Here is a 283,000-nt window from a genome sequence, read left to right as displayed (position 1 = left end):
GTACTGACCGAATTCTGTTATCTTCCCCCAATCTGTGAAATCATGGCTCAGACCCAAAATGTGTTGGAGTGTAGGACATGGTAGAAGATATAACTCAGTTTTCAACAGGAACAAAGCCATTCACAGTGGACAGGGGAAAAAACCACAAAAAATGAAAATGAAGGAGGTGGTAGCAAACCCCTGTAATCAGTACTCAGGAGAGGCGGCAGGAAGAGGTCATAAGAGCAAGCCCAGCCTGCCAAGAACAAGAAAGCAGGGGCTGGGGCTAAGGTCTGGTTGGTACACTGCCTGCTCAGCGTGTGTGAAGCCTCGGGCTCCATCCCCAGCACTGTAGAAAGCAGAGATAGGGGCAGATGCCTACAACCCCAGCGCTGAGGAAGTATAAGCAAGATCAGGACGTCAAGGCCATCCCTGCATTCTCAAAGTCATCCTCGGCTACATGATGAATTTGAGACCAGCCTAGGATATGAGAGATCCTACCACAGAGAGAGAAAAACTGAACACAAACAACCACAACAAAAATGTGGCAGGAGGGTCTGGAGAGATGGCTCAGAGGTTAAGAGCATTGCCTGCTCTTCCAAAGGTCCTGAGTTCAATTCCCAGCAACCATATGGTGGTTCACAACCATCTGTAATGGGGTCTGGTGCCCTCTTCTGGCCTGTAGACATACACACAGATGGAATATTGTATATATAATGAATAAATAAATAAATAAATATTAAAAAAAAATGTGGCAGGAGAGACGGCTCAGTAGTTAAGAGTGACTGGAATTGTAACACACGACACATAAACACATTTCAGCATTATTATTCTTTATTTGCGGTGCTGGGGTCCACGCCCAGGGCCCTGCATGTGCTAGGTTAGTGTTCTACATCTAAATTGTATCAGTTCAGCCCCAAGGAAATCATGCATTACTTCTTTTCATTCTTGATTGTAAAAGGGCCTGAAATCACACTGATGTAGATTTCTACATCATTGCCCTGATGTAGAAATTAACTATGCACATATAAAATCATATAAGGAATCTAGAGAGAGGCTTTAATGAACCAAGTAAAATACCATATATTCCCATGAGCGTAATACAATTATTACCATGAGCATACAATTAAAAGTAGCTGCTTTAGTTTGAAGCAATCACCCAAAGATTGATGAGGGAGAAAAACACCTTCCTTCTGGTTAGCTGTGCTGGGTATAACTGCCCCCTTCCAAAGGTCATAGCTTCACAGTCCAATAGACACCTACAAAAGGACCTTCTGGGACACGAAGATCTACTGTGCATGAATGCACACACCAAGCCAGGGCTCCTATACCTCTAGGTCTTGACAGAGTTAGGAAAAATTAAGGCCACTTGTTCACATTTTTGTGGTTTCCATGTAAAAATCACTTTTAGTGATGCTTTGATTAAAAAGAAGCTGATCTGACAATCTTGCCAAGGAGAGCTAGCTAGCCTAGCATCAACTCCTCATAAGAAAGCAGAGAGGTGAGCATCTTTCCCACGGGTGACCACAGCCAGAACCTCTTCAGGCAGCACCGCTATGCTCTTCCTTCCAAAAACCTCACGTACTGTATCCGGGCATCGAAATGGTCAGCCGGACGGTTGTACGGTGTCCACACAGGTTCGCCCACAAACAGCCGCATGGCCTTCATGTAATTCTAGAAAACAAGCCCCACATCTCATTGGATACGTCTACTCATCTCCATGGGAACTATCGAGGCACCCCTTGAAGCTGGCTTATCCACTTAGCACTCGGCTCATTCCAACCTTTATGCAAGGGGTGTGGCCACTTCTGGGCAGCAAAAGTATCTGCAGCTCCTCCTCCTGGTCCACATCAGAGCAGAAACAGGTCCCAACTCTGCCCACCCTCGTTGCCCACCCCAGCCCCCAGTACTACTTTCTAAGGACCAGCACCAGGCCCCTCCTACTAGCTGGTAACAGAGTAATTTATCAGCACTCAGCTAAACCGGAAATTCAGTTCCCATGCAGCCTCGTTTTCATTTCTATACACCTGGGTAGAAATGACAAATATGTGTTCTCACAGAACTCCTGACAGCCACAAACAAGTGGAAATAAGCTCACCACTAGGCACTCCCCATGCATTGGGTAAACCATGGTAAAATAAATCAGACATGTCTGACAGTGAAGCTGTGAACAAGAGGTGGGGCGCCTTACGCACCCCAAAGCATGCCAAGTGGAAAAAGTAAAATGCAGGGCCCACTCTGCCTCTGGGGTAAAAGGAGGAAAGAAAGAATTGTAACTCTGAATAGGCAAACACCCTGTGAAACAGTCTCAGCCTGTGGCTAGCAACCCTTTTGAGGTCACAGATTGGATATTTTGCCTACCAGACATCTACATGACGATTCATAACAGTAGCAAAATTATGGTTATGATGTAGCAATGAAATAATTTTTTAGTTGGGGGTCACCACAACATGAGGAACTGTATTAAAGGGTCGCAGCATTAGGGGAGTCAAAAACCACTATCTAAATGAACTATGGAAATGTAGCCACTAGAGTCCTTCAGGGATAGAACTGGGGCCCCGAGGAACAGGAGAGAGAACACCATTCATGAACACCTTGTACCCATCTCATGGTGTGAGACATTGTCTATATTCTGTCAATTATGTTTTAAATAAACGCTGGTTGGCCAGTAGCCAGGTAGAAAGTATAGGCAGGACAACCAGACAGGAAATAGAAGCAGGGCACTGAGAACAAGAGTATTCTGGGAAGAAGAAAGCTCTTCCCACAGTCCTGGCCAGACACCGAAGAAGCAGGATGTGACCTGCCTGGCAGAAAAAGGTGCCAAGCCATGTGGCTAACATAGATCAGAATAATGGGTTAATATAAGTTATAAGAGCTAATACAAAGCATGAGCTAATGGGTCAATCAGTTTATAGCTTATGGAGACCTCTGTGTGATTTTCTTTGGGGCTAAAAGACTGCGGGAACTGGGCAGGACAGAAATCCCAACAAGCTGGCCCTCATGTTACAATCTCACAATTTTTAATTTTTCTTTTAGATACAAGGTTTCATTTTACCCAGTCTATCCTCAAAAGTTGGTAAGTAGCTAAGGATGATCTTGAAGTCCTGATCCTCCTGTCCGAACCTCCCAAATGCTGAGGTGACAGGCACATGCCACCCAGACTGGCTTCATAATTCTGAATTTTTGTTTGTTTTTTAGACAGGGTTTCTCTGTGTAGCCCTGACTGTACTGGAAATTCATTTTGTAGACCAGGCTAGCCTCAAATTCACAGAGATCCACCTGCCTCTACCTCCCAAGTTCTGGGATTAAAGGCATGCACCACCATACCTGGCTCATAATTGTGAACTTTAAATCATGTGCATTTACTATTAATTTGGAAGGCTAGAGAGATGGTTCACTAGTTAGGAATGCATATACCCTTGGAGGGGGCCCAAGTTCAGTTCCTAGCACCAACTCCAGTTCCAGGAGACCCAAAGCCCTTTTCTGGATTCTGCAGGAACCAGTACTCATGTACCTACCCCAACAGACATACCCATAATTTAAAAATAAAAATAATTGTTTTAAAATTAACTCCGGCTGGGAGTGTAACTCAGTTGGTGGACTGTCTGTCCAGCATGCACGAGCCCCTCAGCTCTATCCACAGCACCAGGGGAACAAGGTTTGGTAGTAAACACCTATAATCCCAACACTGGGGAGGTCAAGACAGGACACGACCACTGGGGTCCCCAAATGAATGTTCCCACCCTACAGGTGCATTAGAACCACCGACCCTTACATCAGTGACCTCAGTGGAGGTGTGGGCCTCTCTCCTGAAGATATCTACTTCCTTGACTAAAGCCGTGTGGATTAATGCTGTGCCAGGCTCCTAGCCAGAGGCTCCACTGGCTCTCTCTGAGAGAGCTGTGACTGGCCTCGCACAACACAGCTAGTGGGCCATCGTGGTCACCTGTGATGTCTACGCACAGGCCGGACCACAGCACAGCACCCTCTCACCTTCTCATCCAGCGTGAAGCGGTGATAGATGCCAGCAGGGAGCGTGATCATGTCCCCCTTCTCCATGGAAATCCGGATCCACTTGTCCTCCTTGTCCCTGACATCGAAGTACCCACTGCCCTCCAGGATGTAGCGGATCTCCTCGTCCAGGTGCAGATGCTCCTCGAAGAACATCTTGATCTAACACAAGAGGGAAGCTGTCACGCAGCCCCAGCCCTTACGGCCAGGCGACGGTGAATGGGTATTGCTACTAAAAGTACCAGGGTCTGAGCCAGGGAGATGACAGTGGGTCAAGGCACCTGCCACCAAGACTGACGTTTTGAATTTAATCCCCAGAGCCCTAAGAGCAGAAGGAGCAAAGTGAGACAGCATCTCATGCAGCTAGCTTAGGCTGGCCTTCAACTTGCTACGTAGCAAAATGACCTTGAACTTCTGCTACTCTTCTTCTGAGTGCTGTGATTACACACTACGCTCTGTGAAGACATTCTGAATGACTCTATACCACTAAATTCAAATGGCCCCGGTGGAGTGGTCAGGTACCCTGAAGACACTGCCCCTGAGCTCCCAGGAATGCATTCAAGATTAGGGAAGAGGCAGGTGCAGAACTGGGAATGCCACAAGAAAACCCCAGGTTGATCCACACATCACTGGTGGATCTACCACACGTAAGGGATAAACCGCCGCCAGAGTCAGGCCCCTCAAAAGAGCTGAAAGAGAGGCACTTGCCCAACTATGCTATGAGGACAGCTGCCCCGAAACCACACAAAATGGAAAGCCTTGTGTGAACAGGCAGGAGGGTGATGATTCCCTCCAAGCGGGGCCCGCTCACCTTCTCCTCATAATTGGGAAGTGAATCTTTGCATATGGTGATGATGTCCATCCAGGAGTAGTTCCTCTCCTTCCGGATCTTTTCCAGTTCTGGATCATTCTCATGCTTGTCGGCATCCAGCTATATATGTATTAGCAAAACGATGTCGCCTTAGCACAAGGATGTGTAGTAAGTGAGCTGGGAGTTTGGCTCCCTGGTACGATGCTTGCCTAGGAGGGCACGAGGCGCTAGGTCTGCTCCCCAGCCCTATATGAACAAACCATAGCAATGTGCTCCTTACAGACCTGTAGCTGGATCGCCCAAACAGAGCATCATTTATTCTTTGCCAGTCCTAGCCCCGCCCTCCACCTCCTCTTTTGATGGGCAGTCCATTCTCCACAGCGACAGGTGGAAACCCCTGCTCTGCTTGAGTCCCGCCCCCTCCTGCCAGCAGTCCTGCTGGGTCCTCTGCCTTTCCAGGTGAAGTTCTTATCCCTCATACCTGCTAAACATAGACCCCTCGGTATGCGTGACCACTCTGCCATCGTCCCTGAAGTCTTACCAGGCTCTCGGTGGTCAGCATGCTTCCCGTGCCTACAGACCAAGCTCAGGTTCATCAAGATGGACTAAGAGAGCTGTTGTCCTCCAGTCCCATTTGACTTTTCTACTTATGTCTGCATCACCCAGAGGCCTCGCTGAGCAAACCTGGCACCTTGGAGCCACTGCTTGACTTTGGTGATGTGGCTTCAGTTAACTAAAAGTCACTAATTTTGGAGGTCACCAGGTGAATGTGCCGGGCTCATTCTGGATGCCTAGATTACATCTCAGAAACTGGGAAGGCTGTGGTTTTTGAAACCAACCCCCGTACCCGAGCTGGTGTCGAACGAGTGACCTTTTGATTCAAGAGGCCAAAAGTGCATCAACCTCATCATTTTCTGGGCATGCGTCCAATGGGGAGCCTTGACTGAGCATGTGCATACCGGATAGTCTTTTCCAGTCCCCTTTCACCTGCTTCCTAGCCCAAAAATAACCTGGAAGAGATGAATTTCAGCATCGTCCCCACCTTCGCGTGGCCAACCTGAGCTTCAGCTCTGCTGGGTCCACAGCTCCTTACTTCTGCTGTGGTCACACCATGGGGTTTTTTGTTTGTTGGTTGGTTTTTTACTGAGTGCTCTGTCTGCATGTATGCCTGCAGGCCGAAAGAGGGCATCAGATCTCATTATAGATGGTTGTGAGCCACCATGAGGTTGCTAGGAATTGAACTCAGGACCTGAAAAAGCAGTCAGTGCTCTTAGCTGAGCAATCTCTCTAGCCCCAGGCCTCCATGGTTTCAAGGGACACGACTCTGCAAAGTTCCTCAGGCAAGCAGGACTTTAAGCCAGCAGGTTTACATTTCAGTTTGACCACACCAGTGCTGACAGGCTAGCGCCACCAGCGCCCCACGATATCTGCGGCCCTCTCGTATTGGAACTGCGTTACCCGGGACGCTACCACGTGACTGACAGGTGGCGTTGTGGCGTTTGCAAACACTAGCTGTGAGCGCGGACGCGTGCCACGAAGAAAACAGGCCCAAAACCCTGTAGTTAAAAGAGATCGAGGGAGGGCCGTGTCGAGCATGCGCGGCGCCCCACGCCCCTCACCACATGCGCAGGGGCGCGGGGCTCCAGCCCGCGCCCGTACCTTCCAATAGAACACTCCGAGCGTGCGCAGCTGCTCCAGACCCACCGGGCGGTCGGGGTGCGCGCGGTGGGGCATCCGCGGATCGGCGGTGGACTCGTCCATGTACCAGGCCTGCACCATGTCTACAGCGGCTTCCGCGAGCTGCGCAAGAGGGGGCGGGGCCTGGCGGGGCCGAGCCCGGACCGTCTGTGGGCGGGGCTGTATGGAGGGCGGGGCTGAGAGCAGCGTTTGACCGGTCTCAGGTGGAAACCAAAACCTCGAGACCAAGCAGTGGCCAGTCCGGATCTCTGTTGGGCGGGGCATCCTCGCCTCCTGGAGCATCACCTGACCTGGCACCCTTAGGCTGTGCTTGGACTTTCGGTACCAACACGGGAGGCTAGTAGATCCAACCATTCTTATTTCACAGGAGTGAAAACAAATGCAAATCAAAAAGCATGATTGTCTAAACAACTCTGGGCTCAGCTGAAGATTCAAACAGAGGACCCCGGGGTCAGGGCAGGACGCTGGTCTCTCCAAACCAAAGATAAAAGCCTATCCACAAGTCTGGCCATAGTGGCGCACGCCTTTAATCCCAGCACTCGGTAGGCAGAGGCAGGAGGATCTCTGTGAGTTTCGAGGCCAACGTGGTCTACAGAGCGAGTTCCAGGACAGGGACCCAAAAGCTACCCAGAGAAATCTTGTTTCGAGCAAATAAACAAAAAAGCATATCCACAACTGTAACAGTTATGCTGTCCCGCTTTCCTTGCTGTGGTAAAATACTCTGACAACGGCGGCTTAAATGCAGAAAGGGTTTATTTGGCTCGCAGTTCCATGTTAAAATCCATCACAGGGACAACAGAGCTGAACAGGACAGGAATTTGAAACTTGAAACAGCAAGAAATGAATACGTGCTTTCTTACTGATGCTCAGCCCCCTCTGTACACTTCCTTGCCTAGGGAATGGTGCCACCCACAAGAGCAGACCTTATTTGAATTAATGTAATCTAGATAGTCCCCCACAGACAGGCCACAGGCCAGCCTAATCTAGACAATTTCTCATTGATTCCCTCTTCCTAGGTAATTCTAGGTTGTGTTAAGATGACAGTTAAGGGACTGGAGATATGGCTCAATGGTTAAGAGCACTGGCTGCTCTTCCAGAGGTCCCGAGTTAGGAACTTGTGTCCACAGGATGTGACAAGGCAGGGGTTTTTTGTTGTTGTTGTTGTTGTTGTTGTTGTTGTTTTGTTGTTGATGTTGTTTGGTTTTTTTCGAGACAGGGTTTCTCTGTGGCTTTTTGGAGCCTCTCCTGGAACTAGCTCTGTAGACCAGGCTGGTCTTGAACTCACAGAGATCCGCCTGCCTCTGCCTCCCAAGTGCTGGGATTAAAGGCGTGCGCCACCATCGCCCAGCCCAAGGCAGGGGTTTGAACTCAGAAAGCCTAACGCAAAAGTCTCTGCAAAATACAGAGCAAAAAGCAAATGCTTTGTTCAGCTATAGAAATAACAGTCTTGAAATTGGGAGTTTGCGCCCCTCCTGCCTCTGCTGGCTGCTCCTAGCTACAGCAGCACAGCAGGACCCCAAGGACTGTGTGTTGGCCTCTGTCTTCGGCAGAGGTCTTTTCTGTCCCAGCTGGCATGAGAGAGGGTAGCAGGTGCGTGTCAAGAAAATCATACTTTCAAAAAGTAAGAGAGGGGAGATGCCCCCGAGGAATTGGGGGGGACTCTGCTTTCACCAGTTCAAGCAGAGTCAGGGAGACAGCACTGTTGATCTCCTGCAGCCCTACTGCCCGTGAGAGTTCCCCTTTGAAGAAGACTGACTCTTCTGAACTTGAACTGTTTCTTACAGAATAGCCAGCAGCGGCCCGGAATCGGTTTCATGACCAGAATTTATTGCCCTAGTTAAGACACTTGGGAAGAGCACTTCAGATGTTTTGAAAGACAGCCGAGCTCCATCATGGCAAGCCTGTCTGGGCTGGGACCCTCTAGGCTTTAGTGGGAATGTGAAGGTAGTGTATAAATATATAAATGTGTATAATATATAAATGTATAAATGTTCTTTTTCTTTTTTTAAATATTTATTTATTATGTATACAATATTCTGTCTGTATGCCTGAAGGCCAGAAGAGGGCACCAGACCTCATTACAGATGGTTGTGAGTCACCATGTGGTTTCTGGGAATTGAACTCAGGACCTTTGGAAGAGCAAGCAATGCTCTTAACCGCCGAACCATCTCTCCAGTCCATAAATGTTCTTTTTCAGACAGGGTTTCACTGTATAGCCCTGACTGGCTTGGAGCTTTCTATGTAGACCAAGCTGCCTCATACTCACAGAGATTCACCACTTGTATCTATCTGCCTCACAAGGGCTAGGATTAAAGGTGTATATCACTATACGCAAACCTATAGCAGTCATTTTTAAGTATAAAGGCTATTCCTGCCTAAGCGAATGAATGTAGCCCAGAGAGACCGCACACAGTGACTAGCAGAAAACCTTGCCAGCAGTTTTGCACAAGTTCCTGAGCACAGTGCCCACCGGGATGGGGATGAGTTCTGCAGCTTCACTCCGTGGGCTGAACTGAAGAGAGGAACCTGGAACTGGGAGAACCAAGACCCACCCTCCAGATGGGGTCATATTCGGATGTGCAGCCTCTATGCTTCCTGGACACAGTGCTGAAGCCACATCTTCTTCTGGTTGTGATTCAACAGGGTTGGTGGCATTTTCCTGCTTCAGCGAGGACAGTTTTAAGAATCTTATTTTTTTAATGACATCTTGAAATTTGTGGGCAAATAGATGGATCTAAAAAACATCATATTGAGTGAGGTAACCCAGACCCAGAAAGACAAATATCACATGTACTCACTCATAAGTGGCTTTTAGACATAAGGCAAAGAAAAACCAGCCTACAATTCACAATCCCAGAGAACCTAGACAACAATGAGGACCCTAAGACATGGATCTAATCTACATGGGAAGTAGAAAAAGACAAGATCTCCTTGTAATTTGGTAGCATGGGGATTAGTGGGAGAGGGTAGAAGGGGAGGGGAGAGGACAGGAAGGGAGCAGAGAACAATATATAGCTCAGTAAAAACAACTTAAAAAAAATTTAGGGGCTGGAGAGATGGCTCAGAGGTTAAGAGCACTGGCTGCGCTTCCAGAGGTCCTGAGTTCAATTCCCAGCAAACCACATGGTGGCTCACAACCATCTGTAATGAGGTCTGGTGCCCTCTTCTGGCCTGCAGGCATACACACAGACAGAACATTGTATACATAATAAATAAATAAATTTAAAAAAATTATAACATTTAAAAAGAATTTAAAAAAAAAAACATGTATTTCTTTCATGAGAATCTTGGCCTCTGCATCTGGGTGAGAGTGAAGAAGAGAAGGTTCCAGCAAACGAGAAAGGGGCCTGAGAGGGAAGAAATCTGTTGGTAGAAAATCCCCCTATAATTCAATTTCAGTAAATGTTAACCTGTAGAAATAGGAGCAGCGGGGCTGCGTTCCCAGCACCCCGGCTGCCTGGCTAGCTTATGCCCAAAATAACAACACACAAACTGTATTCATTTAATCACTGCTTGGCCCATTTCTAGCCTCTTCTAGGCTAATTCTCACATATTAATTTAGCCCATTTCTAATCATCTGTGTAGTGCCCCTAGGTGCGCTCACCTGGAAGATTCTAGCCTATGTCCATCCTGGGTCAGAGCTTCATCGCGTGCGTCTGCCTGGGAGCTGGGAGCATGGCGTCTCTCTGAGGCGTCTGCTCCCGAGAGGAGAGCTGTGGAGTCTCTGAGCTCACTTCCTCTTCCTCCCAGCATTCTGTTCTGTTTACTCCACCCACCTATGTTCTAAGCTATGAGGGCCAGCCAAGCAGTTTCTTTATTTTTTTAACCAATGACCTTCCTCCATCATTTTTTTTTTGTTGTTTTTTTGTTTTTCGAGACAGGGTTTCTCTGTGGTTTTGGAGCCTGTCCTGGAACTAGCTCTTGTAGACCAGGATGGTCTCGAACTCACAGAGATCCGCCTGCCTCTGCCTCCCGAGTGCTGGGATTAAAGGCGTCCACCACCACCCGGCTACCTTCCTCCATCATTAACCTGTATTTAAAACCCAGGCATGGGAGAACACACCTTTAATGGAGGCAGAGGCAAATGGGTCTCTGCGAGTTTGAGGCCAGCCAGGTTTAAATAGCAAGCTCCATACCAGGCCAGGCTACCTAGGAAGACAATGGCTGGAAGGAAGCAAACAAAAACAAATACATTAGGAAAAAACTGAAAAAGTCTAACGTCATTGGACTACCCCATGGCCGTTTACAAGAAACTTGCAGTTGCTGGTTATGTTCTTTTAGGAACTGCTATTCAAATTCCCTTCTAGTCACATCCCCTCTTCTCTCCAGCAATGTTATAAACAATAAAGTCATATTCTGTTTTGGCATATATTTTTTTTGATTTTTTTTGAATTTTCGAGACAGGGTTTCTCCATAGCTTTTTGGTTCCTGTGCTGGAACTAGCTCTTGTAGACCAGGCTGGCCTCGAACTCACAGAGATCCACCTGCCTCTGCCTCCCGAGTGCTGGAATTAAAGGCGTGCACCACCACTGCCCGGCCTAAAACCTTTTTTCCAATTAATTATGCATGCAGAGCCTCATTCACACAGTCACACAGCACAGACAGACACACACACACAGACATTACATTACTTACTTACTTACTTACCTGGGAATCGAACTCAGGACCTCGGGCACTGCAGGCGGTGCTCCAACCTCTCAACCAGCTCTCTGACCGTTCTGTTTTTGCATATTTGCACACATAAAACTATCTCCACTTGGGGAAAAAAATGTCTTATTTTTATCTTCTTTAACAGGTGTGAAAAGCCCAGTGGCCCCTAGGAAGCCAGTCACGTGATTTGCCTGGCATTGGGAACAGACAGCTGAGCCTCCAGTGGCCTCCATTATTTCATTGCTTTGGCTCTGCGCCAACACGCCAAGCCTCACCACGCTTTGAGAGCCCTGTTTTTTGTCCTTACTGTTTGGACACTTTAGGAGGCAGACGGCAGGACTGCCAAGTTTTTTCAATTTGCACACCTGAGGAGGATAACAAGGGATTTCGCCATGGCTGGGAGCTGCTCGTGAAATGTTAACAGATCTGTCTCCATCTCTCTTCCCTTCCTTTCTCTCTCCCTCCTTGTATCTTATCTTGTCTCCCCCCCCCCCCCCCACACACACACACACACGTCTCTCCATCCCTCAAGTCTTTTCTCTATGTGGTGGCTAATTTATTAAATTAATTATGTATTTTAATTAAGTTAATGCATTAACTCATTTCCCATTCATTACTATAACACAAAACCTAAGGATATGTTTTTGTTTTGGTTTTTTGGGTTTTTTTTTTGTTTTTGTTTTGGTTTTTTTTTTTTTTATAAAACATTAAAAACAAGAGTTCTTTATTACAGAAACTAATCAGCATCAATTGCTTTGTGAGTTCATGGTATAAACACTAAAATCAATGAATTAGCATGTATTTCAATATGGGGTCTATATACAAAGAGAAATGACAAAAGGACCCAGTAAGGCAGTATTCATGACTCTCAGAACTAAACAAAGCCTCAGTTCCTTCTGCTGTATTTACATTATATGCTTCTCTATTTCCTGGTCAAGATTCCTGAGCTAAACGGTTAAGGATTCATTTAGCTTTCTAACAAAAGAATTCCTATCTACAAAGACCACTTTTAAAGGACTCCACTCCACAATGTTGACAAAGATCGGTCGTTTTGCCTTAATGTGCAGCAGTCTTGTTATGCTGACTTTATGGCAAGTCCAGGAGGAACCCAAGAAATGGAACAACAAGGAACGTTTATCAAACAAGGATCCTGGGTTTCTTTACCTTCTCTTCAGTCAGTGATTGTTTTGGGTTTTTTGTTTTGTTTTTTTTTTTGTTTTTGTTTTTTGTTTTTTTTTTTGGTCTTTCAAGACAGGGTTTCTCTAGCTTTGGAGCCTGTCCCGGAACTAGCTCTCATAGACCAGGCTGGCCTCCAACTCACAGAGATTTGCCCACCTCTACCTCCCAAGTGCTGGGATTAAAGGTGTGCACCACCACTGCCCTGCGCCTCTGTTTTTTATGAGGAAAAGGATTATTGAGGTCACACATGGGTGGGTTGGGGGTCCAGGTCTCACCAGCCTTGTCAGCTGGGCCTCTGGAAAGGAACATCCGTGGTCACTTCACAGCAGACAGCACCATGGTGGGAACATGTCTGAGGGAGAGACTATGTGGGAAGCCAGAGATGTGACAGAGCCAAGGTGTTTTATCACCGGCTCTCACTGGAAGTATGTGGGGTCTAGAGATAGCTACAGGAGTTCTTCTGAGGACAGTGCCCCCTCGTGGCCTGTGAAAGGTCCCACCACCTCCATGCTGAGGACCAGCATGAACTTCCCACACGTGAGCTTTGGGGACAGATGCAAACCACCTGACAGCCACCAGTAGCTGCCTTTACCACTTGTAACTCAGAGGAAGGGCTCTTTATGTAACATCCGGCATTCGGTCTTCCGGAAAATTCCAGTAAGCCTGGCTAAAGTAAAAAGAAAAAAAAAAACATACCTCTAGAACTGGGGAAGAGCTCTAAGCAGCCAGCTGGGGTCAACATCAGGCAGGAGAGGGCAAAGAGAGGCATTACAAAGTAAATATCCCTGCCCACTGCCAACCTGTCCAAGCCTCTTGCTTTCTGTGTTCCTAGTAAGACAGGGACTAAGGGACATGGGAGGCAAGCAGAACTCCAGCTGGCCTGGGTCATCAGGCCCTCTTCATGGCCAGTTCTCCTCAGATCCAGCCAGAAAAATGTGGAGCCTACCCATTGTGGAACCCAGGTTCAAACTACTTTCCATGTTAAGGTCAGAACTGAATTAATGTCTTCAAAATGGAAGAGCCCGGAGGGCTTTGTGGGAAATAGAAAATGCTAAGGGGGGGCGGGGGAGTGGGGGGGACATAATACCTAATTGAAGATGCAGCGATGGCTGGAAGCTACGTGAGACTCTGGGGTACAGGAGCTGGCTCTGTCGACAAATAAAAGCACACTGTGAAACTCAAGGGCCCATCTATAAATAAGCATGGCTAACCAGAAGACATGGAAAAGGGAATCGGTGAGACTGACATGGAGCCTGTGCATCAAGGAAACCCAACAAGTGCCTACCAGGCAGGAGATGAGTGTATTCCTGCCTCCGGCTCAAAGGGGGAACAATCCCAGAATGCCACTCAAAGATATCAAATGTTGAGATTGTCGAAGCTGGGTGACAGCTATTCATCAAACTGTTCTTCTTTATTAATCTGTGTTTGAAAATGTCCAATAAGATTTTTAAGTTATCTGTGTGTTAAGAAACAAGCCACGTGTGCATATAAATTTTCTTAACTGAGAAAAGAAGAGTAAGGGGCCAGACATCTTAACAAAGAAGCCATGCCTAGAAACAGTTGCTTGGAGGCCATGCTCAGTAAAGTTTTCTTCAAACTAATTAAAAGAAAATCCTGCCTCTTGATACTAATAATACGTCTCTGAAGGAAACATGGATGACTTCAGTATAACTCTAGGCCTTTTTCTAGAAGAAAAGCAGGGGCATATCGTCAAGATGATGAATGATCTCAATCAGCTCCTAGAACAAAAATCAACCCAAACATCTGATGAGAGGCCATTTTTCCTCAGAGCCAGGATCTCTCTGTCTCCCAAACATGCAACGCAATATTTCCGGGTCACGTGAAAGAAAGTACAGGTCTCTTCATCCTTTCCTGAAACTGTCCTGGGTGTGATAGGTCACACCTTGAATTCCCACACGCAGAGGCAGAGGCAGGTGGCTCTCTATGAGTTTGAGCCCAGTCTGGTCAGCTTCATGAATCCCTGTATCACAAAAAAAAAAAAAAAAAGGTTGTGTATCACAACTAATAAGAAACAAGAGACAGATATTGGGGTTCAACCTGAAGGTCAGAAAAAGCAAAACAGCCAGCCGCTGGCTCTTACCACTACCTCAGTCTGAAAGGGTGATCCTGCCTCCAGGAATTTCAGAATGAGACTGTATCTGAGAGCTGTCTCCTCCTGTATTATAATCCTCTTTAGCTCTGGGATTAAAGATGTGTACTACTACTGCCTGGTTTCTATGACAAACTAATGTGTCTATTGGGGTTAAAGGTGTGTGTCACCACTGCCATGTCTGTAAGGCTGACCCGTGGGGCTGTTTTACTCTCTGATCTTCAGGCAAGCTTTATTTATTAAAATACAAATGAAATGTCACTACAAGGCTGGGTGGTGGTGACACAAGCCTTTAAATCCAGCACTTGAGAGACAGAGGCAAGCAAATCTCTGCATTCGAGGCCAGCCTGGTCTGCTGAGTGAGATCAAGACAGCTAGGGCTATACAGAGAAACCTTGTCTTAAGAAGCTAATAAACAGAGGCTGGAGAGATGGCTCAGTGGTTAAAAACATTGCCTGCTCTTCCAAAGGTCCTGAGTTCAATTCCCAGCAACTACATGGTGGCTCACAACCATCTGTAATGAGGCCTGGTACCCTCTTCTGGCCTGTAGGCATACATGCAGACAGAATATTGTTTTCTTTTTCTTATTTCTTTTTGGATTTTTCGAGACAGGGTTTCTCTGTAGCTTTTGGTTCCTGTCCTGGAACTAGCTCTTGTAGACCAACAGACAGAATATTGAATACATAATAGATAAATATTCTTTTAAAAAAAGAAGCTAATAAACAAACAAACGTGCATTAGTATAAAGTTGCTGACACTTTTAGGCTTCACTCTTGTGACCACTTCTAGTCCAATGGCCTCTCTACTTCCCAACATGTGAAATGATAGTCTAACCACCTGCGGTGAAAAAGAAGACTGTTCAATGATGAGAAAACATTTTGCTGTTTGGGAGGCATCATGGCATCTACTATTTCTGAATATTCCCTAAAATATGCTGTGATAAACCCCATGTTGTGGCGTTGGGGAATGGGGCCATGGAAGGAAAGCAGAAACCCAAGACCAAGTGAAGTAGGTACTCAGGAATCGGATAGCCCAATCCTAACAAACATGGGATGTACGAATAACTGGTACAGAAGGTGGATTATGCAGGTGGAATTTCATAGAGCAGTTCTCATGGTGACAGGGTCTCACCCTGCAGGTACCTGGCAGCCAGTGTCAATGACCAGCAGGTCTCCACACTGGAAGAGCTAACACCCCATATTATGAGTCTGAGGTGGCAAAGCCGTCTCTGCCCCTAGCCTCAGCCTCTATAGAGTCCAATATCAATCCTCTGCACTGTGGGGCTTCTCACTGTGGGCACCCTAACTTGTAAGACTCAAAGTGGGATTAGAAAGATTGCTCAGTGGTTAACAGCATTTGCTGCTGGTGGTTTACAAATTCTAATTCCAGTCCCAGGGAGCCTGATACCCTCTTTCTGGCCTCAGAGAGGCATACACATGGTACACAAACATACATTTCAGCAAAACATGCATACACATAAAAATACAAATTAAAAAGAGAAACCCCAGGAACTGCACTCTCCCCCCTCCAGCCTGTCTTTCTTGCTACAGGGCCCATCAGCTTGATGGAAATTGAACATTTCTCTCAACAAAATGAGCATCCTCATCCTGGCCTCCCCGTCACTGTGGCAGCCTTCTGTCACTACCCCAGTGACCTCAGAGTGGTGTCATTTCTCTTCCTCCAGCCCTGGCAGTCTGTAAAAACCCTTTAGGATACCTCTGACTTCCTACAGTAGTGGCTACTCTAGGTGCTCTCTCTGCTGCAGTTCAGAGATGACACACTTCTCTTATTTTGCCACCTTCTTGCTTCCCACCATTTGAGGAGATTTGGATATAGGTACTCTGTTCATCTTCCATGAAGGCCACCCCAGATTCAGGGCTACTTTTCAAGAGGGCTAGGTAGGCCCACTGCAAGCTGGGACTCTTTGGGTCAAGTAACTCATTTCAGCAACTAAAAGCCAGCCGGTTATAAAACCCTGTCAGGTGTGTGCCCTTAGGCATGGGAAGGACTGAGCAGCGAGTGCACAGGCACAATTCTAGCGAGATGCTGATTGCAAAGGATGGAATGTAAACAAGAGCCCTCCAGCTGATGAAGGGTGCCTGCTCTGACATTTCCTTCCTGTCACAGTGTTTTCTCCAGAGAGCTCTCAGCCTCCACAGTCCTCATCAAGCAGCATCCTGACAGCCCCGTGGGGCTACAGATGCGACAGGAGGTGTCTAAATCCTAGGGGAGTAGATTCAACCTACAGCAGAGACACAGTGTGTTTAAAACTGCCCCCACGGACTGGCATCAGAGGGGCAAACCGGGAGTGACTCCATTGGAGCATCTGAGGCCTTCTTTATCCTGACCTGAGCCACCTGCTATCCAGCTGCTGTTGACCAGACATGCAAGGGCCAAACAACAAAAATGGCATTTGGGACACACCTCTTGTTGTGTTTGTGAAGGCGTGTGTCTGGACTGGGCTAAGAGCCTGAAGTGAGAAGCCAAGCTTAGTGCCAGCATTCTTCTCACTCACTGCAGAGACAATGGCCAGCTGCTACCATGGCTTCCTTGCCACAATGGACAGTACCATCTCAAACCATGAGCCAAAATAAAATGCTTCCGTACATAGTTTTTGTAAAGAATTGATTCACAACATACAAAAGTAAACAATACAACACCCCAACATCTTGGTAGCCACTGAAAAAAATATTCATATGAAGAAAAATATTTTTTGTTCCTATCTTAGTTAGGGTTTCTATTACTGCGACGAAACACCATGACCAAAAGGCAAGTTAAAAAAGAAAGGGTTTAAAAAAAAAAAAAAAAAAAAAGAAAGGGTTTATTAGACTTACACTGTGGTGTAGATATGCTGTTTATCCCTGAAGAAATTCAGGACAGGAACTCAAGCAGGGCAGGAACCTGAAGGCAAGAGCTGATGCAGTGGCCATGGAGAGGTGCTGCTTACTGGCTTGCTCCCCATTGCTTGCTCAGTCTGCTTTCTTATAGAACCCAGGATCACCAGTCCAGGGATGGCACCACCCCCCATGGACTGATCACTAATTGAAAAATGCCTCACAGCCGGCTCTCAAGGCGACATTTCCTCAGGTGAGGATCTGTAGAAGGAGCTGAGGGCAGGCCTGCTTTTCATCCCGCCCGGCTTCCGCATGGTTAACTTTACACCCGAAATAACAACACACTAACTGTATTCATATAAACACTGCATGGCCCATTATATCTAGCCTCTTCTTGGCTAACTCTCACATCTTGATTAACCCATTTCTATTAATGTGTGTAGCATCACGAGGTGGTGACTTACCAGGAAGATTCTAGCCTATGTCCATCTTGGGTTGGAGCTTCATCACATCTGACCCACTTCCCTTCTTCCCAGCATTCTGTTCTGTCTACTCCACCCACCTAAGGGCTGGCCTATCAAACGGCCAAGGTGGTTTCTTTATTAACCAATGAAATCAACACAAAAAGACCCTCCCACATCAAAGATCCTCTCTGATGACTCTAGCTTATGTCAAGTTGACACACAAAACCAGCTGTACAATTCCCTAATGGGATGTGTGCAACTCAAACCCAGTGCAATTGTTTAAGGAACATTTAGACTAAATGTGTGCTTCTCTATGTTTCTGTGTGTGTGTGTGTGTGTGTGTGCATGTCTGTGTGTGTGTCTACATGTATGGAGGCACTTATGTGATGGCATGTATGTGGTCAGAGGACAGTTTAAGAATATGTTCTTTCCTTCCACCATGTGGGTCCCAGGGATGGAGTGTGGGTTCTCAGGCTACTTTACCTACTAATCCACCTGACAGGCTTCCCTGCAAATTTTCTGAGCTTGAAATCAGGGCAACCTTTCCCACCTCCAGGTCCTGTTCATCCTGAACTGTCAAGTTACTTACATCAAGCCATCCTAGACCATCTGCCTCACACATGAATATGACATCGTGGAAAGGACCTGTGGCCTCATGCTGAAGATAACGACTCCCAGGACTGTAGCTTACCATTTGCCAGACCTGGAGAGGCCCTGAGTACCCTGTGAATTCACACGGTATAAACTGACATGATTGGAATGGTTAAGTAGAAGGTCTCTGTTGTAGATGAGAGAGAGAGAGAGAGAGCAGAATGAGTCACCCGTGATGCAGAATACTTGTTTAACTATGCAGACATGTGTTGCACTTATTTAACTATGTAAAGATGTGTTGCTGTTTTACCCCGCCTGCCTAAGGCACCTGATTGGTCTAATAAAAAGCTGAATGACCAATAGCAAGGGAGGAGGTATAGGTGAGACTTCCAGGCAGGGAAAGTAAGTAGGAGGAGGAATTTAGGTTCAAGGAAGAAAGAAAAGAGGCAGACATAGAGGAATCAGGAAAGTAGGGCATACAGAATGAAAGAGAGGTAAAAAGCCCCGAGGCAAAATGTAGATAAACAGAAGCAGGTTAAATTAAACTGAAAGAGCTACAGGGACAAGCCCATACCACGGCTGAGCATTCATAATTAATGTCTCCATGTCTTTATTGGTGAGCTGGTTGGCGGCCCAAAGAAAGTACCAGCTCCACACCTGGAAGAGTCCAGCGCAGAGAAAGGAGTAGACTGAGCATGGCCAACAGACTGGACCTGGTCATGGGAAAAGCAGGAGCAGAGTAGAGACAGGAAGAGCTCGGGAGAACAGAAAGGAAGGAAGTGGACAGACAGTGAGACAGACAGATGGAGCAAGGCTGTAAGGAGAACTGAACAGCTGGGGAAAGGGAATCTGTGAGCTGAGAAATCCAGGGTTGGGGAGGTGAGAAGAGCTGGGGAGCCTGGTGATGCTCTTTGGTGTGCTAATAGGCACCACAGTTAGATGCTAATAGACACCAAGGTCAGCCGGAGTCAGCCAGACAGCCCTTGTCCCTTCTGCCTTTTGGGATTTGGGGAAATGGAGTTTCCTTTGGGCCTGATAACTCAGCACACAGAGATACCTCCTGCATACACTGGGACTCAAGCCACATCCAGGGAGAGGGTAAACAGACAGGGAGGGCAGTGACAAGGAGAGCATCCTGGGGACCAGGTGTCCAGAGGACACGGGACAGGAATGTGTAAGCAGCAGGCAAAGCTTCATCACCAGGTGAAACAGGGCTCTGCCGAGGGAAGAAAGAACAAAGAATTTCCATGGCTGTCCAGCACACAGAAGCTGGAGGATGTAGATTGAACTCAGTGATGTGGTTTTCAAGGCTGGGATTGCCAAGAGATAATCACAGAAATGCAGCCTGAACAGTGAGGGTTGAGAGACCCAGCTCACCCAGTGCTCTCCCGAAGGCACTCAGCCATCCCACCTGAGTGGGAAGTGCCAGGAGACTGGCAATTAGCCAGATGGTGGGGAGAGAGCTGAGTACAGGAAGGAGTGGAGTGAGCGTCCTCAGCAGGCGATGGGGCTGCTTGCCTGGGAAGTGCAAGGCAATTAGCAGGGAAGGGGAAGGGGGGAAAAGGAGGTGTGCCACAGCAGTTATAATACAGGCTTTCAAGAGGCGGTTGCTTTCCTGAACAATACTCCTGCCATTAATTACATTAAGAACCAAATCCAAATGCCTGTGTACTTTCCTAGCTTGTATAAAACATAGAACCCTTAGTGCAATCCCCAGCACAACCACCCTGTCAGCTCATTTTGTGCAGCATGACAGCCGCCAATTAAGGGTTCCTTTTCATCATGGTCCCAGGGATTGAACCAGGACCTCCTGCACCAGGCAAGAACTCTACAACTGAACCCTATTCCCAGCCCTCTTTTTATTTTATTTTTGGTGTTTTGAGACAAGGTTTCTCTGTAGCTTTGGTCCCTGTCCCAGAACTAGCTCTTGTAGACCAGGCTGGCCTCGAACTCACAGAGATCCGCCTGCCTCTGCCTCCCAAGTGCTTAGGATTAAAGGCGTGTGCACCACGGACCCAGCCCAGCCCTCTTTTTAATGTTTGAGACAAGACTCTAAGTGACTCAGGCTAATCTTGAATTTGACATCCTCCTGCCTCGGGCTTGTGCCACCAGGCCTAGAGTAGATTAAATACTTCATTTGGGGGAAAAAAAAAAGGAATTTTATTTCACAGTTAAGGAGATTGGGAAGTCCAATATGGATAGGTCACACCTGGTAGGTAAGGGGCAGGTGCATCTAAGGAGGGGGTGCATACCAGCTCAGGTCTCCCCCTTTTGAAAAGTCACCATGCGATGCAGCTGTGGAGAGATGACTCAGCAGTTAAGAACACTTGCTGCTCTTGCAGAGGACCAGAGCACCCACTTCAGGCAGCTCACAACTACCTGTACCATGGTTCTGGCCTCCTCTGGCACCAGGCATGCCTCCCCAACAACACACACTGTATTTGTCTATTGCCATGAGAAAACATTGTGACCAAGGCAAAGATGGAAGGATTTAATTGGGGTTTAGGGTTCCAGAAGGATGAATACATCACCATCACAATGGGGAAGCATGGCAGTCAGAACCAAGCATGGCAGTCAGAACCAGGCATGGCAGCAGGAAAAGCCAAGATCTCACATTCTCAAACTGCAGTGGTGGCGCATACATACACAAGCAGGAGAATCCCAGTTTGGATTCCTAGACCCACATAGAAAGTCAGACACAGGCTGAAGAAACGGCTCAGTCAATAAAGTGTTTACCACACAAATGCAAGAACCTGAGTTCAGATTCTTAGCACCTGGGCAAAAGTTGGGCATGGCTACATGTGCCTATAATGCCAGCACTGGGGAGGAGACAGGCAGATTACTAGGGCTTGCTAACCAGACACTCTAGCTAAATTGGTGAGCTCCAGGTTCAGTGAGCCAGCATCAAATACAAAGTGGCTGGGTTAGGCGTTAACCCTAGCACAAAGAGGTAAGTGATCTCTGCGTTTAAGGCCATCTTGGTGTACAAATCCAGAGATCCAGACCAGCCAGGGCTGCCATATAGTAGTGCCCTATCTCAAAATAATTAAGGTGGAGAGCACCAGAAGAAAACACCCACCATACACCTCCATAAAAACCTACACACAGGATGAGAAAACACCCACCACACACCTCCATAAAAACCTACACACAGGATGAGAAAACACCCACCACACACCTCCATAAAAACCTACACACAGGATGAGAAAACACCCACCACACACCTCCATAAAAACCTACACACAGGATGAGAAAACACCCACCACACACCTCCATAAAAACCTACACACAGGATGAGAAAACACCCACCACACACCTCCATAAAAACCTACACACAGGATGAGAAAACACCCACCACACACCTCCATAAAAACCTACACACAGGATGAGAAAACACCCACCACACACCTCCATAAAAACCTACACACAGGATGAGAAAACACCCACCACACACCTCCATAAAAACCTACACACAGGATGAGAAAACACCCACCACACACCTCCATAAAAACCTACACACAGGATGAGAAAACACCCACCACACACCTCCATAAAAACCTGCACACAGGATGATAAAACATACAGGATCATGTGTGCGTTCACACATACACTACAAAAAACCTAGGCACAGCTGCCTGCACCCATAATCCTAGCACTGGGGAGGTCGGGACAGGTGGATTACTGGAGCTTGGCTTGCCGGTCTATCTGAATCAATGAGTTTTAGATCCAATGAGAGAGACTGTTTCTAACAAAACAAGATGCTGTGGGGCTGGAGAGGATGATGGCCAAGTGCTTGCTGCTCTTACAGACAGATCCAAGGTCAGTTCCAAGCACCCACAATGGGTGGTTTACAAGTACAGCTCCTGCGGATCCAATCCCCTTCTTCTGGTCTTGGGGAACACCAGCACTAACAGACACACACACCTAAGTGAAAAAGGAAGGCTTTTCTTGAGGACACACGTTCCAGCTGTAGTATGCACCCTGCCATGGGACACGGTATGTAGACTGACCAACTGAACTTTGATCTATTTCCAAAAGCAATTCTATGAATCCCACACCCTTAGAGTACAGTCCAATTTGCAACAGTGTCGTGAGACTTCTCATGTGATAGAATCCTTGGCGGTGTATTATCCCAGGGTTTGAGGATGGCCCCAGACTGTGTAAAACACATCTGGAGAGCTGGCTTCTGTCCTCCAGCCAATCTTCACATCAAGCCTGTATCAAGGCCTTTGCACTCTATAAAACAACTTTCAGAAGTTATCAGTGGAAAGGGGCTTGTTCAGAAAAGGGACCACTGGGGAGTGCAGACAAGATAGAGTTATGGGTGGTTAAAATGGTCAAAATACATTATGCGTGTATATGAAAATTTACTAAAACCTATTACATATATGCTAATAAAAATTTTTAGAAGTGGAGAATGAGACAGACAGGTGGCATACTCTGCAGCCTACACACACGGTGCGAGCGGAGATGATGCAGCTCAGTAGTAGAGTGCCTGCCTACCATGCTAGACTCTACATTCAGTCCCCACTAAAGAAACGCAGATAACCAGGTTGAGGTTTCATTTGGTGATATGGTTTCAGGTAGCCCAGGCTAGCCTCAAACTTGCTACATAGTCTAAGCCAAACTTGAACTCCCAAACCCTGAAATTACAGGTGTGTGCCCCCATACCTGGTTCTAATATAGGACTCTGTGCTAATGCATGTGTGTGCAGGTGTATCTGAAGACACAGGACACTGGGTGTCTCTGCTCTGTTCTCTTACCATTGAACATGGAGCTCAGATTTTTGGATAGGCTGGATGTTCTGAAAGCTGTAGCAGCAACTCTGCAGTCTTTACCCCTCACAGCGCTGGGACTCCAAGCATGCTTTGATCATGCCCATCCGGTTACATGGTGCTGGGGTCTGAACTCAGGTCAGGTCCTCAAGCTTATGAAACATGCAGTTACCCATCCCCCCACCTCCATGCAGGACCTTACTACACAGATCCCTCGCTGGCCTTACTACACAGATCCCTCGCCAAGCCAGCAGAGATGGATACCAGTCACCCCAGCCTCACTCAGGCCAACACCCCGTTGAGTTCTTTTGGAGACCTGCTGTGACATCAAAAACATCACATCTTCACGAGATGACTCCACTTGCCCTGGGCTCTGGCAGATGGCCCAGAGTCCCAGTCTAAGGAACTCAGAGTCAGCACAGGTGCAAGTACTGTCTCAGTGTCCCCGCCATCCCTGTCTTCTCTAGAATAAGGCTGCACAGCGTCCCATTTCTTAAGGGCCATGAGGGTCTGCCTAAGAACAATCTGACCACCCTGTTTCTCTAGACTGATTTTCTCAATTTCTAGTTTTAGATAGTACCTTTAACAATAACTTTATAAACTGCATGATTTTGTGTAATTCCTGTATATTTTTATTATAAAAATAAATAAGGATAACTTTAAACATGTTTTAAATTTATATAGTATTTTTAGGAAAAACAGCCAAAGAAATCTAATAGCAATATATGTATGCATCTTGATTTTTAAAGTTCTCAGCTCCAGGAGCCAAGGTCACCTGGACGCAGGTTCTGCCTGGCCTCAGACCAGCCTTGGCTCCCGCATGGCCATGTCATCTCTGATGCACACAGAAGACACAGGGTGCCTGCAAGGGCAGGAGGCTTGTACCTGTGCACATCGGAAGGAAAATAAACATTCTGGAACCTTTAGACCACACCTACTGACCAGTGTCTCACCGATCCCTACTGAAATCAAGCTGGAACATTTTGGGCCAGATTGCAACAAATCAAACAAGAATATCAGACCCACAAGGTACAAAGGCTGAAACTTCCCAGAAATGTGAGCTCAACCTCCCCTTTCCATCATTTAAGCACTTCTCATCAAGCTGTGTCACAGGTCATGGTTGACTCTTCCAGCTGTGGCCCCACAGCACATCAGGGCAAATGCACAGTCACTGCCTCGGGTCCAAGTGTGTAGCAACCACTTTGCTCAGTTTTCAGACTGCTTCGCGCCTTCCCTTGCCAGCCTGTCGGCTTCTTCGTTGCCCACAAATCCCGAGTGACCAGGAATGTGCATCTGTTAAAATAAAAATCTCCTTTAATCTTTCCTGATGTTTACATGTGCCACAAAGCTCATGTTCACAGCCCCGCCTCTTCTCCTCGGAAGTGGGTAAAAGACACTAGGGCTGGAGCTCAGCTAGTAGAGTATTCGTCTGGGGAGACGTCCTCAGTGCCACATAAACTGGGGGAGGTGGCATGAGCCTGCAATCAACATTGGCAGGATCAGAGACACAATCGAGACCACCCTGGCTACACAGCTCATTAGAAACCAACCTGGGGGCTGGAGAGATGGCTCAGAGGTTAAGAGCATTGCCTGCTCTTCCAAAGGTCCTGAGTTCAATTCCCAGCAACCACATGGTGGCTCACAACCATCTGTAATGGGGTCTGGTGCCCTCTTCTGGCCTGCAGGCATACACACAGAATATTGTATACATAATAAATAATAAATAAATATTAAAAAAAATAAACTGCTCGGGTTTGTACAATTTAAAAAAAAAAAAAAGAAAGAAACCAACCTGGGCTACAACTGCCTGCCTCACCCAACCACAATACTCAAGATGACAAAATATATAGACTATTTTGTTAAGAAATTCACTGGGTCCCCAAAACAGTACAGGCTGTTGCACTGTTCTTGGGGGGGGGGCACCAAAACTAGATGAAGACAACACATTCCTTGGCTGCAGGACACAAAGAAATCAACCTGAAACTGATCTGGAAGCTGCCTCCCTGCTGGCTAGCTTTCCTAGCTTGGGAAGGCACTGTGTAGGTTGCTGGGGAAGAAACATGCCATAACACCAACCCGACAGGTAAGAAGTACCCACTAGAGTAACAGTGACAAATCTGTTTTGAGGTGACCATCTGCCTTCTGAATGGAGTTCCAGTCCACCCCACAGGAGGAACTCACACCTGGTGCTGCAAACCTGTGAAAGTCGTGTGCTGGGTAGTCACAGGCCCGGTGGGAGAGCTACTACTGTCTCGCTAAATGCCTGTGGTTTGCTCATAGATTAGTGCTGCCGTTTCTTTTTCCTGCAGTGGGTGGCAATGATTGCAGGTCTATAATTGACCTGAGATAAGTGACTGTGGAGTGCTCAGCTATAAGAGGGACACCAATGTCACCTGCTCCACGGCTCAGGCAGGATACATCATGGGAGAAGAGGGAAGAATATGACAGCCAAGGAAAGGAGTGGAATTGAGACATGGCTACCGCTGTGGTTAGCAGCACAGGGTCTGCCCAGAACTGGACCTGACAACACTGTCCCGATGCAGGAGGGGTGCATGAGGTCCCCCCACTCTCTGGGTGATTAAAGCTTTATGAGGGAGGATAGACTTCCTTCAGGGCTGTAGATACTACTAAGGTGCCCATGCTTCTGCACCCCTGTGAACAACCGATTAAACATACTGCATCACAGGAAACACAGAAAACCATGAGAGGAGGAGAAGTGGCGGTGGGTACGCCCCAAACACGATGTACACATTCGATGCCATCACAGTGAAACCCATTCTGTGTCTAACACAGCTAACACATTGACTTGGTGGAAGCTGCTGCTTTAACCTGGCCACAAACCCTTTCCCGACCCCACCTCTTAGCTAATTCAGGCCATGTGATGCGCAGTGGACTCACCCACTTGATGTCCATGCCCTGGCTGAGCTCGTCCAGCTCCATGAAGTCCTCCTTGTTGATCACGTCCTTCCCCGTGCTCGTCCTCCAGCCGTTCTTCTTCCAGCCCTGGACCCAGCTGGTTATCCCTAGGGATCACACGCTCACACTCATCCATCAGGAAGGCCTGGCTTCTCCTGGCCCCTCGTCTCTCCTCACAGTGGCTCCTCTCATTCCAAGTCAGAGCCTGAATGGTTCCCTGCCTTTCCTCTCCCTGATCTAATCAGAGGAACAAGGGGCTCCATGCGCTTCTGCTCAGCCACCCCAGCCCCAGAACAAGCATGCTGTGACCCATAGTTACTAACTTCCTGACCTCAGGTGTTATGGAGCCAAGGAGCCCTGCTCCCCAAGACAGCAGACCCAGACTCCTATTCCTCTGAACCTGAAAAGCCCAGCATCACCGGGGACTGTGACACTACCTCTTTCTAGGAAGAAAGGCCTGTTTTCCTTCTTGGTACCCGGGAAGGCTTACCATTGATGGTGAACATGCTGTCTGTGTAAAGAACCAGCTTGCTGATGTTCTGAGCCCTGGCTTGCATGATGGCTTTGCAGGCTGCCTTGAAAAAACAAGTCCATGGTCATGCTATGTGGAAAATGCTCGACTCTCGGCATTACCCACTGGGGGCTCTGAGCCTGAAGCACTGTTCTGTACCACCATGCTGTCTTCTCTATGTGAAGAGGCTACACTTACAATGCCCCCATGGAACCACGTGAAATGATCCGAGAGCTCTTCTAGAGACTGAAGACTGCTGCTAGCCTAAGCGTTTCTTGTGGACTTTCAATACCTTCTATCTGGACAATAAAGAAGGGGAACAAGACGGATCTTGCGTCACATGGAGGACAGGCAGACTCACAATTATCTGGCACTTACATGGATCTCGGCTCTCTGGTTTGTCTGTCGCCCATGAAGTCTGACACCTACATTTCTGTTTCAAAACAGCACAGAAAAGAAAACACAAAATTACAGTGCTAAGTCCTAGAGCGATTCTACTCAATGGGTAATAACAAACTAGTATTCACTTTCAACTGAAACAGAAAACCTACACACGAACAATAGCCTCGAAAAACAGCTCAGGGCCAAGCACCCATGAGACCCTGGTCCAAGGGCTGGGCGGTGGTGGTACATGCTTTTAATCCCAGCCCTCGGGAGGCAGAGGCAGGTGGATCTCTGTGAGTTCGAGGCCAGCCTGGTTGACAGAGTGAGTTCCAGGACAGGTTCCAAAGCTACAGAGAAACCTTGTCTCGAAAAATTAAAAAAAAAAAAAAAAAAAAAGACCCTGGTCCAAATATCAACCTTTGCAAACGACACAAACCTAGAAAACCATACACCTATAATCCCAGCACTCTGGAGGCAGAGGCAGGAGAATCTCAGTGAATTGGAGGGCAGTCTCTGGTCTACACAGAGAGCTCCAGGACAACCAGGGTTGCAGAGAGACCCTGTCTCAACATACAAAAAAAAAAAAAAAGAAAAGAAAAAAGAAAAAGAAAGAGAAAAAGAAACGAAAAGACCCAAGGTTGAAGATATAAAAAGTTCGCTGTGCTATGCTGGGCATGGTAGTGCACACTTTGACAGGATTTCTTGAAAGGCCTGGACTACCACTGCCCAACTTGGTGTATACTTTAATCCCAGCACTTGAGTGGCTGAGGGAAGAGAATCTCCATGAGTTACAAGTCAGCCAGAGCTACACAGTGAAAACAAAAAAAACAAAACAAAACCCTTATTACCTGAATTAATTAATATGTTGAATACAGGTAAATATTTAAAATGAAAAAATAAAATACTTTTTATTTTTATTTTTTTTAAGTTTTTCGAGACAGGGTTTCTCTGTAGCTTTGGAGCCTGTCCTGGCACTAGCTCTTGTAGACCAGGCTGGGCTTGAACTCACAGAGATCCGCCTGCCTCTGCGTCCCGAGTGCTGGGATTAAAGGCATGCGCCACCACCGCCCGGCATAAAATACTTTTTAAATTAATAAACAAACTATGTCTGACGGCAGTTCCCGATGAACCTCAAACCTGGTTAGAGAACCTCAGGGGTGGCTGACAGCTGCCACTCCATATCCCTCACTGCAGGGACTGGGTAAATGTGAATGGTCCAGCTCACACCTTTGGCTGTGCTTTCTGAGTGTCTCTAGGTTAAGCATCTTCAAAAGTCTAAAAAAGTCACCAAGTGTGGTAGTACACACATTTAATCCCAGCACTTGCGAAAGAGAGAGAACGAGAGAGGCAGGAGGATCTCTATGAGTGCCAGGCCAGCTACATAAGGAAACCCTACCTCAGAAAAATAAGTCAGTGACAGGATGGGTTCTGAGCCAGCACCCTGTCCCTTCATCACTGTTGGCTGGCTCCTCTACATATACATACACACACACACACACACACACACACACACACACACACACAAACGTTATGACACGTACAAACTAGGCACAGGAAAAACAACACCAAGTCTCGGCATTTGGCACTGTCAAGAACCAAGCTGCCTGGCACTAATATAAATCAAAGTTGCTCTTCTTCTATCCCACCAATGCTCTTTACGGAGCAGGTTTCACCAAGAAGGCACCAGTAAGCAAACCTGACAAGACTTAGTAAAAAGGTGGTGTTCACACTCAGCTGTGTTTACTTACAAGGGGTGGCCTGGCCCCCAGTAAACGCCAATTCCTGCTCTGGCTCGATTCCGCCCGTTACTGGAACAGCAGCCATCCGTGTAGACGATAACAGATTCTCCTGTGAGAGGAAGAGGGAGGATACTGCACCAACCTGCTCAACACTGACCACCGCTTTATTTTTCTGTCCAGGATGATATAGATTTCCCCCCGTGGGGTGTAGTCACTTTTTGCTTGTCCCACATGCCAGGTGAGTTAAAGACAGAACTTCCCACCGTGAGACCTGCTTATACCTCAAACTAAAGGGGTCCCTCGGGCTCAGTCACTTTCACTCTCAAGCTGTCCTTCCAGAAAAAGAAACGGTTGGTGGCATGCTGGCCCCATAAGCTAGAAAGCCAAGTTTGCTGGCTGGCAAGGGGTCACCTTTTCTCTTAGCACGTTTGCTACTAACTGTAAAGTAGTTCTCATCTCTGCTTCCTCCTTTCAAACATGGCTTGCTCAAGTGGGAAGGACAGACCTAGGGCCACTGTCAGGCCGGAGTGTGGTCAGCAACACTCTCAGCAGAGTACAGGAGAAACTGAGTGGGAGAGGGGACATCAGAGACCACCTGCACAGCAGGCCCAAGCACAGCAAGCTCAGGGGAAGATGGGGACCAGTAACCCCCAAAGAGCAGAGGCTGGAACTTGGTTTCTACCCACACAACTAAACCTTCCTTGAAGCCACTAAAAACACTGCCAAGTGACAGCTGGCAAGCTGGAAATGGCTCATTCCTTAGGTTCCTGCCAATGAGTGATCGAGTTGGGGTTTCTATTAATCTGATGAAACATCACAGTCAACATACATCACTGAAGGAAGTCAGGACAGGAATTCAACCAAGCAGGGCAGGAACCTAAAAGCAGGAGCTGATGCAGAAACCATGGAGGAGTGTTGCTTACTGGCTTGCCCCCATAGCTTGCTCAACCTGCTTTCTTATGGGATCCAGGACCACTAGCCCAGGGATGGCACCACCTACTGCGGGCTGGGCCCTTCTCTACCAATCACTATTCTAAAAAAATGCCTGTAGCCTGATCTTTTGGAAGCGTTTCCAACTGAGGTCCCGTCCTCTCAGACGACTCTAGTCTGCGTCAAGCTGACACACCTGTGCAGCACAGTGAGCAGTGAAAGGACCTGCTCATCTCAGGAAACCGCCAAACCCGTCTACTCTCACTGTGTCTACTCTCCCAGCTCCAGTGACCCCTGGCGCCATCCCTGGAGGGAAAGCACAGATGGCTTTTCCTCTTGGCAAAAACTCAGGACACGCCACATGCTGATTCATCTTTAAATGCTGCCTCTCTGTTCCCAGGCATGCAAGACAAAAGGAAATTTACATACTGTAGTTACTAAGAGCACACAGCTGCCCTTGGAGCTAAACACAGAAAGAGCCCACGAGATCTCTTTTCCACAGGACCCGGTGAGGTCTGAGGGTTGGACAAACGGCTTCAGGCTGGCACTGCTCAGCTCTAGCAGGCAGCTCTGGCTGGGCCCTCCTCCTTCCTCTGCCTCAGCAGCCTGTGGCTATGTGAGGGTTCCCCAAGAATTCTCAAAAGATTAATGATTTTTGCACTATTTGATTACCTATAAATAATGGCCTCATTGCTAGGACTGGCTGCAAAGGACCCAGATGGCTGGGAGGCTAAAGAAAGAGGATAGCAAGCTGAAGGTTAGCCTGGGCTTCAAAGGGAGTTCAATGCCACCTTGGGTAACTCAGTGGGACCACACTGCAAAATAAAAGGTAAAAAGGTAGGACCGCACTGATATGAGACCTGTCCTGTCGAGGAAGAAACCAAAGGGACTTTTTGTTAATGCCCTCTCTCCAAAATAAAAGACCTCAGAAATTTCTAGAGAATATTTACAGAAGAAAAAAAAATAGGACAAAAATCAGCTTAAATTTTACACTGGCTGCCTATATCCTTAACTCCAGCACTGGGGGGCTGTGGGCTGGAAGATCTCTAAGTTCGAGACTTCAAGGGCTAAACACTGAGACCCTGTCTCAATAAAACCACCACCAACAATAAAACAAAGAGCTTAAATTCCTCTCACTTAGAAAGAAAAAGATTTCATGCTGACTGTTCTTTTTTTGTAACTGTAATTAAAAATTTTGGACCCACCAGGCAGTGGTGGCACACGCCTTTAATCTCAGCGCTAGGGAGGCAGAGGCAGGCGGATCTCTGTGAGTTTGAGGCCAGCCTGGTCTACAAGAGCTAGTTCCAGGAAGGCTCCAAAGCTACACAGAGAAACCCTCTCGGAAAACAAAAACAAAAAAATTGAACCTGAGAAAGGCATACCCATATAAGAAAACATGTCCTTGCTCACTGGGGGATCAGGTTCAATGTGTTCCGTGTTCCGTTTGGTGTGCTTTGCCCCTGGCTCGGGCAGTTCTTCCCCTTCATTCAGAGGCTCCCAAGGCCGCTTGCTGGTCTTCACATGTGCAGTTTCCTGCCCTGAAAGAGATTCTGACCATGACCCAAAACCAGAGAGTACATGAACCAGACTAGGGCACTCTGGATGTAGCCCTGCTGAGAAGGAACGACTAAGAACGAACCATCCCAGACTCTGGCCCTGTAGGAGCTCCAGAGAGTCCAAGGCTCCCTCTGAAAATAAATAGCAATAAAGGGATGAATAAATAAAAAGGTCTTGAAACTTCCCAAGGGCTTCAGATGTAGGTTTTTGTTTGTTTGTTTGTTTGTTTGTCGCATGTTCTCAATTAGAGTCAGCTTGCTCACCTGAGTCATGCGTGTGCTCTAAATCTGATGTCCCTTCATAGTATGCCTTCAGTTTCCAGTCCTAGGCACCATACACACCTGGCTGAACCACACTATTCCTTGTAAAAGATTTACTTTTAATTGTGTATGTGTTCGAGCATCCATCCCTCCTGAGCTACGGGAGGTTGTGAGTCACCCCACATGGGCACTAAGAATCAAACTCTGGTCCTCTGAGTCAGCTCTCTAGTCTCTGAATGACTTTTTTTTTTTTTGGAGACAGAATTTCTGTGTAGCCCTGGCTGTCTTGGAACCAGGCTGGTCTCGAACTAGGAAATCTGCCTGGCTCTGCCTCCCGAGTGCCCAGATTAAAGCCATGCACCATCATTACCTGGCTTGAACCACTATTCTTAACTCTAATCTATACAGGGAAAGACAAATAGATAATCATTTTATCTCCTCTACGGAAGCTGACGCAGTGATGTTGGGGAATCAAGGGGCTGTTCATAGGTTAAAATACCATACTAATGTTACATACCCTTTGAGCCCTCTGGGCTTGAAGAGTTCCTGACAAAGGCCCAAGCTTCATCTTCTGTGGCAAACTTCTTAAACCTGGCGGCAGGAAACCGGTCCACCTGCGCTCTGCACTCCCTCCTGGAAGAGTGCATACATCAGCCCAATCCCTCTCCAATTTACATCTCCAGCATACATCAGCCCAATCCCTCTCCAATTTACATCTCCAGCATACATCAGCCCAATCCCTCTCCAATTTACATCTCCAGCATACATCAGCCCAATCCCTCTCCAATTTACATCTCCAGCATACATCAGCCCAATCCCTCTCCAATTTACATCTCCAGCATACATCAGCCCAATCCCTCTCCAATTTACATCTCCAGCATACATCAGCCCAATCCCTCTCCAATTTACATCTCCAGCATACATCAGCCCAATCCCTCTCCAATTTACATCTCCAGCATACATCAGCCCAATCCCTCTCCAATTTACATCTCCAGCATACATCAGCCCAATCCCTCTCCAATTTACATCTCCAGCATACATCAGCCCAATCCCTCTCCAATTTACATCTCCAGCATACATCAGCCCAATCCCTCTCCAATTTACATCTCCAGCATACATCAGCCCAATCCCTCTCCAATTTACATCTCCAGCATACATCAGCCCAATCCCTCTCCAATTTACATCTCCAGCATACATCAGCCCAATCCCTCTCCAATTTACATCTCCAGCATACATCAGCCCAATCCCTCTCCAATTTACATCTCCAGCATACATCAGCCCAATCCCTCTCCAATTTACATCTCCAGCATACATCAGCCCAATCCCTCTCCAATTTACATCTCCAGCATACATCAGCCCAATCCCTCTCCAATTTACATCTCCAGCATACATCAGCCCAATCCCTCTCCAATTTACATCTCCAGCATACATCAGCCCAATCCCTCTCCAATTTACATCTCCATTTGTTTTTTTTTTTAACTTAATTTTATTTATTTATTTATTTATTTTTGGTTTTTCAAGACAAGGTTTCTCTGTAGCTTTGAAACCTGTCCTGGAGCCGGGCTCTAAAGCCACAGAGAAAACCTGTCTCGAAAAACCAAAAGAAAAAGAAAACAGCCGGGCGGTGGTGGCGCACGCCTGTAATCCCAGCACTCGGGAGGCAGAGGCAGGCGGATCTCTGTGAGTTCGAGACCAGCCTGGTCTACAAGAGCTAGTTCCAGGACAGGCTCCAAAACCACAGAGAAACCCTGTCTCGAAAAACCAAAAAAAAAAAAAAAAAAGAAAGAAAAAGAAAACAAAACCTGTCCTGGAACTCACTCTGTAGGACCAGGCTGGCTTCGAACTCACTGAAATCCACCTGCTTCTGCCTCCCGAGTGCTGGGATTAAAGGCATGCACCACCGCCACCTGGCCAGTGTCCTGTTTTACAGAAGTTTCACGGCCACATAAAACAGGAAGAGAAAAAAAAGGGAACAGAAAGTCCAGAGTTCTGTACGCCTCTGCCTCCAGAAGTTCCTAGCCCATTGCTTCCACTGGGGCTCACTGACGATGCTGTGACGTCTACAGGCTTAGTGGATGCACAATGACGGTGACGTGGGTCCACGTTACCACACCAGTCTGAACAACCTCATGCCTGAGAAATCCCCGCCTGGAGCCTGCAGGTGTGTGTGTGTGGGGGGGGATGCATGCCTATAATCCCACACTCTAGAGGCAAGGCAGGAGGATCACCAAACTCAACACCACCCTAATCTATATACAGGTCTAGGCCAGCCAGTGCAGTTTAGAAACCCTGTCTCAAAAATCGCAACCAAAACCACCTTGGTTTGGGAGTACACGCCCATCATGCCAGCATTTGGGAAGTGGAGACAAAAGATCAGGTGTTCAGGGTCATCTTGGATTTATAGCCAGTTCAAGGCCAGTCTGTCTCCAAACAAAACCTGTTTGTTCTCACATTCATCCCTCCCTCGGTTCTAACCCTAAAAACACTGACTTGTGCAGCAATCTCTGCATTTGTTCCAGGATGCCATGTAATTGGAAACACACACTGTGGACCATTTCAACCTCTTTTCTCTTAGCATGATATAGTGTTCCTCCACACTGTTTCATTTTTAATAACTCTTTTTCGGTCTGCATAATATACCTCACAATTTAGCTCCCTTTTCAGTGTTAAGACTGGCCAGCCCATTCTGCTAAATGCCATCCAGGAGGTACACTAATATCATAGGGTCTTCCACAACTTCACTGCATACTAAAATTTTGTTAATCTTTAAGAATCAATCAAGTCGGGCAGTGGTGGCATTCCCCCTTAATCTCAGAGCTCTGGGGGCTGAGGCAGACAGATCTATGTGAGTTCAAGGCCAGCCTGGTCTACAGAGTTAGTTCCTGGACAACCAAGGTTACAAAAAGAAACCGTGTCTCAAAAAACCAAAAACCAAACCAGAACAAACAAACAAAAATTCCAATCACAGAAAAAGCATTCTCTTTGGAGACATTTCTTCCTCAGTACTGTCGCTGCTGAGCCCAGGGAAATACACAGGTGCACAGACAGGGACAACAAACCTTGACATCAGAAGTTTACTGTCATATAGGCCCAAACCTGGGTTCAAGCCCTGATTCTGCCACATACCCTACCATGATACTGAAGACATCATCTGTCTTCAAGGGCTGCTACAAGGATCCAAAGGCAAAGACTAGCTTCCAGCTTGAGACTCTCCCATCTCTCGGCTCCTTCCTCCTCTCCTCTCTGTGAGGTTTCCTTCCACAGACCATGCTGACCTCTAATTTGATGCTCCTGCCTCAGACTCACCAGTACGGAGATTACAAACAATTGGCACCACCCGATTACCCTGTTTAAAACAGGAGGAGCTGAGGATGCAGATAAGCTAGCTGCTTGTCTATCTGCAACCCCTGAATATAGGGAGTGAAGGCAGAAAGACCGTAAGTTCAAGTTGGTACAGGGGGTCCTGTCTCACAAACAAAACACCCACAGGAACGATCAGCACTCGGGAACCCTTGTGTAAATTCTGGTCTGCAATGATTATGCATTCTCTTTAAGTCTTTGCCTGCAACACAGGAGAACTCGACAAGCCGTTTGCTGTTTAGAATGAAGAAAGGGCTCCACCCGGCTCCGTCTCACCAGCTCAGGAAGACGCCGGTCTTGCGGCCTCTCCTCACCGCATAGAACATCCCAAGCCCGCAAATGCCTCGCCTCACGTGCACGACGGTCAGCGTCACGGTGTGGGACAGCGGCAGCAGCCAGCTCATCGCTCATGCCGGCAAGCGGACCTATATGGCGATCCGCGAGCCTCCCGCCCGCCGCCGGACACACTTCCGGTGCTGGGAGATGACGTAAAAGGGCTGTGGGGGTGGGGCCTAGGGGTGTTAGCTTTGTGTGGAGGTGGTGAGAAGGTAGGCTTGGAGGCTGCGGTTCCTTCGCGGAGGGAGAGAGGAAAGAAGGAGTAGAAGGATGGTGTGATGGGTGGATGGATGTGAAGGCAATGAGAAGCCCTGCGAACCTACACCCATTATCGATACCCACCTCTGCAGGTCAAGGTTCCCCTCGCCTCCCCTCCACCTCTGCAGGTCATGGTTCCCCTCGCCTCTTCCAGCATACTCTGGGCCAGGGCGATGGCCATAGGAAAATGGATTAACACACAACATCGTTTTGGCCATATAACTAAGGGAATGAAGCAATTTCCTTGTAGAAAAAATGAGAGATCCTTTTATGATCCGAAAGCAACTGAAATTTAAAAATATTCCCCTTGAGGGGCTAGCAAGATGTCTTCAAAGGTAAAGGTACTTGCCACCAAACTTGATAACTCTGGCTCCATACCCAGGGCCCACACGGTCGCAGGAGAGAACTGACTCCCAGGCAAGTTGTCCTCTGACCACCACACATGTGCCGTGCTGCAAGGATAGGTGTGCACACACGTAAATACATGTCATTTTAAAGTTAAAAAGGTATACTACTAGAATTTACGTGGATATACAAAACGTACTAATTTAAAGGAAAAGTATGGATGGGAAAATTCCCTGTAATAGTTGTCTCTGGTTATCAGCCCTTCAGATAGACCTCAGTGGGGTTTGTGGAATGTATGCTTCTCTTTGCTTTAGTCCCAACGTCTGGGAGGCAGAGGCAGAGAGATTGAGGTCAGTTTGGTCTACGAAGCAAGTTCCATGTCAGCCAAGGAAACAGAAACCCTGCCTCAAAACAAACCAAAAAAATGGTGACCTTGAAAATAATTAAAAATCAACATAAAAATATAAAAAATGGTGTGTTTCAACTTTTAATTTATAACTTCAACTTAGATTTTTCTTGCAAGTTACATTTTTCATAAAAACTGATAACATTAAGCCAGGCAGTCGTGGCGCACGCCTTTAATCCCAGCACCTTGGAGGCAGAGGCAGGCAGATCTCTGTGAGTTCGAGACCAGCCTGGTCTACAGAGCTAGTTCCAGGACAGGCTCCAAAGCCACAGAGAAACCCTGTCTCAAAAAACCAAAAAAAGAAAAAGAAAAGGAAAAGAAAACAAAAATCTGATAACATTTAGTATCAGGCTTCTGTAAAACACTTTAGTGTTTCCCCCATATGTGCAGTTTTGAAGAGAAAAATCCTTGGCGGGGCTGGAGAGATGGCTCATGAATTAAGACTGCTTGCCTTAAGCAGATTGCTGCTAGTTCAAGGCCAGCCTGGTCTACACAAGGAGTGTGAGTTCCCCAGGACAGCCAAGGCTACACAGAGAAACCCTGTCTTGAAAAAAAAAAAAAAGAGTCATGCAGTGGTAGTGCGTGCTTTTAATCCTAGCTTTTGGGAGGCAGAGACAGGTGGATCTTAGTGAGTTTGAGTCCAGCCTGGTCTACAAAGCAAATTCCAGGACTCTTACACAGAGAAACCCTGCCAAAAAAAAAAAATACAAAAAAAGCAAAACAAACAAACAAACAAAAAAAAAACCAAACAGTGGGGCAGAGACAAGATTGCTAAGACTTGTTGGCCTCAGCTTAGCCAAGAAAACTTGAGCCCTGTAGATCCTACCTCAAAGGAAGAGGTAGGGATGAATCCCAGATTGTGTGGGTGGAGAGACCTGTCAGGGAATGCGCAGTTGACATACGCTTAGGTTCTGCCTTCTCCTATGGGCCTGTTTCACATTCCTGCCTCGATTCCCTGCAATGACCGGCTGTGACCTCGGATTGAGCTAAAATCAAATCCTTTCTTCACTAAGCTGATTTTAGTCAGGGTGTTCTCTCACGACAACAGAAACGAACACCTCTTCTGGCCTTCGTCGTCAGTTAGCACCACAGTCAAACTCCATGCATGTGTCTCTAGGACCATTCCTTTAGAAAGAGTGCATGTTGCTGGCTGTAAGACCAGCATGTATGAGGCTGGGGCAGGACATTGTTCTGGGCTACACAGGGAGACTCTGAAACAAAAAAAAAAAAAAGCAAAAATAAGATGACCTGGTATCATGTATATACTGAGTGTCAAAGCTGGTTGGGGTGGTGTGTGCCTTTAATCCCAGCACTCGGGAGACAGAGGCAGGGGCATCTCTGTGAGTTTCAGAACAGCCTGGCCTACAGAGTGAGTTTTAGAATAGCCATGGCTATGTAGAGAGACACCCCCTCCCAACCCTCACACCCAGCTTAAATAAATAAAAAAAAATAAAGCCTCCCTATGAAGTCCAGATGCTCTTAAAATTGAAATCCCCCTTACCCCTAACTTGGCTTCCTGAGTGCTTGGATTACTGGTGTGCACCATTTTGACTGACTTAGATCGTTTTTTTTTGGGAGGGGGGGCAATTAGGAGCCTGGTGTTTTTGTTTTGTTTTTCAAGACAGGGTTTCTCTGCGTTGCTTTGGAACCTGTCCTGAAACTTGCTTTGTAGACCAGGCTGGCCTCAAACCCACAAAGATCCACCTGTCTCTACTTCCTGAGTGCTGGGGTTAAAGGCGTGTGCCACCACCACCACCAAACTGGCTTACATGAGTTTTTACAGTGAGGCTACCATTCTCATATTAACCTGTGCTATGCCCCAGATCCTGGGCAACCTGGCAATCATAAACCTCAGCCTTGGCTCTTGGAGCAAAAACCTCAAGGAGCAGTGAAGGACCTCTAAAAACTCTAGGCATGGGAATTCCAAGCCATACCCCAGACAATAACATAGGATGTCAAGTGGAGCCTAATAGTCAGAGACTGCAAGGCTCCTCTGTTGGAGAGAAGACTGAGGTGACAGGGGAATTGTGTCTCCCCAAAGTAGCTTTGGCCAGAGGGTTGATGGCATCTTTGTCACTTTAAGATGCAAAGGTGAGTAGGTCATGGTATTACATTAGTCTAGATCAGTGGTTCCCAGCCTGTGTCTCGACCTCCTTGGGGGCTGGCTATCATATATATTAAAGGGTTACAGCATTAGGAAGGCTGGGAACCGCTGGTCCAAATGGATGGGGCCTGGGAGTGGCTCTCTGGAGGCTGGCTCAGGACAATCCCTCTCCCCTACAGTCATTTTCATGCCACGGGACTGTAGTAGGAGGCCGCTTGTTAGTTCCCAGCTGCCCAGACCTGAAATAATCACACAGAAACTATATTATTTAAAACACTGCTTGGCCAATCACTTAAGCATATTGCTAGCTAGCTCTTACATCTAGAATTAACCTATTTCCATTATTTTATATTTTACTACAGGGCTCATGGCCTACCAGCAAGGTTCCAGCTAGCACCTTGTGTCTTTCCCCTCTGGTGGCTCCATGGCATCTCCCTGACTCTGCCTACTCTCTCTATATTTATAGCTCTTCCAGCCTGGCAATATTATGCTAAGCCATTGGCCAAAAGCAGCTTCTTTATTAACCAATAAAGGCAGCACATATACAGAAGGACTTCCCATACCACAGGACAGGATGGTCTCCTTCTAAGACTCAACCCCCAACAAAGAGATCCAGTCACTGCCCTAAAAATTAATCCCAGACAAAAGCTAGAGGTGGGCACCGTCTTCCCTGTGCTCTAACTTTGCAGCTTCACCCTCCTAATGCTCCCTCCGTCGCCTGCCCCTCCTACCTCTCACCCTCACCCTGGCACATACCAAGCCAGGCATGCTATCTGTAAAGAATTTTAAAGCAGTATGAAAACATAATGAAAATTCAGGGGAAAGCCAGGCGTGGAGCTTGAGGAAAAGCTGGGTGTCAGGGTGTATGTCTTTCATGCCAGCTCTTGGCAGGCAAAGGCAGCAGGTTTCTGTGAGCTTATAGGTACAACTCCCCAGATAGGCTCTCCTTGGTCTAGTCAGAGAAGCTACCGCAGTGACTGTAAACTTCAACCTAAATGCAGCCCACCTTCCTCCTTTACATGGTTATATCTGTAGCCAGCGTTTTAGGGCAAAAGCCTGACTCCAACAACCCCAAGAAGCTATGTCCTGTCACTGGTCCCAAAATATCAATTAAAGAAATTAGTGCCTGGGGCTGGAGAGATGGTTCAGTTGTGGAAAGCATATAAGGCTTTTTCTGGATTCTGTTCCCAGGGCCTCCAGCTTGGGGCATCCAGGACTCATACCCTCTTCTAACCTCCTCAGACACCTGTGTGCCTGTGCACCCTCCCTCCCTCCCTCCCTCCATCCCTCCCTCCCTCCTTCCCTCCCCCCCTCTCTCTCTTTCTCTCTCTCTCTCTCTCTCTCTCTCTCTCTCTCACACACACACACACACACACACGCACGCACACACCAAAACAAACACCCCCCTCCAATACCTCTAAACATGAGTACTGACAGAAAGCAGAAGGGAGAGTTAATGAATGTGGTTCATTAGAACAGATAGAAAGAGGTTCAAATGATCCCAAAGTACATCTTCAGGGTACCACCACAAGCTTTAGCTAGTGAGGAACAAGATGGAGTAAGTTAGGCCGCACCCAGTGCCTTTTTGCAGTGTGTGTGTGTGTGTGTGTGTGTGTGTGTGTGCGCGCGCGCGCGCGCTGCAATAACAGCAATAACACAATGGGCATTCAAATGCTTCCGTGCCCACTCCCCCCAGAGTCCACTATGTAGACCTAGTCACCCTACCTTCTCAGACTATCTCCATGAATGCCCCATTGTAGAGGAAAGAAACACACACTGCTATGTTAATGACAATTTAATTACAGTATTCCCAGTACTTTTGTTACTTAACCAACTAAGTGGCCTATCCTAAGGGTAAGCTGTGAACAGGGCCTTGCTTCTTAGAGCTTAAGACTCCTTCCAGTGGGACCTGGCAAGTGACTTATTCTGGCTGACTTCAGTTCTGTCACTGGAGAAACGAGGATCCCATAACCTTGCGTCACTGGGACTGCTACGAAACCATTAATGCCAACTCTTGGAGAAGAGTGTGGTAGACACGTAGGCTCATTTCTCACCCAGTCTCCTTCTGCTCTCCTGTCCCTGAGCTCTGAAGTTCATAAACGTTAACTTCAATTTCCAGCACCACATTCCGACAGCTCTGTAAATCTCATAAGTTGCTCATGATTCTCTTGTGGGAGGTGGAGATAATGATGCTGGCAGTGACCAAATACTGACTAAGATATTGTGTGTGCAATGCCCCTTCATGCCATCATCTGATGCCTGGGTACCACATATCTCCTCCTCTTACACTCCACGAAAATTCACGCTAAGAACATATTAGAGATCAGCAGATTCTCAGTTGAGATACAAATGTAAAAAGTGATTCCCTCCATCCACCCAATGGCTCTGGTGTCTGGTGATCGTGGACTGTTGTGCAGAACGAGTGACCTTGAAGCATCACAGAACAGGCCAGTGACCTCCTTCTCACTGAGCACCACGTGGTTTCCATCTTCATTCCCAGCTGATAAGATCATGATGAAAGCCCTGCCAGCCCTAAGTGGAGAGAGAGAAGGGACCTTCGGTGAAACTCAGTCCATTAACTTTTGATCAAAGACGGGCACATAAATCCATCTCCTGTGCGAGGATTCATCACCACCTCTCGGAAGTTTGTTATGACATGAGGCTCTGGAGGGGAAGGGATGACTTTGAAGCTCCTCTGGGAGATGATGCACAGCCAACAGAGGGGATTTTAAAAGTTCTTGTTATGTTTTGTGTGTGTGTGTGTGTGTGTGTATGTGTGTGTGTGTTTGTGTGTGGGTAGGTGAGTGTGCATGCGTGCGTATGTGTATGTGTGGTGTGTATGTGTGTATATATGTATGCATATGTGTGCGTGTGTGTATATGTATGTGGTGTGTATGTGTAGGTGAGTGTGTGTACATGTGTGTGTATGTGAGTGTATGTGTGATGTGTGTATGTGTGGTGTGTGTGTGGATGTGTGTGTGAATGTATGTGTGTATTTGTGCATGTGTGTGTATATGAGTGTGTGCATGTGTGTATGTGTGATGAGTGTGGATGTGTGGTGTGTGTGTGGATGTATGTGTGTGTATGTGTGCGTGTGTGAGTATGTGTGTGGATGTATGTATGTATGTGTGTATGTGAGTGTGTGCATGTGTGTATGTGAGTGTGTGTGTATGTGTGTGTATGCGAGTGTGTGTGGTGAGTGTGTGTGTGTGTATGTGAGTGTGTGTGTATGCGAGTGTGTGTGGTGAGTGTCTGTGAGTGTGTGTGTGTGTGAGTGTGTGTGTGTGTGTGTGTGTAGGTGAGGTGACAACTTGTGGAAGTCAGTTCTCCTCAACCACATGAGTCCGAGGAATTTAACTCAGGTTCTCAGTTTGGAAGCAAGCACCTTTATCTACTGAGCCATCTCACTGGCCACACAGGGGACTTTTTAATAGTATTTCACGCAGTAAAGAACAATTTTAATTTGGAGACAAGGTTTCATGTGTCCCACTCTGGCTCAAATTTGGTAAGTAGCTGAAGATGACCTTGAACTCCTAATCTTTCTGGCTCTTCCTCTCCAGTGCTGGCATTAGATGTGAACTACTACAGTGTGTGTGTGTTTCTTGTGAAACCTAGAGCCTCATGCATGCCAAGTGAGTATCCCACCAACTGAACTTACTTCCCCAGTCCCTAAGAAGTATTTTGCTTTCATGGTGAGTGTGTTTTGGATTTGTGACTGTCTAGCCTAGCAGTTCTCTTGGACAAGCTCATTTCTCAGAGTCTCTTGGCCCCTGCAGACACTGATGGGATCCTTTCTAGAAAGAAATATTTTTTGTTTGGTTTTGTTTGGTTTGGTTTTTGTGTTTTGAGACAGAGTTTCTCTGTGTAACAGCTCTGGCTGTCCTGAAACTTGATTTGTAGTGCAGGCTAGCTTTGAACGCACAGAGATCTGCCTGCTTTTGCCTCCCTAATGCTGTGATTAGAGACTTGCGTCACCACTGCTGGCTGGAAAATCTTAGTTCCCTGTGAATGTGAGTTCATTTCTACACCCAACTGGCCCCTTTCTCCTTGGTGCAGCCCCTAGACCAGCACCATCGATAGCCAAAGGAAGTTAGACATATGAGGTACCTGGGCCTCCTGTAGTAGTATAAATATTCCTGTCCCTCCAAATTGCAGACATTAAAACCCCTACCCCCAGGGATGGTGGGGCCTTTGGGAAGGGATGAGATCTTGAGGGCAGAGCCCTCATGCTGGGATTCATGACCTCATAGAGCTCCCAGTGACCATGCTTCCCTCTTCCCCATGTGGCGATCAGGCTGAGGCCTTCTCTAAGTGTCTCAGTGTTGTTTCAAACAACACCTTTCAGGCTGGTCTTGCCCTGGCAACTCCATTTTACAAACACTTGGCTCCATTTTAGTGCAGACGCAGAGGCAGATGGTTCTGTGCTTCCTGCGCATGTTGGCACTGTCCACGTGTCCTGGCTGACGGCTTACTAGTACTTGCTACTACATGGAGTAGACTGTGATCATATGAGCACAAACACACATTGAAACTCCATACAGCGCCGGGCAGTGGTGGCACACACCTTTAATCCCAGCCCTTGAGAGGCAGAAGCAGGCAGATCTTCATGAGTTCAAGACCACTCAGGTCTATGGAACTAGTTCCAGGACAGCCAGAGATACAAATAGAAACCTGTCTTGAAAAACCAAAACAGCCAAACAAAACAAAGCAAAATAACAACAACAACAAAAACCACCTACATCAGGATGCAACCCCTCACCTGCATCCCAAGAGGAAGACACCGCACTCAATGGCAATGGCTCTCCCGACCTGTCATCTAGCCACCACTGTATGCACTAAAGGAAAAAGATGCCCATCTGTCCTCAAGGTTCCAGATTAGCTTGGCCCCCACTGTTGATTTGATATTCTTGAATTTCTATCTGTCATTGTGCTGGCTGATTTTATGTGTCAACTTGACACAAGCTAGGGTCATCATAGTAAGTATCCTCAGTTGAGAAAATGCCTCCGTGCAATCCAGCTGTAAGGCAATTTCACATTTAGTGGTCAATGCGAGAGGGCCCAGGTCATTGTGGGTGGTTCCGTCTCTGGGTTGGTGGTCCTGAGTTCTATAAAAAAGCAGGCTGAGCAAGCCATGGGGAGCAAGCCAGTAAGCAGCACCCCTCCATGGCCTCTGCATCATCAGCTCCTGCCTCAGCTCCTGCCCTTGATGTGAGATGCCCTTCTGTGTATGTGTTACTTTTATTGATTAATGAATAAAGCTGTTTCTGTCAATGACTTAGCAGAGTAAAGCCAGGTGGCAAATCTGAACAGAGATAGAGAGAGTAGGCAGAGTCAGATATACTGTGTAGCCGCCAAAGAAACAAGAGTTAACCATGAGCCTCGTGGCAAAATATAAAATAATAGAAATGGATTAATTTAAGACTGAGAGTTAGTTAATAAGAAGCCTGAGCTAATAGGCCAAAGAGTGTGTAATTAATATTAAGCCTCCTAGTGGTTATTTCATAAGTGGCTTCAGGAACATGCAGACAGAGAAAACCCAGTTCAGGGGAACCAGTGGGATGGAGAATATTTTTGGCTCCGTGCCCTGCTTGACTTTCTATTCTGACTTCCTTCAGTGATGAACAGCGATATGAAGTATAAACCAAAGTAACCCTGTCCTCTCCAACTTGCTTTTTGGTCACGGTGTTTCATTGCAGCAATAGAAACCCTAACTGAGACAGTCAGTCATCCATCTGTGTGACCCAGTCTTTCACAGTCTCGCCTCCGCAGTCCTGTGGTCTTGTGCCTCACATCCATGGCTTCCACAGGGAGTGGAAATAAAGTCGTGGCTTGCCTCCTTGTGATATTTACTCCAAATGTATCTGGAGAGAGGGCTCAGTGGTGAAGAGCACTTGCTGTTCTTGCAGAGGACTGGGTTCAGTATGGTGGCTCACAATGGCCCATAACTCTAGTTACAGGGGATCCAATGTCCTTGTCTGTCCACCATGGACACCATCCCTCCACATGGTGCACATGCATACAGCAGGCAAGACCACACAATACATTTAAAACATTTTAAAGCTGTATCTTTAAATTTTATGAATATTAGGGCCAGGTGGTGGTGGTGCATGCCCTTAATCCCAGCACTTGGGGGGCAGAGGCAGGCAGATTTCTGTGAGTTTGAGGCCATCCTGGTCTACAAAGCAAGTTCCAGGACAGCCAGAGATAAACATTGAAACCCTGTCTCAAACAAAAAAAATATGAACCTTAGGATGAGAAGGAGATATTACCAACCATTCTACACATAAATTCAATAATATATACTTTTTACATATAATGATATAGATAACGGATCGATATCTTAAAAAACATAAACTACCAACTCTTAGCCAATATGAAATAGGTAATTTAATGTTTTATAAATTTTATATTTTAAATTTAAAATTTAAATATAGATTTTATATTTTAAATTTTATTCACATACTTTTACCTGCATGTGTCCTCTGGATGGTCAGCCAGTGCTCTTAACCACTGAGGAATCTCTCTAGCACTAAAACTGATTATTCGAATACTTAGTTAGATGATTATTAAAAAAAATAAAACAAACCCAAAAAACTGAACTCGAGTGTGGGAGCACACATCTGTCGTCCCAGCATTTGGGAGGAAGAAGGCGGTTGATCAGGTTTTCCGGGTCATCCTCAGCTACACAGTGATTTCTTGGCCACCTTGGGCTATATGAGATTTTATGTCAAACAAACAGAAAACAAGCCTGATGGTGGCGGCGCTCGCCTTTAATCCCAGCACTCAGGAGCAGAGGCAGGCAGGTCTCTGTGAGTTCAAGGCCAGCCTGGTCTACAGAGTGAGTTCCAGGACTCCAAAACTACACAGAGAAACCGCATCTCGAAAAACAAAAACAAAACAAAAAAACAAAACAACAACAACAACAAAAAAACAAAATTGAGCTCATAATTTTAAAAACACCTTAGGGGACTGGAGAGATAGTTCAGAGGTTAAGAGCACTTGCTGCTTTTCCAACGTTCCTGAGTCAATTCCCAGGCACCACATGGTGGCTCATACATGTAGGCAGAACACTGTACACATAATAAATAGATTCTAAAAACAAAAACAACAACAACCAAAAAAAAAAACACCTTAGGAAAAAAATCTTCAGGCCCTGCTAATTTCACAGGAGAATCCAGCCAAATGTTTACTTAGAATTAATGCCCATGAAAATTAATGCTTTCCATAAACAGGAGACAAGGAACACTTTGCAACTCATTTTATGATGCTGGATTTAACCTGATATTGAAAGCAAATTAGAAAGAAAGAAAGACAAAAGAAAGAAAGAAAGAAAGAAAGAAAAGATAGGAAAGAAGGAAGGATAAGAAGGAAGGAAGGAAGGAAGGAAGGAAGGAAGGACAGAGTGACGCTGGATATATCAACCACTCCAGCACAGGCCTCATATTCAGGAGTACTTCACCAACACGTAATGGACTGTGTGTTATGTGTGTATGTTTGTGTGTATGTGTGTGCTTTTCTTTAGTTACACTTTGGTGTTTTTTCTTTTTCAGTAGTGTTTTGCTTTGTTTTGGGGGCTTTGTTCTTGTATTGGTTTTTTGTTTTTTGAGAAAGAAAAGTTGGGTGTGTAGAGAGGAGGAAAGGATCTAGAAGGACATGAGGGAGGGGAAGAACATGATCAAAGTGATTTTAAAGTTAAAAAATTTATATACATATATAATCTAAAGGTATATATATCTTTCTTGATTGAACAAGCTTCAAGATGACTCTTAATTTTTCTTTTTCTCTTCTTTCTTTTTCTTTTCTTTTCTTTTTTTTTGAAATAGGGTTTCTCTGTGTTACAGCCCTAGCTGTCCTGGCACTAGCTCTTGTAGACCATGCTGGCCTTGAATTCACAGAGATCTGCCTGCCTCTACCTCCCAAGTGCTGGGATTAAAGGTGTGTGCCACCACCAACGGGCGACTCTTACTTCTTCAAAGAGCCCTGGAGGTCTTCATCTCACTCAAATCACAGGCTCCACCTGCCTCTACATCCTGAGCGCGTGATTAAGGGTGAGCACTACCAGCCCCTGCCTGTAGCTTTAAAACTCTGAAAGATGGGAGTTTCAGGCAGTCTCTGTTGTGACTTTTGCACCATTTTCTACAGTACCTGGCCCAAAGTAGGTAACAATTTCCCCACTAACCTGACAGATAGTAAAACTCAAAAGGCTGGATAGTCTGGTGTAAGAGGTGACGTATAACTGTTACCAAGTGACTAGGTTGTAACTGCTCTTCATGTGCTAGGGACCTCTCTTTCATAGATAGTCCTAACTCCCTAAAGCATGTGTCTCTCCTCCTTCCCTTCTCTCACCTTACTGTCATGTACATCATTACGATTTGTCATTCTACATTTCCTCCCGCGTTTACATAGCATCCTCATCCGACTCTATTCTCTAAGGCAAAGATTCAGTCCATTTTGGTAACTAGTGTCTGTCCTAAAGTAGGTATATTCAATTACACGTGAAGCAGTTGTGCTTTTTTTAAATATTTATTTATTATGTATTTAATATTCTGTCTGTGTGTATGCCTGCAGGCCAGAAGAGGACACCAGATCTCATTAGAGATGGTTGTGAGCCACCATGTGGTTGCTGGGAATTGAACTCAGGCCCTTTGGAAGAGCAGGCAATGCTCTTAACCACTGAGCCATCTCTCCAGCCCCCCAGCAGTTATGCTTTTTATTTCCTGTGTAGGTATTCACTGGGCACATGAATGTAAAATGACAGAAGTGGGCAGTCCTTCAATAAATAGATCTGAAGTCCATCTTCAGATCTTTCTATCAGACAATTGCTCCTGGCCTTTTCTTTCTTTCTTTCTTTCTTTCTTTCTTTTTTTGATGTTTGTTTGTTTGAGACAAGGTTTCTCTGTGTAACGCCAGCTGTCTTGGAACTCGCTCTGTAGACCAGGTTGGCCTCGAACTCACAGAGATCTTCCTCCTCTCCAGTGCTGGGACTAAGGCATGCACCACCACTGCCCAGCTTGTAAACGAGTTGTTATTGCTGCTGTGGTTTTTTTTGTTTTGTTTTGTTTTTTTGAGACAGGGTTTCTCTGTAGCTTTGGTGCCTGTCCCGGAACTAGCTCTTGTAGACCAGGCTGGCCTCAAACTCACAAGAGATCCGCCTGCCTCTGCCTCCCGAGTGCTGGGATTAAAGGCTTGTACCACCACCGCCCGGCTGCTGCTGTTTTTTTGAGACTAGATTTCTGCACAGCGCTGACTTCACCTCACACCGCTCCTCTGCCTGTGTCCTGATGCACCACCGCACCCAGCATTCTCCATAAATGTCAAACTCAACAGGGCAGTTTCATATTTTTGAGGCTAGGGGTTCCTGCACATGTTCTAGAATCTTCTCCTGCACCGAATAGATGCTAAAAATAGGAATTTATAAACTGGTGATGGTGGCTCGAAAAGCTGTTTCAAGAAACCAAAAAAATTAATATAGATCGGAATTTAAGACTAATATTTAAAGGCATTCTTATTGATCTGCTTCCCTATAAGAACTGGAATACTATCTAATTCCTTTTCTTTTCTCTCTTCTTTGTTTTGTTTTTTTCGAGACAGGGTTTCTCTTTGTAGCCCTGGCTCTCCTGGAAATCACTCGTGTAGGCCAGGCTGGCCTTGAATTTAGGGAATCGCCAGCCTCTGCCTCCCGAACGTGGGATTAAAGGCGTGCCTGACTAGCCAGATTCCTTTTCCTCGGGTCAGAGGAGAAAGGAGGGCGAGCACGGGACTAATTAGACATTTTAAACGTCCCATCTTCGTGGCGAATGACGCTGAGCTCTTTCGGACTGGCTCTGTGTCCGAGGGCCGTCCATCCGCCACCACCCCGTCCAGGAACACAGGAAAGACTACAACTATGGAAGCCGAGACCGTCACAAACAGAACCAAATGCGGACTCCTCCAGGGAACGCATGATCTCAAAACACGGGTCCTCCAGAAACACTTCCGGGCACAGGCTAGGTCATCTAATCCTTCAAGGGGAGCTTCCGGTTCCCGCCCATCCATTTCCGCCGTCCCGCCTCTTTTCGGCCTCCACCCGGATATGAGCAGTTCTCGCGAGAGCTGGGCCTCTTTCCAAGCCGGCACTCCGTAAGGTAGGTTCGCGGCCGGCGATGGCGCCGTGGTTTTTCCGCGGAGGTCGGGGAGGGGGACCCTCGGGGTACCTGCGGGACTGCGGTCCATGCGTCCCGGGCGGGGATGCGGCGGATGACGCGGTGTGCGCCAGTCGATGGCCCGGGCCGGGTGCCCCGCGAGCCGGGTGACCGACGGCGCCTTGCTCCCTCCCCCCAGGGCGAGCCATGTTCAGCTCGAGCGCCAAGATCGTCAAGCCCAATGGCGAGAAGCCGGACGAGTTCGAGTCCGGCATCTCTCAGGTGAGTGTGTCTCCCGGCCTCCGGGTGTCCTCCCCGATCCCCTCCCCGGCGCGGCACCCACGGTTTCCGTATCTGCCCGCAGGCGCTGCTCGAGCTGGAGATGAACTCGGATCTCAAGGCGCAGCTGCGGGAGCTCAACATTACTGCGGCCAAGGTGAGTGGGGACCCCGGGTTGCGCACCCCGTGCATCCAGCCGCATGGGATGCTACGATTTCATGCCTGGTCACTGACTCGATACGTGGCCTTCCTGCAAGTGTTTCGACCCAGTGTGACTCCACACAGGACAGTCGCGGCTGGTGGGGTTTCTCTTGAGTTTTTGGTATGGCAGGGTTCTGTTTAAGATCTCTTTAAGCGTGAGTGGTTGGTTGTGTTCCTTAAGCACCACCACGTGTGTCCCCGGAACTGGATGGTTGTGAGTGCTGGGAATTGAACCTGATCCATTGGAAGCCCACAAAGTGCCGTCCTCACCCCGCTGAGTCCACCCTAGCCCCGGGGAGTGTCTTGTGAAGCTTTTATTGTCAAGATCATACTGTCTTTGGGTGGTTTAGAGTATCGTGAAGAGGCTTGACACCGGGGACACTCAGGCAATAGTAAAATTTTAAAGTTTACCCTTGCGGATGGTTCCATCATGTTGGGGGATCCAGAGGCTGGCCGTAACCAGTTCTGGATGGTATGCCCCTGACTGGTGAGACAAGTCTCTTTTAACCTAGGCTGGGCCTGGTGAACTTGGTCTTCCTCCACCTCTCCATGGCTGGGGCAGTGGACATGTATCCCTACTTGCCGTTTTGTGCCTCTTGTAGAGTAAACCGCATTAATTAATGCTGGGGTGACATTTTTGTGAGCTCTTCATTTTACCCTGGAGACTCCACCTCTGGACCCTAACCCCGCTCTCAGTACCTCAAAGTGAGGGTTTGGCTTTAGCTCATGAACTTCAGGACCCCTAGGCAATATCTAAACCGTAGGAGAGTGTTGTTTGGAAGCTGTTAGTGAAGCATCAGAACGGGACATTAGACCCCTCTCTTGTGAGGCAGGGGCAGGTATCTCTGTCAAAGGCCAGCCAGGTCTGCACAGTCTGCCTCACTATATTTGCATTGAGCGGTGCTGAGTGGGGGGGAATGGAAGTGAAGGACTTAATTTAAAACGCCATGGACTCTTTCCCTCTTAGGAAATTGAAGTTGGTGGTGGCCGGAAAGCCATCATAATTTTTGTACCAGTTCCTCAGCTGAAATCCTTCCAAAAAATCCAAGTCCGGCTGGTTCGTGAATTGGAGAAAAAGTTCAGCGGGAAACACGTAGTCTTCATTGCTCAGGTATCTGCTCGCTGTATTGCAAACCTCTTGGGTTCAGGGGTCGGGGCGAGACTGTGACAACCCTGTTGGTGGAAAACTTGGCATTGGGGTTAGAATATTGAAGTGCGCTCCCTCTGGTAAGACACAGTGCTTGAAATTTAGGTGCTTTGGTGCGGAGTGGGGGTGCAGTATAGAGCTGGTTAGAGGACGGTTGAAGCAGGGTAGTGCAGGGTCATGGCTGTTTGAGTGTGGAAAGCAGTTGGACATTTCTTAGCCTGACATCAACTCACGCACTGTTTTTGTTTTCATCATAAAAGAGGAGGATTCTGCCCAAGCCAACTCGGAAAAGCCGTACGAAAAATAAGCAGAAGCGCCCCAGAAGGTGAGTGTGTTATCTGCTCCACGCTTCATTTGGTGGCTGCTGACGGGTGCGGGGCACGTTCTTGGTATGCAGTCCTCCTTGGGTGGCATTCTCTGCTTATATGTGGTCTGATGTAATAATAGTATTGTAGGTCAGTGGTACCACCCAGGTGAGGCCTGAAGTCTGTTGGGTATAACTGAGGTGCTGTGTTAGAGACAGCATGGCTTCCCTGGTGCTAGCTGATTAGCTGTGTCATCTGCTATAGGCAGATGCTCGTGGTGACTTCACGTTGCTTTTTGAGTTAGGCCTCCTGGTGGTGTTGCTGTTGCTGTAACTGTATCACATTTGTATAATAGGTCCCTGCAGAGCCTCAGGGACCAGATTGAGGTTAATAACTGCTATAGGCAATCTACTTCAGACAGAATTTGTATTGTGTGTTGTGTCAGTGATTTTGAAGTCCGGGTTTGCTGTTACCTTTCTGTTAGACAAGTCTGTCCTTCCACTCACCCTGCCACCACTGCTCAAGTGCTGGGATTACAGTTGCACACCATTGTGCCCCGTGGGTGTTGTTTGTATTGCAATATTGTGTGGTTAATAATGCTAGGAATTTGTCTTAATTCAACCTTGTTCTGAAAGCCACTGGGAAATTGGTGGGAATTTGATGTGTGGGTAAATGCTGTCTGTAGGAAAGAAGAGGGGTGATAGTCACCGATGAGGCCAGTTTTTCATGAATAGCTGGAATGGCAGGATTTTTGCCATAATTTTTAGTGAGGTTTGCGACTATAGTCCTTGGAGCCTGGTCATGATTGTAGGTTGAGTAGCTCATGCACAGCAGAGCTGAGATTGTCGGTCATGGCTGCCATGTTCCCAGTGACCTTAGCAGCTTCTGGTCCCAACACTGAGGTCCTTGGCAGGGAGCGGTAGTCCTGTAATACTTCTGCCTCCAGACCTGGTCCAGTGTGATAATGTGCTTTAAAGAGGAGCAGGCAGCAGCCGTCTGATTGCTGGATGGTCCTGTCCTGCTGGTGAGCACAGACAGGGTGGAGTCTGAATAGCATGCACTTCCTGTACACACTTGCTGTGTGTTCTTAAGACTGACAGCCATAGCACCCGTTCCAGAGTTTGGAATTACAGATGGCTCCTGGCTAGGGTGGGGTGGCTTTATAATAGTGTATACTCAGGAGAAAGTCTGGTTGGGATTCTGGATTTAGTGCATTTTCCGGGCTGATGGTGTGTTGTGATGAGCACTGGTGCCTGCAGCTCTCAGGTGTCCTGTGAACACATGTAAGTGACACTTGACACCCACAGTGATCTCTTGGTAAGCTGGGGTGCTTGCAGGGTTGGTCCGGTGTGTTAAATGTCTGGCTAGGCTGTTTGCACCTGTGCTTGGAAGTCAGGGAACCATCATGCAGCTTGCCAGGCCTTGGGGTTGGGACACTCTGAGAGTGTAGGTTGCCAGGTGTTATACAGCTTTGGACATAAATCCTGACTTGCTTGTCATTCAAAAGTTTTATTCTCTGGGGTGCTGGTTGCATAAATAGCCTCAGTAGGAGCCAAATGTGTTGTTTGAGACAAGGACTCCTGGTTGTCCCTGACTGAACTCACGGGAAATCCTGCCTCGGTTTCTCAAGTGTTTGTGTCACAGGCATGAGCCATCACACTCGGCTCGTGTTAACTTGCTTTTGGGAATCTGGCCTCGGCTGTTTTCCTTGTATTCCAAGGGCGCCTTCTGCAGTGTTGCTCACTGTTGTCATTCTTTCAGCCGTACACTCACTGCAGTGCACGACGCCATCCTTGAGGACTTGGTCTTCCCAAGTGAGATTGTGGGCAAGAGGATCCGAGTGAAACTGGACGGCAGCCGGCTCATAAAGGTTCATTTAGACAAAGCACAGCAGAACAACGTGGAGCACAAGGTAAGGGAACAGCTCAGTCCCTAGCCCATGGTCAGGTCTTCCCCATCACTCTTCTGTCCGTCTGATTCTGTGTTGGGGATGCTTTAGAAACTGGAGTGCTCTGGACCCTTTTAACTAACTAGGAGATATGGAAGCAAGGATGAGGACTTGGGTGGATGGTGGTATATTAGAATGACTGGGGCAGTGGGCGCTGTGCTGATACCTGCTGCCCATGGGTAGCTTGGTTGAATGGTTTTGCCTCAGTGTTGGAGTTAGGCCTGTGCCAAGGCCAAGAGTTGCAGGAGTCGTGTCCTGCACAGCCCTTACTTAGTTGCTGAAGAGGAAACCGTACAGGATGCATTAGATTTCGGTGCTGTCGCACATTTAAAAGTCATGAATTGGTGATGAATTATGTCTTTTTTTTTTTTTTCAGGTGGAAACTTTTTCTGGTGTGTATAAGAAGCTCACGGGCAAGGATGTTAATTTTGAATTCCCAGAGTTTCAGTTGTAAAGAAAATGACTGAATAAAGTGTCATTCGTAGTGTTTGGTTGTTCTTTTTCAAAGTCTCGGGGCCGTGGATATACAACAGCGGTAGCTTCCTGAGCAAGTTGAAGTTTGAAGTATGCGTCTTCACATACAGTGAGCAGGTTCTTGCTATAGCACGTCTCCTGGTTTTCGTTTCGTGTAACTCCACATCAGGTTGAGTGGAAACGGCAGTGTCCACAAAAATCAAAGCCTTGAGTGCTTAGGAGGCTCCTAATGTGGATCAGGCAGAAGCTGCAGGTGGAGTAGGCATCCATTGCTAACCTTAAGCGGGTTAGATAAATGCATGGGAGGCTGCCTGTGTGCTGTGTTGGGTCCCTGGCGCCACTTATGTCGAGTAGCTCCTGCTAACTTGAGGCCTGCTAAAAGCTGGCAGGCACAGTGTAGAGGAAGGGGATGCAGGTGTCTACCTTCACTGTGGTTCACAGTGAATGTGTATGAGTAACTCCTGCTGTCTGCCTACTTCTATAGGAGCTGTGGTTATATAGTGTTCCCTTGGCTTCAAGCACCACTTGGTCAGCTCATGGCTCTGCAGTAGAGTCCATCAGTTTAGTGCAGCTTGGTGGTGCGCTCTGGTAGCTGAGAAAGGGGGTGGTGAATTTGGGGCTATCCTGGGTTACACAAAAGGCCTCAAGCCAAAAGGAGTGGAGGGTTCACTATTTGGAAAACCAGCTGCTCTTCCTGAGGACCTGGGTTTGATCCTAGTGCTCACATGGAAGTTCAACCATCCATTCCAGGAGATTGATTTTTTTCTGGCTTGGCACCAGGCATGATGTACACATACAACATACAGGTAAAACACAAATACACAAATTTGATTTTTTTTATTTTTGTTTTTCTGAGACAGGGTTTCTCTGTAGTTTTGGAGCCTGACCTGGCTTGTAGACCAGGCTGGCCTCGAACTTTTTTTTTTTTTTTTTTGATTTTTCGAGACAGGGTTTCTCTGTGGTTTTGGAGCCTGTCCTGGAACTAGCTCTTGTAGACCAGGCTGGTCTCGAACTTAGAGATATCCGCCTGCCTCTGCCTCCCAAGTGCTGGGATTAAAGGCATGTGCCACCACCGCCCGGCCTCAAATTTAAAGAATCTGCCTCCCAGGTGCTGGGATTAAAGGCATGCCGTCACCGCCTGGTCACAAAATTGATTGTTAAAATAGAAATTGCCAATTGGAACATGCCTGATGAATGTCATGAAGGACTTGGTGTTGCTATAAACCTAGAAGCTGAGGTGAACAGTGTGTTTAGCTGCGCATTATCCTGGGACCAGCCTGATGGGGCAGATCCACTTAGAGTTTAGAAAGTGACAGATTCTTATTCCTCCAATTTAGGGGGTATTGTCCTTTCAAGCAGCTGTGAAGAGGTTTGGGTTATTAAGTGGGAATTTTTAGTAAGAATTGGAGATATTGGATGTTCTCAAAAGTTCTCAGTTGATGCAAAGTCGGCAGGGGTTTCCAGTCATGTTGGAGCAGTGTACCTTTGCTGCATGAGCCGTCATGCCCAGCTTTGCAAATAAGTATCCCTCTAACCAATGCTGGCCTTGGATTTAAGATTCTTCTGCTTGCCTCCTATATGCTGGGATTACAATTAGCTCCCAGCATAGAATTTACAACCCTTTAATGCTTGTAGTCCCAGTGTGTGGGAGGTAGAGGCAGAAAAACCAGAAGTTCAAAATTCTCTCCCAAGTGTTGAGTTTGAGACTGATTTAGATTAGACCTTGAAGCTCTCACACTGCGGTGGCACACATTTAATCCCATCACTCTAGAGGCAGAGCAGATGATCTCTGGTCTCCAGTCTGGTCTACACGAGTTTTAAGTCAGCAGGCTCCATAGTGGGATCCTTTTCAGCTATAGTGACTTGAGAGCAATAATTAGCTTCTTAACTGGTAGTCATTAAGTTGCTGTCAGTTTTTCAAAGCTAATTATGTTAAAAAAAGAGCAGTCTCTTTAGTTGGGCGATGGTGGCGCACGCCTTTAATCCCTGCACTTGGGAGGCAGAGGCAGGCGGATTTCTTGAGTTCAAGACCATCCTGGTCTACAAAGTGAGTTCCAGGAGAGCCAGGGCTGTTAAACAGAGTAAACTCTGTCTCAAAAAAGCAAACAAAAAGGCCAGTATCTTTAAATACCAGCACTTGAGAGGCAGGCAGATTTCTGTGGGTTTGAGGACAACTGGAGCTACATAGTGAGACCCTGTCTCAGCCAAAACAAAACTATAGTATTTAAACAAAAAGGCTCAGGTGCCAGGCGATGGTGGCGCACGCCTTTAATCCCAGCACTCGGGAGGCAGAGGCAGGTGGATCTCTGTGAGTTCGAGACCAGCCTGGTCTACAGAGCTAGTTCCAGGACAGGCTCCAAAGCCACAGAGAAACCCTGTCTCGAAAAAAAAAAAAAAAAAAAAAAAAAAGGCTCAGGTGCTATTACTACTTTGATCAAAACTTTTTTAAAAGCTGGGTTTGGTGGCTCTTGCCTTTTATTCCAGCACAGGAGGCAGAGGCAGGCCAGTCTAGTCTGCGCAGAGAAACCCTGTCTCAACGCCCCCCTATCCTAAAAAAACAAAACTGTCTTGCCTGTGATGTGTTCATGCCATGGGGTTTGTGTGAAGTCAGGCCAACTGTGGACTGATACTTTCTTCACATGGGTCAATTTGTCTTACCCGAAACTGTTTTGCTTGCTGAGTCATCTTTCTGGCTTATAATTTTTGTTTTGTTTGAGACAAGGACTCTAAAGATGAGGCTGACCTTGAATTCACATAATCCATGTCCATAGCACTGATTAATTTTATTACTGGGGGTTATGTTAATATAAAGCACAGGTTTAGCATACAGAGAACCCTAGGTTTGCTGGGCAGTGGTGGCACACACCTTTAATCCCAGCACTCAGGAGGCAGAGGCAGGTGGATCTCTGAGTTTGAGGCCAGCCTGGTCTACAAAGCTAGTTCCAGGACAGGCTCCAAAGCTACACAGAAACCCAAACCAAACAAAAACCCTAGGTTTGATTCCCAGCATACCTCCCCACAACCAAGGGTTGAAATGTCACAAGTAAAGAGTTTTAGGAACAAATCTAAGGGAGGTTTTGACCAAAAAAAGGTGTGTGTGAGGATGTGCATAGGATGCTCGTTTTATTCCCCACACTTAGAGGGTGGCTCATGTGTTTCAGGGATCTGACTTCTAGCCTCTGGGGCCACCAGTCATACACATTGAGGGCCCTGGACATACATGAAGGCAAACACTCAAAAGAAAAATCTTTAGAAAAGACATAACTGGGTTCTTTTTTGGTTTTTCGAGACAGAGTTTCTCTGTAGCTTTGGAGCCTATCCTGGAACTAGCACTTGTAGACCAGGCTGGCCTCGAACTCACAGAGATCCACCTGCCTCTGCCTCCCAAGTGCTGGGATTAAAGGCATGCATCACCACCACCCGCCCGGCTACTTGGTTCTTTACTGCCCAGCAAGAATCTCAGGAATTACTTGATAGGGTTCAAGATACTTTAGAAGGCAATATGAAGTGCAGTTATCCCTATTGCTTTGATCAATAACACTTGAAGTCAAAGAAACATGAGGGGCCGGGTGGTGGTGGCGCACGCCTTTAATCCCAGCACTTGGGAGGCAGAGGCAGGCGGATCTCTGTGAGTTTGAGACCAGCCTGGTCTACAAGAGCTAGTTCCAGGAAAGGCTCCAAAATCACAGAGAAACCCTGTCTCGAAAAAAAAAAAAATTAAAAAAGAAACATGAGGGAAGGGGTCATGAAGCCCCACCCCTCCTCCTTGGGCTTCTGACAATTAGCAGTTGATTGGGTATGGGGAGGTTGCTGGGTACGAGGAGGCTTTGTCTTCAGTTCTGCAGCCACTAAGTTCCCATGCTCCATGCACAGTACCACCCCTGCATGTGCTAACAGCCATAATTAAACTCTACATTTAGAGACAGATCAGAGAGACGGTGTCCGGGCTAGTTCTTGTCATCTGAAAGGAAATACGAGAATGTCTCCGTAAGATCCAACTGTAGAGCGTTTGTTTGTTTGTTTTCTTTTTTTTTTTTTTTTTTTTTTTTTTTTTTTTTTTTGGTTTTTCGAGACAGGGTTTCTCTGTGGTTTTGGAGCCTGTCCTGGAACTAGCTCTTGTAGACCAGGCTGGTCTCGAACTCACAGAGATCCGCCTGCCTCTGCCTCCCGAGTGCTGGGATTAAAGGCGTGCACCACCACGGCCCGGCTGTTTGTTTGTTTTCAAGATTCTATGTGTCTAGCCCTGGCTGTTCTGGAACTTGCTCCGTAGACCAGGCTGACCTCGAACTTACAGAGATCTGCCTGCCTCTGTGTCCTGAGTGCTGGGTTGAAAGGCATGCACCACCACCGCCTGGGTGAAATCTAAAATATTTTTAAAAACAAGCCTACCAACTACTCAGTATACTTTTAGGAGTAACTTAAATCGCTGCTTTTCTAACCGCCTTGAGAAGGCTTGCTTTTTTACCTCACTGGATGGCCAAACTCTCCGAGATGACTTGAAGGGACAGTGGAGTCTGTGTCAGTCAGTGGCACCTTACAGCTGCCCTCCATGCTCATTTTAGTTTGACTTTCTGGCCGTATGAGGAAGCCACACTGTGATTTGTGTCACGGCTGTGATCATTCCGGCATGTTTATACGACTGCTCTATTTCCTAGCGGTCACTGGTTGAGTGGCGGTTCTGCTATGGACAGACACTGTACCCAGCAGGTCCTCTCTTGTGTCCTTGTGTCAAGTCTGTTGATTCTTCCCCCAGGGCTTTAGAGCAGCTAAACAAGTAGGTTAGCATGGCTGGCTTTTGAGGCTTGAAGTGGAAGACCAGTCACAACCAATACGGGGCTGCTGACATACTGGGGCAGACTCAGCAATATCCCGACATCCACTGAGAGGCTGACCACGGTTTCTTAAGTGTCTCTGGCCCAGCCACCCCAGCCTTGAGAACATATTACAAATGAGCATTCTGGGATGTCTACACTCAAACTATCAGTTCATAAACCCTAGGGTCTAGAGGTGGAGAGATGGCCCAGTGGTTAAGAACATATGATACCCTTTGCAGAGAACTGATCTTGGTACCAGTACTCACATGGCAGTTCACAAATATACAAAGTTCTGTGTCTCCAGTTCCAGGGGTTCTGATCCCCTCTTTCTGACTTCTGAATGTAGGCACCACCAGTGCAGGCTCCTTGTGAGAACCTCTGGGCAGGCCCTCTGGACATCTGATGGTAGCCTGTTATGGCCACTTTCCCGTGTCACTATCATGTAAATGGTGCCATCCAGAATCTTAACACTGGGTAAATGCGTTAAATGGCTAAGTAGTCAAGACCTTTTAAGTACTTGGCAAGAAGAGAGGTTTCCAGTGCCTCACTGTGGTCTCTGCTCCGTATTCCAGAGGGACTAGGCTTAGGATAGTATAGTCAACCAAGTGCTGTGCACTCTCCGGAAACTCAGGCGCTCCCAGCGAGTGATGAGAGCCTTTGGGGAGGTGGTAGTGGGGAATGCCCTGATGGACAAAGTGTCCCACAGATACGGCAGCACGTCCGGTGTGACCCCCCAGGGAAGTTTCCCAGCCGGAGCAGAGTGGGTTTCATGTGACTCTTGTATGCAAACTCCACGGTTATCTCGGAGAGATGTAAACACTCACTGGACATGGGCCAGTCTTGTTCTGGCCGGGAAGGGGATGGTCTGCGGGGTTAGAGCTCCCAGGCGAATGACTCTAACCCTGTGCTGGGTGCTGTCAGGGCAGAGAAGAGGAAAGCAGTGACTTGCTTCCAGGGCAGGAGTGGCTATTGCTTCCTGGTGACTTTTGACACTAGCTTGTGGCTCCAAGGTAAGCTTATAATACCAAAGTTCTAACTCACAACCTATTCATTCAATCTAGGCAAGTTAAATTACCACTGTTTTTGTAATGGGGAGTATTTTGCTGGTATTTTTTTTTTATTTTTATTTTATTTTATTTTTCGAGACAGGGTTTCTCCGTAGCTTTTGGTTCCTGTCCTGGAACTAGCTCTTGTAGACCAGGCTGGCCTCGAACTCACAGAGATCCGCCTGCCTCTGCCTCCCGAGTGCTGGGATTAAAGGCGTGCGCCACCACCGCCCGGCTTGCTGGTATTTTTTAAAATTCTTTTTTGTTTTTTTTAGAGACAGTTTCTCTGTGTATCTCTGACTGTCCTGGAACTCACTCTGTAAACCAGACTGACCTCGAACTCACAGAAATCTGCCTGCCTTTGCCTCCCTGAGTGCTGGGATTAAAGGCATGTGCCACCACCACCTGGCTTTTGTTGGCACTTTTAAAAAAGTCCTCAGGATGGCTTGGGGAAATAGATTAGTTGATGGATAGTGTCTGCCTGGCATGTACAGGGTCCTGAGCTCAATCCCTGGAACCTGGGCAAGGCTGAAGGTTCATGTTATCCCAGCACTAAGAGACACTTGGGAGGCAGAGGCAAGCAGATCTCTGAGTCTGAAGGTAGTTTGGTCTCCAAAGCAACTTCCAGAACAGCCAGGGTTGCACAGAGAAGCTGTCTCAAATGCCCCTCCTCCCCCTCAAAAAGGTCCTTAGGCTTTCCGGGCTCTCTATCGCCTTAGGGCAGGCGGGGGTGTCTGCCAGTTTGCAGGGACAGGTCATAGGAGGGACTCTTGGCTCTGTGTACTGTGAACTTTGGAGATGTGAACAGGGCCATTTCTATAAGTGTGAGGGCAGTTTGAGCTACATGAGAGTCTGCCTCAGAAGCAAAACATAATTTTAAAAAGTTAAGCTTTCTTTGGAGGTGATCGTAGATTCTCATGCAGTTGTAGAAGGTAATCCAGTTTTTCTGAGCCCAACTTCCCCAGTGGAAGGTTTGGCACAGTACTACAGCCCAGATTCCAACGTGAGTAGGCGAGTCAAGTCACCTTTATTTATTTATATTTATTTATTTTGGTTTTTTGAGACAGAGTTTCTCTGCGCAACAGCCCTAGCTGTCCTTGAACTAGCTCTTTTAGACCAGGCAGGCCTCAAACTCACAGAGATCCGCCTGCCTCTGCCTCCCAAGTGCTGGGATTAAAGGCGTGCGCCACCACTGCCCCCGCGAGTCAAGTGCTTGAGACCCAGTGCCCTGGCCAACAATGATCTGTCCTTGATTTTTATAGTTTTGTCACTTTTTTTTTTCTTTTTGAGACAGGGCTTCTCTGTGTAGCGCTGATTGTCCTGGGCTCACTCCATAGACCAGACTGGCCTCAAACACACAGAGAATCACCTGCCTCTACCTCTGAGTACTGGAATTAGAGGTGCGGGCCACCACCACCAGGCTAGTTTTGTCACTTTGAGAGTATTGTATGAATGGGATGTGAGGGCAATATGGCTGCAGTATCATTCACCCCATCGATCACGAAGCTGCTTTGGCTGGTCCAGCTTCCATGCATGAATTCATGCACCTACCCTGAAGCTGCATGTCGGTGGGAGACCTTCCCCAATGGGGGAGGACTGTTGTCCCTTTGAGCGGGTTCGAATGGCTGTGCTGAGCCTCCAAACAGGCTCTCAGGAGTATTTTATAGATGGAACTGTGCAGTGAGTGACTCATGGAGTCTGCTTTGCCACGCACAGAATCCTTGGCCGTTTCTCCAAGTTGTGGTCATATCTTGTGTTAGTGTATGCCTGTAAGCAGGCACCTATGTGTGGCAGAGGTTCACGTCAGCTATCGCCCGGCTCCCTCATTACTCTCCAACTTGTTTGTTTTTATTTATTTGATTTGAGACACAATCTCACTATGTACTTCTGGCTGTCCTGAAACCTGCTACACTGTGCAAGCTGGCCTCTAACTCACAGCAATCCTCCTGCTTCAGTCTTCAGAACGCAGAGATTGCCAGTATTCACCACCATGTTCAGCTTTTGTTACTTATTTGAAGAAAAAGAAAAGACACAGGACAGAAAACCAAAACCTAGACAGAATGTTTGGGGTGGGGGTTGGCTGGGATCTCCAGGCACCCCAGCCTGGCAGCAGGGGCCGTGTTCCCACACTCCTCAGAGTCCTGCAGGACAGCTGATGGTTTCAGGCAGGAAGCTCTTACAGATAAGGCTGCAGCCTCCAGCAGAGTCGCTGGGCTGTCTGACAGCCCAGGCACGGGTTCCCTCTGAGTTGGACTGCAGCTGCTCTCTGTAAATAAGCAGCCATGAGGCTCCTTGAAGCAGTATCTCTGCTAGCCGGGGACCGTCAGGACAGCACCTTCGCCTAGTGTGCATCCAGGTAGGAGATGCTACCCCAGGACACCAGGCCAGGATTGGACAGGTGTTGAGGCACAGATAGGAGGGCAAATTGCCAAACAGGACTGGAGGGTAGATTCAGGCTTTGGAATTTGGCAAGGTGGGACTCGGCCTCAGATCCAAGCATACTGGAGTTGGTCCATAAACCAGACACTCAAGTTTTAGAGTTTGTTTAGCTCAGTAGTTAATGGAGGAATCTTTGAGAGACCAACAGAGGCCGATTCTGATAGATGATAGAATTACAGACACTTAGGTTACTCGGTGCCCAGAGGTTGGAGTGATCATTTCTAACTCCAGTGGGGGAGGAACATACCCTAGACTATTGCTGAGCAGCACTTATGGCCTGACAGCTTAGCGAGCCCTGCTCAGAGACCTATAGCTCAAAGGCACACCCAGCAGGGGGTCTCAGGTGGAGGGGGTGGCAGGGAGGAAGGGACATTTCCCTCAGGGGAGCCATCTAACAGTGGGCATCGGGTCTCCCAGCGCTGGACAGGGGAGCAAATCAAAAGGTTAGTCGCTTGAGCTCTGACGCCCGGCTTCGGGACTGTTTGTGTCCGAGTGGCCCCAGGTGGCAGCTCCACATTGAAATTGTTGCATCCTTAGGCCATTGCATGGCACAATGGGGCTCGATTTGATGATTAATCCTGCCTGGGAGAGCAGAGCTCCAAGCTTCCACATTTAGTTTCATCTCCAGTTCTGAGACATCTGTGCCAGAGAAGAAAGAACAAACAGATCACTCCTCACTATCGGGTTGGTAAGATCCTCTCTGTAGCCTCTTGGTGGGGGTGGCAGTGTCACCTTAGGACAGAGAAGGCTTCCAAACAATGGTGCTGTTCCCAGTAGGCAGTTCAGGGTCCGTGAGATCCAGGGCTCCACTGTAGGTGTTTAATGGACATGTCAATTTGTGTGTTTGGCAGTACAATTCCTGTGTTTCTCCCTGCCTGCTCCCAGTGCGCTTTTTTTTTTTTTTTTTTTTTTTTTTTTTTTTTTTTTTTTTTTGTGGTTTTTCAAGACAGGGTTTCTCCGTAGCTTTGGAGCCTGTTCTGGAACTAGCTCTTGTAGACCAGGCTGACCTCGAACTCACAGAGATCTGCCAATCTCTGCCTCCCAAGTGTTGGGATTAAAGGCGTGTGTTACCGACGCCCGGCTCCCAGTTTATTTTTCCGTGTTTCTTTTCGTTTCTTTTGAGAATTCCACATTTAATCTCTCCCCAGAAAGCTGTCTCTTTGATAGAATTGGGGCCTTAGTCTTAGGGCCCCGGCTGAGAGATAAGGATGTTGTTTTTAAAAAGATTTCAGGACTGCAGTATAGGCTCCGTTTATAAAACCAAATTCCTTTCCTGGGAGGCAGCTGGCCGGGACACAGACCAGCTTCCTGGTGGGCATGGTACCTCCCCATGTGCCCACCTGCCCTGTTCTGGAGCAGGGCTGGGGCAGGAATCTGAACTGGAGGCCCAATCACATCCCCTAGCTCAAAGGAAACTGACAGTAAAGGCACACAGGCAGGAGAGTCAGCGAGAGTGTTTTTTGTACCTCTGCTCTCTCTGCTTGCCTGCTGTGGCCTGACCTTTTGTAATGGGAGAGTAAGGGCTGACTGTCCTGCTGGATGCCTGCTCTCTCTGGAGGAACATTTTGTTTTCATTTTTGTTTATGTTTTCTTTCAAGACAGGGTTTCTCTGCGTAGCCCTCGCTGTCCTGGAACTCACTCTGTAGACCAGGCTGGCCTTGAAGCTCACAGGGACCCACCTGCCTCTGCCTCCTGGGTGCACACCACCACCCAGCAACATTTGTTTCTGTGGAATACATTGCTGTGCCATCTTGGGAGCACCGAGCAAACCAGAAACACAAAAACAGTTTTTAATCCAACGAATTGGGTGCAGCAAGGATATTTGCTTTTTCCCCTCTGCATAAAGATAGGGTCTCATTATGCAGCCTTGATTGGTCTCAAACCCACAGGAATCCTCTTCGCCTCCCACGTACTTGGATGAAAACCATGGGCCACCATCTCCAGCCTTTTAAATCATTTAAAATTATGTATATGTGCCTGTGTCTGTCTGTGAGAGTGTGTGCAAGTGCCAGGGAAGACCAGAGGCACAGATCTCCTTAGTTACAGGCAGTTGTGCACGTGAGTGCTGAGAAACACACTCAGGTCCTCTGCAAGAGCAGAAGTGTTCTTAACCATTGAGCCCTCTCCACAGCTCCCCTTTTCTGTCTGATGAAATGGAATCTTACTATGTAGCCCTGGCTAGCCAGTGGCCTGAAACTCACTGTTGGAGCCCAGGCTGGCCTTGAATTTACGAGCTGCATAATTCTGCCTGTCTAAGCTCTGGGGTGACCAATGTCCTCACTATACATGGCCAATTATTGCCTTTGCAGCTGAGTGCTGTAGAGTTAAGATCACTGCAGGAGAGTATGCTCACCCACAGGTTTTGCCATCCCGTTTCTTTTTTTTTCTTTTTTTTCTTTTTAAATATTTATTTATTTATTTATTATGTATACAATATTCTGTCTGTGTGTATGTCTGCAGGCCAGAAGAGGTCACCAGACCTCACTACAGATGGTTGTGAGCCACCATGTGGTTGCCGGGAATTGAACTCAGGACCTTTGGAAGAGCAGGCAGTGCTCTTAACCACTGAGCCATCTCTCCAGCCCATCCCCTGTTTCTTAAATTGCTGGGAATTTCAGGACAGTGACAACAGAGCGATAACCCAAGTGTGACAACCTCTGGCCTGCAGAGGTCCATGGAAGCTTAGCATCGCATTTCTCATACATTTATGAACACACCCATGTGTAAGTAACTCTTAAAAATGAGAAGCTGGGGGGCTGGAGAGGTCCTGAGTTCAACTCCCAGCAACCACATGGTGGCTCCCAACCATCTCTAGTGGGATATGATGCTCCATCTGGCATAAAGTCAGGTATGCCGATACAGCACTCATGCATAAAATAAATAAATAAATAAATCTTAAAAAAAAATGAGAAGTTGGAAGGGAGTTGAAACAATGTCCCCAGCAAATTCCTGCTGAAGCCTAGCAGTGACGACACTGAAGAGTGTGCTATGTCCGCTGATTCCTCTCCATGGTGATTTTCCTTAGCTGTGTGTGTGTATGCATGTGTGTATGTGTATGTGTGTATATGCGTGTGCGCATGTGTGTATGCATTTGTGCATGTGTGTGCACATGTGTGTGTATGCGTGTGTGTATGTGTTCTCACCCCTGGCAAGCCCAGCTGTGTGTGCCCTTCTTTGCTCCCATTTTGTAGTCTGCCTTGATTTGTTTTTCTTCTTCATGAAAGCAGAAACTTGGTGGACTACAGTGCTTTCTCAGCCCATCGTTTCACCGTAGTTCTCCCGCGTGTTGTCAAGCTTGCTGTGCTGTTGTCTCTCACGGTTTTGAACATTTGACTATCACAGTTGCGGGCGTCTCATTAACTTCTGACGGCCATGGCACTCCCTCTTTCCCGTCAACCTGCAAACATGGATGGACGTGCAGAGGGCTGGCAACCTTGCCAGTCACCAACAGCCCAGTGACCCAGAGTGTGGGCGGGTGGGAATGAATGGGAGGTGGGTCTCAAACTCCAGCCTCAAAGGACAGAGCAGCATTGAGATCAACAAAGTCTGTGCTCTGCAGGCTCAGGCTTTGTCTTTGCGGTTTGAGCTGTGCAGGGCCTTCCTTCCTTGAGCCCTTGAATGATGAGGTTGGCTTTCCATTTTATGCCTCTGGACTTTCAGCCAGGTCCCAAGGTCAAGGTCGGTGAGTGCAATCCTCTTGGTTTACACCCAAAATGCTACACCTTTCGATCCTACGCTCCACTATCCTTTAAGCCTCACTCTGCTTATGCTGTGCCGTCCAGTCTTGTGCTCCCTCATCCTTCAGCCCCCCCTTTGCTTAGGCGGGAAGTCAGCATCTAGTGTCGCCAAACCTTTCTTCTGTTGTCCCTTGAGGGTACTTGAGTTGAAAGAGGAGTTTCTGATGGCTTCCCTTCACACAGCAGGGACAGGAGATTCTCATCACCAGGTGCAGCTTTCCATGGTCTGACATGATAGCAGGAGGGTGTCTGGATATCTTAACTTTGCCACTCATTTTGGGGAGAATCCTTCCCTAGAGGCAAATCTATCAGGAGCTTGGTGTTACTAAAGTGAGTGTCAGCATAGCCAGATAGGGGGTCTCTGCAGACTATAAAGGCTCCTGGGATGTGGTTTGTGTCCCCACTCCCTGGGCTTCTCTATGGGGGGGACACAACAGGATGATCTCACTGGCTGTGTATATGGGCCCCTTGCTTCTGAGGGCTAGATGGCTGGAGTCAGGGAAGGATGCAGAACCTTTTTATCTTTGAGTCGGGCAAGTTAAACCATTGCTCCATCCACCCAGTTTGTTGCCTGCTAGTCATGGGAGCTTCATGGCTTTCTTTGGCCGTAAAGTCAAATCTAGCCCCTCCCCTTCATCCATATCTGCTCCCCCACCCCAGCACTGTTCTCTAGGGATGGTAGCTGGCTGGCCATTTCCTCGAATTTCTCATAGAATCCAGTGAAAATCAATCAAGTTTGCCTCTGCAATACACCCCAGCAATACTTTGCTTCTCTGCCTTTGCCACAGCCTCTCCACTTCTTGCTAACTGCACACTGTAGTCTCCTCTGTCTGGCCTCCTCATTTCCTTTTTCTTGTTTGTTTGTTCTTTGGCTTTTCGAAATGGTTTCTTCATAGCTTTGGAGCCTGTCCTGGCACTCACTCTGTAGAGCAGGCTGACCTCGAACTCACAGAGATCCGCCTGTCTATGTTTCCTGAATGTTGGGATTAAAGGCGTGAACCACCATTGTCCTGCTTGTTTTGTTTTTTGAGATGGAGGTCTCACATGGGGCTTGAGAGATGGCTCAGTGGTTAAGAGCACTGGCCGTTCTTCTAGAGGTCCTGAGTTCAATTCCCAGCAACCACATGATGGCTCACAACCCTCTGTAATGAGATCTGGTGCCCTCTTTTGACCTGCAGGTATGCATGTAGGCAGAACACTGTATACATGATAAATATACAGAAATAAATAAATCTTTAAAAAAATAAGAGATAGGGTCTCACTCTGTAGCGTTGGCTGTTCTGGAACTAACTCTGTAGACCAGGTTGACCTTGAGCTCACAGAGATCTGTCCAGCCTCTGCCACACAAATGCTGGGGATTAAGGGCGTGCTCCACCTCACCCTGAGTCTCACTTCCATCCTTATTCCAATAAATATGGTCTCCAAAGAAGAGCCAAGTGGCCCTTTATAAAGCCATGCCCCTAGCTGGGTGGTGGTGGCATACACCTTTAATCCCTGCACTTGGGAGGCAGAGGCAGGCGGCGGATCTCTGTGAATTCGAGGTCTGCCTGGTCTATAAGAGCTAGTTCCAGGACAGGCTCCAAAGCTACAGAGAAACCCTGTCTCAAAAAACAAACAAAAAATAAAGCCATGTCCTGATCAAAAGCCTCCTTGTTTTGAGGAACCCTCACAGGTTTCACAGCAACACTAGATCTGAGTCTTTACTCTGTTCAGGGCTTTTTCCTCCTTTATGTTCAACAGGCCAGGCAGCTTCTCCCCAAACTCCATCAAGAGGCTGCAACCTCTTGATGCTTCACCAGGGAGGCTACTCCTGACCCCTGTCTCTAGATAGCAGCACCTGCATGCCCAGGCCCCTGATCCCTGGGGAAGATTGCTCTTCTCTGCTCCTTCTGGTTTTATCTGTCCACCCTTTTGTCTCTTTTAAAAAAGGTTTATTTATTTTTGTATATGTGCATACCTGCATGTGTATAGGCACACTAGGTGTGTACAGTGCTCATAGAAGGTGAAGAGGGCATTGGGTCTCACTGGAACCAGAGTTACAGGTGGTTGTGCACCACCATGGGGATCCTGAGAACTAACCCAGGCCCTCTGTAAGAGCAGCAAATATTCTTAACCACTGAACCATCTCTCCTGGCCCTGACTGTCTTCTTTGACTGGAAAGGAACTTTAGTTCTTTCTACACCCTAGCACCTGGAATTGTGCCTGGCAGCAGGTTGGCACCTGGAAATATTGCTGAGTGGTTGGCTGACCCAGGGGATAGGTGCCAGGAAGCACCAGAGGCCTTCTGGGATGAATAATTGTGTGGTTATTGCTATAATTACTATTGTGTGGTTCTGATGCTCCAAGGAGAACCCCCTACCTCAGCTTCCAGGCCCAGCTTCCCTTTTTGCTTTTTATATATCTTTTATATATCTTTCTTCCTTTCTTCCTCTTCTTCCTTCTCCTCCTCTTCTTCTTTTTCTCCTTCTCCTTCTTCTTTTTAGGTTTTTCAAGACAGGGTTTCTCTGTAGCTTTGGAGCCTGTCCTGGAACTAGCTCTTGTAGACCAGGCTGGCCTCGAACTCACAGATCCGCATGTCTCTGCCTCCTGAGTGCTGGGATTAAAGGCGTGAGCCACGACCGCCCAGCTCTCCCTTTCTTCTTGCCACTACTGTTGGCCTTTCTTATTCTCTTTCTTCTCTGCTTTCGAGCCATCCAGTGTGGACCCCTCTTTGCATAGGGCTATCCCCTCTTAGACACGCTCCAAGCTCTGCAGGACAGTCACGTCTTACATAGGAGCCTTTGCTGTCTTTGGGCCCCAATCTCTGCCATTAGGATGAGATGAGCCTCTTGGGCAGGCCTTGTGCTCAGTGACTTGTTCTGAGGAAGGCTGGACAGTGCGAGTGACCTTTAGCAAAGGCTTTGGGAAAGTGTTCTGGGCACGCGTGGTGCCCTAGCTGCCGGGAAACTTCCGAGGCTCTCAGTGGAGGTTGGTAATTGGTATGTAGCGAGCCAGCGAGAGAGGGGAGTGTACACAGGGGCCCGCTGTTTGCAAAGCGCTGTCTGTGTCAGATCCTGTCACTGTTTATGCCTTCCTTCTTCCAGGAGTCAGTGTCCTGCCCGCGCTCATGATGACGAGGGACCTGGCTCTTGCAGGCATGCTGATTAGCCTGGCTTTCCTGTCACTGCCGCCATCTGGATGTCCTCAGCAGACCACAGAGGACGCCTGCTCTGTGCAGATTCTTGTCCCCGGCCTCAAAGGTAATGGTTCTTCTGCTGCTCTGGTGTTGCGCTGGTCACTCCTCCGGGTGTCTCAGTCTCCTGCATGGCCTGGTACTTCAGCACAAACTCACAGAGGATGGCTTTGTTCCAGCAGCATCCTGGGAAATCTGCCCATCTGTTGAGTTTGGGATTTCCTGACAATAAGACTAAGGTTCCATGACATTTAAACCTTTTCTCACCAAGGAATTGCGGATTTCTCATCAGTGATGTGTATGCAACACAGACTGCTCTTCAGGAGCCTTGTGTGAAGGTCTGGCTCATTTGATCTTCTCCAGCATGAGCCAGAGGACTGAGGTCAGCCAGCCTCTTTCCTGCTATATGATGCTACAGTGTTTACAAGTCTTGCCCTGCAGAGACAAAGACTGCTTGCAGGCACATTTGCAGATAGATCAATAGTCCAGGGATGCCTGTGGTTTTTCTTCAATCCACAATGAGTCTATTAAACTAGTCCATGTTCTGCATGAAAATGACAGACACATGCCTTCATAGTTGGGTCAGATATTATCAAAGCATGACCTGGATGAAAACTTTATGTTCACAGATTGAGATCTGACTCGAGAGGGCACAACTGGTAAATTATTTTTACAACTGAAGAGAAAGCAGTGCTATTGATGGTGGAAAATGAGATGGCAGTTGAAATGTCAACCTGTTCTGATGAAAAGATGGCTCATCAGAACTCCTCAGGGGTGGGGGAAGAGGGCCACATAACTGGGCTCTCTGTGGTTTGCTCATCACCCTAGGTAACTAGTCCCCCACCCCACTGAGTTTTGAGCAGTGCTGGGAACATCTTTGATCTTGACAATCACTCAGGGTTTTACTCTAAGGCCTCCAGGAACAGCTAGACATAGAGTCAAGCTTCCAGGGAAGGTCTCTATTGACTTGGGTGTGGTCCATTAGAGGCAGAGCTCAAAAATATATTTGAGACAAATGGTCTCACTATGAAATTCTGGCTAGCTGGGAACTTCCTATGCAGAATATCCTGGATTAAACTCCTAGGACTCTGCCTGCCTCTGCCTCCTGAGTGCTGAGATCAAGGTGGGTACCATCACTGTAGACAGAGAGAGACTGCTTGTTGGTTTCCTGGCTACTCAGACCTGAATAATAACACAGAAACTATATTAATTACAACACTATTGGGCCAATGACATTAGTGTATTCCTAGCTAGCTCTTTCATCGTAAATTAACCTATTTCTATTAATCTGTGTATCACCACGAGGCTGTGGCCTACTGGTAAGTTTCTGGCTGGCGGCTGGCAGCTTTCTCCTTCAGCAGCTACATGGTATCTCCCTGACTCCACCTACTTTCTGTCTATATCTCTGTTTGGATTTCCTGCCTGCTTTACTCTACTAAGCCATTGGCCGGAACAGCTTCTTTAATAACCAATGGTAATAAAACATATTAATAGCAAACAGAGGGGAATCCCACACCACATCACATTGAGCATAAACAATTTTCTGTCTGCATATATGCCTGCAGGCCAGAAGAGGGCACCAGATCTCATTACAGACGGTTGTGAGCCACCATGTGGTTGCTGGGAATTGAACTCAGGACCTTTGGAAGAGCAGGCAATGCTCTTAACTGCTGAGCCATCTCGCCAGCCCCGCATAAGCAATTTTTATTTATTTATTATGTATACAATATTCTGTCTGTGTATATGCCTGAAGGCCAGAAGAGGGCACCAGACCCCATTACAGATGGCTGTGAGCCACCATGTGGTTTCTAGGAATTGAACTCAGGGCCTTTGGAAGAGCAATCACTGCTCTTAACCTCTTAGCCATCTCTCCAGCCCCATAAACAATTTTTTTTACGACAAAGTAGTTTCAGGACATAATGTAATCAGGGACAGAGTTGAGGAACTGCATGTGGGGGGCTTCAGAGCCTGGGCATCAAGGTGATTTTGGGGGGATCAGTAGTGGGAAGCTCAGAGGCCTTGTCCCCTTCTTCCCATTGTGGGTGAAGTGGGAAGATTATTCATGAGAATGCCATTTAAATGAAGAGGCTTTTCTGATTGTTTGAGAGATATAAAGATCCTTCATTCAGGTCCTGTGCGTGTGTGTGTATACGTGTGCGTATATGTGTGTGTGTATGCAAACATGTGTGCTGTGCTTGCGTGTGGAGGCCAGAGGCCAACCTTTGGCATTATTTCAGGTGATAACAACTTTGGATTTTGAGACAGGGTCTTTCATTGACCTGGTGCTTACCAATTAGTCTAGTCTGGCTAGCTAGGGAGCCCCGGGGATCCTCCTGACTTGTCTACTCAGCACTGGAATTACATATGTGTGCTACTACGCTGGCTTTTTATATGGAATTTGTGGGTCAACCCAAGTCCTGTGTTTACTGTGGCAAGCCCATTACTAACAGCCATTGCTCCAGCCCCAAGCACTGTGTTTTAAAATGTTTTCATTGGTTAATTCTATCTCATTCCTACTATAGTATGTCAAGTGCTGTTCCAGGGTCTCATGGTGAGTTGGGATCAATATAAACAGTTTTTCAATAAAATTACACACACACACACACACACACACACGATGCAAAGGGAGGCCAGGTGGAAGCTGTGTGCTGGCCTTAGGGTCCTTCTTGTCTTCTTTTGAAAGGGGAGGGACCATCAGATAAATAACAATGCAGTGGACGATGGTCTGGTTCACTCAACTTTAACCCTGATCCAGGTTCTGATGCCCAAAGAAACTGTGGTCAGGCTCGGAGCCAGCACCTGTCTCGTCACTCAGCCACCACAGCCCATGTCTTCGCTAATGCACACCCACCCGCCTAGAACAAGTGAGAGCCACGGTAAACTCTAGGCGCTTTCTAGCAAACGTCTAGAAGAGGTGTAAGGTGTGCTCTTGGTCACCTCACCTCACCGTGAGTACCGACAGTGTACCTGCTGTGGTGGAGGCCTCCCTTCCTCCAGGTGCTCTGGGAGAAATTTCCACCCCAGGAAGGTCGTGGTAACCGCTTACTGTGACACACACGGTGGTGCGAGCTAAGAAACGTGACCCCACCCTTGTCCATCTTCCGTGGGCTTCTGCAGCGGTGGCCTTCGCTGTCGCTCCTCTGTGGGTGATCGTGTTGGCCTCTGTGGTCCAACCCTTCAGCCTAGCCCTGGCAGGCTTGTCTGGAGAGCTTTTGATTCCTTTCAGCCTGTGTGTTTTTCCTCGGCGTGACGAGCCGCTCCGGCTGGTTGTATCCGGCTCGCTGCGCAGCTTCATCTTGAAAGCCGCTTCAGCGGGGACCCGTCCGATCTGACATATTCTGTGCCACATTTGCTGAAGTGACTGCCTCGTTCTGTCCTGTACCCTGTGTGGCTAATGAGAATTCTCATGTCAATCTGACTTAAAAATATTTTCCCTCCTGGATAGCTCGCAGAATGTTCTCTTTGTTGTTGACGTTCGTTTGGCAGTGTCGCTGACACGTCTTTCCTATTTGGCCCTGATTTTTCCCGTGTGGTTCTCCGCGGGCTTTTATTGTGTTCTTGCGTTCATGCACTCAGCCTTGCCCCCAGTACTGGAAAGTGTATCTGGCAGCTCTTTACAGACTCTCAGGCGTTACCCGTCATTCTCTTCCTCCCTCTGTCTCTCTGGAATTCTTGGGAGATGGGTTTGGGCATTTGTGAGTTTTTTTTTTTTTTTTCCCCTCTTCCATTTCAACTTGATAGCTTCAAAACAAAGCCATCAAAGCTTCACAGTTGAGTGTTCCTTAGTGAAAAGAAGCCCTGGTCCTAGTGTTTTGTTTCAGGGGAAGTGAGTGAGCTTTCTTCCAGCCATTGCTTTCCAGCTGTGAGGGTACATTTCACGCAGAAGGTCCCCAGTGGGCTTGCTGTCACACTCGCTCTCACACACAACCATGCCTCCTGTCTCTTTCTTTTTTCCTTTTTTTTTTTTCCATGACAGAGTTTCACTATGTAGCCTTGGATAGCCTGGAATTCACATCCAGGATGTGTAGCCCGAGAAGCAGAGACATGTGGACCTCTGGGAGTTTGAGGCCAGGCTGGAGAATAGGTCCCCCGGTCCCCCGGTTCCCTGAGACTCAGCTCCTCTCCGCACACTTGTGTGCTCATCCTGTTAGCTACCCCGACTACTTATTTATACCTCTGTCTCTTGTACCTGGCCACGGAATCCAGAACATGCAGGGCACACTTTACTGGTTCTAGGAAGCGCAAAGGGGAGGCCATCATGAACACGCCATGGGTCATGCTGAGAGGACAAGGACACCCCAGTCTCTTTTCATGAGGCATGTCACCAGGCCACATGACGTTCCTCTGGGGGTTACCTAGCAGTGACCATACTTCTCCTTACTTTTCTTTATTGTTGGGGTGGTATGGAGAGTCCTATGGTGGGAAGATGGATTGGGAACCAGTCCAGAAGGGACAGTGGAAGGAGAGAAAGATCTGTTCCCTGAAAAACAAAGCAGCGTCAGGAAAGCACATCCTGAGCTTAGACACAGACATCCATCCAGAGCTCGCCCAAGTGATGCTGCTTGCGGTTTGGAGTACAGTGGCAAGGAGTAGGGTCAGACCGGCTGTACCATGTGTGAGTCTTTCTAATTCTTCTGCATGGGTGCATAACATCATAGCCCTGTTCTAGCCAGACAGTGCCTAAACAGATATGCCTTCTTCCACAGGCGATGCAGGAGAAAAGGGAGACAAAGGAGCCCCAGGACGGCCAGGAAGAGTCGGCCCTATGGGAGAAAAAGGTACTCATGATTCTAGTCTCCGTGGGGAAAAGGAGGGTGGGAGGTGGAGGGGACCGAGCTCTCCTGAGATAGAGTTTAAGGACAGTGGTGTCTCTCTGGGAACTGCCAAGGTTAAGGATCACGCATAAACATATATGAGAGTGGCGTGATGGAGGAGCAGGGCCCAGGAAAAGCTGACCCATCTGCTGCGTGGAAGTAGCTGAGTGGAAATGATTTCTACTTTAATAAAACAACGTGATTCTGCCTGGGGGAGGCTGATGAGACTCAACTGCATATCAAAGGAGCTAGAACACATATGTGAAGAAACCAGAACACACGCACAGGGATAAGAACACGCATGGATAGGAATGGGAGTACCCATGTAAAGAACCAGGCTGTGGATACTGGGTAATCACAGGACACACAAAAGAGAGGCTGTCCAAGGGAAGAGGCTAGGGGATGCTCCAGTTTACATACTTGGAATGGAATTTGAACATACATGAGAACAGAGGTGATCACACATGTAAGGTGCGCAGTGTGTGTGACTGCCATCTACAGGGTGGCATCATCTTTACTATTTTGTATGTTAATCTTTTTTTTTGTTTGTTTTTTTGAGACAGGGTTTCTCTGTAGCTTTGGGGTCTGTTTTGGAACTCACTCTTGTAGACCAGGCTGGCCTCGAACTTATAGAGATCTGCCTGCCTCTGCCTCCCAAGTGCTGGAATTAAAGATGTGTGCCACCACTGCCCAGCTTAAAATGTTTTATTATTTTTTCAAAATTATGTGTGTATGTCTGTGTGTGGGTTTGTGCATGTGAGCACAGTGTCTGTGCAGATCAGAAAGGAGCACTGGAAACCCTGGAGTGGGATTTACCTGCGATGGCTACTGAGCCCTCCTGAAGAGCAGAGCTGGTCTACATAGCGGGAGACTCGTTCTCTTAAAAGTTTATTTCTAGTATTTTAATTGTGTGTGCATGTGTGTGTGTGTATGTGCATTTGTGTGCACGTGTGTGTGTGCATGCATGCGCATGTGTGCATGCATGCGCGTGTGTGCATGTGTGTATGTGTTGGTATGTGCACATGCATGTGAGTTCCCACAGAGGTCAGAGGTGTTAGATCCCCCTGTGCTGTCTCGTGTGGTGCTGGGAATCCAGTTCAGGGAGAACGGTCCATGCTCGCAACCACTAAGCCAACTCTCCAGCCTCAAAGTTTTGTTGGTTTTTAATATCTCTTCTGAGACAGGGTCTCACTATGTAGCCTGGAAATTGTTATGCAGACCAAGTTACTTTGAACTCAAGAGATCTGCCTGCTTCTGCCTACTTTACAGTCTTTATTGTTATTAAAAACTATATAGAAAACCATTTTCAATCCAGTCATTATGGGGTGTGCTTTTAGTCCCAGCACTCTGGATGAAGGGGCAGATGGATCTCTATGCATTTCAGGCCATCCTGGTCTACATAGCGGGAGACCCTGTCTTAAAAAACGAAACAAGCTGGTTGTAGTGGCACATGCTGGTAGGATTTGCTGAAGGATGCAGAGGCAGGAGGATCATGAGTCTGAGGCTAGACTGGGCTTCACATTTCTGGTTGGTGATTGAGCACACTTTTAATATGTGCACTGAGGAGGCAGAAGCAGTCAGATCTCTGAGTTCAAGGTCAGCCTGTTCTACAGAGTGCGTTCTAGGACAGCCAGGGATACACAGAGAAACCCTGTCTCAAAACAAAACAACTCAAACCAAACCAAAAAACTCAACAAACATACAAAAAAGAAAAAGGAGAGCATTCTTAACAACCCGTGAGGATATGTACTAGTCAGCACCACGGCTGATCTTGTAACTCTGGAAAAGCTTCTGTTTAAAAAAAACTATTAAAATAACACATTGACAGTTTTTTGAAGAGTGACTTACAGACACTTCCTGGTCTAGCTTGCATACTGTGAGACCTTGTCGGATGGGACTGGACCATTTCACTCCTCCATCAACCCCAGGCACTGACTTTTACTTCTTATTTTTTTCCTGTTATTCATAGAAATTAATGACGAATGGAATATTATCTCAGATCAGTGATCAAAATGAGCAATGACATTTGCAGCAAAGGTCCAAGCTCATCTCTGTGGCTCTTGATAACTTTTAATCCATTTTTTTTGCAGAGAGATCTTAGGAATTTATGATGCATCACATCCCATTTGTGCAGACACTTGCAGAGGATGTGCTTATTCTGCACCTTGCTTCTTTCACTTAACAGCGTATCTTGGAGAGCCTTCCATGAGAGGATGCAATGGTCTCCCCTATTTATTTATTATTTATATTCAGTGATTGGTGTGCTCAAGTGTACGTTTATCGTGACTTAGCTCAGGCTCACATTTTCCTGGGTATTTGCTGCCATGAATAATGTGTGTGTGTGTGTGTATAGCTTCAAAGTTTACTCTGATGGGTGGGATTGCTCATCAAGATGTGCATGCATTTGCAGTTTTGGGTGGGTGTGTCACGCCTTTAATCCTAGCACTCCAAAAGCAGAGGCACTAGGGTCAGGAAGGACTGTGAGGTTGGTCTGTACAACAACACCCCTTCTCCAAAACCATGCCCATCTCAGATTTATTTCTGTTAGTTAATAAAGAATATGTGAAGACTGCCTTAAGGTGTGTTCAAGCTTGTTGTCCAGATTCACCCTCCATTGTCCACGACAAGCCCTGTGAGCTACACTTGTCTCAGGAGTGACAGAGGCCAGGTGTGGAGGCGCATGCCTTAATGCGCTGAGGCAGATGTCTGTGAGTTTGAGAACAGTCAGGGCTATATAGTGAAACCCTGACTTAAAAAGAAAAAAAATGTGGGCTTCCCAGGAATCTGGTTCAGGTCAGGGAGTGGGTGGGGTGGGGTGGGGGTGGCTCCCAGTCACAGGTCCCGTGTGACTCATGGCTAGCACTTGCAGGGGCAGCTAGGTGGGTGGGATGTCTGATGAGCTATCAGAGTACCGTAGAGATATCCTAGGCTACAGCTGTCCATCCTCGTGGAGAACACAACTCCAAGTCCTGTAGACTCTGGCCTCAGAGCATCTATAGCTGGGTTTGACCTTCAGCTTATGCCAATATCTTTTATATTCAGTGTAGCCTTGACGTGCGAGTGTTCTAGCATCCTCATCAGGGCCTTCTGTTCTTCCCGAACATTTTTATATGATCCCTTTCTCTCTGTCACTTGTGGACGCTTTCCTTAGCTAAGCTGAAATGGATTCTCACTATGTCCGACTGGGCACTGTTCCGAAAGTCCCGAGCCTCTCCTCTGTCATCTGGTGCCCCTCTCCTCTGTCATCTGGTGCCCCTCTTCTCTGTCATCTGATGCCCCTCTCCTCTGCACATCTTAAATACACTCAGCTGCCAAGCAGCAAATCAGGTAGCAGGGACCAAGTCCCAGGCCTTTCTGCTCCCCATCTTCAGTCTGGCCGACTTCCAGGCCCACTCCGGGGTGTGAGCTGCCCTCCCCAGCAAACTGTGAGTTTTACAGATGTCTGAGCATGGTGTGTGCTGTGGGCAGGCCCTCCTGGGGCCTCTAGCTCCATCTGTTGGCGATGGCTCAGCTCTTCTCTGTTGGCTGCTGGAGGCCAGAGCAATCTCTCTCTAAGGTGTGGGTGTAATACCTGGACTTTCCTATGTTTTGAGAATTCTTTTCAGGGATTAAGATTCCTGGCATTTTGCTCCTCTAGTACCTGAAAGTTGGGCCCAGGATTGTGTCTCTGCCCCAGTGTCCCCTTCAAGAGGCCACATATAATCCCTAGCCCGCGAGTGCCTTCCCTGCTTGGTGCCATCCTCACGTCTGTTGGTGTGTGAGTACTGTATTCTGCCTCACTAGGGAATGTGATTCTCCTTTTGTTCTTTCTTCACATCTATTGTTTTCCTGCTGTGTCCAAAGTATAGTAAATGTGATCATGCATTCCCACAATCCAGAACTCAGGAGGCTGATGCAGGAGGGTGGTGAGTTTGAGGCCAGCCGGGGCTACAGAGTGAGCAACTATTTCAAAAACCAAACCAAACCAACAAAACCCAAACCAAAACCCTTGAAAATGAAGCCAAAACCTGATACATGGCATTTCCACCAAAGCAGCATCTTCTAGACAGAGATAACAATGACAGTAATGTGCCCGAGATGACATGCAGGGGTGCGCTGACCAGAGAACAGGTGCAAAGAGGCTTAATGAAGAAGCACACCGCAAAAGACAGATGCAGGGCCTGAAGTCTGAAAGAGAGGGTGTGTGTGTGTGTGTGTGTGTGTGTGTGTGAGAGAGAGAGAGAGAGACAGAGAGAGACAGAGAGATACACATGCACACACACACACACACACACACACACACACAGAGAGAGAGAGAGAGAGAGAGAGAGAGAGAGAGAGAGAGAGAGACCCTGAGAAGGGGTTCTTTCTAAGGGTCAAGGGGAGCTACATGATCTGACTTCTGTCCAAGTGTGGGTTTAAGCTGGCCCCTCACTATCTTGTTTATGTTACAGCACGAGTCATTGTTCCTGATTGGAGCCAGGTGGGGTGAGGTGCACAGGCGATGTCACAGGTCACTGGGACTGGGTTCCAAGTAGTTGGGGTCTCATTGTCAATGTGGGATTTTCTGATTCTTTGTTTTGAGGCATGGTCTCACATAGCACAGGCTGCGCTTGAACTTGCTATGCAGCCGAGAATGACTTAGAAACTCTCCTCCCGACTCAGCCTCCTGGGTGCTGGGGTTGGGATGCAGGTGAGCACCAGCAGGTGTACTGGCTACTCTTCCTGTTGTGATAGGTTACCCTGACCAAAGCGACTCCAGGAAGGGTTGGTTTGTCCCACAGTTTGAGGTGAAAGCCTGCCATCTCTCACACTGGCAGATCTCGAAGCCACCTTTTCGATAGCCCAGTGCCACAGACATAGAGCCTGATGTCATGAAAATAAAATCTACTGGGGACCCCAGGTGCAGCATCCGCAGCTTAGGAGGTGGATCTGCTGGCGACGGGCACCTTCAAAGGGTGCTGTGTCAGGTGCTCGGGGTGCCATGGTTGAGCAGCACCCCATAACCATTTCTTTTTGGACTTGACACTCCTCCAGCACGCGGGCAATGGGGACGGAGCTACACTGCCTTCAGTCTTGTGTCTCTGGGGCTTAGCCTGATGCTGGTAGCCTGTGAGCTTTCCATTAGTTGCTTGAAATAGATCTCGAGATGTAATATCTTTAAATATCTTTGAATTTCCTGGGTGATCTCAACTTGGCTGAGCTCCCTGTCTGTGTACTTCACTCTCCCCCAGGTGAGCACCTGCCCTTCCTGAATGTGGGTGAGGTTTGCAAGTAAAAATGGCCAAGTTCCCATGCTGGGCTGCGGTCTCTATGGAGTGGGACGGCATTTGGCAGGCTGTAAAAGCATTGCCACCCCATCCCACCCTACCCAGTTCTCTGGAAGGCCCCGAGGTTGACAGGCCGAGGTGCTGCAGCAGCAGACTGTTTCTCAGGGTAACGGGCTTCCCACCCTGGGTCTGGACAGTTCAGCTTCCACCAGATGTAACTTGTGCCCACCTGGACAGCTCTGGAGGAAGTGGCTGACCTGCAGAGTAAGCAGCACCCTGCCAGGGAGAGAGAAGCAAGCGCCTGCTGGTGAATTGCCTTCACTGAAACAAAGCCAGGCAGAATGGAGCCAGCAGAATGGCCCGCTGTCATCTGCTGTTCATTGAGACAAAAACAGTATCTACATTTCTGGGTTGTGTGTGTGCTGTGTGGCGCTACTGTGTGTGACCTGATACGTGTGTGCTGTCCCAGATTTTTCTGTCTGGTCCCCAGACTTAAACTGCCTTATTCCCCGCCATAGATGCTGGGGCCCCTCCTGGCACAGACGGTGGAGGGCAGCTGCACCGGCACTGGGCTGTCATGAGCTGCAATGCGCATGCCATCCTTCACAGAAATCGCTGAGGAGGCTGAATCACAAGTGCCCCCTTTGCCCCATCTCCACTTCAAAGGGCTCTGATATCTTCATTAAAATTAATATGAGTCACGCACCTGCTGCGAGCTGCCCACCCGCTCCACTCCTCCTGCGTGTCTGGAGAACAAATGGGGACCACCCCACTTCTCGTTAGAGTAATGGGCGGTGAGGATGGCGGGTCACAATGGCTCCCAGCATTTGGAGTGCCTCGTTCTGGCTTCTCCACTTAAAGGCACAGGCTCTAAATGAGTCTCAGCACCACTTTGCTCGTGTGCACACCGCATAAAGCCCACTGTTCCATGATAGATCTGGAAGACCTTCCTGAAGTGGGAAGGAAGGAAGCGCGAGGTTTTTTTTTTTTTTTTTTTGTTAGAATCTGCAGTGCAACCACGCCAACGCTCTGCCGTGGAGCTGCCCGTGGAGCTGAAACAAGTCTGTAACCAAGAAGGGAGGATGAGCAGACAGTCTTGATGTCTCAGTGATATTCATCCTTTCTTTCTCCTCAATACATTTAAACAATAGGCTATTCCTAGCAGCAGCAGCAGCCGATCCCGCGTGCAGCTCTTAGGGTAGGGGGCCAGATAACAAGAGGTCTCCCCTGGTGCTTTGCCTAAGCTGGGTTCTAAACCTACTCTATGCTAACTAACTTTACCACCCTGGCATGTTTATCCACATGTGCTTGCACACATGTATAGCATGCATGCTCACATACATGTGTGTGTATTTATGTGTACATGTATATGCTTATATGTAGCTATGCATGCACACACATAAAAACGTGTGCAAATTACTATTTGTATGCTTGTATATAAGTATGCGCATATAAAGCATCATGTGTTTTTGTGTTCACATATGTGCACATGTGTGTATATGTACAAATACTCTATGTAAATGTGCTCACATGTATTTGTGTGTTTGTATGGTATGCGGTACACATGTATCTTTGTATGTGCATATATGCATGTGCATGAATTCACATTATGTATTTTATATATGTGCACACACATATTTGCACATACATATGTGAATATAGATTTGTAATTGTGTATATGTATATGTATGTATATGTATGTGTGATTGTGAAGCATCTGGGCGTATTTGTACACTCCTGCTTATGTGTGGTGCATATGTATATACTATGTCTGCATATGTGGATATGTGTGTTGTAGTTAGTTTTGTTTCCCTTGGTGTGATAAAACTTTTGGCCAACAGTAGCTTAGCGAAGAGGGTTTCTTTCTGCATACAGGTTATAGTCTATCACTGAGGCAGTCGGGCAGAAACTCAAAGCAGGAACCTGGAGGCAGGGACCGTGGAGGAATTTTGTATGCTGGCTGGCTCTCCCACTCCTTCCCAGCCGCATGCTTAGCTGGCTTTCTTATATAGCCCAGGACCAGCTGCCTGTGGATAGTTCTGCCCATGGGAGCCTGGGCCCCTATGCACTAATTAACAATCAAGACAGTTCCACAGACATGTGCACAGGCTGGTCTGATCATTCCTGCCAGACGGCTCTAGGCTGTGTCAAACTGATTCAGTGAAGTAGGGAAGTAAGACAGTGTGTACATGCCTGTGTGTCTGTAGTATATGCATACCATGTATGTATGTGTGTGTTCATGTGTTGCTCAGCTCCAGACCTGACCCTGGGTTCTGCTCACAGCCACTGCTCTCTTTCTGCTGGGTCAGAGCAGGCCTGGGGTAGCATCAGAGCTGTCCATGGGGAGGCAATGGCTCTGTCTAGCTAGCCCAGCCTGTCCCCACAAAGTCCTTCTTGTGAGTGTGTCCAGTCTTCGCATGCCTGAGGTGCTATGGATTGGGGCCTCAGGGTCAGGCTGAAGGTTTGGGGTGGAAGGGAATGGGGTGGTAGACAGTAGAGGGAGAGCTGTCTGTCTGCTGCCCTGACTCCCACTGGCCAATGACCCGCACCCACAGTGGTCACAGCAGGACCCCGAGAGGCCATTGCTTGCCCTCCTAGAGGCCTGAAAACCTTTAGTGAACCAGTGAGGAGTGGGCACGGGGCACCCTGTGGGGACCAGCAGAGGTGGAATCTCAGATAAGTCCTCTGTCCTACAGAGCCTGGATGTGGAGTCAGGTGGCATTGGTCTTGGAGGAATCTGCTTTTTTGGCACCTGTCCATGCCCCGTGCATGGCTCTCTGGCTTCCTGACACAGTGACCTGGGGTTCTGGGGACATTTAGGACATCATTTGCTGGAGAGGAAATAGAGGTTAAAAATGATTACAACCTGCCCAACAGTGGTAAATGTGAAGCCAGATGTGGTGGCTCACATCTTCAATCCCAGCTCTTGGGAGGCAGAGGCAGGTGGATCTCTGTGAACTCAAGGCCAGCCGGATCTACTTACTGAGTTCTAAGCCAGACAGAACTCTTGGGAACAGAGCCCTGGAATTTGGGTCTGGGTCTGTCTACGTGTAGTTTACGCTTGGAATTGCTGGACAGCTGTGTTCACTGTGTGGCCTGTGGAACTTCACTGGTTGGTTTTGTGGCTTATGGAAGTTGCCTCCCTTCTGGGCTTTGCTACTCTGTGAGGGCGGAAGACAGCTAGGTCAGTCAGCTTGTGCTGTCATCGTGAGCCACCAGTTAGGACTTGACTTGTTTCTTTCAACCCTGGAGGCTGGAAGACCAAGGTGCAGGTTGGGCAGGGATGTTTTCTCCATGTCTTGCAGACAGATGCCCTTTTCCTGTATCCTCACGTGGCCTGTACTCTGTGCATACCTGATATCTTCTCTTATAAGGCCACTGGTCCTGTTGGATCATGGACTGACATATGACCTATGACGTCAGCGAGCATCCATGGCTCACTCGAGCACAGACTTTTTCGATGGACTGTTCAGCTCATCCAAAGAAGGAAATGATGGGCTGGGGCTGGGGCTCTGTCGCAAAGTGCTTACCATGCAAGCATGAGGACCTGAATTCCAACCCCCAGCACCTGTGTGAAAAAGTCAGGCACAGTGGCGCATACATGTAACCCCAGCTCTGAGAAAGCAGAGCCAGCCTAGCCAAACTGGTAGGTTTCAGGTCAGCGAGAGACCTTGTTTTAATAAACACCTGACCTTCGGCCTTCACATGCATGCATGCACAAATGAACACATATGTATGTACACACACATCATGGTAATGAGAATGAGGGGATGTTGCACTCCATAGAGTCACATGAATGTACTGTCCTGGAACAACGTGCTGGAAGTGTCTGCGTTTGTCTCTGAACGGTGTAGAAGGGAGCAGACCTGCGCCTCTCTGCAAGTTCTCCCTTGTTCTTGCTGCCTTCAAGTGATGGTGGACTCTAGACAGATTGAAAGAAGCGGGGGCCAAGCCAGTCCTAGCTGGCTTTGGTGCCCATCAATCACCTGGGACTGTGTGAAAGCACAGGTGCACACTCCCCAGCCCCTGGGGCTGTCCATGCGTCTTGTCACGTTTCCAGACTCTCGAGTGTTTCGGCCTGTGAGATGAACGATGGTTGCTGGGTACACGTGTGTCCCACCTGCTGTGTGCCAGGTGCAATTCTGGGTGGTACACCTGCTTCTTCACATCCAATGAGGGGCACACTGCCAACCCTGCTTCATAGGGGAAAACCCAGCACAGGGACCGCTGAGCCAAGCTCCGAGCCTGTTTCACCGACAAGGGCGCCGGGCTGCTCTGTTTGAGGTGGCGCAGAGCCACTGAACAAGGCGGCCAGGCAGTGGGGAGGAAGGGGAGAAGACAGGCTGCTTTTAGGGGTATTTCCTTTCAAAAGCCTTTACTGCAGGATGTCAGCCTCTTCTTGTTATTCTGAAAATGTATTATTTTCTGTGTATGAGTATTTTGCCTGCATATATATTTATATTCAGTGTTCCACTTTTGGGCCTGGTTCCAGAAAAAGACACCAGATTCCTTGAAATGGAGGTTATAGATGCTTGTGAGCTGATATTTGGTGCTGGGAACTGAACCCCAATCTCTTGAAATAGTAACCAGTTCTCTTAACCATTGAGTCATCTCTCTATCCCCCTATATTATATATTTTTTTGAGACAGGGTCTCATTCTTGCTCATTCTATAGCTCTGGCTGGCTTGAAACTCACTACATAGACCAGACTGGTCTCAAATACACAGGAATTTACCTGCTTCTGCCTTCCAGGTGCTGGAATTATCATTTGAGCCACCGCATCAAGCTTATATTTTTACTTTTTTGAGGCATGGTCTCATGTAGCCCAGGCTGGCCCTGAAACTACTATAGTCACAGATGACCTTAAACTTCTGACCTTCTTCCCTGTACCTTCTCAGCACTAGGATTACAAACGTGTGCTGCTGTGCCTAGTTGCACGCCGGGGACTGAAGCTGGAACTTTGTGCATGCTAGCAAGTGCTCTCCCAGCTAAGCTATTCCTCAGGCTCAGATTCCAGGTACAGAGGTGAAAGCAGAGGCTCAGGGAGTGTGGTGGTTTGAACCGGCATGGCCCCCCTGGACTCATGTGCCTGAATGCTTAGCACATAGGGAGTGGTACTATTAGGAGATGTGGCCTTGTTGGAGAAGGAAGTGTGTCACTGTGGAGGCTGGCTTTGAGGTCATATAGGCTCAAATGAGTGTTTTCGCTTCTGCTGCCTGTGGATCATGATGTAGAACTCTCAGCTCCTTCTCCAGAAACATGTCTGCCTGCATGCCACCATGCCCCCACCATGATGACAACGGGCTAAACCTCTGAAACTGTGAGACAACCCCAATTAAATATTTTCCTTTATATCATTGCTATGGTCTAGGTGTTTCTTCATGGCAGTATAAAACCCTAGCTAAGGCAGAGAGATTAATAAACTTACCCAGGGTTGCTGACTAACCCAAGTTACCCAGCTCCATAAGGGTAGGGAGGATGCGCAGACTCAGCCCTTGTGGGGCTACTTCTCCTGCCTCCCCAAATCTTGGCACAACTTAAACCAATGGCATCCATGTTTTGTGGGAACTTGATGGCACTGTCCAGCTCTCGGGGACCCAAGAGGCCCCCTAAAGGCTGCAAGCTGCTACTTACCCAGGCCAGCTGGTAGTGTTTACTTTATAGAGCTTGAGACTCAGATTTTGCCTCCCCTGTGCCCTTCACATCCTCTGCGTGGAGCTGCTGCTGTCTCCACTGGGTCTTGTTTTCCACACTTGGTCTCGGATCCGGTGTACCCCGATGGCAGGGCTTGGCGCCCATGCTTCTCCAAGGACAGGAGCTGAGCGTGGTGCCAGGTGGTACCAAGAGCCGAGTGTCAGCAACAGCTTTGAGTGCCTTCTCCTGTTGGGCTGTGAGAGTTAGGGCTGGGTTGAAGCCAAGTGATCTCAAATCAGCCTCAGGTTGGGGCTGATTTAAGACAGCAGGACTCCTGCTGGACTCTCACTGCTCGCCCTCAGCCAAGGGACCAAATTGGACAATGGACTGCTAATTGATTGTTCTGTTGAGGTGGGAATTTTGCAGGAAAGAAAACCCACCCCGAGGCATTTGTGATGCAAATGCTTTCCCTCCAGGGACTTTTTTTTTGAGCCTTTTTATCCTGTCTGCTGGTCACCTCAGGGACCTGATCTTCTGCCTTGTGTGGCTGGAAGGCTGAGAAGGCAGAGCTGTGGTGTGACTTTTCCTCTACCATAGCTTTGATCCAGCTAGACATTTCTTAAAAAGAAGCAGCCCCACAGTGGACAGGAGACCTAGATCCCTTGCTGGATCCTACACAGCCTACAACAGACTACACCCACACTCAGGAACCTCAGTCCTGCCTGCTTTGTGGTGGCAGGCCACTGGTACCCCAGGGTTTTGGGCATTTAGTTGGAGCTGGCCTTTCCAAGGTAAGATCTTTGGTTATTATTTTCTAGGACCCAGCTACCCAGCCTCTGTCCATATGGGAATGTGGCAAGCCTGGGTATTGGAATGACCCATCTGTCCATCTTTATATGAGCGAGCAGTGCATTGGGGTGCAGTGTGCCCAGCTGTCAGACGGACAAACTGAACCTTATGCCCCCCAGACACGCCATGTGAACTTGGACTGGGCAGGCATGTTCCCTGGTGGGCATGGGGAACAGTGGGCTTAGACTTCTGTATGGGGGGGGGGGAGCTGCTAAGCCCCCACCTCCACGGTGGGCCTTCAGTGGGTTGTTTTGACATGTCCAATCTGCGGCATCCAGGCTGCATGCAGCCAAAGACAGCTTCAATTACAGCTCAACACAAAATTACGAACTGACTTAAAACGTGAGCTATTTTTGCAGTTCCTTTAAAATCTCAGTCGCACGGCCTAGCGTGAACCGTGCAGATGTCAGGGGAACGTTACCACTTCCAAAGACTGGAGAGGGTTGCTAAGGTTTCTCCTTCCTTCCCTGTTGCTTAACTCATTGATCAAGATGCTGCCTGCCATAGTCTCAGTCCCTTTCCCTCTGAACACTGCCCCCGCCCTCCACAGGGCTTCATGGAGTTGCTGCCCAGCCTGTCCCACCTTTTCCTGGCTCCCTCTACTCCCTCTAGATGCCTTCTTTACTGATGTCAAGCCCTGCTCTGCCCTCATTTTACATCCACAGCCTTTATTCCTGTTTGTCTGCAGGATATTGGAGCCCAGTGCCCTCTGGGGCTTTCCCGGCTTTAGGATGACCTACTCTGCCCAAGGGTATCCAGACCAGAAGCCTTGCCCTCACTTTACAACCCATCACTGAGTTGTCAACTCCCAGAAACCTGCCAATCAGGAGGCTTCTTTTCATTCTCCTGGGTGCTGTCTGGCTAGCCACCAGCTGGTCTCTGTGCCTGTCTTGCCCACTTCTCCTCAAGTGTGGCCGGGTTTCCCAAGCAGGAATCTGATCTTGCCCTCTCCTCCTCCTGACTCTCCGGTGGCTCCCATTGTTCCTTCTCAAATGCCCCCCTCACCCTCCAGATGGGTCAGGACCCCTGACCTGGGCCACTTCAGTGCCTCGTTTCTCTCCTACAGCTCGGTTTCAGTGGCCAGATTGTCCCCGTGTCCTCAGCTCACACCCTGCACCCTTCTGGGCCAGTGACTTGCTCCGCCTGCACAGACGTCACCCACCTGTCTCCCCCAGCGTCAGGAAAGGAGAATGGCTCTCAAACCAGCAGATCATGGCTCTTGCCCTGCTCCTGCTGGACTTTCAGAATCCAGCCTGGTCAAGTCACTTAATCCCAGAACTACCGATGTGCAAGCTGACTGTTGATGGAAGACGTGAAGGAGAGCGTGTGCATGAGCGTGCTTTGTAAGCAAGCACTTTGTTCTCATGCCCTTTCCATGGATGGCGTGTTTTCTGATCAGCTAGCGCTCTCTCCTTCTGACTCCATCTGTTCTGCATTGAAGGAGCATCCACTCTAGCACTGGAGGCCCTCGGGAAGTGCTGTGCTGTGCTGTGAGGTGCTTCATGAGCACACAGGGGAACCCTCCCTCCTGCCTGTCTTGAGAGCTATCTACACTGAGTTTCTATTTGTCTCTGTAACCCTAGAGGCAACAGAAGACCAGAAGGTCATGGCATCTTGACCCCACATGAGCCTGTCCATGGTGAAGTTGGTGCCCAGGGCTTCTCTGTGCTCTCTTGCTCTTTGTGCTTTGGTGGCTCATCAGTGGGGATCCTAAAAGATAACCAGGAGCATCTCCAAGAGACTAAGGACACTCAGGGAAGGACACAGCTTTGGGAAATGTCTCTGTCCTGACATGTTATGGGTCTGGAGAGGACAGCTGGTCACAGCTTTATTTCAGCGATCAGTGTTCTCTAGGATAAGCAAGATCATCGTCTGTTTCTTCTTGTGATGGATGAGAGATAGCAGAAGGGTTGGCCTTGAGTGACTAGAGTGAGTACTTGCTGTTAGGAAGCACATCGCAGGCACTGTGCTACTTCCATAAGGCATGCAGAGAGCATTCCGGGCTCTTCTCCCTGTGTCCTTCGTCTCCTGCAGAGCCACCTTCAAATTCAACCAGAGGGGATGCCCAGGGCTTTGCTGTTCCCAAGAGTATCTAGTTGTGTCTGTCTTCCAGAGTGACGCTTTTGGTTTGGGTGTGAGAAGAAGCTGGGGTGACCCTGTGGAGCTAGGATACAGGTCAGGGACCTGCCCTTCCTGACCCAGGCTCAGAGGAGAGCTGGCCTTGGCTGAGTGACTCAGGAGTGCTGGCCTGTTCTCCTCCCTTCTGCCATCTGTGTGACTCATAGCCTTCATTAGGAACAAATCCTTTAGGAGGAATAATCTTGGGACATTCGCCTATGTATCCTTGGAGAGCTGTTCTTCATGCAGTCTCTTCCCATGTGCATGTGTGCACGTGTGTGGTAGTAAGGAAGGGGCGTGTCAGCTCAGCTGTGCATATGTGATCCTGAGGAGGGGCGTGTCAGCTCAGCTGTGCATATGTGATCCTGAGGAGGGGCGTGTCAGCTCAGCTGTGCACATATGTGATCCTGAGAAGGGGCGTGTCAGCTCACCTGTACATATGTGATCCTGAGGAGGGGCGTGTCAGCTCACCTGTACATATGTGATCCTGAGGAGGAGCGTGTCAGCTCAGCTGTGCACATATGTGATCCTGAGGAGGGGCGTGTCAGCTCAGCTGTGCACATATGTGATCTTGAGGAGGGGCGCGTCAGCTCAGCTGTGCACATATGTGATCCTGAGAAGGGGCGTGTCAGCTCACCTGTACATATGTGATCCTGAGGAGGGGCGTGTCAGCTCACCTGTGCACATATGTGATCCTGAGGAGGGGCGTGTCAGCTCACCTGTGCACATATGTGATCCTGAGGAGGGGCGTGTCAGCTCACCTGTGCACATATGTGATCCTGAGGAGGGGCGTGTCAGCTAACCTGTGCACATATGTGATCCTGAGGAGGGGCGTGTCAGCTCACCTGTGCACATATGTGATCCTGAGAATGGGCGTGTCAGCTCAGCTATGCACATATGTGATCCTGAGGAGGGGCGTGTCAGCTCAGCTGTGCACATATGTGATCCTGAGGAGGGGTGTGTCAGCTCAGCTGTGCACATATGTGATCCTGAGGAGGGGCGTGTCAGCTCAGCTGTGCATACGTGATCCTGAGAAGGGGCGTGTCAGCTCACCTGTGCATATGTGATCCTGAGAAGGGGCGTGTCAGCTCAGCTGTGCACATATGTGATCCTGAGAAGGGGCGTGTCAGCTCAGCTGTGCACATATGTGATCCTGAGGAGCAGCCTGTCAGATTACTGGTGCCTCTATCAATTTTGGCCTTATTGTTTTCTACAGGAGACATGGGGGACAAAGGACAGAAAGGCACTGTGGGCCGCCACGGAAAAGTCGGTCCCATTGGCGCTAAAGGTATTTTTGACACACTTCTTGCCCTATATTCCCCGGTAGACTCAGAGCAGCCGCTGTCTGTGCCACTTTGCCTGGAGCTCTTGTTTTCATGTGTCACTCTGATAGACTCTGTTGCAGTATTCTCACTACAGGGATACCAAAGGGACTGCTGGCTCTATGAGCATCGGGGTGGGTGGAGTCACACCAGCCTGCAGCACTTAAGGAGTGATTAACCTCCTGGATGCAGGATCCTGAGCGTGTGCTTGAGCCAGAGCCTGAATCTTCAGCCCACCTTCCTTAATAAGCATGATGGAATGATGAGCGACTCAGAGGATGGTCAGGACAGGTTGTGCCATGATTTGCTGTCTTCATCCCACCCCCGGCTTCATGGTCAGGACGGGTTGTGCCATGCATTGCTGTCTTCATCTCCACCCCCAGCTTTATTTTCTTTTTTATTTTATTTTATTTTTTATTTAAATTTATTTATTTATTAAGGATTTCTGCCTCGTCCCCGCAACCGCTTCCCATTTCCCTCCCCCTCCCCCGATCAAGTCCCCCTCCCTCATCTGCTCGAAGAGCAATCAGGGTTCCCTGACCTGTGGGAAGCCCAAGGACTGCCCACCTCTATCCAGGTCTCGTAAGGTGAGCATCCATATTTTTCAACAGATGTGTGAGCACCTGGACCTAGCGGGACACCGGGGTCATGTAGCTCTCTGTGTAATCTCACTGAAGTCTCCTGTGCTCCTGTGTGGGTTGGCTATGGGGGAGACTGAACTAGGATGGCCAGTGGCTGGTGAAGAGCTTTGTTGGCAATCGGAGGCAAGGGAGGTGTTTGGGCGCAGTCTTCCTAGCTGTCTCCTGGGATCTTATACTAGAACAGGTTGACCTGGCCCAGAGATGTCTTGGTTGAGGTCTGAGCTCTGAGTTGGTTTGGGTGGTTTGCTCTGATCCACACCTTGGGTTTGGCACAGCCCTGTGCTGTCCCTGCAGAGAGAGAGACCATTGGCGAGGAGGGATGGGGAGGTGGGCACTCTGCTCGGCTGTCTCTTCTCTGGGAAGAACCTGCTATCAGGCATCATCCTGATGAGCATGGGGTGCTGAGGGACATTCACGCTACAGAACCTTCACAGGACTGCGGTGAAGTATTGATCTTATAAAGGCTGCCATTTCAGCCGTTCCAGCTGCCCAGCTCAGTGGCACTGACACATCCGCCATGTGATGCAGCCGTGCCCACTGTTTCCAAAAGCTTTTTATCGCCCCCGCAGGGACGCTGTACCATTAAGCAGTAACTCCATCGTCCCAACCCTCACAACCCAGAGCCTGCTCTTTGCCTCTGTGAATTTGCCCAGCCTACTTACCATACAATGGGTTTTGTCCTTTGTTGTGGTCTTGTCTCCTTTACTACAATGCTCTCAGAATTCATGATGTAGCAGGTGTCAAAATTCCCTTATTTTAAAGCTGAATGACACCAATTGCCCAGGTCTTTTGTTTATCTCCATATTTGTGAGAATTCCTTCCCTGAGGAGACATAAATGATCTCTGCCTATTCTTCCTAAAGTCCCAAGAGCAAGCTCAAAGTTCAACCTAGTAGAGAACAAATGGATTTATTGGACTTACTTACAGAGCATGGGTGAGGGATTATTTGCAGAACTGTAGGGGACCCCAAAGCAGTGATACTGGAACGTCACATTGATGGAATCTCCTGTTCTATGGCAAGTTAACCTTCCTTAGCATACATGCTCTAGTACCTCCGAGACTCCAAGACTCAAAGTCACATGAAACCAGGGTAGAATGGCATTTAAATGGCTGGCAGGAGTGACTAGAATCTCAGGTAAGGGACCAGGGACCTTCTGCATGCCCCTTTTCTCTGATGGGACATCAACAGCCAACAATCATGATCTGATGGCCTCTTGCAAGTGGCCTCTAATGGCACAACTGGCATTATGAAGACTGTGGATGATTTGCCCAGAGGACTGAGTTCTAAGCTACAATCTCCCTGCCTGTGGGTACTCAGGCCATCTGTCCCCATTGGCTGTTGTGACCAGTGCTGTAACGAGCGAGGGGAAGACAGAAGGAGTGCATATTCTTTTCTACACAGCATGTGTGCTGGGCAGCTTTCCAAGTCTCGTGTGAAGACCAGGACCACCCTCAATCGGCTTTGATTATTCGATTGGCTTTGTTTCCAGGGACATTCTCTTGGGTCCTGGCCAGGCTGAGATTCTGGAGGTCTTCAAACACCTGACAGAACACAGAGGAATGAGTTGGGCAGGGGCTGCTTAAATGCTTCCCTCTTTACGTGAACAGACTGCGAATCTGCCGACGTGGAACTCACAGCCCTCCACGGAGATGACTCTGTCCTCTGAGCAAGAGAGACAATGTATTAGGGATTCCAAAATGATTGACGTGTACACACACACACACACACACACACACACCCACACACAATAGCTTGATCTCACAGAGGCTGTGCAGCTTTGTTGCTGTCATTGTGTTCTATAAGGTTTTCGTGTGTGTTCATGCATGCGTGCATGTGTGCATGTGTGTGTGTTGAGGAGATTGAAGGCAAGGGGTTAGGAGGTTTGCCCTGCCTACCAGGAGAGTGGGCAGGGTCCTAGTGTCTGGGCACCTCTGTGACACTACACTGCCTGGAATGGATCCAGAGCAACTTTGGTTACAGCTTGGGATTATCAATGCTGTCTATCCTTCCTGGATCAGGTTTTTGCTAAACTCACCCCACCTCCCTTCTTATGTCCATCTGGATTTTCCTATTGAGCTGGCCTGCTGTCATTTGCTCTTGGTATTCAGTAATCTGTACAATGTTGTCTGTAAAACATTCAGTGAAGGGCACTGGGCTCCCCAGAGCTGACGTCAAGTAAGTCACCAGGTGCTCCCCCAATACATGCCCATGTTTATAAACAGCCTGGAGAGCTGTCCATAGAACATGGCGACGGGGAGCGATGGGGAAGGAACCCAGAGCCTCATCCAACTCTACCACTGAACTACATCCTCAGCTTCAACAAATAAGATTTTTAACTTGACACATTTTAACTCAAAGGGCGTCTCCCCTCTGGATGGTAACTTTACTTTTTCTTTTAATCACCCAGGTGAAAAAGGAGACTCTGGTGACATCGGACCTCCTGGTCCCAGTGGAGAACCTGGTATGACAATTCATAAACCACGGGGCTGGAGCGATGGTCTAGAAGTGGAGACCGCTGGCTGTGCCTCCAGAAGATCTGGGTTTCGTTCCTAGCAACCACATAGCAACCGCATAGCAGCTCATTGTAACTCCAGTTCTAAGGGATCAGATGTCCTCTTCTAGCCTCTGGGGTCACTGTAGACACACATGGTTCACAGACATACATGTAGGCAAAACAACCATACACCTAAAATTAAATGATTCTAAATAATAATAATAAATTAAAAAGAAGCTACATGTGGCTACATGAAGCCCTGGGTTTCAAAACCCAGAGACAGATATTGGGGTATAAAGCTTGCCTGAAGATCAGAAAAGCAAAGTGGCCAGCCACTGGTTCTTACCTCTACCTCAGACCAAAATGGTGATCCTGCCTCCATGAATCCTCAGACTGAGACTGACCACGAGACCTGTCTTCTCCCATCCTCTCTAGTGCTGGGATCAAAGGCAGGAACCACCACCGCCCAGCCTCTATGGCTGACTAGTGTGGCTGCTGGGATTAAAGGTGTGTGCCACCACTGCCTGGCCTGTGAGGCTGACTAGTATGACTGCTTTGCACTCTGATCTTCAGGCAAGCTTTATGTATTAAAACACAAATACCATACCACTATAGCGGTGCACACCTATAATCCCATCAGTCATGAGGTAAAGGCAGGGGGGGATCGGAAGTTCAAGGTCATCCTTGGTGACAAAGCTGTGCTATGTGGGATCCCATCTCAAAGCAAACAAACGAAACAACAAAAGCAGCATAGTTAATAAGGGTAAGGTACCCATACTACCCTTGTGTACAACCCTAGTGAAACTCCTTGGGACACACTGTGTAGTAGGCACAGGTATACAGCCTTAGATGTCAGGATGCTCATTTTCTGGTCCTTTTCTCTGTGGCGTATGCATCTGGTGTGTGTGTGTGTGTGTGTCTGTCTGCCTGTCTGTACCCATCTTTCCTAGAACCAGTCCCCTGTATCACGGGCTGCTCTTGCAGGCATCCCATGTGAGTGCAGCCAGCTGCGGAAGGCTATCGGGGAGATGGACAACCAGGTCACTCAACTGACAACCGAGCTGAAATTCATAAAAAATGGTACGTTGGACCGAGGCCTTCCCCTCCCCTGCTCTTCCCTCCCCGCTTCTCCCCAGAGCTGGACAGCGGTGGCTTCCATTTGCTGCTCAGCGCCCACCGCTACCGTGCCTGTGGCCGTGGTGTGGTGGCATGCATTGAGTGTGTTTATAGAAATGCAAGTGCTGGCCTTTCAGCACTGCCCTCCCCTGCAGTTGTTGCCGGCGTGCGTGAGACTGAGAGCAAGATCTACCTGCTGGTGAAGGAGGAGAAGCGGTATGCAGATGCCCAGCTGTCCTGCCAAGGCCGGGGAGGCACATTGAGCATGCCCAAGGACGAGGCAGCCAATGGCCTTATGGCTTCCTACCTGGCACAGGCTGGCCTAGCCCGCGTCTTCATAGGCATCAATGACCTGGAGAGAGAAGGCGCCTTCGTGTACTCGGACCGCTCCCCCATGCAGACTTTTAACAAGTGGCGCAGTGGAGAGCCCAACAATGCCTACGACGAGGAGGACTGTGTAGAGATGGTGGCCTCAGGGGGCTGGAATGATGTAGCCTGCCACATCACCATGTACTTCATGTGCGAGTTTGACAAGGAGAACTTGTGAGGGCTGGCAGGCTGTAGCTCAGGGGGGACAGCCGTCGGAACCCCAGCGGGTATAAGCTACCCCTGAGCATCCGTCACCGTGTCTGCCAGTTTCTTTCCACATGGAAATTCAGAGCCTCATTGACCAAAAGGCTGTTTGAACCATAGGAGGGGGGACCCTTGTTTCCCAGTGCTGTTCTGAATAGGTAATGTTTATCCTGTGTCCAAGCCGAGGCACCACCTAGAAGGATGCAGTGAAGCTCTTGTCTCGGTCCAGCCACAAAGCATTGTAAAGGTTTCAGCGGTTGTGTGCAAACTGACCGTGGGGGCAGGAGTTACCACCACCTTTTAAAGTATACAAAAGGCACCATTTGGTGGCGACCGATATTTCTGTAAGTTACTCTAACACCTAGGTTCCTTTCACTATTATCCACGTAAGAACACTGCTGCTCTGCTCCAAACCCATACTCCAGGAACACAAATAAATCCTCTGAATTTTGCTATGCAGTGAGTGATGCTTTCTGGTCTAGTTTCTTCAGTAGCTGTGTTATCTCTTGCTGTGGAGCAAACCACCCTGAAAGAGAGTGACTTAGAGTGTTTATTAACATAAGGTGTTTATAGGTCAGGGAAGAGTCACATGAGGTTCAGCAAGTTTGTCACAGTGAGAACCCAATCACTTGCTGTATATTTGGTGTAGAGAAGGAAGGAGGCCTTGGTTTATCACTGACTGGTGGGATACCACATTCCTTGCTAACTGAAGGTCCCTCTAAGGCACAGCTCAACATGACAGTAGCTTCATTAGGGGAGGGACCAAAACGAGGTCCTCCCCCATCCCCCAGACCAAAGTCACACTCTTTCTAACTTGGTCTTGAGGCCACAGTCCTGTGTTTGCTGTGTTCTGCTTCTTAGGTCTGTCACCAGCTCTAGCCTACACATGGGACACTAGGGACTGGAGCTGGGGGGGCGGGGCTTGAAGTAACAACCCTCGCTTTCCCCTTTCTATATGTTAGAATCTTTAGAAAAGAGCAATCAACTCTTCCCAAGGAAACATAACATCACATGCAACCCCGCTAGGGACCAGGAAAAGAATGCGTTATGGCAACAGCACCCCGGGGCACTTGCTATGCATTTCTAGGGGGGTCCTGACTGCCCTGTGCTCTGGATAATTTTCTTTGATTGGTGTGTGTGGAGGTCAGTGCAGGGGAGGAGGACAGGGCTGAGCTTCCTGGACACCAAACCCAGAGTTGCGCACAGGCTTTACCTCAGTCTTAGATGGCCCCATGAAGGATGCCAGCCATAGTGAGCTAACCTGGAAAATGCAATTGGCATCACCCGTGGATCCCACCCTGGCTTCAGCCTCAGAAGAAAGATTGCGTGATGCTCAGGGCTGGTGAACAGGTGTTCCTGCTCTACAGTGTCCCAAAGGAGGCAAAGGTAGGTGTGTTGTTTCTTGTTACGGTGGATCCAGGTCCCTAGGGTCAGCCCTCCTGTGTGTCATCTGCTGTAAGGATGGTGTTGCAATGAATGATGAAGCCCTTTGTCTCCAGGAGTCTTGTGGCTCTTGTCAGTATCCGTGAACCTGGGCAGGCTGACCTGGCGGCTTGGAAGGGGGCACCTCAGGTTCTCACAGTTGTTGCCGTAAGTTTTTGGAAACTTCCCTGGGAGCTTCTTCAGGCACCATGATGTCGTATAGGACTGTCTACTGAGCAGAACGAGCTTCATCCTTCATAAGTCTAGTGACTAATTGCAAAAGCACAATCACGGCTTGGCTGGTCGACTGTTGACAAGCCCTCTCATTGGCCTGAGTATCCAACCTCTGTGTCCGGTCAGTTGCACGCAACGCCGTCCTAACTACAGGTGGTCTTAGGGCCTCAGGGAGGCGCTAGATTATATGGACTGGGAAAGGACTAGGAGAAAGGGACCCCATCATCCATTCTGGGTGCACACCTTTCAATATGGCTGTTTTAGGGTCACTTACACCCTTGCACAAAGGAGGTGTCTGTATCAGGCACATGAGCCATGCTAGCATCTCCCTGCTCTTCAGTGGCGTCTGCTGCCCATGAAATGTCTGCCTTGCCCACCTATCCTGGAGGCTAGGTGAACCTGGGGGTCCTTCAGAGAGAACAAGTGTTGCCACAGAAGCAGGCAGAAAGTCAGCAGGGAAGTCTGCTAGCTTAGCTCACCATACACTGTGGGTTGCCTGGAGAGTCTAACTCATCCTAGGCCGTGGAATCTATGCTGCCCTCCCTTTCCTCCAACGCTTCCCCTCTCCAACAGGGGCCCCCTGTCCTCCAGAAATGAACTTGTGGAAGCAGCTGTGTGCCCACAGCAACCGGCCCAGACACATCCCAAGCTGGGATGAGCCTTTTACACATGGTGGGAATTTGAGTCCCCTAACCTCGTGAGGCGTAGGATTCCTTCATTCAAAGGCATTATGAGGACACCACGGGATAATGCGGGTGGAGTACCCAGCACGACTGAGTACTGAGTACTTAACACCAAAGACACATGGAACACCCATTGAGAGTCAGTGGCGATGACAACCTAGTACAGTCTTGTCCCAGTCATGGGCACTCAGCATCATCTAGGAGAGAGCTTCTCGACATCCTGCACATCCGATATTTACACGATGATTTGTAACAGTTATGAAGTAGTAACGGAATAATTTTACACCTGGGGGACACCACAACATAAGGGGCTGTATTAAAGGGTCGGAGCATTAGGAAGGGTGAGACCACGGGTCTAGGATGTGTTCCATTCCCAGCCCTGACATCGCAACTTTACCTTTATTGGAAGGGAGGGTGGACCAGAGCTCTGCACACTGCCTCCCACCTCATGGGAGGTTAGAAGCGCCAGGTGCCGTGTAGTTTCCCCCGTTAAACTCCATTCAGGCAAATCTGTGTTAATATAAAACATGGCGACGGCCTTCTAACAATTATTTGTACCTGGTTACGGACATTCTCATTACGATTACTGTTTTGAAGCAAATCAGATCGGGTGCAAACCCTTGGGCACCCTGCCAGACCTCTGTCCTGAATTCCCCAGACCTTTGTCCTGAAATCCCTTCCTGAGATCCGGGGGTGGATGGGGGCGGGGCTGGCTGCGCAGCAGGGCTGCGGCTGCGGCTCAGGCGAGAGCTGAGATTCATTAGGTGCCGCAGTGAGGCGTGACCGAAAAGCTGGCGTGGGTGTCCTCTTTAGAGCCCTCTGTGGAACACAGGCTGAGATGGATGAGCCGAGTGACAGCCTGGGGCCGTGGGTCAGGGGTGTCAATCCATGGTGCCACACTGCCACCCAGTGGGAAAGATGGAGGCAGCCAAAGTGAGGTTTGCTGGGGGGTGGGCGTAGGGAGTGTTCTGGCGCTAGCAAGGATTCTCCGATCTCAGTCTCTCTCTCTCTCTCTCTCTCTCTCTCTCTCTCTCTCTCTCTCTCTCTCTCCCTCCCTCCCTCCCTCTCCCCATGTGTGTGTGCGGGCGCGCTTGTGGAAGAGAGAGGGAGAATGACAGGGAGAGGGGGAGGAAGAGGAAGAATCAGTAAGAGACAGAGGGAGAGAGAGGCAGAACAGAGTGGCAGGGCGGTGGGGGAGGAGAACTCTAGCTCAGGAGGGGAGGCCAAGCCACGGGTGCCACGGGTGCCCTTCTTCGGAAAGTAGCTCGAGCTATATCCCCGGTGGTTCCCCACCCTCAAGGGACCATCCCAGTGTGTTGTTTGCACAAGCCTAGTGTCCATTTAGGCAGGGCAAGCACACGGTGGAGAGGAAAGCTCTGGTTACTGCTGCCTAGCTGTAGGTGGCCAGCATCTTGAAGCGCCAGGGGAAACTTCCACCCAGGCTGAAATCCCGGGAGCGGTGGAGGCAAGGTTTTTCTGCTCTGTCAGGCTCAGCTCTACCAGTCATGATCATGGGCAGCTATTCACCTCGCTGTTCCAGCCTCTCCCCTCTGTCTACATGTCACACAGCGACTGATGGCTGTTGGCTAAGAAGCCTGCCAATAGCTCCCTTCATTGTGTCCTCACAGGCGAAAGTGGACAGAGGAAGCTGAGCTGTGCACTGTCCTCGCTGGCCTCTCTGTAGCTGTGATAGCACCATGACCAAAACCAACTTGAGACAGAAAGGGCTGTGTGGTTTACACGTTACAGCCCATCACAAAGGGAAACCAGGGTTCACCCAGGAACCCGGAGGCAGGAACTGAAACAGAGGCTGTGGAGGGGGGCTGATTTCTGGCTTGCTTCCTGCAGCTTGCTCAGCCTGCTTTCTTGCACAACCTTCACAGTGTGCTGGCCCCTTCCACATCCATCAGGAACCAAGAACAAGCCCCCACAGACCTGCCTACAGGCCAGTCTGATGGAGGCGATCTCTCAACTGAGATCTCAGTTAACTCCAGCCTGACTCAAGCTAAAAACACAATCAAACAAACAAAACAACTAATCACTGAACAGGTCATCAGACTCAACCCAATGCACTTCGACAGACCTAATTAAAAGCTGGAGCTTCTTAAACTATAAGTAGAAAGAGCTCTTTGGTAAACTGTCACAGAAAGGAATTTGTTGTCGGGAAGTCACAGGGACAACTTGGGGGCGGGGGACCAGTTGTGGAGGGAGCAAAGCCCATGAATCACATTGCAGATGGGTTGTGCGGATCCCTCTGCTACTGTGGCTGTGGATGCTATTGTCAGGCTGCTGAGGCTGTTGCCATGGAAGCTGGCTGACTGATGTGCCTGTACATCACTTCCTTCCCACACGGAGCCTGCAGGCAAATCTGTCTGTCTGGGTGCCTGGGGTCAGGGCCAGGTTTGATGTCTACATGGGTTATGCACTGCACAAATCCAAAAAAAGACAGCCTGCATGCATCTGTGCTCTGGAGACAAGGGGTCCTGGGAGGCAAGCTTTATCCAGTTTCTGCTTTGGAAGGAGAGTGTCTAGCGGATGGTGATGTCTATACATCCAATAACTATATATAGATGAGGTTTTACTGTGTAATATTACTTCCAAAGCTGCTTTCCTTCTTTCTTTCTTTCTTTCTTTCTTTCTTTCTTTCTTTCTTTCTCTCTCTCTCTTTCTCTCCTTCTTCTTCTTCTTCTTCTTCTTCTTCTTCTTCTTCTCTCTCTCTCTCTCTCTCTCTCTCTCTCTCTCTCTCTCTCTCTCTCTCTCTCTCTCTCTGTCAGAAACACCTTGGGTGCCATTCTTTAGGTGCTGTTCACTTTTTTTTGCATGGTCTCCCATTTTTCTGGAGTAGCCAAAGATAATTACAAGTACCATCCCACTTGGCTTTGAAAAAAAGATTTTTAAATTGTATGTATATGAGTGTGTGCCTAAGTATGTGTATGTGCCTCACTTGTGTGCAGGTGTGTATGGAAACCAGAAGAGAGTGCCAGATCCTCTGGAGTTGAAATTATAGGTGGCTTCAAGCTGCTTGATGTGGGTGCTGGGAGCCAAACCTGGGTCCTCTACAAGAGTAGCAAGCACTCTTAGCCAATAAGACATCTTTCTAGGTCTTGGATGAAAAAGCAGAAAAGTTCTGGGGCTTGAACCAAAGCAAGGGCTTTATTGATGGTGTCATTACTTAAGCCCCTGTTGTGACTTTGAACAAGAGCCGTTTATTTTAGCCCTAAATTGAGATTTTGTGATCCAGGGGTTGAGATGGAGGTCAGCAGGTGATCTCCTGTAGTTCTGTGGACCAGAGGTGGGGATGAAGGTCAGTTAGTGGTCCTGCATTCTCTGCTTGTGTGTGTGTGTGTGTGTGCACGCACGCGCGTGTGTGCTTGTGTCTATCAGCTGCTGGAAAGGTTGGTCTAGCTTAGGAAGGCTTAAGAAAAGCTTGCTTGGTGCCTTTGTCCTCCTTTAGAACCTGGCCTGGGCATGTGTGCAGGGCCACAGGAAGGTCTTGACATTGAGAGTCAGTACACACGTGGTCCCTAATACCTGAATTCAGACGGAAACAGCCCTGCTCCATCACATTCTGTGACAGCATTGGGTGAGACCGGAGTAGAGGGTTTGGGAAATAGGCTCTGTGCTCGAGGACTTGGATCCCATTGCTGAGGATGGAAAGGGTGGCTGCTACGTTTACACTGTGACTTACATGTGAAGGAAGACAGATGTGGCTGGGATGAAGATAGATGTCCACCATGGCCGACTCTGGGGAGGAGGGAGGAAGGCAATGCTGGTACCTGGGGACGGATTGGATGTGTACGAAACCAAAGGAAGAGAGTATAGTGGTCCAGGAACCCAGGGGCTGTGGTGGCTTCCTGCCTAGTCTCTGAGTGTGTCCAGCATGGTAATGCACTCACATTGGGGCGGGGGGGGGGTGATGGGAGATCGAGGCACGAAGGACACACCAGGGGCCATTGTTTCTCATATACCCTTCTTTGTGCTCAAGCATTTGGGGCATATTGTAGAATATTAGTTAAAGATGTGTTGCATTTGTTTATGCTGTGGAATATTTGTTTAATGGTGCAAAGGTGTGCTGCATTCTTTTATGTTACATTTAACTCTGTTAGGCGATGTTACTTGCCTATCTAAAACACCGGATTGGTCTAATAAAGAGCTCAACAGCCAATAGCAAGGCAGGAGAAAGGATAGGTGGAGCTGGCAGGCAGAGAGAATAAATGGAAGGAGAGAAAGAGGCGATCACGGAATGGGAAAAGGAGGAGAGGAGGACATCAGGGACCAGGCAGCCAGCTACACAGCAGGCCACAGAGTAAGAGGTAAAGAAAGGCATACAGAAATAAAGGTAAAAAGCCCAGAAGAGGCAAAAGGTAGATGGGATAATTTAAGAAAAGCTGGCTAGAAACAAGCCAGGCTAAGGCTGGGCATTCGTAAGTAAGAATAACCTCTGTGTGATTTTTTTTGGGGGGAGCTGGGTGGCAGACCCCTCAAAGAGCAAAAAGCCAAAGATTAAAAAGAAACCAACTACAGGTCTTGTACTGCCAGCCACACTGGAGACACTTCCTTCTGCTTGGGCACCTTGAGGACACCTCTATTTCCTTTGTCAGCAGTGACAGTGCTGAGCTGGTCTCAACCTATCTTGTTTACTGTCTCTTCTTCACACCTCTGACTGCAGCTGTCCATACAATCCTCACACGTTCCACCCTCATGCCCCACCAGGCTTCTCTATGTGCAATAGCTCTGCCCAGGTGTGCCACAAGACCACACGATCAATATCTATTATCACAGATAGTTCCCATGACTTGAGAATTTGGAGCAGCCAAGCTGGGTGATTCTGGTTCAGGGACACACCTGAGATTAATCATGAGCTCAGCTAGGACTGCGTTCTGACCTGAAACCTTAGCCAGGGCCAGTCAGTCAGCCTCCGTGTCAACTTGCTTGTGTGCAGATGCTGCTGTTGTGAGGAGACCGCCTCTGAGCCTTGGCGTGTGGATCTCTGCAGCCTCTGAGCCTTGGTGTGCGGATCTCTGCAGCCTCTGAGCCTTGGTGTGCGGATCTCTGCAGCCTCTGAGCCTTGGCGTGTGGATCTCTGCAGCCTCTGAGCCTTGGTGTGCGGATCTCTGCAGCCTCTGAGCCTTGGTGTGCGGATCTCTGCAGCCTCTGAGCCTTGGTGTGCGGATCTCTGCAGCCTCTGAGCCTTGGCGTGCGGATCTCTGCAGCCTCTGAGCCTTGGCGTGTGGATCTCTGCAGCCTCTGAGCCTTGTCTCTGCATAGGGCCATCGAGCAACATTCTATGCAAAAGAGTCACCTCGATGCAGTGACGGTAGAGCTGTTTGGCCATCATTGCAACCTGCCACACACGGGAAGGGGGCAGAAGCAATGACTTTATCACCAGCTCCAGACACTGCCCACTGTCACCTTTGTGATGTCCTGTAGGGGTCACGCTGGCTGTTCTTGCAGAGGGGCATTTCTCACTGTGGAGGGTGGAATCCAGGCTGCCTGGCCCATTCTTGTATAGGTCAAAGCTCATTTTCTGGACATTCACCTTCAGGTGATCATCAGAAGGGGAGAAGGGAGAGGAGCTGGGGGCTGGGGATGAATCTCTGTTCCGGAAGTCTTAGATTTTCATAGCTTGGTCTGGGTATGACATTGTTGTCATATATCCTCTTATCTAGACGTCCCTTCTTTTTAGATTCAGGTCATGCTTAGAATGGCACAAGAATTTAGGCAGTGGCTGGGCGGTGGTGGCGCACGCCTTTAATCCCAGCACTTGGGAGGCAGAGGCAGGCGGATCTCTGTGAGTTCGAGACCAGCCTGGTCTACAAGAGCTAGTTCCAGGACAGGCTCCAAAACCACAGAGAAACCTTGTCTCGAAAAAAAATAGTAAGAATTTAGGCAGTGGAGCTATGCAGGGTTTGGGGGTCCTCTGGGTATTGTGTAGCTATTTTCTGTATATTGAAACATTCCTACCTAGAGGGAGGCTCCTCAGGGAAATGAACGAAACTCACAGGGCTCAACACTTGAGTAAAACTCATGAATTGGGGCGGGAGAGAGGGCTCAGTCATTAAGAACACCTCTTGCTCTTGTAGAGTGCCCACTACCTAGGTTCAGTTCCTAGCACACACACATGGTGGCTCACAAATGCCTGTGACTCCAGTTTCAGCGGCTCTGATATCTGCTTGTGGTGTCCGCAGGCACCAGGCACAAGCATGGTGTATTTAACATACACCCAGGCAAAACACTCATACACAAAAACTGAAAAGCAAAACAAACCAAAAAAATCCACTTACAGTTCTGAGGAAGCTCCTGAAGTTTACAGGATTCACAGCCCTCTCCCCAAGTTTCTTAAGCAGTACTGACTGCTGGGGAGTGGAGACTCTCCAGCTGACTGCAGCTGCTGCAAGTCTTGCAGAGAGCCCCAGGAAAGCGACTTCATGGGTTATCTTTTGGCTGGGGTAAGTTTCCGCACCACTGGATGCAGCGGCCTTTGACTCATGCTCCTGTGAGAAACCCTTCACCTATACTCTGTAAAGGACTCACAGTGAACTCGCTGGATTACTAAACTAGACTAGCGTGGAGTTGCTTGTTTGGTCTGGTGTTAGGAAGGGTCACCCAGCACTGGGTCCTCTTGAGGTCTGCCTGCTCACTTTGGCTTTGCATCCCAGTCATGCTGGATGATGGTAGGTTAAACGTGCAGCATAGTAGGCTTATAAGACTCTCAGAGGAAGGGAAGGCTCCCAGAATTGCTTAGCCACAGGAATAGGATCTGGGAAATCACTAGCCTCTCAGAGCTGGCCCCAGAAGGATGGCGGTGGATATGGCCTGAGCAATGGCTCCAGGCTCTCTCTAAGTCTGAAGTCTGTAGAAGGGGACTGTTAGCTGGTGCCTCCATAGTGGGACAGGTGACAGGCTGTTAATTTGAAGAGGAGACCTTTGCCAGCATTCTACTTGCCCGGTGAGAGGCTTGACCCCTCCAGCCAGTGCTGTGTGGTTATTGGGCGGGGCCTTCCCCGAGGACTCCTGCTTCTCCATATAGGCAGTTGAACCTTTGTCTCCCGGAAAGTGAGAGACGACAGAGGGGACACTGGGACTGTCCCATGACTGCTCTAGTCTGGTTCCAGAACTCCTTGTATCAACCTGCTTTTTTTTCTCCTTTACTCCCTACAGATGGAGAAGGATGGAGACTCTGTACTTAAGCACGTGACCATTGGCTACATGTGACCCCTACCATGAAGTTCAGCTCAGGAGACAGGACTTGGATTAATTCCCTTTAACTTTAACTGAACTATATTTAATTTTAGATAGCTATTCCATTGTACGTGCCCAGTGACTACCCCACTGAGTGGCTCTAGGTCCTATTTCAAATCTGGCTCTATTCTAAAGTGTGGGCCCCAATCAAGCAGCTATAGCACCTTGGATCTTACTGTATAGTGTAGTTCCATCCTATGGATGTATATTTGACTATGGGATTCGGCTCTGGTATGTACTATAGAGCTCTGGTGGCCTTCTCTGGCTCTGAGCATTCTTCTATGGTTTTCTGCACACTGGGACTCAGGCTTGGTGAAACCAAAGGATAAAAATGGGCCCTGCTGTTCTGTGTATCTTGCAGCTTGGTGATGCATTTGGGGCTTTGAATGAAAGACACTTTGGCTGCCAGCGAGATGTGCTGGTCCATATTGACAGAGAAAAGTTCATCACAAGTACGTCTGTGAAAGCATTTCTGGGGAGGGCTGACTAAGGGGGAGACCCACTCTGAATGTGGGGGACACTGTCCAATAAGATGAAGGCCTCAATGGAATGGAAGGGGAAAGGGCAAAGGCCTATGAGTACAGGCACGCATGCTCTCTCTGTCCTGCTGAGTCATGCCTTCCCCCACGAAGCACAAACACTTCTGGAGCTCTGACTCAATGCAAATCTTCTCTCTCCAGTTGTCACTTCCAGTATTTGGTCACAGTGGTTGGAAGCTGACTTAACATGGCGGGAAAGAGGGCACTAGACCACAGGTACCTGGAGAATCAAGCCGTAAAGTCACACGAGAGTTTATTAAAAGTACCAGCCTGCGGCATAAACTCTGGCTCCCGTGAATTTCACCTGCAAAGGGAGACAGCAGCACGTGGAACCTGAAGGCCATAGGAGGAGCTGAGTGCAGAGAAACTCATGAGTTGAGTGAGCATGGGCAGGTTCCTGAACTGGCCTCAACCCTCTTCAAAGTCATTGTGATGGTTTGCTATCCGTGTCAACTTCTTGACACAGTCTACAATTACCCCAGGAGCTGGTTTCACCGAAGGAATGTTTACAACAGGGTGCTCCCTGGTCACGTCACTAGGGTGATTGTCTTGAGTGCCTTAATTGTTGTGGGAAAGCCTACCCTAAGCGTGGGCAGCCCTTGCTGAGCTCTGGCTGGCTCTGCCTTCATTCCTGTTGGTACACTTGGCTGCTTTTGCTGGGGCTGCTGCTGTCACTGGTAGCTGAACCAGCTTCTTCAGGTTAACTCTCCAGGAATCCTCCAGGCCTTGGGCACCAGAGAGGAACTGCTGAGTCACCCAGCCTCATGAACTGAGCAACCGCTAGGTTCTCAGCCTCTCTGGTGTGAGACAGCCATTATTAAACTACCCAGACCGTATCGTGTGAGCCAATCTAATAAATCCCCTCTTAATGTATTATGTATTCATCCCACTGGTTCTGTTCCTTAGAGAACCCCGACAATTCAAATTGGGTGCAGGTGTGGGGAGGGTAGGCGGGTGCCTGAAAAGGAAGTCAAGGGAGGGAAGGAGGGCTTATGGGCTGGACTATTCTGGGAAATAGTTGGCTCCTGAATCTAGACAGGTTCTTGTTTCTCTGCGTTTCAGTTTCTAGTCTGACCGGGATTGTGGGGAGACTGAGCAGCCATCCAGGTACCCTCCTCCCTCAATGATTCCTCTCTGGATGGTGGGCTCTGCAGGGATGCATTGAGCAGGGCTGCACAAGGCAACGCAAAACGCCATGTGGATGGATATTCCCCTCAAAGGCCCACGCAGCTCTTCCTATGACAGTAAAATTACGCGCACATGTTCCTTTTCTTGGGCAATGGGTCCTTGGTTGATAACAAATCCCCTCAACTGCCCCCGTCTTTTCTAGCATGTCAGGCGTCATTGCAAAGTATCCCTGTGTTTGCTGAAGAAACAAACGGATGCCTTGAAGAGCTATGACGTAAATTCAAGGCTATAGCTGGGTGGGAAGGTGAGGATTTGAGTGGTCAGGGAGGGAGGGGGTAGGACTGGCTGAAGGCCCTGAGGTCAGTAGGGTTACAAGTGCAGAGGGAACAGGCCTCCAGCCATCATCCCTTGGTCTCACCTTGGTCCTCAGCTCTATTTTCCATAGCCCTTATGACATCACATAGGCTTGCTGTCTGGAAGGTTCTCTCTGGCCTCTCTAAATTCTTCTGTTGCTGGTGTTAACAGTTCAAGGCACTGGATTGTGGGGAGCCTGAAACCCAATCCTGAACACTGGGATCTGGACTCTTGGGTGAGCCTGGAGAGCTGTTTATCATGTTGAATAATTTGTTATGTCTAACATTGGCACTGCCAAGGGAATGAGATGGGAGAAGGCATGAAGTTTGATCTCCAAGAACATGAGACCCTTGAGGAGGGGCAAATAGGGAGGTGGCCCTCGGTGCTATTATCAGTACACAGTCCCAGGGCGCAGCTCAGAGGTGCTGAGGGAGACTTCATATTCTGGCTTTGGTCTTTGTTCTACTGGAATTTAAGTCATGTGACTTAACACATCTAAACATGGGCCAGCCCTAGTGGTACACACCTTTAATTACAGCCCTCATGAGGCAGAGGCAGGTGGATCTCTGTGAGTTCATGGCCAGCTAGTCTGCAAAGTGAGTTCCAGACCAGCTGAGGGTACACATTAGGACTCTGTTTTAAAACCACCACCACCACCACCACCACCACCACCACCACCACCACCACCACCTCACCGCTGGTCTCATAGTGAAGCTGGCCTAATGCTATGGTTTGAACAGACTGCCCCCACCCCAGGGTCCTTCATCTGAATACTTGTCCCAGCTTGCCAAACTGTTTAAAGAGGTTGTGTAACCTTGGGATGCAGGCTTAGGTGGCAGATGCAGGACTGTAGTGAAAGGATTTGAGGGTTGTAACCTGGTGCTCCTGTTTGCTGCTGAGAGCTTTGACAAGCCCTCGATGACAGGAGCCATCGCCAAACATCCTCTCTCCCTCACAAACGCCTAAAATCTCCTGAAATTATGAAACAAACCCTTCCTTCTTGAAGGTGCTTCTATGGAATAGGAACGCTTACTAACCACGCCCCTGACCTCAGAGCAGAGACAAGCACTCACCATGTAGTGCAGGCTGGTTCTTGAACTCATGCGCCTCTTGATGCAGTCGGCCGAATGTTGGGGTCGCAACTGTACACTACTACACCTACACGGCCCTGCTGGTCCATGGCCAGAGGTCTCCTCTGTCAGTCGTGGCTTCCTGAGCTCTGCCTCAGGCCGTTCAAGTTTTGTCTCAAATGAACAATGCGCTTCTTAAGCTCACCCCAAAGTGATGTGTATGTACATGTGTGTGTATGTATATGTGTGAGTATGTGTATGAGTTTGTGTGTGTGTGTGAATGTTTGTGTATGAATGTGTGTATTATTTACCTGAGCAAGGGCAAATTATCAGTAGCTACTCTGGGGAATACAACTCTTTTTATAACTTATAACCAGCTTCTTGAGAAAAGGTGCGTGACCTGGGCCAGCAGATCATTCTTCAGTGACAAGAGAGGGGACCAGGTCAGAAGGAAGGGGACAGATGAGTGTGGGATTGGGAGGCTTGGACAAGCTATGTCTCACAGTGCTGAGTGATCTTAAGATGTGCAGCATCTTCCATGCTATTCTCAGAGGAGAAACGGGACAGAGATGGTAGAAACTGTCACGCGGCCGGGCAGTGGTGGCGCACGCCTTTAATCCCAGCACTTGGGAGGCAGAGGCAGGTGGATCTCTGTGAGTTCGAGACCAGCCTGGTCTACAAGAGCTAGTTCCAGGACAGGCTCCAAAACCACAGAGAAACCCTGTCTCGAAAAACAAAAAACAAAAAACAAAAAAAAAACTGTCACGCGGTGGGACCAACTCAGCAGGATAATAATCAAATGATGTCACACAAGGGAAATACGAGTTATCTCTGGAGCATCACAGACAGAGCACACAGCAGCCTGGGGCTGACACCATAGTCCCGCACAGTGAAAAGAGTTGGGTCTTCAGGGTCTAAAGCAACAGCTCCCCCAATGCCCTGTCCTCAGGCTACAACTGGCTGTGTTCCTTCTCTAGACATCAGGGCCTCAGGGAAAGCCTTGGATTAGCCCAACCCTCAACCAGAGGGACTGTACTACCCTGAAAGGGAAGATAAGGCTCTTTCCCTGGGGTCCAGGCACAGAAGGGTCCCAGTGCTCCTAAGACAATGTGAAGATAGGACTTTTTGACTGAGGGAGCTAACAAAGTTTGGTATCTCTCCCAGAGACCTGGAGCTCTGCATATCTGCAGGTCTTTTCTTTGGTGACAGCTCTTTTTGGTTGGGAGATCTGAGTGGGTGTTAGCTTTCAAGATATTTGTCACAAGTCCCTAACATCTTTTTTTTTGTTTGTTTAGTATTCTGTACAGACAGAGGTAAAAGAAAATGAAACATAAATGGGAAAAGTTTTTTTCCCCCTCCAAGACAAAGTTTCTCTGTGTAGCCCTGGCTATCCTATCAATAGCGCTGTAGACCAGGATAGCCTCTAACTTAGAGATCTATTTGCCTCTGCCCCCTGAGTGCTGGGACTAAAGGCATGTGCCATCACACCCGACTTTTATTGTTTTTTATTTGATGTGCTTGGGGTTAGATCCCGTCCCCCTGCAACTACCTTTACCTTTGCCTATGTTGTATTAGAACGTCAATTGAAGAATGAACCAACCACTATGAGTTCAGCCCAATATCATAAGAGAACAACAAAAAGATAAATATTTCATAAAAAAATATATGCAGCTTTGAAAGTAACTGCCTCCTTGCTGTCTTCACACCCCTTTCTTCCGTCCCCTTAGGTATAGCATGCTTCTGAGAATAAACACATCCCCGTTCTTACCCTTCAGCTGCTGTTCACACACTCTCCCGTCTGTTTCTGTGTTATATTTATGTAGCCATCCAGGCAGGCCAGGGACCCTCCCCCCCCCATAATTCATGCTGAACATAAGCAAGTCCAGGCGGGTTTAGCCATTGCACTGCTCTGCTTACCGCAAGGCTGGGTTAGCTGTGCTTTCGCTAGGAGGGTTTGGGGGGAGGAACTGAAGTCCTGGCTTCCAGCTGGCCATCGTCAGGAGCTTTTCTGGTCTTCACAGACCCCCCTAAAGCTCTTGCACACTGGCCTTGTCTGTCTGAGCCAACCAGGACAATAGGGTCCTTCTTTCTTCTTAGGTGTGACTCAGAGCTTTGGTTCTTAAAACTGGTGTCCTAAATCACACGTGTGACTCCCCTCTGCCCTGTCAGAAGGCAGTGGGATCAGGGAGTGGATGTCCCATTGACCGCTATGATGGAGACTTAGTGCAAGCTCCAGGCTCTGTGATATGCCTCTTATTACCAAGTCCTTGCGATGCTCCTGGCTTCCCTCCTTTCCCTCTGTGAAGGTGGGAGGTGTAAGTGCAGGCCTTACTCAGCTACCAGCTCGTCCATTTAATAAGGAGAATACAGACCAGCATGAACAGGCACAAAGGCACAGAGTGAAGGTCAGCCCTGTCCCCCACCTGTCTTCCCTGTCCCCCACCTGTCTTCCCTGTCCCCCACCTGTCTTCCCTGTCCCCCACCTGTCTTCTCTGTCCCCCGCCTGTCTTCCCTGTCCCACTAAGAGATGCATTAGGCTTCTGCTGGGTGCCAGGACAATTCACTTCCACACCTTCCTCACGGCCCACATTACAGCCCCCAACTAGCTGGAGAGGTTGTCTGCTCCCTGCACAAACTTGGAAGGTAAGATGGTTTAATTTATTCTAAGACCCTCCTCATTGCTCTGTGCAGGCGCCTGTGTATTGTAGGCCCACAGTAGACACACAATAGACTATTAACAGGGTAGTGACTGGAAACATGGTGTCCTCTGCAGCATGTGTGTGGCTAGAGGACAGTAGAGAGGAAGATCTTTTTGGTGGCAATAACATGCAGTCTGTGACTGTGGCTTAGGGTGTAGGGGGGCTGGCGACTGTGTGGTGCATTTTCTTCTCTAGTTTTGTGTGAAATGTTACCATTTGAAAGGAAAGAAAAGAAGTGCATGAATGCAGGATTCAAAGGAGACAGCGTTCTTCACTCTCACAGAGTTCTGTGGATCCCTGAAGCTTTCATGACTGGATTCACCTTGAGCTCAGAGTCCCTGGTGGATCCAGGAATGTTGCGGTGACTAGCGCCACCTGGTGGCCTAGTCAGGAGAGGACTCCTGCGAGATGCTTTTCAGACCACGCCTTTGGTTCTTCAGGCTCAGAACATTCCTGGAACCTCAGCAGCTCTCCTTGTTCTCTTGTGGCAAGACACCTGGCTCTGTCACCCGAGAAAGTGTGCAGTGAGCATCTCACTGTTTTGGGCTTCCATTTCCCCACCTGTATAATGACAGAGCTGGGGAGAGGCATTGCTTCTCAGTCTGCCAATCCCAATGCCCACCAGCCCGCCTTGCTCTGTGTATTGTGTGTGTGTGTGTGTGTGTGGGTGTGTCCCAGTGAACTTTGTAGGAGGATGGCCACATGCCAGTGAGTTACACCACTGAAGAAAATGTGTCTCACTACTCCAGAAATGATGAGCTGACCGCCTAATAGAACCCCGGAGAAGGATGGGACCTCACAAGCCATCTCCATTTCATGGTAGAATGCTGCTGCACCCAGCCCTGTACAAGGGTTAGAGACAGACCCAGAGGGAGTGCCACATCACTCCTTAATCTTGTTCTTTTCTTCTTTCCTCTTCTCCCATGAAGTTCCCTAAGCCTCGAAAGCTTCGCTTCTGCCTCTCTCCCCACTTCTCCGCTTCCACCTTCTTTGTCTCTTTCTCCTCTTCTCTCTCTCTCTCTCTCTCTCTCTCTCTCTGTACCTCCTTCACCCTTCCCCCTCCACAACCCCCCCTCTGTCCCCCTTTCTCCCTCCCCGCTTGCTCCCAGAGTCCTGAAGCCTCTTGCAGTGTTAGGAGTGCCTGTGTCTTAGATATGTGTGTGCCCCTGGGAAAGGCTGCTTCATACTAAGCCTGTTTTTGTAACCTTAAGGGAGAGCTGACCTCTCACCTGCTGGTTTCCCTTCTGTGACTGACGCAGGACAAACTCTCACAAGCAGTTTGAATGTGAAATGTCCCTTAAACTTCATGCTTTGATGGCTCGGTTCCCATCTGTAGTGTTACCTTGTGGGGTTTTGGGAGACTTTGGGGTGTGAAGCCTAGCTAGAGGAAGTAGGACACTGGAAGGGGGGGTCCTTGGGGGTCTGTTACTCCCCACTTCCTTCACAGTTTTGTGCATCTTGAGCCATCGTGACATAACCCTCTCACACGCTTCTGCACCTTAGCCTGAGGGAACCCTTGAGTCAAACCCCATCTTACAGGGTTTCTGTCAGGTGTTCTACTGTGGCCGCGTGGTACAAACCTGCTAATTTTTTAATTTAATTTTTTGGATGGATTTATCTGTTCTCATGAGGAGTGGAGAAGCAGAAGCATGAAGACTTCCACTTAGTTTAGAGCTAGGGAGGCCCTGGGCCGCTCTGGATCTTCTCTCCATTTCTCCATCTCTCTGCTTCCTCAACCTCAAAATAAGAGGCGGGTTAGGGCCCTTGTTTGCCTGGTGACATCATGTCTGTGGCCTGGCGTCTCACTATGCCAGCTTCTGCCTGACTGTGGAGGGCTTGTGCCTGCCACTTGGTTGCTTTAGGGGTATTATTAGAATGCACCCAAAGACAAAGACAATAAAAATCAAGTTCTTTTTAAAAAAAACAAAAACTAGTTTTTTTTTGGTATTTTGAGGCAGGGTTTCTCTGTGTTGTCTTAGAGCCTGTCCTGGAACTGACTCTGTAGACCAGGCCTGCCTCTGCCTCCCAAGTGCTGCTGGGATTAAAGGCATGTGCCACCCCACCCAACTAACATTTCTATTTGTAAATAATTTATTTGTTTTTATTTTATATGCATTGGTGTCCTGTCTGCATGCATGTCTGTGTGAGGGTGTCAGATCTTGGCGTCACAGACAATTGTGAGCTGTCATGTGGGTGCCAGAATCAAACCTGGGTCCTCTGAAACAGCAGCCAGTGCTCTTAACCTCTGAGCTGTCTCCCAAGCTCTGCAAATTGTTCTTTTTAAAACTAATGTTTCCAGTATTTGTTGTGAACGAGAATGCCCCCAGTAGGCTCATAGATTAGAAAGCTTCGTCACCAAGGAGTGGCACTACTTGGGAAGGATTAGGAGGTGTGGCCTTGTTGAAGGAAGTGTGTCACTGGAGGTGGGCTTTGAGGTTTCAAAAGCCCACACCAGGCCCATTGTCTTTCTCTTCCTGCTTCCTGTGGATCCAGATGTAGAACTCACAGCTACTTCTCCAGTCTGCCTGCATGCTATTATGTTCTCCATCATAATGATAATTGACTAAATCTCTGAAACTGTAAGCCAGCCCCAATTAAGTATTTTCTTTTACCAGAGTTACATTGGCCATGGTGTCTCTTCACAGCATTGGAACAGTGATGACGACAGTAATTAAGACACAACCTGGCCTTGTGTGGTTGTGATTGGGATCTGTGTGTTAAGTGGTGGCTTATTCTTGTCTCTCATTTCTGGTCTGTTTGGGTTGCTGAGGTGACTCCAAGGTGACAAGTAGTCCCGTCCTTCACTCCCTCACCTCCATGGGCCTCCAGGCATGGTTTCAGAGCTCTTCTTACCCATACAGCTCCTTTCTGACTAGGGCCTGCCTTTCTCACTTCTAGGAAGCATGACTGATATTCCGAAGGAGGGAAAACTGACCAGATTTCTGGACTTCACTCAGCTGATTGACATGGCATCTGAGTGCGTGGGAGGAAAGGTAAGCAGGGTTCCCAAGGGCAGGAAGTTGATGCTAGTTGTGAACACTGAGGGGCCCACTCTTGTTATGTTGACCTGAAGTAAATTAGAGTCAGGCTGAAGCAATGGGCTGCTGAGGAGACCCAGCATGGGCAGAATTCTGAAGAAATGAACTGAATCCCAGGCAATTTTGAGATAGGGCAAGTGTGTGTGTGTGTGTGTGTGTGTGTGTATGTGTGTGTATATGTGTGTGTGTATATAATGCATGTATTGTACAAAATGCATATGTGTGTACATAATGCATATGTGTGTACATAATGCATGTGTGTTCATGTACCTATGCGGAGACCAGAGGATGATGCCAAGTGTCCTGTCACTCTCCACCTTAATCCTGTAAAAATTCTCTCTCATTGAACCTAGAGTTTGCCATTTCCCAGATATTCTGGCAGGCCTCAAGCCACAAAGATCCTCCTGTCTCTGCACACGAGGCTCTGGGTTGTAGGCCCACATGGGCTGCACATGGCTTTTTACGTTGCTGAGGATTTGAACTTCATACTTATGCTTGTGTAGTGAGAGCTCTTACCCACGAATCATTTTCCCATCTAACTTTTCTTCTTTTCTCTTCCTTCCTTCCTTCCTTCCTTCTTTCTTTCCTTCCTTCCTTCCTTTTTTCTTTAAAAAAAAAAGGTACTTGCTTTGCACTTGTGCAAGGTTGACTATTCCTCTGTGGTGCTTTTATTTTTGGAACAGTTTCCAAACTCTCCACATTCCTCCTACAAACAAGTTCCAAAGGCCTAAGAACCACATACCCATGGCTGTCACAGGTACTGATATTTGGATTTGTTACTTTTCCTTCCTTCCTTCCTTCCTTCCTTCCTTCCTTCCTTTCTCCTTCCTTCCTTCCTTCCTTCCTTCCTTCCTTCCTTCCTTATTTTTTTCCCTCCCTCCCTCCCTCCCTCTGATGTAGGAAGTCTCTCTGTATATGTGTTGCTTTTTTTGGTTGGTGAATAAAGACACTACTTTGGCCTATGAAAGGGCAGAGTAGATCTAGGTGGGGAAACTAAACTGAATGCTTGGAGAAAGAAGGCGGGGTCAGGAGAAGTCATGTAGCTTGCCACCAGAGACAGATAGTAAGCCACAGCCACGTGGCAATACACAGATGAATAAAAATGGGCTAATTTAAAATATGAGTTAGCTAGAAATACACCTAAGCTACTGGCCAAACAGTATTGCAAATAATATAGTTTCTATGTAATTATTTTGGGTCTGAGCAGCTGGGAATGAATGAGCCATCTCCGCCAATATTTCCCCTTCCTCCCCCCCCCCCTTTCTTTCTTTCTTCCTTCCTTTCTTTGGTTTTTCAAGACAGGGCTTGAAAATTTCAAGCCTTGGCTGTCCTGAAATTTGCTCTGTGGACCAGGCTGGTCTCAAACTCACAGAGGTCCATCTGCCTCTGCCTCCAGAGTGCTGAGATTAAAGGTGTGCACCACCACCACCAGGCTCATTACTTCTCCATTTGCTGTGACCAAATACCTGGAAAGAAGCAATAAAAGGGAGACAGTGTCTGTGGTCCATGACAGCAAGGAGGGCTTCAAGGAATACTGTCCCTCACAGGAGGCTATCGAGGGCAGCGGGATGGGAGGAGGCTGGTGCCATTACACCTGCAGTAAGGGAGCAGAGAGAGGAATGTAGGTGTTCAGCTCACGGTTCCACTTTCCCCCAGTGACCGACAGCGAGCTATACTCAGGGAGAAAGTGATTCACACTTCTTTCACTGGTGTGCAATTTAGCAGTACACTCAGAAGTGGGCTGCTTTCGTGGGTACATTTCCAGGACAACTCGGTTGCAGACCCATCTTCCCAGAGGGAGAATGGTGGCTTCCAAAACTTAAGTGTGGTGTTTTTTTTATTATTTTTTATTGAAAAAAAAATTTCCGCCTCCTCCCAGCCTCCCATTTCCCTCCCCCTCCTCCCACTCCTCTCCTCCTCCCCCTACTCCTCTCCCCCTTCCTCTCCAGTCCGAAGAGCAGTCAGGGTTCCCTGCCCTGTGGAAAGTCCAAGGTCCTCCCCCCTCCATCCAGGTCTAGGAAGGTGAGCCTCCAAACTGGCTAAGTGTGATCCAGTGATCATTGTTTCCTCCCTTCCTTTTCCTTCCCCTTTCTTCTTTCCTCCCTCCCTCCTTCCTTCCCTCCCTTCCTCCCTCCCTCTCTCCCTTCCTTCTCTTTCTTTCTTCTTCCTTCTTTCTTTCACACGTGTTGTATGCGTGCACATGTGTGTGTACATGTGTCTGGTGTGGAAGTGTGTGTTGGTGTGCATGCAGAAGCTAGAGGAGGACAAGGGATTCCTTCCTCTATCCTTCTCTACCTCTTCTTTTCCCTTAAGATAGGTCTCGTATTGAAGCTGGAACTTGCCGTTTTTTCTTTTGCTAGGCTAATGGCCAGGGTCCCCAGTGATCCTCCTGTCTCCACTTGCTTCCCGTGCTGGGGTGACAGATGTATGTGTGTGTCCAGGCCTGGCTCTTTTATGTGCTGGGAATCTAAATGCAGGTCCTCATTCTTTTACAGCAAGTGCTCTTAACCACCAACCTATCTCCCCAGACCCATTTTTTCCCATTGATCATTTTTATGAAAGAACTGCAAGGCTAAAAAGAGACACACAGGTTTGGTGGGTGGGGAAGGGAGGGGACAGATGGGGAAGAGTTGGGGGAGGGAGGATGAATATGATCAAAATACTCTTATTGCACACTTCTGAAGCACGCTTATTGCATGCATCTAAAACACGCTTATTGCACGCATCTGAAGCACGCCTATTGCACACATCTGAAGCACGCTTATTGCACGCATCTGAAGCGCGCTTATTGCACACATCTGAAGCACGCTTATTGCACACATCTGTATCTCTAGGAGTGATAAGCCCGAGAGAAGGAAACTGGTCTATTTGCATTCCAAGTGTGAGACATTACCCTTCCCATCCACACTGTAAAAGGGACTCAGAATAAAAGAAAGGGTAGGAAGAAATGGTTTAGGAAGAGGCAGGCTTGAGACCCAAATGCTTAGAAAGTATTACAGGGGAACCTCACCTCTTCCCTAAGGCAATTTCACGTATTCTTTTTAATGCATCCCCTAATGGCTCACTAGAGGATGGAATAAAATGTTTTTTTAAAATTTATGGTAATTTCATTTAGATTTTTTCTATTTTATTTTAATTTTTTATTCATCTATTTATTTTATATCCCACTGCAGCTCCGCCATCCTCCCTTCCCAGTCCATCTCTCATTCTCCCCCACTCTCACCCCCCAGTCCCTTTCCTTCCTCCTCTGTCTCCATCCAGGAAAGGGCAGATCTCCCATGAGTATCAATAACACATGGAATATCAAGTTGCAATTAGACTAAGTACCCCCCCCCCCCCCCATATATAAGGTTGGGGAAGGTGACCCAGTATGAGGGGTAGGGTCCCAAAAGCCAGGAAAAGAGTCAGAGACAGCCCCTGCTTCCACTGTTAGGAGTCCCACAAGAGGACCAAGCTACACAACTGTCACATATGTGCAGAGTGCATAGGTCAGTCCCATGCAGGCTTCCCGGTGGTCGGTTCAGTCTCTGTGAGCCCCTATGAGCCCAAGTTAGTTGATTCTGTGAGTCTTCCTGTGATGTTCTGGACCCCTCCGGGTCCTACACTCCTTTTTCTCCTCCTCTACAGGATTCTCGAACTCACCTAATGTTTGGCTGTAGGTCTCTGCATCTGCCTCCGTCAGTTGCTGGATGGCGGCTCTCTGTTGACAATCTGGTCCCAGAAAATGGCTAGTTCAGGCTACTTAGCTAGGAGCCTAAGCTGGGGTCCTCCCCGTAGACTGCTGGGAGATTTCCCTGAGCCAGGCATAGCCCAACCTGAAATGCCTTCCCCTCATCAGTCCCCCCCTCAGCGCTCTTCCCCCTGTGCACCCTGTCAACCTGACGACTCATGGTTTCTGTCCTCACCCACTCTCAATCCACTCTCAAAATCTCCTTTATTTCCTCTTCCTGGGGAGATCTGGGTGTTGCCCCAGGAAACCTCCTTGTTTCCTAATCTCTCTGGGTCTGTTGATGGTAGCATAGTTACCCTTCATTTTATAGCCAATATCCACTTATGAATAAGTACACATAATATTTGTCTTTGTCTGGGTGACCTCACTCAGGATGATTTTTTTTTCTAGTTCCATCCATTTACCTTCAAATTTCCTGGTGTCCTTGTTTTTTTTTTTTTTTTTTTTTTTTTTTTTTGAGACAGGGTTTCTCTGTGTAACAACCCTAGCTGTCCTGGAACTAGCTCTTGTAGACCAGGCTGGCCTTGAACTCACAGAGACCTGCCTGCCTCTGCCTCCGAGTGCGCCACCACTTCCCGGATGTGTCCTTGTTTCTAACAGCTGAGTAATACTCCATTTTGTAAATGTAACACATTTTTAAAATCCATTCTTTGGTTGAGGGTCATCTAGGTTGTTTCCAGGTTCTGACTCTTATGAATAAAGCAGCTATGAACATGGTTGAGCAAGTGTCCTTGTGGTATGATTGAGCATCCTTTGGGGATACGCCTAAGAGCGATATAGCTGAATATTGTGGTAGGTTGATTCCTTTCTTCTCTTTGTCCAGGTTTTATTTGCAACAGATGACTTTTTCGCTCCTGCAGAAAACCTCATAAAGGTAAGGCTACAGGCGTCCTGCACGATGAATGACTGGCTTAGCTGAGCTCCGCAGCTGTGTACGCTGAAACCTATGCGCATGTCTGGGACAGAGCCCTGTGTTGTGTACTGGGCAGGAAGGATCACTGGAAAGGTACCCAATTCAATTCCAGCTCCCAGGGAACACACAGAGGCAGGCAGAGCCAGGAGAGGACATGAGAGCCAGGTTGTCCAGGGGGAAAAACCAAGGTCACTGAGTATGCCCATAACTAACATGGATCCCATATCCAGGACTTGGAAGAAAATGGACCCATCTTGAATTTGGGGATCATCTGCCTAAGTATAATAGGTAGGGCATTCTTGGTTAAAAAGGGGGCCAGTGGGGCTGGGGAGATGACTCAAGCATATAAAGTGCTTGCTTCACAGGCCTGAAGATCTGAGTTCAATCTCCGTAACCCACAGTAGAACCAGAGAAACCAACTCTTTTTTAAAAAAATTATTTATTTATTATGTATACAATGTTCTGTCTCTGTGTATGCCTCCAGGCCAGAAGAGGGCACCAGACCTCATTACAGATGGTTGTGAGCCACTATGTTGTTGCTGGGAATTGAACTCAGGACTTTTGGAAGAGCAAGCAATGCTCTTAACCGATGAGCCATCTCTCCAGCCCCAGAGAAACAACTCTTGAAAGCTATTTGCTGACTCCACAGACATGCCATGGCATGACTCTACCACATTTACACACACACACACACACACACACACACACACACACACACTTCATTAATAATAAAAATAAAAATTAAACTGTGAACAGATAGGGCTTGGGATATGGCTCAGTGGATTAGGTTCTTGCTGTGTAAGTGTCGGGGACCCTCAGAGGATCCCCAGAACACACAAAGAAACCAGGTTCAGAGGTGCATACACCTATAATCCCAGCTTTGGGGAAGTGGAGACTGGAGGGTCCTTGGGTCTTGTTGGCCAGACAGTCTCATTAACTGATGATCTCTTGGTTCATTGAGAGACCCTGTTTCCAAATATAAATGGGGATAAAAAAAAGACACAGATGTGTGTAGTCAGCACACGTGTATAGATTCCTCTGTCTGTCTGTCTTACACACACGAATGCACTCTTACACAAAGGCAGCCCCTAAGCAAATAAACACAAAGAACGGACAGTGCTGAGAGTCTCGCTGTCCGTCTCCCACGCAGGCCCGAGGGCTCTCAGGTGTGGAAAGGGAAACCCAGGGGTACACGGTCAGTGGGAACCACTGCATTGCCCCTTCAGCCTTGGTCGGAGGTTCCCAGAGACGCCGCTCCGTCAGGGCAGGACCCGGATGCGCTCAGTGCGAGCTGACTCACTTCCCTCAGAAGGTGCTATCCACTTAGCAATTTACTTTCTCCTCAGGAGAAAACGAAAATAAAGCGAGGGCTGGAGGTTTCATGTCACATGTGAGCAAAGGCCAGAGTTCCGGTATCCAACGATGCGCGTGCCTCTCCGAGAGAGCTAAGGGTGCACGTCCTGACCTAACTCACTCAGATGTGTGCTGTCTGCACACCGGGCAAACAGACACAGAAAATATTCACTCTGGTATTGGAAGTGGGAGAACATCAGCCTAAACGGAAATCGCCAGGGAGTTAGATCAGGAGCTTGGTTCTTCCAGACACACTCCACAAGAGTTCCTGCGCATGAGTGTGGTGCCATGCAGAGGCCAGTTCTGTACTAAGTCCGGGAGGTGGATTTAAGTGGGAGGGTGAGAGAATGGGGCCTTATTTCTTTGATTTTACATTATAGTGTATCCACGCACATGCAAATAATGCCCTCAACACGCATGTGCAAATCTAGTCACGTTTAAAAACACGAGGTATGTATTTTACATTTAATTTTTTTTTAAAATCAGAAAATCTCTGTTGTAACCCAGGCCTGGAATTGATTTTATATGGCTCAGGTTGGCTTCAAGTTTGTGGCAATCCTCCTGCCTCAGTCTCCTTAGTGCCGGGGTTATAGGTGTGCACCATCATGCTTGGTGAGGTTTTTCTTCTTTTTGAGGTAGGGAGAGAGAGAGGCTGGAAATACAGCTGAGGCTCCATCCCCTCATCAGCTGCAGCCCACTTCTCAAGCTCCCTTGGGGGAGTGGACCCTACCAAGCAGTGATTTTTGTTAGTGTTGGATGTGAGTGTACCACCCACAAGAGCCTTACACAGCAGACACGTGCTCCCACAGCGTGGAGGCTGGGCATCCAGCGTCAAGGCCGGCAGAATCACTGCACTTGGCTGTTCCTTCCTGTGTCCTTACAGGGGCAAGGCAGAGAGAGAACACTCAGTTCTTCTTACAGGGTCCAGTCCCACCATGAGGGATTCCACTAGTCATCTTCTCATTCTTTAACAAGAACCAGAGAGGAATGAGCTTTTGAAGAGGGAAGGTTAATTTTGCCCTGTGACTTCAAAGGTCTCACCCATGGCTCACTGACCTGTTGCTTTGGGCTTGTGGTGGCATATGACACCATGGTCCTATGCAGTGGAGGCCTGCTCACCTGATGGCAACCAAGGGACAAAAGAGAAAGGGCCTGGACCTTCTGTACACCCTCCACCAATACCTTCAGAAAACCCTTGAGACTCCACCTCTGAGTTCCACCGCCTCACAATGTGCAAAGCGGAGGGTTAATCTTTTGTTTACTACTTGGATCTTTGGGGCGTGTTTAACATGAAAACTATAACATGTTCTGCCCTTGTGACCAAATCACTCCCAAGTCCCCACATGGCCACACCCTCTCATGGATGGGGGTTGCAACAGGAATCTGGGGACATGAACATTTAGTACATAGCAGGAAAGTCGGGAGTATCTTATACCTTAAAGCTTCTGCGTCTGTAAGTCTATGACATGCTTTGTATGTTTCAAAGTCTTAACTACCTGATGTTCTGGAACTAGACTCTTCCCCCATGGCCCTCGCAGACCCGGGCCCTCCTCTTCACCACTGAGTGGCTGTCACTGTCCCTTTTCTCCCTTTCTCCTGTTTATGCACATTTGGGCGTATCTCATTTAACTATGCGTCCTTCATTGTAGAGGTGGCACTGGGCTGTGAGAGAACCCCAGGACCAGCCTAGGGTCTTTTCTTTAAATATGCAGTTGCCACTCTTTCCACACAGTGCTGTTTCCTCCTACCATCCTGGAGTGTGAGGACTTTGGAGTGATTTAGATGATTAGTTTAAGGATGCTCAGTCTGTAATAAAGTAAAAGCATTGCCAGCATTTATACATCTCTAAGCAAACACGGGCACTTCTGATGTAGTTTGGCGTGTCTCGGTGTCCATGATGGTCATTGTTGGGAAAAAGCACTAATATCACCTGCCTATGACAGATGAGAGAAACTGAGGTATGGGGGTGAGCCTGCTCCCCAAGCTCTGGGCTGGGAGCTAGTAGACAGAGAGGCTGTCCTAGGGTTGAGTCATCCCTGTTCTCAAGGATGAAGCAGATTTCTCAGCGGTTCATTTTAAGAGCCCAAGCTGGTGTCGTTGCCACCAGGAGTCCTTGCTTTCCCACAGGCAGTGGCACAGTACCTAGAGCACAAATGTCTCTCCTGACCCCAGACTTCCAGTGGGCTCTCCTGTGACCTGGTCTGGTGACCCATGCCGTGGTGCTTTGTGAGTGTGACTGACCTCCTCCATTTTGCTCAGTGCCCACCTAAACACAGGAGAGAGAGAGAGAGAGAGAGAGAGAGAGAGAGAGAGACAGAGACACAGAGAGACACACACACACACAGAGACACCATGGGACCCGCATGTGGTCTCCTCTGTTGCTGAGAAGGGTTGATTCTGTGGGCTGAAGCTCACAGACTAGAAGAACTCTAGTCTCAGATGCTACAAAACATGGGGGGCACCTCTTGGTCTGGACGGTAGAGCTGGGCATGGAGGTGGGGCAGACACTCTTGGTGCGTCCTGGTCTCTTTGCAACATAGCCCTACAGGCAGACAGCCCCAGCTCTTCATGGACCCTAATGACCTCCCGTGCATCTCCTTAGAGCGACAGTCCAAGCTTTAAGGAACACGAATACACGGAGTTTGGGAAATGGATGGATGGATGGGAGACCAGGAGGAGACGGATTCCAGGTGAGGAGGTGTGACTGTATATCCACCCTGTGAAGGTTACAGATGGTGGCTATTTGCAGCTCGGGATGAGGTTCAGCTGGTAGAGAGCTTGGCTACTTATAAAGTGATATATGACCAAGGCAGCTTATAGACAAAAGAGTTTATTTGGGCTTACAGTTTCAGAAAGCTAGAGTCCATGGTGGCAGGGGAGACATGACAGCAGAGGCACCCAGTGACAGGAGCAAGAAACTGAGAGATCACGTCTTGAACAGCATGCCCTCAGCAGAGTGAAATGGGAATAATTTCAAACCCTCAAAACCCCCTTCAGTCACATTCCTCTAGCAAAGTCCCACCTCCTAAGCCTTCCTAAATATCACTGCCAACTGGGATCCAAACATTCTAATGCCTGAGCCTATAGGAGATACTACCTGTTCAAACGATCATGCCTGGCATTCAGGAAGCTCTGGACTTGATCCTAGCATCACTTAAACCAGGTGTGTTGGGGCATGCCTATAATCCTAGCTCTGGAGGTGGAGGCAAGACGATCAGGAGCTCAAGGTAATTAATTCTTGGATGTCTAGCTAGCTTAAGCCTGGACTACCTGAGACTCTGGAGGGCTGTCCGACCAGTGTCTTGAGGCTTGGTAGGCACATGTAAGCAAACTGGGCCATGGGTGGAATGGAGGCTGCAGAGAACTCTGAAACAGTAGAGAGTGAGTTTGTAGAAGATCCAGGCTGGTGGGTTCTATGCTACAATAAACGTATGGAAGTGGTCAGTAATCAATGTCTTCCCTAACTTAAAGAAAGGAGCCTTAGAGAGAGCCTGCGATTTTCCCAGCACAGTAATAGGAAAGGATGGGCTTGGAAACTGAGTTGGTGTCTCTGAATCAAAGGCCAGTACATCTGTTGGTTAGAATTGAGGATCTGAGGGTCATGGTGGTCTTTGGTGGCCACATGAGAATCACCCTGAACGTGTGCTTCTGTGGTGGAAGATGGGGCCTCAGAGCTGCTGTCATTCCCCCGTGGGACCTCAAGGGTGCTTTCCTCATCTCTTATGGGATGTCATGGGTGCTCTCTTCATCCCCTGTGGGAACTCATGGATGTTCTCATCCCCTATGGGACTTCAAGGGTGCTCTCTTCATCCCCCCATGGCACTTCAAGAGTGCTATCTTTTTCCCTCGTGGGACCTCATCCCTCATGGGACTTCACAGGTGCTCTCTTTACCGCCCCTCACCCCACAGTACCTCTCGGTACTCTTATACTCCTCCATGGGACATCACAGGCTATCCTTGTGGTCCTGTTGTACAGGTCACGACTGGTGTGTCATCCAGCTGGGGATACAGGGCATTATCCGTGGTGTCGACGTGGACATTTCTTACTTCTCTGGGAGCTATGCTCCTCGTATGTCGATTCAAGCAGCAAACTTGAATGAAGGTATGTAGGAGCCACTGTCTCCAGAGAGGAGCCTGAGATGGGGGCTCCTCTGACTCAGTTTGATGATGCTAATCGCGCTGTAAGAAGCAAATGTGTCAGAGCTCTGAGGTTGCCGGGCTGCCACGGAGCCCAAGGACGAGAGGTAGCATGGGCTGCCCTGGGGATTTTGATGTGCGGCTTAACTGTGTCTGTTGGCCCAATATGGTGACTGTAACCTACACAGCACTCAAGTGTGCAGAGGCATATCCTTGTGTTCTCCTAATGGGTGGGGGCATTTGCCGAACTGGTTTCTGGGGAAGGTGGGAGCAGTGGGCTGTGGGATCAGATGGGTCAGCTGAGACAGAGATAACTGCAGACTGTGAGCTCCAGCCTGCTTCCAGCTGTATAAGATAGAGTCTCTGAGGTGCAGCAGTTCTGGGGTTCTTAGGCAGGGAACGCTTTCTACCTCTGGGAACACCAGGTACTGTAGCTTGTACAGGTTTCGTAGTTTATTTCCATAATCTGTCATCCACAACTGAATTAGTTAACACACAGCTACGTGAGTGCACACACATTTTTAGGGAGGATAAACTGAGTCACTGGATACACCTATGCTAAAGCGGTGCAGTGTGCACAGCGCCATGCTGGGCTCTGCACAGGCCAGTAGGCCTTACCCTCAGGGGACTAGCCTCCCGGGAAGTTAATGACGGTTTGAGAGGCGGGACTCATGAGAACTGCTTTAACTGTCTGTGGACGCTGCTGTTTGTGAGCTGGCCAATTCTGAGTCCAAGGCAGATGCTGGGGAACGGCAGAGCTTCTGGAAATAACCTTGCCATATTCTGAACTCAAAAAGAAAAAAAAAGTGATCCATCTATGGAGTTTGGCCTAACGTGAAATGATGAGCAGATGCGGTACCAATGTATTCTACTCTCCTCTGAAATAAGCTGGCAAAGACACAGTGAGCAGCTCCCGTTGGCATGCTAGACTCTAATCCGCGGTTCTGTCACAAAAGCAAAGACGTCCTTAGGGCTGTTGGGAAGATGGAAATTGCCACAGACCTCCTGAGACAGTGCGTTCTCATTGTTTCTCAACCCCGATCCTGTGTGTTTGTTTCGAATTCAGAAAATGTGCCAGCCATCCCACCAAGAGAAGCGAAGACAGGAGCTGCAGCGACACCTGAGGAGTTTGAAGCCGTTAGTGAGGTAAGACGCTGGTTCTGTGTGCCAGAACTGCAAAGAGACCATTGCAGGCCTGACTGGGTGAGGCCATTGCCTGGGATGTGCCACCAGGCATCCCGGACCTCTTGTCCTTCCCTACACAGAGTGGCAGGAGAGAAGTTTCCTCAGTGGTCCATTCCCCTCTGCGTGGGAGAATGGCCCGGCTGTCCACAGCCTTGATGGGTCAACGGGTTCTGCCTGCGCCTGCACACTGCTGCTGCCCTACTAGGAAACCCTTAACATTACCTCCCACTGCGACTTGACTTGACGAAGTAACTTTTGATGAACATAGTGAGCTAAGCAAATGGGGCTTGGGCTTGGCACCATCATTGTGCTAAGTGTGTTTAGTTATTAATTCGTGCTGTTGCAGATGTGTTGATCTGTGGTGGGTGGGGAACTGTGGACAAGCCAGCTTTCCGAGAAAGGCTCAGTGCACCATCTCCTCCGCCCTGGGTTTTAGCTGAGTGCCCGCATCACCACTCTGCTTTCTTTTAAGAATCAAGAAAAAGATGTTTGCCGGGTGGTGGTGGCACACTCCTTTAATTCCAGCACTCGGGAGGCAGAAGCAGGCGGAGCTCTGTGAGTTTGAGGCCAGCCTGGTCTACAAGAGCTAGTTCCAGGACAGGCACTGTAGGCCCATATTTCTGTATGGTGTGGCAGCCAGGCGCCAAAGCCATAGGCCCCATCCAAGGTGGTCACATAGTTCTGCAGACAAGCTGTCTCTTCCTAACAAAAGGTCGGGAAGTTGTTGCTCCTTTCTTTGTAATTTGGAGGATATCTTATAGAGATGCTAATTCAGGCCTACATGACAGCTAGCATGCAGGTAGATGCGGATGTGACAAAAGGCCATTCACCTGGTTACCTAGGAGAGAGTCTAATGTATTTTCCCGCTCAATTTATGTGTTGGTATATAAGCTGTTTGGATAATAAACGCGGAGAATCATCGGGAGAAAGGACTCTGAGATGCCCTTCCGTGGTGACTGTGTAAACTGTGTCTGATTATTCCTTGCGGCTCTGTACCAGTCCAGTTAGGGAAGATAGTTTTCTGTGTTGGAGCCACACGGGCTCTAACAAGGCACCAAAAACTACAGAGAAACCCAGTCTCGAAAATTAAAAAAAAAAAGATGTTTGAAAGCTTGAAAGCTTATCCGTTTATAAGATCCCATCACCTAGTTGTAATTGGTATGGGGAAAAACCCCTAACTGGAGTTGATGATGTTTATCATTAAAGCATATGCCATTCAGCAACTGTTATAATCTCCTCCCCTAATTGTTGCATAGAATGAGAGTGTATTGTTCTCAAGAGCCATTGCCGATGTTTCTGTATTTATTAATAGCTAAATTCGGACTCCTGGGATCACCTGGTTCCCATGTCGGAGCTTAAGCCAGGAGACCCTGACTCCAGCCACAACTATTTTTTTGTCAATTCGCAGCAGAGATGGACTCACATAAGATTCAACATCTTCCCAGGTACGTATGGCAGGGGCCTTCGACAGATGTGTGGACTTTTCATCTTACCTCGTCAGGTTTATGAAACACAAAATAAGTCATCTTTTCCTGGTAATTTGAGCTTGGTATATTCTAGGATTATGATTTATCTTGTGCGACAGGAAATTGATGCTCGGCGGGGGGATGATGCTTAGAGACACTCACAATGGTCCAGCGTTTGACATACTGTCCTAGGCTTTTCCACAACATGGCTGTCTCGAACCCCTGGCAACAGGATTGTTTACCTTTATACCAAGAAGGCTGGGAAAGTATCTACATGTGGTGTGTGCCTAAGTGGACTGTGAGGGGTTTGTGCTGTGGGACTGTCTAAGACAAAGAAGCCTGTCAGCAGGGCCTGTGGTGGTTCCGTGTGTGCCAAGGGTGTCCATGACAGGGGCTTTTTTTATTGAGAAGCAGAAAACTGTTTGAAAGTGCGTTGAAGAACAAGCACAGAGTCAGAAAGTGAAATAAATACACAACTTTTTAAAATAAAGGTAAAGGCTTGGTCGAGGGGAGAGGGGAAGAAATCGATACTCGCTCACCAATGAGTATTTAAGGAAAATGCATCTGTTTAGTCAGGTGGTGGTGACACACGCTTTAGTTCCAGCACTCGGGAGGCAGAGGCAGGTGGATCTCTGTGAGTTTGAGATCAGCCTGGTCTACAGAGTGAGTTCCAGGACAGGCTCCAAAGTTACAGAGAAACCCATTCTTGAAAAACCAATAAAAAAATGTGTGAAGTTAAGGTGTGTTGGGACTGAGTTGTGCTGGGCTTCCATGTTTCCTGCTGATTTTTATTTCACACGTGTGTTAACAGTTGAGATAGCATACACACATAATTCCATTTTAATTTCTTATTTACATACATGTGTAGTGTATGTATCTCTGTATGCATGCATATATGTGAGTAAGGTACCTGAAGGGCTCAGAAGAAGGGTTCAGAAGATCCTTTGGAGCTGGAGGTCCAGGCAGTTGTAATCTCCTGTGTGTGTGCTGAGAACTGACCTCTGGTCCCCTGAAAGAGCAGCGAGGGCTCTTAATCACTAGTCTATCTCTCTAGTCCCTATTTTATGTTTTTCTTATGTGGGAGCTTTAGTGCAACATTGTCATAATCACAGGAGTTGCTGGTTTGAAGTCTACAGTTGAAATATAGGGACAGACACATGCAACACAGTTAATGTTAGGACATTTTATTAACTCTGAGAGAAACACGATGACTTGAACCCAGTGCATCTGTAGCCCAGTGGCAGAATACCTGGCTAGCACACACAGGGTTCTGTGTTGTTTCTCTAGCAAGTGCCGCTCATTGTCCCTAGTCCTATACATCAATCTACTCTTTGTGTTAAGAGATTTGACTGTTTTACACCTCAAAGGAACAGAATCATGTTTTTAAAAAGTATCACTTTTATTTTATGTTCATTGATGTTTTGTCTGCAATCATGTTTGATGGGGGATTCCCTGGAACTGGATTTAGACAGTTGTGAGCTGCCATGTGGGTGTTGGGATTTGAACCTGGGTCCTCTGGAAGAGTAGTCAGTGCTCTTAACCACGGATCCATCTCTCCAGCCCCTAGAATCATATTTTACTGTGTAAAAGGAGTCTGCTAGCTCATTTTCTGACTGCCCAGACCTGAATAATCATACAGAGACTATATTAATTACAACACTGTTTGGCCAACAACTCAGGCATATTTCTAGCTAGCTCTTATATCTTATATCCATTATTTTGTATTTTACCACAAGGTTCATAGTTTGTTACCTCTTGCTTCTTAGGCAGCTATGTGGCATCTGCCTCCTTTGGCAGCTACATGGTGTCTCCTCGACTCCACCTACTCTGTCTCTATATCTCTTCCAGCCTGGCTATATTCTGCACTGCCATAGGCCAAAGCAGTTTCTTTATTAACCAATGGTAATAAGACATATTCACGGCATTCAGAGGGGAATCCACATCATTACTGGTTATTTTTTTCTCTAGCTTCTCTTACTTAGCATGATTCTTTCAAGACTCATTTTGGTTGTGCCAGGCATGGGTGCTTCATTCTTCTTTTGCCAAATGATATTCTAGTTTATGGTTAGAGCACATTTTTATATCTGTTTATTAGTTGGTACACATTTGTTTCTACCTGCTGGGTATAATGAACAATGCTGTTAATGTTCACTTACAGAATTTTAAAATATTTTATTTATGTATGTGGGCGTTTTGCCTACTTGTATGTCTTGTGTGCCTATGGAAGCCAGAAAAAGCCATCAGATCCTCTGGAACTAGAGTTATAGATGGTTGTGAGCCACTGTGTGGGTGCTGGGAACCAAACCCATGTTCTCTGGAAGAGCAGCCAGACTCTTAGCCACTGAGTCATCTCTCCAACCAACCCAAGCTTATAGCATAGTTTTTTTTTCCCAGACCAACTTTTTATTGAGCTTATGCAGCTAACAGACTTGTAAACAGTGCCAATTGACAAAGTTTTGCTGAAAACCACAGCTTGTGTCCATTAAACACACCTCTCTCCAGATTAAAAACAACAAAAACCCAAAGTAAACAAATACTGAAAGAATTAAAAGATACATCTTGAGTCTTCCAGGAAGGCAAAGTTAAAAAAAAAAATTAAGCCACATGGCTTATGGTCCCAGGCGCTCACCATGCTTAGAGTGTTGCTACTATTACCATATCTCCTCTTTACCAGTGGCTAGGAGCAGGGTCATCTTGGGCATGCTGCAAATACAGCATTTGCTGGTGTTGACATCCTCCTGGGGCTGTGGTGGCAGACTGCTGTGTCAGGAGCCCAATTCCTGGGAGCAGCAGGGGGTTCCAGGACCTCCAGTCAGCCCACACACCTCAGTGGGGTACTTTGCCATTTTTCTCCAGTGCAGTTCAGCATTGAGGTTGTCTACTCCCAGTCGGCAATAAAACCTGAACTGTTTTCCTCTTAGGTTCCACCCCGCTCCCCAACTTATGGGAGTAGTGGGACGGAATAGAGAGGATCACTGAGGGGGCAGGGGAATTCCCCGGGGATCTGTGACCTGGCCCTCTTGCAGGTTCTTCACCAGTTGTGCAAGCCAGCGTTTCGTGGTGGTGTCATCTTTTAGCACCTGGGCAAAGGTTGTGTCCTTCAGCTGGTCAGGGAGGCACTGTCTTAGTGCTTCGCATGCCCTGGGGTTATCTGAGAGTGGAAGGTAACATCTTACTACATGCTTCAACAGACGGGCAGACGGTTCTTTGGATAGCTGCAGGACCATTTTACCCAAGATCATGGCAACATGGGAAAAACGCTCATAAGTCTAACATATATAAGCCAAACCAGTGTCATCTAAGAGAATCTTCTGGAGGATGAATGTGGCAACCGTCTTAGAAAGCTCACTTCCAGATTCCATAATCCACAAACACAAAGGGATGATTTCTGTTGTCAATAAAAAGTTGATTACTTCTTGTTCGTCTGTTTTAACCAAGGCCCAATAACTCCAAGGCTGGTGAGCCGAAGATATTCAAAGGGACGAGTTTTGCTGACTGTGTGCAAAAAGGGGTACAAAAAAAGTGGGATGTGTGCTGTAAGAAAAGCCAACCTGGTCTCCGGGTGTGAGGCCACACATTGCATACTCTGTTAGACTGGTGTGCTGTCAGAGTTGGAGGGTTGATAGATGGATAAATATTTACAATTTCCTGCAAAAGTGCTGCAATAGTACCGAATGAATACCATAGCATGGGTGCAAGGTCAGGGACAGATTCTCGCTTCTTGCTTAGCTCCAGCAAAGCATTTTCCCTTGTTTCAGGACTGGACAGTTCATTGATCCACTGGTAGATCTTCTCTCTGTCCACTTGAGCCAGTGCAGTAAGCACAGGCGCTGCCGTCGCCAGGCTGTGCATGTTGAGTGGCCGCCGCTCTCCTCCTTCAGCCTGACGCGCCAAACCCGCCATCTGCCTCCGGTTCGCTCCTCCCCCTTCGCAGCCCTCTGACCTCTCACCTCTGACCCTCCACCCACTGAGCACTTTCCCACCTACTGGCCCTCGGCCTAGCTAATAGTTTCAGACACTTAAGATACAGGATCAAAATGACGTCTGCAACCTACTGGTCCTCATATTCCACTGGCATTGCAGGTATATCCCCAGAGGAGTGAGAACTCCGACTTTTCATAGCATAGTTTTTGTATGTGTATATTTCCATCTGCCTTTATTATATACTTAAGATTGACATTTCTGGGTTTTTTGGTAACTCTGTGTTTGAGGATTTGAGAGATTCTAGATATTTTTCAAGTGGCAGCCATGCATGAGGAGGCATTTGACTCCTTCAGTCCCCCGCCCCCAGTGCTGGGCATCTTATTTGTCGAGGTCACCCAGAAGGTGTGAAGTGCAGTCTTCCTTTTTGGATTTGCACTTCCTTGGTGACCAATGATGGTAACTTTCTTCGTGTTTGTTGTCCCACTGACATATTTTCTTTAGAAAACTGCCTCTGTCTATCATTTATTTTCTTGATGTTAGACAATCTGACTGGGGGTAAGATGGGATCTCAAAACAATCTTAATTTGCGATCCTCTGATAGTTGAGGATGACAAACACTCCAGATATTAAGAGCTGTCTCTTCAGTTCAGCCCATTTATTGACTGGATGGTTTGGTTTTATTCATTCATTTTTTTCTTTGTATATTCTAGACGTTGATCTCCCGTCTGATGTATGGTTCATCTTTCCCTCTAGTCTGTAAACTGTCTTCTGGTGATTGTTTCCTTGGTTATGAGAAGCCTTTTAATTGCATGTGGATTCTGTTTGTCAGTTCCAGGGGTTGTTTCTTGTGTCAATGGAGCTCCTTTAAGAAACTCATTGCCATGGCCATACTGTGAAATACTCTCCCCTAATAGTTTCAGGTCTTCTATCGGTGTGCCTTTGGTCTATTTAGAATTCATTTTTGTTTGTGTCAAGAGACACAGAGATAATTTCATTTTTCTACATGTGGATATCTAGAGTTTTCTGCTCCATTTACTAAAGATGTGTGCTTTTTTTTTAATATTTATTTATTTATTATGTATACAATATTTTGTCTGTGTGTACGCCTGCAGGCCAGAAGAGGGCACCAGACCCCATTACAGATGGTTGTGAGCCACCATGTGGTTGCCGGGAATTGAACTCAGGACCTTTTGAAGAGCAGGCAATGCTCTTAACCTCTGAGCCATCTCTCCAGCCCGTGTGCTTTTTTTTTTAAAAAAAAACTTTTTTTTGCTTTTGAAATTTTTTTGTCAAAATCAAGTGGCTGTAACTGAATTTACTTCCAGGTCTTCTTTCCAGTGGCCTGCACACCTGTTTTTGTTATTATGGTTCTGTAGCATAATTTGAGGTCAGGTATTGTGATGTCTACAAAATGAGTCTTAAAAGATAACCAATTAAACCATCATGGTGCACATGCATGGGCATAGTGTTTGTGGGAGGGTACACATGCTGCCACTCCTGTGTGGAGGTCAGAGGATGACTTTTGTGGCATTTCTTACCCTCTCCCCCTTTGCATGGGTTCTGTAGACTAAACTTGGGTCATCTTGCCTCTTCAGAAAGCTCCTTTGCCTGTTGGGCTACCTTGCTAGCTCAGCATTGATCTTTCTTTTTTTTTTTTTTCATGCTATCCTCTAGATTTATCTTAGAAACTTCCATAAGGACATGTAGATTCTGAGTGAGATGACGCGGGGCCTGTGGATCCATCAATCTAGTACTATTACCGTTTTATCATTGAGCTCTCAACCCAAGAAGGTAGTAGCCTCGCCCGCTACTTCAAATATCCTTTAACTTCTGCCGACAATGGTTCGTAATTATAGAGTGTAAGGTGTTCATTGTGTTTCCTAAGGAAATGGTATGTTAATGTTAACTAGAGTAATTAAAATCTTCTGTGTAGCTCACAGCTTTAATCCCAGTCCTGGGGAGGCAGAGGCAGCCAGACATTTGTGAGTTCAAGCCCAGTCTGGCCTAGAGAGTGAGTTCTAGGACAGTCAGAGTGGTTATACAGAAAAACCCTGTCTTGAGAAGCAACAACAACAACAACGACAAAAACCAAAACACTTCTATGCACAAGATTATGTCATCTGTGACTATACAGTTTTACTTCTTCCTTTCCAGTTGGGTCTCACCCCTTTCAACTTCTATCATCGTTGCCCTGGCTAGGCTCCTAGTGTAGCACTGAATGACAGTGCCAAGAGTCAACACCCATGTCTGATCTCTGCGGTGCCCCGTTGGTCTTCATACGTCTCCTCCACCAGGCTATGAAAGTTCCCAAGATCCCCGTGTTGCTGAGTGTCATCATTGTGAAATAGTATCAGATTTTTGTCAAACGTTTTTCCTTTATCTATGGCAAAGATTGTGTGGGTTATGGCTTCTATACTATTGCTGTTTTGTTACTAAGTTGTAGTGGCCTTTCTTACCTGTAGCCATATTTGCGGCATGCCCCGAGGACCAGGGATTTGCCATGTCCCACCTGCACCATTGACAAGGGCTTCTCTGAGGAGCAGGGCAGTAGAGTCCCTCACACACATGCTGGCTGTGGATCTCTCGGTCCTTTCTGTAGGTACCACGTATTTCTGGTAGTTGTGGTGTGGAGGAAGACACCCTCACAGGAAAGACCTGGAGGTGTGTTTTTAGTACCAGCTTGCTAATAACAGGCATTATGAAACCAGGTAGGGGGTCCGTGAGACAGGGGTTCTCTGCATTGCCCTGGCTATCCTGGAACCCATTCTGTAGACCAGGAAGGCCTCAAACTCAGAGATCCACCTGCCTCTTTCTCCTGAGAGCTGGAATTAAAGGCACATGGCTCTACGTTGGGCACCAATTCTTTTCCAATGTCAAAATATGTGGGGTTCAGATTCAGTGTGTAGTCAAATGATATGAGTTTTTTTTGAAAAGGCTGTTTGACTTCTGCTACCCAGAAAACCACATCCAGGCAAAGGAGAAGGCCCACTTGTGATGATCAGGGACCAAATGGGTCTGAGTAGCCATTCGCTCCCATGCTTGCCTGTGTCAGACTGTGCTTCTCAGCAGCTAGTGGGGCTTTCAGAGGATCATCGCATCATGTCCTGGTTGCACAGCAGGGCAATGTGGTGTGAGTCAGTGCTGGAGACTGCGGTGCTTGCTTCTGACACCAAACATTTAAAAAAAAAAGAATTTTCTTTGTGTGTGTGTGTTCGCATACATGTGTGCAAGTGCCCATGGAGGCCAGAAGAGGGCGCTGGATCCTCTGGAGCTGGAGCTACAGGTAGGTGGGTGTGAGCCACTCAGTGAGAATCCTGGGAACTGAGCTCCTGTTGTTTGCTAGAACATCGAGTGCTCTTTACTACTGAGCCACCTCGGCTTCTTCCCCCAAGCCCATGATGGCAAATTTCCAGTTGATTTTGATTTTACTGACCCGTTTCTTAAGGAAGCTGGCACGCTGCCACGTGCTGGGAACTACATGGATGTGACATACTCTGTATCTCATGTGCCCTCCAGGGATTTCAGTCTCTGTGTCTGTGGCATCAGTGTTAGCATTGACTCAAACCATGAACACAAAACAAAAAGCAGCTTCAGGCTAAGACTAGAGCAATGGAGTGAAGGAAAAGGGAGACACAATAACATTCCCCTGGTGGGTTGATGGGCTGGAAAAGCGTGCAGAAGGCGAGTGAAGGCATTTTTTGGAACTGTGGTGCCTGAGGGCCAAGAATGACAAGTAGTATTGGAGAACTGGGAAGGCTGCTTAGGTGCAGAACAGTGTCTGCTGCAGGGACCTGGGCAGTGGGCTTACTGGGTTGTAAAGCTAGTAGGAAAAGAGGTGGGCAAAGGCTAGCAGGCCCCAGGGAACACGACACCCCAGCTTCTCCCAGCTAACCCAGGCACCTTTCCTCCTCAGATGGTGGCATCGCACGCCTCCGAGTATATGGTACTGGACAGAGGGACTGGACTTCTTCGGACTCCAAGGAACCTGTAGACCTGGTGGCCATTGCTTTTGGGGGAGTCTGTATAGGATTTAGTAACGCACACTTTGGACATCCAAATAATATGATAGGTGAGAGGGCGACCCAGGCGCCAGCGTCCGTGTCGAAGACTGCATTGCAAGCTGGGCGTGGCCAGAATGATGCCCAAGGTGGGGGTGGGGACTCTAGCAGGGAATGGGCGTAACTAGATGTCTTCTTCATATGGGGTGGGTCAGCAAGAGTCATGATCCGTCTTAATTTTTGCCTAAGTAGTTGCTCTAAAGAAAAAAAAAATCAGTCAATTTCACGGCTGTGAATTCACTGAAATATCAACTCTATTGAAATTAACTTATGTAGTGATACTTAGGATTATGGGATGTGAAATTTAATGACAGCAAATCCATTCCCACAGTCACATTAAATCAATGATTGTTCCAGTAACCCCAGCTATTTCTTGTAGGTGTCGGCCAGCCCAAGTCCATGGCAGATGGCTGGGAAACAGCCAGGAGGCTGGACAGACCCCCCGTGTTAGAAGTAAGACTAGCAACAATGGCAGTTTTGAGTTTTTCTAGAAAATGCTTAAAAATACTTCTTTCAATTTATATCGAGGAAAAGTGCACTTCTTTATGGATTCTCTTGAGCCGGGTGTAATGTGCTTGTCTGTAATTCCAGCACTGGGGAGGTAGAGGCAGGAGGATCAGGAGTTCAAAGCTAGCCTTGGTTACTTTTGGTACTGGTTTTAACTGACAACTTGATGCAACCTAGAATCAGTTGAGAAGAGAATCTTATCCAGACCTGATTGGCCAGTGGGCATGTCTGTGGGGTGCCTGTCTTGATTATTAATTGATGGAGGAGGACCCAGAATGTGTGGGTAGCACCATTCCCTGGTTTGGGTCCCTGGGTCCTATAAGAGTAGAGAAGGGTAGAACACTGAACAAGTAGACAGCATGGCTGCTTTTGTTTCTCTCTGCTGTTGAGTGTGGATGGATGTGATGTGGCTACCTGATGGAGCTTCTGCCTTGACTTCCCCAGGTGATGGATGCTGACTTGGGGTTGCCAGCCCCCTATACCCTGTCCCCACTATACCCTGTCCCCTTCCCTTGACTTCCTGAGATGAAGATGATGACTTGGGATTGTCACCCCACTATACCCTGTCCTCTTCCTTTGTATTGCTCAGAATGTTATAGCAACAGAAACAGAACCAGGGAAGCCATATGGAGTTCTAGGCTATCCTGGGCTACATAAGATCTCGTGTTTCAGAACACAAGCAGACAGAACACTCCAAAGCAAAACCAGCAAACAGCTAATCCATGGTCTATGTTTTTATTACTATTTTCTACATTTTTTTTTCAAATTTCCTACTGTATTTCCACTATTCTACCTGGTGTGGTATTACACTAAATTTTACCAGAAGACTAAACATGCCTTGTTGGCTGTTCTAGTCAAAAAATTTTTTTTAATGTTCCATTTATTTACTAAAGAAAGAAAAAAATCTAAAGTTCACTTTCTCTTTTTAATTAATAATTAATTAATTACTAATTAAACATTAATCGTTAACATAGGCTTCCTCCCTCCACCATGTAGCTCTGGGGGAATTGAACTCAGGCCTGGTAGCATCTTCATCTCCCACGTCATCTTGCTGGACCCCGAGAATCTACAGATTAAAGATACAAGAGATGGGTGAATCTGTTAGAAAACCTGGAGGAAACACTGGTTTCATAATTTCTAAGGTCCATGTTCCCTAGGGTGAGATGGGCTAAGTGAGCCTGTGACCCATAGAGGACGTTAGAGCCAATTCAACAGTTCAATCAAATCTCTATCCAACCAAACCAAAACCCATATTTTTTGTGGACCCCATTGAAAACTTACAACTGCTCCTGTCTCTGGGGTCTGATTTCCTGCCATCAGTCCTTCCTGCTATAAACAGACCCCTCCTTCTGGAAAAGCAAGGCTTGGAGGCTAATCATCTTCAGAATAGGTGATAACTAGGAAAGCCCTTGCTTTGGAAGGTCAGACAATTTAGAGGACCCACGGGCTAAGTAGATCAGCATCTTTTTATTTATTTATTTATTTATTTTAATTTTTTATTTTTTTATTGAAAAAAATTTCCGCCTCCTCCCAGTCTCCCACTCCTCCCCCCCTCTCCCCATTCCTCTCCCCCTCCCCCCACTCCTCTCCCCTTCCCTCTCCAGTCTGAAGAGCAGTCAGGGTTCCCTGCCCTGTGGAAAGTCTAAAGTCCTCCCCCCTCCATCCTGGTCTAGGAAGGTGAACATCCAAACTGGCTAAGCTCCCACAAAGCCAGAACATGAAGTAGGATCAAAACCCAGCAGCCTTCATTGTCCGCCATATTCAGAGAGTCCCGTTTTATCCCATGCTTTTTCAGTCACAGTCCAGCTGGCCTTGGTGAGCTCCCAATAGATCAGCCCCTCTGTCTCCGTGGGTAGGTGCACCCCTTGTGGTCCTGACTTCTTTGCTCATGTTCTCCCTCCTTCTGCTCCTCATTGGGACATTGGGAGTAGATCAGCATCTTTGTGTCTGGAGTCCTCTTCATGAACTTATTACTAACAGAAATTGTACCGTGTGTGTGTGTGTGTGTGTATGTTTTTGTGTATGTGTGTATGTGTGTGTGTTGATTGGGTCTCAGGTAGCCAGGCTGACCTTGAACTCCTGACCTTCCGGGTTCTTTCTCTCAAGTGCTGAGATTACTGATGTGTACTACGGCACCACACTTGGCTTGCTTGCAGTAAGCACCGTATGAGATGTCAGCTCCTCCTGCCTGTGTTTAGGTTGGCTGTCTTGAATCCAAGTTGACTTATGATTTTGTTTATTTTGAATTCCAGAGTGATGAGAACGGCCTTCTCCAGATCCCCGGTAGTGAGTGGGCAGTGTTCCGACTGGCACATCCTGGAGTCATCACTCAAATTGAAATTGATACCAGATACTATATAGGTAAGCCTCAGGCAGACCCCTACGGCTGGTGTGTCTGCTCTATAGGGCCTGTGGGAGTCCGCTGAGCTGCTGGTCTTTCCATTTAGCCATGCAGCTTTGGGAGGATCATTCTAATTCTGTCACCCAGTGTCTCTTGAGAAGTCCTAGTTGGCTGGTTGGCTCATCTTATTGAAAGCCACGCAAAGGAGGAGCTAGCAGCTCTAGGACAGAGCTTGTCTCCACTCTCCAGCCCGTGACCCACATGAAATTCCAGGTGACTGTGAGGCAGGCTCCCCTTGGAAGGTGCAAAGAGCTTGTGAGAAAGACAGACAGGGGATCCGGTAGTAAAAAGAATCTGGACAGCAGCCGGGTTAGTCTGTACTTGGTTTCTTATGAAATATTTATGTTGCCACTATATTAAGAGAACGGAAGATGTTACAGAAGTGTCTGTTAGGTGATCAAGGGATCAAAGGGTTGGGCATATCATGATTGTTTAGCTGTCTTTTAACAGATGGTGACAGTTTCTATTCATATTTTGAATGGTTAGTTTTTTGAATGACTTCCACATCATGATTTTTAATATTGATTACATGAAGGTTCAGTAATAGAATAAGGTCAGGTTCCTTAGTGGGTATTTTCAAAACTTTGATATTTTTAACTCCCTTTTGACTGACTGTAGTTTATTTATTTAGCCTGGTGGGGTGTGTGTATGTGCGCAAGTGCATGTGTGTGTGTGTGTGTGTGTGTGTGTGTGTATGTGTGTGTGCAGTTGTATGGGGGCCAGAGGTTGGTGCTACATGGAAAGACCTCATTGGAGATTGCAAAGCTTATCCTGAGGGGCAGCTGACATGCCAGCTCTTTTGCATATGCTTGAAGTTTAATGGCATCTTTAGTTCCAGTTCTCTTCATGACTGGTATGGGATAACCTGTTTTCTTTTTTTTTTTTTTTTTTTTTTTAAATAATTTTTTTTTATTAAGAAAAGAAGAAAAAAAAAACATAAACAAAAAACAAGTTTCCACCTCCTCCCAGCCTCCCATTTCCCTCCCCCTCCTCCCACCCTTCTCCCCCTCCTCCCACCCTTCTACCCCTCCCCCCACTCCTCTCCCCCTCCCTCTCCAGTCCACAGAGCAGTCCAGGTTCCCTGCCCTGTGGTAAGTCCTAGGTCCTCCCCCCTCCGTCCATATCTAGGAAGGTGAACATCCAAACTGGCTAGGCTTCCACAAAGCCAGCACATTAAGTAGGATCAAAACCCCGTGCCATTGTCCTTGGCGTCTCATCAGCCCTCATTGTTCGCCATGTTCAGAGAGTCCGGTTTTATCCCATGCTTTTTCGGTCACAGTCCAGCTGGCCTTGGTGAGCTCCCAGTAGATCAGCTCCACTGTCTCAGTGGGTGGGTGCACGCCTCGTGGTCCCGACTTCTTTGCTCATGTTCTCCCTCCTTCTGCTCCTCATTGGGACCTTGAGAGCTCAGTCCAGTGCTCCAGTGTGGGTCTGTCTCTGTCTCCATCCATCACCAGATGAAGGTTCTATGATGATATGCAAGATATTCGTCAGTATTGCTCTCGGATAGGGTCATTTCAGGTTCCCAATCCTCAGCTACCCAAGGAACTAACTGGGAACCTCATGTTGGGCACTTGGGAGCCCCTCTAGGGTCAAATCTCTTGCTCACCCTAAAGTGGTTCCCTTAACTAAGAATTGAGGTTCCGTGCTCCCCTATCCACCTTTCCTTTATCCCAATTCTCCTGATTCCCCAAATCCCCCCTCCTTCCCTTCTACCTTTTCTCTCCCCATCTCCCCTTACCCCCATCCCACCCCACCCCCAAGATCCTAATTTTCTCCCCGGCAATTGGGTCTACTTCCCTTAGCCAAGAGGATAACTATATGTTTTTCCTTGGGTTCACCTTCTTACTTAGCTTCTTTAGGTTCACCTATTGTAGACTCCGTGGCGCTAATTTATGGCTAGAAACCAATTATGAGCGAGTACATCCCATGTTCATCTTTTTGGGTCTGGGACACCTCACTCAGGATAGTGTTTTCTATTTCCATCCATTTGCCTGCAAAATTCGAGAAGTCATTGTTTTTTACCGCAGCGTAGTACTCTAGCGTGTATATATTCCATACTTTCTTCATCCATTCTTCCATTGAAGGGCATCTAGGTTGTTTCCAGGTTCTGGCTATTACAAATAATACAGCTATGAACATAGTTGAACAAATGCTTTTGTCATATGATAGAGCATCTCTTGGGTATATTCCCAGGAGTGGTATTGCTGGGTCCAGGGGTAAGTTGATCCCGAATTTCCTGAGAAACCGAAACACTGACTTCCACAGTGGTTGCACAAGATGGCATTCCCACCAGCAATGGATGAGGGTACCCGTTCCTCCACAGCCTCTCCAGCAAAGGTTATCCTTGGTGTTTTTGACTTTAGCCATTCTGACAGGTGTAAGATGATATCTCAAAGTTGTTTTGATTTGCATTTCCCTGATTGCTAAGGAAGTTGAGCACGACTTTAAGTGTCTTTTGGCCATTTGAACTTCCTCTGCTGAGAATTCTCTGTTCAGTTCAGTGCCCCATTTTTTAATTGGGTTAATTAGCATTTTAAAGTCTAGTTTCTTGAGTTCCTTATATATTTTGGAGATCAGACCTTTGTCTGTTGTGGGGTTGGTGAAGATCTTCTCCCAATCAGTAGGTTGCCTTTGTGTCTTATTGACTATGTCCTTTGCTTTACAGAAGCTTCTCAGTTTAAGTAGGTCCCAATTATTCAATGTTGCCCTTAATGTCTGTGCTTCTGGGGTTATACATAGGAAGCGATCTCCTGTGCCCAGCTCCTGTAGGGTACTTCCCACTTTCTCTTCTATCAGGTTCAGTGTGTTCGGGCTGATATTGAGGTCTTTAATCCATTTGGACTTGAGTTTTGTGCACGGTGATAGATAAGGGTCTATTTTCATTCTTCTACAAGATGACATCCAGTTGTGCCAGCACCATTTGTTGAAGATGCTTTCTTTCTTCCATTTTATACTTTTAGCTCCTTTATCGAAAATCAGGTGTTCATAGGTTTGTGGGATAAAATCCGGGTCTTCTATACGATTCCATTGGTCGACTTCTCTGTTTTTATGCCAGTACCACACTGTTTTCATTACTGTAGCTCTGTAATAGAGTTTGAAGTCAGGGATGGTAATGCCTCCAGAAGATCCTTTATTGTATAGGATTGTTTTGGCTATCCTGGGTTTTTTGTTTTTCCATATAAAGTTGATTATTGTCCTCTCCAGATCTGTGAAGAATTTTGATGGGATCTTGATGGGGATTGCATTGAATCTATAAATAGCCTTTGGTAGAATTGCCATTTTTACTATGTTGATCCTACCAATCCAAGAGCAAGGGAGGTCCATCCATTTTTTGGTATCCTCTTCAATTTCTTTCTTCAATGCCTTAAAGTTCTTGTCAAATAGATCTTTCACTTCCTTGGTTAGATGTACCCCAAGATATTTTATGCTGTTTTTGGCTATTGTGAATGGTGAAGCTTCTCTGATTTCCCTCTCTGCTTCCATATCCTTTGTGTATAAGAGGGCGACTGATTTTTTGGAGTTGATCTTGTATCCTGCCACATTACTAAAGCTGTTTATCAGCTGTAGGAGTTCTTTGGTGGAGTTTTTGGGGTCGCTTATGTACACTATCATATCATCTGCAAATAACGAAAGTTTAACTTCTTCCTTTCCAATTCGAATCCCCTTGATTCCATTATGTTGTCTTATTGCTATTGCTAGAACTTCAAGCACTATATTGAAGAGGTATGGGGAGAGTGGACAGCCTTGTCGTGTTCCTGAGTTAAGTGGGATGGCTTTGAGTTTCTCTCCGTTTAATTTGATGTTAGCTGTCGGCTTGCTGTATATAGCTTTTATTATATTTAGGTATGACCCTTGTATCCCTAATCTCTCCAAGACTTTTAACATAAATGGATGTTGAATTTTGTCAAATGCTTTTTCAGCATCTAATGAAATGATCATATGGTTTTTTTCTTTCAGTTTATTTATATGCTGGATTACATTGATAGATTTTCGTATGTTGAACCAGCCCTGCATCTCAGGAATGAAGCCTACTTGATCATAATGGATAATTTTTCGGATGTGTTCTTGGATTCGATTTGCCAGTATTTTGTTGAGGATTTTTGCGTCGATATTCATGAGTGAGATTGGCCTGTAGTTCTCTTTCCTGGTTGAGTCTTTGAGTGGTTTTGGTATCAGAGTAATTGTGGCTTCATAAAAGGAGTTTGGTAATGACCCTTCTGTTTCTATCTTGTGGAATACATTAAGGAGTATAGGTATTAGATCTTCTTGGAAGATCTGGTAGAATTCCGCATTGAAACCATCTGGTCCTGGGCTTTTTTTGGTAGGGAGGTTTTTGATAACCTCTTCTAATTCTTCGCGACTAACAGGTCTATTTAGATTGTTCACCAGGTCCTGATTTAACTTTGGTATATGATATTTATCTAAAAAAGTATCCATTTCCTTTACATTTTCCAATTTTGTGGCATATAGGCTTTTGTAGTAAGATCTAATGATTCTCTGAATTTCCTCTGTGTCTGTGGTTATGTCCCCCTTTTCATTTCTGATCTTATTAATTTGCAAATTCTCTCTCTGCCGTTTGATTAGCTTGGATAGTGGTTTGTCAATCTTGTTGATTTTCTCCAGGAACCAGCTTTTTGTTTCATTGATTTTTTGTATTGTTTTCTGTGTTTCTATTTTGTTGATTTCAGCCCTCATTTTGATTATTTCCAGTCTTCTACTCCTCCTAGGTGAGTCTGCTTCTTTTTTTTCTAGAGCTTTCAGGTGGGCTGTTAAGTCTCCAATGTGAGCTTTCTCTGTTTTCTTTAAGTGGGCACTTAGTGCTATGAACTTTCCTCTTAGGACTGCTTTCATAGTGTCCCATAAGTTTGAGTATGTTGTTTCTTTATTTTCATTGAATTCCAGGAAGACTTTAATTTCTTTCTTTATTTCTTCCTTAATCCAGCTATGGTTCAATAGTTGACTGTTCAGTTTCCATGACTTTGTATGCTTTCTGGGGGTAGCATTATTGTTGAATTCTAACTTTAATCCATGGTGATCTGATAAGACACAGGTGGTTACTAATATTTTTTTGTAACTGTGGATGTTTGCTTTGTTACCGACTATGTGGTCGATTTTCGAGAAGGTTCCATGAGCTGCAGAGAAGAAGGTATATTCTTTCCTATTTGGATGGAATGTTCTATAGATGTCTGTTAAGTCCATTTGATTCATTACCTCCACTAATTCTCTTATTTCTCTGTTAGGTTCCTTTCTGATTGACCTGTCCATTGGTGACAGAGGAGTGTTGAAGTCTCCTACTATTAGTGTGTGCGGTTTGATGGCTGCCTTGAATTTTAGCAATGTTTCTTTTATGTACGTGGGTGCTTTTATATTAGGGGCATAGATGTTCAGGATTGAGACTTCATCCTGATGAACTGTTCCTGTTATGAGTATAAAATGCCCCTCTCCATCTCTTCTGATTGATTTAAGTTTAAAGTCAACTTTGTTAGAGATTAGTATGGCCACACCTGCCTGTTTCTTAGGTCCATTTGCTTGATAGGCCTTTTCCCAGCCCTTTACTCTGAGTAGGTGCCTGTCTTTGTGGTTGAGGTGTGTTTCTTGTAAACAGCAGAATGTTGGATCCTGTTTTCTTATCCAATCTCTTAGCCTGTGCCTTTTTATAGGTGAGTTGAGTCCATTGACATTAAGTGATATTAATGACCAGTGGTTGTTAACTCCGGTCATTTTTTTTTAGTCGTAGAGTTTGTGTGTTTCCCTTCTTTGTTTTGTGTTGGTGAAGGGTCTCTAGATGTCTGAGTTATTGTGGTCATTGTTGGACTCCTTGGTTAGTGATTTTCCTTCAATTACTTTCTGTAAGGCTGGATTTGTGGCTGCGTATTGTTTAAATTTGTTTTTATCCTGGAAAATTTTATTTTCTCCATTTATAGTGAATGAAAGCTTGGCTGGGTATAGTAATCTGGGCTTGCACCCATGGTCTCTCAGTTTCTGCAGTACATCTATCCAGGACCTTCTGGCTTTCATGGTTTCCATGGAGAAGTCAGGTGTAAGTCTGATAGGTTTACCTTTATAAGTAATTTGGCCTTTTTCCTTTGCAGCTCTTAATATTCTTTCCTTATTCTGTATGCTTTGTGTTTTGATAATTATATGGCGAGGGGATGTTTTTTTTTGATCCAGCCTATTCGGTGTTCTGTATGCTTCTTGCACCTTCATAGGAAAATCTTTCCTTAGGTTGGGAAAGTTTTCTTCTATAATTTTATTAAATAGATTTTCTGGACCATTGAGCTGCCCTTCTTCTCCTTCTTCTACTCCTATTATTCTTAGGTTTGGTCTCTTTATTGTGTCCCATATTTCCTGAATGTTTTGTGATGAGAGTTTGTTGGACTTGCTGTTTTCTTTGATCAGTGTGTTTATTTTCTCTATGGTATCTTCAGAATCCGAGAGTCTTTCTTCTATCTCTTGTATTCTGCTGGTTATGCTTGTTTCTGTAGTCTCTATTCGTTTACCTAGATTTTCCATGTCCAGACGGCCCTCTGTTTGTGTTTTCTTCTTTGCCTCCATTTCAGTTTTCAGGTCTTGAACTGTTTCCATTATCTGTTTGATTGTTTTTCCTTGGTTTTCTAGGGTATCATTCACTGATTTATTCAATTCTTCAAACTTTCTGTTATATTTCTCATCCATTTCTATAAGGGCGTTTTTTACATGCTGTTTAAGGGTGTCAATCACTTTCATGAAGTCAATCTTTTCTCCTTCCTCTTGATTAAGGGGTTCTTGTCCTCCCGTTGTGGGGTCGCTTGTTTCTGGTAGCTTCATGTTGCTTTTCAGCTTGTTGGGCGAATTCTTGCCTTGACGTCGGCCCATCTCTTCTTCCAAATGCTCCCTATGGATCTTCTTTTACCGGATTAGGTCTCCTTGCCTACCAAACGCTGTCTCTCCCCAATGTTGGCTCTCCCAATGCTGCGTCTCCTGGCGCCGAAAGATCAGGCCTCCTTGCTGGTTGGGCAGCTCGCAGACAAAGCGCCTACCCCGCTTGGTGCAGGCAGGCCACAGAAACAAAGGAACTGCTGCCCCCCCGGGAGCCCCGGGTACTCGGACTCAGCGCCCAGATAGGCTGGGCTGGGCGATGCCACGCGCCAAAAGAGGGCAGTGGGGGCGAAGTGGGGAGGGCTCTGGACGGAAGCTGGGTGGGCCAGGAAGAAAGAGGCAGCACCCGGGGAGTAGAGGCCCTGCAGAGAGCCCAAGCAGGACAGGGGGCCAAGAAACCCCCGAGCTCCCCGTCCCAGGCTGGCGCCGTGGGCCAGAAACTCACCCCAATGCTGGGTCTCCTGGTGCCGAAAGATCAGGCCTCCGTGCTGGTTGGGCAGCTCGCAGACAAAGCGCCTACCCCGCTTGGTGCAGGCAGGCCACAGAAACAAAGGAACTGCTGCCCGCCCGGGAGCCCCGGGTACTCGGACCCAGCGCCCAGATAGGCTGCGCTGGGCGATGCCACGCGCCAAAAGAGGGTAGTGGGGGTGAAGTGGGGAGGGCTCTGGACGGAAGCTGGGTGGGCCAGGAAGAAAGAGGCAGCACACGGGGAGTAGAGGCCCTGCAGAGAGCCCAAGCAGGACAGGGGGCCAAGAAACCCCCGAGCTCCCCGTCCCAGGCTGGCGCCGTGGGCCAGAAACTCACCCCAATGCTGGGTCTCCTGGCGCCGAAAGATCAAGCCTCCGTGCTGGTTGGGCAGCCCGCAGACAAAGCGCCTACCCCGCTTGGTGCAGGCAGGCCACAGAAACAAAGGAACTGCTGCCCGCCCGGGAGCCCCGGGTACTCGGACCCAGCGCCCAGATAGGCTGCGCTGGGCGATGCTACGCGCCAAAAGAGGGCAGTGGGGGCGAAGTGGGGAGGGGTCTGGACGGAAGCTGGGTGGGGGGATAACCTGTTTTCATGAGGAGTTTAGTCAAAGGCAACAAACAATAAGTCCTGTTAACCAGTGCTCCAAAAAGGTCATAAAAATATGCTTCTGAACCCTTGGCATCTTTCGGGGACACTGTGTGAGACTCAGGAGGGAGGGAGCGTGACAATATCTCTGATAGCAATAATAAGTTACGTTCAGTTGGATCAAGGATGCACAGGTTAGTAAACACACAAGTATGGACATGTCAGGGGTAGGCTCGGCAGCTCTGATAGTCTCCTTGTGTTCTCCCTGCGTTCATCCATGACTCACATGCAAGACACACATGTTTATCCCAGGAGATGAACATTAATGGGGCACGCAGGCAGTGAGGGGCTTCTGCGAGGGTTCTGAATCTCTCTGTCTTGGAATATGCCTAACAAGATCAAGTGACCCTTCCCCTAGGGCCTCTGACCCTTGCCTGTGGTTCTGTGCAGTTCCAAAGAGAAGAGAGTCTCAAGGCTGTATTCTTTCACCCGGAGACCCCTTAGCAATCCTGGGGGCACAGAATGTTGGGCAGGGCTCAGCACCCACTAGTGTAGCTTGTGATTATAACTTCCCCTCCTCCTCTTTGTCTTTTTCTTCACTTGGAAGATTTATTGATTCTTATTTGTATGTGTGGCTGTAACTCTGTAGGTAACCACAAAACTTAGATGGGGGTCAGATCCCCTGGAGCTGGAGATAAATGCTGTTATGAAGCTCTCCTAACTCCCAAGCCACCTCTCCAGCCCCAGGATTTCTTTGTATTGTCACTTTACTGTTGGCTGAGGTTTCTGTCCAACCCAGTCCCTGCAGTTGTTAAGTCTCAAAGAAATCACACAGAGGTCTACATTAATTATAAACTGATTGGCCTAGTATTTCAGGCTTCTTCTTTTTTTTTTTTTTGGATTTTTCGACTCTTATGACTTATATTAGCCCATAATTCTTGTTTGTGTTAGCCACGTGGCTTGGTACCTTTTTCAGCGAGGCAGTCACATCTTGCATCCTCTGCACCTGGGTCACAACTGCAGACTGAAACTTTCCTCTTCCCAGAATTCTCATTGCCCCACCTCTACTTGCTGCCTGGCTACTGGCCAATCAGCATTTATTTAAAATACAAGTGACAGGGTATAGACCATTGTCCCACAGCACATTACAAAGTGACATTGTAAGGCAAGTACTTCCCAGATCCATCATGATTTCAGAGGTGCTATGTAGCAGTAAGCAAGCAATTTAGTTTGCAGCCTGTGATGCTTATCAAGTCCATCCAGCTTTCAAGGTATGGATGCATCCAACTAAGACATGCTGGCTGTTTCTCATTCCTAGGAACTGCACAACTAACCTCTGCATTCTAAAAAGCAGTTCAACTCTGTTCTTTCCTTTCTCCTACACTATACTTCTTGTTTAGAGAGAACTCTGGCTTGTTCTTGATTTTTGTTGTGTTGTGGGGCTGGGAATCGAACTTGGGGCTGCATCCATGCTAGGCAAGTGTTCTGCTGCAGAACTGCCTTCCCAGCCCATTTCTGGATTTGGATCTGATTAATTTATCTGTATCCTAGAAGCTGAGCTATGCCGAAGGAAACAGTTTCCATGTCTCTGTTTGCTCCAACAGGCAATTCTCCTGACAGCTGCCAAGTGGATGGGTGCATCCTGACCACGCAGGAAGAGGAAGACATGGTCAGGAACCAATGGATCCTCCCAGCCCATAAGTGGAAGCCACTGCTTCCTGTCACCAAGGTTCGTGGGGTACAATTTGAGGACTGACTCTCAGTCTCGAGGAACCTGGGATCTTGAATTGCTATGCATCTCCCTACCACTGAGCTCCACCCCTATACATCTCCCTACCACTGAGCTCCACCCCTACACATCTCCCTACCACTGAGCTCCACCCCTACGCATCTCCCTACCACTGAGCTCCACCCCTACGCATCTCCCAACCACTGAGCTCTACCCCTATGCATCTCCCTACCACTGAACTCCACCCCTACACATCTCCCTACCACTGAGCTCCACCCCTAGGCATCTCCCTACCACTGAACTCAACCCATAGTCTCTTTTTTTTTTTTTTTAACTTTTAGAGACAGGATCTTGATGAGTTTTTCAGGCCAGCCCTGAACTTGTAATCCTCCTGCCTCTGCCTCCTGAGTAGCTAGGATTTTAGCTCTTCAAATGAACTTTCCTGGAAGTCTTTGCTCAGTTTAACTGTAAATGAATGGACTGTAAAAAGCCACACCCGTGTTTTCACAGAGGAGGGTGGACTCTGACTTTCACATGCCTAACAATCAAAATTTTGCTAAAACAAAAATCTATCATGTGCTAAGCATGCACACACAGGCAAGTGTTTGCATTTAACTTATATGAAGGGCACCCAGTACACTTAAAGCTTCCATGCTGTGCCCATCTGTAGGATGGATACCCTGATACACGCTAGAGTGTCTTGGACAAGGGGAGTGGTCACCAAGGGTGTAGTGAGGGTTCAAGTAACCCTGAAGACACCAGTTTTTTTTTTTATTAAAAATTTCCACCTCCTCTCCTCCTCCCATTTTCCTTCCACTCTCCCCCTCCCCCCTCCCTCTCTCTCCAGTCCTAAGAAAAGTCAGGGTGCTCTGCCCTGTGGGAAGTCCAAGGCCCTCCCCCCTCCATTCAGCTCTCGGAAGATGTGCATCCAAACAGACTAGGCTCCCAAAAAGCCAGTACATGCAGCAGGATCAAAACCCAGTGCTATTGTTTTTGGCTTCTCCATCAGCCCTCATTGTCAGCCACATTCAGAGAGTCCGGTTTGATCACATGTTCGTTCAGTCCCAGTCCAGCTGGCCTCGGTGAGCTCCCATTAGATCAGTCACACTGTCTCAGTGGGTGGATGCACGCCTCGTGGTCCTGACTTCCTTGCTCATGTTCTCCCTCCTTCTGCTCTTCATCTGGACCTTGGGAGCTCAGTTCAGTGCTCCAATGTGGGTCTTTGTCTCTATCTCCATCCATAGCCAGATGAAGGTTCTATGGTAATATGCAAGATATTCATCAGTGTGGCTATGGGAGAAGGCCAGTTCAGGTACCCTCTCCTCTGCTGCCCAAGGACCTAGCTGGGGACATTCCCTTGGACACCTGGGACCCCCTCTAGAGCCAAGTCTCTTGCCAACCCTAAAATGGCTCCCTTAATTAAGATATCTTCTTCCCTGCTCCCATAACTATCCTTTCTCAATCTCAACCATCCCACTCCCCCAAGCTCTCCCCAATCCTCTCCTTCTCCCTTCTCTCTCTCCATCTCCCCTTCCTCCCCACCCCAGCCCCATCCCGCGCTCCCAACTTTTGCCGGCGATCTTGTCTATTTCCTATTTCCAGGAGGATAAATATATATTTTCCTTTGGGTTCACCTTATTATTTAGTTTCTCTAGGATCATGGACTATAGGCTCAATGTTCTTTGTTTATGGCTAGAATCCACTTATGAGTGAGTACATACCATATTCATCTTTTTGGGTCTGGGTTATCTCACTCAGTAAAGTGTTTTCTATTTCCATCCATTTGCATGCAAAATTCAAGATGTCATTGTTTTTACTGCTGAGTAGAAGTCTGATGTGTATATGTGCCACACCTTCTTTATCCATTGAGGGACACCTAGGTTGTTTCCAGGTTCTGGCTATTACAAATAGTGCTGCTATGAACACAGTTGAACAAATACTTTTGTAGTATGATTGGGCATCTCTTGGGTATATTCCCAAGAATGGAATCACTGGATCCTTAGGTAGGTTGACTCCCAGTTTCCTGAGAAACCACCATACTGATTTCCAAAGTGGTTGCACAAGTTTACATTCCCACCAGCAATGGATGAGTGTTTCCCTTACTCTACATCCTCTTCAGCATAGGTTATCATTGGTGTTTTTGATTTTAGCCATTCTGAAAGGTGTAAGATGGTATCTCAAAGTTGTTTTGATTTGCATTTCCCTGATTGCTAAGGAAGTTGAATATGACCGTAAGTATCTTTTGGCCATTTGAACTTCTATTGAGAATTCTCTGTTCAGTTCAGTACCCCATTTTTAATTGGGTTATTCAGAATTTTAATGTCTAGATTCTTGAGTTCTTTATATATTTTGGAGATCAGGCCTTTGTCTGATGTGGGGCTGGTGAAGATCTTCTCCCATTCAGTAGGTTGCCTTTTTGTCTTAATGCTTTACAGAAGCTTCTCAGTTTCAGGAGGTCCCATTTATTCATTGTTGCTCTTATAAGACACCAGGTTTCATCTCCTCTTCATTTGATTATTTCCTTACTAAAAAATACCACAACACTTGCACATACATGCATGCCATTGTCACATGGGTGTGCTTTCCCCACCAGCAGATTTATGTTAGACCAAATTATTGCTGAAAACCTTTTCTTAAAGCCCCTAAGGCCACGGTGGGCTGACTGCACTGGGGGAGTTCCACACCATTCTCCTCCAAGGACCTGCATCTGCCCTCTTTTCCAGCTCTCTCCCGACCAGAACCACGTGCTGGACAGCCTGACTCTGGAGCTCCAGGATGTTATCACTCATGCCAGGCTCACCATCACCCCTGATGGGGGTGTAAGCCGCCTTCGGCTCAAGGGCTACCCCAGTTCCATCTGTTTGCTGCGACCCCTCAGGGAGAAGCCCACGCTGAAGTTCTCTCTGAAACCAAGCTTCCGGGCAAATCTTTAGATAGCACATCCGTGGTAGTGGTCCCCACCCGCTGTCTTCAGTGTTCTGAAGCCCTGGTGGTTCAATAAAGTGGTCACCCTACAAACTGGCCTTTGTCTCCTGTTGACGCCCATTTGGTAGCTTAAAAGTTGGCCATGGCTAGGAATGGTGGATAGCCTCCTGGAAAAACACTACAAAAGGTGATAGTATCAATTTTCTGCACCAGTTATGTGTAGATTCAATAGGTAATCCATACCTTAGGGCTTTGAGAGCTGGTTTAGGCCATAAAGCCTTTAGGAAAGTATTTCTAGAATCATTTGTTCAAGAGATAAAGGATATCTCTTGACAAAGTCATCCCTGATAAAAGGTTATCTCTTAGAAAAGAGATAAAGTCATCCAGGACTTTACCAAAGGTCCCCCTCCCCCGTCCCAGTCCATCTGCCGTGTATCCTGAAATGACACACATTTGAAGCACTGAGCACCAGTGGCCACGGCAGCCAGTCCCTGACATCATGTGGCGCTGAGCCTGGAGTCCTACACAAGCGTGGGATGAAAGCAAGAAAGGAGGCTCAGAAGGTGACATACTTTCAACGACCCCGAGTATTAGCGGAGTACAGGGCAGTAACACGCTGGGAAGTCAGCACGGCCACCTTTTCTCTTTCTTCTCTTCCTTGAGCCCTATCATGTCACCTGTCTGATGCCTGTAGAGCTCCCTCGTGTTTTACTATGTAGTCTTGGCTAGCCTGGAACTCTATATAGACCAGGCTGGCCTCGAACTTACAGACATCTTCCTGTCTCCCAAGTACGGGAATTAGAGGCAAACACAACCTCATCAGATTCTCCCTCTTTTCTCTGTAGCCACCACCTACCTATCTGAGCTCTTCCTGCATCCTCCCGGCCCTGGTTCTGTGTGTCAGATCTGTGTCCTCATCTCTGTGTGTGCGTGGTCTCTGTTTCATGCCAATTACCTCTATGAGCTTCCTGCTGCTCCCGATCTATTTCCCTGTCCTCACCTGTCTGCGTTCTGAATCCTGTCTGCATCTTTTATGTCCATCTGACCAGTCCCTTCCTGTCCTGCCTGGCTCCCTGTCACTCTTCTCCTGCCGGCCCAGTCACAATCGCCCCAGGACGTCAGCGTATGCTGCAGATTCAAGGCTCACCGTCCTGGCAGCCCAGTCCTACCTGTGGCCCGCAGCCCGAGAGAGCCCGTGGGTTCTCGGCGGGTGTGCTGGGTGTCCCCGTGCATGGTTCTGCGTGTCCCGACGTGAGTGAGCAGTGGTCATGGGTACGCGCGGGCCCTATGCCCTGGTGGACACCACGCCGGCCAAAACCATCTTGGTGTACCGCAACGGGGACCAATTCTATGTGGGCCGAAAGTTCGTGTTCTCGCGGCGACGCGTAGCCAACTTCGAGGTCCTGCTGGAGCAGCTGACCGAGCAGGTGGATGTGCCCTTCGGAGTGCGGAGGCTCTACACGCCCACGCGCGGTCACCAGGTGCTCGGGCTGGATGCCTTGCAGGCCGGTGGCAAGTACGTGGCCGCGGGCCGTGAGCGCTTCAAGAAACTGGAGTAAGTGCAGCCCTGGAGCTCTCTTCCCACTCAGGTGCCTACAGCAGCACACCCCACCCAGACTTTTGCACACCGTACACCTCACCCAGGGCCTTGCCCAGCTCTCAGGAGCAGTGCACCCCACCCAGGGCCTCATCCAGGGCGTCTGGCAGTAGGAGTCACTGTCCTTGTGAGCAACAGGCTACACACATAACGTGCGGTTCAGAGAATCCCAGAGGGCGGCAAGGGGTGCAGATTAGTTTGTATTATCCAGGTGCTTTTATGGCCGTGAAACAGATGCATGGCATTTGAGGATGAGCTCAACACAGAGAAGCATTTAGGCTTTATTTATTTATTTTTCATCTTTTAGGTTAATGACATGTGAAATCGGCCTCCCGTCTGCTGAATAAAACTATGAAACACTTCTGCCCTGACATCAGACTGGTGCACGGGCCCTAGAGTCTAACTGCTGAGATGCTGAGCAGTTAATATCCACCCGAGAATCCGATTCTAATAGTGGCACTAACAAACAGTTGTAAGGGAAGCTAGCCATCCTGGAGTGTCCCCCAGTGATGACCAGGGGCCTGTGGCTTGAAAGGTTTGCACAGAAAGGTTTGCATGCTGGGATACAGTTGTAAATGTGCTGTTTAAGTTCAAGCCTTCCTGGGTCTGTCTTGTCATACATATATCAAGGCTGGGGGTGGGGGGACAGAGAGGGGGTGACAGGCCATGATAGGCAGTGGGAAAGAGGCAGTCAAGGTTGGGTGGAGGGGACAAGGACCCCTTCTGAGTGGCACTGAACTGTAACCTCTGGTAAATGAGACCCACTCTCAGTGAATCAGGAGGTGAGTGCCCACGCCACAGCACCCCACGGGCTAAGTACATGCCCTCTTCAAAGTGTCTGAACCCTGGGCCACTTGACATCTTCCTCCACCTCTGGAAAAACCAAGGAAATTGCTCAGTGACCACCAGACCCGGAAGAAAGCCTGCTGCTGGTTTCATGTACCGCCTTTCACCATTCTGCTCTCTGATCTGTTTCTATGTTATCGGGAGAGCATTTTGTGGTTTTTGTGCCTTCATTTTCTGGATTATTTTTGCGTTTTTGTAAAAATATAATGGAAGTCAGTTTACAAGAAAATTTGAAAACCAGATTCTTAGAGCTGACTAGCAACACAAACTTGGAGAAATGGAAAGTTTGAGAGGATTAGGAAGGTTGAAGGACAGGCCTGTGGGCAGAGGTGGTGAGGGGCAGAGTCTGAGGTTGAATATCCACAGACTGAGATTTGCTGGGTCTGCACACGTTTCAAAGATCAGAGAGTGAACTATTCTTTATACACACACACACACACACACACACACACACACACACACACACTATACAATATATATACAATACACATGTAAATTTTTTTTCTTTCTCTCTCTCTATAATATATATAGCTTGTTTTTGTTTTTTTGAGACAGAATTTCTCTATGTAGCCCAGTCTGTCCTGGAACTTGCTCTGTAGATCAGGCTTGCTTCCAACTCACAGAGATCCACTTACCTCTGCCTCTTGAGTGTTGGAACTAAAGGCATGTGCCTCCTCCTTGCATAGGATTCTGGTTTCTTAGAACTTACACGGTGGCTCACAACTCCCTTCAGCTCCAGTTCTGGTTTCTGAGACCACAGGGCATGCATATGGTACATATACATACATGCACACAGGCACTCATGCCTATATATAACATAAATATAAAACAACCACCACAGGACTGAGGTCCTGTCCACCCTAGACAAGGACATGCCATCCGGCTGGAGACTCCCCAACTGCCCACTTGTGGGGAACCATCTTTTGTCTACCCTCTCTGTGAGGATCAGGCTTTGTGCTTTGTGACTTGACTCTGTGCTGAATACTTATATCTTTTTCCTCTATCTTTCCATCCTAAAGTAATTCTTCCCTGCATATGGTTAAAACTGAGCAACAATGTGGGCAACAATAGAAAAATGCATACTTTTAGCTGGGTGGGGGCGGTGGTGGCGCATACCTTTAATCCCAGCACTCAGGGAGGCAGAGGCAGGTGAGTCTCTGTGCCTTCGAGGCCAACCTGGTCTATAGAGTGAGTTCCAGGACAGCCAGAGATATACAGAGAAACCCTGTCTCGGAAACAAACAAACAAAGCATACTTTTTTTTTTTATATATAAAGAAGGAGCCTTAAGGTAAGACTTTTCAGCTACTCTGCATTGCCATTTAAATCATGCTTTATTCTGTGGGAACATAGAAAACTATTTGAAAGTCCTAATGGTCAAAAGTTCTGGTAAGACAAGGACATCTATGAAGCCCCATGGACAAGCATAGGTGGTCTCATTTTCAGAGCCAGGGTTCTGCTTGGACGCTGGCTTGCAGTGGTGTTCCATCACAGCAATAGTAGCCCTACCTGAGATGACTTGGTAATAGGACCGTGAGGTATTGCTGTGACAGACCTGGCCGTGTGTTTTTGGGAGGACTGTGGGAGGATTTTGGAACTTTGGGTAAAAAAAGCCATGGAGCTTTCAAAACTTGGTGAGCTGTTTTATGGGAGCCTGGTGGAACATGTCGAGAGCAAGGCAGACGACGGAGGCCTGGCTTGTGAAGTCTCAGAGGAAAGTCTGAGAGTAGCTTAAAGACCCTATCAGGGCTGCTTGCTATTTTGAATTGAGAATCTGTGGTTTTGGTCAGTTGGGGCTGAAGAATCAGCTGCGAGTAACAAGGGACCAGAACCCTTGAAGTAAAACCTTTACTTTACTGGGACAACTGATGCTGGTCAGCCAGAGTTAAGAAATTAGTGGCGATTAAGAAAAGACCAGCGTCATTGAGGTGAAATCTCTTGATTCCTCAGATCAGAATACAGCCTGGCCCATTAGTTCCAGCCTCTTATTGGCTAACGCTCACATCTTGATTAACCCATTTCTAATAATCTGTGTAGCACCACGAGGTTAAGGAAAGATCTTAACCTGTGTCTGTCTCGGAGAGGAGAATCAAGGCGACTGCCTCACTTCCCTTTTTCCAGCATTCTGTTTGGTCTACTCCGCCTATCTAAATTCTGTCCTATCAGGCCAAGCAGTTTTCTTTATTAATTAAGCAATGAAAGCAACAGATAGATAGATGACACTCCCACATCAATGAATGAATTCCAATATTGGACCCTGAGTGATTTAAAATGTTGGAGTTTGCCTGGCGGTGGTGGCGCATGCCTTTAATCCCAGCACTTGGGAGGCAGAGGCAGGCGGATCTCTTGGAGTTTGAGGCCAGCCTGGTCTACAAGAGCTAGTTCCAGGACAGGAACCAAAAGCTAAGGAGAAACCCTGTCTCGAAAATACAAAAAAAAAAAAAAAAAAAAGTTGGAGTTTGGTTTTGCTCTGATCTGATAGTGACTGTGCCCTGGCTCTTCCTTCTCAAAGTAAGAAAGTATTTAACTTAATTTTGATTTTTACAGGAGCCCATAGTTGAGAAACTTTGAATTTTTAAAAGAGATTTTGAATTGGGTATTTAAAAAAACTGAACTATTTGTTTGTTTTGTTTCTTAAGACAGAGTTTCTCTGTATAGCTCTGGCTGTCCTGGAACTTGCTGTGTAGACCAGGCTGACTTTGAACTCACAGAGATCCACCTGCCTCTGCCTTCTGAATGCTGGGATTAAAGGCATGAGTCCCCACCACTTGGCTGAGATGGAACTTTTGGGACACTATTTATTATGCATACAGTGTTCTGTTTGCCTATATGCCTGCCGCCAGAAGAGGGCGCTAGATCTCAATTCAGATGGTTGTGAGCCACCATGTGGGTGCTGGGAATTGAACTCAGGTCCTATGGAAGAGCAGCTTGTGCTCTTAACTGCTGAGCCATCTCTTCAACCTTGAGATGAAATTTTAATGTGATTGAACTTGTAAAGACTGTGGAACTTTCAAAATTATTTATGTTTTATATTGTGATATTAATAATAACATACCATCTTGGGCATAAATTAGGAAGGAAAGGTTCTAACTGGAAAGTGAAGTGTTTGTCTGTCAGGTTGACAAGGGGCTGACGGTGCTGGGTAGTTTTGTGTTGACACAAACTAGAGCCATCTGAGAAGAGGCATCCTCAACTGATAAAATGTCTCTCTAAAAATCAGGCTGCAGGCAAACCTGTAGGGCATTTTCTTAGTGATTGATGGGGGGGGGGGGTCTCAGTCCATTGTGGGTGGGGCTATCCCTAGGTTGGTGGTCCTGGGTTCTGAGAACTCAGGCTGAGCAAGCCAGGAGGAATAAGCCAGTAAGTAACACCCTCCATGGCTTCTGCATCAGCTCCTGCCCTGCTTGAGATCCTGCCCTCACTGCTTCTGATGATAAACTGTTATATGTACCATGAGGGAAATAAACCCCTTCCTCTCCAAGCTGCTTTGGTCATGGTGTGTCACCACAGCCATAGTCACCCTAAATAGGACAGGGGGATTATTGAGGAGCTTAGGATCCTGCTCCATTAATGACCTGTTTGTCCCCATTGCCCAGAACCAAAATAACCACACAGAAACTGTATTATTTAAAACACTGCTTGGCGGCCCATTAGCTCGAACTTCTTATTGGCTAACTCTTACATCTTAGTTTAACCCATTTCTATTAATTTGTGTATTGCCACGTGTCTGTGGCTTACCAGCAAGATTCCAACCGGTGTCTGTCTCTGGAGGGGCTCCATGGCATCTCTCTGACTCTGCCCTTCTTCCTCCCAGCATTCAGCTTAGGTGTCCGTGTCCCCCCCAACCCCCCTTAGCTCAGTTCTGTCCTGCTATAGGTCCAAAGCAGTTTCTTTATTCGTTAATGGTAATCACAGCATACAGAGGGAAATCCCACAGACCTGCTTGAAATGGTCACCTTAAACAGTCACTTCATAGGGCTTGAGGCAGGTTTCTAGCTCCAGGGCTGCCCTCAAGCGGAGGGTGATGGATGGAGATGTCCCCCTTGCCTCATAGTCTTGTCACCCTGCTCTGAGTTCGCTCCTTTATAAGTGGAGATAGCCCTGGAGCTTGTGTGCTGGCAATCCCAGAGACAGTGGCAGGAAAGCGACAATTTCTAGGACAGCCTGGACTACAGAGTCAGGCCATTTCACAGAAAACACAACCCAAATCCCAACCAATCAACCAACCAGTCCACCAACTAACCAACTGAACATTACCGCCATCACCAAAAAAGTCAGAAGGCCAGTGAATTAGATAATTATTTACTGTTACTTAAACTATTTATTTAAATACAAATATTTAAAATATATTTTAAAAGATTTTTTTTCCTTAAAAGTATGTATGAGCATTTTGCCTGCATTTTGTCTGTATACCATGTGCATGCCTGGAGTCTGCAAAGGCCAGAAGAGGAGTCTTAGATCTCATTATGCTTGGATAACAGATGGTTGTGAGTCACCGTTTGGGTAGTGGGATCTGAACCTGGGTCCTCTGGAAGAGCAGTCAGTGCTCTTAGCCACCAAGCCACCCCTCCAGCCTTAGACCATTATTTCTAAGGTCACTCTAGTGATACATACATACATACATATGTATACACACACACACACACACATGTGTGTCCCATGACACGCAGCTGTCACGTTCTGATGTGGATTCATTCCTGCCCTGTGGGGTTGCCTGCTTCCTTGCTGACATTGGCTCCTCTTGGCAGAGGTTCCACGGCTCAGAGTGAGTACTGTCTTTCTAACTATGATTTCTCCTCTCTCTCTCTTTTTGCAGCTATATTCATATAGTTCCCAGAAAACCTCCAAAGATGAGAAAGTTGAAGGAGGTAAGTGTTTGAGACTAATAAGATGAGCTGAATTAGTTCACTTTGGCTGCAGGTTTATTAACATTATTAAGCTTTTCGGGAACCATTATCTGGCTTTACTGGTTTTCCAATTTCCCGATTCCTATTTCGTTATGTCTGTTCTAATTTGTCTTCCCCCCTGTTGTGTAAGAAGGCATCTCTTTGGGGGGGACCTCCTTTTACATCCCTTCTCTTTGCAGGGTCTACTATTCTTTCCCCAGGGATCTCTGTGCTGGCTTGGTGAGGGTTAATGACTTCTGAGCTTTTGTTAGAAGCATTTCAGAAATTGTCTTGGGTTGGAGGGACCATCGGGGGTTTCCAGGATTAGTGTGGGAGATGGGGAAGGAGCTTTAGATGGCAGCTGGACCTTCATCACTCCCTCCAGTGCCTGCTTGCTTGCCCTCTTCTTGCTCTCTCTCTAGCTCTATCTGAAGACCTGGCTCCCTTCTCTCAGGCGGGCACAGAAGCTGCTGTGATCACTAATCAAGTGCGTGATTGGCCCGTGGAGGGAAAGAGCTGGGTAACTGTGGCGAACATGCCTCAGATTAAACTAGAATCCTCTAGTCTTGCTTTTCTCTAGTTGATCACTTTCTTCTCACCCGCTTACTCTTTTCACAATGGCCATCATCAGAGCCTGGCAGGAGGTGATTATCACCAACCCGGGAGTGCCTGGGTCTTATTTGCTATCTTTTTTAAAAAGGGCATAATGGATGAGAATTTGGAGGATGAACTCCTGCCAAGAACATTTTGGTTGTGTGTGTGTGTGTGTGTGTGTGTGTGTGTGTGTGTGACACACATGTGTCCCTTAGCATGCATGTTCCTCCCGTTGGGAAAAGAGTGGCTTCCGCTAGTTGGTGGACATGATGGCGATGGAGGCACAGCTGGACTGAGCAGTGTACTCCTGCTTACTTCCTAGCCTCCCAGAGGGGACGTTACAAAGCACACTAAGTTGGCTCAGTCATACAGCTCATCACTAAAAGATTGTCTCCGTGTGAGCATGTATGTATGCACTAGCATGGGCATGTGCATGCCACAGCACACGTGACAGCGTGTGTGCAGTGGTCAGGTGACCACTTTTAGTGTCCTCATCTCCCCCCACCTTGTTTGAGGAAAGGTTTTTTGAACCCTTGTGGAAGCCAGGCTGGCTGGCTTTAGGGCTTCTGGGGGATTTTCTCATCTCTGCTTCCCACATCCCTGTAGGAGTGCTGGGATTACAGATGTGCGTGTTACCTGCCTTTCTGTGGGTCCTGAGGGTCTGGGGGTTCAAACTTGTAAGTGCTTCACCCACTGAGCTTGTCCCATGGCTTGTCATTTTTAATGGAAAAGAATCGAAATATTTCCCCAAAGATGTACTATTGTGGAATATTATTTTAACTAGGCACAGATGTGTTATATTTTTTTATGCTGCAGGATATTGCTTTCACTGTGTAAAGATGTGTTCCTTTAGTGTATGCTGCATTTATTTAATGGTGGATAGATGTGTGTTTAGTTATGTACAGATGTGTTGCAGTTGTTTCACTTGCCTGCCTAAGGCACCTGATTGGTCTAATAAAGAGCTGAACAGCCAATAGTGAGGCAGAGGAAGGACAGGCAGAGCTGACAGGGCAGAGAGAATAAATAGGAGAAATCTAGGCTCGAAAAGGAAGGAAAAATGAAAGAAGTAGAGAGAGAGAGAGAGAGACGCCAGGGGTAAACCATCCAGCCAGTCACAGAGTAAAAAGGAAAGAAAGACATATAAAATAAAGAGGGGTAAAAAGCCTAGAGGCAAAACATAGATAAAGAGAAACAGGGTGCCCCTGGCAGGTGGGATTGGGATTTATCCTTGGTGCATGAACTGGTCCATTCCCTATGATGCAGAGGGGAGGAGATTGTTCCTGCCTCAACTTGATATGCCAAACTTTGTTGACTCCCCAATGAGAAGCATTAAACCTCTATGAGGTAGGTGTTGATGGGGGAGTGGGGGTCTGGGGGGTGGGGGCTAGGTGGGGGGAGCAGGAGGAGGGGAAGGAGGGAGAACTGTGGTTGATACATAAAATGAATTTAAAACCTTAATAAATAAATAAAATAGAACAGGATAATCGTGTGCTTTGGCCCCTTCATAGTGCCATACTCTGAAGGTAGAGGCAGGAGAATCTGGAGTCAAAGCCACCCCCAGCTACATAGTGCATTTCAGGCCAGTAAAAATGTTTTTACAAATAAGAACAAGGACTGTGTAGACCATGGCATGCTCCTTGAGGTTCTCGTGGTTCCTGGCACCCATCCGTTTTTGATATTAATTGGCTCAGACAGTAGCTTAGGCACCTACTAATGGCAGAGCTTTCTTCGTGGACACCTCTGCCCGCCTTCCACACTTAACCCTGGAGCGTAGAAGAGTTTATTGCTCATTATCTGGTTTCTTTCTGGGTGTGTTTATGTGAGGACAGCTCTCCTTGGTGCTAGCGTCTTTTTGGCTCAGGCTTTGCTCAGCAAGAGATGTTTGGATGCATCCCGAGGGCGGTGGAAGTGTGAGAGCAAGCGAAAGAGCAGAGACTTTGCGGGACAATGACGGGGAGCAGTTGTCAGGTGAGCCATCCCTTAACCTATTCCAGGCATTTGCCAAGGCGTGTCTTCCACCTGGACCTTTCCCTCTTGGGGACTGCATCATATACCCCAAGAGCAGGCCGAGGAACGCTTAGCAGCTGAACCCCACATTACGAGGGCAAGAGCCAGCGCCATCCCAGGCGTCACCGAGCACCCTGGCAGCATGGTGCCGTGGCTATACCCTGTGAGGACATGTCTTTGGATGTTTTTTCATGAACAAGAGCCCTTGGAGCCATGCATTCCTGGACAGGTTGTACAATCTGGTTTCTTGTCACTTGGGTATTCTTGAGGTTGTTTGGGAGATGAGTTATGCTCTTTTATAGAACTTACCCCAGGGCTCAGAGCCAGTTGGCAGCTGTCCTGTAGCTGCAGTGAGAAATACTCCATGGTTATCCTCAGGGCTCAGTTCTAGGTTTAGTTTTACCGCCTTGGGCAGTAGGTTTGTTTATAGCCCGTTGGGTACTTCAGGCTCTGGCAGACTATGATGTGTGACTCATGAGAGCTAAGTCTGAGTGAGACTTTCTTTCCCATCCGACAGCAGCAGTTAGACTCTTAGGACCTGATTACATGGAGGATAGGGGATGGGAATCCTGAGTATGTACTTAATAGCTGCTGTTATTTAATTAGGCAGGTGCTATCAGGGTTAATGAGTCATTAGCACATCAGAGGAGCAATTAGCCCATTGTTTCATAGTTGTAGGCAATCAAGCAGAAAGCCCTTCCTAGGGTGTCTGTACCCAGTAGAATTTCTCCGAGCACAATTGCTGCTGTTTTGTTTTCAGACCAGGTCTGTCAATGCTTGCCCGTTACTGATATTCACAGCTTTTCATTTACCACTGCAGCCGTGCAGGTCTGCATCATTTGACATGCAACACACAGCAGAGCAATAGTAGATACATGCATGCCCTTTCTGCAGCCCCCGGTCTCCCTTACCCTGGATCTCTTCCCTACTGGAGTTTCTGCTACTAACAGAGTTGTGCGGATCTCTTCCCTACTGGAGTTTCTGCTACTAGCAGAGTTGTGCATTTGTCCTGGTACCTTTCCCTCATCCACTTACAGCTTCATGGGTAGTCACCACCATCTCCCGGGGGCTGCTCCGTAGTCAGCAGTAGGGCCATTCTGTTGTGGGACTTCCTACCCCAAGGAGGCTCACACTCAAAAGGATGGTTAAGCCACAAAACAAGAAAACCATAAGGGATATGAGGACAGGGGCATTGCGAGCTACTTTCTAAACACTTAGCTTTGTACACACAGGTCAGTCCAACTGTCATTCCTTGTTCCCAAAAACTTCTGTATACAGTCAACAGCTGTCAATGCAGAGATTTACAACTGGGTTAGAGTGCAGAGAAGAAGCGATTGTGATGTGCTCAAAGCCCCAAGGGGGAGATTATATCACACCCCCAACTCCCAAGAGGGGATGGAAAAACTGTAAGAGCTCAAGATCAGAGACTATCGCTACAAAATGTCTTCTGGCCCTAAGAACGACACTGCACTCGTGAGTTCTCAGCCACTGTGGTTGCTAGCACATGACTCGCACAAGATCACGCCAGACAGCACTTGAGCCTACAGAAGGAAGGGATGTAAGAGGCCCGCATCTAAGCTAAGGAGATATTGGCAGTTGCTGGGCAGCACTAGTTAGGCTCGATGGATTACTAAAAATAAGACATGAAGTTAGAACTGGGGTATTGGGGGTGGCTGGGAGGAGCTGGACGGGCTGAATGGGAGGTAGCTAGGACTTCAATACATTGTATTCATGTGTGAAATAACTCAATGGTAATAACCAATGGTGATCAAACAATTCTTAAAACCCCCAAACAAAGAAGAATGGGGAGAGACAGGGAAGAACCCCCGAAGGCCAGCTGGAGTGCAGAGCGTGAGGAGGGCAATGACAGGGTACCCTGTCTCTGATCGCTGTGAGGGAAGGGTTGGGTCTGGGGAGTTAGGTCTGTCAGTAATCCAAGTCCCAGCACCCATGGGAAAAATTGGGGCTGGCTAGGCATGGTGGCACATCCCTAATCCCAGCCCTTTGGAGGCAGAGGCAGGGGGGTATCATTGAGTTCTAAGTCAGTCAGGACTACAGAGTGAGATCCTGTCTGAAGAAACCAAAAACTGGGCCTGGAGGTGCGCATCTGTCCACTAATTACTGCTGCCCATGTGGGCGTGGGTATAAAGCACCGTCCCCTGGAGCATGGGCAACATACCATGGGCCACACTGACCCTCCCTCAGCTGCCAGAAACAGCCACTAGCTCCTCAGCTAGGAGTCGCCTCCCACCCCTTCTCTGTGCTGGAGTGCTGAATGCTTCATCTTGTGTAGGTCATGAGCCAGCAACCACAGCTACCATGAGGTCATGAATGCAATGTCCTTGTCAGGAAGATAATTTCTTGCAGCAATATTAATTTACCTTTGGCTTTTATACTCTTTCTACCTCCCCCACTTCCAGAGACAGGGCGATCCCTGGGGCTTGCTGGCTAGTCAGTCAAGCCGGTTGATGAGCTCTAGGTCCCAGCAAGAGACACTACTTTAAAAACCAAGGGATGGGTGGGTGATCCTGGGGCATGACCCCTGAGGTTGACTCTGGTTTCCACATGCATGCACATAGGCACCTGTATACTTGAGCAGGCAACACACACACACACACACACACACACACACACACACACACACACACCACACGAGGTTGGGGCAACAAAAGGTTAGGTAAAAGCTAGGGGTAGACAGAGTGGCTAAGAACAGTTGGGGGATAAGAAACTGGGGCTCCACATAAGACTCCGAGAGCTGGCCACAGGGATGCTGATAGTTCAGTTGAGAGGAGCCAGACGTGAGAGGAGACTGAGCATCTCCCAAGTTTCAAAGCTGCACAGATGGATCTCCACATTGTCGTTGTCTACGATGGTGAGGTCTGGAGTGGATATGTGTGGGTGGTCAGCAAATCTGATAGGCTCAAAACGAGACCAAGATGCCTAAGTAGACTTGCCTCTCCTTCCTTGGGTGTGTTAGGGGACTCTCAAGTTAACTTAATTTTAAGAACTTATGACAATATGATAGATATCACATTGCATTTTTTTAAAAATAAAATATTCTGCCATTTCATGGTCATAAGAATTCTGTAAGATAGGTCTTCTGCACTGTAAAGAATTAGCAAACTAATTCTTTGGTGGTGATGTATGCCTTTAATCCCAGCACTTGGGAGGCAGAGGCAGAGGTAGAGGCAGGCAGATCTCTGTGAGTTCAAGGCCAGCCTTGAAACAGGACAGGCTCCAAAGCTACAGAGAAACCCTCTCTTGGAAAAAAAAAATTAGCAAAGTGCTGCTGAGAGCGGTGGTCACACATCCCTGCTCAGGAGAGCTGGGCTCTGACCTGCATCACCTGGCTTTCAGCCTGTGATTTCCTCCTGTGAGTCTGTGCCATTTGTCCCATTTTCTGCCTCCTGGTCATGTCTCTGTTCTGGCCACTGATAACCAATGGATACAGCAGATGCCAAAGTCCACAGGCTTTGCATCTCCTCCAGGCCCAGCACGCCACACTCCTTTCTTCTAAATAGAGTTTCCAGGGTTCAAGGTCAGTACATTCTTGCCTCTGTAGTGTGTGTGTGTGTGTGTGTGTGTGTGTGTGTGTGTGTGTGTGTGTGTGATGGCCTGGCCCTTACTTTTCCGTGTCTCTGTCTGTCACTCTCTTTGAAGACAATCTGACTGTGACTTTTTCATTCATCTTGAGAGGTTCAGACAAGCTCCCTGAACTAGCAGGCTATGTTCCATCTCATGCTGAGCTGGGGAAGGCTTGGGAGGGAGAGGCATGAGGGTGGGGCAGGCTCCTGAGTCCCCTTACTCAAGGCAGAGCAAGGCAGGCCTGGAAACTGGCAGAACAAAGGCCTCAGTAGAGGCGAGACCCCCAGCCTGGTTCTAAGAGTCTTATAGAAAGCGTGGGAGGGAGGTGTTTGCCAGACCCGAGATCTCTGTGCTTCTAGTGGATGCAGATTGGGAGGTGGGGCTCATAGCCTGGGAAGTGGGGGGCTTAGCAGAGTGAGGAGTGGAAAGACCCCACCTGGTACTGCTGTGTGTGTGGGGAGGTACACAGGACAGCCCCATGGAGAGGGTGCCCCATGCAGTGTACAACGTGAGGTAGGAGGACCACCAGGTTCTCAGTATCCATGGGGGATGACTCCTCTTGTATCATTCTAGAGATAACTTTGAACTTGGGAGAGTGGCGGGTATGGGGAAGAAGAAAACCTGGATTATGCTGAGCCACAGGGCCTTAGGGGCTGCTGAGTCTGTGGCCTATGTGTCATGGGACAGGTTAGGGTTACTGACTGACAGTATGGAGTGGCTCATAGGCGTGGCAGGGAGACACAGTGCTAGTGGCCTGAGTCCCCAGGTGGGACCTCCTATGCTGGGTGGCGGTCAGTGATGGGGATGACAGGGAAGTGGGACTCAGGCAGGGTGGACCCTACTGCCAAGTGAAGGGTATGGAAGACTTGAACCAGGCACACAACAGCTGTGGGATATAAACAGAGACAGAAGGTGTGACCTGTGTGCTTGGGGATAAGGGCAAGGCAAGAGGTGGGGACCTATGCTGGTCACCTGGTGGGTTGAGGGACAGAGTCCAGTGGTCAGGGCAGCCTTTTAGCGGAGTCCATGATGCACTGGAGTGACCCACAGGGGTTCTGGTCTAGGGTGTGGGGCCAGTCTGCTGACCAGCTCAGGGACAGCCTTGACTCCCCAATCTTTTTCTCTTGCTTCTCTGTGCACTCCTGGCCCGCAGGCTGGAGGAAGAGAGCTGTTATTCTTCTGTGCCAGGATCCCCCAAATTTCCTGCTATTTGAATAGCCTGAGGTAGTGTCCTGAGAAGGCCTTGTATTTGCCTCTGCATTTTCATTCTCAGGAAAGAGCCCAGCAGGCCTGGGGAACGTAGGGAAGTGTCCCACTGGGCTACCGTACTTAACTCTGGTCTGAAAATGGAAGCTACTTGTCCGCTCCTCCTACCCTGTAATTTGTCGATCAGAGCATGGAGAAGATACCTTTGGCCACCAGAGTGCATTTGCTGAGTGTACCCCCAGTATGAGCCACGTCCTCCTCTGTCACTCTTTCCAGAGACACTGTACCTCCTTCCCGCTCCCCACTGCTTGGAGTGTATTGCCTTCAGCCTCTATCAACCCACCTGTCACCTGCCGGAGAGGTTGGACTCCTGGTGCATACCCACCTCTCTGAATCCCTGGGGACCTGTCCTTGGTGACCGACACCCTTGGTGGTTTTGGGATTCCGCTGTCCTTGCTGTTGGTACTGACTAATATTTGCTCACCTGAAGCGAACTCTGAGCCCTGTGGTTTGTGTTGCAGATCAAGCCAGTGGTACATTGTGACATCAACGTGCCTTCCAGGTGGCAAACACAAAGCAGGACAACCCGACATATAAAGTGAGTTCAGTGTCATGAATGTCAAACCTGAGCGTGTCCCAGCTCTTCATAGGCAGTGCTCTCCAGCTGGGCCACCTGTTCTCTGCCTGTTCCTCACTTCCTCTTCTATGTCCTCCCCCTCTCCTCTGTCTCTCCGACCACATACCACCTCTCTGTGATTGTCCTTCAAGTGTCCTTCTCTGAGAATGCCATCCAGTTGGGGTGCCATGATCTGCAACAGTTTCCTTGAGGTACAAAAGCAGTTAGAAAGGAGCAGGAGAGATGGCTTAGAGGTTAAGAGCACTGGCTGCCCTTCCAGAGGTACTGAGTTCAATTCCCAGCAACCACACGATGGGTCACAACCATCTGTAATGAGATCTGGCGCCTTCTTCTGGTGTACAGGCATACATGCAGACAGAACATTGTATATATAATAAATAAATAAATCTTAATAAAAGAGAGAAGGGAATGGTTTAGTTAGGCAAGCATTGCTTCTCCCACCATTTTCAAAGTCTCAAGGACTGTGTCTTTGGATGTCCCTTGCCTTCCTTCAGCTTCTAGAAGGGAGTCATTTAGAAACACAAGTAAGGGGTTCTCATACCGCTTCTTGAAAATGCCAGGCCTCAGAAGAGCCAGGCTCTTAGCAGCTGGCGCCTTTCTGGGACCTGTAATGTGCTGAGAAAAGGTAAGTGCAAAGAAAAACACCAGGAGCCTGGCGAGATGGCTCAGTGGGCAGAGGCACTTGCCCACAGGCCTGACAACTTGAGTTCAACCCCTGGATACTATACAGAGAAGAACCGACTTCTGAGTCATCCCTTGTTCTCCACATTGGTTATATACTCACACATTCATACGTGTTGGCGGAGGCTGTTCATTTGTTCCCAGCTGCCCAGACCTGAAATAATCACTCAGAAACTATATTATTTGCAATACTGTGTGGCCAATAACTGAAGTGTATTTCTAGCTAGCTCTTCATCTTAAAATAACCCATTTTTATTATTTTGTATTTTACCAAGAGGTTGTTGGTTTACTGGCAAGGTTCTGGGGTGGGCATCTGTCTCTTTTGGTGGCTACATTGCTTCTCCTTGACTCCGCCTACTCTCTTCTCCTCTAACTGCTTGGAATTTCCACTTTGCCCTATTCTGCACTGCAATAGGCCCAAAGCAGCTTCTTTACCAACCAATGGTATTCCCAGCATACAGAGCGGAATCCCACATCACCTCCATATTTGTTACTGAACCTGATGACCTCAGTTCCATCCTCTGGACTCACATGGTGGAAGGAGAGAATTGAGACTTCTGCAAGTTGCTCTGTAACCTTCATACAAGTTCTGTGACATGTACAAGCTCACGTGCGCACACATGTGTGCACACACACTCGTGCATACACAAACACTGGATGAAATTTAAAAATGTTTGAAATGTACCAGGGCGTCTCTAAAATAACAGAAGTTTCAGTGTTTTTAAGCTTTTCTGACACCATCTTTTGTGGAGAACGTGCCACATTCTTAGGGAATATAGCTGACTTGCGAGTCCTGGCTAATGAAGACACATCTCTGTAGCTACAGCTTGCGGCCATGGCCCCTTATGCCAGTGACTCTTGCAGAAGATGTGTTTCACCTCCTGATAGGAGTGCTGAGAAGTTCCACTAGATGGACCCAAATAGCCATATAAATGCAGCAGCCTTCCACCAGGGAAAAAGCCCATCACTTTAGCTGGGAGAGCTTGCGACTGTGGAAGCCAGAGGAGGTCAGGGAGCCATTCTCTGCATCTGGTTCTCTGTGTCAGGGATTCAGAGGAGAAAGGACTCTGACCTTCTCCTGCAGCGGCATGGCAAGGCTGACACTTCTGTGGAGTGTGGCTTCTGTTCTGTGCAGGCAAAGCCTGGAGCTCCTTGGTGGGTCATAGGGGTCACCAAGCAGATGGTTCTGGCCATGGAAATGGGAAGTCACTCAGTTGGAGACTGGGGCTCAGAAGTGGGACCTGGTTCTGGTCTTAACTGTGAAGCCTGAGAGTCCCACTCTGCAGGGACATCCTTCACCTATGCTGCTCTCTAGTGGGGTCCCTACTCTGCAGGGACATCCTTCACCTATGCTGCTCTCTAGTGGGGTCCCCACTCCCAGTTTAGCTTCATGTGGAGAAGTAAAGAATATGGCGTGTGGGGGGTGGGGTTCAGAGAATTTTGCTTTCATTGTTTCTTAGAAGTGAACAGGTGAAAAGTTTATGAATCCTGGGAATGGTTTCCCAGAGACTCTCTAGTCCTCATGGGAGAATGTTTTAGGCCAAAGAGATGAGGTCATTGGAACTGGGGGGTGGCAGGCACATGTTTTGTCTGTTGGCAAGCAAGAAAAATCAGGGGACAAAAGATGACAATTAAGACCATGCCCCAGAGCTTGGCTAGAAGCTGACTGTGGCCACAACATCATATCTGCTGCGTAGCTCTCAGGACATCTGTTTGCCTTGGGCCATGGCTTGCTGCCATGGCTCTTGGTGGAGCCTCAGGTTGAAAACTTCATTCAGAGGCTCTTCCGGTCTCAGCAGTCCTTCATTTTTTGGATGTGAGACCTGGACCTGAAATTTAACATCAGTGTATGCAATGAGTAGAAGCATCTAGAATCCCACCTGAGTTCCTTGATCAATGTGGTCCTCTCCACTGCAAGTGGTGGTTGCATACACAAGTAGGTAGCTATGGCGACCTTAGGCTTGGAGGTATTTTGGCAGAACAAGTGTTTAGGAGACACTGGGAAGATACAGGTGTCAGAGTGAGGAAGATGGTCTTTGCTGTAGGTCTTAGGAGAGAGTTATCTGTTTCTGTGGAGGAGGAGGAGGAGGAGGAGGAGGAGGAGGAGGAGGAGGAGGAGGCAGGGCCAGGGAGCAGCTCCCCTTGGTCTGCATTACATCACAGGTTTTGCCAAGGCTGTATTTGTGGTAGAAGTGAGAACAAGAGCTGCTCAAGGTAAAAGCTGACGAGTCCAACACCATCTTTTTCTCCCTTCTGCCGTGAGGACTCATGCTGTGTAAATGAGAGCAGAGACTCTTGTGATAGGCTTGGAGGCCACCCAGGGGTCGTCTGAGCAGACTAAACAACTGGCCTTTCCCTGTCCAGTTCCTGCCAAGTGCAAGATTGTTACCTAGGTCATTGAGCCCCATTGTGTCTCCTTGGGAAGCATTATAGTGATGGTGTCTCTCCCAAGGGAGAAGGGGAGTCGCATCAGTGCCCGGGAGTTGCAGTGGGACCCAGAGTTTAGTTTTATGCTTGGAAGCCGTTTGGAGTCCTCATGATTGGGGAAGAGGCTTTGAATATACCTAACTGTCAGTTCATGAGCATATCTTGAGTTCTCTGTACTGTGTGCTCTACTGTGTGTGTGTAGTGTGTGTTCTCATGTGTGTAGGTGCATACACACATGTATGTACCAATATGTAGAGGGTCAAGGGACAGATTCCGTTGCCGTATTCCATTGTTTTTGAGATTGGACAGCAAACCCTAGGAATCTGACTCTCTCCGATTCCTCAGGGCTGTGATTACAATTGTACTCCATCACACCTGGCCTTTTCTTTCTTTCTTTCTTTCTTTCTTTCTTCCTTCCTTCCTTCCTTCCTCCCTCCCTCCCTCCCTCCTTCCCTCCCTCCCCCTCCCTCCCCCCCCCCCTCTCTGTGGATTCTGGTGATCAAACTAAGATTCTCATGCTTACAAGACAAGCACTTGCTGACTGAACCATCTTCCTAGCCTTTCCCACTTTATTTTGTATGCTTGGTATTTGTGCATGTATGCATGTTCACATATGTGTAGGTGCACATGTGTATATGTGTATATGCTGAGGCCAGAGATTGGCATTGAGTATCTTCTTCAATCACAAGTCATTTTATCCACGGAGGCAGGCTCACTCACTGTACTTCGAACATGATTTATCCCTGCCCCTATTTCCCAAGTGTTGGGGGTCTGAGGGCTGCTATGTCTTCCCAACTTTTAGAAAGGCATCATGGACCCAAACTTGGTTCTCACCCTTGCTCAGCTAGTGTTTTATTCACCTAGATAACTTCTTGGACCCTGCTCCCCCTTTAATCATACCAGTTTGCTGAGATAACAGCAGAGCTTCTAGAAGGTGTCCCGCTGGAGTCTGTAGCTGGTGATTCAGCTGCTGTTGTGAATTCTTCAAAATATACCAGGTTTCCAGTTTTGGAAGTGGGGAAGTTGAGACCCATAGAGAACAGGAGGTTCAGCTGTCTGCATGTGCTTCATCTGACTCCTGCTGCCTATATTTTTCTGAGTGTGTCAGGCCAGGGAAGACCGAGAGACAGATGGACGCGTCTCCTCATGACCTCACTGTCCAGAAGGGATGGAGTGGTGAGAGAAACGGGTGTGCAGTTCTAGGGTCAACTCTAGAGACCATGGCTTTGACTTTGGTATTGAAGGATTTTCCTATTCCACTCAACTTGCAACTTGAATTTGATCTTGGGTAAAAGTGTTTGCTTTCCCAGTGGAAGAGGAAGTTAAGAGGGAGCAAGCCCAACGTGTGAGGTGATATTCATGGCTCTCCCCAGCACAGCAGAATGTGGCTGGAACAGGAATAAAAATGGCCCTGGGTTTCTTGCAGTGGTGCACGTCAACCTATTTCTGAGAAGGGAGATCCATTGGGGGAAGGATGCTTAGTTGGAAGACCTCACCTGGGATTTGGAGTCAGAAGGACTTGACTTTCCACTGAGCCTCTATGACTGGGGAAGCCACTGTCTTTCTTCAGCTGGGTCCCAGAGTTGGGGTATTTGTTTAACTGAATAATCAGAAAATTTGATAACACAGGTGGGAAGTATGTTGTCAATGGACTGCTACCACCATTTCTTGCTGGCTAAAAGCCATCTAGATCCATATGCCATTTCCCATCCTCCAAGATTTAAAATGTTTCCTTTCCTCTATTGCTGAAAGTATAAATGCACACAGCAGGTGGTGTGCTGATTAAGCAGTATATTCCTTTTCTCACTGCCTTCAGAATTATGTCTCCTTGGAGAGTTCCAGGCCCTGTCTCAAAAAAAAAAAAAGCTGGCCAATGTTTAGCTGAGGTTACCCTTTATCCTCTGCTTGTATGTGCGCTTGCACGCACGCACACAACCTACAGGCAAAATATCACACACTTGTGTTAAAGCACTTTATTTTTGTTAATCTGTATTTAGAAAGATTTTTTTAAAAAAATTAAATTTGTTGCTTATTTTACATTCCCACTGAAGTTTCCCCTTTTTCCTCTCCTCCCATTCCCTCCCTCACCTCTCCTCTAACCCCCTCCATCCCCTCCTCTGTTTCTGTTCAGAAAGGGGCAGGCCTCCCATAGGTATCAACAAAGTATGGCATATCAAGTTGCAGTAAGACTAAGCTCCTCCCCTTGTATGACGTCTGGGCAAGGCCACCCACTATGAGAAATAGGTTTTCAAAAGCCTGCCAAAGCGTCAGAGACAGACCTTCTTCCATTCCTAGGAGTCCCACAAGTAGACCGAGCTGTACAACTGTCACCCGTATGTAGAGGGTGTGGGTTGGTCCCATGCAGGCTCCTCGGTTCAGACTCCGTGAGCGCCTATGAGCCCGGGTTAGTTGTCTCTATGGATTCCGTTATATAGAAAAATTTTGTTATCAATCATTTGCAGTTGTTGGAAATGCTGTGCCAACTCTGCATCATATCCTTCCATTTCTTTTTTTTTTCAAGGCAATGTTTTAAATACTGAAGAAGCTAAAGGCTGCTGCTGGCTGGCTGCAAGTCTCTCTTGCCCCAGAGATTTAGTGGAGGAAGTAGATTCTGTCTATTGGGACAACACATTCAACCAGTGTTTATAAGTCTCTCTGAGAAGAAAATATATTAACTACAGTCTAAGTCATTCACATTTAAGGAAAAAAATCCAAGAGATTACAAAGAAACTTGCAAATCAGAGTTCTACAGTTGAGCTCACAACACTGTTAAAGAAAGCATGAGCTAAAAGACATAAGCCTTGTACATTACACTTTTTTTGGGGGGGGGGGATAGGTTCTTTCTGTTGGTCCAGGTTGGCCTAGAACATATTATATTCTGATCTCAGCTTCCCATGTGCTGGGATGATAAGTGTGTGCCACCACAAATGGTCGACTTTACTTTAATTTAATGAAAACAATGAACCTTTGAAACTATCTTCAAGGGATGGTAATTCCTGGGGCACAGCAAATGAAATAGAATCTTTGAGTTTGCAAGAAACTTCTCAGTACACTTTCCCCATATGGCCATAATGAGCTAAGCCTACTGAAGTCACATGGCTGCCTGAAGACTGGGGGTGAAGCCAGGTGTGTGTCAACTGTCTCTAGGCTCTGTGACAAGGGATATGACTATATTTTTCATATATAATTCTCCTTTAATTTTCTAATAGGTTACTATTTTCTTTTAATTTAATCACCATAGGAAACGTAGATTTTTTTTGGTTGTATGTATGTTTGTGTGTTTTATTTGTTGTTTGTGTTTTCGAGACGGGGTTTCTCTGTGTAACAGTCCTAGCTTTCTTAGAACTAGCTCTTGTAGACAGGGCTGGCTTCAAACTCATGGAGATCCACCTGCCTCTGCCTCCCAAGTGCTGGGCTTAAAGGCGTGTGCCACCACTGCCCAGCTGAAACATATTATTTTTAAGAAGTAGAATTTTGTCCCATTCGTTTGGGTACCTTTACCTATATGGAAAGGTACTGTCTGAGCTGTGGGTAGATCTCAGTTGTTACAATGTGGTCTCATCTGCCTGAAGCCCTGGGCTCTATCCCTAGCAGTGTGTAAACCAGAAGCATATACCTATAATCTCAGCACTTGGGAGGTGGAGGCAGGAACATCAGAAGCACAGGGTCATCCTCAGCTGCAGAGTGAGATTGAGACCAGCCTGGGCTACATGAGACCCTGGCACAATACAATACAACACAATACAATACAATACACTATAATAATCAAAACAGTATATTCCTAACACCTCTGTTATGGCATCAGACTTGAAGACTGTTCTGTAGGACTTGGTATCTTGTTAAGGGTTGATCAGTGCATCAGAATATTTTCACATTTCTATAAATACACCTATGTTTTTTATTCTTTGGGTTGTCAGTGTTTCTCCCCTCACTTTTAAGGTAATAATGGTGCTTTTTTTCTTCTATCCCTACAGTGTTTTCACAAACGGAAAATTATTTATCCCACCTATAAAAATTATTATACCCAAATTCAGCCTGTCAGATTGGAGCAGCGTGCTGGCTATGATTGGAGAGAAAGTCTTCCCTCTGGGAGGTGTTCGGAAGTAAGGCACCCTCATGGGAAATCAGGGCTTGGAGGGAGAGAGCTGGGTGTCCCACCTTTATTTGAAGCTCGTTTCATTAATCTGTTCACCAAACACTGAGCACTGTCATGAGCTCTGTGTGGAGGGCACAGCGTCATAAGGAGGGGTCTCAGGTGAAGACGGCTCAATGGGTAAGGGGCTTGCTATGTATGTTTAGCGATCGGAGTTTGATCCCTGTTACCCCTGTGAGGGTGGAAGTGGGGAACCTGACTCTGTAAAGCTGTCCTCTGATTTCTCATATGCACCGCTCATTGTGCACACAACAACCACCACCATCACAAAAGAACAACAATGAACCTTGCTTCCCAGACCCCCGACTTGGGCAGGAGCTGGAGGAGGTGGCCTGTAGAAGGTGGGGGACCACATGGGGAATCAGACTTTAAGGCAAAACTCAGCAGATGAGTCAGGGAGTTTTGCTTTTACAGGGCAAAAGGGTTCAGAATCAGACCAGAATCACAGCCTCTAGGCAGGGCTTTAGGGTCAAGTCTGTCTTCTGCCACCTGTACTTTTGTGACCATAAGAATACCTACTTCTTTGATACCTTTTTCCTTCATCTGGAAGGTGATATTAGTGGTTTCTAAAAGTCATCATGCATGCTCAGCTCTTCATCCGGTATGTAGCATGTTGTATGTGGTCACAGAGGAGCAGTTGTGATGGAAGGTGAAGTCTGGGTAGATATGGTGCATAGGGAAAGGCCATCACGTGTCGCTGTAAGAGGCATCTTGTCATGGTTGTCCATGTTTGTGTTCTTGGACTGGGATCTAGGCATCTGGTGTTAAGATGTTTAAGGTTTTATTGGTGTAGATCTCTGGTCTCGTCTTTGTTGGGTGGGTGTTCCATTCTTTGGTTGTTGTTGCCTGGGTTTCTCTGTCCACCCCATCACCCACCTCATAATTCTTTGTTCACTACTCTAGCTTCAAATCTGCATTTCTCCTGTTTCATCTTCCCCCTACCGCATTTATTTCCTGTTGGCAATCTTTCCTAATCATATTGGTGAGAATTCTGTCTGACCACTCTAACACTTCTGGTCCCAGTGTGACCCTTTGGCATGCTGTCATCTTCCCCATAAGACTGATAATGGTTTTGAGTGAGCCCTCAGGTCTCAGCATCACTATTGTACAGCTGTGTTTCTCTGACCTTGGTCTTTCGAATACTTCTTGTGCCAGTGGTTCATAGCCTCCTCTCTGGGCTTGTTCTGGGCTTGCCAGTCCTTACTCAAACCTCTTCCTCACTGGGGCTATCAGGCTGTGGTACCTCTTCTGGAGTCTTGTTAGGCCCAGGACATTTCACTGTCCTCTGACCTAAACACCCACAGTAGTGTTCCCTCGGTCATCTCCTGCAGAGACCTCTTGCTTCCTTGTCTTATTCCCCATTGTATTTGCTCCAGCAGTATCTGGATAAACTTCAGTTGTCCCGAGACCACAGCAGGATGAGAGCAGAGCAGACTTCTAGGCTTGAGTTTCCTGCAGAAGCCTCTGCTGTATCCTAGCACCTTCTCTGCCCGTGGCTTTCCTGGGTCTCCTGTCCACCACGCTCTCCTGTGTTTCTTCCAGAATCAAGCCAGGGTAGAGGTTCTCAGGAGAGACCCCAGGAGCAGCACCAACAAAGTCTGACACTCGCTAGAAATGAAATGCTCGACCTTGACCTGGGCTCACGAGTCAGTCTATGCTTCAGTGGCCTCCCAGGGATCAGAGGGTCCCTGGAGGGAAGGCTAATTCTGTGAGGGGTTCCACTTGCTCCTGGTGTCCTGCGTCCACTTTCCTTTTCTTCTTCTGGACTTATCCTACATGGCTGCAGCAGATGACACAGAGGGCCATCTGTCACATCTTACCCACAGTGGCCAGCCTATTCTCCACTTCACGGAACTCTTCTTCCTTTGTTTAATGATGAACGCCCCTCCCTGAATCCAAGCTCTTTGTTAATTTTCCTTCTGCTATGTGTTTATGCGTCCTGTTGTCATTTTGCCCTCAGGGACAGGCAGACCCCTGGGTTTTTGTGTTTCTATATAAGTCCCTCTGGCCACTCCAGGATACTTCACTTCTTCCTACACAATGGGTAGCCTGCCTCCATTCTGCAAGGCAAAGTTCCTTTTGTTTTTGGGAAGTCCATGGTTGAATTATATCTTCTTCCTCTTGAAACCCATGTTAGTCAGCTCTCTATTCTATGACAACATACCGGAGGTAATCATCTTGGTATGGGAAAGGATTTGCCTCTCCTCATGGCCTCACTGGGTTTGCCTCTGCTCACGGCCACATTGGGTTTGCCTCTGCTCACGATCTCACTGGGTTTGCCTCTGCTCACTGTCTCCTTGGGTTTGCCTCTGCTCACGGTCTCACTGGGTTTGCCTCTGCACATGGTCTCACTGGGTTTGCCTCTGCTCACAGGCTCATTGGGTTTGCCTCTGCTCACGGCCTCCTTGGTTTCATTCTCCAATTTTTGGCCTATTGCTTTTGGGTCTGTGACGAGGCACTACATAATGGTGGAAGTACGTGGCTGAAGATGCTATTAACCTTGTGGGGCCACAGAGAAGCGGGTGCGGTTCTAATACACCTCGAAGAGCCTGACTCTATTAGTCCAGCTTCTTCATATTTGCTCTACCTCCTAAAGGTCCCATCACCTCCTAGTAGTGCTGTGGGCTGGGAACCATGCCATCTACATGTGGATTTTCAGGAGGCAGCAGACTGAGCACCTTGTACTTCCCTTCGTAGGCTGCTAGGACTCTTGACTCTGAGGAGCTGTCATTTCCATTTGCGTAGAACCCCGTCATTGTTTCTATATGTAACAGGGCAACAGTGGAGTGAACAGACTCTGTTCCTAAATTAACCAGGCAGTGAGTACTTGCCAAAGAGTACTGAGTGAAGTCATTGGGTCATTAGAAAAAGGCCCATTATTTGCTAACAAATGCTGATTTCTTTCCAAAGTATTGTTACAACAATGTAAGCCAATTTGTATTAATTTTAGCTGCTACTAGTTAAAATTAATTGAATACCAACCAAGAGCTGATCATGTTCTCAAGATCCTCTGAGGACTTGTGCATAATGAAAAATACACTTTAATTAAAAAGCTCTAAGTGGAAAGTGTGCAGTTCAGGAAAAGTGGCTTCCACAGGCTTCCTGCCTCGCTTTGCATGCTTGCTGGGGAGTGCAGCTTCTCCCCTTTGCATGCTTGCTGGGGAGTGCAGCTTCTCCCCTTTGCATGCTCGCTGGGGAGTGTAGCTTCTCAGATATTTGACATGCTGGTCATTACCACAGGTGACAAAGTACTCCCTGTCCTGTGCTGCCATTTGCCAAATCCTATCTCATCTTCTTTCATGTGTTCACAGGTTGTATACAATGGATGGGCATCTTTTGGACAACTCAAAGGATTTGCAAGACAATTCTTTTTATGTTGCTGCAGGACTGGAGACTTTCAAAGCCATTCCTTACTGGAAGTCCCCACGGGTTCCCAGTGAGGTCCAGCAGTGAGTATAACTTTTACCTGTCCTTTAAATTAAAAAATTATCTGTCATCCAGCAGTGAGTATAACTTTTACCTGTCCTTTAAATTAAAAAATTATCTGTCTACCCATCTACTCAACATGCATCCTGTCTATCTATCTATCTATCTATCTATCTATCTATCTATCTATCTTCTATCTATCTATCTATCTATCTATCTATCTATCTACCTTCCTACCTACCTATCATTTACCTACCTATCCATTTATATATTTATCTAGGGGTGCATGCCATATGATTCATGGGGGAGATCAGAGGATAACTGTGGGAGTCAGTTCTTTCCTTTCACATTGTGGGCTCTGAGGATCTAACTTAGGCTGTCAGACTTAGTGTCAAGTGCCTTTACCCACTGAGCCATCTCCTTAAATTCTGTGTCTTTCTCTTTTGAGTGTTGCTGACATTTGTCTCTTTTCTAAGCCCTTTCCAAAACATGTTGAGTTCAGATACTGATTTTATTCAGTAGTAAAACTTGATGTGTTATCTATCTATCATCTATCTATAATCCGCCTACCTACCTATCTTTATCATCTATCCATATTATCTATCTATCTATCTATCTATCTATCTATCTATCTATCTATCATCTGCCTACCTATCTATACTTACATATTCTCTCTTCCTCCCTCTCTCCCTCCCTCCTTCCTTCCCCCTCTTTCATTTATGCTTATATAAATATGCTTACATATGTGCACACACATATAATTTGAACCTGGCATTTCTAAAATCAGGCATGGAGTAATACACAATCCTCGAGAGCCCAGGGTCTACACAGGAAATACAGACAGCCCAGGGAAGTGCCCAGAGAGGTATGTGCAGTGTGTAAGCAGTTGCTGGTGAAGGCCCAGTGCCCATGAGTTAGGAAGGGGTATGGAAGCATGCAAAATGACCAGTCAGAGCAGGCACATGTGGTGGGTAGGAACAGGCAGATTTGAATCTCAGTTCTGCCACTGATCAGCTCTGAGGGGTGGAGTGTCTTGGTCCCTTGCAGAGAAGCCAGCAGGTTCTTGCTTCACTGGGTAGTGGTGAGAGCTACATGAACACGTGAGAGCTATGTGAATAATCCATGCCTTGGAAAGCATCAAAACTGTTAAAATGACTGGCTCCCCTCTGGGCTGAGCTCCCAAAGTCCAGTCAAAGAGTGGGACAAGCGAGAATATGAGCAAAGAGGTCAAGACCATGATGGGGACACCCACTGAAATAGCTTACCTGAGCTAATGGGAGCTTATTAACTCCAGCTTGACAGGGAAGGAAATAGCATAGGACAAAACTGGACCTTCTGAGTGTAGATGACAGCTGTATGGCTGGGGCAGATTTCAGGACAACTGGCAGTGGGACCAGGATTTATCCTTACTGCTTATACTGGCTTTTTGGTACCCATTCTCTTTGGAGGGATATCTTGCTCAGCCTAGATATAGTAGGGAGGGCCTTGGTCCTTCCTCAGAGCAATGTGCTTTACCCTAGGAGTGGATGGGGGGGGTATAGGGGAAAGATAGAGGGAAGTGAGAGGAGGGGAGGGAGTGGGAATTGGGATTGGTATGTAAAATGAAAAAAGATAGTTTTTTTTTTTTAATAAAATAAGAAAAAAAAAAGTCTGGCTCCCTCCAGCATCCTAAATCCTGTTTCTATGCTACCCTTGGACAGCCATCTCCTTAATAAATCTCTGACTTTCAAAGACCTCTTGGCCTTTGAAATGACCACCTAGGAGATGGCTGTGGTCATTGGCTAGATCTTGTGTAGAGAGTAGGACATTTTCTAGGTCAAGGATGTTCCTATAGTTTATAGAGAGCTTGAATGTACTAACTGCCTGTCTTTGCCTTTCAGGAGGTTTGGGGGCAATGATAAATACACACAAACAAAGAAGAAAGTAAGTTTTGAAAGACGAGTGACCACTGTTATTGGTTCTGGTGTCTCCTGGTCTCTGAGGGCCCTGGGTAGCAAATAGCTTTCAGGTCACTGGGAGGAGCCAGACCAACCCATGAGAGAGGGAGGAGGAGGACAGAGCTTTTTGTGGAGCTCAGAGCCTAGAACAAGGAGGCATGCAGAGATGTTCGTGGCATGGTATCCATGGTTCGTGGATGGTCTCTACATCTGGACCATATGTGCTCAGATCAGTACTCTATAGGACTGGGCATGGATCATCTTTTAAGTTTGAAACCTGTCTTTTAAAGCGTACTTCTAGTACAAATCAGAGGTTCTTGGTCATTCAATGGGCCTTTCACAAGCACAGTATAGAGCTTTGGACTCATATACTGTCCGTGTTGAACAGGGCACCCTACAGTGTGCTGGAATGTTGCTCCCGACACCAGTTCTGCTGAGGCCTTGCTTTCTGTACTTACAACACAACTCTGGCTTATGCAATACTCTTTAAAACCAGCAGGGACATTTTATTCAGTGCCTTGTCTGAAGTGAACATTTATATATTTGGCTGAATTTGCCTCCAAATACTTGAACTAAGATGCATAAAAAGAAAAAAAATATTATTTGCAGCATGAAGATAGCTAATGATTGGGTTGGGGGACATTAAAAACCTTAAGTTTTATGAGGACCATTTTGCCATTGTCTACAGATAGTATAAAGATTATAAAAATTAAATACTGTTCCCTTTACTTATCTGTGGCATGGTTGAATTTTTAAGATTTTTGTGCTTCTGAGCAGCAGCTTTTGGTAGGCTTTAAAGTTTGTCCCAAAGAATGAGGAGTCCCTTTGTGCCATAACACCCAATCCCACCCTAGGCTGGAAAGCCAAATGACCTCTCTAGCAGTCGATTGGGGAAGGAAGCGCAGAATATCCCCTTTACCTCCTCCAGAAGGGACAGGAGTGGTGAGACCCTTCGAGGTTTCTTGGGTTCCTGGGTTTCCTGCCCTTGTCCATCCCAAGGACCAAGGACTCAAGGTGTAGTCTACTCCTGACATCTTTTGTTTTTAATCTGCGTATTAGGTGGAGCCCAAAGGCAAAGAACCTCTCAAAAACGACAGCATACCACCTAAAAGCCAGGATTCTGTTTATTATGCCAAAGAGAAAAAGAAGACAGCCCCGGGACCCTTAGTTCAAAGCGGTGCAGGTAATGGGGCAGTTCCTCTCCTACAGGTTGTGAAAAGTTCTCTCTCTCTCTCTGTATGTGTGCATATGTAGTATGTATGGTGTGCATAGTGTCTCTGTGTACATTGTGTGTGTATCTATGGTGTGTGTGGTGTATGCATGTACAGTTTACATATGTTTGATGTATGGTGTATGTGTGTATAGATGTATGGGATGTGTGGTGTATGTATATGTATAGTGTGTATACGTATGGGATGTGTGGTGTATGTATATGTTTGGTATGTATACGTATGGGATGTGTGGTGTATGTATATGTTTGGTATGTATACGTATGGGATGTGTGGTGTATGTATATGTTTGGTATGTATACGTATGGGATGTGTGGTGTATGTATATGTATAGTGTGTATACGTATGGGATGTGTGGTATATGTATATGTTTGGTATGTATATGTATGGGATGTGTGGTGTATGTATATGTATAGTGTGTATACATATGGGATGTGTGGTGTATGTATATGTTTGGTATGTATACGTATAGGATGTGTGGTGTATGTATTTGTTTGGTATGTATACGTATGGGATGTGTGGTGTATGTATAGTGTATATGTTTGATGTGTGTGGTGTATGTGTTTATATGGTGTGCATATGTAGGAGGTGTGTGGTATATGTGTAGTGTGGACATGTATGGCTTGCAAGGTGTATGAGTTATAAAGTGTGTGTACGTATGGTGTGTGTCTCAGACAAAGCTTATTCCGAAACGTGTGTTCAGTTGTGGGGCAGGAGTAGGCTGCCACAAGAGCAGTAATATTTCAAAGCTGAGGGCAGGGGAGCTCTTAAAGACGTCATAGCTAAAGTAAATTCCATGTTCACATGCATATGAGGACTACAGATATTCCTGCTGTAAGAACAAGTATCATTCGAGCCTGACTTTAGAAGGGAACCGCGAACATAGCGGCCATCTAGCTTGTTCCTGTGTACCCTTAGCAGAGAGATTCAGACCTGACTGTGAAATGAAACAATTAAAATGGCTCTCGCCACGCCTACTCTTATTCTTCCTGCTGTTCTGTCCTCTCTATCATGTGCTTTCGGGTGTTTATGTCTAACGATGCTTTTTCTGAGGCATGTCTCGCTTTTCGGACTGACAAGGGGGGAAGGGGGGGAAGGACTTGGTGCAGTGTCTAGTTATGGTACAGACAGGAAGCAGGTGGGAGAAGTCCCGCCTACTCTGTCCTACAGACAGAAAGCAGGAAGGAGAGGTCCCGCCCACTCTGTCCTACAGACAGGAAGCAGGAAGGAGAAGTCCTGCCCACACTGTCTTACAGACAGGAAGCAGGTGGGAGAAGTCCCTCCCACACTGCTCTGCTTCTCTGCAGCATCTGGGTAGTTTGGGAAACCTCTGGATGCAGAAATTGCTCAAGTTTTCAAGGGGCCAGGACTTTTATGGAGATAGAAACTAGACAGACACTGCGAAAATTGGGACCCACTGAGCTGAGGCCTCTATAGAAGCAAGAACAAAAGAAGACAGGTGAAGAAAAAGGGAGAGGGGGGGGAGACGGTGAGAGAGGGAGAGAAGAGAAATGGAGAAAGAGGGAGAGAAGGGAGAGAGGGGAAAAAGGGAGAGAGAGGAAAGAGAGCCAGAGGGAGAGGGAGAGAGGGGGGGAGGGGGGAGGGGGAGGAGAGAGGGGGAGGGGAGAGGGGGGAAAGAGAAAGAGGGAGAGAGGGGAGAGATGGGCATGGAGATAATGCAGGGGCCCTGTCTGGGCTTCTTTCTGTCTGATGGTATAGGAAGTTCAGGAGCTGCTGAATTGAAATTTTGGTTTGTTTCAGAAAATGTCAACTGGGGATGAGTTTTTCTGCTGGTTTGCAAAGACTGTCTGTTATTTTCCCTTAGAGGGTGATGTGTATAAAGCTCAGACTGCAGATAAGGAGGCCCAGGAAGCACTAGAAGCACTGGAAGTCAGGGAGGATCCAGAGGTGAAGGTGGAGGTGCCGGTTGACCAGGTGAGTCACAAGGGCTGGGGCTGTCTTGACTCAGCTGTGTCTGCCCCTACTTCTCCTATCCCCGTCTTCAGCATCCTCACCCCCAAGTTCTCCCTGGCCTCTAGAAGGTTCTGTTAGCTAATTGCTGTCGTATTGTTCACCCGAGCAATATCATCAGCTGGGTCCTGCCCAGTTCATTCGTTCGTGCTTGGAGGGATGTGTGAGGATTAAGAAAGATATAGATAAGAGATGATTGATAAAGTCAGGAGGGCATATAGTAAATCGTGAGATTTGCTCTATGTTTACCTCTCATAGGCTTTATATACCCCATTCCAAAGAGGAGGGGAAAGGCAAGAGGCTTCTTTACCAAGATACAAAGAACAAAGTAATTACGTTCTCAATATCCAAAGTATCAAGTAACCACACCCTAGGTCAAAACATCCTGTTAGGCTGGGCGGTGGTGGCGCACGCCTTTAATCCCAGCATTTGGGAGGCAGAGGCAGGCAGATCTCTGTTAGTTTGAGACCAGCCTGGTCTACAAGAGCTAGTTCCAGGACAGGCTCCAAAACCACAGCGAAACCCTGTCTCAAAAATCCAAAAAAACAAAACAAAACAAAAACAAAACAAAACAAAACAAAAAAAACACATCCTGTTAGTAGCTACACCTTGGGTCAAACCTGTCATCTAACCTTGAATGAGCACTTAATAGAAACGGGTTAAATTAAGACGTAAGAGCTATCCAATAAGAAGCTAGAGCTAATAGGCCAAGCAGTGATTTAATTAATATAGTTTCTGTTTGGTTATTTTGAGTCTGGGCAGCCGGGAACAAACAAGCGGGCTCCTACAACACTCCTGATGCTCTGGTTTTTTAAACTCCTTTCAGAATGTCCCATGAAGCCTTTCTTACAATGTTCTAGGGATGCTCTAGCCTGTAGCTTCAGATCCTCCTCATTTCCCCCACAAATCAGTGGCCTATGAACCACATGGTAAGGTTTGCCACAGCAACGGCCTGACTCTTTGGTGCTAATTTTCTATACTAGTTACTTCTTTCACAGCTTTGAGTAAGTAGGCAACAGGAAAAATTTAATCAAACCATTTTTGCTGGGACGCGTAATGATGGACCATGAGGTGGCCATCACATCTTATCTGCAGTCAGAAGATGAGTGCTTTGGCCATTGTATTTAGCCATCATTGTATAGATGTTATCTTAGGGTTGCTGCGATGAAACACCATACCCAAAAGCAAGCTGGGGAGGAGAGAATTTATTTGACTTATATTTCTGCATTTTAGCCCATCACTGAAGGAAGTCAGGACAGGGACCTGTAACATGGAGGGTCCTGTTTGTTGGGGTTTTCTGTCCTGCCCAGTTCCCCATAGCCAGCAAGTCCCAAAGAATATCACACATAGATCTCTGTAAGTTATAAAGCTGATTGGCCCATTAGCTTTAGCCTCTCACTGGCTAACTCTCACATCTTGATTAATCCATTTTTCTGATCTATGTTAGCCATGTGGCTCAGTACCTTTTTTCAGTGGGGCAGATTAGATCCTGCTGCTTCGGTGGTCTAGGCAGGAGTGGGAGGAATCAACTTCCTCCTTCCCAGAATTCTCCTGTTCTCCTTGCATCATTTCTACTTCCTGTTTGGTTTTCCCACCTATACTTCCTGCCTGGCCAATCAGCATTTATTTAAAACATGATTGACAGAATACAGACAATTCTCCCACATGAGGGACCCAAACAGGGTAGAACCTGGAAGCAGGAGCTGATGCAGAGGCCATGGAGAGGCGCTGCTTACTGGATTGCTCCTCATGGCTTGCTCAGCCTGCCTTTCCTATAGAACCCAGGACCACCAGCCCTGGATGGCCCCACCCACCATGAGCTGGGCCCTCCTCTATCAACTGCTAATTAAGAAAATGGCCTACAGGGGCTGGAGAGTTGGCTCAGAGGTTAAGAGCATTGCCTGCTCTTCCAAAGGTCCTGAGTTCAATCCCCAGCAACCACATGGTGGCTCACAATCATCTGCAATGGGGTCTGATGTCCTCTTCTGGCCTGCAGGCATACACACAGACAGGACATTGTATACATAATAAATAAATATTTAAAAGAAAAAGAAAATAGCCTACAGCTGGATCTTATGGAGGTGTTTTCTCAATTGAGGTTCCCTTCTTTCAGATGACTCTTGTATCACGATGACATAAAACTATTCAGCACAGATGTCAAGTGATGAGTAATGACATCGTCCTATGGATACAATTATATTTGTCTATGTAACTATGTTCCTACAGTTGCAGGCTCTGGTTAGCCTAGGACAGGAACCTTTGACTCCTTCTTTGGAGAAATGGTCTTGAATTCAATCTGTGCAGAGTAAGTTATATTTTAAAAGATAGGAATTTGTGTAATTCCTAGATAAGTCCTCTGGTGAGGCCTGGGAAGGGTGAACTGATGGGAAATGTCAAGGACTGAACCTGGTACCTTGATATGTGCACCTGGGTCGAAATCATTTGTAATGAGCTGAGGTGTTCTAGTGCCTGTTTCTGGAGGTTGAGAAGTTCAGCATTGAGACAAATTAGCAAGAGACTTTCTACTTTGTCATCACATGGTGGAAGGCAAAGGTAAGAGGGAGAACAGTGTAACCACTCTAACACCACAGCAGTTTGAGTCAGTGTAGTGAGGAGGGGAGCAGGCCTGCTTTTTGTCCCGCCTGGCTCCCACATGGTTAGCTTTACACCCGAAATGACAACACACAAATTGTATTCATTTAAACGCTGCCTGGCCCATTAGTTTCAGCCTCTTACTGGCTAATTCTCACATCTTGATTAATCCATTTCTATTAATGTGTATAGCACCATGAGGTGGTGGCTTACCGGGAAAGATTCTATCCTACGTCTGTCTCAGGTCAGAGAATCATGGCGACTGATTCATTTCCCTTCTTCCCAGCATTCTGTTCTGTTTACTCTGCCTACCTAATTTTCTGTCCTATCAAAGGGCCAAGGCAGTTTCTATTAACCAATGAAAGTAACACAGACAGCTGACCCTCCTCCATTAAGCCAGGATGCTTGCCACCTCCCAGAACTATTATGAGGGTGGCTGTCCACCAGGGAGGTGTGGAGGGGGATGAGTGCAGATGTCACTGCAGTTCAAAGAGCCACAGCAAAAGGCCAGTCTTTGCTTAGATGCCAACACAACACATCCTGACTACCCCTCCTGGGCTTATCAATCCCCCTGCTCCCCAGTCAGGAAAAGACACTAAGGAAGACTGAGATGATGGTTCTCATGAAGAGAAGGACAGTGCAGGCTCATGTTCCCTGCGGATTGCCTAATTAAAGGACATGTAATGGAGCTTTAGTGCTTTGGGGTTTCTAGGTGTGTAGAGCAGCTCAGAGGAAGCTAAGAAAGCCCCTGCAAGTATTTGCTGTAATGAACAGATCAAAGCATATAGTATCCATAATGCCTGCAGAGACCTCTGTCAGATGGAAGGTTCTAGAAGCAGCGCGTTTGGCTCATTGGGTGTGGTGAATATTCCTCTTCCCTCATCATCCCTCCTGCTCTCCCCAGCACACTATCTCTGGACTCAGGCTCGCTGGTTCCGCGGGTGGTGTCCTCAGCACACGGTCTCTGGTATCAGGTTCTCTGGTTCCGTAGGTAGCCTCAGTTGTGTGGGGTGTTCTGAGGCAAGAGTGATGTTGAGGAGAATAGAGTCTGTCTCATCTCAGTAGTGAGACGTTTTCTGAGGAACCCTTAGAAGACCTTCCTTGGGCTTCTCTTCTAGTCCCTCTCAAAGCCAGGCAGAGGCACCTAAGCCCTGATAGTCAGTTGTGGTTCACTTCTGGATCCCCTGAGAATTATGATGGACACTTAAAAACTAATTGCAGTTTAGTTTGTAAACAAAGAACAAGGTTGAAAATGGCTGTGAGGTAGGTGGCTGCCACGTTAGCTCATTAGTGTTTATCTGTGCTCATGTACGCTTTTACACGGCAGGGAGGATGTCTGTCCTCCTGTGGCTTCTTCCCCAGGCTTTAAATGGGTACTGACTGCTAAGAGCCTCGCAGGAACCTGATGCTTTAGGTTAATAAGGCGCTGTCTCCCCCACCCCCATATTCAACTTCCCCTACCCTTGAGATCCACCTCTCTAAAGTGTCCACGTTGTAGATGAGCATGGATATCCTGGGAATTCTCATTGATCTTAATAAAAACCTGGAGTCAGATATTAGGGGTGAAAGCTGAGAGATCAGAGGAGCAGAACAGCCAGCCACTAGAGTTCTTGTCTCTATACAGTCCTCAGAGTGTAGGGGGCAAGATCCTATTTCCACAAATCCTCAGACTGAATGGTGTATCCTATCTTCTTCTGCCTTATATTCCTCTCTCCGCCCAGCCATATCCCTTCCTGTCTCTTCCTTCCTAGTGCTGGGATTAAAGGCGTGCAACTCCAAAGTACTGAAATTAAAGGCGTGAGACATCATCATCCAGCTCTGTTTCTTTTTTAGACTGGATCCATCTTGTGTTTTTTAGACTGGATCCATCTTGTGTAGCCCAGGGTGGCCTTGAACTCACAGAGATCCGTCTGCCTCTGCCTCCCAAGTGCTGGGATTAAAAGTGTGTGCCACCATCGCCTGGTCTCTATGGCTAACTAGTGGCTTAGCTCCACACTCTGATCTTTAGGCAAGCTTTACTTGTTAGAGCACAAACAAAATATCACCACACATGGACCCTACTTTGGCCTCACTGCAGGGGCATCACCTGCCTCTCCAACAGGTACACAGCTGGCTTTTCCAAGGTCGCCTCATCTGGCTTCTGCTGCTGGTTGCTACGCGTGAACTCACATCCACACTTGGTCTGCTTAGCAGCTCTCCACACAGTGACCTTCGCTTCCATCTGGAACCTCCAGCTACTCGTTTCCCTCAGAATATTTTCTTTTTTCAGCAAGCATCTTGCCGAACCAGCTGAACCGGTGCTTGATTTTCCTTCCTCTATGGTCACTTCTTTCTAGGGTTCAGTGAAGGGTTCGGACTGAGGCCCCTTTTCTCATTTACATGTTAGGAAAAGTCTGAATGGCACATCTTTGGAGTCCTGCAGTCCTCTCACAGATTATTGCTGGCCTTGTGTCTGCCATTAGCCATCCTGAGGTTGAGAACACAAGAGGAATTTCTATTCCCATGCCCCATGTCCTCAGACATTGACCCCTGCCTGTCTCAGGGTTTGTGTGATGCTCTGACCCATCCAGAGTTAAGAGGTGTTCCCAAGACTAACCTTCCAACTGTTCCGTATCCAGATTGTACCATTGTTTCCCACTGTATGTGCCCAGAGCCAATCACTGCCTCCCTGAGATCACCACTTCATGACATCTTATGGCTGGGTCTCTGCATGCCTCCCGCTCTCTGCTCCGGGAGTGCCATCTGAAAGCCCCGTGCTTCCCCTGTAGCAAGCTTTGCAGTGCTGTCCTAGCAGCTGACATGCATTTCTGGTTCCTTTTTTGCTTTTTAGTATCCTCCATCCTTTTCATGTTAAGTTAAACATCGCTGGAGGCAGGCAGTCTTCGCCGGCTTCCCCTCTATGTTAAGCACCGGTTTGTCCCCCTCTCTGTCCTGTGTGTCTTTGTCACAGCTCTGGCTCTGTATTCAAGCGCTGACAGTTTAATGAGTGTTCATCATCTCCAAACGACCCCAGCTTCTTGAGGAAGTGTCTGTTTGCTCTCAAGATCTCTGGCATCTCCGACAGAGTGTGATGCAAAGTGGCAGGTGTTTTCTCTATGTTTGTTGGATGGTGCTGGTCATCACATTAGCTACCTTCTGAAATGTTTTTTTTTTAAATGTAGCTTGAACAGTCCTTAAATATTGGACTAAGATTAATTTTTTATGAGATTGTAGGAATGTAACACCCACCCCACCCTAATGAGACTGAGACATTGGACACAAACCTGTATGTTTGTACGGCCACACAGCTCTTCTCTAGCATGGTCCAGGTCAGCTGGCTGCAGCTGCTGGGTCTCCAGGACTGTTTGCTAAGGGTACATCTTTACCTATTCCTAGTTCGTTACCATTTTAGCTCATGTGTGCTATGTGCCCTACTTTCCCCTGCCCATGGTGGTGGCTTTGACTCAGCCTCCAAGTTGCCGTCTCTCCTTTGGGATCAGGACAGCAGAGGGGACCTTCCCCCAGTGGGTGTCTTGTGTGATGCTAGAATGAGCAGGAGTCTGGCTAGCCTCTGAGGACATGTGGTGCGCATGTCTAGCTCGCTTCAGCCCTGTTAGCTTGTCTCAGCAGATGCAGCATTAAAATGCAAGTGGCCCAGTGCCAGAACTGGCTCAACTCTCCCTGAGTGGGGAACAGGTTTGGGACACTGGTTTAGTTGGATCACTGCCTCTCTCTGACACAGCAGGCCCTGAGACCTGGGAAGGACAAGAAAGCTGAGTGAGAGTACTCTCTGTTCTGAGGGGCTGACGACAGCCAGACTGCAGAGGGTGCCTCTGGAGAAGAGAACAGTCCTTTGACTGGGGTCCCCATGTGTCCGCCAAGAGTTATGAAGGAACTACTGTTTGCTAACCAGTGGTACCTGGCATGGCCATGGCATTTTAAATGAATAATTATAAGTATTTATTGATGTATTTGTGTTCATATGGGAGGGTGTGTACTGGACACATCATGAACGCAGTGGTCAGTGGATATCCTGAGTATTGTCATGGTTCAGGTCATTTGTGAAGTATTTCTTCTGGGCCCCAGGCCGGTTGACTCAGGAACTTGTGGGGGAGTCTCCTGCCTCTTTCCCATCTCACAGTAGGAGTAGTTGGATTACAGATATGCACATGGGTGTCCAGGTTTCATGTGGGTTATGGGCATCTAATCTCAGGTCTCCCGACTTAAGCAGCAAGTGCTTTTACTCACCGAGCTGTCTCCCTGGACCCTTATTCACTTATTTTTGAGACTGGGACTTGCTAGGCTAGCCTTAACTCTTTCTGTAGCCCAGGCTATCCTCAACCTCATGATCTTTCTGCCTTGACCTCTCACGTTCTGGAATTGTAGATGTGTTATCACTATGTCCTGCTCCTAGCATTTTTCTTTACATGAAAAGAATTTATAGAGATTCTCTCTAAAGATTTCTCCCTTTTCTTGGTGGAACTAAAGGTAAAAATGTAGCAAATGTGTTTGGAAAAGTTCATCTCTCCCCTTGCAGTTGTGTCTGTAGAACTGGTCTAGAATTGCATATTGGTTCGTGTGCTCTCTGCTTTTTTAGAGGAGTTTGGCCCTGGCTACGACTCAACTTAACAATGCATTTTCTCCCCAGGTACCAGCCGAAATTGTTAAGGAAATTGATGAGCTAGGCGGCAACAGCCCTGACTTGGAAAGTGGTGTGGTGAGTGGATTTTGTTTTCCTTATGATGGTAGGGTTCCAAGCCACCTTCTGTGATAGACTGGGCAGAACTCAGGGTTGATGGTAAGGGATCCAGGACCACAGGCTGGTCCCAGATCACAGATGCGTTTTTGGTGTGGAAGCGCAGTGTATTTTGGGAAGTCACGTGGGTAATTGTAGTCACCCACAGTGTATTTTGGGAAGTCACGTGGGTAATTGTAGTCACCCGCAGTGTATTCTGGGAAGTCACGTGGGTAATTGTAGTCACCCGCAGTGTATTCTGGGAAGTCACGTGGGTAATTGTAGTCACCTACAGTGTATTCTGGGAAGTCACGTGGGTAATTGTAGTCACCCGCAGTGTATTCTGGGAAGTCACGTGGGTAATTGTAGTCACCCGCAGTGTATTCTGGGAAGTCACGTGGGTAATTGTAGTCACCCGCAGTGTATTCTGGGAAGTCACGTGGGTAATTGTAGTCACCCGCAGTGTATTCTGGGAAGTCACGTGGGTAATTGTAGTCACCCACAGTGTATTCTGGGAAGTCACGTGGGTAATTGTAGTCACCCACAGTGTATTCTGGGAAGTCACGTGGGTAATTGTAGTCACTTGCATACCTGTCTTAGTTGTTCTTCACTGTACTTCACAGCGCGGTTGTATAAGCTTCCCTCCAGCAGGTTTTAGTGTGCAGACAGGTCGGGGTGGTGAAGCACAGCCGCTTCTGTGTGGGTAGTGCCCTGTAATGAGACAGCCATCCCGTACCCACCAATGGGTGCTGAGTCTGTAACCCCTCTCCTGGAGGTCAGGCTTTGTGTAGCTGCCTGCAGATGGCAGCTCAGGTCTGTGCAGCATACAGGGCAGTAGCTTTCTGCGTGTTTTTTTTCCTGTCCAGATTTTTTGGAAACGTCATCTGGGGAGGCAGTGTGTTCCAGGCTCTCTTGAGTCCAGGGGGTGACTGGTCTACTTAAGATGTGTACGCTGGGAAATCGAAATATACTTTCCATATATGATCATGTCACTAAGAAATGGATGGTTTTGTTTTGTTTTTAATATTGTTTTGTCTCTAAGTGTTTTTCAAAGTATTTCAGACACTTGGTCAGCCTGAGGGGAGAGTGAGATCTTGTCCCAGTTGGGCTGTTCAGACATAGTGCCCTCCACGACTGCAAACAAACACAGACTTCAGGGACAATCAGGGACAATGAGTGGGTGCTGAAGGTGCCCTATGCTCCCTGGCTCTCCACTCAGCTTGGCAAGTGGCCTTTGAAGGAAGGTGAAGGATCCACAGGACATTTGTTAGGCTTTATAAACATGCCAGAGCAGCTTGGGAATCTCAAAGAATCAGAGAAATGGCACCTTTGCAGAGTCCATCCTTCCTCTGTCTACAACCCTGAAGGCTTGGGTTTGGGGGTGGCTTTTAGTGGTTACTGTGAGTGGTCAGTAGAACGGGGATACTTTCAAATGAAGAGCAAAAGTTAACTTTAATTTCTCGGGTGTTACAGAGTAAGGCTGTTCTGGGAATGGGACCAATTGTAGTAACAGGAGCGACGTGCTGTGTTCCCGCCCAGCTCCCGCACTGCTAGCTTTATACCCTAAATAACAACACACAAATTGTATTCTTTTAAACACTGCTTGGCCCATTAGCTCTAGCCTCTTACTGGCTAACTCTCACATCTTGATTAACCCATTTCTAAATGAGTGTAGCACCATGAAGTGGTGTCTTACCGGGAATATTGTTAACCTGCATCCATCTTGGAGAGGAGAGCTATGGCGACTGCTTGAATCTGCTTCTTTCTCCCAGCATTCTGTTCTGTCTACTCTGCCTACCTAATTTTCTGTCCTATCAGGGCCAAGGCAGTTTCTTTATTAACCAATGAAAGTAACACATAGACCCTCCTCCATCAACCAATAATGAAGGGTGAGGATGAGGATGAGGATGAAGGATGATGCCCCAGAGAATCAAAGGGTAAGGGTGAAAGCCCTGCGTGTTCCCACAGGAATCGTAAGGAGACAAGAGATGTGTGCAGGGCTGCACACACATTTTGAAAGCTCTTTGCACCGGTTCTTGGCACCAAGTTTGTCCTGTTGTGCTGACTCCCTGTGGAAATCTGCACAAGCCCCTAGGAGGGGTCTCATGTATTGGTAACCTGGTACTGCCTATGGCAGATTTAATTTTAAAGAATGATTCAAAAACATCCCCTTGAAGGTGAACAATATTGTTGGATTACCTACACACCTAAGTGCTCATCTTTAGAGAGCTTGGCCAAGACTTAAGCTTTGGGATGGGAGGTGGCAGAGTGCAGCCATTCCTACTGTTACTAAGCACTTGGATGGTGATGTGGGCAGGAGGGAACATGACTCCTTAAGTCACATTGACTCCTTAAGGCATATATGATGAGAAAAAGGGAAAATTGATGAAAAATACAACTTGTCAACACTTCAAAGTTTCATGGTCTGCAATAAACGGATGGGACTCAGGATTTCAACTCAGATTCACACCAAAGTCTGAGTATTTATTCCCGGCAGTGAGCTGAAGCGGCGTCAGTTTCTCTTCTCAGAATAGATATCTGCTCTCAGGTTTCACTGTCTGTTCCTCAGAGGCAGGGCAGCATCAACTGCTTGGTGCTAGGTCTGAGGACATTCTGTTCTTCCAAGTCTGCACCCTCTCTCTTTGCTTCCCAGCAGGCCCTTCATAAGGGTTGCCTCTGTTCTCTTTATGTATTGGTATAAAACACCCCATAAATCTGTAAGCATTTGACCCCCAACTCCAGCCATGTGTTGGAAGGTTCTTAGTGATCTAACATCTGTGTGCACTATAACAGCCAGTGATGATTCTGGGAGAGAAGTCACATTCTGCTGGCCTTCCCTGGCCAGCAGGCCACTGTGTTCCATGTCCACTTTCAATGACTCACTTGTACATTAGTTGATACATCTATTTTTAGGGCATTTGAGACTGGCTACATTAAATTCCTTAGACGTGCCATTGCTGGCCTGGCCACTGTAAAGATGGACTGTGAAGTCCATAAGCAGCTGAAATTGTCTCATCGCTTTATATGTCCACCAGACTAGCTTTTCTTTTTAAACATTCTTTTTACTTAATCTTTGTGTTTCACAACATGCGCCTCAGTCTCATTCATTTCATGCCCCTGCTTATTTGCCCTCTGCCCTTGCAGCAAAGAGGGAAAATAATCTCATCCAGAAACTGCAGTGTGACATAGTCACACAGTAAACCTTCTTGTCCATGTATCTTTACCTGCAAGTGTTCATTGCAAAGAGTCATTGTCCCAGAGTGTCTCATATTCAGTTACAAAGCATCCTTGGATTTGCTCTGAGTTATCTATGACTAAGTCATTCATATTTAAATAGACATACAATCCCAGAATAAAATGTTAGTTACCTCGTGAAGCTGCAAGAGATATTGGTGGTATGAACAATATCTTCAAATATATTTCTGATATTTGATTGTAGAATTTGTTGTTGTTTTTTTGGTGTTAAATACATAAACTTTTGATAGTTTTCAAGTGTTGAATTCAGTGGCATTGCTTACATTCATGATGCTGGACACAATCTATTCCTAAGACAGTTTTATCCACCACACAGTCCTCCCTGGAAGCAGGCTCCCTCTCCTCTGACTCCTCCTGCTCTGAGGCTCAGCACTGGAGCCCTGGACACAGCCTCTGCCTGAAAGAGCTTTTCAGATGCGTTTGTTAGGATGAGATCCTCCTTAGGGCTCTACCCCAGGAGTTGTGGACAAGCATGTTTATCTTGTTATTCTATGTGTAAAATAAAAATAAACGAAAACCAGAGCCATGCTTCTGTGTGAGAGTTCTTCATCTTCAGGACCCTGGAATAGGCTAAGTGTGCAGTCAGAGCTGCCCTGACAGCTTCCATGCTCAGTACCGTCTCTATCATCAGAGTGGAATGTTACCAACAGTAACACATGTGAAAAGCCCTTCTGTGCTGTGGGGAATGAAATGTATTCTTTGTCCTTTGACCTGTTGCAAATTCATGACTTTAGTTAAACTGGGTGAGTGCTACTAAACTCAGGGCAGGCTGAATGGTGTATGCATAGATCACATAAGACTGTGAAGATGGACTTAATTTCCCACCACTCTAGTGAGCCTTCAGGCCAGCTCTCTATGTTCCCAGCAAGTCTTCCCTGGCTCTCTATGTCCCCAGCAAGTCTTCCCTGGCTCTCTATGTCCCCAGCAAGTCTTCCCTGGCTCTCTATGTCCCCAGCAAGTCTTCCCTGGATCTCTATGTCCCCAGCAAGTCTTCCCTGGCTCTCTATGTCCCCAGCAAGTCTTCCCTGGCTCTCTATGTCCCCAGCATGTCTTCCCTGGCTCTCTATGTCCCCAGAATGTCTTCCCTGGCTCTCTATGTCCCCAGCATGTTTCCCATGGCTCTCTAGCCACCATTCCTCTCCTGCCTCCCCACTCCAGCCCTTACTAGAGTTATTTGTGTATCTGGACCAGAGTCTATAGATGACCTGCCGAGGCTTCATTCATGTCCTTCTCATCTTTAGCTCTCTCCCCATTCCCAGCCACACAGAGGTAGCGGATCTTGAATCTGATGGGGAACTGGCAGACACTAGGAAACCCTTGAGTGGCCAGACAGCAGCATGGGCCCGTTGAAGGTGGAAAGACATAGAACTGGGCATTAGTCTCTAAATTCTGTTGATTATCCCCAAAGACATAATATTTTTCTAGATGAAAAACCAGACGTTTTGTCTTTGAAAAAGAGAATTAATGAAGTCAAAAGTTAACTAAAGCAAGGAAGAAAATACTTGTAATGCAAATTAAATTCCCTTAATTTACAAGAGCTCCTAAAGTCATGAACACAGTGACAGACCAGTGAGAAACAGGCAGAGAGACAAGTGGGACACATACCGAGAAGACAGATTTCCAGGTTTTAATACACCCGTTTCAGCCCTAATTAAGAAAGAGTGAATAACCAATTGGGTGTTTCCCCCTTAACTAAAGTTGAAGATGTCCAATACTTAATATTTAGATTAATGATTTGTTACAGAATATCCTTGCAAGTAGCTGACAATATTTATGTAAATATAAATGCAGAAAAACTGTAGTACTTCTTAGAGTAGCTTGCGAATTAGCACAGCCTTTTAAAGGTTGTATTTAAAAAGGTTAATGTTATGTGTATGTGTTTATCTGTGTAAGTGTCTGTGTAAGGAGTGTAGTGCCTGTGAAGGTCTGAAGACGGCATCACATCCCCTGGAGCTGGAGTTGCAGAAGGTTGTGAGCATCCTGACATGGGTGCTGGGAACCAAATTCTGGTCCTCTTTAAGAACAGCAAGAATTAATTCGTAATCCCTGAGCCGTCTCTCTAGTGCCTGAGTGCAGCCTTTCAGAAGGGGAGTTTTACTTTTTATTAGAATGAAGTCTGCACACATCTTTCCTGGCCACCAAAATGATAGCTAGGGGTTGCCCTCCAGTATTAATTAGTAACAAATGACAGAGACAGATGAGTAATCACCCCTGGGAGCTGGCTAATTTGTGATTCTGCCGTCGGATGGAAGACCAGATGACCATGAAAACTGTAGGTGGATCTGGACCCTATAGAAACGTGGTAGCTCTCGGGTTAACTAAGCAAAACCAAACCAAAATGCAACAGAATAGGACGTGGTTCCCTTCGTGTGGCTGTGAGCACATCTGGGAGGACAACCCAAGGGAGAAAGACTTGGGTGACTTGGGTTTCAGAGGCTCTCAGCCTATCACGGCAGCGAAGGCACAGCCTGCATCCTGAAGCAGAGAGGAGGCTGGAACCTGGGGAGTGGGTAAGTCTAGGACTAAGCTCCTAGACTCCAGAGCTTCTACAGGCAGCCCCACCAACTGGAGACTAAGTGTGTAGGGGAACATTTCACACTCAAACCCAATACACATCTAACATACTGTACATAAAAATAAAACCATTTAGAAGAGTATAATGCTGAGCGAAAAGGGAGGAGGGATCAGGAGGAACAGGGCAAGGGGGTAGCAGCCTGGAGTGGGCTTGGGACTTTGCATGAAAATCGGTGGTATTTTTGATGAGGAAGAATTCGAGCTAACTGAGGAGGTGAGAGGAGACCAGGAGAAGTTAAGGATTTATTTATTTATTTATTAAGGATTTAGTCTCTTGCAGATACTTGACCACTTGTTTTTATTTTAATACTAGGAAAAGGAAGTGGAAAGACTTTACGAAGATATCGACAGAAAGGTTTGTATTAACACACTGTAGTTCTCTGTTCCCCATGCGGGAGACGGGATGCTCCACGGACCCTCAAATCTATCAGGTGCTTTTTAGGGATGCAACATCCTTACCTGTCAGAAATCCTGGCCCAGTTCTTGGGGTTAGACAACAAAGTCAGAGGAAAAGAAACCCCCCCAGACAGGCGGACGCTGTCTGCCTTGAAGACAGAGCCTCCGGGGACCCCTCCTTTTGTGCCCTCCCTGGGGAGGTACACTCGGGTGTGCTATGCAGCGGTCACTGTGGCTGTGCCCTCTGAGGGGAGTGTCACCTTCCCTGGGTGTGCACGGAGACCCCAGACACACAGTGTTCCCACTCGTCTTCAGCTCAGCAGCGCTCCGTGTTAAGTATATCGTGATTGTTAAGTGAGGCTTGGTCATGAATCTTGGTCGAGTATGTATAATTTATTCTGCTTACCCTTTGGTTCACTTGGGCTGTTCATCGCTTCATAGAGAACATGGAACATGCGTGGAGATGTGAAGGTCAGTTATGGAATCAAGCTATCACGGGTCAGATGCGGCTCAGCCTAGAGCTGTAAGTGGGGGGGGGGGGTCCACGCTTACCAGGATGGTGGCTATGGGAACACCTTAAAACCCCCAAGCTCTGCTTTCTCCTTTGTTCATGTCTGATTCCTTAATCATAACAAAATCCAACTCCAGAGTATTCACAAAACCTTCTCAGCTCTGATGTTTTCATCGTCTTAACTGATGTGTAGAGGTGTCTCCAGAGCGCTGGACTGGATGGCTCCGGGAGTGGCAGTCTCTGCGGATTATAACATCAGATGGTCATGCTGGGCATCATGGGTGTGCCGTGCCTGCCCTTCTGTAGGAGTCACTGTGGCATGATTTCCCCTGTGCACTTTGCACTTTAATGACCGTTTTCCATGTTTGCAGGCCTGAGGGTCCGTGAGACATGGACTTGAAGGTCCTGTAAGTATGTTTCAATGTTTAAGATGGTGCTTGCCTGATGGCCCATGAACCATTGTTAAGCTGCACAACCTTTTTTTTTAAATTTATTTATTTATTAAGGATTTCTGCCTCCTCCCCGCCACCGCCTCCCATTTCCCTCCCCCTCCCCCGATCAAGTCCCCCTCCCTCATCTGCTCGAAGAGCAATCAGGGTTCCCTGACCTGTGGGAAGTCCAAGGACCGCCCACCTCTATCCAGGTCTAGTAAGGTGAGCATCCAAACTGCCTAGGCTCCCCCAAAGCCAGTACGTGCAGTAGGATCAAAAACCTACTGCCATTGTTCTTGAGTTCTCAGTAGTCCTCATTGTCCGCTATGTTCAGCTAGTCTGGATTTATCCCATGCTTTTTCAGACCCAGGCCAGCTGGCCTTGGTGAGTTCCCGATAGAACATCCCCATTGTCTCAGTGTGTGGGTGCACCCCTCGCAGTCCTGAGTTCCTTGCTCGTGCTCCCTCTCCTTCTGCTCCTGATTTGGACCTTGAGATTTCTGTCCGGTGCTCCAATGTGGGTCACTGTCTCTGTCTCCTTTCATCGCCTGATGAAGGTTAATATTCAGGAGGATGCCTATGTGTTTGTCTTTGGATTCACCTTCTTATTTAGCTTCTCTAGGAACATGAATTATAAGCTCAATGTCCTTTATTTATGGCTAGAAACCAAATATGAGTGAGTACATCCCATGTTCCTCTTTTTGGGTCTGGCTTACCTCACTCAGGGTAGTGTTTTCTATTTCCATCCATTTGTATGCAAAATTCAAGAAGTCATTGTTTTTTACTGCTGAGTAATACTCTAATATGTATATATTCCATACTTTCTTCATCCATTCTTCCGTTGAAGGGCATCTAGGTTGTTTCCAGGTTCTGGCTATTACAAACAATGTTGCTATGAACATAGTTGAGCATATACTTTTGTTGTATAATAGGGCCTTTCTTGGGTATATTCCCAAGAGTGGTATTGCTGGATTCAGGGGTAGGTTGATCCCGAATTTCCTGAGAAACCGCCACACTGCTTTCCAGAGTGGTTGCACAAGTTTGCATTCCCACCAGCAATGGGTGAGTGTACCCCTTTCTCCACAACCTCTCCAGCAAAGGCTATCATCGGTGTTTTTTATTTTAGCCATTCTGACAGGTGTAAGATGGTATCTTAAAGTTGTCTTGATTTGCATTTCCCTGATCACTAAGGAAGTTGAGCATGACCTTAAGTGTCTTTTGGCCATTTGAAGTTCTTCTGTTGAGAATTCTCTGTTCAGCTCAGTGACCCATTTTATAATTGGGTTGATTAGCCTTTTACGGTCTAGTTTCTTGAGTTCTTTATATATTTTGGAGATCAGACCTGCGGGGTTGGTGAAGATCTTCTCCCAGTAAGTGGGTTGCCTTTTTTGTCTAAGTGACAGTGTCCTTTGCTTTACAGAAGCTTCTCAGCCTCAGGAAGTCCCATTTATTCAATGATGCCCTTAGTGTCTGTGCCGCTGGGGTTATACGTAGGAAGTGGTCTCCTGTGCCCATGTGTTGTAGAGTACTTCCCACTTTCTCTTCTATCAGGTTCAGTGTGTTCGGACTGATATTGAGGTCCTTAATCCATTTGGACTTGAGTTTTGTGCATGGTGATAGATACGGATCTATTTTCATTCTTCTATAGATTGACATCCAGTTTTGCCAGCGCAATTTGTTGAAGATGCTCTCTTTTTTCCATTGTATACTTTTAGCTCCTTTATTGGAAATCAGGTGTTCATAGGTTTGTGGGTTTAAGTCAGGGTCTTCTATTTGATTCCATTGGTCGACTTCTCTGTTTTTATTCCATTACCAAGCTGTTTTCAATACTGTAGCTCTGTAATAGAGTTTGAAGTCAGGGTAATGCCTCCAGACCATCCTTTATTGTATAAGATTGTTTTGGCTATCCTGGGTTTTTTGTTTTTCCATATAAAGTTGATTATTGTCTTCTCTAGATCTGTGAAGAATTTTGATGGGGATTGCATTGAATCTATAGATTGCTTTTGGTAGAATTGCCATTTTTACTATGTTGATCCTCCCAATCCAAGAACAAGGGAGGTCCTTCCATTTTCTGGTGTCCTCTTCAATTTCTTTCTTCAAAGAGTTAAAGTTCTTGTCAAATAGATCTTTCACTTCCTTGGTAAGAGTTACCCCAAGATATTTTATGCTATTTGTGGCTATCGTGAAAGGTGATGCTTCTCTGATTTCCCTCTCTGCTTCCTTATCCTTAGTGTATAGGAAGGCAACTGATTTTTTGGAGTTGATCTTGTATCCTGCCACATTACTAAAGGTGTTTATCAGCTGTAGGAGTTCTTTGGTAGAGTTTTTGTGGTCGCTTCTCTATACTATCATATCATCTGCAAATAACGAAAGCTTAACTTCTTCCTTTCCAATACGAATCCCCCTGATCCCCTTATGTTGTCTTATTGCTATTGCTAGAACTTCAAGCACTATATTGAAGAGGTATGGAGAGAGTGGACATCCTTGTCGTGTTCCTGATTTTAGTGGGATGGCTTTGAGTTTTTCTCCGTTTAATTTAATGTTAGCTGTCGGCTTGCTGTACATAGCTTTTATTATATTTAAGTATGATCCTTGTATCCCTAATCTCTCCAAGACCTTTATCATAAAGGGGTGTTGAATTTTGTCGAATGCTTTTTCAGCATCTAATAAAATGATCATATTGTTTTTTCTTTCATTTTATTTATATGGTGGATCACATTGATAGATTTGCTTATGTTGAACCAGCCCTGCATCTCTGGGATGAAGCCTACTTGATCATAATGGATAATTTTTCTAATGTATTCTTGGATTCGGTTTGCCAGTATTTTAGTGAGAATTTTTGCGTCGATATTCATGAGTGAGATTGGCCTATAATTCTCTTTCTTGGTTGGGTCTTTGTGTGGTTTTGGTATCAGGGTAACTGTAGCTTCATAAAAGGAATTTGGCAATGACTCTTCTGTTTCTATATTGTGAAATACATTAAGGAGTATAGGTATTAGTTCTTCTTGGAATTTCTGGTAGAATTCTGCATTGAAACCATCTGGTCCTGGGCTTTTTTTCGAAGGGAGATTTTTGATAACCGTTTCTAATTGTTTGTGACTAACAGGTCTATTTAGATCATTCACCTGGTCTTGGTTTAGCTTTGGATATGGTACTTATTTAAAAAAATGTCCATTTCTTTTGTATTTTCCAGTTTTGTGGCATACAGGCTTTTGTAGTAAGATCTAATGATTCTCTGAATTTCCTCTGTGTCTGTGGTTATGTCCCCCTTTTCATTTCTGATCTTATTTATTTGCGTGTTCTCTCTCTGTCGTTTAATTAGTTTGGATAGGGGTTTGTCGATCTTGTTGATTTTCTCCAAGAACCAGCTTTTTGTGTCATTGGTTCTTTGGACTGTTTTCTGTGTTTCTATTTTGTTGATTTCAGCCCTCAGTTTTATTATTTCCTGTCTTCTACTTCTCCTGGGCGCGTCTGCTTCTTTTTTTTCTAGAGCTTTCAGGTGTGTTGTTAAGTCCCCAATGTATGCATTCTCAGTTTTCTTTAAGTGGGCACTTAGAGCTGCACAACCTTTTGTGTACCCCTGCTTTAAGTCAGGTTGGTGGTCATTAACTCCCGAGTTAAAATCAGGGCATCAGCTCTGTTATGTGTCACCCCTGCCTGGGGAAGAGTGGTCCACCTTCCAACAGGGCTGGGAAGACAGCTGTGTACACAGCGACTCCCCATCACCATAAATGACATCTGGTTTAAATGTCAAGCTAGCCTTTGGGAAATTCATCACTTGTCTGGCATGTGTGTTATTTGCTCTTTTAATAAGAAAGAAAAAGCCCAATGTAATGAAAAGATTCAGCACCCTGGAGGTAGAGCCTCCTGTGTTCAAGAATAGTTTGGTCTACATAGTGAGTTTCAGGGCAACCAGAGGTACAAAGTGAGATACTGTCTCAAAACAAAACAACCAAACACCCCAAAAGATTCCAGATTCAGAGTGGCGGTGGATGTGGGTAGTTCTGTCCTTTCAAAAGCTTTAGTTTCTCTGTCTGTAAAAGGGGGATAAGTACTACGTGATGAAGCCGGTCCACACTTCCACATGGGGTGAATCATGAGTAATTGATGTTTCCCACAGCCCCACCAGGAGGAAAAACAGACTAGGAAAGCGGGGTGTCAAGTGTCCAGCACTAATTCCTCTGCCCATAGCCTGGTTTTCCTTTACCTGGAAGCTGTTTGTGCTTTTGCACGTGCTTCAAGATTGTCTCTATTCTCTCTCTCTCTCTCTCTCTCTCTCTCTCTCTCTCTCTCTCCCTCCCTCCCTCCCTCCCTCTCTCCCTCCCTCCCTTTCTTTCTGTCTGTCTTTGTTCCTTCCTTCCTTTATTCCCTCTCTCCCCCTCCCTCTCTCCCTCTTCTCTCTCTTTTCCTTCCTTCCATCTTTCTTTTTTAAAATGGTGTTTTAAAAAAGATTGCAAGAATCTGTTTTACAAATGTGGGCTGGACTTGGAGGTAGATGCCTGTAATGCTAGCATTTGGGAGGCTGAGGCAGCGAGATCTCAACTTCCATGCCATGATGGGCTGCATAGTGAAGCTGTTGCCTCAACAGGAAAAAAAAAATAAAAAGACCAACCACTCAAAACATTGAGAAACAAAGCAAAGAAGACCTCACTCCCTAATTCTGTGAACTAACATTGACGGCACTTTCAGTGTTTTAAATCTCATTCCTGATAAACTTTGGAATGTAGTCGTCTGAGATGGTTTGATCTTGCTAGAGGGGGTTTATTCATCTCAGAGACGGCGGTAGAGACAGATTCACAGTGGACTGTGCCGGCAGATCCCTCCCAGGGCATCTTACAAGTGTTCCACGGCGTCATCCATTCTGACATTCTGGGTGAGGATTATAACGAGGCAGTTTAGGTTTTGTATTGAACAAGTACTCAGTTTGATTTTTTTGTGGCTTTTTAAAATAGTTATAGTTAAATTCAAGAGAGAAACTGAAAAAGTGAAAAAGGAATCAGAGTTGAAAACAAATGACCAAGCCGTAAATCATGAATTAAATGCCAGATCATTCTACACCCAGAACTTTCTAGAACATGCCACCAAACCCTGGATGGCCCTGGGCATAAAGGCTTTTGCTTTCATCATATGATAAAAGCTGAATCCTTTCTGATATCTGAGCATCCGTGGTTGCCATAGTGACAACTTCAGGTGCAAAGAACAAAGGAGGTGGAAAGATATTTGTGCATGTTTTGAAGAGACATTAAGATCAACTACAAATAATTATGATGAGAAACGAGAGCTGCCAGCTGAAACAGAGCACCAGGATGAGCTTATTAGCATCCTCTCCGACTCCCTGGAGAGGCACATTTTATAAGCTTGATGGCACCATGAAGCCTCTTCAAATGCATGCTCGGACTAATGCCGAAGCCGGTTTATGTTTAGGGTATTTTCAGTTTTCTGGAAGAATACCAGGTTTCATCTCCTTTGAGCGTCTATCTTCTGGTATATCCAGAAACAAGTGTGGAAAATTGTCAAGCAGCATGTAGGTACATGGCTGTTATCAGATACGCCCCTTGGGATATTTTCAAACTTAAAACATGTACATGCAGTCAACACTTGTGTTTGAAATCTTGGCATCAAATTGAAATTTTAGAATGTGACAGAAATCTAGAATCTTCTCTCAGGTCTGGTCTGGCAGTGGTGTGCTGAGCGGAGGGTTACTTGTCAGAATCTGAAGAGAGCATCCTCTCCAGCATGGGTTGTGACTTCTCTATGAGGGGTTAACGTGTTCTGGCGAGTTCATAACCTGATCGTCCAGACCAAGAAAACTCCGCCGTGAGTGCTGGACTGTTGAAGTAGAGAAACAGAACCAGGCAGCAGTGGGGTGGGTGTGTAGCTGGGAGATGGCTGGTTCTGCCATGCAGCCGTGTGCAATTTCCCACAGAATGTCACCTGTCCTTTTTCATCCCGATTTCCTGACTTTTTTGAAGGAGTCTGGTTTCCCATTTCCCTTGAAGTAATACCTTTCCGTACATGCCAGTTCTCATAGTCTGATTTAAGTCTGTTGCGGGAGCTCCTTCCATTCCTTCAGCCAATAGCTGCTGAGATACCAGCCCATTGGGGCCTGGTCTCTCTTTCAAAAAGCAGCAACTGCCCTCTGCTCACTCTCTTGCTTCCAACTCCGCTTCCAGCGGCTAGGCTCCTTTCCTGATAGCGCAGAGGGCTCTTGTCTGGGACAGTGATCTGTAAGTTTTCCCCTTTAAATAAATATTCTATTGATCATAATTTTCAACTGGTGTGGGATTGTTTATGACTTATGCCTTCATAAGTCTACTTCTCTGGACTAATTTTTAAGTATCTCCCCATCCCGTGTCTTTGTTTCAAGCACCTTCTCTCTGAGTAAATGTGTGGTGTCAACATCTCCAACTTTGATTCCCTCCATTTCAATGCTGGCTCAATCAGGCTCTTGCCATTGCCACACTGCCTTGTGTTTAAGTTTCAGAGGCTTTGTTGAACGCTTCCACTTGTCCAACCAGGCCACTTGTTTGTGCCCGGGGAAACCCTTTCCTCAGGTTTCTCTCATTCCTTGCCAAATACGTAAACAAATAAGAACCTGATTAATGAAGTTGGAGAATCTAGGGTTTAGCATTCAGAGTCAGAGGGGGCTTTAGACTTTCAAAGCTGATCATCTGTTTCACAGTGTCAGAACCTAAGAATCTTCAGAACCACAATTAGACTCAAAGTCTTTGCCATAATGGCAAGAAAATGAAAAAATAGGAATTGTCGTGATGGGGCTGGAGGGGATGGCTCAGCAGTTAAGAGCGCTTGCTGCTCTTGCCAAGACCTGAGTTCAGTTTCTAGTATCTGTGCCACACGGTCACAACAGCCTGTAGCTCCAGCCCCTCTTCTGGCCTCTTTAGGGACCGCCGAGTACACACACACACACACACACACTCGCATACACACACACACACTCACATACACACACACACACACTCACATACACATACACTCTCACACATACACATTCACATACACACATTCACACACACATACATACACACACACACTCACACACATACACACACACACACTCACATACACATACACTCTCACACATACACATTCACATACACACATTCACACACACATACATACACACTCACACACACTCACATACAAACACACACAATGCACACACACACACACACACACACACATAAATCAGTCTGATACTGTGGATGACTTGGATACAGGATTCATGGTTTATAACCAGCAACATGAATCATGCTTAAACGATGTAATGTACTTTAATGAATGGTGAGCTGAGGACACTTGATGGGGGGCTCCTTCTCCTGCAGCTGCCTTTGCAGGTCCTGCTTGGTCTTCTTTCTGAAGTAAATAAAATGAGTGTACAAATCCCTAAGTGATCTACTCTTGTCCACTTAGTGGTCAGAAGAGGCCTGTCATTTAATTGACACCGCCAGCAACGCCGATAAGGCCCGTGTTCTTTTTGGATCCAGCATTGTTTCTGACTCAGGGTTTTTGTGATAAAATGAACATGGCATTGACTCTTTAATTGATTTTTAAAATTCATTACCTACCCACAGTCCTTTCTGTGTTTCCCTCTTCATTATCTTTATGCCACTCTGTAACCAGCGCTAACTGTTTTATCGCTTTCGTAAGAGACAGGGTCAATGTTGATGGATACTGGGTCTGGAGAGCTAAGCACAAGCCGCCAATAGTGCTAAGTGGGAGGATGAACTAAATATCAAGTGAGGGGACTTTCGGAGAAACGCAGGATTCTAGAACATGACTCGGGAGATCCATGGGTAAGTTAAAGGAAAAGGTCTCCCTTTCATCTGAAGAGGACGGCTACCTCCATCTCAGTCGGGTGGTGACCTGGATAAGACTCGGCCGTAAAGCCAGGGAGGAGCTGACGTCTTAGGACAGTCTGTCTTGTCCCGTGGTGAGCTCTATGGAAACAGTCTCATGTCCCTGAAATCCAGGAGTCACAATGAGGGAGTCACGTGAGGAGATGCAGGGTAATCTGGTCTGGGTGTAGAGAAGTAGCAGGTGGAAGGCCGTGGTCTGTATCCCAGTTTTCCCACCTCACTTGTCACCGTGAGCCCCTACGCTTTGGGCCTCCAGCAGAGGACTTCAATTCTCATCCTGTCTTCTGTCCTCAGTGTAACCAAATTCCCCTCCCAGCGCCACTGAGGTCTGAGGGTGCTTAGTACATCTTCTACCCCTATAGATGTTTGCATTTCAGGGTTGAACCAGTGGTTCCATCCCCAGCCCTGGCCAAGGGCTTGCCCTTCTCTATTCTAAGAGCCATCTTCCTCTCCAAACCATTACGTCTTGGTGAGGGCTGGTGAAGGCAATGCTTTTAGGGCAGACTGCTCCTGGCTTTCTCTGGACCTTAGATATCTTCCCCATGTGTTTTCTGACTGTGACATGGGAAAGGGAAGGAGACAAGGCTGAGCCTAATGCCTCGGGGGGCACCTACTCATCAATGCCTCGGGGGGCACCTACTCATCAGTGCCTAGGGGGGCACCTACTCATCAGTGGCTTTCACATTTTTCTCATCCCCAGAATTATCTGTTACAGCAAGTTGATTTTAAGTTGATGAATAGACTTCTTATTTATTTCAGGCCATGTGTTGGGACAGAGATGATGAGAAAACTTTCAGAGTGTAGCCTTGGTACCTCCCAGAGAATGGGAGCAGGTTGAAGCATTTTGTAGAATCTTATAATGGCTTGGGATGCCTGAATATCAAGAGTGGGAGCCGGGGAGCCAGGAAGCCAGGTAGACAGACATGGTCCCCTCTGCATCCATTCACCCCTGGCATCATACTCTGTTCTTATCTGGATAGGTGGCCATTGTACCATTCTTCTACCTCAGAGTGAGAGGGTCGCATTAAAAACATGGTCACTTAGAGCACAGCCATTGCAGCTGCAGTAGCAAAGAGTGAGTACTTTGTTTTGTTTTGACTTTGCTTTCTCTCACAAAATGTATGAATCAGTTTAAATGATAAGAACACCCTCAGCCCACTTAGGATGCTTTCGTAAGGCGACAGACAGGCTGTGCTTTAGGTTCATATGACTTGGATGTGACCACAAATACGATATCTGGACAAAAAGCTAACACTTCCTATATCCACTTTGAGGAAGGGCTGATGTTTGGTCTTGGTCAGCCGTCTATGCTACTCTTCGAGCTACTTTTATGAATATTTATTATTTAGTTATCCTACATTGACAGTCAGTATTGAAGAAAAATATCTTTCCCCACAAGCAGTTTAGACGAAAGGGGTGAGGAGAGATGCTGGCAGGTGAAGGGTGCATTGACTGACCAACCGGGTTGTATGGGAGCCTCTCTGTCCACTCCGCATTTCTCTCCTGAAGTAAGATGCTGTTCCCCAAGAGGAGGCAGAGATGAGAGACAGACAGCAGGAGGCATGCGTGACTCTACCTCAGTTCACTGCTCCGCTGGCCTGGGGTTCTGTGCCATGTCCACCCAACCAGGTTTGTTCACTTACAAGGCTGTCTGCATGATGTTTGAGGAAAGAAACCCATGGGAGTGCGGAGGAGATACTGACAGAGATAGCTCACATTTTCTGCTTCAAGACAGAATGAGTTAAAAATCGAGTCTTCCAAAACAAGTTTTGAAACATCGAGAAATAATTTTGAGGCTGGAGAGATTCAGCTCTTCAAGGCCAGGCTCACAACCGAAAAATATAAGAAATAATTTTGCATCTTGCATTACTCAGCGGTATATTCCATAGGTTGGTAAATACTCCAGGCACAGCACTTCCCCAGCCCGCAGATGTATTTGCGGTCAGGTAAAATGCTACTAAATTCCCCTATTTCCATGAGCGTTGGGACCTGAGCATTTCAATATGCCTGTCACTCCTGTATATATGTGTGATCCCCACTCCATGCATCTACCTGATGGAAGCTACTACCTGATGGGCCTTAGTTTGCCTGGAGTCTACAATCCCTGAGTCAGATCAAGGTCATCCTCAGCTGCATATTAGGCCAGCATAGACTACGGGAAACCCTGTATTTATAGCTAGGGGGTAAGGGGGAAGGGTCTAGAATGGGAACAAAGAGAGAAAGAAGGGGAAACTCTCATATAGCCATTTAAATTGAACCCATACCAAGTAAGTGGATTTTTAATGCTGCCTCCATCACCTCTGGACTTCAGACTCCAGATGTGTCAACTCTTCAACACTAGTTTGAGTAGTAGCCCAATACTCGCCATGGCTCCCAGGTCTTCATGGGCCGAGGCTATGCCATTGGCCTTTCTTATTTGGAGACTTCCAGCTTCCTAGATTGAACAACTGCTGGTTCCTATAGCTCTCAGATCTATAGCCGCTGTGGAACTAGCTTTTTTTCACGTAAAGGAATCTAATAAAACCCCTCTTATAAATTCTAAACCAACCAACCAACAAACAAACAAAAAAGAAAACTTTTGAGCCAGAATCCATATGGAAATATCTCTTTGTTCATTTAAGCAGTGCAATGCGGAAGCCATTAGTAAAATTCTTGTGCAACTGAAGTATCTTAAGACAACTGCAACTATCTAGTGTACGTTGTGGGTTCAGTATCTGTCTACGGCAGCATTCTCATCCTTCCTAACTCTGTGGCCCTTTAATACAGTTCCTCATGTTGTGGTGACCCCCAACCATAAACTTATTTTGTTGCTACTTCATAACTGTAATTCTGCTACTTTTATGAATCATATGCTGAATCATAATGCCACTATCCAATGTGCAAGGTGTCTGATACAGGACCACAAAGGGGTTGCGGCCCACAAGTTGAGAACCACACTGATCTCTGGTGACTGGACCCTGTGTCAACACAGTAAGAAGTGGTCAGCAATGGATTTGGTCACCTGATTTCCCTGTCATTGAGCTTCTCAGGGTCAAAGGTCATGCCGCAGGTCAGGGCATGCTGTAGGGAGGCTGGCCAGCCTGTGTGAGAGGGGTTTGAGAAAGAGCAAGAGATTTTGAGTTTGTGCTTTTCACTGGCTAAGAATTCACCGAGTAGTTTAGACTGGATCACCGTAGAGCCCTGGGAATCTACCCCTTCCCAGCACTGTGATTACAAGCGTGCACGATGCTTTGCTTTTTCTGTGGTTGTGGGAGTGGAACTCAGGTCCTTATGCGGCAAGCAATTTACTGAAATATCGTCCCAGCACCGATGGTAAACACTTTGAAGTAGTGCTCCTCACACATGACTATCAGGTCTCTTTGTCCTTACAAACCCTGATGAGGAGTCTTGCAGCTTTTGTGGGTTGTATCTTTCAGTAGTTGCTATGTCAGGAATTAAAAATGAGAAATTTTTACTACTCAGAAGGCTTAGGCGAGCGCATCAGAAAATTAAGATCTATAAAATAAATTTTAAAATATTGTTTATTCTGGAGCCAAAGATGAGTGTCCATGGCCCAGAGACACAGATTCAGGCTATCCCAAACACTATGGCCTGATGTCGTAACAGCTTCATGAAGCATCTTCAAATACATTGGTGGGAACGTCAGGTGGGTAGGGCACAGTGAAGCGGGAAGTCATGGCTGTGGATCAGACGTTCTGTGATAGCATCCTCAGCCTTTGGTGAGTCAAAGCTCAGAGATCTGATCGTCCATTCTAAATGGGTTTTACCTGAGAGTCACAAGGATGCTTGATCAAACATAGAGATGGGCAATAAATATCAAGTTTTTCTTTTTCAGGAGGGGGATCTAAAAATAGGTCCAGATAACTTGGCTCCAAGGCTTAAAATAAGCATTTTAATAATGTCTGGTTATGGAACTTAGTAGTAAAATACTTGCCTGGGCCTGGCCTTTGAGATTTAGACTTCAGTAGCGAAGAATCAAAACAATACAATAACACACCACACCACCCAACACAACACAAAACAATTCAGGACCCAAGGACTTTAACAAGATATATCTGTTCACTCATTTAAAATTAACAATTACCAAATTCACTGTAATTAGAGTTTTAATGAAAAACAGCTCTTTTTCCACGAAGAGTCAGTAAGAACACAGGTACTATCATCTTCCATTTTTGGCATGTGTCTTTGGTTCATGGAAGGAGGAAGCAGTTTCTTGTGTCCATCTGCATCAGTCAACTACAATAGCCTAAGAGTATCCAGCCTCATGCAGGCATGTCCTTGGGAAGAGAAATGCTTAAATGGCCTTCTGGATGCTTGTGGGCATTCTTGGTGCCATGCCCAAGCTTGACACACAGTAGTTTTTTAAAGGTTAGCTGCAGTGTAAACCAGAATCCACATCCATGAACTTTTATTCTATCATTTTGTTCTATAATTAAAATCCATTCTTAAGTGTTATGGTTTGAGTGGATTATTACTCATGATTGGTTTTGTACCACAGTGCATTGGTCATTTGGAAAACACTGGTCCAGTGAGTCGTGCAGATGATAACACATTAATTACATGGTGTTGAAAAGCTGCACACATGTTAGTATTTCTGTCCATAACTAGAGAAAAGACTTTTAGCTTTGAGAGAGATGTCAAACACACACGAATATTCTATAAATTCTTTTCTGCTTTGAACACTCAAATTTTATTATTGGGCACAAACACTGCCAGCTGTTTTCATTGACAACCTCAATTTATTGGAGAAAATGCCTGCCTAACACTCACGTGGGCACGTATAGCTTGCTATTCATTCTGTTCTGTCAGTATACCATCCATTGAACCGTGTGGTTAGCTTATGTGCTTTTCCTTGGGTTGACTGCAGTGGATGCATAGTAGAACTGCTTTGCATGGGTTTTTCATTTAGGTACACAGAGTACTAAGAGGAATGGTCTGGAGGCCAATATTTAATGAAAACAATAGTTTTATTCCCAAATTGCCAGTACACATCAGTGAGGGCCCTGTGGGGAAGCCATGGTTTGATCTCTCCAGATGCTCATGGGCCTTGTGTCCCATCACCTGCTCAAGAAACTGTTCCTACTATTATGAGCAGGGTTTGACCTAGCCGACCCCCTGTGTGGTCCTGCGAACTCCTAAGAAGCCGTGCATGACGCTAAGAAGTGAAGTTGGTGGTGACGATGGTAGTATGAGGTTGTTGGACTACAACACCATGATGATGTGTTACAGTGCTGAGCTGGAGGGCAGGGGCCCTGTGAGTGTTCGTTAGCCTAGGCTTTCTCACGTCCACCATGTTCTTTTCATTGACGTTACTTAATAATGGAACCTATCTATCATCCATCACCATTCAGATGATCTCTAGTATTTCCACTTGATATTTAATAATTCGTTCTCTTTGGTGGTATTTCCCATTCATTAACACATGGTATTTACTTTTCTATTAAAGCAGGGTGTGGGGAATTTTACTTAAAGTGATGGAGCGCAAGTATGTCATTCTGGGTGCTGTGCAGTCTCTGCTCAACTCTCCATCTCTGCTGCTAGGGGCAAGGGCCCACAGGCCGTGGGAAGAGATGGTGTGGCATGTTCCAGTAGAGCACGCAGGCAACCAGACTGCAGGCTAGACTGGCCACAGGCTGCTTTCTGCTTGCTCCCGCATCCATAGCTAATACTCAATGAGTGCTGTCTAGAGTCCTCTCTTGGATGGTCTCAGGATGCAGGACACATCAGTATCTGGTCCCATGGGTGGTTTTGTGACTTCTCGGTAGGTAGTTTTTCTTCCTTTTGCATCTGTTTGAGAAATTTTGCTTAAAATCTTAAACTCACACGTTTAAATACATCTTGGCAAACATTTTTTTTTCTTGGTGGTGAAACACCTAAAAATAAATATTTTGGATGTTATGGCCCTCAGCAGCAGCTCTCAGTTCCTCAGCTCTATTGAGTGGCAGACACAGATAATGCAGGAGCTTGTATCCTAAGAAATAATTATGTGCAAAAGCAGATGTAGGGCTGGACTTGACATACACAGGCTGTACAGACTGAGGCTGGCAGTACCTCTGCCCTTCCATTACGCCCTCAGAAGGGCCTTGCATCAGCACAGACAGGAGGTTAGTTCAGTGCTGTTGTTGCTATGGTTACTCACTATTGCCTTGTGCCGAGTGCATGCCTGGTTTTCAGGGCGATATATTATCAGCAGTCCCAGCCCATCTTCAGCTCTAGTGTTCTGGCATAGGCCCTGCCCCTGTTGTAGAATCCTGTTAGCTGTCACTGATGTTTGGTGGCTTGCTGGTTGTAGGTAGGTGATGGATTCTTTTTTTTTATATTTCAGCTTCATGTGGATTGGTCCCTGAGTCTAGAGGTAGGATTTTTTTAATTGTCCTGATTTCCTAGTAGTTGGGGGATAGGTCATGGTCTGGGCACAGAACTGATTTTTGCCCCTGTCCCAACGGGGAGACAGGACTTTGTTCTTCCTTCTCCACCCCCCAGTACCTTCACTAGTGTCCCGAGGGTGGCATTGCTGTCCTACCCTTAGTGCAGAGGGTTCCTGCAGCAGGGCCCCCCTCTCTTGTGGGTTATATCATCATAGGGCCTTTCCTATTCTCTGGAAGCACCCAATGAGGCGTGTAGGGGAGAGCCTGGGCTAAGCCATGTGGGAGATTGCCCAGGTCAAGGTGTATTCTCTCCTTGCTTCCCCAGATTCTGTGAGCTCACCTCGTACTTGCCTGTAGCTCATGGATACTCCTGGCAGAAGGTCTCTGATGATCCCATTGGGTGCTCTTGCCATCCTCTTGGGTCTGTCTCTGGGAAACTAGACTCCAGTCACGTATCTTCAGGGTTGGATCCATCTTTACTTGTGATAGCAGCTCTCTGATGGGTTTAAGTTAAAATTTGTGAATTTTTCTGGCTGCTTAGAGTAGGCAGGGACTCCTGAGTTTTGTAACTCCTGAGATGAAGCAGGGTGAGCTTTGATGAGAGCACGTTTAGAGGATATAGTGGTGGTGGCAAGCTTGGAGTGGCCAATTTGGTCTACTGACAGTTTGAGTACCTCCATACTGGTCCCTATCAAGGTGGCTAAGTCTCCCTTGAAGAACAACACTCAAAAGTCTAGAACTCATATAGATGGTAGTGATCTCCTAAGCTTTGTAGACCTCAGTCTGATGTCTAGGGTCATGCAGACTCATACTGACTTTGCCTGGCTAGGAGAGGTGCTGACCTCTTGGTGCTGACGCCTGGGTTTTGGCAGATCATCTTGGACATCTTCTGTGGACCGATGCTTGGTGGACCATGTCTCAGGTTTCTGCCACAGTGGAATAATCCAGTCCCATGGACTTCTTGCTTATAGACAGAGGAAGAAGTATTAGCTGCTAACATGACTGGTTTCTATTTCAGGGAGACCATTCACGAATGTCTTTTAAGAAAAGGTTTCCCTTAAGACACCACAGAAAGAGAAAAGGTATGTGATGTAGGTGCTGAAGACGCAGAAGTGTGTACACCGTGTGAAAACTCAGCTACTGCACCAGAATGCGTGTAAGAGCCGACAGCGATCAGCCAGTGTGCAACAGGCTAAGCTTGGCTCTTGAAGAATGACTTAGAATATGCAGAGAGCACATCATAGGGAAAAGATATAGCGTTCCTTTTCCTTCTCTCTACCATAAAACCACCACAATAGCATCACTAAATTATACATCTCTTTCCTAATTTTTCATAATTTCATTGCTTAACTTTTTTTTTGCATTTGTAGTTTATTCGTTGGCGTTTTGAGATAGGGTCTAACATAACTTACCGTGGTCCTGAGTTCCTAATCCTGTTGCCTCCAACTTTAAGTGCTGGGATCACCATGCAGCTTTGTGTTGTTGGAAGCCAGTTTCCTAGAAGTGTCCACGGTCTGACTTCCTGATGGCCCCCCATAGCTAGTAAGGGTAGGAAAATTACATATGGCAGAATTAAATGGTACTGTGCTTGGGGTAATGTTTGGGGGACTGTATGAACCCTTTAGAGGCTTTCGATAGCTTGCAGATAAGGAAACTGAGGCAGAGAACGAGACACCCAGCCCAAGGCCATTTCCTGTGTCACTGGACTGGAAGGTAGAGCTCACTCGCAGAGCCAGCTAAGATGCCAAATTCCTGCCGGGGGTAGGAATAGGAATCTCAGCAGTCGGGTGTGGATGTGGTGGCCAAGCTCTCTATCCACAGCATCTACGCTTTCTGAGTGCAAGCAATTTCCCCAAACTAAGCACCTGCCAGTCCCTCTTTTTAAAAATGCAGGGCACAGCGATGAATCTCCCAGGAGGCAACTGCACTCTGTGAGACTGCCTAGCCGAGGGCCACTGGACACCCTGGGGCACCATCCCCCTGGTTTGTCTTCCTCTCTCTCTCCACTTATTTAGTACATGGCTGCCAGTGTGAGGATGGAGAAAGACACAGAATTGTCACCGAGGGAGGGAGTTGCAGAGCGTAGGAGTGGGTGAGCCGCACTCAGGCTTGTGGACAACTGATGCATGGTGTGGCTTGACGTCCCTTAACATCTGTGTGGTTAGAGTTAGACGGCGCCAGCACTGACGGGAGCCTTGAAGGAAGGAGGTGGTAGTAAGGAGCAGCAACAAGCTCACCTGTGGAAGTGGGAGCCCTTCCATCTTGTGAGGTACAAGAGGCCACATGGCAGCATCTGGGCCAGGAGAGAGAGAGAGGAAAGGAGAGAGAGGAGAGGTGAGGTGTGTGGGGAGGAGGGAACGGAGGGAGGCGGGGTGGGGTGGGGGACACAGGCTTCCTGGAGCATTGCGCTGACAGCGTGTGTCCTATTTTGGCTTTTAATGCTAACATTTCATTATAATTGTTGACATTCCGTTGGTCGTGTGTGGCATTTGCAGGGGATCCCGAGTCATCTTTGGCTTTCTACTCTGCCTGGGAATGCCAGAGACAAATGCAGATGAGATTACCAGAGAACCTTTTTTCTGTTTTTAAGAAAAGAGGTTCACAAAGTGGACCCCCCAGATATTGAGACACCAAGGTGGTCTTTGCACCTGGTTGGAAGAGAAGTGCCATCTCTTGGTCTCCAGAAACGAGCCCATTTGTTCCTTCGAGTAAGTCCTTGACGGGGGGGCATCCTGTGGGTCTGCATCTGGGTCTGACCTGTTCTCTCTTTCTTTTCCATGATCCAAGTTTCAGATGAGAAACACTTCCAGGTGCCTCTGCATCAAAAATAAAGGTGCTTGAGCAAAGTCTTCCCGTAGCCTTCCCTTCCACACCTGTACCACCCTTTTCTGGTTGTCACAGCAACCCATGATGTCCTATATACGTTTATTGAGACTTAAATTAGCAAAGCATGCATTAAATCATCGGTTATAATAATTTGAAAATTGGTGCAGATTCTGAGATGCCTTTGTGGCAGCCTTGCTGAGGACTATTCTCACTCTACTGAGAAGAGAATTTTTTTCTCTCTTGGATTCCATGGTCAGGGCATTCCTGTGCTGGGACGCTGGTGGGCTTGTGTCCCCCGGGACTTCCTCTTTGAATACAAGCTTTTGTGGGTAGTTCCATACTGCCCGCCAGAGCAGCTGCTGGCCAGGTGCTATGAGCTCTTAGGCTTGTTTGCATGAACCCAGCTGCCTGAGGGCGCCACAAATGTCCCCGAAGTTCAGTTTCAGTCTCCCAGTGACAGAGTGGTGGTTATTCACCCAGGCACACTAGACAGGTCTGCTGCAGGTCATCAGCTACACCGCGGCCACCAGAAACTGTGGCCTAGAAGTAAGATTTATTTGAAGTAGGGAATCAACTCTTTAACACATGACCTAAAGGATGCCTCTTTCCTCAGGAAGGCTGCAGCCGTTAGTGGTCCATCCATCCTCTTAGATGTGGTCCTGGGGAGGATGTGTGTCTCCTTGTTCTAACTTGTTTACAAAGTACCATGGCACCGTTCATTTTGTGAGATCTGCAAGTTCCATTTTCTCCAGGAGAATGAGGCAGTTTCAAGAACCAAAGTCTAATTCAAGGCAGTAATTCATTTTCCTTAGCTCCCTGGGCATAGTTTTTGGCTGTATTTATTGTTATTTCTGTTAGATTTCAGAATTGAGGTAGTAGAAGGATAGACAGGCAGCAGAGACAGATGAGACAGACAAAAGGCCATGTGTTTTCCTGTTGAGACCTTCAGCTGGCTTGGCATTTCTTCTAAGGGCGCTTGAGTCTAGGACCAAGACACTAAAGGGCGTCTTGCTTGCTGGACAGACCCCTTCCTCTGCAGGGTAGATACAAGCACATTTTCTCACTGTCTAGTTCTTTTCTGCACTGAAAATTTAGACTCTCCAGGCAGAGCCTCTTCAGGCCACGTCTCCACCCCCCCCCCCCCCCCCGGCTTCATTAGATACCTTGTTTTGGGTTTTTGTGATTGAGTCAATCTGATAACTAAGACATGGTTAATATATGAATTTGTAAACAATCATAGATCACCTTTGCTTTTCGATGACTTGTTGGGATTGTCCTCAAAGAAACTGCAAGCATTGGTTACAGGTGAGGGCCTTGCGAAGCAGGGAACGGCATGTGTCATGCCCAGCTTGCTTCCTTGCTGGGCGGTGCCAGTTCAGCGGGCTTTGTGGTCTTTTCTCTGAGGTGTTTGTTTGGACAGACTCCTTTGGCTTGGAGTGACAGCTTGTTCCAAGAGAAATGAATCGAATGGTAACGACGTTCTGATTTCTTTTTCTGTCTTGGGGGAAAGCCACGTCCACTCTCCTCTCTGAATCAGGTGCTCACTTTCTGTCCCTGTGTTTTTAGGTGTCATCAGAGGGACCCTAAGAGGAATGTTAGATTGCTGGGTTTCAAGGCCCCCCATCCCCTAATCTACCACAAGAGAATCTCTCTGAGCCATTTCTTTTCCCATCAGGGAGCCAGAGGGCAAAACTGCTGCTTTCAGGAACTTCAAACAGGTGTTTACAGAGGAGGGTATAAATAAGCCCACATCCAGACTTCCTCCGAGGTCCCATGGCTTGGCATTTTAATTGCAGGGAGAGGTCATTTCTGAAGAGAAGCTGCCTGCGAGAGCAGCTGGGTTTGGAGGCTGCCAGGCAAGTACCACCCAGGCTTGTTAGGCCTGCTGGCACCAGTACCACCCAGGCTAGTGAGGTCATACAGCACCAGTACCACTGAGGTTAGTGAGACTACCCAGTGCCAGCATCATCTTGGCTTATGAGGCCGTATTGGTTCAGTGAAATGGTGCTAAACACATAAAAGCGGTTTCACTGAGAACACACTCCGCAGTAGCCAAGGACACTAGAAATGGATAGTTGTCTCATTGTCTTGGGACTTTGTCCCTGGCTGATGTACCAATCTGTCCATCAGCTTGTATAAATGGCGTCTGTTCCACAGGTGTTTGGTAGGCAGAAATGTATCCAGTCGGTCTTATTTTGACCCTATAAAACCCGAGCACTTTTAGTGGAGGGATTCATGATAAAAATTATCTTCTTTTTTTTTTTTTTTTTTTTTTTTAGCAAATCCCTTCAGTGATGTTCTGTGATCTCTTACGTAGGTGTAAAACGATGCGTAGGACTGCATCATGATGCCAAGGAGAGCAATTACTGAGCCTGCATCCCAAAGACCTGATAGTAGCCCTGGACCTGCTGTCGAGGGACAGTGTCAACACAGGCCAGTTGCAGGGGCCCCATGTCTTCATCAGTAAGATGAGGTCAAGAAATTAGATATTCCTTGTGTCGAGCTCTGCAAGCTCCTTTCCTTCCCTAGGAGGAGGAGGAGGCAATCTCAAGTCCCGGAAGTCTAATCCAGAGTAGTATTCAGTTTTCTGTAGCTCCCTGGGGATAATTTTTGGTTGCATTATATTAGTGTTGGCAGAAATTGTTCTGTAAGTTTGAATTTGGGGGGACCCATTGAGGTGGGTTACTTTTTTCAGAGCCACAGAAACCAGAGGGATCTGTGAAACTCACGTGGCATGGTCAGTAACTCCAGCTGCTTTCTCTGCTCAGCTTTGGTGTTGCTGTTGGGGTCTCCAGTCAAGGCCAATGACTCAGGATGTGTTCTGCATTGTGGTGTGGGGCTGACTTTGAACCGCTGAAGGTTTGAGTTTGGGTCTAGAGACTGCCGATGGGAAGAACAAGAGACAAGTGACTTTAGAGAAAAGAGTTCCTCTCATTGACCTTCCTTGTAGATATTTTCTCTCCCACCGAGCGCCTTCTTTTCTGAGACTCCCAGCTCTGTCCTTGGTAGCGGACTAATTCATTTCCGTATGGCATTTTATGTTTAGGCGGCCCCGTTCCGGTCTCCCTGAGTAATCTTCAATATGCGCGTGTTTTGTAAATTGTTTCACAGTGTGGCTAACACAGGTGGGGTTTACATAATCTCCTCCGTGTGCTGGGGCTTATGGAGGGACCCCTCACTGCCGTTCTGATAGTCACGGACAGTGAGTGCAGACTTCCTCTGGTTTGTAGCTAGTTTCCCTCAAATGCACCCAGGCAGGCTGTCACCGAATATGCTAAAATTTGGAAGAGGAGGTTAATACATAATGACTTAACATTCCTAAGCTTGGGAACTGCCAGCTGGAGAGATGGCTTAGGCAGTTGAGAGCACTGGCTGTTCTTCCAGAGGACCAGGGTTCTAATCCCAGCACTCATGTGGTGGCTCACAACCACCCATAGTACTCGTCTTGGGGGGTCCAATGCCCTCTTCTGGCCTTTGTGGGCTCCAGGTACACATGGTACACAGACATAGACATGCAAGTAAAGCACCTATGCACATAAAAAATTAAATTAAAAAATGCTTGAGCATTGAAAGAGGAAAATGGAGAGTTAGTTTAAGCGCTCGGACCCCAGATGTTCCTGAATAGTTTAAACAAGCCGTGTGCAGTGGGAATCCCAGTGGACAGTTCTTTTAGGTACCGGCCTCCCTCCTTCATCACCAAGTACCAGAAGCAAACCACTCCACCTCTCTGGCACCCCCTAAATATGTGCAGATATGAGGCCTGGGAGTCTTCCACTCTTTTCTGTCTCCTTTTGGACCTCAGGAATCTGTTGGCTTTAGCGAGACCCCTTTATACTGGAGTGGCATTAATTGAGGGTCTTTTCAGTTTCAGCTGACCCTGTACAACTGTATTTGACTGGTCCTCTTGGAGGGTTGATGGTTACTGTGTGCCAGTCAAACACTGAAGTTGAAACTCTGGCCAGTGATGAATTGTGCAAGAGTACACTCTTGTCTCCCCACGCGTGTTCCTCGCTCGAGTTTCCTATCAGCCAGTTTCCAGAAACAACACTTAGAGCACACTAAGTTGTCGTTTACTTCAAATGCGGACTCTGTCATGTTTTTATCACTTGAATGGAGGACGGACCAGTGACATTCAGGTTAGGAAGGGACATCAAGATCACAGAGCCAGGCTCTCCAACTCCTTTATATTTCTCTCCTAATGGGAAGTACTTCCTTAGGCCGTCCCTGATACAGTCTCTGTGCTGGCAGAGAGCTTTGCAAGCTCTGCAGTTCTTACAACATTGTAGTAAAGCCCCTCAAGGCCACACACAGCGAGGCTGATCCCTGGTCTGAACTTCACATTTCAAACCCTCTGTTCCATTCAGCTCACATTTCTCTCATGCCCCGGTTTCCAGTCACTGTCCTCAGCTGTGCCTGCAGTTTTGGCGTCTGCATTATCTGCATGCTGCTGCGTCCGTGACTCTGCATCTGTGTGCAGAGATCAGCGGGGAGGCACCCAGGCCTTTCTCCCAGAGTTGCCCGCAGTAAGTGGTGTGCACCTCCCTATGCCGAGTTTCTCAGAGGGAAGCCAAGATGGCTGGAGTGTTTGATGAATTTATATGGTTTTTGTAACAAGTGAGAGCAAACGTAATAACCTTCTTGTAATTGTGCGGGTCAGACGTTTGACATGGTCTCATGGGCATGGGCAGTCTCTGTTCCTGTCCTGGGGCTCCAGGGAAAATCTGTTTTCAAGCCTTTTCCAGCTCCCAGGGGGTGTCCACTTTTCCCCCTCCCTTTTCAAATCTGGTTGCCTTTCTCCAGTCCTTCCTTTGTGTTCACATTATCTCTGATTCTTTTCTTCTGCTGCCTTCTACTCCAAGGGACTTCGTGGTTGTGCCAAGCCCACCTGGATATCCTGGAGAGCACCTCCAGTCTGTCGCTGCCTCAACCCCCTAGGCAGCCCTAATGTGCCTTTACCACATGAGCAAATACACCCATGCGTTCTGGGACTAGGTTGTGGAAGCTTTCAGGTCCCGCAATTTTCAGTACCATGCTCAACAAATTCTGTGTGTACTAAGCAGAGTTCTTGTGCCTGTGTGCTTACTGGTGCTCACGTGTGTGGAGAGCACAGGCCAGTGTCATGTCCTCCCCAGTCATTCTCCATATTATTTACTTACTTACTTATATTTATCATGTGTGAGTGTGTGTATGTGCCACAGGATATATACGGAGCTCAGAGGACAGCTTGCGAGGGTCAGTTCTTATCCTCCACCAAGTAGGTCCTGGGGATTGAACTCAGGTCTTCAGATTTGGTGGCAAGCACCTAAAACTGTCACGCCATCTTGTCAGACATCCCCTTTAGTTTTTTACGATAGAGTCTCTCCTGAGTCTGGAGCTCATTGATTTAGCCTGACCGATTGCCAGAGTTCCAGGCACCTTCCTGTTTCTGACCTCTCAGTGAAGGTTAACGGATGGGTGCTGCTAGGTAGGCACTGAGGATCTGAACTTGTGAACTTGTGCTTGTGAGGCTGAAGCCTTTCTAGACTGCCTGCTTCCTCTTGGCAATCAGACGCTTTAAAAAATGTGCACAGAGGGTTTGTTGTAGCCCTTCCCCCCTTAGCTGTGCCCAGCATTGCTGCCTGCTACTCAGGCACTGTGTCTAGAATGTGGAGATCGGCCAGAAAATCATTTGCTCAAACTGCTTGTACTAAGTTCAGGAAACTGAGGCTGACATCTCTCTCTTTTTTTTTTGTATCAAATGATATATTTATTATGTTACTATATTTCATTTTAGACTTTAAAACTTCAAGGATTTTTAATGTTGGAAATGTGTTCATATTTCATCCAAAAAAAAAAACCCAAAAAACCCAAGATGCCTCTGGGGAAGAGAAATGAATAGACAAGCCCAGGCCCAGAGGTGCTTCATTTAAAAAAGAAAACCATTTGAAATCATACAAAATAAGGTACTATGTAGACACAATTAAAGTATGTCTTCATTATTTAAAATAAATAATATTTCACAACAGAATGCAGGGGACAAAACAAGATCTTGAATGTGTAACAGAAAACTAGATGGCAAGGATTGGAACATCAATATTTTCTAAAATAAAAAGCATTTTCCTTACTCCTCTCCCGTGAAAGAGACGGTTTGTGCCGAGTCTGGTGGAGGGACACTATTCTGGTTTTGTACAAACACTCTTTTTTTTTTTGATAATTCTTTTGTTTTGTTTATTAATTTTTTTATTTTATTTTTTTAAATTTATTTATTTATTAAAGATTTCTGTCTCTTCCCCGACATCCCTCTTAATTACCTGTTTTTTTTTTTCTGATAAATTTCGTAAATGAACGCTAAGCCTGTAAGGTTCCAGGCTTGGTTTTGTGTTAAGAGTCTCTTACCGAGGGAGTAGTTGGCGGAGATAAAGGGCGGTGGAGATGCTAACAGCGGTAAATGACGTGGGCAGAGTGGAAGGCTGTAAAATGTGCAACAGGCCCCCAGTGAGGAGGGACTGGGAGGAGGTGGGACGGCCGCACGGTGAGGGGTGCACTGTGTCCAGGTTATAGTCACTTTCTGAGGGCGACAGCCATTGGCACTTATTGGGTTTGTGTCAGTGTAAGGCCAGCCACGCCGTGTGGCAGCGTTTGGGTGCGTTCATTGTCCTGAGAAATGCAAAACCTGACTTTGTTTGCTCTGATCATTTCCCAGTGGACAATCGGACCCCGCATCTCTCTCTCTCTCTCAGTTATAAAGTTTGTTATCGTATTGCCGAGAGGATTTAAGGTAGCTGACAACAAAAAGAGAGATAAAAAGAAACTTCCTTTAAAGGAAGAATACAAAATAGAACACAAAGCTCCACACGAGAGTCAGGAGGGACCTTGTGCTGAGAGAGCACCTCTGCAGGCCCAGAGGCCTTTGCTAAGAGGTTGGCATGTTTGTGTTTTCCAGGCTTTTCTCTGCTTCTCACTTCTCTTTAAGCTTGATAGTTTCTGAACACAGGTTGACTACCCTTATCCCAAATTCCAAAATCCAAAGTGCTTCACTCCTGTCTGAGGTCACATCTGACCTCCTATAGTGACAGGATTGAGGTGTAAAATGACCCTCAATAAATGGATCTTGTATCTAGATAATGTATGGTGCTTGCCGGAGAGCCCCAAGGTGAACTTGTCACCACAGAGCCACCGCTGATTGGGATACTTTCTTGACATTGACAATAGATTTACTGAGTCTAAAGTATTTTCTGATTTAACTGTGGTTCCTATAGGACTTGGGAAATGCCTTTGCTGAAGTATGTAAGAGCCATTCTAGCCACAGAACATCAGTTACCTAGTTAACAGCCCAGACAGTCAGAAACTAAGTGCTCTCTAACTTGGGCTTCTAGCTTTCCACACGCGAATCACATCTTAAATCAAAGAGTGGATTTCTTTCCACAGATCACAGGCTAGCACGAGTCACTAGCTGCAGCAGGTTCCGCATTCTGGCAGCCGCAAAGCTAAATGCAGGAAAAGGCAAGGTTTGTTGTGTTTAAAACCGGTTCTCTAGTATCCCCTCAAACTTGTCATGCGACCCAAGATGGCTTTGAACTCTGATCGTCTGGCCTCCATCTCTCCTGTTCTGGGATTATAGGAATGTGTGAAGCTGGGGAGGGAACCCAGTCCTTGGCGCATGGTGAGCACGCTCTCTACTGACTGAGCTGCTCCTCAGCCCCTTGGGGCTTATGGCTAGGAAGGCAGCAGCTAGACTTCTCTAGGGACGAAGGTTGTGCTGGATGCCTTGTCAGGTGACTCATGGTGACTTTTGAAACCTCACAGCTGTAATGGAAACCAGCCTCTTCTTCAGACTCCTGGTTCCTGAATTTCAGTTTCAGACTCCTCAGCGGCAGCTCTTGGCAGTGCGATCTGGGCAGCCCTTCCCTTCACGGCCTCTCGCATCCCTTCCTTCAGCGGTAGTAAACTCCGAAGCTGCTCGGGCCTGTTTTGTTTTTCATCCCAGGTGCTGGGATGTCAGGTCTCAGAACAGCACTGGCCTAATTCTGCTGAGCCTTGTCCCTGAATTCAGCAGAACTGAAATGCTTATTAATAACAAAGTCTCCCTGTTAGCAGTGCTGAAACCCGGGGCACTTGAATACAGCGAATGTCTTCAGCTGATAAGCAGGGAGAGTCTTTTGCGAACTTCACGATGTACTTAGCAGGCTCATTGGCTGCAATGCTTGCCTGTGGCAGGTCTGCAGAGAAGTCGTTCTGCATTGATGTCATCCCCGTGTGCATGAGTGTGTTTCCCGAGGAGACCTGGTGTCCGGTATTTGCCTTGTTTTGCTATTCTTCATTTTAGAGCAAATATTCATTTATTGTTACCCGCGGTCCAGGATGTCCAGAGCAGCTTCACATGTTCTCAGAGTCCTGCTGGAGAGGATCCACTACCCGTGGTGTAAAGTACACACAGGAATTGCTACCCCCAGCCATTGGGGAGCCTACTGTGAAGCTGGAGGAAGGAGCAAGGCAAATAAACTCAAGCAACATATGCTTGTCTCTTTGAGAACACAACGGGGCAGATCAACATCCAAACAATTGCCCTGTAATCCCAAAGAGTGATTCATATCATCATCCATTTCTACATAACAAAAGCATGGTTGTATTTTCAGTAGGATCATTTTTTTTTTAATTGGCCTGAAATTCCCTTCCAGGCTATCCAGAAGGCTGCATTCCACTGGCTCTCTTAGCCACAGTGTCCCACTGAAGCTTGCAGTGAATCCTCTGCTCAGCTCACTAACTTCTCTGCTTTTCCATTTCAGCATTTCTCAAGAACTTCCGCAAGAATAAAGAAGTGGTTCCGACTGCTGGTAAGAGAATGCATTGTAGGTGACCGATCATTTGCACGGCTGTGGCACACGACACAGGTGCTGGGCGGGGGAATATCTGGGGACCTTCCGAGAGTCCATATTGGGTCCTTCTGAGAGTCCGCCGCAGTGGGAATGACTGTAGAGAGGTCACTTTATTCCTTGCCATATCCGGGTTTCCCTCATGACTGCCTCCCATGAGGAGGGTTTTTTCCAGCTTCAGATGCACTGGGCTCCCCTTGCTGTGCGTGCAGCTTGCCAAGCCGTTCTCTGGACGGCGGTCATTAGGTTATTTGACAAATGCCACCTACCAGTCAGTTCAGTTTAGGTTGGCATGCTTTGTGCATTTATTTGGAAATTTTGCTGCATTTGCCCTGACAATATTTTAAAGAAAGTACTAGAGAAAAATCTACTGAGGGTGGTGGGAAACCTCAGGTAAGTCTGTGCCCCTGGTGCGCTGCAGGTCATGGCCTTCGCCACAGTTAGAAGTTGCTTAGACTACAGGCTGAGTCATGAAAGGAAATGGCATAGAACACATAGGCAGTGCCTGGAGAAGCTCACTGATGGTTGAGCTGGAAAGTCAAGGCGAGTGCCAGGACCTTGAAAGTGCTCTTAAATATATCTTCACATAGCATGAATATTATGCCAAGCTTGTATTGTGCATCTTTATTTTGCTATATTAATTGCTTTATCCATATAAACACATTTTAATGTCTTCATTGTGTTTTGATTTTGCTCATTCTAATGTCTTGTGTCTTTGGGAAGGGTCTATGTGAATGGGATGAGGGGACTTCTGATTCAGTCATGATTTATTCCTCTATGTTTTCATTTATCAAATGGTCTGAGTTTCTTCCATATGCCAGTTGGGTGTTTAAGGAAAAGCGTGAGTAAGATACAGCTCCTGCCTCAGTTGCTCACTGCCTGGGGTCCCAGCTGCATTCACTAGGGGCCAGTGAAGAGCCAGGGGCCAGGCACAACTTCTACCCTAGGTCTGACTTCCACCTGCCTGATAGTCTTAGATGGCATAAGATAGTCTTTGTTAAAAAAAAAAAAAAGACAGACTTCTGGTTCATGGGCTTTTATAATAATGTATGTATTATGTACGCACATATGTATGTATTTTCACTATTTCAGCTTTATAACAATGTATGTATGTATATACATGTGTATGTATTTTCACTATTTAAGCTTTTATAATCATGGACATTGTATCATGTAAGCCTTTGTTTATTTTCACTGTCAAGCTTTTATAATAATCAGTCTTGTGTGATGTAAGCATTGGTATTTTTCTACTCAGCGAGCTTCAGCCATTTGTCACCATGTGTCCACAGTTCCTGTAGACGTGTGTTTTCCTCTCTGTTTTCCAAAAGAGAATTAACTGAGACAAAGAAAAGGAAGTGGGCCTTGTCTAAGGCTATTTTGAATGCAGGATTTCCATGCCATCATTGCCCTTCAACACAAAGCTCATTACAAGTTGCCCATTGTGGACTGAGATGTGTGTTGACTGTCACATGTGAACACGACACAGTCCAGGGTTCTGAGCAAGCTCATGTGTGTCAGAGTGGAACTCGGGTGTAGAAGGTTGTCTGTGCTAAGTGGGATTGTAGAGAAATCGGGGGTGGGGGATGCCTGGAAAGAGAGCACAGTCAGAATGCTGGACGGTCAGGGCCTGGGAAGGAGGTATCAGGATGCAAACCTGGTATAAAGGAGAACTGTGAGCAGTCAGCCAGGAGTTGCCAGGCAGATTTTGTGTAGAAGGGGCTGTGGGCAGATGGATCGGAGGATTAAGGTTCATTGCAAAGGTACAGCAGATTTTGAGAGGTGTGACTCCTGGGGATGAATGGAGTCAAAGGATGGTGTGCGAGGAAGGAAAGGAACATAAAGCAGGGCTTGGCTCTTGGGTCATTTCTGCCAGTGATGGAGGAAGGCTGAATTGCACTAAGGAATAGCAGCCCCTACTCCCAATGTCCCAATGGCTCTACATACCAGAGCTTCCTTCCTTCCTTCCTTCCTTCCTTCCTTCCTTCCTTCCTTCCTTTCCTTGCTTGCTTTTTGGTTTTTCAAGACAGGGTTTCCCTGTAGCTTTGGATCCTGCCCTGGAACTAGCTCTTGTAGACCTGGTTGGCCTCAAACTCACAGAGATCCACCAGCCTCTGCCTCCCGGGTTAAAGGCGTGCGCCACCACCACCCGGCGACAGAGCTTTCTTTAATGACCACAGAAAGCCCACTGAGGGTGGCAGCTCTACTAAGCTTCTCTCCTTCCCTGGTACATGACCCAGGTACCCTTGGTGTTATCATGTCATCCACCAGCACCTGGGCCTCTGAATATGGTGTTAAAGCGAGACAGATGGAAGTTGCATCAAGTACTAACCCTCTCAGTCCAGAAGGGACGAGTCATGGCTTGCATTCCTTTGGTTGGAACTACTACTCTGGCCCACTAAGATGTCGGTGGCTGGGAATGCAGATCTGGTGGCCCTCTGATCATGCCTGCCAGGCCCTCATTTGCTATAAAGTCTTTTGTCTGATAGATAATGCTAAACCAGGGAGAGAGTTGACCAAACTTTTGTGTTACTTAAGAGCAAAGGGAATACAGGAAGGCACCAGAGTATTAGAGTGTAACTCTTGTATTCTGTCAGCTGGAGATAGCTGGGCCAAGGCAATGAAGCCACACAGGAGCTAACAGGTTTCTGAAAATAGCCCAGGTGGTTCAAACTTGGCATAATGGAAATGAGGGGGCAAGATGAAACTAGAGTTGTGGTTTCTGGACCAGGATTTGTCAGTTGCTTCTGAAGGTGAGGGGAACACTAGATGTTGATGGGAAGGTGGGTAGGTGAGCATGGTGAATCTTATGCATGTCAGTTGGGCTACCCAGCATCCCCCACATTCTATGAGGCTCATCTTGGTCTTGATTTCCTCAGCTCCATTGTACTTTTTTCCTGTAGAAATGTGGTTGACCTATCCCAGGTGTGTGTGGTTTGTTAGGAAGAGCTGGTGTGCACAGGCTCCTTCGCTGTTCCGTACAGGGTGTCTTGTTTGTGCCAAGATTCGCTCCAGATTTGCCTGTGCTCTCATTTGTTTCCTTTTCATTTAATGAAAGTGCCTTCCCTGTCTCAGTAACACATAGAAAAAGCAAGTCTTTCCATAGCTGTTTAGTTTTCAATGATCAACAGATTATATCTGTGTAGTTAATATATGGTGACATGTCCTTTGTTCCCTCTTCTCAGGCATCTCTTCTCTCCTTTCTGTACTTGTTTGAGATTGTGTTTTTACATGAGAACAAATATGTTGATGCAATCAAAAAAGCATTGCAGGTTTAATGCCCTGTGTGAAAATTATTTTCACTGTCATTACTAAATCCTTGATATTATGATAGGAACAATTATCTGTGATTTGTTTCAGTTGGTTCAAATGGCTACTATGTTTATTGGTGATTTTGTCTTATTTTGTTTACTGAAAAAAAAAAGAAAAAGAACAACATGACATTCTAGAAGAAAAACATATACTCACACTGCCAGAAACTCAAGTAGAAGCAGAAGTTCAAAGAGAGCCACCAACGAGACATGAATTACAAGAAGAGTCGTCATTGGCACAAAACCAAAGACCTGAGCAACAAAATTCCTCTATACAGTCATCCTTGGGACCACCATCCCTAGAACAGCAACTTGAACAACAAGAGGTATGTAGACAGTTATTTTTGAGACCTCTATCCCCAGAGCAACAATTTGAACAAGAGGTATCTCGACAGTCATCCTTGGGACCACCATCCCCAGAGCAAAAACTTGAAAGACAAGAAGTATCTCGACAGTCATCCTTGAGACCACCATCCCCAGAACAACAACTTGAACAAGAGTTATCTGGACAGTCATCCTTGGGACCACCATCCTCAGAGCAACAATTTGAACAACAAGAGGTATCTGGACAGTCATCCTTGGGACCACCATCCTCAGAGCAACAATTTGTACAACAAGAGGTATCTGGACAGTCATCCTTGAGACCACCATCCCCAGAGCAACAATTTGAACAACAAGAGGTATCTGGACAGTCATCCTTGGGACCACCATCCCCAGAGCAACAATTTGAACAACAAGAAGTATCTGGACAGTCATCCTTGGGACCACCATCCTCAGAACAACAAGTTGAACAACAAGAGGTATCTGGACAGTCATCTTTGGGATTATCACCCCTAGAGCAAAAACTTGAACAACAAGAAGTATCTGGACAGTCATCCTTGGGACCACCATCCCCAGAACAACAACTTCAACAACAAGAGTCTTCTAAAGAGTCACCTTTGGGACAACTTTTAGAGCAACAACCTGCCCAATGAGAATCTTCTAAATAGACATCTTTGGGACCACAATTCCAAGATTGTCCATCCAAACAATGGGAATCCTGTTGACAGTCATCCTCGAGATAACAATCTCAGAAACAGATGACTCTGGAACATCACACGAGACAAATACCATGATAACAAAGTATCAGCCACGTCGTGAAGAGCGACAGACAGAAACTGGACAGGACCACAGGGAAATGAAAATAAAATTAAACAGCTTATTTTCATATGAAGCTGGGGTATGCCAGTAGGGAATTACAATTACGAACATCATATTTTGAAGGCCAGACTTAAAGTTTAAAAGATGAATAAGAATAAATTAATCTGGAATCCCTTTCTCTGTTTTCTGATTAGAAGGGTGGAAGGGGACGCTTATCTAGCTGTCCGGAGCAGACCATTCCCTTCTAGCAATATCAGCCCACACTGCATATCTCAGAAGTACTCACCAGTTTGAGACTAGAACACATAATACACAGCTATCCAGAGTTTATTCTTCCTACTTAAAGCATCTTCAAGTACACATATGCCTTTATGCATACAAATACATCACATATCATATATGTCCTATAAATATAAGTAGTAGATGGTTGAATTGTAGAGAACCTAAAGCATCTTTCAAGTACTTACACATATGCATTTTTTTTTTTTCGAGACAGGGTTTCTCTGTAGCTTTGGTGCCCATCCCGGAACTAGCTCTTGTATACCAGGCTGGCCTCGAACTCCCAGAGATCCGCCTGCCTCTGCCTCCCGAGTGCTGGGATTAAAGGCGTGCGCCACTACCGCCCGGCTACACATATGCATTTATACATACAAGTACAAACCATTACACATGCATATATGTCCTGTACGCGTTAGGAGTATTTGGTTGCATGTGCTGGTTAGAAGAATGGACTCTCAAATCAGACTGTTCTTGTTTGGCTTCTGTGCTCATTACATGAACTACCTTGCGACTTACTTCATTCAGAATGGGGGCTAATGATATACCTGACTTGTAGATTGTTGGGATAACGATTCACCAGAAAGCCCTTAGTTCCAGACTCGTGGAAGACATGTGAGCTGTTGCCATCATTTCTCTTTGATGATTGTCCTTTTTGTTAGTTCACTAGAGAAAACAAACAGATTATTTTATCTAGATGCTAAGGTAGTTGCTACATTTGGCTCCTCTGGTAAACTGAGTTTTTTTTTTTTTTAACTGTAAAATAAATATGGAACCGTCACAGCTTTTAGATGAGATCTTTAGAAAATTACACTTATTTATGTGCATGTGGAGGTGAGAGGACAGGACAGCTTGCAGGAGTCAGTGTCCCCCTTTCGCTGTGTGGTCCCTGGCATGGAGCTCAGGGCAGCAGTCTCAGCAGCAAGACGTTGACTTACAGAGCCATCCTGCTGGCCTTGAAACCCAGCCTTGAGGACTGAAAGCCTCCTGAAGAATAGTTAGTTCTTCATTGGTGTTAGTTACACTGAAGACTATTGCTGCACTGTGTTCAGTTTCCTGGTGTAAGGCTCCAAGGAAGCATCCGGTACACCTATAAGAGGATGTTAGTAACTAAGTAGATACCACCTCTATCCTATGCTGCCTGGTGTTGGCTAACCAGTTCATTTTCCAGTAGAGAGTTGAGTTAGCTCCATTTCGGATGACTCCTGTCAGCGACTCCTCTCTAGTTGTCCTGTGATGGTGACAACCATGATTTGGAAACCTGAAGAAAGAACATCAGGTTAACAACCGGGTGTGTGTATCCCTTCCCACCCTGTCAGTCAACCACATAGACTAGAACCTTTCCCTTCCCTTTGCTGGGGTTGGACACAAACTGAAGATCCCACAGAGTTGACAGTTGTCATTGTACCTGAGTTTCCCTAGTGGGGGCAGAGGCTTGTGCGAAGCCCCCATGGGTCCTGGAGTCGGACCTTTTGCTTTTCTTCAAGTTTTCTTCTCAGGTTCGTAACAATGACAAGCCTTTTGGATAAGTCTAACAAAGTGACGCATGCACTGAGGTGAAGTAGGGGTTGCATGAATGTAGGGGATATTTAATTAACAGAAAACAACTATTGTGTCCTGTGGGGGCTTAGTTCTGGAGAGGTCTGTGTATGGAGGAAGTGACCAGAGGGGAAACCCTAGAGGGTTACTCGGTATTGTCAATAAGCAAAGAGCACAACCAGAAAGAAGCCACAGTGTCTTGGTGCCATTGAAAGCTGAGAGCCAGGGTCAGGAGGGACGAGGAGACTGAAGAAGGGACTGGGGCAGGGAGGGAGTTTCAGAGTTTCAGAGCAACAGATCAATGCATAAAAGCCACTTTCAGATTCTCAGGGTGGATTTCTATACAGCTCATACTCCTGTCTGATCCTTGGTCATTGCTACCTGAGGCTGCAGGTCCTTGGCCTGGCCTTATTCTCTAACCAGAATCCAGACAGCAACAGAAGCCTGGGAGAACTGGAGTTATGGTAGCCGAATCACAGCTGGATGGCTCTGCTTCCCTTATTTGGTGACTTTATTCTTTCTAGTTAATATTTAAAAGAACAAATCTCTTCCCCCTCAACTGATGTGGGATTCCCCTCTATTATTCTTTGGGCTCTGGTCCCTTTAAGGGACAAGCCATGCCCACTCCCCATGACCCCCAACCCCTCCCCCCATCTTGAAGCTCTTCTTTCTGTCTTCTCTCTTGGGGTGTGTGCATGTGTCTCTGTCTCTCTCTCCCCTAAGTAATAAAGGTTCAGTTCTGATTCATACTATGTGTCTGTCACATGTCCCTACCCACGTGCCCGCTCGCCTTTGGGAACTCACTGTCCTGCTCCAGTGCCAGACTCCGGAGCTGGGGCCCAGTACCCGCCTGCCCTGCTGGGGATGCTAGGGATCCGCCGGGGCTCACCAGCATTTCCCACCGTTAGCTGCTCAGGGAACCGCCTGGGGATTTTTAGAACAAAACCCTCTGTATGCTATGAGTATGTTTTATTACCATTGGTTAATAAAGAAAATGCTTTGGGCTATGGCAGGGCAGAATATAGCCAGGCTGGAAGAGATATAGAGAGAGAGTAGGTGGAGTCAAGGAGATGCCATGTAGCTGCCCAAGAAGCAAGAGGTAACAAACCACAAGCCTCATGGTAAAATATAAAATAATAAAAATGGGTTAACTTAAGATGGAAAAGCCAGCTAAAAATATGCCCGAGACATTGGCCAAACACTGTTGTAATTAGTTCAGTTTCTGTGTGATTATTTGGGTCTGGGCAGCTGGGAAGGAAAGAGCAGTCTCGGGTTACAGTCAGCCATTGTCAGATTGAAGGGGAAAATCTAGGGTTAATTATGGAAATAATTTTTATTTTTTATTTGCTTATTTCTACAAAGGCCAAAATAATACCTCTATGAGTTTATTAGAGTATTTATTTTTAAAATAGAGATTTAATGATTTTGTTTAACAGAGAGTTTAATAGCCAATTATATATGCTTCTAAGTCAGCCTCTTAATGTTTTTAAGAAGGCTTTTAAATGTTTTGCATGTATGTCTTTGATCTCTACTTTGTTTGAATCCTAGTCACGTTTGAGGAAGCTGGAAGGCTATAAATCTTTGTATTTTGGTTGCAAAGAAGTAGGTGCTCTACCTACAATGTTAAAATTCTGTAATAGACATGTAAATATCTTCATCTCTAAGACACTGAACATGGTTATGTTAAGAATTTAAATGTAGTGAGGGATATGATGCCTCATATTGTGATCCCAGCTCTCAGGGTGCAGAGTTGATTTTTTCTGAGTTAAAGACAAGCCTGGTCTACATAACAAGTTAGGGCTTCATAGTGAAACTTTACCTAAAAGCCACCCAACTGGCTAACCGGCCAACCACCAGACTTGAATGCATTTCCCACTGTAATTATTGTTCAGATCACTAGACATATTGTTAATAAGCTTAATAGTTTTCAACTGATATTTGTACTTGCGTTCAAAAGAGTTTTAGAAGTTGATCTGAACTAAAATGATATTTTTTTAAATTTTAACTCCAATGCCAGCTGTCTACCTTGTTCTGGAACTCACATTGCCTTTTGAAGATAACAGGTTGGATTTTATGTGTTGCAAGAGCTCTTTTGTTTTGCAGGATTAAGAAATGCCTAGTGCTCTGTGAATCCTAGGCAAGTGCTGAGTGCTCCTCCACTGAGCTATTGCCATGGCTTCTTTTCAAGTTTGAGGTAGAGGCTCACTAAGATCCTTAGGCTGTTCTTGAACTTGCAGTCCTACCACTGTGCCTGGCAAAATTCAACATCTTTAAAGAAACTGACATTTTGCAAGCCCACACCTGTATATTCTAAATTAATTTTTTTATGGAATCTGAAAATTTTTTTTTCTTGAAAAGTGATTTTCTTTGTTGGAAATGGAAAAGATTGCGATGCCAGTTTGAGGCAGGACAGAAAGACGGGATAGTGCTGGAATCAAAGACCTGTATTTTGAAACCTGCATTTTGTTTATGCCATCTTAAGTTCAGTAAAATATTCATCTCTATCACCTCTGCAGAGTAAGTTCTGAGCCTAGGAAATTAACCTGGTATCTTGTCTCCTGGTGAGACCTGCAGGCTCCAGGCTTTAGAAACAATTAGCATTTCCTTTGTTAGTTAATATCTCTTTCTCTAAGCCAGAGACCTTCCAGACCTAAATTCCAGTAGATGGGGTAGATGGGACTTTCCTGACATATCCCTCCCCCACCCCCACCCCCTTTGCCTGTTTCCTGTATAACAGCTCTTGAGGAATAGTAAAGAGGGCAGCTTGATCAGAAAGCCTGTCTTGCTGTCATTTCTCGTGTTTCTTGCCCTTCCATTCCTCCCCTCCAGGTTTATCAGTGACCACAGTTCGTGTCCCACTGGCCGGGATAGGATATCATACGGATGTGGGGAGGAAAGAGCTGGCCTGACCCCAGGGTTTGGTTGATGCCTCTTCTCCTCAGTACTGTTTACATGACGCTGGAGAGGTGGCGACAATGTTAGGAAAATCCACGTAGGAGAACAATTTCTAGTGAGTTCCTAGGTGGAATTTGGAATTATGGCTGCCCCTGTCTGATGAAAATATGAATAACTCTGATGATGAATTGCTCCAGCCTGTGTCACTAAAGATTTTTATGTGTGGTGGGGGCGCACGCCTTTAATCCCAGCACTAGGGAGGCAGATTCAGATGAATCTCTGAGTTCCATGCCAGGTGGTCTACAGAACAAGTTCCAGGACAACCAGGGCTACACAGAGAAACCCTTCAGCCATATTAACTGATTCCACACGTTTCTTAATCCATCAGAAGACTGGATCACAATCTGTTGTTCATGGCCCATTCCTTTATCTTTGGCAGAAACGTGTACAATACCATTGGCATCAATGTCAAATGTAACTTCAATTTGAGGGACTCCATGAGGGGCTGGGGAATTCCAACCAAAGTGAACTGTCCTAGAAGTTTGTTGTCTGCAGCATCTCTCGCTCTCCCTGAGACACTTTAATCTCTACTTGAGTTTGTCCCTCAGCGGTGGGAGAAAATACCTGTCTCTCTTTGGTTGGAATAGTGGTGTTCCTATTAATAAGTTCCATAAAGACTCATCCCAGAGTTTCAATACCCAGAGAGGGGAGTGACATCCAGCAGCAACACATCTGTGATATCACCAGCCAGCACACCTCCCTGAATGGCAGCTTCGACGGCTACAACCTCATCAGGATTTACAGCTCTACTCGGGGCTCTGCCAAAAATATCTTGCACAGTCTGCTTAACCTTGGGCATCTTCATCATGCCCCCAACCAGAATCCCTTCTCTTATGTCACGCTGGCTGACATCTGCATCTTGCATAGCTTTCTGACACGGAGCAATAGTTCTCTTGATTAGATCTGCGGCGATGCCTTCTGAGTGCGGGTTAGCTTCCTATTCTAATGCTTGGGTACAGAAGCATCCATTATAAGAAGTGTCAATTTATGTCAGTCTCCACAGATGAGGCGAGTTCATGCTTAGCCTTCTCAGCAGCTTCCCGAACCCTTTGAAGTGCCAGGTTGTCTTTGGTGAAGTCAACCCATCTCCCTCTTGAACTCCCTCTTGACAATGTGTTGTAACAAAGCCTGGTCAAAGTGGTCACCGCCTAAGGAAGCATCCCCACTGGTGGAGTTCACCTCGAACATTCCTTCCACAACTTCCAGGATCGAAATGTCAAAGGTTCCACCACCTAAACCATACACAGCTGTGACTTTTTCTTCAGATTTGTCCAGACCATATGCCAGGGCGGCAGCTGTAAGTTCACTAACCACTCGAAGTACACTTAGCCCAGCTATCTGGCCAGCATCCTTAGTGGCCTGTCGCTGTGAGTCATTGAAATGAGCTGGGACCGTGATCACAGCATTTTTTTTCTGTGTGACCCGAGTACTTTTCAGTAGTCTCATCTTCATCAACACAAATGCTCCATTCTGACTAGGAGAAGAGTTTCCCATGAGCCTCTACCCAGGCATCACCATTAAAGGCATGGACAATTTTAAAGGGAACATTTTTGGTGACTTTCTGTACATCGGGGTCATCATAGCAACTCCCAATCAGACACTTGGTAGCATAGAAGGTGTTGTTTGGGTTGGTGATAGCCTGTCACTTTGGTGGCATGCCAACAAGTTTTTCTCCAGCTTCTGTAAAGGCAGAAGGCATAGTTCTGGTACTTTGAACAGTCTGCAGGACCTTTGCTTGTCTCCCCTCTATAATCGCCACACAGGAGTTGCAGTACTCAAATCAATACCCACAACTACACCTTTGTTTGCCACTGATCTGATGACGGGCAGCCACCAAACTCCAGGAGGCTGCGGTGCCCACAAGACGTTCGGCTGCGGCTCTTCTGGCGCTTATCATGGCAGCTGGACAGGGGACACGAGAGCAGAGAACAAATACCCCACAGGTCCTGAGCTGCCACTGTGGTCTTCTTAAGGAAGAGGGGTTCAGGCAGTTCACGCTCTGTGACTGACAATGGACTATGTATGCCTTTAGGTCTGCTTGCCATTTCCCTTTCCCCTCTTCTCTTTCCCCATTGCCCTCACCTTCCTAAGAGTCACCAAGGGTCTTATATAACAGAGGGGTCTCACTACTGGGTAAGACTCCACCCACAATGCACCTGGTGCAGCTTTGATCGTGGGCAGTCACACACTCTTCCTGCACAGTTGCCCACAGATGGCACTATGAGTGGAGATGGAGCAGAAGTGAGGGGTGGGGTGTGGCGTGCCAGTCACCTTCTGCTGCTGCGACAAGATGCCCGAGCTAATCCACTGAGATGGGGAGAGGTTATTTTGGCTCACAGTCTCAGAGGAGCCAGTCTGTGGTTTGATCCTGCGGCATCACAGCGCATCACAGGGTGGATGCGTGGGAGAGAGGAGAGTAGAGAAGAGGCTGGGGTTACAGTCCTCCTTTGAGGGCACACTGCAGTGTCCTCACTTTCTCCCATTAGGTCACCTCTCCTTCAGATTCCATCACTTCCCAATAGCACCATAAGACGGTGACCAAGCCTTTGATATAGACGGACACTAACAAATCACAGTGTCCAAAAGGAAAAGACTGCAGATGACAGATGCATCCAAATATCCAACAATCACACTACAAGACAAAACCAGCATGAAACAGGTAAATTAGTTTTAATGATACATTTTCTTAAATGCCACAGGCCAAAATATTATTTGGCTGTGCATGCAGAATAAAAATAGAGGCAATCCCCCCTCAATCTGTACTAGGCTTTCAAATCTGGTGTGTATTTTACATCGACAGCAGAACTCACTAAACTATGGTGCCACGTGGTCAGTGGCTTGTATAGCAGCCCTCACTCTGCTAGATCAGCCCTCTGTGATCTTGAGTTGTGCTGTGTTTGGGCACCGAGCCCAGGTCGGATGGTGAGGTGGAACTGAATGGCTGAATCCACCTTTGTGAGGTTGTATGGTTTGCAGAGCACACAACACAGTGTCTCTACCTTACTGTGCACCACTCAGAAGGGTCCCTGTATTAGTCAAGGTTCTCCAGGGGGAGCATTATTTACAGAAAAATATATATTACAAAGGGGATTGATTAGATTGGGGTACACACTTTGTGTTAGATAGCCCAATGATCGTTACCAGTTAGAGAGGCTGAGACCCCAGGAGCTGCTCAGTTCTTATAGCTGGATGTCTCAGCAGTTCCAGTTTGGTGTTGAAGGCTTGGAGGGACCCCAGAGAACCACAGGTGTCCAGATCATGGTGGAAGGCTGAGGCAGGAGGGTGCTGATGTCGGCAAAGAAAGGATGGCATTGCCAGGTGATGGTGGCGCACGCCTTTAATCCCAGCACTCGGGAGGCAGAGGCAGGCAGATCTCTGTCAGTTTGAGGCCAGCCTGGTCTACAGAGTGAGTTCCAGGACTGGCTCCATAGCTACTGAGAAACCCTGTCTCAACAAACAAACAAAACAACAAACAGAATGGATGGCATTGACAGCAGCAGCAGCAGCAGCAGCAGCAGCAGCAGCAGCAGCAGCAGCAGCAGCAGCAGCAGAGTAGATGCACTCACAAGCAGGGAGCAAAGGCTGGTAGGCAAAAGCAACATTTCTGTCCTTCATGACTCTTTATAGGTAGGCAACAGCCAGAAGCGGCCACCTATTCTAATGGAGGTTCTCACCCCTCAGTTAATTGCTCCAAGATGCATCCCCACAGATCTGCGTGGTTGATTAGTTGGTCCCAGCTTCAGTCAGGTTGACAACCAGATTAATCATCATAGGCACTGTTTTTGTTGGTGATGGTGAGGAGTGGGGTGAGGGTGGGGACAGAGGTTTTCAAATAAGGAAACCCATTTGAAGCATTTGGCTTACTTCCCTGAAGCCAGGTATTGAGGAAATGATGGAGCCGGGACAGAGATTCATGGCCCCCGTCTCAGCTACCTTCTTGCCACCTGGAACATGAGGGTTAGAATCAGCTGACCTCCAGTGCTCTTGCCCACTTTGACACTGACGTGGGTGTTTATACTGCCTCTGGTGCACGTGCATGCGATGTCAGGTCTGGCGTGAAGTCTTTTGTGTTCACAGCCACTGTGAGCTTGGGCTCTGCCTTCCCATAGCTTTGGTGTTTGGCTGCAGGAGTGACTAATGATAAAAGCGTAAAACAAGTGGCCCGCCATCCAGAGACCTCTGCCAAGTCTCGTATGGCTAAGTCCCAGCAGTTATAAATAATAAAATAATGACATCATTCTCCTCTGCTATCCAATATGGTGCGATAGGAAAATAAACCGCATCTCTTCCCCAAGTCCCAGCTATGTTTGATGTTGTTTTCTTTCTCGTCGATGTGTTTTTCTCAGTTGCTTCAACACGATGAGCTGCGTTCCTGTCAGTTTTACCCCAGCGTTCTACAGAGGAAACGTCGTTTAGTTTACTGATGGGTACCTTTTGTTGGCTTCCCTGATTGTGCAGAAGCTCAAACACGGTGGAAATTTAATTGCCCTGACCCCGAAGCTCCACACCTGTGTAAGTGTGGGTGCCTTTGAATACTTAGATGCTGGGCTCCTGAGCCCCTAAAATATCAGTCTAGGAGAGTGGGCGTCGAAATGACACTCGATCGGAGATATGCGTTCTGATGAGACAGCTCCCACGCTTCAGTTTGATTTAAACGATTTCACACATGGTTTGCTTATTTAAAAAGACACCAGTTTTATCATCCATACCAAGCGCGCATTTCATCATATGGGTCATTTGCACTACTGCCTTTGAATGTTTGTGAGGAGCTAGGCTTGCCTTGGTACTGCCAGGTCAGAACCCCGGGTTTCTGCAGAAGGCTTATTTGTCCAATGAACTACATTCAAGATATATTTTGGGACCAGGAGGCTTAAGGGGAGAAATAAGTTCCTGTGGCAACGATATGCCAGACATAGACAAGCACACATGTGTCTTTCACAGTACTGGAATTTATTAAATACAAAATTCTCAAATTTCAACCCTTTCAGTGACTACAATTCACCAGATAATTTCTCCTACCCTTGTAATCTGGCCAAGGCAAAGGGAGGTTCCTTTATTCAATCTTGATTTATTTTTATTTTTTTAAAGACAGGGTCTCACTATGTAGCCTTATCTTGCCTAGAACTCACTATGTAGATAAGGCTAGCCTTAAACTCACAGATATCTGCTTGGCTATGTTTCTCAAATGCTTGGACTAGAGGCATGACCCACCACTTCTGACTTTTTATTCAAGTGTAAATTACCGATATCTTATATCTCATATCACATACACAAAGTAAGTATACCTATAGACATGCATATATGTGGTTTACATGGATATAAGTTAGCTAGATTTTCCCTGGAGTACATAAGGAATAGGGTTGTAGAGGTGTTAATACAGCATGGACTGGGAAAGAAAATCTCATTTTGTGGAGAAAGATGGAGGCAGCTGCAGGGTCAAATGGGTTGAACCTAGTTTAGAGCAGGACATATTGGGACCAGGTCCAGATGGGCAAGCAGGTAGCCATGGGCAAGGAGGCTGTGTCAACCATTAGGGACCAAGCTGAAACCCCAGGGATAGACAGGACTCCTCTGCCTGTCAGCTCTTGGCATATCAAGCTAAGTAGCGACCATTTTATGGGGTCTAGACAAAGGGATGATACCTTTTCCAAAGGCTGGTGCATTAGGTAAGTTACTAGACCTGGTCTCCTTGATGGGATTTTAATAGCCCATGTGCTTCTGCAGTCTCAAGTCTCCAGATCTATTGCTGGGGCAACACCCTTTCTACTCCCAGGAATGAGTCGTCATTCTGATCCGTGTGGGTTGTACTGGGCAGGAGGTGGTATCTGTGGCCACACTTGGGCTGCTGCCCTCCCCCTCCCTCAAAATGGAAGAAAAGGTTTGTTATAGAGTCCCTCAGAGTAAGGCACAGCCTGAAAAGGCATGGTTTTCCACACTGTGGAGGAAATCAGAGTAGGGCATAGCCTGCTCTCAACAGATAACATGACCTGTCTAACTCCATAGCATGTGAGAGGCATTGTACCTTGGCTTTCCAGGGGAGGGTGAGCTCAGGGCACAGGCAGGCTCAGTGAAGAGGTACTGGGTGTGAGCTGCTGCTCACTTACATCGCTTAGCTCCCTCCTCTTGGCATAGTCTCTGCCTGAGTCCAGACAGGGTAAGCTGGGTCCACATTGCTCCCCACCCCTACCTTCCACTCCTCTTCCCCTCCCCTCCCTACCCCTACCTTCCGCTCCTGTCCCCCTTCTCTTCCCATCTCCTCCCTTCCCCTCCCCTCCTCTTTTCTCCATTTAGCCATTGAGAAAAAGATGGAGACACTAAAGCTTACTAGTCTCCTTGGCCAGAGGTTGCCATACGGGAGAGAGCAGAGCAACCCTGCCTTCTCAGAAGTTGAAGCCACTTCTCATCTCTCTCATTTTCAGCGCAGGAGCGACCCATGGCTCTGCCTCCTACCCTGTCAGTGGCATGAAGCTTTGTTCTGTATCCATGGAAACCCCACCAAAAAGGCTTTGTATTTAGGATTTGCTGAATGTCAGTCAAGTCGAAAAGGTTTTGAAGACCTTACAAACCACACAGCCGAGTTAGCGAACCCAAAGAAGCAAAGGAAACTGACAGAGAGGGTATTCTTTTCAAACAGTGGAATATTTTCCCTCGGAAATGAAAGCGTTTTTCAAAGGGCATGCTCATTGTGTAAATGGTTTGTAAAAGGTAACGTTTAAAACGCAATCCCTCTGGTCTTGTCAGCAGCGGATGATAGGCATGGTGGTTTTGAGGTAATTCATCCAGGGAGAAGAAGACTCTTGGATTTGGTTGCAGCTCCTGTTTATAATCTAAAGAGACACACTTGCTAAGGCTTGCTCTTTGTCCAGCAGTTGGATAGAGATCCTTGGTGTAGGGGTGTTTCAGGTCTATGCTGCATCGTTTTATGTCAACTTGACGTAAGTCATCTGAGAGAATGGGACCTCAAGAAAATGCCCCTCCCCACCCTAAGATCCAGCAGCAGGGCATTTTCTTAATTAGTGACTGATGGGGGGGCAGCCCATTGAGGGAGGTGCCATCCCTGGGCTGGAGGTCCTGGGTTCTATAAGAAATCAGGCTGAGCAAGCTATGGGGAGCAAGCCAGTAAGCAGTACCCCTCCATGGCCTCTGCATCAGCTCCTGCCTCCAGGTCCTGTCCTCTTTGAGTTCCTGTCCTGGCTTCCTTAGATGAAGAACTGCAGTGTGGAAGTGTAAACTGAATAAATGCTTTCTTCCTCAACTTGCTTTTTGGTCTTTGTGTTTCACTGTAGCAACAGTGACCTTAACTAAGATGAGGTCTGAAAGACGACATGCTCAGATGGGAGAGGATGAAAACAGCTCTCCCATCTTTGAATGGGTCTTATCCTGAGACCCTGATGGGAGTGGAAAGGATGGAGAGAGATATATGGACAGGCTTCTTAACTTTGCATCCCACTATGTCAGCCCCAGGCTTTGGGCAAGAATTAAATGAGAAAGTCCTGTCTCAGAGGGCCATCCTGACCAAGTGAGCCATGTTTACATGCTGTCCAGACTGAGGTCTGGCACATCTCAAGGGTTCTGCCCACATGTGTTGTGTTTATCCACACAGTGACTGCTCCTCTTCTGTCCCCACATTTTGCCCTCCCCGTGAGCATGTGAAGACCACAGATTACTGAGAGTGTAGGGATGTCAGTAAGTCTCAACTGGGTCTCATAGGGAATGACTGCCTTTCATAGCACAAGGAGAAATCTGTGGGGGTTAAAGAAAGAATGGGAGGTCCCAGGCTTTCATTAGGATCAAATGAGGAAATCTACCCACAAGATAGGTCTGGGGCTTTTAGAAGATGCCCAAGAGTGGCATCTGTCACTCATTTGGTCCTTGTGGGAGAAGACTCTTCTGGTGTAGGATTGAATACAGGGCCCCAAGCCAGCTAGACAAATGCTCTGCCATTGAGATATATCTCAATGGGTTAGCCAAAGGGTTACTATTCTCTATTTAAAATTTTCACTGACGTTCCTGTGTGTGTCTCTGTGTGACTGCATATACCATGTGTGTGCAGATACCCTCCGAGGTCAGAAGACTGCACCAGAGTCCTTGGAGCTGGGGTTACAGGTAGTTGGGAGCCACTGGCTGTGAGCCCTGGTAGCAGAACTCCGGTCTTCTCCAGGAGCAGGAAGTGCTTTTAACTGTTGCGCCATTGCTCAAGCCCCATGGTTACTCTTCTTAGTGAGTTATTTTGCAATGAAAATTCCGACTGGTGTTTACAGCTTTCTTTTCACCCACCCCTCTCACAGGATGGCGAGTTTTGTGAGATTCTTTAGGCAAGGGTGGCTTAATGCAAGATTGTTTGTGTTAAGGGCTTCCTGCAGGATTTTAGGTCTATTAAAAGCCTGTCCACAGCTGCTGTTTTGCGAGTCCATATGTTGAGAAATTTCTGTGTAGGTGTGTTATCCTGTGCTTCCTAAGTCCCACTTGGCATTTTATTGTCAATGATTGTGGCTTCTGAAGAAATTATATACATACATGCATGCAAGAACCCCACAAATGATGTGGAAATTTTTCATATAAATCGCTTAAAATCTTCCAAGCCAAGCCTTACTTCTCCGGTCATAATGGTCTCCTTGCAGGTGGTGTGACCCATTTGCACCACCCTGGCCCTTCACAGTACAACCGTATGTAATGAGTTTCAGGAACCGCATGGAATTGGATTTCTTTCCACGCTCCTGTGCTCACCCTTGACCTGCAAATACTAATTTCTACCTGTGATTTGGCTTTTCTTACTTTTCTCATAAACTCGTGGGAGATGACAGATCTTTGGTTTGGTGGGTTTATGTGGTCAGTGAAGAATCCTCCTCTTTCTCCTGACTACCGGTGCTCAGGCACAGCAGGGAATCCCCTCATTATCTTTAGGGCAACTGTGTGGAATGAGTGATAAATCAGCACAGAGTCTGAGCCACACGGCCGGCTAATGATGCTGAAGGTGACCGTGGACAGCTCAGGGGAGAGTAGAGCTGCCACACGGTGCCCTGGCAGCTGTAGCAGGGCTCCTGGATTCTTTCATCTGATGAGACAGGATGAGGAAGCCTCTGCCTTCGGTGTGATGAAGATAGCGGTCAGGGCTCCCCTCGGAGAGAACATAACTCACTTCCTGGGAGACTTGGGGTGTATCACTGACTTCTTGTTCCTTAAGTATGTTACTTTGCTAGGTCACTGCCTCCAAAAAGGTCCTTGGTCTTTCCTTCAGCCAATGAAAACAAGATGTAACCTCCAAGGCTGGCTGAGACCTCACCTCCTGCAAGCCTGTGCTGTTTTACAATGTTGCTTTGCCAGGCTCTGCACCCAGCCTGCCTACCAGGAAGCTACACGTATGCTCCCAAGCTCCCTTTATTCATATATATATGTTTAGTGACACAGATTTGATTTTTCTTTTTCTCCAGATTTTAGGTGATAAGCTCACTTTCCTGGGTTAAGACTAAAAGTCTGTTTTATAAACCATCTGTATGACATTTAAAATATTTTTCTGGTGTTTATTCATTACACACAGTGATGAGTCTCATGCTGATGTCATCCAAGAACATCATGACCTTTGACCATGTTCAGCCCATGTTCTCTCCCTGCTCCCACAACTAGTCCCATCCCCACAACTGTATTTCCAGTGTGTGTGTGTGTGTGTGTGTGTGTGTGTGTCTGTGTGTGTATATGTGTAATTTTATGTATATGCATGGAACCTAGGATCTACATGAGAGAAAGGAATATTTGTCTTTCTCAATCTGGGAAATTACTCAATTCTCTCTGTCTCTCTCTCTGTCTCTCTGTCTCTGTCTGTCTGTCTGTCTGTCTCTCTCTCTCTCTCTCTCTCTTTCTCTCTCCTCTGATTTTCTGTGTAGCCCAGGCTAACCTTGAGCTCCTGATCCTTTTGTTTCTACCTCTCACACGCTAGGGTTGTGCCCCATTTATTGCAATGCTCGGGACTATGCCCAGGGCTTTGTGTGTGCTAGACAAGTACTCTGACAACTGAACTCAACTGCTAGCTTTAGGATCTATTTAGGAGGTTTCCTCTCTACTGTCCTCATTAGAGACAGGACCAGAGTTGTAGAGAGGCTGCCAGCCCTTTGCGGGTCCCCATCTGCTTCTTGTGTGACCTGACCAGGGCCAATTGCTAAGGACGAGCTTGTTGGTATGCTGGCTTGCACACACATCTCTCGACATCCTCATGTTCTGGAAAAAAAGATTAAGCAGGAGGGGTCTTCCAGGTACTCAGAACCCTGTCACTAGAAGATCAATGGCAGATTCCATTTTTGGAAGCCCCCGTGTTGCTTATTTCTAGACTAAATCAGGAATGATTGTATATTAGGTAAAGGAATGATGGGAAATTCTTTCTCTGGAGTCCGAGAGCAATTGATGCTATTGCATTAATGCAAACCCAGGGACACTTTGCAGACCACTGGATTGAGGCCCATTGGCCGGGATTACTGCTTGCATCCTCTCTCTGGCTGGCTTCAGCAAAGGGCACAGTCATACATCTCACAGTGGAGTGTTGCCTAGGGTGTCTTGTTATTTTTGAAGCATGTTTAGCATTAGTTCTTTTGGCCCAATTACAGACAGTATCTGGGAAGAAAAGACGATTTCCTTATGAAATAGTTCCGAATGAACACAGAGCACGTGAAAGGAGGGCCAGCTCCTCAGAAGAGATCCAAGGTTATCTGGTTACTTCATGAAAATAAAAAAGATAGAAGCAGCAAGAACACATTAATACAAATATTGGACTTTATATTTGAAAAGATTTATTTTTCTTGATTTAAAATATATATATATATATATATATATATATATATATATATATATTTGCATGTATGTGTTGGGAGAGGGGAAGTCTGGGTCATCAGATTCCCCTAGAGCTGTGGCCACTAGCCGGGCCATGTGAGTGCTGGTGACAGATCTCAAGTCATGTCTAAGCACAGTATATGCTCTTCGCTGTCAAACCATCCCTCCAACCCCTCAACTTCATTTTGTGTTCAAATCTCCTAAGCTACACAATGCACAGCAGTGGATTAAAATGATCTTCAGAAGCTTTTAAATAGAACACAATTATATACCACATCTGGAAAAAGGAGGATGTCCATCTTCAGGCATATCTAACCTGCCGATCAGGGGACATATGCAGCAGACAATAGATATGCACCTGGTCCAACGCAAAATCCTATACTTCCTTCAAACACTATGTGATTGTATTTAAAAGTTAATTTTTTTGATTTAAAAATTTTGGCTTTCAAGTATGAATGTAGATAATGTGGTATTACAACATCAAGAGGTTGGATATACCTGGTAATAGTTTTGTTGTGCCCAGGGAGTTCTAGAATTGACACTAAGTAGATATGAACAATTCACAGCAAATGTTTCTCCCTTCCCTTTCTGAACTACACATGAAGTCAGTAAGCAGTTTAGATGTACATTTGAACTTAGGAAAATTCCAGCATGTCTGAAGATAGCAACTGCCCTGTGGCCACAGCATCTGTATTTCATGGGAGGTAGGCTGTTGTGTACGTTGATGCAGAGAGGCTGAGAGCTGAGGATGGGCTCAGAGAGGAGGTGCTGTGATTGTACCAAGTGGCTAGATCATGTCTCTTAGCGGATGGTACTGAAGTGGGTGGAGGAGATTGCGTCCTTTTGGAAGACAGCTGTGTAAGGGTATAGGTGCCCTAGCGACAGGCCTGCCTGAATGTGTAGCAGAACTCTGAGCTGGGGAAAGTACCAAGATCCTGTCTCCACCACACACTGCTGATTGTAGAATTCTAGAGAATCCCACTACAGAGACTGTCCAAACCATGGGGAAGTCATGGCCTTTCCTCTACAGCTTCAGGATACCTTTTCAAGGGTGAACTCCATTCATCCTGCTGGGGCTTCTCCAGTGCGGACTTGAGGCCCTTGGGGTCCAGTATGGACGGGGCCACCTCACTTCCATAAAGTGGTGGGGATTCCCTCCTATGGAATGGGCTTCAAATCCAGTTGGGGAGCCGTGGTTGCCCCCACGACAGTCATGCCTGTAGTGCAGCAATTGAGATATTCTTCCTGGTGAGTTGGTGTAAATGCACACTTTCAAATGATGACTTTTGTTATATTATCTATGTCAGACAATGCCAAAAGAACCCCAAAAGGAAGTTTGTTATGCAGATGAACTCAAGTTTTGATAGTACATGGCCTAGAACAGCAATGTAAGTTCCTAGGGGACATTCTTGGGGTGCCTGACACTTACACTCTTTCAGTGTGAGTCCTTGTTCAGAAACCTGGGTGATAAGAGGCAATATAAGGGCCTCATCTATCAAACCATTCATCTCTGGTCCGAAGGATGCTTATGGAATGAGAACGGAAGCTGCCTGACATCACCTGCTTAATTTATAGCTACATTAAAATGCCCGGCTCGTAATAGTCTCTCTGTGAAGATCTGTTCTTCCTGAGGCATCCTCCCCTCCAGTTCATCAGTGGCTGCTGTCTGCTGGGACGTGGGCTCCTGGGGGTGCTTCACGAGTGCCTGGAACTCTCACTATAGCTTTGGGGGAGGGAGTTCATCTCAGTTTTCCTCCAAGTGGAACTGGATGGGTCGTAGGATGGTGAGAGGTAACAGGTTCCTCTGTGAGCGAGGGACAGATGGACCACCCATGTGATCCACTGGGCAGGGAGTACCCGGGGTGGATGGATGGGTGGACACCGAGACCCTGAACAGGTCCTGTGTTGTAGACATTCCTCATCGCGTGTCACATGTACTTTAAGAAGTGACCTGTTTATGCTTATCATGTAGTATTCTGAAAATGAAAACAAAAAATAGTCTGCTTAGTTTTTAGATCAAAGGTCATATTGCAATGCCTTCTGGGAGTCTGTGAATTCACATGATCAAGGGGAATCATGATCACTTATCCACACACCCAGGTTAGCACCTTCGCTCTCAGTAATGTGCGTAAGTAGTTTAAACTCATGCAATCACTCAGAAATCATGCTTACAGAGTATCTGGTATCAGCAGGCAAACCTCTTCTGCTGAACGAATAACCTAAGGTATCCCCAATACAAAGCAAGCTACAAAACTAAGTCCTTTGGACCCCAAAGGCTCATGGTCAGACACTTTTTTTTCTCCCCACTCTTTCCCTGTTCCAGTTGGTACCTACAGTAATGCTTCAAGAATATACATATAAATTAAAATATGACTGGATTAAAGAAAAAGGTGTGTTTCTATGGTGACCCCAGGCATGTCTGGTGTCTAGTACTGGGCATACTCTAGAGGAGAAGAGTGGTCATGGAGGCAGTGATGGCACTGTGGATGTGAAGTTCATGACAATATGTTGAATCAATATTCTACAAAAAGCAATTGGGTATCTGAACTACATACAGATTTGATTCTTCGGGGGCTGCTCAGGAGTGGGTCTAAAGACTTACCATATTAACTTCACTGGTCATACAACAATGAAAGAAACAAAATGTGACTAAAGTTAGTCACCTCTGTATAAACAGAGTAGAGACATCTCATGGGTTGGTTTATGACCTTCTTAGACTTTGATTTCTGGCTTCTTAAGGTCCGCTGGCCTGCTGAGAGATGCTAGCAAGCTGAGCAAAGAGCAAAAGCTTCCTCCTTCCACGTCCTTATATAGTCTTCTGGCAGAAGGTGTGGCCCAGATTAAAAGTGTGTCTTCCCACCTCAAAATCCAGACCAAAGGCATGCATCTTCCTGCTTCAAAGACCTGGACTAGAAGTGGATTCACCCCCCTCAAACCAAGGAAAAGTATTCTCTCAGAGGTGTGCCCCCATTTCTGGATTGGACTTCATTCCAGATATAGTCTAGTTGACAGCCAAGAATAGCCACCACACACACCCATCTCAACTCGCCCAGAGATTTGAGAAGCAGGAGGAGGAGACATAGAGGAGCACACAACTTCGTTTTCCTACTTCACCTCTGTACTCACAGAGCATGCGAACAGTAAGGGACCTGGGGCTGAGCCATGTGTGGAAGTCTCTCTAGACAGGGCACTCCGTGGTGAGAGTCCCATCCACAGCCATGCGACAGGCGTGAGTGATGTCCAATGTGATGAAGAAGAAATCCATGGCCCCACTAGTCTAATATAATCTATGGTTTAGTAATAACTGGGCAAAGATTGCAGAGTCAAGAGGCACAAGGAGAAGAATCTGTCCCTGTTTAGATGTTACTTTGATCTTATTTGAATCATCATAAATCCCAGGAAAAAGGTTTCAGATGTCTTGTTCATGTTTTATATTGATGGCACAGTCAAGTAATATTCCCAGGCCTAGTATTAAATATGATATATAATAAACAAAATATATAATAAATTAAATATTATGTATACAAATATAATATATAGTTAATCTCACATTTTTTGCTTTGTAAATGTAACTATTAGATAATTTAAAAATCCTGTCTTCTGGATTACATTGTATTTTGATTGGTCAGTGGTATTTAGGGGCACTTGCATAATTTCTTATAACTTAGAGGTTTTGGCCAAGCTCTCTGACAAGACTCCTGACCCCTCCTCTGTCCCCTTCTTTCTCCCTTAGTTATTGTCTCTTCCTGTCCCCTGGCCTGTCTTGGATGTTTTCCTTAGCCATGGAGAATTGCAGTCTGGGGAGGGATCCCCAGCTTGGGTTCAACATTGCCCTGTATAAACTATGAGATAGGGAGAGGAGGAAGGGAACAAGAGAAGGGGGTAGGGGAGAGTGTGTAGAGGGAAGGAGGAGAGAGAAACATGGAGGATTGGGGTCCTTTGGGTTGGATCCTATGTGAATGCAACCTCTCTTTCTCTATCTCCCCTCTCTCCCCTCTCTTTTATTCTGAATCCAGTTTTCCTGCCCATTCTCATATTTCATAAACAAGAAACGACTTCTTTGCTTTAACCTCTGGGCAGAATTTGCCGTGGACTTACCCAGTCATTGAGTACTAACTACACAGTACGAATTCCCACTTGGGTGATGCTCAGGGTGGGATATAAAGATCAAGAGGGTGAAGGTAGATCTCCCTGGGTGGGCATGGTCTAGAATGTTCTGTGAGCTTGTTCCTGTGTACATGCTGAGGTGTGTGTGTTCAGAAGGTTCTGGAACCACAGGATGACGATTCCTGCTTGAAAGGCTGGGCCAGACACCTGGAGGAAGCCAAAGTCTCATGTCCCCATTCTTGAGAATCAGCCATAAGAGGACAAACGTCAGATTATCATGAGTAGCTCTCAAGACTCCTGTGTCTCTTAGGGGTGTGTTCAGGGCAGGTCTATGGTGCCCTTAGCGTCTCTTTTCTGGTTGTGACATGCTCTCTGCTGTGAGTAACCCCCTAGGCATCCTGTGTCCTTATCAGAGCACTTCCCAAGACATGAAAAGGTTTTTTCTCATCCCTGCTATTCATGGAGAGGCTGATGCAGGAGGCCACGGCCTCCCAGATAATGGCTGACCGCTGGCTTTGTCCTCTTTTAGTGTTAAAAACACAATAGGGCTTCAGGATCCACAGAAGCCCAGGACTTCTGTAATCCTTGAAGAAAACCTGACTTCTTTTCTCCTTTATTTCATCCCCCCATTTCCTAGAGGCAGAATCCTGGTATGGTAAGGTAGGCGATGTCTAAATACGCATTTCCCCCATCGCGAGCTGTTTTCCCCAACCTAGCTCTCAAGATTGATGACCCATCTGCTGAAGACATTTCTTGAAAGCATTATGGTGCCTCTGGGCAGCGTTAATTTTTAAAAATGCCCTTTCCTCCTTGATCAATAGGTTAGCCTGGGTTAGGAGGCTTGGGATATTTATTTCTTTGGGGTCTTCATAGAGAATACATCATATTACACACTAACGCTGTATTCGGGTCATGATTTAATTCCATGACATAGGGGTCATTCCAAGCCTCAGAATGGTCACTGTAGCTCTTGGTTCTAATAGCGTTTCTGAACTGTGGCTGAAAGAAAACCTTATCAATGGCAGATATTTTTACCCACCTTCTGGACAGTTGCGTTGTTCACCCTGGTAAGGGTCTGGGGCTTTTCTTGCAGGTAAGGGTTGAGTGTCCTATTCTGTGCTCTGTCTGGTATCCCTATATTGGCAATTTCTGAGTTTTGGGTCAAGGAAGATGTTTCAAACATCCAATCTTTGCAAAGTTTCCATCCTGGCCAAGTGCAGAGGAGAAACTCTGTCAACACAGGGGCCACACTTCTCTCATTACCTGGGAGCATCTTGGACACCTCAGCAAACTCAGATGCATGGTGCTTTAAAAAAAACCCAGGAGGCTGTTTGTTATATGTAATAACATAATCTGGAGCTTCAGAAGCCAGCCTTGAAGGACAGCAGGGAGGGCAGCCTTCGCTTCTTCCATGCAGGGTCCCTCACACGAGTGCCTACCTCCAGCCAGTATGTCCCACACAGCTCTTGGGTTTGCTGGTTTAGGTCCTGGCTCCCATCAAAGCACAGTGAGGACTCTTCAGGGCTGATGATTTAGCCTGTTTGAGATCAACAAGGTCATACTGTGAGGTCAGAGGGCAGGTATCCCTGAAGCATGATGGGTAATCTGAGGTCTGAGGTTAACCGGTGATGTCAACTTTAAACTATGTGTAGTTTAACCATTCTGGTTGTTGTAAAGAAAAACAAAAGTGCTGGCCAAGTGAGATGCCTCTTTCAATCATTTATGAATTTTTTTTAACCCTTCAGCTTTCAAAACTCTTTAAACTCTTTAAAGACTTTAACTCCTGTGTGAATAAAGAAGAATGGAAAAAGGCAAACGCTGTCCTCTGTGCTTCCTGCTGCCCCAGTCTCTCTGAAGATTGCCACCTCGTTCGTGGACCTAGGTCCTTGGGCAGCTGCTCACATCTGTTTATTTACACACGGTGGCACACGAATCTCCTTGTGTCACTGATGCCAGTGAAGAGCTTTCCGCATGGATCACCTAGAAATTTCTCATGACTTTTAAGTAAAATTAGTAAGGTTGTCTCATGGGGGGGGGGTTGGAAGAGCCCTGTAGACATGCCTCTGAGATTCTGGAAGCTTCTTAGCACCCACAGCCTGAAATGATCTGTTTTACTCTCCATACCCTGGAGATATTTGCTAGGCACATTGTTAGGCATGCATGAGATTCAGGGGTCTGACTCACCCAGTGCCTCAGGTTAGTACGCTTTATTTATTTATTTATTAATTTATTTATTTTTGTTTATTCTTGTGACTGTGCCCACTAAATGTGCAGCCTCCCAGATAACAGCCACTGGGATCTAGAAGGAGAGGTCTTTGCCCTGCTGGACACGGAGCAATTTTTGCCCCTGTGCAGTAACTTATAGGCTGCTTGCTTTTATGAATGACTCAGAAAAGCATGCCTTTTTTCTTTGCTTCATTCTATCTCTGCTATGAGCATGCTTATCCTAATATTTTGGCTTTCCTTATGCTTTCTCTAGAGTCCACTCCCCACCACGAGTCTTCTTACCCAGCGCACTGCTTGACCTTCACGCTGACTTAACTCTAGCAGCAAGACCTAATCCTTCTTCTTCTCCATTCTCCTCTGGGGAGCTACCAAGATTTATAGCTTGCCTGTCTGGATATCACAGTCATCAGGGAAGACTCTAAGACACTGCTTCTAAATGGTCCTTTCCATGAATTAATTCATTATTAACATCCCCAATCATACCAACACCAATAGTTCTCTGGCTATGAAGATCAGCCTTTCTGAATTTGATAGAAAAATATTAAGCTTTGTCCTTAGTGGCTCAAGGAGGCCAGAAGAGGACATCAGGTCCCTGGTGCTGGAGTTACAGGCCATTATGAGCCACATGAGTGGGTGCTAGAAACTGAACTCGGTTCCTCTGCAAGAGCAGTAGGTGCTTATAACCACTGAGTCATCTTTCTAGGCCCCTGACAAGAGTTCTTTATATTTGCCTAAGAAAGTCTAAATTAGTGAATAAACCAAAATAACCAAATTAGGCTTCTGGTGCACACAGGTGGAGTCCTATGGTGGTCCCCTAGGAGAGACTTACCAGGGACCCCTGTAGGAGTCCTCTGGAGACCGCTCTGCAGGAGAGCTTCAGTAGTAAGATGGACAAGAGGGGGTTATTCTGTTCTGACAAGCTCTTTCGCTTTTCAAGCAAACTGAGCAACATTAAGGACAACTGTATCTTTCTGGGGATGTCTGATGCCTTCTCAGGGACCTTCCAGAAGAGGAGGAAGCTGTAACTGAGCGGGGCTCCCATTACAGTGACATTGCAACAAAGATGAAGGAATGTTTGGTCCCTGCTGGGGATCAATGATCATGTTAAAGAGCTGGTCACACCTTCTCAATGTCCTTGTCATGATGACTCATGAAAAGGTTGAAGTTAAATACTGATTTACATGCACTAACAGGGCAGACAGGGAACTCTCAGTCAGCTCAGTGCCTCTGGGCAGGTGCTGTGGGACAATGCTCTTATCCACTGTTAAGATTTGTCACTCATATTGGTTTAATAAGACACTGATTGGTTAGTAGCCAGGCAGGAAGTATAGATGGGGAAACCAGACTAGGAGAATTCTAGGAAGAGGAAAGGCAGACAGTCAGTCCCCAGCCAGACACAGAGGAAGCAAGATGAGAATGCCTTACTGAGAAAAGGTACTAAGCCACGTGGCTAAACATAGACAAGAATTATGGGTTAAGTTGTAAGAGCTAGTTAATAATAAGACTGAACTAATAGGCCAGTTTATAATTAATATAAGCCCCTGTGTGTTTTTTTTGGGAATGAACAACTGTGGGACCAGGTGGGGGACAGAAACTTCCATCTATAAATGGCACCCAACAGTTGGCAAGAATTTCCACATAAAGTCTGAGAAAGTGTTTTTTTTTTTTTAAAGGATTCTAGACATACAAGAACAGGGTCAAGTTCAGGTTCTTGGTAACTGTCTTTACTCTAGTAGGCTCTGATTGCTAATGATAAGACATGGCTCCTTTAAGAAAGGCTTTTTGACTCAGTATTGGCAGCAAAAACCTTGCAGTTCTTTTAAGAGGCCCTGCCACCAAACACTTAAATAGTATTTATGAGCAGATGGTGGCAGGCTTCTTGGTGGTGTCATGGACCTTGAAACTTCACAGAGTTGTGTCAATAAACATGGCTTCCACCAGTAACTCCACCATGAAGCCAGATTCTCAGAAAGCTAAAGAATGGGGTGGAGCCAGTTGTGGTAGTGCACACCGGAAGGATTGGCTGAAGAATGGGGTGGAGTCAGTCACCAAAGCCACAGCATTAGTCCTAGCCATTCTGTTTTGCAGATTAAAGATTCATGTGCTCATAAAAAGATTGATGTATACAGGAAAGACAGATTCAGACAAAAAGGCCTCTAAATGGTTTACAGTGTATTTAAAAATACATGTACATGTGGAAGAGAAGAAAAAGGATAGAGAAAGTCCTTAAAAAAAGAGAAACAGAGTAGTTGAGTGTGGTAGCATATACCTTTAATTCCAGCACTTGGGAGGCAGAGGTAGGTGGATATCTGTGAGTCCAAGGCAAATGTGGTCCACAGAGTGAGTTCCAGGGCAGCCAAATGTAACAGAGAAACTCTGGCTTTAAAAAACCCAAAATTAAACAATACAAAAAGAAGAAATGAAGTAAAAGAAAAAAAGTCACTTAAAGATGGAAAATGCATAGAGAGTCTGGATACTTTATATTATTGTGTTGTCTTTGAATTATTTGGCTGCTGAAGAAGGAACAACAGCTGCTAAAAGACATTTGATTATAAATGCTGTTGGATTAATCCAACCTATATATTTTGAAATTGCTTTGACTTCAAAATTTAGTCAATTTGTTGAAGATGCTCTCTTTTTTTCCATTGTATACTTTTAGCTCCTTTATCGAAAATCAGGTGTTCATAGGTTTGTGGGTTAATGTCAGGGCCTTCTATTCGATTCCATTGATCGACTTCTCTGTTTTTATGCCAATACCAAGCTGTTTTCAATACTGTAGCTCTGTAGTAGAGTTTGAAGTCAGGGATGGTAATGCCTCCAGACGCTCCTTTGTTGTATAAGATTGTTTTGGCTATCCTGGGTTTTTTGTTTTTCCATATAAAGTTGATTATTGTCTTCTCCAGATCTGTGAAGAATTTTGATGGGATTTTGATGGGGATCGCATTGAATCTATAGATTGCTTTTGGTAGAATTGCCATTTTTACTATGTTGATCCTCCCAATCCAGAAGCCAGGAAGATCTTTCCATTTTCTGGTGTCCTCTTCAATTTCTTTCTTCAAAGACTTAAAGTTCTTGTCAAATAGATCTTTCACATCCTTGGTCAGAGTTACCCCAAGATATTTTATGCTATTTGTGGCTATCGTGAAAGGTGATGCTTCTCTGATTTCCCTCTCTGCTTCCTTATCCTTAGTGTATAGGAACGCAACTGATTTTTTGGAGTTGATCTTGTATCCTGCCACATTAACTATTAATCAAGAAAATGGTCCAATATGACAGAGGTATTTTCTCTTAATTGACATTCCCCTTCCCTGATGACCCTAGTTTGTGTTTCGTTAGAAAAACAAAACAAAATAACAGCAAAAATGACTAACCTTTGTAGGCACGCTCTCTGGAGGGGAAGTGGACGCATCATGATTTAGGTATGTCTATGTCCATGGTGTGGTGCTGAGAGCCGGGAAGGGAACAGTATTACTGTGCTTTCAAAGACAGAGAAGGTTTCAGAGAGGGATTTTTACACGGCTCTGAGGTGTGAATATGAGTTCATGTGAAGAGCTTTGGTGGACGAGAACATTGTGCAGAATTAAGTCAAGGAGAGTGCGTAGGGACAGACAGAGGTTCAAAGGCATTGATGCTGAGGACTAGCAGACGCTCTGGAAAGAGGAAGGTCTGTTGGTCCTTTGAGGTCAGGTTCATTAGCTTGTTTCTATAGAGACAGAAAATGATGGACACATTTGAGGAAGAGAATGATAGTTACAAAGAAAGTTTTACATGAGAATTGATCACAGTGGGAGGAAGGAGTTGAAGGGAGATGGGGCTGAAGGCAGGGAGGTGAGTAGAGCTATTCCAAGCAACGAAAGTCCCTCCTGACCCAGGCGTTAGTGGTTTGAGAAGTCTCACCATTGCCTTGGCTTTCAAGTCTCTGCTCCCCCAATTTCCTTTTTGTATGGCGACACTGCCTTGACTGTTAGATTCTAGTTAGTAACAATGGGAAGTGTTGTGTGCTCCATCCTTGGAGTCAGGATTTTGCTCAGGTGTGTGCCTTTGCATGACATTAGATATAGTTCTACAGAGAGTAGGTTCTGGGAAATCAGGACTAAAGATCAAACCTGCTTTGGTTTGATCTCCGTGTTTGTGTAAGACCCTGCATGGCAGTGCACATAGTCAGGAAGTGGAGTGTAGGACCAGTATGCAATCATCTGATGCTGTGGAAAACTTATGGATCAGAATTGCTGACTGATCAATAGTCAGTTGATGTTTTAAAATAATAGGAATTCAGAAATTGATTTGAGCAATCCCTGGGTAAAACTTCCTTCTCTCATTAGCAGGTGTACAGCGACTCTCCTGCTCCTGTCCCTCAGGTGACATTGAGTCCCTGTCCGTAGAAGCTTTGCTATCTCCCAGAGCTGCAAAGGAGAATTCTCCAACTCCTTCTTTTAAAAAGAGTTTATCTTTTTATTTTTTAAATTTAATTTTTTTAAAAAAATGATTCTCTGTGCCTGTCACATCATGCATTTTGATCCCATTCATCTTCCCATCCCTTCATATCCACCTTCTGCCCTTGCAACCTCCCCTTCCCCCCAGTAAAATAAGATAAAATTTAAGAGAAGACAAAAAGAGAAAAAAAAAAAGACAAAGAAAAACCTCACCGTGGAAGCTTTACTGTGACATAGTGAGGCACACAGTAAACCCTTTGGTTCATATATATTTACTTGTAAGTGTTCATTGCAAAGAGCCACTTGGTCTGGTTCAAGGCCTCTGGTTTCTGTTATACTGCCAATACTGGCTCCTCACTGGGATTCTTCTTGAATATCCTGTTGTTGCCCTATGTCTTGGAGGTCCTGCAGCTTTGGATCTGCAGGACCAGCCCCTTCATGTGCTGCAGGAGATCACAGATAGGGTGGATACTGCGATGGGTCAACTCATAGCCCTGGTTCTGGGCCTGGGTTTGCCAGCCCACCAGCTCTCCCTCTTCTTCACCCCCAGGACAAGCTCTCCAGTACTGCCTTGCTACTTTACCCTATGCAGCAAAGAGCAAGGGGCAGGGCCAGTTCTCTTGGTTTCATACCCTCAGGGCTGACTCACCCGCACCAGCACCAGCTCTACCATGTTGCCCAGAAGAGATGCAGGGACCACTCTCAAGATGACTTCAACTGGTGAGGGGAAGGGTCAGTTCTCCTTAGTTTTACAACCAGTGAGGGGCGGGACCAACTCTGTGCAGCTCTATCTTCTCTGTGTACCATGACATCAACATAGATCAACAAACCCAGACATAGGCTTTGACAGCAGCCTGGGCCTGGAGATCACCTCAGCCCAATGGTCACCTCCACCTCTTTAGTTCTGGCTCTCTCCACAGGATATGAATCTCTCTCTCTCTCTCTCTCTCTCTCTCTCTCTCTCTCTCTCGCTCACCACAAGAGTGCACTGGGAAGCTATGTTTCCTCCTCGTTCCCCAGGGCAACCTGTAGGCACGTGGGTCCCCTTCTCCCACCCAGCTGTAGTGGTGCTCCCAACTCCCGTCTTTTCTGTAAGAACACAGGTGCACTCTCCTACTCGTTCTAATACTTAATGGCACATTTCTTTCTTTTTTTTTCTATTTAGTTTTTATTCATAACCATAAACTTAACTCTGCAATCCAGCTAGACTTGAAGGGGAATGAGGAAAATATGGAACCCAAAGAACTTCAGTGAGAGCCGAGATTACAGGGTACTGCAAGCAGATGGGGCTGGTGTGCTTTCCTGAGCTACAGAAGGAATGGTCTGGTGGGTAAGAAGCCCGCAAGTCAAAAGAATTAGAGTTGTCCACAGTCGGAAATGGTGATCTTCTTGCTGGTCTTGCCATTTCCTGGACCCCAAAACGCTCCATGGCTTCCACAATGTTTATGCCTTCTTTCACCTTCCCAAAGACCACATGTTTGCCATCCAGCCACTCAGTCTTGGTGGTGCAGATAAAAAACTGGGAACCGTTTGTGTTTGGTCCAGCATTTGCCATGGGCAAGATGCCAGGACCTGTATGCTTCAGGATGAAGTTCTCATCTTCAAATTTTTCTCCATAGATGGATCTGCCGCCAGTGCCATTATGGCGTGTGAAGTCATCACCCTGGTACATGAATCCTGGAATAATCCTGTGAAAGGGAGAACCCTTATATCCAAATCCTTTCTCTCCAGTGCTCAGAGCACGGAAGTTTTCTGCTGTCTTTGGAACTTTGTCTGCAAACAGCTCAAAGGAGACGCCGCCCAAGGGTTCGCCATCGGCCGCGATGTAGAAGAACAAGGTGGGGTTGATCATGGCTGCAACAAGCGGTGAGAGGGGACAGTGGCATCTGCAAAGCCTTAAGGCCACATTTCAAAAGTCTGCCTGGTCACCCTTCACCATCCTGTCAAGGACCAGTGTCTACCTCATGGACAGGTGGACATGACAAGACCCGAGTGGTTATCTGAGGAGGTGGATACAGGAAGCAGAGATGGAAGAACAGAGACTCCTCTTGATGTGTTCAAATGGACCATTCAGAAATCAACAGTAGATTTAGAGCCTTAAATCCACCCACTGATAATTAGAACACAGACTTACTAAAGCCTCGTATGGATGACCTCTTCTGTCTGTCCATTCTCTGCTCATTGGCTCCCTGCCACCTTACCTTCTTTCCTTATAGATAAATTTTCTTAAATTGAGGTCATGTCCACCCATTCCCCCTCATTTCTGTGTATAGCCGTCTGATAGCTCTCACATCAAAAAAAAAAATACATTTCCACCCCTTTACTGGAAAGGGGATTTTACAGCACTTCCGTAGGCTTTTTGTCAATTAGATCTGAGAACAGAGAAGAGTGTGAAAAGCTTTGGGCCCCACTTTTCAGTTATCACGGATAATGATAGCAGCACCCATCATGGGTTGTGTTCAGCTAGGAGTGAGTCATGGATGGCTCTGCTCTGTCTGATTGGCTGAGGTCGCCCCCCCCCCCCCCAGCATTTTTGCAGGGATGAAGCAGTTATGAGTAGGGCTTTGGTGCTAATGTTGCAGGCAGGCAGCTCAGGGCTTTTGTTTAAATACGGAGGAGTGAGTGGGAAATCTTGGTAGTAAGGGGACATCAAAGAAATCCTTCAAGAATATCCCTTCTTTCTGATGCTTTAATATCTTCGGATGCTTGAAATAAATTAGAAAACCAAAATGAATAAGCAAAAACTTGGGGGGTGGTGATATGCGTTCCTATATTTTCTGAAGTCACAAAGCACAGGGTTTTATATCCTGGAGGCTCCTTGAATCTTTCTTCTTCTTCTCTCTCTCTTTCTCTCCCCCTCCCCTGCTTCCTTCCTCTCCCCCCCCCTTTTCCTCTGTCTCTCTCTCCCTGTTCCTCACCCTCTTTGCATACCTCTACTCTCCTTTCTAGCCTCTCTCTTTCTCTCTCTCAACTGTAATAAGTTTAAGGGATCCATGTGAGCCTTGGAAAACAATCTCTGCAGGTCTTGATGGAAACCGTGTGTTCAGATCCCAGATCTCCACTGGGGCTTCTGACTCCCCGAGCCTCTGTTTTCTCATCTGGAAAATGCAGCCTTTAGTTTCTTCTGTCCACCACAGAGGCTTCTGTTGGAGCTGACGGTGAGGAGGGAGAGTTGCAGATGCTGGCTGCACAAGGTGTCGCCATGGCTTTATGCTGTGGAATAATCCTTTTGTACACTGCGAAGATGTGTTGCCCCTCATTGCTTTCATAAAGAGCCAACTGGCCAGTAGCTAGGCAGGAAGCAGCTAGGTAGGAGAACCAGGCTGAGAGAATGCTGGGGAGAAGAAGGGCAGAGTCACTAGCCAGACTCTGAGGAAGCAGGACGTGTAGAAGATGAGGTAACAAGCCATGAGCTATGACACAGCAAGTAAATGAATAGATTTGGGTTAAGATAAGTTGTAAGAGCTAGTTAGTAACAAGCCTAAGCATCTATAATTAATAATAAATCTCTGTGTGGTTATTTGGGAGCTGATTGGTGGGACAGAAACTCCCACCTACAGCTTTACTTGTGGAATATTAAACCTCATGCCTTTCATGGTGTCTGCTGTGGAAATACAATAAAAACCAAATTTAACTAAAGAAGGTCCCTGCTGCTTTAGTACTTTTTGTCTCAGAGGGTGCACATGCATTTTGTTTTCTGTGTATGAACATCTTGTCTGCATATATAGATGTGTGCCATGTGCATGCAGTGCCTGTGCATGTCAGAAGAGGGGCTTAGAGCACCTGGAATTGGGGTTATAAGCGGTTGTAAGCCACCATGTGGATGCTGGGAACCAAACCTAGGTTTGTGCAAGAGCAGATGACAAAATTCTATTCTATTCTTTCCTTTTTTCCTTCCTTCCTTCCTTCCTTCCTTCCTTCTTCCTTTCTTTTTTTTCTTTCTGTGTGTGAATACTTTTCTCATTGTAAATATGCCACATTTTAAAAAATGCATTCACCAGTTTATGCTTACTTGGGTTGTTGCCATTTCTTGGTTGACAACCCTACTGCAGTGTATGGGGGTAAACATACCGATTTCATTCCCTTTAGATACGTGTACAGCAGGGGGTCTGCTGGACCATGGATTTGGGTAACAGGCTAAAGAAAAATTTCTTTCTTTTAATATATTTTTATTTTAGCTAATAATTCCTTTATTTGAGAGTAAGAGTTTCTTGTCTTAACAGAGTAGAGGTTTAAGTAGATGTGGGTTGGAGTCTAAGATCTACGGGCTATCACCCCTAAGATCTGAGGGCCCTCACCTCTAAGACCCGTGGGCTTTAACCTCTAAGATCTGTGGGCCCTCACCTCTAAGATCTGTGGGCCCTCACCTCTAACACCCGTGGGCTCTCACCTTTAAGATCTGTGGGCCCTCACCCCTAAGATCTGTGGGCCCTCACCTCTAAGACCCATGGGCCCTCATCTCTAAGACCTGTGGGCTCTCATCTCTAAGACCTGTGGGCTCTCATCTCTAAGACCCATGGGCTCTCACCTCTAAGATCCTTGGGCTCTCACCTCTAAGACCCGTGGGCTCTCGTGTACTTCTACCTTTTCAAAGATGATGATTTTAATAATTCACAGGTGTTTTTATTTAGCTAATAGTGAGGCCATGGTACAATCAAATGCCATGCATATTAAATGCTCGTAATCTCTGCTTCTCTATTTGATAAGCAAATTGCTCATTCATGGAGAGAAGAGAACAGGCTGAGCCCCCAGGAGCATGGCAGCCAAGCTGCAGAAGGACTGAGTGCCATTCCAAGAATTAGGGGTGTTCTTCGAAGGCTTCTCAGACTTCTCCTTGGGGCCACTTCTTCTGAGAAAGTTTTTACTCAAAGCTGGATATACAGACATATAAAACAGGTACAAATAAAACATTATGTTTATTTTAAAACAATTCTCTGGTATACATAACTTTAACATTTATTAATGACAAAAGCAAACTCGCATACGAGATGGATGTGCTTGTGTGCGCGCACACAGAAAATGGGAATCTTGACTGGATGCTGCACGGCATGGAGCACCTTCACTGTTTTTCAGAGATGATGGATGTTTCGTGATCCTCAACGCCGAGAACACAGATTTTCACACATATATAGTACAGGGGAGCAGAAGAACTCGAAGAGACTTCTCAGAAATGGTTAGGAATTCTGTCCTAACTGCAAGCCCAAATTCAATGAATAATTAAAAAAATAATAAACTCAACTCAGCAACCCAGATTAGCAAAGTTTCAAGTAAAATTATCTAATATAATACAACCCAAAGATATGATTATTTGATATGTGCCAAGAAATAGTAGGGGATATTACAAATCTGTTTCCCATAACGGAAACATTGTGCATCTACACGCACAAGAAACTTGTCTACCTACAGTAAAGACACACAATGAATTTGACTTTGAATTGCAGATAACACAGGCTTGCATATGAACCAGCTGGTGGGGGTGTGCTCCTTTAACCCTAACACTGTGGAGGCTGTGGCCAGTGGATCTCTGTGATGGTGGAGGACAGCCTGGTTTGCATGATGAATTCTGGGTCAGTCAGGGCTACATAGCGAGATCCTGTCTTAAAAAATCCCAGTTGGTCTCGAATCTACGTGGAGATGGTTTGAGCACTGTTCATGGGCGTTGTCTGTTGTGATCCCACACGCAGAGGAATATGTATTCAGAACCAAGGCTACCGTCGCCCTGCCGGCCACACCTTGGATTCTATATGTGGTCTTGGATTAAATTTTAGTCATTGTGTGTTGAGAAGCACCTCCCTTACCAAACTTTTGGTAACCCTCACATTTAGTCACGTGACCCCACATGGGTTCATAATCCACAGTTTTAGCAGCTGTTAATTAAGCTATTGGTTAATTATGTAAGAAAAATCTTACTTTAAAAATTGAATTTTGGTTACATGAAGTAGTGAAAGAATGGGTTTAGGGATAATTGTAGGTTCTATGATTTTGAGGCAGGAAGTCCTAGATTTGATGAATATTATTTAAGATGAAAATAGTTCGTACTGATTGCTCTGGGACCGTAGCAGTCTATAAGCTAGTGTCTCAGCCAGTGTAATTTTATCAGTACTGCAAACAGCTCTCCAAGGTAGGTGGTGAATCTTAGAAGCCCGTGCCTTGTAGGAGGTGGAGGGGGTGTTTCTAGATCATCAAGGGAGGCCCTGTACCCCTAGCTGCAGACAGGGGCTGGAGGAAGGAGGTAAGAGAACACCACAACAAGACTGCCAAACCTGGAGGCTGGTCTGCACACTCACCATGCCCGTGAGCTTACCTCCAAATGTGCAAAAAGAGTAAAGTCAAGGCCTCATTTAGGCCTCAGGCAAATCCTGAAGATAAAGACAAACTCATCCTCCATTAGGTTATCAACTCGCTTGAGGACTGAGTCCTAACACAATATACCAGCCCAAGTGGAAGAATCTCTCTCTCTCTCTCTCTCTCTCTCTCTCTCTCTCTCTCTCTCTCTCTCTCTGTGTGTGTGTGTGTGTGTATAGTCTCGAAGTCCATCTATAAAGGAACAAGGGAAGCATATTTACTCTTCATAAAGGTAGAAGGTAGAAGGCACAAACAAGACATGAAATCTTCAAGCAGAAATTGGGAAAAATCCTTTCTGTGTTTGTGTGTGTGTATTAAAGAGAGATGGAGAGAGAGAGAGAGAGAGAGAGAGAGAGAGAGAGAGAGAGAGAACATGTGAATTTCTGTTGGTTTGAAGGGTGATACTAAGATCTGATCTGGCATCGGACAGGTATTTTCCAGCAAGTATGGATGACCAGGACAACTACCACCTAGCTGGTTTTGTTGAGAGATGCACAAGTTGACCACTGGATGGCACTGTTTGCCCACGGACGGATCTTCTCCCCTCCCCCCCCCCCCCACCTTCCCCAGTGCGGACAAAAGCGGCTGGAAAGAGGTCCAGGTGCTGCCTTTCTGAGCTGCTTTCTCCTAAGTAACCCTTTAGCTCCTGGGAAGGAGAAGACCCGAAGCTCCCCAGTTCAGGGTATTTTCTCTCCTTTCTGTAATCTATATGCAGAGCCTTTGTGTTTTCTTCCATGTATATTATTATTTCCTTTCTGTCCCGCCTAGTTTTCTTTCTCGAACACCAGCCGATTTATTTTCGCTCCGCGTTAGAGACAGGAACACTCTGTGGATGCTGGTCCCCAGAGACTGTGGCTTCAGACACATCTGTAATATGAAGCGACGGTAGGCGCTGGGGAGTGTCTCCGCCTGTGATTGGTGCTGTGGAGGAGGTTCCTGGAAGCTGGGGGTCTCAAGGTGCTGCAGTGCAGAGGCTGGATCAAATGCTGCCTGAACTACTTATTTTCAGGGCCTTTAGATGACCTGTGGTCAGCTAGACAGTCTTCCAACCCTCCATGTGGAGTTGCTGGGGAATTGTAAGTCCCAGTAGAAATTCCTAATGCCTTAGGGTTTCCGCTGAAGTCTGAGCTGATGAAGTGATCCCAGAACACGAGCCTCCCCTCAGTCCTTCCCTGTGTAATTTTGGGTGCCCTAGGGTAGCCTGAGGTGTCTTTGAGGGTCTTAAAAATGGGTTGGGCTGAGCCTTGCTGTGATTACTAGGCTTGCCACACTTTTGTCCCCTGTGGCTTTCTCGCTGTGTCTTTTGACCTAGAAAATGACAATCTGAGGGCTGGAAGGGGCTTGACAGTTTAGTCGTGTGTGTGTGTGTGTGTGTGTGTGTGTGTGTGTGAATGTGTGTGCAGGCACACGTGGAGGCCAGAGTAGTTGAGCGTCTTCCTCTATCATCTTAAGACAGGATCTCCTACTGAATTGGAAGTTCACCATTTCAGCTGGGTTGGCTGTCACCCGCCCTTTGGAGCCTCAGGCCTTGGCTCACAAAGCTTGGTTTACTGGTGCATTCAACAAAGCCTAGTTTTTTCGTGGGTGCTGGTACTTCCGCTCAGGTCCTCCTGCCTGCAGACCAAGGGTTCCCGCCTGCTCAGCTACCCCTTGCCCTCCCCCTCCCTCCAGCCCTCCCCCCTCCCGTCCTTTTCTTTTTAACTTTTAAATTTATTCTTTGGCAACTCCACGCACCAAACAATGTAGGAGCATCATATCTACCTCCCCCCATTCCCCTCTCCAAGTCATCCTAGAGGCCACCTTCCACATCTCCCTACAAACTTCCTCTCTCCCCCTCCTCTTCTTTCTCCTCTTCCTCTTCTTCACCCACTGAGGACAATTGCTGTCACCCAATATGTCTAAAAGAAGAGGGCACCTTCCAATGGAGCGTGGACAACCTACAAGGGCCACACTGCTGAAGAAAATTGGCTCATCCTCCCCAAGTGGCCATCAATAGCCAATCACCTCTCCACTAGCGGTGGGGACTCATAAGCCCCTCCCCCTCCACGTTGGAGTGTTGACTGACTTGATATTGCATTGGTTTCTCTCTCTTTTTCTTGAGACAGGGTTTCTCTGTGTAGCCTTGGCTGTCCTAGAACTTGCTCTGTAGACTAGGCTGGCCTTGAACCTGAACCAACAGAGACTCACCTGCCTCTGCCTCCTGAGTGCTGGGATTGATTAAGGGCGTGTGCTACCCAATGCCTGGCATTCTTGTGTAGGCCTTATAGAGGCAACCATAACTGCTATGCGTTCATGTGGTCCTGTTTTGTTCAGAAGACATAATTTCACAACAATCATTTTTGACTTCAAGTACTTAAAATCTTTCTAGCCCTTTCCACGATGTTCCCTCAGCCTTGGGCATTGAAGGGGTATGCTATAGATTTCCCCTTTAGGGCTGAGAACTCCATGGTCACGTATTTTCTGTGCTTTGACCAGTTATGAATCTTTGCCTTAAATGTTGTCTTCATCAAGATGTTTCTGTGACTAAGGTTTGCTGTGGCCTATATGAGAAAGAATAAGTATATTTATAAGACAGTTTACTGTTCTGCCCCTTTAGCAAGATAATAGCTTAAGATTTACCCAGCCACAAGTTCTCGGCCAGACTTACCACACTAAGCATCAGTTCCCACCTGTGAATCAGAACGCAAGTGCAATTAGGGTTAGAAAGATGTTGGCTACCCCCACAACATCCATGCCGCTATTTCACTGATGGGCGTCTCTTGCCAGGCTGGTGACTATTGCAGCTAATAGAGCTCACTTAGAAAGGTGTTAGTTACCCCCACAACATCCATGCCGCTATTTCACCGATAGGCGTCTCTTGCCAGGCTGGTGACTATTGTAGCTTGCGGAGTTCACAGCGGGTTAAGAAGGCTGATGGCTTCTTTCTCCAAGTGGCCTTCAAAGCACCTTCTGCCGGTCTTCTTTCGCAATGCTCGGGCATCCCAAGGAAAGCCAGCAAACCTGGAACATTTGGAGGGCTTTCTTAAAGAGTCCCTGTGGTCTGAACGGGAAGAGTTTGGAGACTCAGGTTCACTTTGCAGAGCTGCCTGCTGCTCCCTGGCCTTCCCGTCCCTACTCCACACACGGCTCTCTATTATACAGTACAGCTCCTGTCCTCTAACGGGGATGAGAAGGAGCCACAGCCGAGGGTTTGGAATCAAACACATTTCAAACTAGTGAATAATGAAAGCCGCTATTAGCCGAATCCTCTCTCTGGACAGGGCCTGGGCTAAGCCTTTTATCTCCACAATTTCATTTAATCCTCGGTACTGTTCTGTAAGATACCCTGAGTCATCCCTAATTTACAGATGAGAAAAGTGGGCAACAGAGAGAGGTTAAACGGCGTGCACACGCCACTTAGCCGGTCTTGTCCAAGTCCATTTGAACTGCAGCTGCCTGACTCTCTTGCCTTTTAAACCAGCCTACAACTCAGACATTTGGCTCAGTGTTAGAGCCTTTAACTAGCACGAGGCCTTGCTCCTCAGTCCAGCCCTGCACTTTGCTCCTGGCCCTGGGACAGAGATTTGGAGCTGTGTAGAACTAGATCAAGGAGTTAGCTCTACACAGCTTCCGTTTTTCAGTGCACTTATGTGTGTGAATGTGAGATTGTCCACTCATGCACACGTGTGTGTATATATTATTGCATGCAACTGTGTGAAGGCAAGCAGTCAGTCTTGGATGCTGTTCTCAGGGTCCATCTTTCACGTCCTTTGGGACAGGGTTTCCCACTGGGATCTGGGGCTAACTGGTCTAAACTGGATGGCTAGAGATCACTAGGACCCCACCTGTCTCTGTCCCCCTCAGTCCTTAGATAGCGAGTGTGCACATAGCTCCCAGGTTTTTATGTGGGTGCTGGGGCTTGATTTCAGGTCCTCAAGGTTGCATAGTAAGCAGTTTTCTGATGGAAGCCTCACCCATTCCCCAGTACTCCTTTAGTGCCGTGTGTTAGCTGAGCACCAGACTAGCTGAAGGATGCCCTTCTGGGTCATGGAGACTACAATCCCTCATATTCTTATTCTTGTGAGATGGGATCAGCACTGGCAGAATCACCTAGTCTGTTAAACTTGCCACTTTCTAAAGACAAAACTCTGATAGCTCATGACGCTTGCAAGGTTTTAGTTAGGCTCACCGCTGAACAGAGGGCTAGGTGCCCCTGTTTTAGAGAGGCTGAGAGTGTTATATATATTATAACACTACACACACACACACACACACACACACACACACACACACACAATCATCCTGAGCACATGCTTGAAGATGTAACATATGCCCAGCAGGGGAGCTTCTGAATCCCAGGCTATGTTAAAAGCTTAAAGGAGGGCTACTGCCAGCCATTTATAGCCAGCTGTATCCTGGAAGGTTTGCCTTCTGCCTATCGATTGTCTTAGAGTTTCCATTTATATCGACTGAGGTAATGTCAATGACATTTACCTGACTGAATATTCATTACGGTCTGAATTGGAAATATGTCATCTGTGTTGGGGGCTGGGGGCAGCAGTAGGCTTTCCTGGACTTGGGGATTGGCAAGCCTGAATTAGTTCAGTAGATTTGAATTCTCGGTTCAGATCTTAATTGCTTCTTGGAGGCTACCAGACACCCAGTTCACTTCTTTCTATGACTAACGGTATTTTCTTGACTCCACTATCTTATGAAATTGCACGACGCAGGCTATTGTGTGAAAAACTTGTCGTGCAGGATTTGCATTTGAGGTACAAGGCACGTTTCTGTTATATCCCCCACAGGGATGCTTGAAGCCGGGTAGCGTGGCTCAAGCTCACTCAGTCCACTGTACCTTCTCAGGAGCAGGCAGTGAGGGACTCACACAGGGAGCTTCCAGGAAGCTGAATTCGGACGTGGTGGAGAGGCTTTGATCAAGGTTCTGCTATGGCAGACCAGAGTCCCAGTGCAACCCAATGAGGAGCCGGCCCCAGTTTCATCCCTTTCAAAAGAGGCCCCTTTATTAGTGAAATAATGACATTTGATAATGAAGGTTTGAAAATATTATGCGTCCATTAATGGACACAAGAGCCCGTCAGAGTGAAATCCTTATGACAACACTAGGTGGATTTCTTATGATTCCTGTGACTTTGTAATATTCCAGATCACTTATTCCTGTGCTATAGCATTATCCATCTTGTCCATTCCTCTATAACCCAGTCCCTGGGTCCCTGCCGGTGAGATGCTGAATGTTAAGCCTTGTGGGTGCAGAGTGTATTAGCCTGATGTAGTTTCTTTCCTACAGATCCTATCACTGCCTGATTTCTGAAGAGGAGGCAGGAGTCCTCAGTGCTTTGTGGGGATGTAGCTCTCATTTGGAGGTTTGGTGATGTCTCAGTCTTTGGAGAAATCGCTGATGCCCTTCTCCAAATCATTTCTCTTTTCTCCAGCTTAAGTCATGATCTTATTTTCCTAATATAACCTGTGTTTACTATCAACATGAGTGGCAGAATCATGGGATTTATCATAGCATGTGGCTGTTTTGCATACCTTTCTTGCTCTGCTGTTGTAAGGAAAGTTAGATGCACACTCTATTTTGATCAGTTATTGTACAGGGCTTTCATACTTCCTAAAAGAACTTGAAGCTGTTTTCAGTGAACATCTGCATAAATTACAATTAAAAAAGGATAAAGAAGATGATGAGGAGGGGGAGCAGAGATGGAGGGATACATGGATAGGAGGATAGAGGAGGGAGATAAAGAAGGAGGGAGGGAGGAGGAGCAGAAATGGAGGGATAGAGGGATTGGAAGATAGAGAAGAGAGATAGAGGAAGAGGGAAAGAGGAGGAAAGATAGGGATGGGGGAAAAAGGAAGGACAAGTGGAGAGAAAGGGAGTAGAAGTGAGAAGGAGTAAGCAGTTTACTGAGACTTCCTCCTACCCCAACACAACTGGGAACTGGCTCTCCAAGGTCTTCCTGCTATTCTGGAGAACAGTACACTTTAGTCTAAGCTTCTGGCAGTTCAGGCAAAGCTGGGTGAAAACAACAGACAGGTTTGTCTTTTTCTGCCTTAGCTAACAGTGGCTCTAATAACATCCCCATTTTTCCAGGAGAGAGCAATCATTGGATGTTTTTGGATGAAGGGCCCAGTGTGTCTACTCTTGAGGGGCAGATGGGGTGCACACCAGCATGTCTCCCCAGCAGCCTTGCTCATGTAGTCTGAGGACCGTCACCCCGCCCATCTGATTCCAGTCTTCATGTGTGCTGGTTTGAGGACTCCGTCTGGACATGGGTGGAAGTGGAGAAGATGCAAATGTACTGGCAACTTCTAGAACTGAAACTGACACTTCCGCAGCAGCCCATGCAACAGCCTGGCGTGATCTGACTTCATCCAGTCCTGTTGCACGTCCCTGGGATCAATCAGTTTTACCAACTCCTGCAAACTCCTTCTGTGTGGAGGTGGAAGACTGGGTGCTGTGCCCTCTCGGGGATGTGGGGTGACTGTCTTTGAGGACAATGATGTCTTGCTAAGGGGGTAAAATGTGTTTAGCTGGTCACTTGGAGACAGAAGGCTAGAACTGACTTCCCAGACACCCAGAGGAGGTACCCTGGGAGCTGCTGATAGGAAGCACCCATGATATAGAATTTTTTTTTATGGCCACAAGCAGACACTTCTGTGTGACAGTTCCTCTTCCATTACACATATTATACCGTAGTTTTATTTTTAAAATTCTTTTGGAGGGTGAATGTTTACATTTAAAAATGTGGGCAGCTTAACTAAGAGTTTAAATGGAAGTTTTAATAATTCTATGATTGCCTCATTTGCATATTTTATCAATCCACCGCCCTCCTGGGTTGTGTATGGTGCAGTAATTAGAGACGGAATTCTTAAGGGCTGTGTGTCCAGTGTGTGTGTGTCCAGTGTGTGTGTCCAGTGTGTGTGTCCAGTGTGTGTGTGTCCAGTGTGTGTGTGTCCAGTGTGTGTGTCCAGTGTGTGTGTCCAGTGTGTGTGTGTCCAGTGTGTGTGTGTCCAGTGTGTGTGTGTCCAGCATGTGTCCAGTGTGTGTGTCCAGTGTGTGTGTCCAGTGTGTGTGTCCGTCCAGTGTGTGTGTCCAGTGTGTGTGTCCAGCGTGTGTGTCCAGCGTGTGTGTCCAGTGTGTGTGTCCAGTGTGTGTGTGTGTCCAGTGTGTGTGTGTGTCCAGTGTGTGTGTGTGTCCAGTGTGTGTGTGTCCAGCGTGTGTCCAGTGTGTGTGTGTCCAGTGTGTGTGTCCATTGTGTGTGTCCAGTGTGTGTGTGTGTCCAGTGTGTGTGTATGTCCAGTGTGTGTGTGTCCAGTGTGTGTGTGTCCAGTGTGTGTGTCCAATGTGTGTGTGTGTCCAGTGTGTGTGTGTCCAGTGTGTGTGTCCAGCGTGTGTGTCCAGAGTGTGTGTCCAGCGTGTGAGCCCTGGAGACGAACAGGCATGCATGCAGCCCTCTGTGCGTTGGCCTCTCTGGGTGGGACCTCTTGTTCTAAGGAGAACACGGCAGTTCTGAAGGTTTGCCCACTGTGTTTTCCTGATGCTGTCATTTACACCACGGTCCTCTGTCCTGGCCTACACCAGAGCAGCAGGCTTCATGTTGTAAAGATAAAGTGTCCCTAGATCCAGAAAGATGGCTCTAAGTAGCAGCCAACCCATGAAGAGGATCCACATGAGGGAATCAAATCCTATCGTGGCTTCTTGTCCCTCTCCAAGGTGTCACTGCGGTCCTTGTGGGAGACGAGGCTGCTTGGAGAAGTCTGAGATCCCTCTGCTCAGTCTTGGGCAGTGCAGCTTGGTGCTTGTCTGTGTTCATGTACACATGTATGGCATGCATGCAGAGGCGAGACGGCATCCTTGGGTATGTTCTTCAGATCACCATCCACTCTTTTGAGACAGGGTTTCTGACTGGCCTGGAAGTTGCTAACTGGGCCAGGCTGCCTGGCCAGTGAACCCCAGGGATCCATTTATCTCTGTCTTCCAGCATTGGGTTTACAAGCTTGTGTTACTACGCTTGACTTCTAAACGTGGGTTCTGGGTATTGAACTCAGGGCCTCATGCTTGCACAGCAAGCTCGCTTTAACAACCCAGCCATCACTGCAGCCCCTCTGCTGAGATTTAATTGGCCAGAATGAGTTAGGAGGTGGATCTGGAGTTAGAAACTCGATGGCTGTGCTAATTTTCGACTTTCCTTCCCCACTGGAAAACAGTCTCATCTAACTGAAAAGAGTTCTCTTCAGCGTGGGAGTGTAAGTCTCAGAAGGCTCAAGGAGACTATCTGACCCTGCTTCATCAGGCAGTGAGACACAGTGACTTTCAGGGAACCCCTTAGTTGCTTGATGCTAAGTCCAGGGTTGTAATTAATGCCTTGGCCTGTTTCCTTTTAGTGAGGGAATTCCCGCTACTTCCGTCTTATCCCTAAAGAAATGATCCAGATCTCTTGGCAGTAGCCGTGGCTTAGAGTAATCCGGAGTGGCCGGATGCTCACCTCCATCCTCCTGAATCCATTGATCACTAGGCGTTCTCCCCAGTCAGTCTCTGCGCTGGAGACTTAAAGAGCTGTGCTCACAGGAAGTGCTGCAGCGTTTCTATCGATTCTTGTGACCGCTGTGGCCATGGGTCCTGACTTGGCGGAGTGAGAGAGGATAGAGCTCTGTTTTCTTCAGGTAGAGCTGTAAACTCAGGTTCAGCCTCCAGCTGCGCTGTCATTCATCTCCTGACTGGCCATGTTTGACCTCCCGGGTTTCCAGCAGTGCCGCGCGAGGTGGAGAAGAGCAGCAGACTATGAGAGAGCAAAGTCCCAGAATGCGTGGCTGCCCCGTAGTGCTAGGTGACAGGGAGATTCGGAGGAAGAGCAGTCCCAGAAAGTCTGCAGAGAAGGGGCGAGGGTGCAAGGATAAAAGTCACACAGGGCCGGGCATTGCTGAGCCAGCCACGCTCGCACCTACCGCAGTGTCTGCCGGGCGCACAAGGCTGAGATGGGAGAGTCAAAATCGCAGTACAAGGAGCCTCTCATTCCACGTTTCTTTGGCTATAAAAAGAAGGGCTTCTCCAGACTGCTATCCGGCCCTCTGCGGCTGCCTAGTCAGGAGGCCTGACTTTCTCAGCATGACTGCTGCCTCCCCAAAGGGAGAAACCATGATGTGATTTTGGCAGTGGTTGCTTCTGGACAGGAGCAAGGGGAAGCAGTTCTGAGACTCTGATACCTGCAACAGCAAAGGCCAGCATCTGCAGGCTGTCCACCCACCGGGAGCCAGTTGTGGCTTCTTCTTCTCTTGCATGGTTTAGCTAAGGTTTTAAAAGGATGCTCTTATTGATTCTTTGAGAATTTCATACAATGTATTTTGCTCATGTTTCTCCCCCTCTCCCAACACCTTCCCTGTCCCTCTATTCTGTCTACCCAACTACATGCTTGTTCTCTCTCATTCTTTCTCTTTACTTCTCTCTCTCTCTCTTCCAAAGAGCCTAACCAGTACCATTTGTGTTGGCTAACTGTTCTTGGGTGTGGGGCCTAGAGTGTAGTTGATATGCCAGAAATCCTACCAACAGAGAAGACTGTTGTCTGAGTTTTCTGTCCTGCCCAGTTCCCGCAGCCATTAAGTCCCAAAGAAATCACAGAGAGGCCTATGTTAATCATAAACTGATTGGCCCAGTAGCTCAGGCTTCTTTTAATTAATTCTTATAACTTATATCAGCCCATAATTCTTGTCTGTGTTAGTCACGTGGCTTGGTACCTTATTTGGCGAGGCAGTCACATCTTGCATCTGGGTCACAACTGCAGACTGTGCTTGCCTCTTCCCAGCATTCTCATTGCCCCGCCTCTACTTCTTGCCTGGTCACCCTGCCTCTACTTCCTGCCTGGCTACTGGCCAATCATCATTTTATTAGAACTAACACAAGTGACAGGATAATAGACCAATGTCCCACAGCAGAAGACAGAAGTTTGCTCTCCCAACAGCCATCAGATGCCAAGTGCCCTTCAGCGAGGGGTAGAACTTTGTGCTAGCCGCTCCTCTGCCATGCTGGGGTTTTGTCTGATTTGAACTTGTACAGATGTCTTGTGTGCTGTCACAATTGCCGTGAGTTTGTATGTGCAGCTGCCCTCTTGTGTCCAGAGAACACGGCTTCAAGTTATTCTACCCCTTTGGCTCTTATAGTCTCTCCCCTCCCCCTCTTCTGCACAGATCTCTGAACCTTGGGCAGAGGGCTGTGACACAGATATCCCTTTGGGGACTGAGCATCGGAACCTTGGCTGGCTGTGGGCATCTGTGCCATCTACTGCAGGAAGGAACTTCTCTGAGGGTTTACGGATACACTGATCTGGAGGTGCCCATTAGGACTCTGGGCTCTGACTCCATGGTGTCCTAGGTCAGCATAATGGGGGGAGTAATGTTTCAAGCTCTTAATCCTACTCATGATGATAATGGAAGATGCCGACACACAAGTGAGAACTGGCACCCGAGGAGCCCCACCCCAGGTCTGCTGGTGTTCATCAGAGCAATGGTATCACGATATGGGCTCCTCAGCGGGGAGACTGAGGCTCAGAAAGGTGGAGTACATTGTCCAAGCTTACATATGTGATGAAAGACACAGACTACATCTCAAATCAGCAAGGTTCTGCCGCCAGTGCCCATGTTATGGATCAAAGTGCTTTGAACAGTGAAGTTTATCAGCACCTTGTGCTGAAGAAGAAACTGAGACTCCAGGAGTGGGGGTTGGGTCTAGCAGGGATTGGGTTATCTAGACCTGGCCAAGAGTCTCCCTCTCTGTGCCCTCCCCCTCCTCAGCTGAAAAGAAGTCCTTTCATGATGATCTTTCATGTGGGGCGTCTAGTGGTCCTTGGTGTCATGATGACCTTCATGTGGGGCATCTAGTGGTCCTTGCTGTCTGTAGTTAAACTCAGTTTAATCAAGGCAAGAACAATTGGATACAAGAACTTTCCAAGACAGCAGGGTTTGCCACAGACACAGAGAGAAAGACGATGTGAAGGGGCGTTTGAGCTCTCTATACAGGGCAGCAGTATTTCCACTTTCTCTCACCTCCCTTCGAGTCATTCTTGCAAAAGGTTGATGGAAGGGAAGTTGAGACATATAATCTTAAAATGGCGTTTGAGTGTTTTGTGGTTCTGGCTTTTTCTGTGTGGATCTTTCCGTTAATGTGGATAATCACATTGGGCCTGTCTTTCTGATGTCCAGATGCTTGTCCACCTGGGCTCTCTAATATGGGGATGGTCACAGTTCACGAATTTAGGCTTGGAACTTCTACCAACAAGGTATGCCTTTCAGGTTATACGGGAATAAGCCCTAATGGGTTATGCGGTACTTGGAGTGAAGGTAAGCATGGGGGGGGGGGGCGGTTTCTATCTCACCCCTCTCTCATGTTTTCTATGAGTTAATAAACAAAACAAAACTCTATTTCAGATAGGATTTTTAACTTTCTAGAAAGGTGTGAAGTTAAAGACTCCTTTCCCCTGATGTCTGCTGGGGAATGGGTCACCTTCTGTATCTTTATTTTTAAATTTGTGAGGCAGCGTTTCTCTGTGTAGCCCTGGATGTCCTGGAACTCTATTCTGTAGGCCAGGCTGGCCTTGAACTCAGAGATCCAGCTACCTCTGCCCAGAATTAAAGGCATGCAGCACTTTGCACTATATCTAGCTCCGATCTTATTTTCAAGCTGGGCCAGTTTGATATATCGTCTGGAACATTCTTGACAAATTGATGCTGCACAAACTGATGTTGACTGCTGTGTTGTGGATGAGTGCCAGGGCTGCCTGCAGTAGGCCAAGGGGTGGACTTGTATCTGTGCTGCGGTTTAAACATACATTTAAAAAGAGGAAAACAGAAGTCTCATTCTATGGCTAACAGGTTCTCGCTTCTTTTCTACATGGTTTCTCATGGAACCACTCTTTCCGGAGAATCCTGCATTGGGATATAGGTGACTGGACAAAATATGTGATTTCCAACCTGGATGTGAGGTTTTGGGGTTGTGGGATAGTGTGTGCGGATGATGTGCAGATGTGTGTATGACGTGTAGAATGTTCATGAGTGTCACGTGTGTGAATGTGTGATTACAGCATATGACGTATGCATGGATGTTTATGCACACACACACATGGTATGCATGTGTGTGTGGTGTGTGTGTGAACTGTATACCACATAAGTGTGATGCATGGGCTGTGTGGGAGACAAGGTGAAGAGATGGAGCAGAAGCCCAGCTGGGGGCTGCAGGTGCTGGGTGGCAGGGACTGACACTTTCCCTTCTGGAAGCTTCTGGTGAGGTGAGTATGGGCTGGGTTAGGTATCCTTCATCTGAAATGGCTGGAGAGCAGGAGGCTCAGGAGCCTGAGTGACAGTTTGAGACTTTCAGAAATAAATGGGAACCCCCTGACAAGATGGACAGAAGCTGTGTATGTCGAGTTGCCAAAGCCAATGGGCTGGCCACTGCCACCTGTGTTTGGTAGAGAGACCCATAGCAAGTGAGTGAGAAAGGCCCCAGATCATCCTTGTGGAGACTGTCAGCCTGATGGCGTCGAGTGGTGATCAGAACAGGGTTGTCACATGGTGCTGGATACACCAATATTTGTTTCTCACTGGGTCCTTTGTTGGAAATATGGGCAAGATCTGGGTGGCTGTCCTGGCCATTTTGGGCTGAGTTTCATAGGGTTCTTGTGTGGCTTCTCACTTGCCAGGAAGAATGGTTTGACTGTTCACGTGCAGGTCTTATAGAGCTAGCCGAGGCCACTCAAGAAGGCGTTGACTTTCTGGATCGGTTGCCGCATTTCTGGCCATAGCTTGAATTTTATGGATGGCCTGGTGATTGCCTCTACTGACTGATCAGACCACATTCAGATACTGTCCCTCTCTGCCTTGTGACCTTGGGCCAGAAACTGATTGTACTGTGTCCGAACCTTCTTAGCTGTAGAAGATTGCGGGGCTGTTTAGCTTAAACTCTACAATAAGCTTCCTCTGAGTAGCCTTGGCTAAGTTTAGTCTGATGACCCTAAGGTGACCTTTGTTAGTGTAGGAAAAGCTCCCCTCCCCCAACTTGGGTGTCTTCTGAATAACCTTAGCTAAATGGTGTCTTGACTTTCATGTTGACATGAAAGCGCCCTTGTAGACAGGCAACACCAAGGTTTGATTCACACAGAACCTCCAGCATCCCTTTAAGATGCTTCCAGGGTTGCTACTCTGGGAGGACCAAGTGTCCACATTTGTTTGAGTGCTCCTGGTTGGATCATCTTATACGCTCCTGGTGCACACAGGTCCTTTTTGGAAGACTGGTGTTTTACCAGCACTTCACATCACCTGTGGCCTCATGCTTCGCTAAGTCCTCTGAGAGGTTGTTGTCTGGTCCTTTGGCAGCCAGATGTGGGGTGGAGCCAAGAAGAGACTTTGTAACCAGAAGACAGGAGTAGGAATTATAGCTGGCAGTCTGCCCCCTTCCCTGGGGGGGGGGGGCGGGTTTCTCCATCATTAGAAAGGCTGTCCAGATGTGACCCTCTTAGCTCACGGCTGAGACAAGGTCTAAGGCAGAGTCATTGTGGTAGGTGTGAGGCGACTCTCCGGTTTTGTCTTTTTTCCATATTTTCTGTGAAAGTCACGGAGCACATCCAGCGCTTGGAGTGGTCTGTGCATTCCAAGGCTGTCTACATGTGTTCGCTGTGCGATGGAACTGCTTTGCGTTTCTTGAGTTTCTGTTCTGACATCATATAGCTCCCCAGGTATTTAGACCATGGCACACTCTGTGCGTGTATGCTATTTCTTTTTCTGTCTAGGAGCTAAGAAGATTCAGCTGAGAAGATACAGGGAGACTTTTGTAGAGAAGTTGCTTGGTGTGAGCCCCATTTGGGCTCCTTGGTATGTGTGTGAAGGGACATGAGGACTAACTAGTCTTATAAAGAAGCCTTTGGTCACCTGACAGAAGTTTAGAATGTCAGATGCCCTCCTAAGTGTGACAAGTGTAAGTATAACTATAAATAAGTAGGTCCTCTCTGCTGGGTTTGGATTCAATTTTCCATTGCTAACACCACAGGCAATCCTTATGGCTGCCAGCACACCCTGCAGTTTTGCCAACTTCTAGTGGTTTCATGACTTGTTCCAAGGAACAGACAGGTCACAATGCCCCAGCAAGCTACTATGTATGTGTTTCGTTGTGCAGAGCTGAAAACCACAATGAGCCGCCACACCGCTTTCAGGACTTTCCAATCAAGACACATTCTGAGATCCTCTTCAGGACAGGACTGGCTCTGTGGATCCGGGAGAAAGAGTGAGTGAAGTTGTGTCAGTGTGTTCACACTCCAGAGGGTGGAGGTGTTGACTAAATTTCATCTTTGAACATCAGTTATACGCCATTGTCTCTAACACTCTCCTATGTGCAGGAATGTATGGATAGAAAGATAACAGGCAAGTAGATAGCTGTCAGGCACATATATCGACAGATGTCAGAAAGACAATAGATATGTAAAGTGTGGCCAGTAGATGATCCCGTCAATATTGTCAATACAGAACATGGAGTCTCACTGCCAGGGAAACAAACTACTCTTATGGGTAGGCTCCATGCCTAGCAATAGTTGGCCAACACACAGAGAATGATTGGACTGATGTCTTTCCTTGTTTTCGTGGTCTCAATCAAACTATTAGCGGTTATCCTGACGGGCCTGCCTTTGTGTGTCACTGGCTTTTCTCTCTTGCCGCTTTTACTGTCCTGTCTTTCTTCTGTACCTTTACTATTTTGACTACTATGTGGTGTGGTGAGTTCCTTTTCTTATCCTGTTGATTTGGTGTTCTTAATGCCTCTTGGGCTTGATAGGCGTCTCTGGCTGCCACTGCAGGAGGTGTTCATGGTTTCACGTCGAGGCAGTCAGCAGCTGTACTTGTTGCTGGTGGATCTTCAGCAGAAGCCATTACACCAGCTTTCCCCACGATGACCCAGACAGGGGGCACTCAGCCCATTGCAATACTGCCCTCCACATCTTGTTTTTCAATCTGGGCAAGACACTCTTGCTTACTATCTGCTGCTACGTCTAATGATTTGTAAGGTCAGCAGCTATAGACATTGCTCTCTTGCTGGATCTTTGGGTTGAGATTCTCCTCTTCTGGGTCCAATGACTGGCCTTGGTTTTACCACTGGACCGTGTTATTCTGCCCAAGTGTGTTGTTCCTTGAATGGAATAGACAATCTCCAGTAAAGCACTGTCCAGCATTCCTGGGACATCTATAGTGTTTGCATGCTGGGGGACCCCGTGGGTAGCCTTGAGTAAGGGTTTCTCGCCTTCCTTTGTAGAGAAGCAGACCCCAGCTCTGAAAGAGTTTAACGGCTTGACCAAAAGAGCCCATTTCATATAGTGGGATGCCTTGCTCAGCATTGATGCAGGGGGAAAGGGCTTGGTTCTGTCTCAACTGAATGTGCCAGACTTTGTTGACTCCCCATGGACGGAGACCATCTGAGGAGTGGACAGATGGAGAGAAGGGAGAGGAGGGGGAACTGTAGCTGGTATGTAAAATGAATAAAAAGTTTAACGAAAGTTTAATGACTTGGTGCAGGCTAGCAGATCTGAGCTTAAATCTCAGCTCAAGAGGCAACACTCTCGAGGGAGAACGAACTGAATGAAGAAGACGTGTGCTCAGCTCAGAGTAGGCTTTAAGCTGCATATTACACAACCTGGATTCCCCTGTCCTTACCCTGTCTGTGGAAGTCTATTGGCCCCTATGGGCTTCTGTGTGTGTATCTGAATCAGCCCTGATGATGCTACCCAAGAATGTGCTGCGGGTCTAGGGGCAGAGCATTAGGAGAGCGTCTGCTTGGACAAACGAGAGCTGTCTTCTTCAAATTCTTATTCTGATGTGCCAAGTATCAGAGTTGAGGACACAGCTCTCACATTTCGTGTTATAATAACAAATCCATTAAACAATCACCCACAAGAATAAGTTATTTTAGAAAGTGATTCCTTTGAGTTTGTCCTGGAAGTTGTTCAGAGTCTAGAGGAATTTAAGTGCCCTGGAGCAAAAGCATGCTTTCCTGTGCTGGTCAGAGTTTGCATCTCTCTAGCCTGTGGCGTGCTCAGCACCACCCTCATTGGGGCAGCACCAAGTCAGATACTTGGTAGCTGGCAGGCTGTAGCTGTCAATCACACTGCGTTCAGCCTATGCTCGGCTCTGTTTGTTCTCAGCCTGTTGCACCCACTCAGCCACATGTAGCTCTGGGAAGCTGGTGGGAAGAGCATGAATGAGCTACATCAGCGGGTGCATTCTTCATGCACCCATATGAGACTTTTTCCCCCTTAGTTATTCACCCTCATTCCTCCCTTTTGGTGTCTGTGAACACAAGGGTATTCCACCACACTTGGTGAAAGGTTGGAAGAGGGGAAAAGGCGAAGGGAAGGAAAGCAGAGAGGAAAAGTGTGCGCTAGGAGAGGACATTGTATGACCAAATGTCTGTGAATGTGTGTGTGTGTATGTGTGTGTGTAAAGATTATTCAAAAGTAAAATTCAGACAAAAAGTCAAGATAAGGATGCTGGGTACTAGGAAGATTGGCTCAGTTGGTCACATGAGAACATGAGAACCAGAGTTGGATCCCAAGAACATACATAAAAGGCTGGACACGAGTACATACCTATAATCTCAGCACTGGGGAGATGGAGACAGGAGGGTCCTTAGGACTTGCTGGATAGCTAGTCTAGAAAGTTCATGACTTGCAGGTTTAGTTTCAAAAACAAAACAAAACCTCTAGATAAAGAGGGTTATCTATGAAAAGCAACCTCAATGAAACAAAACTAGGGTTTGATTTGTTAATGTGGATATTGGTCTGTAAGTAGACTACTTGTTCATTTTCTGGCTGCCCAGACTCAAATGATCACACAGAAACTATATTAATCACAACACTCTTTGTCCAATAGCTTAGGTGTATTCCCAGCTAGCTCTTACATCTTAAATTAACCTGTTTTTATTAATCTACATATAACCATGAGGCTGTGGTCTACCAGTAAGGTTCTAGTGTCTGTCTCCTTTGGCAACTACATGGCATCTCCTCACTCTGCCTACCTTGCCTCTATTTCCTGCCTGGCTTTACTCTGCTAAACCATTGGTGAAAAGAGCTTTATTCATTAGCCAATAAAAACAAAACTTATACAGAAGGCATCCACATCGTCGGTCAGTGCTCTGAACAACAATAAAGTCAAGGAAATGACAAAGAATGCATCACAGAACATAGAAGAGGTGAGTGGGAAGGACCCAGCACATTCCCAATGGGTTCAAATGGAATAGGAAGTGCATGGAGCCTGCAACAGCAGAGACCAGGCTGACTCAATAACTTCAGTGAATCCCAAACAATATAAGAAAGAACTCACACAAAATTTTGTTATTTGTACAATAGTTTATTTCATTTTACCTTTTCCCCATTTTTATTATTTATTTATTTATTTATTTTTAGTTCTTTTGAGTAATGATTTATTTGTGTATGTAGCCTTTGCTGTCTTGGAACTCGCTCTGTAGATCAGACTTGCCTCAAACTCACTGAGTTCTGCCTGCCTCCGCCTCCCAAGGGCTGGGATTAAAGGTGTTCCCCAGCACTGCTCAGCTCATTTTATTTTTAAAAAACTGTTTTTGATTTAGTACAGAAAGAAGAAATTCTAGAATAGTCAAAACATCTACACTTAGATTCCTAGCAGAATATCTGTCAAAGGGAAGAAGGGAGGACCAGGACTTTGTCTTCAGTGGGCTAAGAGAAGATGATGACTTAGAATTTTATAGCAATATAAACTTCTACTCAATAACAGGATAGAATGGTATATTTTAGCCTACTCAGGGAATTAAATTTTACCTAAAGCAAAGTAGGGATGGATGGGATCAACCTGGGAACCACCATAGAATCACAGACAAATAGAAAACCATCAAGATAATACACATTGGAATCAAATGTGGTGCTACTGCAAAATTTCCAGGATGTCTATGACCTGAGAGAATAGAATAACCAGTGTCTAAAACAGTGTAAGGGAAGGAAAACACTTCTGCACTATTAGGAGTAAAAACTGATACAACCATAGTAGAAAACAACAAAATTTCTCAAAAAGAAAGAAAGAAAAGAAAGAAGGGAGGAAAGAAGAAAGTGGAATGCCCATCAAACCCAGAAGTCTTGCTTTTCTGTATCTGCCAAGAAGGAAATCAGTAAAAAGATTTGTATTCTTATGGTCATTCCATTATTAACAATATCTGAGGAATAAAAATAACCTAAATATTAATCAGTGGAAAAGGGAATAAAGAAAATGTGTGTTTGTGGACCACTGGGTATCATTCTGCTATTTGTAAGAAAAAATGATGTCCTGCTATCTACTTCAACATCAGTGACCCTGGGAGACACTGGACGTAAAGAAAGCCAGACAAAAAGACAGATCCTGAATGATCTTACTTGTATGTGGTATCTAAAACTTCCCAACACTTAGAAGGAAGAATGATACAATAAGTCTGGTCCTAGAAGAAGGGTGAATGAAGCTATGCTGATCAGTGGGTAAAGACTCAAATCTCAGAATGAGTAAGTCCTGGAGACCTAACCCTGGCAGCTGAAGTTAACACTGGAGTAACACTTCAACAAGAGAGTACACTTAGGAGTCTTTAACAAAGACAGCTGGAGAAATGACTCAGCTCTCAAAAACTTTGTCTCTTCTTCCTGGGAACATGGTTGCTCACACACATCTGTAGCTCCAGTCCTAGGGTATCTGATACCCCCTTCTGGCCTCCACAGGTACTGCACACTTGTGGTGAACATACATATAATCATACACATAAAAATAAGTTAATAAACCATAAAGAGTCTTTAACACAAACATACATACAGATGCACTCATGGTACCTCTGGGAACCTTTACTTTCTTGTTGCTCTGATAAATACTGAAGCAAAGGCACCCTATAAAAGGAAGAGTTTATTTGGGTGTATGGTGGGGAACCATGGCAGCCAGCACCAGTTGTGGTGACAGACACAGGAAGCTGAGAGCTTATGCCTGGAACTGAGAGCATCAAGCAGAGAGAACAAACTGAAAGAGGCTCAAGGATTTAAACTCTCAAAGCCCATTTTCAGTGATGCACTTCCTGCAGCAAGGACATACCTCCTGAAGTTCCTCAACTAGCACCACCAACTGGGGACAAGTACCTGAGCTTGTGGGGACCATTCTCATTCAAACTACCATATTCCACTCCCTGGCACTCATAGGTGTATGGCCATAATATAATGCAAAATGAATTCACTCCAGCATTGAAAATCCCTGTCATCTTTTACAGATGGCTCTGGTACAACATACAACTTCAAAGTCCAAAGTCTCTTCCAAGACTTAGAGCAATCTTTTAACTCTAATCCCCCCGTCCCTGTAAAATAAAAAGCAGATCATGTGCATATAATGCACAGAATTTGCATTACTATTCCTAAAAGGAGGAATTGGGATGTAGTTAGGAAATGCATCCAAGCAAGGGCAAACATGGCAAACATGAAGCCCTGTAGATCCATGTCTGCTATCAAAGGACTTGGATGATTCTGCCCTTCCAGGGTTCCTGCCTGCAGTATTTCTCTCTCTCTCTCTCTCTTGGGCTGCTTCCACTCCCACTACTCAACTCTCCTTTGCAAACATCTCAAGGTTCTGGCATCCTACATCCTGGAATCTCCAGTGCACCCAGTCTTCTCTTTCACAGCTCTATGCAATGATGCCTCCTGTCTTCTCAAGGTTTTCATGCGAGGATTCCCTATTGGCTGCCTGGCCTCAGCAGGTACCTGAAATCAAAGTGGGAGAATCCACAACTTCCTCACTTTTGCATCCTCTATGCCTCTAAAATCAGCACCAATGTGGACAATACTGCCAAGGTTAGGTAACAACTTGGGCTGTCCGCTGGCCCACTGCAGTCACATTAGTAGCAGCTTATAGATGTAACACAAATACTAATTATTCTTAATAATAAAAACCTAGAGTCAGATATAGCGGTGAAAGCTGAGTGATCAGAGAAACAGAGTGACCACCATTAGAGAGACCTTTTACTTCTAGTGAATCCTCAGACCAAAACGGCGATCCTGTCCTCAGACTGCCTCCTCAGATTGCATCCTCTGACTGACTGCTTCAGACTGTACCTCAGACTTCATCTTCAGACTGCAATTTTCTCCACCAATCCTCAGACTGCAATGAGCTCCTGTCCCCTCCCGCCTTATATTTCTCTCTACACCCAACCATATCACTCCTATCTCCACCTCCCTAGTGCTGGTATTAAAGGCATGGGATCCCAAGTGCAGGGATCATCTTTGTGTGAGCTCTGTTTCTCTTTTAGACAGATTCAATCTCATGTAGCCTAAGGTGGCCTCAAACTAACAGAGATCCCTCTGTCTCCCGAATCCTGGGATTAAAGGTGTGTGCCACCACTCCCTGGCCTCTAGTAGCTTAACTCTGCACTCTGATCTTCAGGCAAGCTTCACTTGTTAAAACACAAACAAAATATTACTATAGTTAGGTATTTTCAACACCTTTCACAAGTTGGAAGCTTATCTGGGTGGGGTCTTGTCTCGAGGACACTCTTCCTTTTGTTTTAATGTGGAAAAAGAGGCCTCTCCCTTTATAATGATACTCATACTGTCTCTTTCCATGTGAAACTGGGCTTCAATATCATTTCCACCTGCCATTTTTCCTTTCAAGTTGTTTATTTTGTATTTCTTTTTCCTCCATTTGACCCTTTTCTGTAAACCCATGTACCAGTCATCAATACTGATCACAGCCCAGATTCTACAGTATGATGCCTTGAAATTGCCTCTGCCAAAGAAATTTTCACATGACTTTTGAATTTAGCCCAAGGTAAGTTCTCAGGACAAGGGTAGAAAACAGCCAGGCTCTTTGCCAAAATATCATAAGAATTGTCTTTAGCCTAGTTGTTAATGTTGTTCCTCTCTGAAACCTCTTGAGCTGGGCCTCTGTAGTCCATATTGCTCTCAACACTGTCTTCTAAGCTCCTACTAGGGCAGCCCTCTATACTCTGCCTATAGAGTTCAACTCCTTTCTGAGTCTAATGTCTTCTAATGTCTTTTTACATTTTTCTAGAAAACAAGATGGCCAGGCTCTATACAGCAATAGCCATTTTTTTTCAAGACAGGGTTTCTCTGGAGCTTTGGAGCCTGTCCTAGTTGGGAACTCACTCTGTAGACCAGGCTGGCCTTGAACTCACAGAGATCCAACTGTCTCAGTCTCCCTAGTGCTGGGATTAAAGGCATGTGTCACCACCATCCGGTTTGCAATAGCCACTCTTAAAGTGCATCACTACTGCCCTGTTTGCAATAGCCACTCTTAACATCATCTGTATTAGCTCCTTTTATGCTGCTGTGCTAAAGCACCATGACCAAGGCAATGTGTAGGAGGAAGAGTTTATCTGGACTGTGGTTCCAGAGGTTCATGGCAAGGAAGCATGGCAACAAGCAGCAGGTACCGCAGCAGGAAGCTGAGAGCTCACATCTTGAGCTACAAATGCTAAGCAGAGACAATGAACTGGAAATGGCTCAAGGATTTAATTTCTTAAGTCCGCCCCCAGTGACGTACTTCCTCCAGAAAGGCCACATCTCCCAAACCGTTTTAAACAGTGCTATGCCTGGCTGCCAGCTTGGGGGAGGGCCTTTGTCATTCAAGTCACCACACCTTGGTCTCCTGAAGTTTTGCTTTTTCACTCAGCTTTGCAATCATTACCATTTAATTGTGTCTTTATGCTATATTTAGGGTGATTATTATTGATGGTCTTATTTATTTTTAATTTTTTTATTTTAAATTTATTTATTTATTATGGATTTCTGCCTCCTCCCCGCCACCGCCTCCCATTTCCCTCCCCCTCCCCCAATCAAGTCCCTCTCCCTCATCAGCTTGAAGAGCAATCAAGGTTCCCTGACCTGTGGGAAGTCCAAGGACCGCCCACCTCCATCCAGGTTTAATAAGGTGAGCATTCAAACTGCCTAGGCTCCCACAAAGCCAGTACGTGCAGTAGGATCAAAAACCCATTGCCATTGTTCTTGAGTTCTCAGTAGTCCTCATTGTCTGCTATGTTCAGCGAGTCCGGTTTTATCCCATGCTTTTTCAGACCCAGGCCAGCTGGCCTTGGTGAATTCCCGATAGAACATCCCCATTGTCTCAGTGTGTGGGTGTACCCCTCTCTGTCCTGAGTTCCTTGCTCGTGCTCCCTCTCCTTCTGCTCCTGATTTGGACCTTGAGATTTCTGTCCTGTGCTCCAATGTGGGTCTCTGTCTCTGTCTCCTTTCATCACCTGATGAAGGTTAATATTCAGGAGGATGCCTATATGTTTGTCTTTGGATTCACCTTCTTATTTAGCTTCTCTAGGATCGTGAATTCTAAGCTCAATGTCCTTTATTTATGGCTAGAAACAAAATATGAGTGAGTACATCCCATGTTCCTCTTTTTGGGTCTGGCTTACCTCACTCAGGATAGTGTTTTCTATTTCCATCCATTTGTACGCAAACTTTAAGAAGTCATTGTTTTTTTACTGCTGAGTAATACTCTAATATGTATATATTCCATACTTTCTTCATCCATTCCTCCATTGGAGGGCTTCTAGGTTGTTTTCAGGTTCTGGCTATTACAAACAATGCTGCTATGAACATAGTTGAGCATATACTTTTGTTGTATGATAGGGCCTCTCTCGGGTATATTCCCAAGAGTGGTATTGCTGGGTCCAGGGGTAGGCTGATCCCGAATTTCCTGAGGAACCGCCACACTGCTTTCCAGAGTGGTTGCACAAGTTTGCATTCCCACCAGCAATGGATGAGTGTACCCCTTTCTCCACAACCTCTCCAGCAAAGGCTATCATTGGTGTTTTTTATTTTAGCCATTCTGACAGGTGTAAGATGGTTTCTTAAAATTGTCTTGATTTGCATTTCCCTGATCCCTAAGGAGTTTGAGCATGACCTTAAGTGTCTTTTGGCCATTTGAACTTCTTCTGTTGAGAATTCTCTGTTCAGATCAGTGCCCCAATTTTGAATTGGGTTAATTAGCATTTTAAAGTCTAGTTTCTTGAGTTCTTTATATATTTTGGAGATCAGACCTTTGTCAATTGCGGGGTTGGAGAAGATCTTCTCCCAGTAAGTGGGTTGCCTTTTTGTCTTAGTGACAGTGTCCTTTGCTTTACAGAAGCTTCTCAGTCTCAGGAGGTCCCATTTATTCAATGAGGCCCTTAATGTCTGTGCTGCTGGGGTTATACGTAGAAGTGGTCTCCTGTGCCCATGTGTTGTAGAGTACTTCCCACTTTTTCTTCTATCAGGTTCAGTGTGTTCGGACTGATCTTGAGGTATTTGATCCATTTGGACTTGAGTTTTGTGCATGGTGATAGATATGGATCTATTTTCATTCTTCTACAGATTGACATCCAGTTTTGCCAGCACAATTTGTTGAAGATGCTCTCTTTTTTCCATTGTATACTTTTAGCTCCTTTATCGAAAATCAGGTGTTCATAGGTTTGTGGGTTAAAGTCCAGGTCTTCTATTTGATTCCATTGGTTGACTTCTCTGTTTTTATGCCATTACCAAGCTGTTTTCAATACTGTAGCTCTGTAATAGAGTTTGAAGTCAGGGATGGTAATGCCTCCAGATGCTGCTTTGTTGTATAAGATTGTTTTGGCTATCCTGGGTTTTTTGTTTTCCCATATAAAGTTGATTATTGTCTTCTCCAGATCTGTGAAGAATTTTGATGGCATTTTGATGGGGATTGCATTGAATCTATAGATTGCTTTTGGTAGAATTGCCATTTTTACTATGTTGATCCTCCCAATCCAAGAGCAAGGGAGGTCCTTCCATTTTCTGGTGTCCTCTTCAATTTCTTTCTTCAATGCCTTAAAGTTCTTGTCAAATAGATCTTTCACTTTCTTGGTCAGAGTTACCCCAAGATATTTTATGCTATTTGTGGCTATCGTGAAAGGTGATGCTTCTCTGATTTCCCTCTCTGCTTCCTTATCCTTAGTGTATTGGAAGGTAACAGATTTTTTGGAGTTGATCTTGTATCCTGCCACATTACTAAAGGTGTTTATCAGCTGTAGGAGTTCTTTGGGAGAGTTTTTGTGGTCGCTTATGTATACTATCATATCATCTGCAAATAATGAAAGCTTAACTTCTTCCTTTCTGATATGAATCCCCTTGATCCCCTTATGTTGTCTTATTGCTATTGCTAGAACTTCAAGCACTATATTGAAGAGGTATGGAGAGAGTGGACATCCTTGTTGTGTTCCTGATTTTAGTGGGATGGCTTTGAGTTTTTCTCCGTTTAATTTAATGTTAGCTGTCGGCTTGATGTAAATAGCTTTTATTATATTTAGGTAGGACCCTTGTATCCCTATTCTCTCCAAGACCTTTATCCTAAAGGGGTGTTGAATTTTGTCGAATGCTTTTTCAGCATCTAATGAAATGATCATATGGTTTTTTCTTTCAGTTTATTTATATGGTGGATCACATTGATAGATTTGCATATGTTGAACCAGCCCTGCATGTCTGGGATGAAGCCTACTTGATCATAATGGATAATTTTTCAGATGTGTTCTTGGATTCGGTGTGCCAGTATTTTATTGAGAATTTTTGTGTCAATATTCATGAGTGAGATAGGACTGTAATTCTCTTTCTTGGTTGTCTTTGTGTGGTTTTGGTATCAGGGTGACTGTAGCTTCATAAAAGGAATTTGGCAATGACTCTTCTGTTTCTATATTGTGAAATACATTAAGGAGTATAGGTATTAGTTCTTCTTGGAATTTCTGGTAGAATTCTGCATTGAAACCATCTGGTCCTGGGCTTTTTTTCGAAGGGAGATTTTTGATAACCGTTTCTAATTCTTCACCACTAACAGGTCTATTTAGATCATTCACTTGGTCTTGGTTTAGCTTTGGTATATGGTACTTATTTAAAAAAATGTCCATTTCTTTTGTATTTTCCAGTTTTGTGGCATATAGGCTTTTGTAGTAAGATCTAATGATTCTCTGAATTTCCTCTGTGTCTGTGGTTATGTCCCCCTTTTCATTTCTGATCTTATTTATTTGCGTGTTCTCTCTCTGTTGTTTAATTAGTTTGGATAGGGGTTTGTCGATCTTGTTGATTTTCTCCAAGAACCAACTTTTTATTTCATTGATTCTTTGGACTGTTTTCTGTGTTTCTATTTTGTTGATTTCTGCCCTCAGTTTTTTTATTTCCAGTCTTCTACTTCTCCTGGGCGCATCTGCTTCTTTTTTTTTCTAGCGCTTTCAGGTGTGTTGTTAAGTCCCCAATGTATGCATTCTCTGTTTTCTTTAAGTGGGCACTTAGTGCTATGAACTTTCCTCTTAGCACTGCTTTCATCGTGTCCCATAGGTTTAAGTATGTTGTCTCTTTATTTTCATTAAATTCAAGGAAGACTTTAATTTCTTTCTTTATATCTTCCTTGACCCAGGTGTGGTTCAGTAGTTGACTGTTCAGTTTCCATGAGTTTGTCGGCTTTCTGTGGGTAGCATTGTTGTTGCCTTCTAACTTTAATCCGTGGTGATCAGATAAGACACTGGTAGAAACTGATATTTTTTTGTATCTGTGGATGTTTCCTTTGTTTCTGAGTATGTGGTCAATTTTCGAGAAGGTTCCGTGAGCTGCCGAGAAGAAGGTATATTCTTTCCTATTTGGATGGAATGTTCTATAGATGTCTGTTAAGTCCAGTTGCTTCATTACCTCCAATAATTCTCTATTAGGTTTCTGTCTGATTGACCTGTCCCTTGGAGAGAGAGGTGTGTTGAAGTCTCCTACTACTAGTATGTGTGGTTTGATGTCTGCCTTGAGTTCTAGTAATATTTCTTTTACATAAGTGGGTGCTTTTATAATAGGGGCATAGATATTCAGGATTGAGATGTCATCCTGATGAATTGTTTCTGTTATGAGTATAAAGTGTCCATCTCGATCTCTTCTGATTGATTTTAGTTTGAAGTCAGTTTTGTTAGAAATTAGTATGGCCACACCTGCTTTTTTCTTAGGACTGTTTGCTTGAAACACCTTTTCCCAACCCTTTACTCTGAGTAGATGTCTGTCTTTGTGGTTGAGATGTGTTTCTTGCAAACAGCAGAATGTTGGATCCTGTTTTTGTATCCAATCTCTTAGCCTGTGCCTTTTTATAGGTGAATTGAGCCCATTAATATTAAGTGATATTAATGACCAGTGGTTGTTTACTCCGGTTATTCTTATTGTTTTTCGTAGTAGAGTTTGTGTGTCTCCCTTCTTTGAGATGTGCTCGTGAAGGGTCGCTAGATGCCTGAGTTATTGTAGGCAGTGTTGGCAATGTTGGATTCCTTGGGTTGCGATTTTCCTTCTATTACTTTCTGTAGGGCTGGATTTGTGGCTGCGTATTGTTTAAATTTGTTCTTATCCTGGAATGTCTTTTTTTCTCCATTGATAGTGAATGATTGCTTGGCTGGGTATAGTAGTTTGGGTTTTAATCCATGGTCTCTTAGTTTCTGCAGTACATCTCTCCAGGACCTTCTGGCTTTCATGGTTTCCATAGAGAACTCAGGTGTAAGTCTGATTGGTTTACCTTTATAAGTTACTTGCCCTTTTTCCTTTGCAGCTCTCAATATTCTTTCTTTAACCTGTATATTTTGTGTTTTGATTATTATATGGCGAGGGGATGTTTTTCTTTGATCCAGTCTGTTTGGTGTTCTGTATGCTTCTTGAATATTCAAAGGAATATCTTTCTTTATGTTGGGAAAGTTTTCTTCCATAATTTTGTTCAAAATATTTTCTGGGCCTTTGAGCTGTGACTCTTCTCCTTCTATTCCTGTTATTCTTAGTTTTGGTCTTTTTATTGTGTCCCATATTTACTGAATGTTTTGTGCTGAGAATTTGTTGGCTTTGCTGTTTTCTCTGATCTGTGCGTTTATTTTCTCTATGGTGTCCTCAGAATCTGAGATTCTTTCTTCTATTT

At 46.7% G+C, this 283,000-nt stretch overlaps 6 protein-coding genes, 1 long non-coding RNA gene and 3 pseudogenes across 15 annotated transcripts; 4 read left to right on the top strand and 6 right to left on the bottom strand.

Moving 5' to 3' along the window:
- Positions 1-795: 795 nt before the first annotated feature.
- Adi1 (acireductone dioxygenase 1) lies at positions 796-6,618 on the bottom strand. 2 transcript variants are annotated; one of them, XM_041630323.1, is made up of 4 exons: positions 6,461-6,618; positions 4,802-4,921; positions 3,973-4,152; positions 796-1,653 (listed from the first exon to the last, which is right to left on the bottom strand). In XM_041630323.1, exons 1-4 carry the CDS (start codon positions 6,578-6,580, stop codon positions 1,534-1,536), a joined length of 540 nt encoding a protein of 179 aa, XP_041486257.1. In that variant the 5' UTR covers positions 6,581-6,618; the 3' UTR covers positions 796-1,533. The 2 variants fall into 2 exon arrangements, with proteins under 2 accessions (XP_041486257.1, XP_041486258.1); XM_041630324.1 differs by lacking the exon at positions 6,461-6,618 and adding an exon at positions 5,343-5,606.
- A 7,621-nt stretch (positions 6,619-14,239) lies between these two features.
- LOC121432353 lies at positions 14,240-17,773 on the bottom strand. The gene is made up of 3 exons (XR_005972192.1): positions 17,737-17,773; positions 17,273-17,339; positions 14,240-14,309 (listed from the first exon to the last, which is right to left on the bottom strand). It is a non-coding gene; the product is annotated as an uncharacterized LOC121432353 (long non-coding RNA).
- A 5,926-nt stretch (positions 17,774-23,699) lies between these two features.
- Positions 23,700-35,226, bottom strand: Rnaseh1 (ribonuclease H1). Of its 2 annotated transcripts, XM_041630292.1 has the most exons (8): positions 35,036-35,226; positions 31,917-32,032; positions 30,965-31,120; positions 28,662-28,761; positions 26,908-26,962; positions 26,509-26,593; positions 26,001-26,125; positions 23,701-24,395 (listed from the first exon to the last, which is right to left on the bottom strand). In XM_041630292.1, the coding sequence occupies exons 1-8, from the start codon at positions 35,161-35,163 to the stop codon at positions 24,309-24,311; spliced, it is 852 nt and encodes a 283-aa protein (XP_041486226.1). In that variant the 5' UTR covers positions 35,164-35,226; the 3' UTR covers positions 23,701-24,308. The 2 variants fall into 2 exon arrangements, with proteins under 2 accessions (XP_041486227.1, XP_041486226.1); XM_041630293.1 differs by lacking the exon at positions 30,965-31,120 and having other exon boundaries at positions 23,700-24,395.
- Positions 35,227-48,256: 13,030 nt separating this feature from the next.
- Rps7 (ribosomal protein S7) lies at positions 48,257-52,693 on the top strand. Its single transcript, XM_041630334.1, has 7 exons — positions 48,257-48,332; positions 48,529-48,611; positions 48,694-48,765; positions 49,777-49,920; positions 50,217-50,281; positions 52,023-52,173; positions 52,586-52,693. Exons 2-7 carry the CDS (start codon positions 48,537-48,539, stop codon positions 52,661-52,663), a joined length of 585 nt encoding a protein of 194 aa, XP_041486268.1. The 5' UTR covers positions 48,257-48,332; positions 48,529-48,536; the 3' UTR covers positions 52,664-52,693.
- A 5,670-nt stretch (positions 52,694-58,363) lies between these two features.
- Positions 58,364-93,156, top strand: Colec11 (collectin subfamily member 11). Of its 7 annotated transcripts, none has more exons than XM_041630357.1 (8): positions 60,761-60,899; positions 61,520-61,666; positions 67,803-67,958; positions 72,598-72,669; positions 87,772-87,843; positions 90,927-90,980; positions 91,998-92,093; positions 92,267-93,156. In XM_041630357.1, the coding sequence occupies exons 3-8, from the start codon at positions 67,826-67,828 to the stop codon at positions 92,674-92,676; spliced, it is 837 nt and encodes a 278-aa protein (XP_041486291.1). In that variant the 5' UTR covers positions 60,761-60,899; positions 61,520-61,666; positions 67,803-67,825; the 3' UTR covers positions 92,677-93,156. The 7 variants fall into 7 exon arrangements, with proteins under 7 accessions (XP_041486292.1, XP_041486294.1, XP_041486289.1 ...); XM_041630356.1 differs by having other exon boundaries at positions 61,520-61,670; XM_041630358.1 differs by lacking the exons at positions 60,761-60,899; positions 61,520-61,666 and adding an exon at positions 58,364-58,507.
- A 14,729-nt stretch (positions 93,157-107,885) lies between these two features.
- Positions 107,886-147,361, top strand: Allc (allantoicase). The gene is made up of 12 exons (XM_041630465.1): positions 107,886-108,017; positions 110,972-111,066; positions 115,665-115,715; positions 119,710-119,797; positions 121,084-121,209; positions 122,311-122,390; positions 123,742-123,874; positions 131,733-131,888; positions 132,257-132,330; positions 134,637-134,745; positions 144,304-144,428; positions 147,152-147,361. The coding sequence occupies exons 2-12, from the start codon at positions 110,977-110,979 to the stop codon at positions 147,359-147,361; spliced, it is 1,242 nt and encodes a 413-aa protein (XP_041486399.1). The 5' UTR covers positions 107,886-108,017; positions 110,972-110,976.
- Positions 126,829-127,747, bottom strand: LOC121432475 (annotated as a pseudogene).
- Positions 147,362-148,621: 1,260 nt separating the features above from the next.
- On the top strand, positions 148,622-186,768 carry Dcdc2c (doublecortin domain containing 2C). The gene is made up of 10 exons (XM_041630505.1): positions 148,622-148,908; positions 154,611-154,662; positions 162,594-162,670; positions 169,792-169,920; positions 173,282-173,419; positions 175,277-175,319; positions 176,393-176,516; positions 178,388-178,497; positions 185,753-185,821; positions 186,706-186,768. Exons 1-10 carry the CDS (start codon positions 148,622-148,624, stop codon positions 186,766-186,768), a joined length of 1,092 nt encoding a protein of 363 aa, XP_041486439.1.
- Positions 186,769-228,415: 41,647 nt separating this feature from the next.
- On the bottom strand, positions 228,416-230,043 carry LOC121432304 (annotated as a pseudogene).
- A 21,042-nt stretch (positions 230,044-251,085) lies between these two features.
- On the bottom strand, positions 251,086-251,582 carry LOC121432509 (annotated as a pseudogene).
- Between the last annotated feature and the right edge of the window lie 31,418 nt (positions 251,583-283,000).

The sequence above is a fragment of the Microtus oregoni genome, unplaced genomic scaffold, assembly GCF_018167655.1.
Source record: "Microtus oregoni isolate MIOR12 unplaced genomic scaffold, Mior012 000034F_ref0000314, whole genome shotgun sequence".
Taxonomy (NCBI): Eukaryota; Metazoa; Chordata; class Mammalia; order Rodentia; family Cricetidae; genus Microtus; species Microtus oregoni.
Note: the sequence above shows the minus strand (reverse complement) of the source record. Positions and strands in the feature narration are given on the sequence as shown.

Bases quoted from the DNA above. Each gene is read 5' to 3' on its own strand.
- Rps7 (XM_041630334.1), top strand. From the start codon at position 48,537: ATGTTCAGCTCGAGCGCCAAGATCGTCAAGCCCAATGGCGAGAAGCCG. The intron at 50,282-52,022 runs GTGAGTGTGTTA...TCATTCTTTCAG, and splicing joins AAGCAGAAGCGCCCCAGAAG to CCGTACACTCACTGCAGTGC. The intron at 52,174-52,585 runs GTAAGGGAACAG...TTTTTTTTTCAG, and splicing joins AGAACAACGTGGAGCACAAG to GTGGAAACTTTTTCTGGTGT.
- Dcdc2c (XM_041630505.1), top strand. From the start codon at position 148,622: ATGGGTACGCGCGGGCCCTATGCCCTGGTGGACACCACGCCGGCCAAA. The intron at 173,420-175,276 runs GTGAGTATAACT...TTTGCCTTTCAG, and splicing joins GTTCCCAGTGAGGTCCAGCA to GAGGTTTGGGGGCAATGATA. The intron at 178,498-185,752 runs GTGAGTCACAAG...TTTTCTCCCCAG, and splicing joins TGGAGGTGCCGGTTGACCAG to GTACCAGCCGAAATTGTTAA.
- Rnaseh1 (XM_041630292.1), bottom strand. From the start codon at position 35,163: ATGAGCTGGCTGCTGCCGCTGTCCCACACCGTGACGCTGACCGTCGTG. The intron at 31,121-31,916 runs GTATGTAACATT...AATCTCTTTCAG, and splicing joins AAGCCCAGAGGGCTCAAAGG to GGCAGGAAACTGCACATGTG. The intron at 26,594-26,907 runs GTAAGTGCCAGA...TGTTTTTTCAAG, and splicing joins ACCAGAGAGCCGAGATCCAT to GCAGCCTGCAAAGCCATCAT.
- Adi1 (XM_041630323.1), bottom strand. From the start codon at position 6,580: ATGGTGCAGGCCTGGTACATGGACGAGTCCACCGCCGATCCGCGGATG. The intron at 4,922-6,460 runs GTACGGGCGCGG...ATACATATATAG, and splicing joins TCGGAGTGTTCTATTGGAAG to CTGGATGCCGACAAGCATGA. The intron at 4,153-4,801 runs GTGAGCGGGCCC...CTCTTGTGTTAG, and splicing joins TTCCCAATTATGAGGAGAAG to ATCAAGATGTTCTTCGAGGA.
- Allc (XM_041630465.1), top strand. From the start codon at position 110,977: ATGACTGATATTCCGAAGGAGGGAAAACTGACCAGATTTCTGGACTTC. The intron at 115,716-119,709 runs GTAAGGCTACAG...GCATCTCCTTAG, and splicing joins CTGCAGAAAACCTCATAAAG to AGCGACAGTCCAAGCTTTAA. The intron at 119,798-121,083 runs GTGAGGAGGTGT...CCTGTTGTACAG, and splicing joins CAGGAGGAGACGGATTCCAG to GTCACGACTGGTGTGTCATC.
- Colec11 (XM_041630358.1), top strand. From the start codon at position 67,826: ATGATGACGAGGGACCTGGCTCTTGCAGGCATGCTGATTAGCCTGGCT. The intron at 87,844-90,926 runs GTATTTTTGACA...TTAATCACCCAG, and splicing joins CGGTCCCATTGGCGCTAAAG to GTGAAAAAGGAGACTCTGGT. The intron at 90,981-91,997 runs GTATGACAATTC...CTGCTCTTGCAG, and splicing joins TGGTCCCAGTGGAGAACCTG to GCATCCCATGTGAGTGCAGC.